This window comes from Lontra canadensis, unplaced genomic scaffold, assembly GCF_010015895.1.
Source record: "Lontra canadensis isolate GAN:19392208 unplaced genomic scaffold, GSC_riverotter_1.0 scaffold45, whole genome shotgun sequence".
NCBI lineage: Eukaryota > Metazoa > Chordata > Mammalia > Carnivora > Mustelidae > Lontra > Lontra canadensis.
Window position 1 is genome coordinate 6,232,470 of NW_022631039.1, and position 272,535 is coordinate 6,505,004.

Sequence of the window (272,535 nt, forward strand, 5' to 3'; positions counted from 1 at the left end):
GTATCTTTTCAATCCACGCTCTTCTTCCTCATCTATCTACGCATCTCTGGGCTCTGTTCTCAGAAGCTTGCCCTTCTCTGTTCTTAATCCCAGAGAGACCCTAGCTATTCCCACAAGTTTAAGTATGTGATGTACTTAAACAGGTAGCATATACCGGCCCAGCCTAGAGCCTCCCCCGAGCGCCAGAGCACAGGGCTCCTGTGCCCAGTTGCCCTTTTCATTGGTTCTTAAAGTGTAGTTCCCAGACAGTACCAGGGTTGTCAGGAAACTTGTTACAAATGCAAATTCTTTTTTTTTTTTTTTAAAGATTTTATTTATTTGACAGAGAGAGAGATCACAAGCAGGCAGAGAGGCAGGCAGAGAGAGAGAGAGGGGAGGAAGCAGGCTCCCTGCGGCGCAGAGAGCCCGATGGGGGCTCGATCCCAGGATCCTGGGATCATGACCTGAGCCGAAGGCAGAGGCTTTAACCCACTGAGCCACCCAGGCGCCCCGACAAATGCAAATTCTTGAGCCCACCCTGTGCTCCTGAATCAGGAACTGGCGAGAAGTCAGAAGCTTGTGTTTTCACAAGCACTCCAGGTGATTCTGCTTGCCGAGGTCTTCAGACCAGGGCTCGTCAGTTGCTCCACCTGGATGTCCTCAGGTGTCTTACTCTAGATCTTCCCACCTACTGTTTCACCTTGATCAAAGTTTTATGTATTAGTCTTCACTGTCTACCCACCCAGGTGCTAAAGCTACTGTGTATCCACGCAGTGGCCAGAGTGGTGGTTTAAAAATACAAGTCAGGTGATATTCCCTTGCTTTAAAGTCCTCCAGTGGCTCCCACTGCCCTTGACATTTATGATTACTATTATTATTATTTTCATTTAAGTAGGCTTCACTCTGGGCCTCAACACAGGGCTCAAATTCATGACCCTGAGATCAAGGCCTGAGCTGAGATGGAGAGTCAGTTAACTGACTGAGCCACCCAGGTGCCCCGCCCTTGAAATTAAATCTAAACCTTCGCCCTCTTCTGTGGGGCCCTCTCTGGCCACCCTGCTGACCTCTCCTCGCGTTCCCTCTCGCTACGGTCCAGCTACTCAGGTCTCCTCTCTAGTGTAGCTTATACATACTGAACTCTTTCTAGCCTCGGAGGCTTTGCATTTGCTGCCCATTGCCTGGTCTGTCCTCCTGTGGTCTTCTCAGTAGCTGGCATCTTTGAATCCTTCAGGCCTCAGGTCAACCATCCATCCTCAAAGACACTGCCCTGCCCCTTTCTAAGCGTCTCTCAACCCGTTACCTCCTGCCCTTTTTGTTCACTGCACCGTTTACTTCCTGCCTAGCATCTGATACTATGATGTTGTCTTATTTGTGATCCTGTTTCACTCTTACTACCGTAATATTACAGATTCTGAAAGGACAGAAACCTCATTGGTCTTGTTCTCTGATGTCTCCCTAGTGCTCAGCTTGGTGCTTGGTACACAATAGGTGCTCAATAAATATCTGTTAAATTAATAAATCAGCTTTCTAGATGCTTGTGCCGGACCTTGGACTTGCTTGTCATGGACTAGAGACTGCCCCCGCGGGCAGACAGGAATGCTTAGGCCTATGGGGGTTGTTCCTGCAGGTCTAGAGCTCTTCTTCCTTCCTTCCATTTTATTCATCTAAACTGTTCTTTTTTTTTAAGATTTCATATTTTATTTATTTAAGAGAGAAAAAGAGAGCTTGCATGCACATGATATGGGCAGAGGGGCACATGTAGAGGAAGAAGTAGGCCCCACCCCTGGGCTTGACATGGGGCTCAATCCTAAGTCCCTGCGATCATGACCTGAGCTGAAGACGCTTAAAGACAACTGAGCCACCCATGTGCTCCTCTTTCTTTTCTTTTTTTTTTTTTAAAGATTTTATTCATTCATCTGACAGAGATCACAAGTAGGCAGAGAGGCAGGTAGATGGGGGAAGCAGGCTCCCTGCCGAGCAGAGAGCCAGATGCAGGGCTCAGTCCCAGGACCCCGAGACGACGACCCGAGCCGAAGGCAGAGGCTCAACCTACTGAGCCACCCAGGCGCCCCACTTTCTTTTTAAAGATTGATTTATTGAGATGTTTGGGTGGCTTAGTCAGTTAAGTGTCTTCCTTCATCAGGTCATGATCCCAGGGTCCAGAGACTGTGTCCTGCACTGGGCTTCTTGCTCAGCGGGGAGCCTGCTTCTCCCTCTGCCTGCCATTACCCTTGCTTGTGCTCGCTCTCTCTCTCTCTGACAAATAAAATCTTTACAAAAAATAAAAACAAGATTTATTTTTAAAGAGCGTGCATACGAGTGTGGGGAGGAGCAGAGGGGGAGACTCCCCAGGCAGACTCCCTGCTGAATGTGAGCCTGACGCAGGGCTTGATCCCAGGACCCATGAGATCATGATCTGACTCAAAACTAAGAGTCAGAGGCTTAACCGAATGAGCCATGTAGGCACCCTTAGGGCTTTTGTTTCTTTTTCTTTTTTTTTTTTTTCCTTAAGATTTTATTTATTTGTTTGTTTATTTGTCAGAGAGAGAGAATATACAGGCGGGAAGAACAGCAGGCACCGGGAGAAGCTGGTTCCCTGCTCATAAAGGAGTCCTATGTGGGACTCGATCCCAGGACGCTGGGATCATGACCTTAGCCGAAGGCCGGGGCTTTAATTGAGTGAACCACCCAGGCGTCCCAGAGTTCTTGTTTCTTAATGCTCCGAGAGACCCACTCCCACCCTTTTTCCCAATCAATGATTTTTACCACAGTCCCATGCTTTGCATAGTATGTTAAGGCTATAATATTTACTGACTATTTAGAGAAATGTCATCAAATTTCTAAATCTTTGAAAGACTTTATACAAAAAGTTGGTAATTCAGTAATATTGAACAAAGGAAGTGAGTAAAGGAAGCACATACTGGGTAATTCTGTTTATTTGAAATTCAAAACCAGGCTACGCCAATCTGTGATGATAAGAATCAGTTTAGTAGCTATCCTGGGTTCTGACTGGGGAGCACATAGAGTGCCTTGTGGGTGCTGGAAGCATTTGTATGTTGATGTTGAGGGTGAGTACACATTGTAATGTGTACATCAAGCATGTGGTTAAGATTTGCGCCCTTTATAGAGCTTCCGTCTCAAAAAGTGTATAAAAATACCCTCAAAAACGGATTCAGAAAGAATTGTGTCAAAGCATGAGTCCATTCCTGTTTGGGGTCTGTAAGGTGTGGCTGGGGGCCCACTCAGTCTCCCCCCTTCCTCAAACCGTGGCCAAGGTGAGCACCTGCATGTTGGAATTATCAGCGTTGCTGGCCGAAAGGACGCTGCTTCCCAAGTCCCGTGATGTGGCCCGGCGTCCACCTGATTCTGAGTGACCTTGAGGACGCAGGGGTGTTGCTGGGAAAGGTGGGGAGGAAAGGAGCAGAGACTCAGGGTGGAGCAGGTGTTCAGCTCCAGTTCCTACAACTCTTAGTGCTTCTGCCCCATCCGGACAAGAAGAAACAAACCGAGCAGATCTGGGGGACATCTCCACAGATTCTGAGAAAGCAGGTAGTTCATTGTGGGGGCTCTCCCTAGGTCTGCTGCCGGCTTCTGTCTTGACGCTCCTCTCAGTGCCAGTCCGCTTTCACAGGGTCTCAGGTTCTCCAGAACAGTGTGGCTAAGACCGCAGTCTCTGCTTTAGAATGACCTGGAGGGGGGTGTTTGTTATAAATGCAGATTTCTGGGGCTCACTGGAAATATGTGAAGGGGCGACTCAGGGGTCTCTTTTAACTGCACCTCCAACAGCTGCTCTCCAGTTTGAGAACTGATCTAGAATGTGGGAAGGACCTTGGCTTGCTTTTGCTGTCCATTTCTGGGTCTGTGTAGCTGGAGGGCATGTTGTTGGTACACTCCAAATGACCTTGAAGACCGCCCTTTTTGTGTTTACCTCCAAATCTGGGTGGAAAATGTAGAATCCTATATTTCCAAGTGAGTTTCCCCTAATTAAGCCCTTTGCTTTAGAGACAGAAAACAGACCCAGTCATAGGGGTTTGGAATCCAGGACTGGAGTGCCTGTGGCAGTCTAATTTCCAGGGGAACTTGCCTGGAGATGGGGCTCAGGGGGTAGAGGGAGCAGGCTTGAGAAAGTTGCCCTCTCTTCTAGCCGGGTACGGTGGATGGCGGGGCAGGTGAGTGTGCCTGCGCTGGAGGACCGCCTTCAGTGCCCCATCTGCCTGGAGGTCTTCAAGGAGCCCATGATGCTGCCGTGTGGCCACTCCTACTGCAAGGGCTGCCTGGTGTCCCTGTCCCGCCACCTGGACTCAGAGCTCCGCTGCCCAGTGTGCCGACAGGAGGTGGATAGCAGCAGCCCCCCGCCCAACGTGTCCCTGGCACGGGTGATTGAAGCCTTACAGTTCCCTGGGGACCCAGAGCCCAAGGTCTGTGAGCACCACCGGAACCCGCTCAGCCTCTTCTGTGAGAGGGACCAGGAGCTCATCTGTGGCCTCTGTGGCCTGCTGGGCTCCCACCAGCATCACCGTGTCACACCCGTCTCCACAGTCTACAGCCGCATGAAGGTGGGTAGTGAGACTGCTGTGAGCGAGGGAGGGCGGCAGGTGCTGGTGGTACAGGGACACACTGAGTCCAGCTCCTGCCCTCTCTGGAACCATTGCCTGGCACAGAAAGTTCCCGGGCCAAGATGCCAGTTCCCTCCAGCCCTCTGCTGCAGCAGAATTCATAGAACATCCATCCATCCATCATGTTCTGAGCAGCTGCTCCAGTCTCCAGGTGCTGGGGACTCCTGGCCTGCATGATAGTCCCCTGTCAAGTGCTAGCCCCTTCCCTTGCTCGGTTTTTCCTGGTAGCTCTCATTCATATTTTGAGTGCTCCCCAGAAGACACATGAGGGCAAGTGCTTTGTTTTGTTTCCTTGGGTTTTTTCTTTCTCTTTCTTCCTTTTTTTTTTTTTTAAGATTTTAAAAAATTTATTAGACAGAGATCACAAGTAGGCAGAGAGGCAGGCAGAGAGAGAGGAGGAAGCAGGCTCCCCACTGAGTGGAGAGCCTGATGCGGGCCTTGATCCCAGGACCCTGGGACCATGGCCCGAGCTGAAGGCAGAGGCTTTAACCCACTGAGCCACTCAGGTGCCCCTTTTTTCTTTTTTTAAAAAAGATTTTATTTATTTATTTGACAGAGACACAGTGAGAGGGGGAACACAAGTAGGAGGAGTGGGAGAGGGAGAAGCAGGCTTCCTGCTGAGCAGGAAGGATCTCAATGTGGGGCTTGAACCCAGGACCCTGGGATCATGATCTGAGCAGAAGGCAGCTGCCTAACTGAGCCACTCAGGCGCCCCTCCTCAGGTATTTTCATGCCTACTGCCATGCCTAGCATGTAGTAAAAGCTTAAAGCATATTTGAAGATGAGTGGATTCCTGTCCTTGTGGACTTTCGCCTCAGATCCAGCAGGTCCTCATTTAAGATGAATGATGATGATGATGCCGTCTTAGGTAAATACGTTGATTTAAGATTTATGAAGGGGGTGGAGGTATCATTGTACGTTACAAATGAGGAAACCGGCTCAGAGAAGGTAAGGTCATACAGCTTGTCAGTGGCAGAGTGTGGATTCAAACTGTGGCTAGTTTTCTTTCCACTGCCAGCAGATCAAAGGAGGGCAGGAAGGATTCTTGGAAGTGAGTTGCTAGAGGGCATCTGGCACAGTGGGAGGGAGGGAGAGTCAAGGTCAGGAATGACAAAATACAGGTGATGGGGCAGAAAAAAGAAAGAGCCTGGCGATCTGAAGGCAGAGTGCCAGGGGTTCCTGGCTGAGTGCCCTGGGAGAGCCTCTGTATGCTTCTCCAGTCCTGGAAGACAAGTATGAAACACGCACAGCCAGCGTGGCCGTCCAGCAGCCTCTCTTGCCCATAGAGGTTTACGTGGCATCTAATGTGTGCTCAGTGTTGTGCTAGAGCCCGTGGTACAATAATGGGCAAGAGGTTTGGCCCACCCTGGGGGAGCTCACAGCCTGGGAGTCTGGCAGAGAATAGCATGTGTCAGGTGCTACTGTCAGGGTTAAGGACAGGCGATGGGGAGACCGTCTCGAATGTAGCTCCTGCATGGTCTCAGGTGGTCAGGGAAGGTTTCCTGGAGGAAGCAGACCGCTAAACCAAGACCTGAAGCAAAGGAAAAAAAGGGGAGGAAAGCATTTCCTGTGTAAGGACAGCCCTGCAAGAGATCAAGAGGGAGGGGTGTTTAAGAAATGGTAAGTTGTTCCTTTGAGCTCAGGGGAGAGTTGGGTACGTGGAAGCCAGGTCATGGTAAGGCTTGTGTGACATGTGAAGGGATTTGCAGTTTATTCAGAGGACCATCCTGGCTGGGGGTGACACTGGAGGGTTTTAAGCAGAGTTGGGATGTGGTCGGAGCACTCTGCCAGAGAGTGGACTGGAGAGTGAGGCTGGGGATGGGTAGGAGACTAGGAGTAATGAGATATGGGCGGTGATAGAAGCCGCAGGAGGGGAGACGACCCACCAGAAGAGCCTGCAGGTGATAGGGAAGACACAGAAGATGGGTTTAAGATTCAGGTAAGTAGGGGCGCCTGGGTGGCTCAGTGGGTTAAAGCCTCTGCCTTCAGCTCAGGTCATGATCCCAGGGTCCTGGGATCGAGCCCCACATCGGGCTCTCTGCTCCACAGGGAGCTTCCTCCTCTCTCTCTGCCTGCCTCTCTGCCTACTTGTGATCTCTGTCTATCAAATAAATAAATAAATAAAATCTTTATTAAAAAAAAAAAAGATTCAGGTAAGTAGAGCACCCCAAAAGGGACAGAAAGAATCAACAGAGAGAGTAGGAACGTGGCTAAATCTAGGTTCCTGGAAATCAGAACAGAGCATTTTAATGAGAACAGGATCACTTGTGTGAAATGCCTGCTGAGGACTGGAAAGAGCCTGTTAGATTTAGCAGGAAGGATTGCTTATCTTGGCAAGAGTAGTTTTAGTGGAGTGTGAGAGGCGGAAGCCAAATTGCAGGGCAGTGACACGGAGCCCGTGTCTTACTAGCCCAGGGAGGAGAGAAACACACAGTAGCTTCATCATTTCTGGCTTGGAGCCTGGGACTGCTTGGGTCCTGGTTTTAGATGTGGGTGTTTGTGATCCTGAGACTTCTGTGATGCAACAAAATCGTGTTCCTGTATTGGATCCCTTTCCTACGTTCCTGTTTTCCTCCTGTTGATTGAGATCTTGAGGTGGTTTATTTGTATGATTCTGTTTCTTCTCCTGGTGACCCAGTTTGATGGGCAAAGACAAAAAGAACTAATCTCATCTCTCTGTGCCTCAGGAGAATTACCACTGGAATTCTATCCCTGGGTTGCTGTGAGATCTGATGCCTCATTATCCAGAGCAAGACCCTGGGTCCATTTACCCTACACTGGCATTCTTCTTTTTTCTTTTTTAAAGATTTTATTTATTTATTTGACAGAGAGCAGGAGCCCACAAGCAGGGGGAGCGGCAGAGGGAGAGGGGAAAGCAGGCTCCCCACTGAGCAGGGAGCCCGATGCGGGGCTCGATCCCAGGACCCTGAGATCATGACCTGAGCTGAAGGCAGAGGCTCAACCCACTGAGCCTCTCAGGTGTCCCCTGGGTTTATTCTTTATTCAGCTCCTTTCCTGAAAGGATTTTGTAGCTGGTTTGTCCGTCTATCCCTCCCTTCCCCTTCCTCTCTCTCTCCCTCCCTCTCTCTCTCTATTTTTAAATAATGTCTGCACCCATTGTGGGGCTTGGACTCACAACCAAGAGATCGAGTCACATGTTCTTCCAACTCAGCCAGCCAGGCACCCTTCTTGCTGCTGATTTCTGCTTGGAACTATCTAAGCCAGAGACCGCGTATGTTCCATGGGCACAGACCAGCAGGGTTCCCTTTAAGTAGTGCAGCTGAATGGGGGTCTGGGTGGTCCTGGTCGAACCCTTAAGACTGTTAGATTTGAGGCCAGGGAAGCCCAGAAGAAGTGAGTTTCCTTTAGCCCGGGGAGGCCCCAAATCCAGGCAGGGCCCAAGTCTGCTAGGGAAGGATTCAGGTCTTTATAGGGCGTGGAGAATCCCCAGGTACAAGCTGGGCAACTGTATGCATGACTGGCCTTCCTTGGGGCCAACTTTTGGTGTTGTCTTGATCAAATGCCCATTGACTGTAGACCTCCAGGTGACCAGGAGTTGGGTTGGTGGGTACCCAATGGCCAGCATTCCCTTTAGGGAGCGTCAGCTTCAGACGGGTCATCGCCCCTCTTGGATGCTGTGTGGTGCCTTCCAGGTGGATGGTGTTTAGCGTCCGTCGCTGTGTCCTGAGGAGGGATGATCTGGAGATCCTTTTCTGTCTGGGTAATCCCTGCCCTCAGTGTAGAATATTCTTGAATAATCCTAACTTGTTTTGGAGTCAAGAGTGCTTGGGTAGCTCTTTCCCTGGTTCCACTGGGAGTGCCTACGGCCATCGGCATGCTCCCTGGAAGGGTGAAGCCGGGGCTGGCCCCAAAGAGCTGAGAAGCTGAAGGGGGGCCGCTCACCAGGCCACGGTGCGTCGCCTGCAGGAGGAGCTGGCGGCTCTCATCTCCAACCTGAAGCAGGAGCAGAAGAAGGTGGATGAGCATATTGCCAAGCTGGGCAACAACCGGACCCGCATTGTCGTGAGTGCCCTTTCCCCGCACCCTTCCCGGGGGCTGGCTGCCTTCCCTCTCCTGCGGAGCTCAGTTTTCATCGTTCTTCACAGAAATCCATGCTTTAGTGCAAAGCCGGGATTCAAAGCCTTCCAGGGCAGAGTGGGGAAAAGGGCAAGTCCCCTCAGGGGAATGAGCTCAGTTGTTAGGACTCCATCCAAGTTGGCCGTGTCCCTCGTGTCCTTGGGAATGAGATAACACAGAACCTAAGTCCCAGAGGTAAACAGCTTGAAGTGTGGGCATGACCCTCATGCCCTCAGTGTCTGTTTGACCTTGATGGTGTGCGTGGTGCCCGCCCAGTACCTTGGAGCAGAGGTGTGGAAAGGCTTGGTGGCTTTCTGCTTTTCCTGAGTGACAGGCACACTGGGGCTGGGAAGTGTTCTGAAAAAGATTCACGGCAGCTACGCTCTCAGTTTTGAAAGAGAAAAGGCACTTTATTGAGAGTATAAAAATCTAGTAGAAACAGAAAGAAGAAAAGGGAAATTGCACATTGATGAGGGCATAGTAATCAGTAAAGGAGAATCAGACAGAGTTACACTGGGTGCTTAAAACATCCAGCCTCATTTGCTGGGGAGGCCCCGTGGAGACAGCCAGGCTGGAGTCCCAATAGAGCGGCCTAGGCCGAGCATCCTACCCGCGGGCGGGTGAGATTTCCATCTGACCATACCCGTAAGGGCTGTATTTATAGGGCAACTGAAGTTAAACGTTTTTTCACCAATGTGCGCTTTGGAGCAAGCTGCATTCCTGTGTGCTTACGTCTCTGCATGCTCCGTGCGCTTGCCGCTTCTCCCGGATTCCGTTCCAGGGGCCCAGCCCAGCCTGGTGCTGGAGGGGATGTAAGGCAGGATTTACAGCTCTTGTGTCCAGACCAGAAGGGCCACTTCTGACCCGACAGCCAGCTAATGTCCACTAATCAGGCTCCCAAGGTCACTTGTGCAGGAGTCTCACAAACAACATTCTTCTTCCCGCCTGGGCGTAAGCGCAGGTTGGCGGGTGGTGGCCAGCTTTGCAGGACAAATCCCAGAAAGTTCCATCCACACAGTCCAGGGGCGTGTGGAGCCCCAGCTCTTCTGGCAGTTGTGAAACAGGAGCAGAAGGCCAGTGTCCCCTGAGTCTTCTCGGTTAACCGCCCCACCTCAGAGGTGCCCAGTGGAGGCTGAACTCAGGGTCTCACACAGAATCCGACTGTCTAAAGTCTGCTGTCCCAGAACCTCGCGGACTTTTTTCAGTTGTGGATCCTGTACTGAAGCTAAACTGCTTTGCACGTGCAGTAGTTAAGGCCGATGTGAGCAGAGCCAGTGTGTTTGAAAGGGGAGCCGGGGCCAGCCTCACCCCTGCCTCTGTTGCCCTCCCCCGGCCACACATGGGGGGCCCAGGCACAGTGCGAACACGGGGCAGGAGTGAGCCCTGCAGCTCCACTCTGAGAAGGAGCTCCAGTTGGAGGCCCAGGAAGGCCTCAGCTGCCCTGGCCTAGGGACACCGATGCCAGCCATAGCCGGGCGGTTCTGGCGGAGGCTCCAGCTTTGACCAGCTCCTCCTCATCCCAGAATGAATCGGATATCTTCAGCTGGGTGATTCGGCGCGAGTTCCAGGAGCTGCACCACCTGGTGGATGAGGAGAAGGCCCGATGCCTGGAGGGGTTGGAAGGTCATACCCGCGGCCTCGTGGCCTCCCTGGACATGCAGCTAGAGCAGGCCCGGGGCACTCAGGAGCGGCTGGTCCAGGCCGAGCGCGTCCTGGAGCAGTTCAGTAATGAGAGTCACCACGAGTTCATCCGGGTGAGTGGACAAGGGAATGTCCCCCACGCCGAGGCCCGCAGGTCCCAAGGGCTTCCCCAATGCCGTAACCCTTCTGTCTTGTCTTCCAGAAGTATCACTCCGTGGCCTCCAGGTAATAACCTCGGAGGGAGCTCTCAGCTTGGATCTGGTGGCTCCTCTCTGCGTACCGGGGCCTTGGCGGCAACTGCCCACCTAGGGCTCTGTCCTGAGCCCAGGGAACCCTGCCTTCAAGGCTCTCAAAGACCAATGGGCAGCAGATGGCGAACTGTGGTTGCATCGCTGTGGGTACCTAAAGCCATAGAAGCCCACACAAGCTACAGAAATAACAGGACAAGGTGACTGGGGTTGCGGGTGGGGGGAATTGGCAGAGCTGACGCCCAGGGGGACAGGCTTGGGGCAGGGGACAGGTGCTGGCCAGGCAAGCAGGGGGGGGGAAGGGTCACGTGAAAAGGTGAAGCAGGGTGTGGGGCTGGGATAAAACGTGTGCCGCGGGGCAGAACGGGCAACGAATGGGAGAGGCGAGAGCCGGGAGGAGGGCCACCAATCCCGAACCATGGCTCCTGGGAAGGGATTGAACCCATGTTCCGGTCCCGAGAAATGAACAACCATTCAGTTCTTGGCCTTCCTCGGGCCCTGATTGTGAGAGTCTCCGTGGTTTTTCAAATGCCCTTCAGTCTTAAGGTGGGTCAGGAACGTTGGTGTAAATGAACGGACGGTGAAGCTGGTTGGGAGCAGGTGTGCGCTCCAGCTGTGGCTAGGGACCAGGGTTGCGCGGTGTAGGGAAGGTAGGGCAGCGGTCCTCAAATGTTAGTGTGCGTCAGGACCACCTGGAGGGCTCCAGGCGTCACTTTCTGATTCAGCAGCTCTGGGGTGGGACCTGAGAAGTTTGCATTTCTAGCAAGCCCCCAGGGGATGCTCCTGGTCTTGGGCCCACGGGCCCTGATGTAGTGTTTCTCCCTCCGGTAAGGGGGCAGGCGCTCAGGGCGGGGTGGAGGGGAGGAAATGACCGGCATCTCGAGTGCACAGTCTGCTAAGCTGCGACTGGCTTGTTGGACTTGGGTAAGGCGAAGGGGAGGGGCTGGCGTGCAGCTCCGCCATCGTGAACTGTCCCCCTCAGAGCAGAGCTCCAGCAGGCCCGGCCTCTGGAGGGCGCCTTCAGCCCCATCTCCTTCAAGCCAGGCCTCCACCAGGCTGACATCAAGCTGACCGTGTGGAAGAGGCTCTTCCGGAAGGTTCTGCCAGGTGAGGCTCCGTCCCTTCTCTCTGCTGAGGACTGCCCTGCAGGGGGCGCGCGGAAGACTGGAAGGGTCTTTGCACGGGTTAGTGGTGAGAGCTTGGCTTTGGGGTTCCACCAGAAATGCCGGGATCAAGCTCAGCTCCAACTCTTACTGGCTAAAGACAAGTTGTGTAATTAAAAAAAAAAAATTAAAGATTTTATTAAAGGGCAAGCTCTCAAGTTGGGGGAGGGGTAGAGGGAGAGCGAGAATCCCGAGCAGACGCCCTGCTGAGCGTGGAGCCTGACATGGGGCTTGATCTCACACCCTGAGACCATGACCTGAGCCGAAATCAGGAGTGGGACACTTAATGGACTGAGCCACTCAGGCGCCCCTGGTGCACGCCCTTTTCCTCACAGCAGTCCATTTCTCCCACCCTTCAGGAATTGTTCATGCGCTCAGCAGACATCCTTAGGGTTGCGTCTTCTGTGCCTGGCCCCTTCCTAGAAGTGCGCTCAGACACCGGCGGGGGGGGGGCATTGCAGTTCCTCCCCTGAGGAGCTCGGGGCCTCCGGTCAGACTTCTTTGTGGTGGCATATGCCGCCTTCTGTGTAGCTTGAGAATGCTTCTTTGATCTTTCTCAGCCCCGGAGTCCCTCAGGCTAGACCCTGCCACCGCCCACCCCCTCCTGGAACTATCCAAGGGCAACACGGTGGTGCAGTGCGGCCTCCTGGCCCAGCGGCGGGCCAGCCAGCCGGAGCGCTTTGACTACAGTACGTGCGTCCTGGCCAGCCGGGGCTTCTCCTGGGGCCGCCACTACTGGGAGGTCGTGGTGGGCAACAAGAGCGACTGGCGCCTGGGGGTCATCAAGGGCACGGCCAGTCGCAAGGGCAAGCTGAGCAAGTCCCCGGAGAACGGCGTGTGGCTCATCGGCCTGAAGGAGGGCCGCGTGTATGAGGCCTTCGGCTGCCCCCGGGTGCCCCTGCCTGTGGCCGGCCACCCGCACCGCATCGGCGTCTACTTGCACTACGAACGAGGGGAGCTCACCTTCTTCGATGCTGACCGCCCCGACGACCTGCGGCTGCTCTACACGTTCCAGGCTGACTTCCAGGGCAAGCTCTACCCCATCCTGGACACGTGCTGGCACGAAAGGGGCAGCAACACCCTCCCGATGGTGCTGTCCCCGCCCAGCGGGCCTGCCCACCTCAGCCCCCCGCAGCCCACCAAGCTGTAGGGCTGCTGGTGGGTCTGCTGGGTTCAGCCAGCCGGGACGACATTCTTCACTGTTTGGAAAAGTCTTCCTGCCTGTTGTTCCTGGAAACATCTCATGATAAGAAGAAAAGGACCCCAATTCCTTTCTTGTCAGCCAGGGGCATATTTATTAACCTTTTTGCCGGATTATTCACCTGCTTACTAACCAACAGAACCAGGCCGTGGCGTCTGTGGGTTAAGATCGGCTTCCCTCGGTCCCTCCTAACCACGCCTTCTGCTCAGTGCTCTTTCAACAGAAGGTGGAAACATTCCCACATCTCATTTCTCTTTGTCATCGTGAACTTAAGGATATTGTGACCCTCTTTTTCTCTTGAAATGGTTTGCAAATATTAAGTGCTCTGCGCACATACTAGTTTATGCTCAGGTCTTGAAAATCAGCTCCAGCCTCTGGTTAGCCGGAAGTCCCCTCTACCCTGGGCCAGCTGGTCTGTGGTTGGTCACGTCAGTCACCCCGTTACTGCTGTCTTCAAATATCTCTGCTGATCTCCCTCTCCCCTCTCCATTAGTTGAGAGGGAAATAACACTTCAGGGCAGAAGCAAGTAGGGTCCTGGGGGGTGTGGCCTATCCCGAAAGCTGCTGGGCACATGGGAGCCGGCCCAGAGCCCCCATCTGTTCACGGCCGCAGCTGATGGTGCCCACTCCAGACCCAAGCTGGGACAGCGGAGTTCTCACCCAAGAATCTGGAAGTTGGAAGAGTCCTCCAGCTCCGCTGGGCTGAGTCATCTGAGACCTGGTGCTTTAGAGCTCTGTGGAGCTGCTGGGCGACTTCCCTGGGGAACCGCTCTGTCCTTGGGCCCTGGCACTTACCCCCGTGGGCCACACAGGCGGAGGCCGGACCTGCAGCCTGAGTGATCCTCTGGGAACCTCGGAGGATGGGAGGTTTGGGAGGCACTGACTTCATCCCATGGGGGACCGTCAGCAGAGGTCGCCTTCCAGGCTCTGAGAAGTGTGAAACTTCCTGTGCCGCCTCCCTCCGGTAGAGCTGTAGACCCATCGTAAAACCGCTTAACTGCTTCTGGAACAGGCTTCTCAGCCACGGGAAGTCCCCACGCCCTGCCGTAGTCCTCCTGTTGTGGGCACCAGGGACTACGTGGAGTGGCACATTTGGCTAATCTGCCTATGGCAGTAAGAAGCTGTCTGAATTAAAAGGTGCTTGTATCTTTACTGGCTGAATCTGTTGGGCCTTGGCCTTGGTAGTTGCTGCTCGACACCTTGGGTGGTGGTGGCTGACGCCTTGCGGACCTGGTTTTTGGCTGTGCAGCTCTTCAATTCCATGACCTGGCTGAAGGTCACGGCCCTGTATGTCCACTCTCCCTCCCCGCTCCCTTCTCCACCCAGTTTTCCATCCTGGGAGACTGGCCCCAATGGAATGCAAAACCCTCTGGCTTCCTGTTGGGTTCAGGGGAGGGGAGGGACTGGCAGGAGATCCAAGGGCAGGAAAGGGAGTTCAAGGTGCTTGTTTTTCGGGTTTCCTGGCTGCTGGGCTGTGGGCTGGCAGCTTTCCTCACCTAAGGGTCCTTGGCAGGTGGCTCCTTCCTCTGTTGCTCTTCCTGTTCCTGCAGGCCTGGCAGTGAGCGGTGCTGTCTGTCCCCGGCACCTCTAGTTTCCTTCAACTCCGACCATCCTTCTGTAAAGACCCCCTAAGTTCACCTCAACCATGTTGTGCGCTCGCCTCTGCCCCCGGATGCCGACAGACACCGTGGTGTACCTGTGCGCTCGCTCAGTACCTCCCGCCGTGTTTCGCTGCCCGGGGGTCCGTGTTTGTGCTTGGAACCAGGAGATCCATCCAATACGGAGAAGGCAGACGAGAGAGCAGTCCCTTCGTTATGAGGACTGGCATGTCAGCTGAAAGAAGGGGAAATCGAGCAGAGGAGGAGAGCTGTGGGGCGTCCAGTCCAGGGAGGGATGCTGCAGCCGGGGCGGGCCGGGGAGGGCCGTGGGTGCGGCTCTAGAGCACGTGACCTGTTCTGTAGTAATGACAGCGTGGGAGCGCGAGGGCCGCTCGCGGAGAAAACTAGCGCGGGAAGGAGGTCGGAGACGGACAGCAGAGCCGAAGCAGCTTAGAGCAGGTTTGCCAAGGGAACGTAGACGCGACGGGAGAACCGGAAGGGTGTGCCAGTGGCGGAGGGGACGGAAGCCGGAGCTCCGCAGCAGAGGAGCTGTGCCCCGCGGTGCCGCGAGGCCCCAGCGTCAGCAGGCGAGACCTGCGGAGTATTTGGAGATTCTCGGTGGCTTTGGAGGAAGCCGAGTCTGTGGACTAGTGCGGGAGACAGACTGCAGGGAGATATGTAGCCCGTGAGGACGAAGGGAAGGCGGTCACTGCTGCTTTTTGTTTTAAGCCACTGGATGGGGAAGGGGAGAAAACGGAGTCAGTAGTTTGAGAGAAGGTGGGATTAAGAGAAGGCATTTTTAGGGTAGAGGAGGCTAAAACGGTTGTCCTACAGAAATACACACCAGCCACGTATGTAGGTTGAAGTTTTCCTAGTGGTCACGTCTTAGACGTTAAAAGGCACAGGTCACCTAGCGTCCACATCTTGGCTTCTAATAGCCATTCACCAATGGAGAGGGACCAGGGCTCCTTGGAGAAATGGCTGGTTCTAGGATTGGGGCAGGAAGCATGCTAAGCTGTGAGCTGCTGGCAGTGCCGGGAAGCGCTCACAAACAAGGGTGTGAAAAACCCTACAGTAAGAGAGGCCTTTCAAAGGGACATGGGAGCCAACTGAAAGCACTCCCAGTGGCCAAATGGGAAAAAGTTGAGCGACAGAATAAAATGGTACGTGTTTCCCCACTGTCAGTAGGTAGAGTTTCTGTGCAATTTACTTCATACTTTGAGTTGTCTTTCGCTGAAGTGGAGTAATAAGCAGCGATTACCATTACTTTATATGGAAATATTTAACATTCCCAGACACCCCAAATTAACTGCTTTTAAGCTTCTCTTACCTTCGGCTACGTCTTGCGAGTGGATGCACGTGGTCGATCAAGGTAAAGCACAGTTGAGAGCTATGGAGGCCGATGCTGAGAGGTGGAGGGCAGAGGGCTGGGCAGCCCCTCTATCCCGGCATGGGGTGCGTGCTGCCTCTACGGGGGCTTGTGGCGAGACCGTACTATTTTTACTTTTCCCCTTTTTCAATAAAGTGAAAATTCTCTTAGGCTTTCTTTCAGTTAGCGAAAACAGGTACTACTGTAGGTCTTTTGTAAAATGAAGTGGTGTTAATGCAAACTTTCAAAAAGTGGGGGATGGGGCGCCTGGGTGGCTCAGTCAGTTGAGCATCAAACTCTTGATCTCAGCTCAGGTCTTGATCTCAGGGTGGTGAAATCAGCCCCACATGGGGCTCCATGCTGGGCGTGGAACATACTTTAAAAAGAGCAGGGGAGGGGCGCCTGGGTGGCTCAGTGGGTTAAAGCCTCTGCCTTCGGTTCAGGTCATGATCCCAGGGTCCTGGGATGGAGTCCTGCATCGGGCTCTCTGCTCCGCGGGGAGCCTGCTTCCTCCTCTCTCTCCGCTGCCTCCCTGCCTACCTGTGATCTCTGTCTGTCAAATAAATAGAATCTTAGCAAGCAAGCAAGCAGGGGATTCCTGTACTGAATTACAACTTAAATTATGAAGTAAATATCCATGAGTCCATAATGATAATGGCTAATTAAATAAAGCCGGGAGAAGAGAGAATTCTGCAGAATTCCAAATATTTATGTAGCTACTTTGCCGTCAGAAAGGGAGAGTGTAACTTCCTACTCCTTAAAGGGCGGGCTGTGCATAGTGACTCCTTCCCAGAGGGAACAGAGGGATAAAGACTAGTTTACAGTGGAGAAAGATGAAGAACTACCTTAGCCAGGTGATCAAGGTTAGCATCAGCAGTCAAGGTCATGCTCATACTATATGCCCTTGATGAGATCTGATGAGGATGGTACATTACCTGTAGTCTTCCAAAAACTCATTAAGCCAATCTGGTCACGAGAAAAAAATCAGACAAATCCCAATGAAGAGACATTCTACAAAACACTGACCAGGATTCCTCAAAACCATCAAGGTCATCAAAAACCAGGAAAGTCTGAGAAATCGTCACAGCCAAGGAGATATGACACCTGAATTTAACGTGGCGTCTTAGATGGGACTGAAGAACAGAAAATAGTCATTAGGTAAAAGCCAAGAAAATCTGAATCCTCTATGGACTTTATTAATATTGATGCACTTGTTAACCATTCACCCGAAGGAGTGGGGATTGGGACTGTTTTAGGGTGGATTACGTGGCACAGCTGGTTGTCCGGCTGTCCACACCACTTTGTGCACCGCTCATTCCCTCCTTCCGTCACGCAGCAGATGCTAGGTCTTTACTGCGAGGAGAACACTGGTTTGGGAGGTACAGATAGATGAGGGTCAAAAAGGATTTGCCCTCGTGGAGCCAGCTAGAGAATAAATCATGACTGCGGCTGGAACAGGTGCTATGAAGAAAACAAAATAGATGTTATTCAGTTGGGAGTGGGGTTTCCACTCAAAGATCACTATTAACCCACCTAGAGCTACAGGACTGGGTGAAACGTTTAAACAACTCAACAATTTGGATGTAGACTAGAGTCAACTTCCTTGCAAAATGCTGACGTGCTGTTGGTGATACAGAGAATGCACAGGCAGGTGTATTCTGGTCTACGGAGGCCTGTCCACTTGAATGCTTGAGATACTCATGTATTGGATTGATTCAATCAAATTAATGTGTACCAGTAATCCCACGGGTGCTGGGGACAGAAGCAAATCCTACAAAATCCCTGTACTCCCAGAGATCAGCTGGGGAAACTACTATAAAGGAATTATTACAATGCACAGAAAGCCCACCGTTTGGAAACAAAGTGCTCTTCCTCACATCATGTGCCAAACTGAATTCTAAATGGTTAAAGATTTAAGTGTGGGGAAAAAATGAAGCCATCGTGATTGCTACATTGTAAAGGTGTGAAGAAGCGGTTCCAAGTATGACATCAAAGGCAGAAACCACATTTTTTAAAAATATGAAAACCGGCCCCAAACTACAAACATTAAAAAACAACAGTAGAAGCGTCTGGGTGGCTCAGTGGGTTAAAGCCTCTGCCTTCCGCTCAGGTCACGATCTCAGGGTCCTGGGGTCGAGCCCCGCATCCGGCTCTCTGCTCCGCGGGGAGCCTGCTTCCTCCTCTCTCTCCGCTGCCTCCCTGCCTACTTGTGATCTCTCTCCGCCAAATAAAATCTTAAAAAAAAGCTTAAAAAGTGTTTTAAAGAAACAACAGTAAGCTGTAAAAAATATACGTAAGACGAGATATATATTGTTAATATACAAAGGACACAGAGACGGAGTGACCAAGAGACACCAACATAACACAAAGGATCAATAAACACAATATCAACCTCTGTAACAAAACAGCAGGGAAGCCCCATCGCCTGTCGGACTGACGAAGATCGGAATCAAAAAAGAGAAGCGGTGCGAAGAGGAGGGGGAAATCGCTCTCCCAGCGCTTCACCACACGCGGGGCTCGGAAGTCCTAGAAGAGCACGGGGGTTTCCGGGTCGGAACTCCGCGCCCTTTGACCCGGAAGTGCGGGCGGGCGGGGCGGTGCCAAGGCGAGAGTGCCTCGCGACACAGCCGTAAAGGCGCGTGGGAGCGCAGCATGGCGCTGTACGCGACGGCGGCGACGGTGCTGGCGGCCGTGGAGGGGCGACGGGGCTCCATCAAGGGGCTGGTGTACGCCAGCAGCTTCCAGGTAGCGGGGCTCGGGGTTCGGGGGGGTTGGGGCCGGGGGGGGGGCGAGAAGGGGGCCCCTGCCTCAGCCGGTGTCCCCTCGGCCGCGCGCAGAACGTCAAGCAGCTGTACGCGCTGGTGTGCGAGACGCAGCGCTACTCCGCCGTGCTGGACGCCGTGATCGCCGGCGCCGGCCTCCTCCGCGCGGAGAAGAAGCTGCGGCCGCACCTGGCCAAGGTAGCGGGGCCGGGGGGGCGGGGCTGGGCTGGGAGCACCCCGCCCCCCGCCCCCGCGGACCCGGCGTCAGCGCCGCACGGTGCCCGGCGCGACTTCGCGAGTGGCCTCTGTCAGACGCGCGCGAGCGTCTCTAGCCGCCGGGTCGCTGAGGCGGGGTCAGCGAGCTGTACCTCCGAGCCTAGCGTGAAGGCTGAAGACGGGAAATGCTGAGTAGCCGCGGCGGGGACTCTGGCTAAAACACAAGGGTGGTGGTGACGAGGAGGAGGAGGGTCGGAGGAGGCCCAGCGGAGCTGGGCCGGTGAGCAGCCCTGGGGAGAGGGTTCGGGACCGGGTTCGGGACCGGGAAGCTAGACACCGGGCTGGGCTCCCCGGTCTGCCGCTCATCTGCCCTGTGGTCTCGGGCAGAACACCTCGCTCGGCCCCGGTGCTGCCTCGGCAGTGGTCGCTCAGCGCTGTGACGTTCCGAGACGCGCACACTTAGGGCTGTCCCTCGTTCTTTCCCCATCCCCAGGTGCTCGTGTACGAGCTGCTGCTGGGGAAGGGCTTTAGGGGGGGCGGGGGCCGCTGGAGACCTGTGCTAGAGCGGCACCAGGCCAGGCTGAAAGCGGAGTTGGCGCGGCTCAAGGTTCAGCGCCGGGTGAGCCGCAACGAGGACCTGTTGCAAGTGGGAGCCAGGCCTGGCACGGGTGAGCTGGACGGCGTTGTGGGCAGGAGGGCAGCTCCCAGGCCCCCAGAGGAGAGGGCCTCGGTCCTGCCCATTCACCGCCGATCGCTTCCTAGCCTCGCAGGTGCCTCGGTTCGTGCGTGTGAACACCCTCAAGACCAGCCCTGATGATGCAGTTGATTATTTCAAGAGACAAGGTTTCTCCTACCAGGGTCGGGCTTCGAGGTGAGCTGAGAACCCTGCCTGGCTGCTGGGGGCTCTGGGAAACGGGGATCCAGGGGAAGAGAGAGGAGGGGTGGTGGTGACGGCTCTCCGGCTTTCTCCTACTTTTCCAGCAATTTCTCTCTCTCCTTCCAAGGCCTGGCTTTCTCCAGCCCTTAACTTAAAATCCTGTTTATTCAGAATTCACGACTTAAGAGAAATCCTTCCAAAACCATGTGCTTATTAAACACACATTGTTGACTTATACTGCATAATAATTACTACCTAGTTAATATTCGTCACCACGTATAATACAGAAAGTTTTTTTCTCTTGTGATGAGAAAAAAGAGGAGTAGGAGGGAAAGGGAGAGCGAGACTCTCAAGCAGGTTTCGTACCTAGTGTGCTGAAGCAGGTCTCGGCTCCGTCTCAGGCCTCTGAGATGACCTGAGCCCACATCAAGAGTCAGAAGACACGTCACTGACTGAGCCACCCAGGTGCCCCCTCTTGTGATGAGAACTTTTAAGATTTAGCATCTTTCAGGCACGCAGTGCAGTAGCTCTTAGTGTCACCCACCGTGCCGTGCATTAGAGCCTTGGGACTTACGTATCTTATAGCTGGAAATTTGTGCTTTTGACAAACTTTGCAACTCCCCCTCCCTGCGGTCACAAATCCGTTCTCTGTTTTTATGAGTTGGTTTTTTGTTTTTTTAAAGAGATTCCACATAGGATTCAGAACATAGTGTTTGTCTTTGATTTATTTCACTTAGCGTAAGATCCTCAGGGCCCATCCATGTGGTTGCAGACGGCAGGATTTTATATTTTGTGGCTGAAAAATATTCCCGTGTGCGTGTACACGTGTGTTATACACACACACATACGTGTACATAGTTACATGTTTTCTTTATTCATCTGACGGTTGACATTTAGGGTTTTCCAGGTCTTGGCGATTATACATCTGTAGGAAACAGGGGCCGGGTATCTTTCTGAATTAGTGTTTTCCTTTTCCTTGGATTAATACCTAGAAATGGGATTGCTGGATCATACGGTAGGCTCCAGCTCTGAACTTGTATTGAGCCTCTGTGCCGTTTTCCACAGTGGCCGTGCCAGTCCTCGTCACCCCCAGCGGCGCAGGGGGCTTCCCTGATTCCCATATCCTTACCGACAGCTGTTTCTTGTCTTTTGGGTAACAGCCGTTCTGACAGGTGGGAGGTGACATCTCGTCGTGGTTTCGATGCTCGTTTCCCTCATGACTTGTGACGGTCACCTTTTCATGCACCTGTTGGCCATCCGTCTTTGTCCAGTGCCCTCCTTTTGCTCGTGGCCTCCATTTTCCTGACCCCGTTATTGAAGAGACTGTTTGTTCCCTGTTGTATGTTCGTGGCTCCTTTGTCACAAACTAATCGGCCGTACAAGTACGGGCTTGTTGCTGGGCCCTCTGTTCTGTGGCATTGATCTGCGTGTGTGTTGATGTCTGCAGCTTTGTGATGTCGTTTGGAGTCAGTGTGAGATCTGTAGCTTTGTGCTTGCTTAAGACGGCCTGGCTGTTCCATTCCATACAAGTCTAGGATCGTTCTGTACCTGTAAAATGGCCATTGGAATTTGGTAAGAGGTTGCACTGGCTCTGTACACTGCTTTGGGTAGTGTGGACCTTCTAACGACATTCTTCCACTCCATGAGTGTCGAACAGCTTCTCGTTCGTGTCATTTTCAGTTTCTTTCCTCGGTATCTTAGTTTTCAGAGTACAGGTCTTTGATCTTCTTGGTTGAATTTATTTCTAGTTTTTTGGGTTTTTTGGGGGATACGAGTGTAAATGAGATTGTTTTCTTAATTTCTTTTTTCTGATAACATTGGTTTGCAAACTCCCTGGGAGCCTTCCAGGTATAATCTGAAACCAGGCCCCATACGCACGGGGCAGGGCCAGAGAAGGAACGAAGAAAGAGGCGGGCTGGTCCAGATGGACATGTGGCAGGTTTAGTAATAAGGGAGCTTCATACAAGGCTTGCCTTGGGAAGCCAGAAGACGAGTAGATCCCTGCACCCCGCCCCCACCAGAATCTTAAAAATAGTTCTAGAGAGGCCTTAACTGGGTTCAGTCACGTGGAGGCCCATGTTGGGGGGTACTGTGGGTTCGGTTCCAGAATGCTGCAATGAAGCAAGTCGGGTGAATTTCTTGGCTTCCCAGTGGCCATGAAAGATAGGTTTATTTTATAGTGTAGTCTACGAAGTGTACAGGAGCGTTATGTCTGAAAAGACAACTTATGTATTTTATTACTAAAAAATGCTAAACATCACCTGAACTTTTGGTGAGTCATAATCACTGATCAGAGGTCACCGTAACAAACACTGTATTCATGAAAAAGTTTGGAATATTGTGAGGATTATCAAAATGTGACCCAGAGACAAGAAGGGAGCAGATAGTGCTGGGAAAATGGGGCCTTCGGTTTGTAAAACAAAACAAAACAAAAACCCAACAAAACCTCACTATCTGCAAAGCGTTGTCAGTAGAGCAAAATGCGGTAAAGTGAGTTATGCCTGTTCGCGGTCCCTGTGATCTCAACACCACGTCACTGTCTCAAGGCTTTGTCGTTGGGGCAGCCTGTGGTGGGGAAGGCAAGTAGGTTGCACATTCCAAAGACAGGGAAAGGGGTGAGGAGCCACCTCCGTTTGCCGGGGTCCAGCTTGGCGGGTCAGCCGGCGGGCCTGTGCTCTCAGTGACCTCCCCAACACTCCAACCCTTGTGACCAGCTCTAAAATCCCAGATGACCCTGTTTTCTGCCATGTGTCCTGAGTGCTCAGCAGGGGTTTCACTAGCACGGAGGTGGATGGCCGCATTAGGGGCGGGTCCCAGTTCTTGCTGGGACACAAGCAGGAGAAAACAGATTAAGACCACAATTTCCCAGGGGTGCCTGGGTGGCTCATTAAGGGTCTGCCTTCAGCTCTGGTAGTTCAGGATCCCGGGGTCGAGCCCCGCATCAGGCTTCCGGCTCAGTGGGGAGCCTGCTTCTCCCTCTGCCTCTGCCCTCCCCCCAGCTCATGTGCTCTCTCTCAGATAAATTCATTCTTTTTCTTTTTTTTTAAAGATTTGTTTATTTGACAGAGATTACAAGTAGGCAGAGAGGCAGGCAGAGAGAGAGGAGGGAGCAGGCACCCCGCTGAGCAGAGAACCTGATGTGGGGCTCGATCCCAGGACCCTGAGGTCATGACCTGAGCCAAAGGCAGAGACTTAACCCACTGAGCCACCCAGGTGCCCCAGATAAATAAATTCTTAAAAAAACAAACTCCCCCCCCGAAATTCCCTAAATCAGTGGTAACACCTCTCAGCACCCCCAGATCCAAACCGTTGATTTATTAATATCCCCTAGGCTGGAGGCGCCATTGCTCAGGCCATTGACTCGAGTCCTTGTGTGATTTAATAAATGGCACGTGAGCGGACTCGTCAGGTATAAACACAGGTGCCGCCTTGTGAAGCCGTAATCACGTCCAAGTGCGTCCTGCTGGGGCAGACGGCTTTCCTTATCGAAGACCGTTCAGTGTTCGGAAGCGCGGGCCCCTCGCCGCGTGCCGGGGGAATGTAGCAGGGGCTCCCGTGGGTGCTTCGTGTTCGCCGCCCCGTGCAGGGAACAGGTGCCAAGTGACGGTATCATCGGGAGACGACGGCCACTGCTGTCCCGCCTGGAGGAGAGGAGGCTGGCAGCGCTCCTTCCACGTTGGCGGAGGGGAGGCAGCCCTGCCAGGTGTGAGGAGAGGGGAGCAGAACATGCCAGACCGGGACCCCCACCTTCTCCCGCTTCCGGAGCGCGCGTGCCACTCCAGGTGGAGCGGTTTCTGCAGGGGCCGCTGGATCCTGCAGGCGATGCGGCCGCTCCCCCGGCCCAGGGGTGGGAGGTCCCATCCCAGCGCGCATTTCCCAGCGCAGGGCCCGGCGTTCTCAGCAGCACAGCGCGCGGCCGGCGGGGAGAGGGTGGCGGCTCTTCCCTGCACGGAGTTGCCCGGGCGGGGGTCCCCAGTCTGGCCCGCAGAGCGGCAGCCCCGATTCGTGCGGGTGTGTTAGAGCCTGGGGCAGCGCTTGGTCCCACTAGCCAAGGAGCTTGGACCCGAGTAACGGCGTCCGCTCTCGGATCCTGTCCGCTGGGCCGGCCGCTTGCGGGTCAGAGCGGTGACGGGTCCTGCATGCGGCGTCGCGTCCTTCTGTGCACTTGCACATCGGGACTGTTGCGGCGGGACCCCCCAGTCGCGGTCTAGTACGCTTACCCAGGCTCTTTGCGGGTGGGGCCAAGGCGGTCCCCACCTGCACGGAGGATGGCTGAGTGCTCGCTGTGGAGGGAGGCGCCAGTCTGGCGGCCTTGCCCGTTGCCTTGGGTGGGACTGAGAACACCTGGGCCACGGTAGCAGTTAACCGGTCCCTGTATCTCCAGGGCGTTCTGGCTTCCTTGGTAGGTGCCTCCCGTCGGGGCGCAGCGGCGGGCCCGCGTCTGTGCGCCGAGTCGCCGCTGCCCAGAGGTCGTTGGGGCTGGCCCGGGAGCCAGACTGTCGTCAGCTTCCGGCCCGCCGGGCGGGGTCGTGCTGCCGTGGGAGCCCCGACGTGGAACCCGGTGAACCCCACCCCCCCGTCTTTTCATATATCCTGACCCCGCAAGGGCTCATTCACGATCTACCCCTCCGCTTTTCCACTGTCCGCGCCACAGGGGGGACCCCTCAGAGCCACCCGCGGTGCGCATGGGGGGCTGAGGGCTGGGGCTGGGGAGCGATCACCGGCCAGAACGTTCTGGCTGCGGCCGTGGCCGCCACGGTGCTGCTCCCTCGGGGGCTATCCCCGGGGGAGCGTGGCGCACACGACTGGAAGCTGTTGCTTTCTGGCAGGGAAACCTGGTGTCTTTCTCCTCCAGAGCTGGGAAGCAGAGTCCTAGGGGTGCGCTCCCCTTCTGCCGTCGCTGCCACAGTGCGCAGCCCCAGCGGTGGTCCAGCTCGAGCCGCCGGAGCTTCCGTCCGTTTCCCTAGTGTTTTGCTTTCTCAGGCGGCTCCGTGACCCCCGCTGGACTCAGGGACAGGCGCTGCGCCAGGTGGGGACACGGAGTCCTCCAGAGCCCTCCAGGCTCGCACACCTGCCCCTCGTTCTTAGGGGCTCGATGAACGTGCGCCTCACCCATCCGTCTGGAACGGGGTGTGTCTCAGCCGGTGGAATGACGCCCGCACCCTCAGGGCAGTGTCTGGCCTTGAATTTTCTGGGGGTCACTGCCCAGCCTCTCACGGACGCGCAGCAGAGCCCGCGGGACGGCCTGCGACACGCACGTCTTCCACGTGAGCACTAGGGTGGGAGTGCCATGGCCCGTCCTCCTGGTGTGGGAAGGGTGACAGCGACAGCGCTCCGGCTGCCTTCGTGTGACCTATGCTGGGCCTCGTGGGTGGGTAGCCTGGGGGCAGCGCTCGGAAGGTCCCCTGCTGCCCCTCCCACGTGAAGGCCACCGGTCTTGTGCTCAGTGGCCAGGGGGACACCACGGAGGCACGTGCTGAGAGTGGCACGGCACCCTCCCCGGCCCGTGGCCTCGGTGTCTGAGACGGTGGCAGTGTTGGGCGCAGCATGTGCAGAGGGGCCGCTGCCTTGTTCGGCTCCGGGTGCTCTGCTGTCACCCCCAGGAGCCGGGACGTGCATCTGTGGGCTCTAGCAGGCTGTGGGAAGTGCCAGGGAGGGGCGTGTGGCGGCCGCTCAGGGTCGCTCTTGGAGGGTTTCTCCTCTGCCCTGTGCCTGGAGTATCGTCCTCTGCGGGGGCCGCAGTCTCGTTTGCCCGCGGCGTCTGATCGGCCTTCAGGTGGGATTCACGCGTACGCGGTCGAGCTGGTGGGCGGCCGGACCTGGGGTGTTCCCTAGTCCTGGGGAGGGAGACCCCCGTGTCCTCAGGCAGAGGGTGCCCAGTTGGCAGCGTCGAGGGACTTTCTTGACGGGCATCGTCGCTCAGGTTTTAAGGCTTTCTACAGGCTGACCGCTGCGGGGCCACAGCAGTGAGGTCAGGTCCTCGTGCCTCCGGGTTACTTTCTCCAGACCCTTCCCGGTCGGGTGGGGGTGGCCTTTTGAGCTCCCCTCGGTCCCGGCTCTGGGCCGCAGCACCCCGAACGTCGTGTTGCCCAGGTGGGCTCACATGCCTGTGAGCAGCCCGTGCCCCGTGCTGGGGGCCGCCTGGAGCTGGCGCCTTCCTGCGGGGACGTGGCCCCGTCAGGGCCTCCAGAGAGCCGGGTGCACATGGCCCGTCCCACTCACAGCTCCCTAAGAATTTGTTGTACTTCTGTATAGATTCCTGGGGTCCCACGTGCCCAGGAAGGCCCCCCTCATTGGGCCAAGCCCCCCTGCGGGCTGGAATCATCCAGTATCCGAGGACACAAGTCCCTGAACTTGTTACAAGTGTGCCTCTTGGCCCCTGCTGGAGGGCAGGGTGTGTGGGGCTGAGGCTCATTCTGTCGCCTTCCCGCAGCCAGGGAGAAGCCATCGCCGCGGGCCCGTCGCCGCCCCGGCTGCCCTGGGGTGCTCCCCCAGCTTTTAGCTGGAACTTGGCAGCCGCGTCCACAAGCTGAGGGAGGAGACCCTCTCTCCACGAGTGTTTCCCGAGCTGGTGGGGGGGCGCCCTGCTGGCCGGGGTTGCCCCCGCATCTTGTATTAGGGGTCCGCCGACGTGGGGTGCTGCAGCAGTTTGGCCGTCTGCCAGCACAAACCCCCCCCCCCCCCCCCCCCCCCCCCCCCCCCCGCTTTGCTCTGCGGCAGGGCCACCGTGTAGTTTCTCCAGTAAGTCCATTAAAGCGGCCTGCGCTTTCGGGGTCCCCCCATACTCAGGGGTCCCCAAGCATCGGACGTAGGGGCCACCCCGCACCACACAGAGATCGCTAGCTGGTTAGGGAGCCCTACAGACCGTGTGCTCGTGGTCTCCCGGCGGGCTGCCCCGTGGTTGTGGGTGACCCGAACGGGCCCTGCGGTGCGGCGGGCGGGCCGCTGTGGACGGGCCGGGGACAGGCTTCCTGAGCAAGGACGCTTAGCTGGGCGGCTTGTCTGGGGCTGCAGCAAGACGTCTCCACGCCCACCTGCCAGAATCTTCCCAGTTGATACGAGGCCTTCACGGGTTCGGTCTCCTGCCCTCCAGATGGTCTCTGTGCCCTGTCACTCTCTCAAGGCCGTGTCCTTGGGCAGGCTCCGGGAGTGGGGAAGGCAGGCAGGACGCACGTCCCAGGGACGGGGTGCGGGAGGAGCTGGATTGCCCGGGTCCTGTGCCCGGCGGTGGCCGCGTCATCTCTGTGACCGCCCAGTAGTTAGTTGTCTGTGTGTAAGAGACACAACAGATTTTTGTACGTGGGTTTTCGGTCCTGCTTTACCAAATCCGCTTAGAAGTTCTGACAGTTTTCTGGCTGGCGTTTTCCGTGTCTGCCCTCTGCGTGGGGAGGCGTCCTTCCCTCCTTTGCGGTTTGGATGCCTCGTCGTTATCTTGCCTGCTGTGCTGACTGGGTTGTTGAGTAAAGGGGGCCCGGGGGGCATCTCTGTCCTGTTCTCGATCCCAGAGGACGGGCTTTCAGGTGTTCACCCCCGAGTAGGGTGGCCGCAGGCTTTTCCCACGTGGCCTGCGTTGTGTTGAGTTTGTGCCCTCGACACCTGCTTTGCGGAGTTTTTGTCATGAGTGGATGTTGACTCTTGTCAGAGGAGACCATCGGGATCTTTGTCCTTCATTTTGTGGATGTGGGACTGGGTATGTGGGTCTGCAGGTGTGGCGCGTCCCACGTCCCTGCGCTTTGCGCCTCCAGCATCCCGTCGTCAGCGAACAGATGGCCGCCAGGCCAGCAGCCGAGCCCCCGTCGTGCCCGTCCTGCCCGCTGTACCTTTCTGTCCTCCTGGACCCTGCGAGTCATTTTCTGTTTTCACGGGCAGGAGAACCTCCCGAACGGGTCTCCCCACTACTGGACTTCAGCTGTGCTTGGCTGCAGGAAGCTCCCAGCCGAAGGCCCTTCCTGGGCTCCTGGGCCGTACCCCCGGCTTCTGTCCCCAGGCGGGTGCTCCCCTGCACCCCCCACCTCCTGGCGGCTTGACAGCTCTGGGAAGTGCCTCTGCTCCCTCCCTGTCCCCTCCTGCCTGTGGCCTGCTGCTGGGAGGCCAGCGTGGTGTGGCAGGGAACGTAGGGAAGCTTGGGTTTGGCTTTGGCTCTGCCCCCCGATAGCTCTGTGACCCGCTTGGCAAGGGGCGTGTGCTGTGCTGTGCTCCTTCAGGTGCGGGGAGCGGGGCTTCCACCCGCGCCCCTCACGTGCGGCGCCCCCTGCCCCCTCCCCCCGAGGTGGGTGTTTAACTGTTGGCGTTTCTGGGCCGCTTGGATGGCCCAGTGGGTTAAGCCACTGCTTTTGGCTTGGGTCATGGTCTCGGGGTTCTGGGATCGAGCCCCACATCAGGCTCTCAGCAGAGAGCCTGCTTCCGCCTCTGTCTCTGCCTATCTTTCTGCCTACTTGTGATCTCTGTCAAATAAAATCTTTAAAAAAAAAATGCATTTCTGGAGCGCCTCACTCGTGCCGGATACTGTACGCATCTCGCGTGGAGTAACGGAGTTCTCCCCGTGACCGCTTCCCAGAAGTGGGAGGGGGTGGACAGAAGGCACCTGCCCCCGTGCCCCCCGCTGGAAGGTGGCGGAGGTGGGACCCTGGGCCAGGGCTGGCCCGAGCGCCCACGCGCTCCCTTACCTGCTGCCTCCGTCACCAGCCGTCCGTTTGTCCGCAGCAGTCTGCGGCATCTGTCGCGTGAACGAGCATTTCACGTGAGGTCCAGCCCGGTGCTCGGCCGGGGGCTCAGAACGTTCCGTGCTTCTTGTGCCCTGGCAGCCTCGAGGACCTGCGGGCCCTCAAAGGGAAGTGCTTTCTGCTGGACCCCGTGTTGCCAGAGCTGCTGGTGTTCCCGGCCCAGACGGATCTGCACGACCACCCCCTGTACCGGGCCGGTCACCTCATCCTGCAGGACAAGGTGGGGCAGGTGGACGGGAAGGGGGCGTGCGCGTGGGTCGGACGGCGCGGGGTCCCCATGCGCCAGCGCCTCGCTCTGCCCCCCCAGGCCAGCTGCCTCCCGGCCATGCTGCTGGCCCCTCCCCCGGGCTCGCACGTCCTCGACGCCTGCGCTGCCCCCGGCAACAAGACCAGTCACTTGGCCGCTCTGCTCAGGAACCAGGGGTGAGTGCCTCGGCCGCCAGCGGGAATGGGGAATGGCGTCCTTGGGAAGTGCGAACCGTGGTCCAAGTAGGGCGTGAAGGCTGAGAGGACCTGGAGCGGTGGGTGGGGGGCCCCACGCCCAGCTTCCCGTGGGGGCGCTGCTGTGAGGTCGGAAGCCCCCGCTCAGGTCCCGCTGGCCAGACACGGTCCTGTGTCCTGAGTGGACGTGTTCTTGCATGTCGCATCTGAGGGCCCTTGGGCGCCTGGTGCTTTGCTGCAGCGGTCCCCTGTCCCCCAGGAAGATCTTTGCCTTTGACCGGGACGCCGGGCGGCTGGCGTCCATGGCTACCCTGCTGGCCCGGGCTGGAGTCTCGTGCTGCGAGCTGGCGGAGGAGGACTTTCTGGCGGTCTCCCCCTCCGACCGGCGCTACCGTCAGGTCCAGTACATCTTACTGGACCCTTCTTGTAGTGGCTCAGGTGAGATGGGGACAGAGGGTGTCTGAGGGACCTGCGGCTCTGGGGTTCGCGCTGGCCTCCGGTGTAGCTCGGACTCTGCTCATCTGCTGACCCAGGCCAGCGTTCTCACCTGTGCAGCAGGGACCTCCGTGCGAGCGGAGGCCGTCTGCAGCTGACACTTTGTCCTCAGGAATGCCAGCCAGATCGCTGGAGGAGCCCGGGGCAGACACCCCAAGCAAGGCGCGCCTGCAGGCCCTGGCTGGCTTCCAGCAGCGAGCACTGCGCCACGCGCTCACCTTCCCCTCCCTGCAGCGCCTGGTCTACTCCACGTGCTCCCTGTGCCAGGAGGAGAACGAGGATGTGGTGTGGGATGCCCTCCAGCAGAACCCCGGGGCCTTCAGGTAGCGGGGGGCCGCCGGGGTGCCGGGGAGGGGTCTGCTCTCTTCACAACCCTGCCATCCTCCTCCGCAGGCTAGCTCCCGTCCTACCCTCCTGGCCCCACCGAGGCCTGGGCACTTTTCCAGGGGCTGAACACTGCCTCCGGGCCTCCCCCGAGACCACACTCACTGGTGGCTTCTTTGTCGCTGTTCTGGAACGGGTCGAGGTGTCGAGGTGAGTGGGGTGGCGGGGGCTGCATAGAAAGCGCTGGAGGACCAGGCTGCAAGTGACTTAGGGACTCTCCTTCTAGCTCGGTCCCCGAGGCCGAAGCAGCAGCATCCGAACTCACGGCCGGCACAGCCCGGCGGCGGCGGAGGAGGAGACGGCGCCCGGCCTCCGCTCCGGGCACGCCGCAGGTCTGCGGAGCCGCGCCTGCTCCGGGGAGCAGTTAGAGCCCGGGCCTCCGCGCGGCTCAGCCAGCAGCTGTGTGTGACAGCTCCGTCCTTCCTACTGGCTGGTCACCGCTCTAGGAAGGAAAGCGGTAACCCTGGCTCTCCAGCGTGGGAGACAGTGGATTTCCTTGTCCTGGGGCCCCTCCCCGGGCTGCGTTCCTGCCGGGGAGGGAGTGCCGTCCCGGCCGCGGAAATAAAAGGCAGGACATGGTCCACGGTAGATCACAGTTTTTTTTAATTCTTAATGACATAAGCAAGGAGAAAAATCTCACATTCATACGAAAAATTCCAACTAGACTCACAGGAATCAAGTCTTTATTTGTCATGGAAAGTCCCAGCCTCCCGTCCCTGTCCAGTGCACGTCCATGTACACACGCACACACACACACGCACACACACTCCGGCTGTGCCGGGACACCCCCGGGGGCTCCCGAACCAGCGTTCCTGCCTGTGGAATGGAGGTAAACCAGCTCGGGGCACTACGACTCGGAGGACCGACCTTCCATCCGGCACCTGGAAGCTCGGGGTCCAGACCTGTGCCCCAGCCCCCAAGCCGGACAGCGACCGGGGACTCGAGGTGCAGGCCTCCCCCTCGGCTGCACGCACAGGGACACACGGCCTGCTCTCCCCGGGGGTGGGAGGGACAGTCGCCTGCCACAGCACTCAACCTCAGTCACGGGGCGAGGGGGGACTCCTTACATCTACGTCACATTATTTATAAAATAAGAATTACATTTTGTATCGTGTGTCCTGAAGGAGCGCTGGCCCCTCCGGAGAGCTGCCTGGGACAGCGCTGGAGCCTCTGGCGCAGGCGAACTGAACTCTACAGCTAACTCCTAGTCGATAGCGTTTATACGTAACCACCTCAGTGAACCAAGCTTGAAGGAATTTAAAAGGCAATTTAGCTTAAATACAAAAATAAATTTTTATTTTGTTAAAAAATGTTTAAATATTTTTTCTTTAATTTAGACACACGCATTCATACTTCTCCCAAAGAGGACGGGCATGGCAGCGAGGCTCTTGGGCCCAGGGGATGTAATCTGGGGGCGAAGGAAGCAGAGGTGAAGGGGAGGGGGAACCTGAATTTGAAGTGTGGTTCCTTAGTTTTGGTTTCTACCACGTCCCGGGGTGGGTCTAGCTCACGGCAGGGGTGGGGGGGGGCGGGGGCGGGGGGGAGGGAAACCGCAGGGGGAAGAGGTCTCTGCTTCCCCTCAGCCCCATCCTCTTGGGCTACCAGCCCTTAAAGTCGAAAACACCATCGGGAAACCCCGGCGTGGGCGCGTGTAGCGTGAAGTGGCGCTACTCTGCACGCTCGACGAGCGACGCCCCAGAAGCGCGACACAGCGGAGTCCGGCACTGCCAACATGCCGCCACGCACACGGTTCGATTCTTCCTCCAAACTCGATTCAAAGAGTAACCGCCGCGAGCAACAGACGAACACGGGACGAGGCTTTAAACATACGGCCCGGGGGAGGGGAGGCGGGCGCGGGCAGGGGGGCAACGAGGGCCGTCCTGCCCGCTCGCCCCGCTTCCCCGGCGCGAGGGGTCTGCCCTTGCACTGCCGGGCTAACAGTCTCGAGCCACCAAGCTTTCGGGGCCAAACTGGCAGAGGGCGGGGGACCACACGCGGACGCGGACTCGGCAGGACGCGCAAGAGCGGGAGCAGCGCCCGCCGGGCTCTCCAAGGCAAAGCCAAACTCGGGGTCGGGGTCACCTAACAGGGACCCGGGGAGGGACAGAGCAGCGAGAAGTGGGGAAGCACGGTCCCCTAACGGGACTCGGGGACGACCACTGTTTACAGGCAAGCCAAGCACGGAAAAGCTGCGGGGCTGACCCGGCTCCCCGACCCTGGTCCCCCGCTGCCCAGCAGTGACGCGGGCAAGCGCTGTGCCCGCGACACCCCCGCCCCGAGCTGGCCCTCCGGGGAGCAGGAGGGAGGCCGCCTGACGACGCGCGTCCGCCGCAGAAGAGTCAGGAAAGGAGGGGACGTATGTACAGATGCCCTCGCCCGCTCTCCAGCCTCGCTGGAGCTGCCCTGTGCCCCCGCCCTCAGAGGCCCGAGGCTTCCCCCTCGAGGAGCGGGCGCGGCCACCAGGGCTGCCGCTGCCTCCCTGGCGGAGGCCGAAGGTGGGGGCGGCGGAGGTTGCTCTACGGCACTACAAGGGTCAGAGGCTCCTCCCAGCAGGGGCTGAGGTCCACGTTTGGGCGGGGAGGGGGACAGAACGGGACAAAGGCTACTTCTTGCGGGTGTGCTGCCTGCGGGCCTGCAGCCGCTGCCGCGCCCCGGGAGTCTTGGATCCTGCACCAATGGAAAAGGAAGGGGCCGCCGAGCCTGGAAAGATGCAACAAGGTCTCATCAGGCAGCTGCTGCCTGAGGCACTTCCCCGGGCACCCCGTCTCCGCAAGGCTAGGCCAGCAGAAGGCTGGGTACTAGGCTGCGCCTCCCCAAACCATGTCCAGTTGCTGGGGGAACGGGAGCGTGGGGAAGCACTAGGAAAAACGCAGAATCCCAGATCACCTGCAAGCGAGCAGGAAGGCATTTTTACCCGGCTTTCCGGTGGTCTGGAACATTCCCTCCAACTCCCTTCTTGGGCTATGCTGGCCTTCAAGCCAGGCCACATCTTTCCTGTGCTTTCGGGCCTGACCTTTCCCAAGGGCCCCCAGAGCCAGAAACCTATCAAGCACCCCTCCCTCGCCGGAGAAGCAGGTCACACCGGCGAGGAGACCTGCCGCTTACCGAAAGGTCCGACGCCAACAAAGCCTTGGTTGGGTGTTGAGGATGCCCCAAAGGAGAGACCACTGCCCGATGTGCCCACCCCAGAGGCAGGGGTGTTCTGACCAAAGGTAGGTGTAGAGGTGCCTAGAACAGAGAGATCACAGGAAACTAGCACCTAGGCCGGTGCACAGAGGCGTCCGCACTGGGTACTGAAGCCCGGGCGCCGTCCCCACAGGGCACCTCGGCCCTGGACCCCCGTGCGGGCTCACCTCAGTGCTGGGAACTGCTGCCCTCCCCACCCGCTACAGCCCCGCAGTGCTGCCTTCTGGCCTAAGGAGCAGAATCTTTCTTTCCGCATTCCCGCGACCGGCAGAGCACAGGAGGGACGCTCAGCAGACCCCCGCCTTCCAGCCTGACCAGGTTACTTCCCTCCGACACCACTGAGTTCTGCCGCCTCTCCCGGTTTCCCCTCCCTCCAGAAACCTGAGCCCCCCACCCGTGGGTCCCCTCGCCTTCCCACAGCCACACCAGACTGCCTCTGGCCTTGTCCAGTCCCGCCGCTGCCTCCCGACAGCCCTCAGAGGAGGGCGGGCCTCCTCACTCCTGACCTTGCCATCTCCCTGTCTGCCTCCACCCCTGCGCCGTCCCAGTCACCCCTGCCAACCATCAGGGGCCCTCCAAGTTCCCAGAGGGCCCCCAGGTCACGGAGCCCTCCCGTCCCAGCGTGCCCCCGTGTCCTTGCTGCGGGAACCTACTAAAGCAGACACAGGCGGGGTCTCCCCTGCCCTGTGTGCTCACGTGTGAACGCTGCTGAGGAATGACCTAGCAGTGTGGGCTGGCCTCACCTCAAATTCATAAACCCAGTTCTCCGGTGCTCTAGAGCTTCCTGGCAATTCTACCAGAATCTCATTATGTGCTTGTTCCCACTCTCTCAACCACTTCGAGAGGCCCTCCCTGTACCCACAGCTCCCCAGTCCAGTCCCTGTGGCCCTCTCCATTCTATTCTCATTTGAGAATAGAAACCATCAGGCCAAGAACTTGTAAGTCACCTTCTGCAGGGCAGATACAATCCCTTCATTCTTCTCCTTAAATTCTACAAGGACCTCCCTTCCTACTTAAAATCCAAATTTAACTCTGGCCCTGAATGACCTTCAACTCCGCCTGCCTCCCCACAGCATTTTGGATCATTTCCATTTTCAGATCCTTGAGCCACACTTTGTTTTTCTGTGTTCCTGAATGAACGGAGCTTGCTCCTGCTTCTGGGCCTTTGCACTGCCTCCCCTGTGCCCCAAAAGCACTCTCCCACACACACATACCCACCCACACTCCCAACCCTTGTGCACAACCCAGATATAGACTTGGCTTAAATTTCCTCAGAAGAGCCTGCCCCCCTTGACTACCTGAAAAGCCCCTCCACAGCCACTCATGACGCCCTGCCTTCTACCTGACGCCTCCTGCTCCCTGAACTTGTATTTAACCACTGACCACCAGCCTCGTCCCGGCCAGACCGGGAAGCTCTCTAAGTTAGGAAACTAATCCCGGCACTTAGGTCGGCGCCTGCTGCGGCCGACCAAGGCCATTCCCGATCTTACCTCCGAACACAGGTTTGCTCTCAGGGGTGCTGCCCACATTGAAGGCAAAGGGTGTGCTCTGACTGGGTCCGCCCAACGTGCTCTGACTCAAGCCTCCTCCGAAAGGGGTCGTGCCGCTGGTGGTCCCGCTCTGTCCCGTGCCAAAGCTGAACGCTCCGGAGGTGCCCGGGGTGGCCACGTGGATCCCAAAGCCCCCGCTGCCGGCCGGGCCGGCAGATCCTCCAAACGTGAAGGGCGATGGCGTCGTGCCGCCAAACATGGAGCTACTGGTCCCGCTGCTGGTGGTCTGGGTCGCGGCCCCAAAGCCGGAGGTGGTGGCCACCCCGAAGGAGAACACAGGCGCGCTGCCGCCGAAGGCAGGCTGGGTGCCGGCGGGGGTGCCGAAGGCGGAGGCGGCGGGCTTCAAGCTGCCGAAACTGGATGGTGCGGCGCCGCCAAAGGCAGGCTGCGCCGGGCCGGGCGCCGGGGTCGCGGCTGCGGAGTTCCCGAAAGTGAAAGAGCTGCCGAAGCTGGGGCCGAGGGCGGGCTTGGTGGCCCCCTGTGGCTGCCCGTCGGCGGCCCCGAATGCGGGTTGGGGGTTGGCGCCCGGGTACGAAGGCAGCGCAGGCTTGGTGCTTGAGCCGAAGGGAATGTGGAAGGCCGGGGCGGCGGCGGTGGTGGTAAAGGTCGGCGCCGGCGGGCTGCTGGTGGCGGGGGCGGGCGTGCTGAGGCCGCTGCCAAAGCCGCTGAGGCAGGAGGCGCCGCCGCTGCTGCTGCTGGCAGCGGTCCGCACGGCTCCGGGCAGGGACTGGCCAAACGTGGCGACGGCCGTGGACGTGGGCGCGGCGGGCGGCTTGCCGAACTGGAAGATGGAGCCCGTGGCTGGGGTAAAGCTGGCCCCGGAGGCGGGGGGGGCCCCAAAGAGGAAAGGTGGGGCAGCGGAGGTGGTGGTGCTGGTCACGCTGCTCACGCCAAAGCTGAACACGGGCTTCGAAGCGGAGTCGGCCGATGTGCTGGCTGTGCTCGCAGGAGCCGCGGCTGAGGCGGCACCGGCCTGGCCGGCAAAGAGAGGAACGTTGCCGGCAGTGGCCGGGGCAGCGGTCTGACTGAAGGAGAAGGGAGCGGACAAGGGCGCAGACGTAGGGGACCCCATGCTGCCAAAGATAGGCTTGAACGTGGGCTGAGGGCTGCTGGCAGGGGCAGGGAGGGCAGAGCCGGAAGGTGCCGTGGTGGCGACCTTGGAGCGGCTGGACAGCAAGGGGTCCTCGTTCTCGCTTTTTGGCGGGACCACAAAGATGGGCTTGAACATGGGGGATGCTGAGGACACGCTGGGGGCTGTCGACACGGGGGGGTCAGCAGGTGCGGCACTCAGCATCCCCAGCAGAAGACTTGGCTTGGGGCTGGGGGACGGGGCAGCCGGGGCTGGGGACGCGGCGGACGTCTCAGCCTGAGGAGCCGGAGAGGACACGGTGGTGTCGGTGGCTGGTATCTGGGACGCAGCAGGTGTCAGCCCCAAGAAACTGACTGCAGATTTGGCGTCTGAGGAGGTGCCTGGAAGGGGCCCTGACTGTGGAGAGCCAAGAGGGGCCAGAAGGCTGGGTGTCTTCGGAGGCGAAGGGGCCGCAGTGGCCGCCGCTGCCGTGGACTCTGGGAAGAAGAGAGGACGGAGAACGTGCGTCCTGAATACCACGACGGGCCGGCACTCGGGGCTTCTGTGCCCGGGGCTGGGGGCCAGGCGAGGGCTGCCAAGTCAGTCTGCGGATGTGACTCCCTCTATACCACAAACCCTTCAAGTACCCACACCCTAAAATTAAGGTGCTGTTCACTCTTTCTACCCTTCACAGATCGTAAGCTACTGGGAAAATACAATTTGGCTTAAATGGAGAATTGATGTGTGAACTCTATGGAAAATCCAAACACCCAGACTCAAGTCCAGTGAAATCCCTTACTCGCCTGAGAACGGTTTACCGCATTTGCCCACGGCAGGCGGGATGCGGAGCACGTAGCTGTGGATGGAGAGCCCCTGCCGCGGAGCTCGGGGAGAGGCCAAGGCCTGGTACAGCCCGCTGCGTGCCCAAGTGCGCCCAGAGGAGCGTGGGCACATGCGGTGCCGTGACCGACCCCTGGACACCTCGAGTGAAAAGGACTGTGTCCTCTCATGCCTGTGGTCTGAAAGGCCCCTAACCGTGTGAGCCCATTTCCATTTCAAAGAGGCTCGCGCCTTGCAAGCCGTTAGCCGCATATTACGGTTAGCCGCATATTACGGAAGACGACAGCAAGGCTCAGAGCAGCTCAGCAAGCGAAGAATTTCAAATCACGAGCCACATGAACCCCGTGACAGCCAAAACAAGGCCACTGACCCCAGCTTGAAGCACGGCAGCCCCCTTCCCGCGAGCCTGCCGATCACAGACTTCAGAAGCTCTTGGGTGCGCACCAGCTCGGGATGGGTGAGCCACACAGGCTCAAGCTCCCCCAGGTTTCCGGGGGGCTGGCGGGCGTGCGACTTCTGCTTCGAGTGAAACCTAGCTGTGTCCTGTGTGGCAGAGGGGGCTCGCCCACTCACCCGGGGAAGACGGCAGGCTGGCGGAACTCTGCATCTTCTTCAAGCTCTCCAGCAGCGGGTTCGTGCTTGGGGCGGGGGCGGGGGCTGGGGCGGCGGCGGTCCCAGCAGCGGGCAGGGTAAACGTCAGAGAAGGCTGAGTGGTAGGGGGCTTCTCGGTGACACAGTTCGAGGCAGCATCTAAAGGAAGGAAGAAAGACCGCGTTTGGCAATTTTCTCCCAGGGGTACACCACGGAGCACGGGGCGTTCGGGGTCTCAGCATCTGCTTATCTGGAAATCCCTCTCCAGTGCTGGTGCTCACAGTTCTCCTGAGGACCCAAAAGGATTTCTCAGATGAGAAGGATCCAAATAAAACCCCTCTGGAGCGCGGAGCTGGTTGCTCTTCCTTACCGGTCCCTTCCGCCAAGGCCTTGTTAAACCACCGCAGCGAAGCTCTCTTTTCCAGATCGAGGTCTTCGGCGGTGATGGAGTAGCCAAGCTGGGGAGGAGGGGGCTGCCAGAGAGAAAGACGAGAGGCCTGTCAGCCAGAGAAGCTGGAGGAAGCCTGCACCCGGCCTCCTAGAGCTTGCGATCGCGGCGCTGGGGAGGGCAGGTGTGGACGGACAGAGCAGAGCCCTACCAGCGCCAGCCGGGCCCCTCGCCGCGGGGGCAGCAGCTGAACCTTCCGCCTGCGCTGCCCTGAGCCGCCAGGCGTGGGCGGGGAGCTCCACGAGTTCTGTGCTTTCCACGTGGTCAAATCTGCAGCTGAAGAAACAAACGGGGACTCGTGTTCTTCCTCTTCTCCAGAAATGGCAGGTTTGTCTGCCCACCTGGTTTTTCACACGGCAACTTCACTGGGTACCTCTGAAAGGTCCTACCTTCCATGGTTGGGGTCTTGGGTACTGTTCCAACATTATTTCAGACGGGAGGGCCCCAAGCACAGGCACACAAGTGCTTACTACCGGATGGGCACTACCTACGCCGCCTGCAGACTGCTGCACCTCTGCTGACCGCCAGCCCACCGTCACGCCGGGCTGCGATGGAGACCTGCCCGTGCCACAGACTACAAGACGGGCTCTTTTTGCTCTGTGCCTACCAGGCCCTACATGCAGCGATGCTCATCCTGTGTTTTCGGACAGGCGGCGGGTCTGCACAGCTTCAGAAATACTCCCACCGCGAGCCGCTCTCACACGCTTCTCAACCTACCTCTTTCTCCCTGGGCCTCCTTGTCTGCTGCCAACGGAGTTGAGGAACTGGAGCGATGAGAAAGCTCGTCTTCTCTGCAGGCAGAAGAGGCACCAGTGCGCTTAGAAACACCTCCTGACTTGGGCACCTGGGTGGCTCAGTTAGTTAAGCATCTTATGACGCTCGGATCATGATCCCAGGGTCTTGAGATGGAGCCCTGCATCGGGCCCTCTGCTCAGCAGGCAGCCTGCTTTTCCCTCTCCCCAACCCCCTGCTTGTGATCTCTCTCTCGCTCTCTCAAAATAAACAAAAGTAAAATCTTAAAAAAAACCCCAAAAAACTCCTCCCCACAGACTACTGGGTAACTTCTTACACCCTCCTAGCTACCAACAAGCCAAAGTCCAGGCCATCATAATTTAAGATCACAGTATGCCAAGACAAAAAATTTAAGAAATCAAAAGAGAATTCCTAGAAGCCAAAGGGAACCAGTTCATGGATGCCACAGAGAAACCTGTTAGAGCAGGCACAATGCAGCAACCTTTAAAACTTTACTTAAACCTACCAAGCCCTGAGAGATGTCACCTATCTGACCCCAAGAGCAGCATTCTAGTTGACTTTTGGTGCCTAGAGGGTCAGCTGCAATCTGGAACGTGGCCTCCCCTGCCCCTGACGTAACTCTGCTCCCTGTGCTCGCTGTGGCCTCCCTGCGCAGCCGGGCTGCTCGGGCCGCGGGGTGGGGAAGAGCCTGGGGGCCAGCAGGGAAAACCGCAGACCGAGAGCCACTCAGGCAGGTATTTCCCACCGTCCTTCTAGACGGCAACGTGGTTCTCCAACTCACAGCTGCAGGAAGCCCAAGAGCCAAGCACGTGCCCCTCCTTTCTGCGAGTCAGGACTCCTTACCTTATTTTCTTTGCTGGCCTCTCCGGTGTCTGGGAGCGGGACGAGGCGGGGCTAGATAACGGAGATGAGCCGGGCCCACTTCTCTTCCAAAGCTGAAAGGTACACAGTGACACGACTGGGCCTAAGGACGATGTAACTCTGCCTATCAAGTCTCCTTTTCAGCGACTTACACATTTCTCTACGGGGTGCCTGACTGGCTCAGGCGGCAGACAGTGTGACTCTCAACCTTGGGGTTGTGGGGTCAAGCCCCATGTTGGGTACAGAGATTACTCAAAAATAAAATCCTAGGAAAAAAACCCCAAAAAACAGCATTTGTGAAGGAAAGTTAACTGCCAGTAATAACTACGGGGGAAATAATGTGAACGAGTACGGGAAAGCTCGGCAGTCGGCGTGTAAGCGGGGAGCGTACTTTCCGCACACTCTAGAAAGCGGAACGTTACACTCGGTCATGGTTTAGCGCCATGACGCATGCAAGTTTACAGTATCTCAGAAATGATAAAACTTAAGAAACTTTTCCAAACCTCCGCCCAAAACCCTATCACAGCGAAGACAGGCCCATAATCTAGTCCTGCTTCGGTTAAATTTTCAGTTTTACTCCAACTTTATTTTTTTAAAAAATGTGCTACCAAGACATGTATGACTTTTGCAGCATCTGTGATGCTTACGGTTACATGACAACGGTTCAGACATGCTGTCTCTTGTACCAGGCAGTCCCCTGATAACAAAGACGGTCTGTTCCCATCCTCCCTCCCCTCCTGCAAAGCAGCCTCGCGGCAAAGTAACCGACAGGAAGCACCCAAGCACCCGCACGCAGCTCTCTGTCTAGCCTCATCACAGCAGCACGGAACTAGCACTATAGACATTTTCCTCACTGAGGAGCTTCTGGTGATTTCTTTTCTTTTTTTTTTTTTTTTAAAGATTTTATTTATTTATTTGACAGACAGAGATCCCAAGTAGACGGAGAGTCAGGCAGAGAGAGAGAGGGAAGCAAGCAGGCTTCTTGCTGAGCAGAGAGCCCGATGCGGGACTCGATCCCAGGACCCTGAGATCATGACCTGAGCTGAAGGCAGCGGCTTAACCCACTGAGCCACCCAGGTGCCCCAACTTCTGGTGATTTCTTTACTCCATAACAGTGACATCATGTAAGGGGCAGCTGGGTGGCTCAGTTGGCTGAGTGTCCAGCTCTGTTTTGGCTCTCATGATTTCAGGGTTGTGAGACGGAGTCCCGTGCTCTGTGGGGCGTCTGCCTGAGAGTCTCTCCCCTGCCCCCCGCTCCCTTGCACGTGCACTCTAAAATGAATAAATCTAAACAAAAACCAAAACCCCTCTCTGTAAAAGTACTGGCAGGTAGCAAGGACACTCTACTGTATACCCTTTGTACCATCTCAATTTTCAACCACACTAACATTCCCATAAAACAGAAAAACCTATGTGGGCAGGAAATAAAACATCCCCGAACCAAACAGAAACCATAAAATTAAAAGGCAAATGATTTCAGCAAGTCACCATCTTTACTGTAAACACAGGAGTCCTGCAAGTCCATGGAAGTATAAGGAACATTACCAAGTGAAAAGTAAGCAAGAGATAGAACAAGTCATTAAAAAAAAAAAAAGAGTCAATCAATGTATGTAGCAGTCAACTTAGTTCCGCACTGTGATTCACTTTTTAATTAGCCGAGTTCCCACTTCAGAGAGGTTCTGTACTTTACACCTGACAACGGAAGATGAGCAAGCGCGCTCCGTTACCAGGAAACGGCAAGGTGGAGAAGGGACAGGAGAGTTCACAAGCTGACCGTGATCAACCAAAAGGGAACAGAGGTGTCTACACAGGAGCCCGGGGGAGAGACGATGCAGTGCTGGTTAGAGAATCAGTAGAGGAGGAAGGGGACGTCAAGGAGCCTTTCACGACTCCCCAAACAGCACCCGAAGAAAGACAAGCTGCATGGGCCTGCGATGGGACAGACCCATCACCCCACAGCAGGAAAAGAACGAGGAAGGGAAGGCTCCAGGAAGGGGTCAGGTGCTCCCAGAAGAGGACAAATGTCCTGGTCTGGCTGATACAGAGAACATGTGAAGGAGCAACTGGGGACACAGAGCGCCGAGCTGGGGGTCTGACGCGCTGGAGGCGAAAGAACTATTCCGACTTTGGAAAATGACGAGTCTCATTAGACACACGGAGAGATCAGTGCCATGCACATAGAGGTCAGAGGCCAGCTCACTCCCACTGTAACTGGTTCCCATTTAACACGTGCACTGATTTTACAATTTCGAAGCCAGAGCTCCTAGCTCGGGCAGCCATAGATCCGGCTATTTCCTAGCGTTCTGCTGGGAGAACACGCGAGTCAAAGATCTCTGCTACCACCTGCGCCGAATGTAAAGGCTGTCGTCTTTGCTGATTACTGGAGATAATTGCTACACGCCAACACGTTTTTTTCAAAGAGAAGCTTTAACATGAAGAACTTTCATATTACTTCATCTCCTCTCCTAAAACCTACTCTGGGAACTTATCATATATGCAAATACCACACGTGAACAGGGAACTGGAAACTCCTGAGAACACTGAACAGCAGTCAGTATCGGAGCTGCATTTCCTACGGGAGGTCACAGGCTCCACCGTCAGTGAGGGCGCTTATCACAAACCCTGACCCTCTTTCAGGCAACAGCCGTGTCCTTCTAGAGCAACATTCCCGCTGGGGACAAGCAACAAACACTGGGGAAGAAGCAGCCCACACGTGTGAAAGAGGGGCAGTGCCAGGGAAGAGCTACCAGGCCAGAGGGACATTGTGGAGACAAGAGAAGAGGAGCCAAAGGGCTGAGCCCCCACGTTTAGGTCCCCTTTTCCTCTCCCGGTAACCGCCAATTCCAAAAGGAGAAGCTGCAGTTGAGAGGCTGAGAGAAGCTTCTGGCAGTCTCACGTGGTTGCAAAGACAAAAATGAACTCAGGGCTTTCCAAAGTACAGGGGCCTTAACATGACCTAAAGCTTCTGGTTGGGATCCTCAAGGCTCCGAACAGGGACAGAGGGGAAATCAGAAATGAACCAGCCCTCACCAGAACTGACAGCCAACTCAGAATCAGGTCAAGTCCTCCCACACAGAAGTCATTGGCTCCTATCCTAGCTATTGCCAGAGGCAAGATAAAAAAGCAAAACCTCTCTGGAGAAAGATACCATCATTCAGAGCTTCAAGTCATCATCGCATTTTTTTCCCCCAATGTCTGACAGAGGAATACAGCAGCAACAAAAACCAAATATATAAGAAAGTAACATTTAACCAATAACCCAGAAGAAGAAAGCACACATCAGAAGACACAGAAGATTCAAATATCGGAATTACTGAATAAGACTTTAGAACTGTTATTATAATGATTTAAATAACAATATGGAGAATCCTGGCAGACAAATGGGAAACTATAAGGAGGATAACAATAATGATTTAAGAATGCAATGGGTAGGCTGAAATAGCACAGAGCTAAAGGAAATTGGTAGACTAGACAACGGAAGAACTGGGGGGCGGGTACAAAATGAGGGGAAACACAGACAGACATAGGACAAAAGGAAAAGGATTAACATGTACTGGAACATTGAAAGACGGGAGAAAACAGGGCAACATCTGAAGAGAAAATGACCTCAAAACGGTCAAAAGACCTTAAGCCACATGACAAACCCCAAGGAATATAAGGCATATTAACTGTTAGGTGAGCACTTCATGAAAATTTTTTTCTCAAGTGAAGTTGAAACACATACCAAAAGCGAACATGTTCTGGGTGATAGAGCAAATCTATTTCAAGGACTGATAGAAGCACGTCCTGTGAACTAGTGGAATTTAACTAAAAACCAGTAACAGAAAGATAACGAAACAATTAACTGTTTTGAAATTAAGCAATGTACTCCTATGGAAATCAGAAAGTATTTGATCTGAATGAAACTGAAAAATACTTCTAGTTCAAGACGGGGATGTAGCTAAGGCTTATAAAAAATGTATAACCTTTAAGATATATATGTGTGTGTGTGTGTGTGTGTGTGTGTGTGTGTGTGTTAGAAAAGGGAAAAGGCTGAAAAAAACCCAGTGATCTAAGAATCTGGATAAAAGAATCAGAAAGAGGGATGCCTGGTTGGCTCAGTCAGTTAAGCATCTGCCTTCAGCTCAGCTCATGATCCTACCGTCCCAGGATCAAGTGTTGTATCAGGCTCCTTGCTCAGCAGGGAGTCGGCTTCTTCCTCTACCTGCTGTTCTCCCTCCTTATGCTCTCTTTCTATCTGACAAATAAATAAAATCTTAAAAAAAGAGAAAAAAAAAAAAAAAAAGGACTGCTTGGGTAGCTCACTTGGTTAAGCACCTGACTCTTGATTTCAAGTTCAGGTCTCAATCTCCGTGTCATAAGTTCAAGCCCCACAGCTCCATGCTGGTGATGGAGCCTACTTAAAAAAATAAAATTAAAAAAAGAAGGAAATAGTATGTAGAAGGGCAGAAATTAAATATATAGAAAAACATGTAATAGAGTGACTCCTAAAATTGGTTATCTGATGACACAACCTTGAAAAAGGAATTTCCTTAATCCAATAAAGAATATCTACCCAAAATCTACATCAGGGCACCTGATGGTACAGTCAGTTAAGTGGCTGACTCTTGGTTTTGGTGCAGGTTGTGATCTCAGGGTTGTGGGATCGAGCCCCATGTTGGGCTCCGTGCTCAGGTTGGAGTGTACTTGAGACTCTCTCTCCCTCCCTCCACCCCTAGCCCATGTACTCTCTCTAAATCTTAAAAAAACAACAACAAAAAATCCAACCATAAGAATCCTATATCAAACAGTATATATAACAGGAAATGTGGAGAACACTCCCTCTGAGATCAAGGAAAACAAACATGTTTGTGATCACTTCTATTCAACATCATACTTCAGATCTTAACCAAATACAGTAAGGCATAAAACAATATGAGAACAGTGAGAAAAAAGAGCTGTCATTGTAGACAACATGACGTACATACAAATAGCCTAAAATATATACGGGCGCCTGGGTGGCTCAGTTGGTTGAGCCACTCCCTTCAGCTCAGGTCATGATCCCGGAGTCCTGGGATTGAGTCCTGCACTGGGCTCCCTGCTCCATGGGGAGTCTGCTTCTCCCTCTGACCCTCACCCCTCTCATGTGTGCACTCTCTCTCAAATAAATAAAATTAAAAAAAAAAAAAAAAAAAAAAAAAAAAAAAAAAAGAATATACAGATGAGGGGTGCCTGGGTGGCTCAGTGGGTTAAGCCTCTGCCTTCAGCTTGGGTCATGATCTCAGGGTCTTGGGATCAAGCCCCGCATCAGGCTCTCTGCTCAGCGGGGAGCCTGCTTCCCCCTCTCTGCCTACTTGTGATCTCTCTCTGTCAGATAAATAAATAAAATCTTAAAAAATAAATAAATAAAATAAATAATAATAGTAAAAAAAAATCAGTGCTACTACTCAAGAAGGAGTAGGTATGAGGGGGGCTTCTGGGTGTTAAAAATTATTTATTACTTGACCTGGGTGGTAGTTACATGGAGATGCACACTTTAGCTATTTATTTTTCTACATTATACTCTAATTAAAAACAAAAACTATAGATCTGACACAAAATGCTATGCAATATACGATTAAAAAAAGAGACAAAAAAGCATGTATGTGCTGACCCCATTTGTGTAACACACACCAAAAATTCTGTGTATTATCTGTGTTCACAAACCTAGTATGAATGTCAACAACAGGTACCTATGGTAGAGACTGGGACAGCCAGGACAGGGGAATGTTATTTTACTTAACAGCCATCTATACTTACAAACTTTTTGAAATCAGGAAAGGTACCAGCTGCAACACATGTCATAAATTCCAACAAGCAGAGTACACAGTAAAAGGCTTCCCTCCTACCTCAACCTCAAACCTTATTCCCGGTTTCTAATAAAATCTATCAAAATTACTCTATGCACATTAAAAAATCAAAGAAACCTGGCAGCACAAGTACCAGAGGACACTATACACACAGCTCTGCACCCTGCTTTGGCTCTATCAAGTTATTTATTCTGACAGTTACACAGTACTGCAACTTACAGAAATACTGTGGACCAGCCCCCTGAAAAGGTGCATTTACATTGTTTCCGAGTTTCTACTATTAAAATGTTACAGCCAACATCCTCGTGTATGCTTCTGAGGATATGTACAGAATTAATTCCTAAGGAGCAGACCTGCGGGGTAAAAGGGCACATGCATCGCTAATACTGGTACTTACTGCCACACTGCTCTCCAGGGGACTGTACGAATGGACACTCCCATCAGCAATGCACGAGAAGCCTGTTTTTGCTACTTTTATGGTTTTTACTTTACATTTAAATCTTTAGTTCATTTGCAATATGTTTCTCGAATATATGAAAATCGGCCCCAACTCACTCTGAAGAGACACAAATATGGGGCGCCTGGGGGGCTCAGTGGCTTAAACGTCCGACTCGATTTAAGCTCAGGTTGTGGAATCCTGCCCTGTGTCAGGCTCTGTGCTTGCCAGAGTCTGCTTGAGATTTTCTCTCTCCCCCCTCTGCTCCCCATTCCCGCATGCACATGCTCTCCAAATAAACAAATAAAATCTTACACACACACACAGTTCCTCACCTAGCTGGTAAAAACCCAAAGCTATGACAACCTGATCTACTGGTGTGGCGGTGGTCACTCGTACAATGCTAACGGGAATGCTAAAGGTACGTCCTCTAAGGAGGGGAATTTAACAGTATCTAGCTAAACCGTATATGCATCTAACTGCTGGCCTGGGAAATCTGTATTCCAGGCAATCTATCCAAGAAGTGTAATGGCCATAGAGGGAAAAGATAGGAATTAAAGCATTCCCTGCAGGATGATGTCACAGCAGAAAACGAAAAGAGCCCAGTGTTGATCAACGAGGACAGGAGTAACTGCAGTTACTGTACAGAAAAGATGAAGCGAGCCTCAAACTTGTACGTAATTGCTGCCTCACACAGACATGGATTTGTATAGAGTTTTAAGAAAAAAAGTAATTAAAAATAGGAAGGGAACAACGTGGAGTAGAGAGAGGCTGAAATTGTGGACTTCTCTATTTTGTTTTCTCGTATGTTCTTTGGAACAATTTTCATTTTACTTATATTCATTTACATTTGTTCACTTACATTACTTATTCTTATTTTTTTTAAACGGAGGCTCCATGCCGGGCAGGGAGCCCAAAGTGGGGCTTAAAGTCACAACCCTCAGATCAAGACCAGCTGACATCAAGTCAGGTGCTTATCCAACCAAGCCATCCAGGTGCCCCAGAACAACTTTTTTTTTTTACGGTTTTAGTTATACAATTTTTCTTTTTAACAGATTTTATTTTAAAGTAATCTCTACACCCAGTGTGGGCTTGGAACTCACCCTATTATACACTATTATACACTCACCACATTATACACCGACCAAAGCAGCCATGCACCCCTTTTCTTTGGAACAATTAAAGTATTTTATTTTACATACTTAAAAACAAACTATTTAAAGAAAAAGAAAACCCCGAAACATTAAAATATACTGGACAGATAAATCTTACTGTATACCAAGTTGGTGGTATACCCAACTGAGAACACTGAATTCACGTTACCCTAAAACACGTTATTTTGACTGTATCAAAAATAATTCCTTTAAAAAAAAATTCTATTTATTTATTTCACAGAGAGAGAGAGAGAGAGAGGAGGAACACAAGCATGGGGAGTGGGAGAGGGAGAAACAGGCTTCCTGCCAAGCAGGGAGCCCAATGTGGGCCTTGATCCCAGGACCCTAGGATCATGACCTGAGCCGAAGGCAGACGCTTAACGACTGACCCACACAGGTGTCCTCAAAAAATAATTCTTAAGCCGATTCGTAATTTTACTGTTTATGATGCATTGATACCATTATTTTCAAATTGTGTTTACTGGGACCAGTCAAATAAGTGATTATGAAGCAACACTTTTTGTGTAAGAATACCTAAAAACGAGGGGCACCAGGATGGTTCCGTTGGTTAAGTGTATGGCTCTCGATTTCAGCACAGGTCATGATTTCGGGGTGGTGAGATCGAGCTCCACATCGGGCTTTGCATTCAGTGCAGTGTCTACTCAAGATTCTCTCTCTCCCTCTGCCCCTTCCCCTGCTGGAACTTTCTCTGAAAGAAATGAAATCTTAAAACAAAAATGTAGGGGCGCCTGTGTGGTTCAGTGGGTTAAACCTCTGCCTTCGGCTCAGGTCATGATCTCAGGGTCCTGGGATGGAGCCCCACATCAGGCTCTCTGCTCTCTTCCTCCTCTCTCTCTGCCTGCCTCTCTGCCTACTTGTGATCTCTCTGTCAAATAAATAAAAATCTTTAAAAAAAAACCCAAAAATGTAAAATCAAAAGAAATTATGTAAAAACTTCTGTATCCTAAATCTAAACTTGAAATATCAATACGAATTAATAACTAGAGAGTTTTCGCTTTCTAGAGATGTGTGTAATCTTAACTCCCTAGAATTCACTGTAGTCTATAAGGATCATTCCAGTTGAAAAAACCAAGGTCACTTGAACAAATAACCACCTTCAATTTCAGTTGGAAATGTGTAAGATAAATTTTTTTTTTTTAAAGCTAAAGAGCAACAAAGTTATTTATCAAAAACTACTGGGGTCAAAACAAAAGGATACAGGAGCCAATTTTAGAGGGCTCCCACCTGCCAAAGGTAGAAAACTTTGTGCCTCAAAGTGACAGGTCTATACAAATTCAGAGGTTCTTAAAGATAATCACAACAGCAAAAACCTCACTGGTCACTTCCGGAGTTGGCTCTGGCATCAGCGCCTTCTCGTTATCTAGTCACTCCCACAGGTAGGGCACATTCTTCTGCATAGAGTTTCAGTTAATAAATGCAGAGGAAATGACAGGATAGATTATTACCATTTTGTAACCCAGTAAAACCATGGACCTAGAAAGATGATAAATGGCTGCTAAAAATCATTAGATAAAAAACAGAAAAACTGGGGCGCCTGGGTGGCTCAGTGGGTTAAAGCCTCTGCCTTCGGCTCAGGTCATGATCCCAGGGTCCTGGGATCGAGCCCCGCATCGGTCTCTGCTCAGCAGGGAACCTGCTTCCCTCTTTCTCTCTCCCAGCCTCTCTGCCTGCTTGTGATCTCTGTCAAATGAATAAATAAAACCTAAAAAAAAAAAAGTTAAAACAATTAAAACAAAATAAAAATTAAAACAGAAGAATCTGACTCAAACTGCTGAGCCCAGGGATCATTACCAACCTCACAAAATGGAGGCAGCCAGACCTCACGTGCTCCTGGTGTGATGCAATCATAGGTATGCGATGTTCTGGCAAAATAACTGAACTTGAACCTAATCAAGCCTCAGGACTGAACTTCCCATTTATATGGAACATATGTGATTGTGTACATGTTAAAATGATGCCATAACGATGGAAACTTAATCTAGAATGTGGGAAATTTTACAGAATGATCCAGTTTTTTCAAAGGAAGAAAAAAATAGTAGCATTATAGATTAAAAGAGTCTAAGAAACATAGGAACCAAATGTAAAGAATTGATGTTTGGTCCCTCACTCTAACAAAGGAACTATAATAACATCATTTGGGATAACAGGCAATCTGAATACGGGGAGATATTAACGAATATTGAGGAGGGGTGCCTGGGTGGCTCAGATGGTTGGGCGTCTGCCTTCGGCTAGGGTTGTAATCTCTGGGTCCTGGGATCGAGTCCCTGTCGGACTCGCAGCTCAGCAGGGAGTCTGCTTCTCCCCTGCTAGTACTGTCTCTCTCTCAAATGAATTAAAAGAAAAACCCCAAAAATAAATATTAAGGAATTACTATTGTTTAAGGGGAATAATGCCACCCTGGTTATTAATGTTTACAAAAAGTTTTAAAATACACTGAAGTCACTATAGGTGAAATGACAGGTTTGTAATTTACTATAAAACACAAGGGCAAACACAGGGTGGGGGCAGACTGAGGGAACAAGACAGACAAAATGCTGATAACTAACCAGTGAAGCTAGAGGGAGATCCATTAGATTCCCTTTCCTTTTGTGTACACTTGAAATTTGACCTAATAAAACGATGTTTTTAAGAACTGATGAGCACAGGGATACTTCAAGTTTTACTGCACTTTGCAAATTTTGTTTTTAACAAACTGAGGGTCTGTAGCAAATCTACTTCAAGCCAAGTCTATTGGTGCCATTTTCCTAACAGCATTCGCTCACTTCACGTCTCTATCTCACATTTTGGTTACGTGTTGCGGTATTTCCAACTTTTCATTACTCCCTTCGTGACCGTGATATGTGATCTTTGATGCTACTTTTGTGATGGTGGAGCCACAAACCACACCCTTATAAGGCAGCTGACTTAAACAAGTATGCGTGCTCTGACTGTCCCATTAACTGGCAGTGGTATCTCTCTCTCCCAGCTTCCATATTTGCCGAGCTACTACAGTACTGCAATTATACCAGTTAGCAACCCTACAGCCGCCTCTTAATTGTTCAGCTGAAGGAAAGAGTCGCATGTCTCACACTTTAAACCAAAAGCTACAAATGAACAAGCTTAGTAAGGAAGGCAGATCAAAAGCTGAGACACGCTGAATGCCAGGCTTCTTGCACCCAACAGCCCGGCTGTGAATACAAAGGAAAAGTTCTCGAAGGAAATGAAAGTACTACCCTAATGAACACAATGAATGGTAAGAAAGTGAGAAGGCCTTATTATTGACATGGAGAAAGTCTGAGTGGTCTGGCGAGAAGATCAAACCAGCCACACCATCGCCTTAAGCCAAAGCCTAAACCAGAGCAAGGCCTAACTCCTCAATTCCATGAAAGTGGAGAGCTGAGGAGGAGACGAGTATGGAGCTAGCAGAAGCTGACGCAGTGAGAGGTTTTGGGAAGAAGCCGTCTCCACAACCAGGGAGATGTAGAAGCCGGAGGTCATCCAGAAGATCTAGCTAAAATCACTCACGAAGGGGACAACGCCAAACGGAATTTCGACAGAAAAAGCCTATTCTGGAAAACAACGCCATCTAGGACCTTCGTAACTACAGAGAAGTCAGTGTCTGGCCTCAAAGCTTCAGAGGTCAGGCTGACTCTTGTTAGGGGCTAATGTGACCGGTGACTTGAAGTTGAAGCCAGTACTCGCTCACCATTCTGAAAATCCTAGGGCCCTTCAGAATTATTCTCAGTCTGCCTGCTGTGGTGGTTGTTCCCTTCATCTTTCGTTCATGTTATTGTAAAAGCCTTCTGGATTACCTTATCTCAAGTTTTCTCCCCTCAAATCTCTTCCTCCGTGAACGTTTTTTTTTCTTTGCTACTCTATATAGGGTACCACTTACTAACATGCATTATAAGGACTATTTTTTCAAGCATTACCTTCAATCTTTATAATAATCCTTGGGAAATGAGGAAAGTCGAAGTGATTTACCAGCCCGAGGCCCTATAAGCTACTAAGTGTCAAAGCCAAAATCTGAAACCAAGTCTGTCCGGCAGCAAAGCTTGCTCTGTTTGTTCCTACGCCATACTGCGTCCTCTAAGAAAAGAACTGCCATTTTTTCTAAAAAAGAATTTTAAAAAATTTATAATATTTTAAAAACTTTCAATTCTCAATGACGAGAGGATGAATTTTTTTTTATGATCCAGTGCAATCGGACTGAATCTATCTTTTCAATCAAATTAATACCATTTATTGAATTACTCATTCTTTGACCATTTATCTGCAATCCTGGCTGTTTTGTATCCGCTGTCCCCATCTGCTCCGGTTTACTTTCTGGGCTTTCTATCCCATTCCCTGCATCTAAGTTATCACTCCAGGGTTTGCATCTTCTGTTAGCTCAGAGGTCATCCCAGTATCTGACAGGTGGAACGTGGTTAGTAAACAAGGGCTCATCAGTTAATGCTTGGAACATCCTTCTCCCATGTCACAAGAAGAACGTACCTGAGAGAAACCTCGAGTCGAACTGTAAGAACTGGTAATGGCATTGCGGCTGGAGCTAGGAATGCCACCTGTGTACGTGCTCGTCAAGGAGCTCACAGAAGAGGTGCGAGATCTCTTATTCAAGTGGTCATCGGAGCTCTGGGAATTAAGACCTCTCTTCAGAGAGCCAGGTCTGACAAAAGAGAAAAAGACAGTGAGTGTGTCATTTAAGGCAACATTCTTTAAAGGCTTCATCCATGGTCGCAAGATATTTCTTAAATAAACTTAATTAAAAAGGATAAAGCTCTTAATGCTATTGCTACCACTTCAGCTAAATATCTCAGACAAAGTCAGGAAGGGAAAGCCAAATATTTAAATGTATTTAAAAAATTAAATGCATGACTCCACTTACACAATATTCTAGAAAAAACCTCACACTAATCTACAGTGACAAAAAGCACATCAGTGGATGCCTGGGGCAAGGGGCAGGACTGCAGGAAGGTGTTACTAAGGGGCATGGGGCAACTTTGAAGGTGACTGTTAGGTTTATTACCTTTGCTATGGCAATGATTTAACAGGTGTATACACGTCAGAACTTATTTAGACTGTACACTTTAAAAAGGCACAGTTTTTTATAATGTCAATTGTACCTCAATAAACCTACTAAAAAAATCAAAGTTAAGAGGAACCAACCACTTTTTCTAAGCTTCCAACCTAAACAATCTTTCCTGTAGAAGTCATCCAACCTTTGCTACAATGTAGACAACTCACTTTCTCCTACAGTGAGGAATGTCAACCACGGATACTTACATTGGATGAAAATGTATTTCCTCTAACTTCCACCTATGGATCTACTTGGAGCCCAATCGAACAAATGTTAGCCTTTTCTTCATGCAACTGCCCTCTGGTTTTTGGTAACCATTATCCCGCCCACCCTCATTTCCTCATTCCCCTTGAGACTTTTCTCTCTTGGGTTAATACTTTATACCCTCCAAGCCCACTCATACACGGTCACCACCCTGTAACATCTTACAATTGCTTCACTCGGAACGAACGTCAGGTTGTTTGTTGTCCCTTACAGTGCTGGCCATCGAACCAAGCACAACACTGCACAGACAATGCAAGCACAAATGAGGACAGAAGGACCCCCCGCCTGCTCCATTCTAGTCTTTGTTCTGCTATCAGCACAGGCTGGGAGCACACCAGCTCTTTCGGCACACTCCTGACTCAATAAGCATGTAAGTTACCTTAAGTCTTTTTACACAGATTTCCAAGATACTTTCCCTCTCATCCAAACCCTAAATGTATTTAAACTCAAATGTACAAACTTAACATTTATCTTACATTTCATACTGCTGCACTTTATCGCGTAAACCTGTTTTTATACACAGTTATTAAATACATATACAAATTCTCTTATCCTTACCATATTTTTATCCGTAATAATGAAAAAATATTAAAAGAAATTAGAAGATGGTTATTGTGGGACATTACTCAAAATGTTCTTCTCTGAAGTCAAAGATTTGAACCTGGACTAATAAAGCAACGCAAAAACACAGAGGAAAATCTATAGGACAACAGCTCTCACGATGCCCTTCCCCCATCTACCTCATTCAGATCGATTCTCACTTACTTAGGCACAAAAGAAGCAGGGACTCCATTGGCCACCAGGGGCTCAAATGCTGAATGTCCACTCCCACTGCTATCATGGCGCCTGTGACAAATCAAAAAACCCTCAATTAAATGAACTGACTTTTTTTTTTCTTAGAGCATGCTCTCATACTCCTGGAGCCTTAAAGTATTTCTGTGGCCTGTAGAAATGGCTAGACAAGAAAAAGGTTGCTTCAAACCCTAAAGATTCTAAAAGGTAGATTCATTCTAAAAGACTCTCCTCATAATAATGAGTACAAAAATGCTTCAAGACCTTTTGAACTTATTCAGGTGTCTTATTTGCTAACTTCTCTCCAAAGTATTACAATCACAAACTTAATACCCTACCAGCCACAAATAAAAAACAAAAAACAGAAACATTTTAGGGACTAACCCACACATCCCATAGTGCTCTGGATGTTAATATGGCAAATCTGTTAGGGAAAAATTTCACATATCACACATAAGGGCCTATGCATGACTCTCGTAATCACTGCCTACTCTAAGTGTGAGAGAAATGATACAGAATCCTCAGTTACAGGCTCACTGAGTCAAGAAATATTTTAACCTTGGAGAGTATGAGAGACTCATCTGGACCGTAAGAATGACGAGGATTCCCTCTCCGACCTCCACATCCCCCGCTCCTGGCCACCCCTGCTTAGCTTGTGGACATCGGTCACACTGCTCACTTAAAAACCATCTGTACGCATCATTAGATCTTCCTGTGTCACATAAAAACACTTCCATTTATTAATGTCTCCCCACCTAACTCTGCATTGGTAGTACCAAAGAGAGCCAACTTGGTAGGATATGAACAGTCTGGTTTAGGTAATGGTTATATTTAACGAGTGTGCAGTCCATGGTCTCCTCAGAGTGCTTCCTGGAGCAACGTACACGAAGAAACCCCCTCTCGTTAGTCTGTTTATCGTCCTGTTGTGTTTCTTCTTTTCTTTTTTTTTTACTTCTATACACGTACAATCTAGAATTCCTTATTTTATTATCCAAGTCCCATAGGGACTCTGTCTTACTCATTGCTCTAACCACAGTACTGAGTAGGCCCAGGCACACACCAGGTGCTCAGTCTGCCAAATTGAAAGATGAGTGAAACCCTTAACTGAGTCTTGGAAAGCAGTTATGTGTCACACCTAGTGACTGCCCCTCCACTCCCCGCCCCCAGGATACAGACTGCTTATGCCATTTTCATTAAAGTATCAGAAACCAAATAATGGAATTGGTTTTACTCTCATTACTGATAAATCTACCATATTCCAGTCATGAATTTTCCTCCCCAAGCACTTTCTTTGGCACCACTATGACATCTGAATGATGGTTACCCAAATAACTGAGCGACATAAGTTGGTGAAGGGAAGATTTTTAGCATTCTCTCTAAAAGAAATAATAAAATTTAGCACGTTTGTATCAAAAGTATGAGGCTGACATGGCTAATAGCTGTCACCTGATCTCTAGTACTCATGGGAAAGGTATGTTATAACATTTAACCTGTACCTTAGGAAGTTAACAGCATTCAAGCCCTTGTTACCAAGCTCTTCTATAGAATCCAAAGAAGGGCACCTACTGAGGCTCACAAAATGTGGAGGTGTGGCCTCTGTTTCTTTTTGGGCAGGATCTGTATTTCAACAAATCACAGGAGTCTGTGTCAGAGGCCTGTTGAGTACTCTGAGGGGCCTGTTACCTTCTTTTATTTTCCTGGCTATCAGAAAATATCTGGTCTTCCTCCTCCACGGTCCTTTTCTTCCTCTCCTTGAGGGCACTCAGTACGGTCTCCTTCGCACATGGGTCTGGGGCATTACTTGATGGTGAGGACAGTGTTGAGTTGATTGTCTGCTCTGGTCTATAATGAAAAACAAGATTCTGGCATTAAACTATGTTAATAACTATGCCATACAGCACAGACTTCAGTCACCGGAAATCAGAAGCTAACTAATAAGGAAAAGTATACACTGACAGAAACTGCTCTTAGAATTACAGCTACAATCTAAGGCCAAAATAAAACGCTGTTCAAGAACTAGAGTCAGGGATTTCTCATTCAAGTAAGCACTTCTTCCCTTTTTTGCTTTATAGTTGTTTTGTCAGAGAACAGCTGTGGAAAAATAAGTGAAAATAAACAGGGGTTTAGTCTGCCAGTAGTAACACTTACAATGGTGAACGAGTCCATTTACTATCCGGAGGAGCAATCCTCACTGTCACTGGGCTGCACACCATTTTGGAATTACGAGCAGACAGCACAGTCTTCTTGTGATAACCATTCCAGCACACTGTAGGAAGTACGCCCAGAAGGGAATACTGGGCCTGTTGGATTGGATAGCGTCTTCGAGGTGTGATCATAAAGCGATTTGATAAAGTCCCACAATCCCTATGGAGAACAGGAGACATATTATAGAACCAAAGAAGCTTGAAGGAATGGCAGAAATGTAAATTACTGGAGAATCACGTGGGTTCAGTTATCTTCCAGAGAGCTTAAACCACTTAAAAAAATAAAAAAAGGATTTATTTATTTAGAGAAATTGAGCACACGCTGGGGAGGGGCAGAAGAAGAGGAGGAGATAATCTCAAGCAGACCGCCCTGAGTGCACAGAGCCTGATGCAGGACTTCCTCTCACAAACCTGAAATCACAACCTGAGCCTAAACCAAGAGCTGCATGCTCAACTGACTGAGCCACCCAGGCGCCCCTTAAACTGTTTTTTTTTTTTTTTTAAGATTTTATTTATTTGACAGAGAGAGAGATCACAAGTAGGCAGAGAGGCTGGCAGAGAGAGAGGGGGAAGCAGGCTTCCTGCCCAGCAGAGAGCCTGATGTGGGGCTCGATCCCAGGACCCTGAGATCATGACCTGAGCCAAAGGCAGAGGTTTAACCCTTAACCCACTGAGCCATCCAGGCACCCCTTTAAACTGCTTTTTGAGCCACAAAAACCACAGCATTTTTATGGCAACGTTCCCCCATTCCATGTAAGGATGGAAAGTGACAGCTGCTCAGCAGCTGTCCCTACAATGGACTTCAACAATTGAGAGGAAAGTTGAAAACCCTGCCCACACGAGAAAAAAAAAAAGTGTAGTGAAAGAAAAATGTGTGTTAGGACATGCAAGGAGGGACTTTTCAAGAATTCGTAGATCTTTTCAATCTTTTATGCAGAGTCACAAGCAATAAACGCCGAAAGTCAAACATTTTGACACCTAAGTTCATCTTTCAACTAAACGTACTAATCAATAATCTAATATTTTCACCAAACTTTTGTATTCTCTTGTAATGGTCAGCTACTGGGACAAAATGGAAATGCCCTTTTAATTGGATCTTTATCAATCAAGTTTTATTAAAGAGGGGTCTCCTGAGAACACAACACCTCTTTGAGCTCGGCTAACTGACCTAATTGCTCTTATTGGTTCAAAGAAAAAATACAGCAAAACATACTATTATAACTACTCTAGAAAGATCAAGATATTTTCACCAGAAGTAGGGACATTTTAGTAGCTTATCAAGTGTTTTTTCGAAAGGCTGTATTAAAATTCAGTTTTAAAAACTGTAAAAAAGGGAAGGGCTCTGGCATCACAACTTATTCCAAGGCAGCGGACGGTTGACACACAGCAAGGTGTTTCAAGAGGACAAAGCGACACAGAATCCACTTTTGACTTGATGAAAGAGAAAATCGGATTTAAAAGTCAAGCTCTCCATTCAAAGCCGGTCGAGAGAGAGGAGGGTGTGGGGAAGTTGAGCGGATCTTACCGGTGGGAAGGCCTCCTAGAGGATCGAAGAAGAGGAGTGGGGAGAGAGGGGTGAACGTGATGCACACGATGGGCCGAGTGCGCGGGCGGCGCGGCGCGGGCGGGAGTGCGGCGGCGGCCAGGCCTCTCCAGCAGGTCCCTGGCCTCCGGGGCGGGGGCAGGCTGCGGGGGGCCGGGCTTGCCCAGGTAACTGCCCATGAGGAGCAGTTCGGCGGGGTCGGGTCCTTCGAGGAGGGTCCGCGGCTCTAGGAGATTTCCGTTCACCGCCGACTTGGCTGGAGGCGAGGCGTGCAGGGTTCGCTGGCGCCGCGCGTTCCGAACGAGCGACGAGAGGGCGCGCGAACCGCGGGGCTCGCGGCTCAGTCCCCACCAGGCCGCGGTGGCCCCCACGGCCAGCCAGGCCAGCGCCGCCGCCGCCGGCACCAGGTACAGCACGAGGCCGAACAGCGACAGGCCGAGGAGCGCCGCCCCGCCCCGGCCCCCGCAGCCCCCGCCCCGGCCCCGGCCGTCCCTGACGCTCGCTATCGGCCGCCGCCGCTCGCCTCCGCCAGCCGCCGCAGCCGCCGGAGACATCGCGGCTCCGCGCCGCGGAGAAGACTTAAATATCCCAGCGTGCACCGCGCCGCGCGCTACGTCACCGCGCGCCGGCTGCGTCACTGCGCAGGCGACTCGTACGCGCGGCCGCCGCGGGCAACGCCGCAGCTGCCTGGCAACGCGCTAGACCCGACCCGGCTCTGCAACTGCGGCCTCCAGAAGCCGCGAGGTAGTCTTCCGGGGGCTTCCGCGCGCCCACCGAGCGGCACCCACCCCGAGGTGACCCGGTAGAAGAGTCGCGTTAAAAATAAAAGCTCTCGAAAGCGACCGCTCACGTAATGCTCGATCCCTGTTGTTTTCTAGAGGGCAGAACTCCCCGGAAGAGGTGGTTACCGGGCACTTTTTTCACGATTGCTACCAGAGGTGGTGAGTTTTTCAGCTGCCCTGTTTCGGCCAAAGGGGGTTTACATGCACAGCAACAGAGAAAAGCCAGACAGGCCCAGACCAGCCACCCTTGTTAAATGTGGATCTAATTCTAATAAACTCCCGATCAAGCGGGCTAGTAGTGTCACAGACTGCGGATCAAACCTGAAGCTGCAAGCTAAGTTTGATTTCCTTCCGTACAAATTGGTTAAGTGGGACAGTTACCTACCAAATTTCACATCATGGTTCAGAATCGGGTAGATTTTGAGGATTTGTGATCAATTTAACGATGTTAAATATGATGGTCTGGGAAAGTAGATGGGTGGTTGACAAGGGCTGGGGAGCATGTTGGGGGTGGGAAAATGGAGAATGACTGCTAAAGGGTAGGTTTTTCCTGAGGGGGGAGGCAAAAAATGCCTTAGAATTAGATTATGGTGGGGTTGCACAACCCTGTGAATTCTATGGTATGTGAATTTTATCTTAATAAAACCATCTAAAAAAAAGTTTTGGAGGTCTCCCAATTCAGATTTTGATCTAGCTCAGCTTCCTCCGCTATTCATTGACTCCACTACCAATAGACATGAAAAGACAGGGTCTCTGATCTCTAGTGGAGAAGAAAGATGTGTAAGTAGAAAGCTATTCACTGTGGCCAGCATGATAACAGAGGAACAGAAAAGAGAGGGAATGATAAAGGAGAAGACAGGCTTGGAGGTGTTTCTTGAGCCAACAAGAACTGGGCTAAATCAAGGCAGATGCAGGAGCACTGTGCAGAAGCACAGAGATGGAAAGGAGTCTGGCTGGAGATTAGGAGATTTGAGGGAAAAGAGAGGTTAGAAAGATAGGCACGGCTCAGTACAGAGGCCTCTGGAGGAACCTAAAGAGATGAGAAAGGCAGGCAGTTCTCCCCAACCCATTGCAAGTGTAATTCTGCTTCTGTCTGTTTGATTTCACGAAAGACTTCATTTGAAAAGAAAATGGGATGGGCTGTTACTTAGGAATAGATCTCTGCAGAAGCAGTTGAAGAGCCGGATAAGAGCCACGCTCCAGTGAGTTAAATTGTGAACGGAAAACCAGGAAGTAGAGGCAGTGAGTGCAAAATTCCCATTCAAGGAATCTGGATAAGGAAGAAGAAAGTATCTAGCTCAGCAAATTATCATATATTACTGATATTCAGAGGAAGAGCCAGACATAAAAGCCATCAGTGTACACATGCCATGAGACTAAGATTACTTGGGAATTAATACAGATGGAGAGGTGAGACTTGAGCCTCAGGACACCCCAGTGTTTAGAGGTTGAAGAAATGGACACACAAACCTGTAACTCATTTAGTAAAATATAAATATGACTGCATTAAAATTTAACACTTCTGTATGGGAAAAGACAACATAGATGCTAAAAGACAAGCTAAGACTGATAAGAAACAACTAATACATACCAAAAAAACCTCATATAACTCATTTAAAAACCAAGGAACTAGAATTTATAAGGAACTCCTAAGAATCACTACAAAAAAACTCAACTGTAAAAAAAGGACAAGTGATATAAAAATGTAATTTATTGAATAGGGAACCCAAATGGCCAATAATAATAAATACATATGTACATGTATATCTGTAAATACCTCAGTAACCTAGGAAATCTTTACTGAAGTAACAAGAAACCATTTTGCATTCCTTTGCAGAAGTAGAAAAATTTAATAGTTCAACAAGATTAAATTTTGGAAGGATGTGGAACAAATGGAATGCTGTGCTGTTTGTAGATATGTAAAACTACAATTTGGAAAGCAACGTGACAATATCTAGTAAGACTGAAGAAATAGGTACCTTATAACCTTGCAATTCCATTTCTGGGTACAAAGAGAGTCATTGCAGCATCATTTGTATTATTGACAATTTGAACACACCTAAATGTCTAATGTCAACCAACCAAGAATGGAGGAACAGTGGCATAATTCATATAATGAAATACTATAAAAGCAACTGAAAATTAACCACCTTCCCAGCCATAATTAAGTGATTCCAGGCTAGTTCTCCCGCCATGAACAACTAAGAAAATGGACAAAATTTATGAAGCAACTACTTTCAGACAACAGGAAGTGCAAGACTGATCCCTGAGAGGAAACTCATAAAGCAAGCCCCGAAAATCACCGAGTTCCTCTAAGCAGAGACAACTTCCCAAGTGTAGTGCAGACAGCTGGAGTATGAGCAGAGTAGGGAGATCCCACAGGGCTAAGGAGGCAAAAATAGACTTGACAGATGAAACCACTGGAAACCACTGGGCACAGCAATGGAAAGGAAGGTGTCATGCAGACAGGGAGTTGCAGAAGTCTATGTGTGAATCCCCTAAAAGTCTGTGGCTGAAGGCTGGCATGATGATTAATTTTATGTCTCAACTTGACTGGGCCTCAGCGTGCCCAGATACTTGGTTAAAGATTATTTTGGGGTATGTCTATGAGAGTATTTCTGGATGAGATTAACATTGGAATTGGTAAACTAAGTAAAGAAGATTGCCCTTCCACAGTGGGTGGGCCTCAACCAATCTGCTGAAGGCCTGAATAGAACAAAAGTCCTGGGTAAGAATTCTCTCTGCCTGGCTTCTAGCTGGGACATCTATCTTCTCTCTCCTTTCAGACTTGAACTTGGAACTAACTCATACTATCGGCTCTTTTGCTTCTTAGTCCTTTGGCTTTGGACTGAAACTATACCATTGGCTCTCCTGGGTCCCCAGCTTGTCGACTACAGATCTTGGGACTTCTCAGCCTCCATATTCCACGAATCAATTCCCGACAGTGTGTGTGTGTGTGTGTGTGCGCGCGCGCATGCGCACGCGCGCGTGTGTGTGTGTATCCTTCCTATTGGTTCTATTTCTCTGGAGAACTCTGAATAATGCAGCCAGTTAGTATTTGCACAGAGAGGCTCCTTGAGGCTTACTAGAAAGCAAAGTACTAAATGGGTTAAGATTAGAACAGAGATATTAGAGTTAGAACATTCCTGGGGTAAGAGTTACGGCCCTACCAAAATGGAGAGATCTCAAAAAGTGCATCTTTTTTTTTTTTAAGATTTTATTTATTTATTTGATAGATAGAGATCACAAGTAGGCAGAAAGGGAGGGGGGGGAAGCAGGCTCCCTGCTGAGCAGAGAGCCTGATGCGGGGCTTGATCCCAGGACCCTGAGATCATGACCGGAGCTGAAGGCAGAGGCTTTAACCCACCGAGCCACCCAGGCGCCCCAAAAAGTGCATCTTTAACATCCTTGGACTCCAGTTGGAACAGCAGAAAGGTTAAAACGTGAGGTAAGGATCATAGTCTAGAGTAAGGCCTATTCTAGGTCTGCCTTAATAAATTCTAAAATCAAACCATGACAAGATCCACAGGAAACAAGTTTGGAGGCTGAGTATCACCCAGTTAGTGGGGCTTGGGAAACACTCTAGGCTCTTTGCTGATGTGTAAAGACAAGACAAAAAACCAAGTATAAACAAGTGTAAGGCCCTTAGCCAGTAATTATACTGCCTGCTAAAACAAGAACCCATATGCCTCAAGGAGAAACAAGAGACTCCAGACTATTGTTCATAATGTACAATATTCAATAAAAAGCCCTTTAGGCCTACAAGAAAACAAAACAATGTGATCCATAGTTGAAGTAAAGGAAAGCCTGGTCTTAAGAAGTAAATAGATAAGGAATCTGCCCAGAAATGGCAATTATTAGGAAGAAACTAACAGAAATACTAAAACTAAAAAAACTGAAAATTTTTACTAGATAAGCTTACTAGCAGATTGGAGAGAGAAAAACAGAGCCAGTGGCCTGAAAGACAGATCAGCAGAAATGATCTCATAATGAACAGACCCTCTAGGATCTGTGCAGCAATATCAAACAGCCTACCATGCAATTCAACTGGACACTCACAAGGAAAAGTGAGATGGGGCAGAAGGATATATTTTTAAAATGTCTGAATTGCATGAATGTGATGAAAAATTACAGTTTAAAGATGCGTGAAGCTGAACAAACTACAAAGCACCTAAAAGAAGAACTGCAGCTTCTGATCAGAAACAAGGTAGGCTAGAGGACAATGAAAACATTTTTAAGTGCTGGGGTGCGGAGGGGGAACTTTGTCATCCCAGAATTCTGTGTTTAGCAGAAAATCCTTAAAAAATGAGAGTGAAGTAAAGACATTTCCTGATAAAATCTAAGAGAACTCATCACTGACAGAACTGTACTACAAGGAATGTTAAAGGCTGCCCTTGATTTTTTTTTTTAAGATTTTATTTATTTGACAGAGAGAGAGAGATCACAAGTAGGCAGAGAAGTTGACAGAGAGAGAGGGGAAGCAGACTTCCTGCCGAGCAGAGAGCCTGATGCAGGGCTCGATCCCAGGACCCTGAGATCATGACCTGAGCCAAAGGCAGAGGCTCAACCCACTGAGCCACCCAGGCACCCCAGGGCTGCCCTTTAGACCAAAGGGAGCTAAGACCAGATGGAGATGTGGAACTACATGAAGGAATGAAGACCATCATGGTAAACAAGTGGGAAAAAGACTATTTTGGTGATATAAGAATTGATTGTTTGAAGTAAAAATAAAGACACATTGTATAAGTAGATGTAAAAAATATAGAAGGAAAAGACGTAATTATAACCACCAGAAGCTGGGTTGTGGGGAGGGTAAGTGTAATTATACTACTGTAAGGTTATTATATTTGTGATATGGAAGGCAGGAAGTGGGACATATGAAGTACCAGGTCTGCCATGAGAAAGGGTATGGTGAGATAGAAATAGAAAACTTATATGTAAAGGTGTTCCATAGTGACTATACCCTGGATCGTAAGAGAAGTCTTAATAAATGTAAAAGAATTGATACAAAGCAAAGTGTATTCTCTGAGCATAATGGAATGAAACCAGAAAACCAATATCAGAAACAAAAGGAGAATCTCCAAACACCTGATAATTAACACAATTTAATTAATCCAAAAGTCAGAGAGCAAATCTCAAGTGACCTTAGAAAAAGTTTTGAAATGAATTACAATGAACATATAATGTATCAAAATCTATGAGAGGCTTTTACTCCAGAAGTTAACGGAACAACAGATTTACCCTCTGACCTAGAACAACAAAAACCAGACAATATATGAAACAGTGGTTTCCAAGACTACAAGTTAGACAACAAGGGACAACGTTCACTGAATTGAGAAACAGCGTGAGCCCTATGATCATCACAGCTTACTGTCGAGTTTCTAGGCAGTGTTACAGAAAGGAAAGGAACAGAGGAAGAGCCCAATGGATTTCCTAACTTGAAATATAGGGCTAAGAGTCTGGGGAGATCAAAACAGCTAAAGTTTAAAATACAGAATACCAGAGAGAAAACTGTGAAGAGTTCCCAGAGACCAACAGAGGTTTTTCTTGATTAGTTAGCACAGTACTCATGGGTGTATGTTTACGGGGCAACTACCCAATGCCAAGAAAAAAAACCATCCAAAAGTATTAAAAGAAACAGGATCTGGCACTAACAAAGGGTCAAGAATCATGTTTATTCTCACCAGTCAGACTGTAAAAGCTCGTAATACTCAGGAAGGTACTGCCTTAGTTGTGGGAAATAATCAGCATCATATTGAGTAGTGCTCTGGACCTACCTTACAGATCATAAAAGCAAAACCTGAAAGGATCAAACTGTTTCCAACAATCTTACCTACAACCCAAAACAAAGTTCAAGAGAATGTACAGGACTAAAAAAATGACCAGCACTCAATAAGGTAAAATTCAGTGTCTGGCATCCAAACAAAGATCACCAGGCCCGTAAACAAGCAGGGAAACAGCTCATCAGGAGAGTAATCAATCAAAACCCACGCAGAACTAACACATGTTAAATTTAACAGAGGACAATAAAAATTATTCTATTCTCTATGTTCAAAAAGATAGAGATTGGAAAAAAAAATAAGACGATACAGTGGCCTCAAACTTCCCAAACATAATAAAAAATACACATTGTCATATCTGAAGCTCAATCTTAAGTACAAGAAACAGAACTATAACTAGGACTTGGTAATACAACTCAGTGTGGAAGAAGAGACAGAAACTCTATTAACATCGTAACGAAGAGTGGCCATGTCATGAGGAGATCAACACTGGCAATACAAACGGTCTAATTGCAGGGACGGGAAGCTGCCACCACCATCACTACACAATCGCACATTCTAGAATGGAGCCGAATGGAACTGCATGGTTGACAAGCTACTGCAGAGGATAGGGAGAAGAAATCGGCCTAGTTAGAGGAGAAAATAGGGCTGGAGAGGTTACGAATAGGAGGGAGAAGACAAAGAAGGTACAAATAGAACAGTTTAGGACTGGGTATGTGAGGTACCCCCAAATAACCAAACTGTATAATCAAAACGAGTGGTACAGATAAGACCCTAAAGACAGCTAGAGAAAAAAGACATGTTACTTATAGAGGGAAAAAAGATAAGGATAATACCAAATATCTTCTTGGAAACAATGCAAAGGAGAAGACAGCAGAGTAACACCTTTAGAGTACTGAGAGAAAAAACTGCAAATCTAGAATGATATACCTAGTGAAACTATCTTTTAAAAAGGTGAGATAAGGAGGTCTTCAGACATATAAAAGCTAAAAGAATTTATCACTACCAAACTAAAAGTACAAGAAATGTTAAAAGATGCCCTTCAGGCAGAAGGAAAATGATCTCAGATACAAACCTGGATCTACATAATGGAAGGAATACAGAGCACTGGAAATGGTAACTGTATAGGTAGCTATTTATGACCCTTCCTCCGCATTATTTAAATCTCTTTAAGACATAACTGAGTGACCTAAGCAAAACAGCAGAGTAGGCAGCTTCAAGCTCCCATCCTCCCAACAAAAACAAAACAAAACAAAAAACAAACAAAAAAAAGTAGTAACTAGGGACACCTGGGTGGCTCAATTGGTTAAGCGGCTGCCTTCGGCTCAGGTCATGATCCCAGCGTCCTGGGATCGAGTTCCCTATCGGGCTCCTTGCTCGGCAGGGAACCTGCTTCTCCCTCTGTCTCTGCCTGCCTCTCTGCCTACTTGTGATCTCTCTCTCTCTCTCTCTGACAAATAAATAAATAAAATCTTTTAAAAAAAAAGTAGTAACTATCAGAACCAACTTTATCAGAACTCTGGAAAACCATCAGAGGTTTACATGAACCAAACAAATGCTGAATCAAGAAAACAGCAATTTTATTTTATTTTACTTTTTTAAAAGTTTTATTTATTTATGAGAGAGAGAGAGAGAGACCAAAAGTAGGCAGAGCAGCAGGCAGAGGGAGAGGGAGAGGGAGAAGCAGACTCTCTGCTGAGCAGGGAGCCTGATGTGGGGCTCGATCCCAAGGATCCTGAGATCATGACCTGGGCCGAAGGCAGATGCTTAACTGACTGAGCCACCCAGGCGCCCCTGAATTGTTATTTTTAAAGATTTGAAACATGGCAAAATATAAACATTTGGTGATAAAGGAGATATTCATTATATTATCCTCTGTATATTTTTGAAGTTTGAAATACTTCATATTAAAGAACACTTTTTTAAGATTTATTTATTTATTTATTTGACAGACAGATATCACAAGTAGTCAGAGAGGCAGGCAGAGAGGGAGGGGGACGCAAGCTCCCTGTTGAGCAGAGAGCCCGATGCGGGGCTCGATCCCAGGACCCTGAGATCATGACCTGAGCCGAAGGCAGAGGCCTAACCCACTGAGCCACCCAGGTGCCCCCAAAACCATTTTTATTTTATTTTACTTTATTTTTTAAAGATTTTATTTATTTGACAGAGAGAGATCACAAGTAGGCAGAGAAGCAAGCAGAGAGAGAGAGAGAGAGAGGGAAAAGCAGGTTCCTGCCAAGCAGAAAGCCCGATGCAAGGCTTGATCCCAGGACCCCGGGATCATGACCTGAGCCAAAGGCAGAGGCCTTAACCCACTGAGCCACACAGATGCCCCTCAAAAAACATTTTTAAAGGATCCAGTGGATTTGGAAATAGATTATTGGTGAACCTGACTAGAAAAATCCGTTTTTATAATTTATATTATTATTTATATTGGGGTCAGCAAACTATGACCCGCAAACAGGTCACCTATTGCTATAAGTAAGGTTTCACTGGACAGAGTCATGCTCATTAGATTACGTATCGTCTGTGGCTGCTTTCCTACCACAACAGCAGAGTCGAGTAGTGACAGAGACCATATGGCCTCTATGCCTCAAATATTAACTACCTGGCCCTGATTTATATTATCTACAGCACTTGGCTTAATGTCTCCTACATGGTAAGATCCTAAGAAATGTGCTAGTACTCCCAAACAGTGCACGTTGTTTACTTTGTTCAGTAAACATTAGTTGAGCTCCTACTACCTGCCAGATAATGCAGTAGGCCCCAATTATAGTCAACAAGACAGGACTGGTCTCTACACTGTACTTTCTTCCTTCCGTGATCGAGGTTGCCTTGGAGTGTAATATAGTACTTTACTGTGCTACTTCCCACTAGAGGGCAGCCTAAAGTTTTTCCATAATGGCACAGTAACAGCTGTTAACCCCGCCTTCCACACCACCGGTGAACGTTGTGAAGGACAAAATACCAGACTACCTAAGGTTTGTATTTATTCTCTCAAGATTGTCATTGACAAAATTATAAAATGGGTCAAGTATGTCTTTTGAACTCCCGGCCTCCTATTTCTTTACCTTTTCTTAGAGGCACCATTTGCAAGTAACAAATGTGGCAGAACCAGTCAAGTAGATCTCACACCAGTAGATAGTCAGGGTCAGGGGGAGAGAAGATGATTCCTGGGGAGGGGGGGATCAACCTGGTAAGCACAGAACTGCAGACCAGAAGCTACCCTGGATGCAGAAACACCTGGATGCCTGCTTGCACATACAGATACCAACATACATGTCTACCCACATTAAAAGAAGAGAAAACACAAACCTCCTATTCATTAATTCACTAGTTATTGCGCATCCATTGCCGCCTTTGTGCCACGTAAGACACAGCAAGGAGTACAGCAGACACAGAACCAGCTCTCAAGGAGCGTACAGTTTAACAAGGAAGTCAGACAGTAGACACAGAAATACACTTAAAGTACAGAAGTAGAAAAAAAAAGATTGTTTCAGTTACTAATAGTAAAAAAAAAAACAATAAAATGTGTAGTAGTATAAAACAATCATTTTCTTTCTCTTTTTTTCCCCCTCTCCCTTTCTTTTCCTTCCTTCCTTCCTTCCTTCCTTGGAGAGACACACAAAGAGAGAGAGAGAGAGAGAGAGAGCGCACACAACTGGGAGGAGCAGAAGGAGAATCTCAAGCAAACTCTGCATTGAGCACAGAGCCTGATGCGGGGATTGATCTCCTGATCCTGAGATCATGACCTGAGCCAAAACCAAGAGTTGGATGCTGAACTGACTGTGCCACCCAGGCACCCCAAATAATCATTTTTAGATCCTCAGGAATTCTGTGATTCCAGTGCACTGGCTTGTTTCTGGCCTGCAATGTCTGGGAAGTCAGCTAGAAAGACTCAAAGGCTAGGGGTGCTTGATAGGTAGGGGCTGGAATCATCTAGAGGCATCTTCACTCAAATAGCTAGTGGCTGATACTGGCCATCAGCTGGGACCTCTGCTGAACTATGGGCCGGAACAGATGCACATTTCTTCTGCCTATTGTCTCTCCATATTGGTTAGTTTGAGCTCCCTCACAATATGGCGGCTTGGTTGAAAGAGAAAGCACTCCCAGAGAAAAAGGCAGATGTGCACGGCATTTTGATGATCTGGCCTGGGAAGTACCACAGCATCGCTTCTGTCCTACTGTATTTGGTCAAGACAATCTCAAAGATCTGCACAGGTTCAATGGAAGAGACAAACTGCCACCATCATGGGATGGAAGCAGCAGTAAGATTATATTGTAACAAGAGCATGTGTAATGGGAGATATTACTATGGTCACCATCAGAAAATACACTCTGCTCCAGGCTGTCATGATAACATAGGATGGGGGCACAACTTAGCCAAAGAGGCTTCCGTGAGGAAGTCTTGTCTCGGGCATAGGGGATCGGGGGCTAAGAGGAGCCTGGGGAAGTTTCGGGTGGAGGCACATGAAAGGCTGCGGTCCGAAGAGAGGCTGGTGTGTGGGAATACTGGGTTTTAGTACATTCAAAGAAGAGGCAAGGGGAGAGAAGAGGCAAGGGGAAAGGAAGAAGATACACAGGGAAGATTCCGTGTGCTCTGGGTCATGCCCTCCATAACAGCATAACAGAATAATAACAGCAGCTTCCAGCCAGTGGTGTCCTAGGAAAAGAGAAGTTGGAGAGGACAGGAGCAAACTGGTGACAGTGGGGGAAAAGGGGTGTGGTTTAGCTGCCACCCTACCCCAGACGTCCCAATATGGAAGATGAAATTGAATCCGGCCAAGTCTTATCCAGACAAAGTAAAAAGTCTGGAGGGAATAGCTCTGCCTCTAACAGATGCCAGAAGCAGCGGGAAATAGAGGCTGCACAGCTGTATCAGCAACACAGTGGAGGCAGAGAGATCCGGCACATTTGTGGTAAAAACTCAAGTTGCTATCACTCAGGCAGGCACCTGCAACCCTGTATTTCTTGCCCTCATACTCAGTTCAGATCAGCGACTCAGTGGGGTTCTTATCTTATACTTGGGACTGAATGTGTGTCCAGATGCTGGTCTTGTCTCAAGAGAGTCAGATCCGGGGTGCTTGGGTGGCTCAGTGGGTTAAAGCTTCTGCCTTTGGCTCAGGTCATTATCTCAGGGTCCTGGGATCAAGCCCCGCATCGGGCTCTCTGCTCAAGGGGGGAGGCTGCTTCTTCCTCTCTCTCTCTCTGCCTGCCTCTCTGCCTACTTGTGATCTCTGTCTCTCAAATAAATAAAAATCTTAAAAAAAGTCAGATCCAAGAGGTTTACCTTTAAAATGGTTACTCTGGGGGCACCTGGGTGGCTCAGTCATTGAGCCTCTGTCTTTGGCTCAGGTCATGATCCTAGAGTCCTGGGACTGAACCCTGCATAGGGGCTGGGCGGGAAGCCTGCTTCTCCCTCTCCCACTTACCCTGCTTGTATTCCCTCTTAACTGTGTCTCTGTCAAATAAATGAATATAATGTTAAAATAAAATATATTGGATACTCTATATCACTGTGCAGGTATTAATATGTTGTATCAACTCAAATTATAATTATCTGTATGCAAATGACAAGAGATAAAACCAGAAGCATAAGCATGTAAAATAGAGTCTGGCTTGTGTGCTTCTCTAAACATACAATTTCGATCGACCTACAGAAATATGACATAGATTATGTGGACACTAAACTACTTGCACTGATCTATGCTTCTGCATGGACGGCCTTTATTCACCTAGAGAAAACCTATTTATCTTCTAAGATTCAGCCTGAGTGTCACAACCTCTGTGGATCCTTCCTCAGCCCCAGACATATGGCCACGTCCACCCTGCAGTCCCCATTCTGTATTGTACAGACTAATTTCATTGCATTTATGTATTGTGTGCATTCATATATATATTACTTCCCACTCAAGTCTCTGGGATCTTTGAAGACCTGGATTATACCTTATTTGTTCATGTTTGGATGTGCAACACAGCGAGCATTTGATAAATGTTGGCAGATTACTGCGTGACCGAAAATTTCATCTTCAAACTGAAGCTAATGAGAATCGACTCCCCTACTTCGGTGGGAGATCACAGACAATTTGGGTTATCTTTTACTGAAGCAGAGTCCATGCCAAAATTGAAGGATTTAACAACCACCGACCGCCGTGTAATGCCTGCTGATTTGGTGCCAGCTGCTGTTCTAAGTGCTTGCCATGGACTAGCCCACCTAATCTCCTGCCAGTCCTCCAACCCTATGCGAGTCCAGTAAGGGATGAAAAGGCTGAGGATGTTCACCTGGAGAACAGGGCCCACATGGACAGATGAAATGAGGAAAGAGATATGGAGGCAGAGGGGCTAGAGAGTGGGGTTCTGCATGCTGTATACTGGGGTGAGGTTTTCACTGCCAGCTGCGACACAGGACCCTGAGACATAACCCATACACAGTATGGACAGGAGTGTTCATCACACAGAAGCAAGTGTATCATTGCTAAAATGAGTAGTCACACTCTCAAATTTCTCAATAAAATGATTAGAAATGCCAATTGTTGTTTCTGGTTCCACAGAAGACAGACTAAATACAGCCATCACATTCCTCTTGCTAATTACAACCAAAACTCCTGCTCAAAATACATGAGGCAATTATCAAAAGACCTCTTTCAAGAGGTGGAGATAAGAAGGCAAACTGGGTAGGGACCTGGGAGAAGACCTAGTGGTGAGTTTTCCAGGTGGTCGGTTTGTTTTGTCGTCTGTTTATCTTGTCTTGGGTAACAGAGCAGCCTACAACAGAAAATGCCAACAAGCTCCCCGCCAACCACCTCACCTGGAAAAGCCCCAAGAAAAGCCCACTCTCTCTAGCCAAATGACCAGGAAGAGGGGAGTTCTGCAGGATGGCACCATTTTGACTATTGCCACCCTACTCCAGGCAAATACCCAGAAAGAACCCATAGTGTTCCTCTTCCCATCAGGTACTGCAGAGACTGTGGGACAAAGCCCTGTTGACCAATGCCCACTCTGCCCCAGCAAAGCAGAGGTGACACCTCCCCCCTTCCCATCAAGCACTGAGAGTCTGGGGAGGAGCCCTACTATCCACAACCTGCACTAACTGAATAATACTCAAAAGGGTAGCACACCATGCTGTCTCAAATAGAATGTGAAAAAGGATTCTTTTGGGGGGGGGTGCCCAAACCCATGACCCTGAGATCAAGACCTGAGCTGAGATCAAGAATTGGATGCCTAACTGATTGAGCCACCCAGCTACCCCATAGGAAAAGGGATTCTTTAAATATGGGTATGAAGTACTGGGCATGCCACCCCAAGCAGCCCACATGTGAAACCAATCAGCAACAACAAAACAAAAGCTTTGAGAACTGAACTACAATGTAGAAAATTCTGATGGTTCAAATTGGCCTCTGGATAGCATACAAGTGGGTCAGCCTAAGCTAGATCTGCAGAAGTTTCAAAAACTAAATTGCATTTTTGCCTACAAATATGGACCAGAAGGTCCATATTTGACTGCTAAAATAGAAGATATTTATAGGAACTAGAGCCTCAAAACATAATAATCAGAATATATCCAGCCTCAAAACAAAATGTCCAGGATAAAATAAAAAAATTATTCCTCATACTAAAAACCAGAAAAACAACTCAAATGAGAAAAGACAATCAACAGATGCCAACACTGAGGTGACAAGATGCTGGAATTACTGAATAAGGATTTTAGAGCACGTATCACAAAAATGTTCCAACATGTAATTATAAACACTCTTGAAGGATACTGGAAAACAGAAAGCCTCATCAAAGAAAAAGATATAAAGACCCACACAGAAATTTCAGAATGAAAAATTACAGTAAGTGGAAAATTCAAGGATGGGGTTAATAACAAAATGAAGATTTAAAAGAGGAAAGAATCAGTGAACCTGAAGATATATCAGTAGAAATACCCAATCTGAACAACAGAGACAAAACAGAAAAAAACAAACAAACAAAAAAAAAAAAACAAAACAAAAAACGAACAAGTGCCTACAGGACAATAACAAAAGATCTTACTCCTTTTCCTAGAGTCCTAGGACAGGAAAAAGATTGTGATGCACAAAAAATACTTGAGGAAATGATTCCTAGAAAGATCCCAAATTTGGCAAAAGATCCCAAATTTCCCAATTAGACCTACCAATTCAAGAATCTGAGCAAACCCTAAAGGGATAAACCCCAATAAATCAACAACCAGACACATCAAATGTCTGAAAATAAAAAACAAAGAAAAGGATATTGAAAGCGGCTGGAGGGAAAATACAGGGGAAGAACAATTCAAAGGATGAGAAATTTCTCATCAGAAACCATGAAGAGAGAAAGAAGTGACAATTTTTTTAAAGTGCTGCAAGAAAAGAACTGATGATGCATAATTCTATACCCAGTGAATGAAGGTGGAATAAAGGCACTATGAGATAAAGGAAAATAAAATGATCTGCCACTGTCAGAAAGCTCTAAAAGAAGTGGTCGGGAGGCGGGGAAGCCTGACTGGCTCTGGCTATAGGGCATGCAACTCTTGATCCTAGGGCTGTGTGTTTGAGCCCTATGTTAGGTGTAGAGATTACTTAGAAACAAAATCTTAAAACAAAACAAAAAGGATGTGATCAAGGAAAAGTTCTTTAAATGGAAAGGAAGTAACAAACCTGAAACATCAGGAATGAAAGAAAAAAGCATTTTTAGTGTAATATCTAGGTGAATGTAATCTCTTCAATCTTTAAAGTTATGTTTGATAGATGAAAGCAAAATTATGACATCATCTCATGAGGTTCTCAGTGTATGCAGAAATAATATTTAAGACTACAATCTCATAAAGAGAAAGGGATATAAAGGTGGTAAAGTTTCTACATTCCACATGAACTGCTAAAAAGGTTAATACTACTAAATTATCATAAGTGTGTATAATATAACCTCTATAGCAACCACCAAAAATCTATAAAATGAGAGCTACATTAAAAGTCTAGAAATATTAAAGTGCCGTACTAAAAAATGTTCAAGTCCTGTCGCACAATAGGGCAAGAAAAGGGAAAGAGAGGTACAAAAGAAACAGAGGGAACAAAGAGAAAACAAGTAAAATTGAAGACTTAAATCCTAACCAATCAAAATTTATATTAAATGTAAACTGTCTAAATAGACCGGTTTGAAAAAACAGATTGTCAGGGTGCCTGGGTGGTTTGGTCAGTTAAGGAGTCTGACCCTTGATTTCGGCTCAGGTTCAACTCTGGAACCTGACCAGAAATTTTCAACCACCACAGAAATCCTTATAAAATAAAGGGAGAGGCTGCTGATTTTTCACAAGTGAGCAGCATGTGAAAGAAAACCAGCCAACATCCCCCATTCCTCAGACAGACATGCTGCCACTCTATGGTCAGCAGCCTGCATTCCTGAGGAAGCTGGCTGATGCCAGGGCAGGCAATGGAAATCCTGCCCTTCATAAATTTAGGGTCACGCATTTAGGACAGTCTGATGGATCCCTGAGGACCAGGATGGATGCTTCAGTTAGACCCCTCAGCAGCAAATAGCTTCTCCCGGGGGGCATCTATGTTATTTGAAGAGACAGGATCCCCTTCCCCTGCTTCCCAATTTAGAGTCGAGCACTTAGGGACGTCTATGTCAGGTTACTTACTCACCGTAGAGAAAATGAAACAGAAGCTTCAGGGGTCATACAAAAACAAAGCTACACACTTTGCAAAAATCGGTTGGAAAGGTAACACCCAATTCCAGCCCGCGACAAGCAAGAAATTAGCAATTCCTGATGACTAAGAAAATCACCTTTGGAGACATTGAGAACGTACAATTCTCAACCAAAAATGATAAAACACACAAAGAAACAGCAAAGTATGGCCCCTCCACAGGAAAAAAAAAAAAAAAAAAAGAATCTGACGGAAACCAGGCCCCAAGGAAGCCCAGACATCGCGCTTACTAAAGGCGATCTGGAAGCCAACCATCGTCCCCGTGTTCCGTGAGCTCCGGAAACCACAGACAAAGAACTAAAGGCGATCAGAAAACAACAGATGAAGAAAACGAGAGTATCTATGAGAAGAAAGAATTATGCAAAGGAACCGGAAAGAAACTGCGGACTGGAAAGTCCGTTAAATGCCAAGCTCGGGAGAGGGGTCCAGCAGCAGATCTGAGAAGTAAGAGAAAAGATGAGCAAACTTGAAGATAGGTCCTTTGAAATGATCGGGTCTGAGGACAAGAAAACTGAAGGAAGAGATGGAACAAGCCCGAAAGACCCGTGGGAGAGCCGCGGGAGCGCAGAGGGCGGGCTGACGGGGACAGCTGTAGAGGACCTGGCCGCTCCCTAGAAGGAAGAGGCAAACCCGACAGCTCCGCGCCCAAGCGGCGGTCGCGAATTCGGTTGGTGAACACACCGGAAGTGGAGGAACCACGAGTTCGGATTCAGACAGTGAGATAACGCATGGCGGCACAGAGAGCTGCCCCGCAGACATAAGACGCGGTCCCAGAGCTTCCAAGGCACGTCCTGTTTGACGAGGGCACTTAGGAGCCAGGTAAACAGCCCTGGTCACCGGGGAGAGGGGACAGCGGACCACCGCCTGCTAAGGGTGCCAAGAACTGAATCCTGAAGAGAGACCTAGAGCTGGGCTGAGGAGCAGAAACCAGGGAGGGAGCAGCAAGCAGAAGTGGCCTCAAGGAGCCCACGGGGGCACAGGAATGAGGGGCCGAGGTGATGGTTAAACAGCAAACGCGGCGGACCCACTAGGCGCCAAACTGCCTTTCCATTATGACGTGCCCCGCCGACCCAGGCACACCTCAGCCCGGTGGGAAGCGCCGGCGGCCGGCCCGGAAGCGAGCCTCGAGGGCGCGCGCGGAAGGGGCTTACCGGACTGCACACCTCCAGGGGGTGGCCCAGCCGCGGCCCCAGCGAGCGGCCAGCCCGGGCGGCTGCGGCCCACGAGGCCCCGTCGTACTCCAGCCTCCTCAGCTTCCCTGGACAGCCCGCCCCCGAGCAGGCGGAAAGCCGCGTGCTCCCGCCATGCACCGCGCGCGCGCGCGTCTTGCGTCACTGCGGACGATTCCCGCGAGAGCAGCCACGGGGAGCCGGTTGCCAGGCAACCGGGCTCGGTTGCTAGCTCCGCCGCGCACTGGGTTTCGGGAGTCTTGGTCTGAGAGGGAAGAGCGTGTGGTGAGGTTCTCGCCCTTGGTCTTCGCCTTGCAGACGTGCGGAATCCAGTTCGATGAATCTTTCCTGCAGGACGGGGTGATCTACTCAGTTCCAGGAACCCACATCCCCTAGGGCAGTGGTTGCCTCCAAGGCCGTGACTGAGAGCCCCAATCCACCCCCCCCCGCCCCCCCCCCTGCGGGGGCAGGATCCTTCTGGGACACCTACCTGCCCCCCGCCCCCCCGGAAACTGAGCACCTGTCCGTAGCTGGACCTTTCTCAGGGTCCAGTCGTTGGGTGTTCGTTTTGTTCCCTTGTAAACCCCAGACCTTTGTAAAGACTGCCTGGACAACGGCACATTTACACTGAAGCCAGACCTAACGGGCACTTTTTTTTTTTTTTTTTAACAGTTGGTAAGGAGTGTTTCCCACGCCCCCACCCCCAGCCCCCAATCATTCTGTCCCAAGGTCTGGCTAAAACTGAGCAGCTAACACCTGTTCTAGCAGTCTCAGCACTAAAGAGAAGCCCTTTCTGGGGGCGGGGGTGCCGAACTCTGGAATTCCTCTTTCTTACCCCAGACTGATTTTGACACCTCTCTCGCTCCTTCATTTTATTGGGAATAGTTCACATTCCTCCCAATTCTACAAATACACTTTTCATCCTCATTCCAGCCCGTAGGTCTTTCTGGCTCTAACCAGCATCTCTCTGCTTCTTTTCCTTTCCCCAATAGCTCCGCTTTCATGACCCATCACTTCCATTCTCCCTTTAGCGAGTTTTCTCTTTGCCCTTTTGGCCAGTCTCCATCCGATGTGAAACCACGCTGTGTCTTTTCTCCAGTCTGGCTGATTCTAAACATCGCTGGTGAAAAACGAAGAACCGTGCCATCCTTCCTCCATAAATGCATGTTTTCTAAAAGCGCTGGGCTCCCGACTGCAGACTGAAAATTGTTTATCCATTCTGTGAGCTTGCTGTCATATTAACTACAGCATTTCCCCCAAACTTCCTAAAGTCTGCCACAAACTTGCTACTCAATCCCATTCTACTTTTAGTACATAATTTTTACTAAATATTAAATTTAGTAAATTTTACTAAATTTAGTAAAATTAAATTTTACTAAAATAATAAAATAACCTACATCTATTTGCTCGGGAGCAAGGGAGGTATCCCAGCCCTCCCTTTGTGGCTGCCAGAAACTGCAGGGAAGTTTCCCTCAACCATTCTGTGTTTTTAGTGATGGAAGACCTAAGAAAGCAGTTAAACCTGAGTGGTTTTATTATTATTTTTGAGAGAAAGAGAGAGTGAGTACAAGTGGGGGGCTGAGCACAGGGAGAGGGACAAGCAGACTCTGCACTGAGCACAGAGCCTGACACAGAGCCTGACTCAGGGCTTGATGCCATGACCCTGAGATCGTGACCTGAGCCAAAACCAAAAGTCAGATGCTTAACCTACTGAGGCATTCAGGTGCCCCAAACCGGAGTGCGTTTATGCTAGGTTTGATGACAAGTAGAAAGTCACAGGAAAATGTGATCGGATGAAGGAAAGTGTGAGCTGAGTGCAGTAAAATTGGGTAATCTGCTCAGATTCTTCTCGGCATCTCACATGGAGATAAGGATGTTCCTTGCCTCCAGAATAAGGAGGGTACCTCTCACATGGCTGCTTCAGAGGAAGGTCAGAAAGTCCTTCCTGTACATGCCATTTCTCAATTTCCCTCAACTTCAAATATTCAGTATGCCAAAGTGCCATATTGAATATCAGCATGTCCAAAACCCTGCCAAAAGAAAACAGTCCTGATAAAAATGAAATTTCCTTAGTTTCCTGTCCCCACAGCACCCCCTCCCTTTTTTCCTAGAAGCAACTACTACCATAAATTTTATATCTGTATACACTTAAAAAAATATATATATATATAATCTCCAAAAAACAACATTTTGAGTGCTTAGATATCCCATAATTTTCTCACTGGCTTATAACTCCATCTGTCATACACTGTTGCATAGAGACAGAAACAGATCCGAGGGGTTGGGGAGAGGGGTGAGTAGGGAGTGACTGCTAATAAGAGGTTCTCTTCCGGGGAGATGAAAATGTTTAGGAACCAGATAGAGGGGGTGGTTGCATGACAGTGTGAATGTCCAAAATGAACTAAATGGTTAATTTTATGTTAATCTTACCTCAATTTAGCAAAAGCAATAGGAAGGCACTGAAAGGTTTTAAGAAGGGAGGGTGACAAGAACAGATGTAACTTCAGGAATGATGGTTACTTGAGCTGCAGAATGAGAATGGTTTGGCAGGGGGCAGAGCTGGGTAGGTGGGAGACAGAGAAGTGTATCGAGGTTATTTAGATGAGACCTGATAGCTAGTGTCACACCACACCCCTGCTTACGATCCCCACCATAAAGCCTCCAATCTTTCCAATGGCACTTGCGACCTTCTAGGATTTGGCACTGAGTTTGGCCACCCTCTGTCAGCACAGACATCTGTCATGATCAGTGTTCCAATGTCTCTCGCAATGCCTTTAGCTTTGCCTGGAGTATTTTTCCCCTCTCCCTCCCCGACTGCCAACTTTTTTTTAGAGTTTTTAAAAATTTTTATAAATTTTTTATAGTGAGCAGGGGGAAGAGCAGAGGTAAAGGGACACGCAGACTCTGCGCTGAGGGCAGAGCCTGACATGGGGCTCGATCCCGGGACCCTGAAAGCAAAGTCAAGTGCTTAACTGACTGAACCACCCAGGTGCCCCTGCCCCAATGCCAACTTTTACATTCTTCAGGTTTCAGCTTAAGTGTCATTTGCTGATGGAAGCTTCCCCTGACCTGCTTGAACGTACTAGCTCCCTTGCTGTGTCCTCCTCTTCATACCTTTTGGGTTCTACATCCCACTGGTTCTGTGCCAGCTGCTCCAACTTGACTGCAAGCTTCCAGAGGTCAGATGTGTCCCTGGCACTGTATCCCTCATGCCTTTCAATGCGGTGGATGTGAAATAAGAATTTGTAGGAGGAATGAATAAATCCGCAACTCAAGCAGAGTGCTACAGCCTTCCTCCTCGTTCTGCCATGCTTTAATCTCTATCTCCTCTCTGTTTTAGCTTTGAAGCATGTTTCTTTCTTAAAAACACTTCTCTTGATACCATTACCTCCTAAAGCTATTGCCCCATTCTTCTCTTTCCTTTGACTACTGCTGGATTTCTTGAGTGTCCATCTTTTTCACATATATACTACAGTTTCTAATGCATCTGTCTACCTTCCTTCCAAGTTTGGAAGGTCCTTTAAGGAGGGACCAGCTCTTGCTTATTTTTCTCCCCCTACAGGCTCTTGCATACAATAGAAACTCCGCAATTCTTGCTGAGTTGACAGAATTCGAGAGGACATGCCTGTTGTAATATTGGTCATTTTCAACCACACAGGAATTGAATACAATTTAGTTTTCAAAATCTATTTCAAATGTTGGTCTTGTAGGGGACAGTCTGTCCATTCATCAGTGGTTCTTCAGATGGAACAGGCTCACCCTTGCTTTCTGCTGCAGGGAACAGAAAACCCCAGCTGCAGGCAAGCAGTCCCCATTTCTGTATTTATCCGGACCATCTTCCCGCCGGGCAGTCCTTCTCTCCTTACTTGGTGACTCATTTGGGCAATTCTCCTGCTTATCCTCCCTGGGCCTTCCCCACCTCCCTCCATCCCTTGGATGTCCCCTTGGCTTTATGCACCAGCAGCACGAGCTTGCAGAACATGCCGCAGGTGAAATCTCCATGCACCTAGCCACGCCCATTCATCGGCTCCCCCTGCAGATCCTCTGGTAGCCAGGACTTGCTCTGAATCCCGTTAGGAGTGGCAGCTCCTGCCCCTGAGCAGCAATTGTCCCAATTTTAAGGTGACCGGTTACTTTTCCATCTTGAGTGTGGAGAAAGGTGTATCCGAGCCCGAGATGGCAGATTTTAAGCACCGACCTGGGCGTGAAGATGAAGGACAGTATGGACCACTCTGGCATGTTGTGTTTGATCGTTCCCAAGGACAGGCGTGTACAGGGGATGGAATGTGATTAAGGAGGGCAAACCAGGTTCTCTACAGGAGCTGTATTCCTGTCTTTAAGACCTACTCCCAGAGGTGCAGAGGTTAAGTGGGATTCGGCGAACACCAGGACACATGCGTAGGCTTTCCACTGGAACCCCGACCCCAAAACACGTTGGATGTCAGTCAGCACCACTACTCTCCATTGCCAGGTTGAAGTATTTATTTGAAAAATTGAAAACACAGATGCAATGTATTATACAAAGAAAGGTCTTAATATCATAATAAAAGTATTGTTGGAAGGGAAGAAAAGCCAGTGGCTACCTGCCCTGGGAAGGTAGGCACTCGGTGAAAAATGAAATCCATTTCTAGGAACTATTCTAATGGAAAATTGGGGGAAAAGGTTAAAAATCAGAACAGAAGAAGAACAAACCCAACCTATCCCTGCGAACCTAAATGTGAGAGTTTGTTATAAGTTACCAGTAAGGTTTATCGGAACCCCCTCGGTTTGTCCCTAGTAATAATCAGCTTCATTTGGGGCCTTCAAACTGAGGTAGTTGAGGGTCACCTGAAAGACATGTCTGGAAAATGGTCTACTCTCAGAATCGGACCCAACGGCATCTAACCCATGATTTCCCATTGCTTTGGCTCCTGGGGGCGAGAGCCTGGGCCACCGCTGTGGGTTGCTGATCCTGCATTTGGTCTGACCTTGGGAGACAAAGGGGATGTGAGCAGCAGGCAGCCGGCTCGGTTTGCTGCGGCGAAGGCTGGCAGGTCCACGGTGGTGGTTGCCTAGGCTACAGATGGCACGGTCTCCGGGGGACCGAGGACAGCGGAGACAGAGCAGAGCCGGTCTGGCTGAAAGGCCAATGCCGGGATCGAAGGCTTTCATTGGTGGGAAGGATTTCCAGAGGCTTGCAAAGGTGGTAGAAGGTAGCGAGAACTTGACCGGTGGCTAAAGACCAGGGTAAGTGGAGCCAGGACACCCTTCCAGACTAAGGAGCTGGCCGAGAAGTGAGCATTTCCCAGGTGCAAGCTCAGGATTGACCAGCCCCTCCTCGGTGAGAGGCCAAAGCAAACCGATCTGAGGATGAATGACATGCACTGTGACCCCCATGGTACCCGGTTAACCCTGATGTTGACTTGGCAGCTCAAACACTTCCAAGCTCTGGACGTTCTGGACACTGGATTAGGGACTCAGATTCAGGTGGGACCCTAGGGATCCTGCTGTCAGCGGCAGAACAAGCCAACAATCTAAATTACAGTCTAATTTAAACTCCTCTGACTCAGATATAAAAGAACCTCACAAAAGGCAGGTATTTTCTATTTTTTTTTTTTTCTTATTATGTACACACATATCCTTACTCTAGGGATATCAGAGCAACTGTATTACAAAATTAAATAAGGGATATGGCTGTCTTTTGATCTCTTGTCAGTCCTAAGCCATTCTTTTGTTGTTCTGCCTTGCTGTGTGACCCAATTACACGGATCCACGGGACTTCAGTCACTCATGAAGCTCAGTGGTGACTTTAAAAGGCTGTGATGTTCATTTTTAGCCTGAGGAGGTCATCCCCGTTTGAATCAAGTATTTCACACCAAGTATAAACACCCTCGTTTTTTAGAAAAGCCAAGGTAGGACAATTGGATTTTGGCTAGAAGATGGGCCAGCTCCTAAGGCGAGTGAGGACAAACGTAATTATGCCACATCTGAAGGATACTTCGGGTGCTTTCTTCCCTGTCTTACTACTCCGGCTAAGTCCACCAAGGTTTTAACAATCCCTGTGGCTTCTTTTTGGAGGAAGCGTTACTTGGGGCATCCCAGAGTAGCCCGATACAGCAGATTTTTTTCACCATGGGTAATTCAGAGCATAGCAGTTCGGCCGAGATTCTGGAAGGGAGGACCAGTCCGCTGTGGAAATGCTGATCCACTCTGAGAACACACTGACTGGCTTCATTGGTACAACTGGGCCAGGGCCCCCCCCACTTCTTCTGAGCCTCAGATGGAAAACCGCTGAGCGCAAAGAAGTATTAAGCATAAGACGGCTCATTTGCTGTTGACCCCTCTTTATTAGCCCAATGTGGAGATCGCCTGTCTGAGTCTCGGAATCCGAGCTAATGGGAGACTGGTTTTTGAGTGGCCTACTTAGAAAATGCACAGAGAGGGAGGGGTGGGAGGTGGGGGAAGGACGAGGGTTGATTCACAGTGATCAAACAGGAACCTCGCCACCTGTCACGTAGCAACACTTAGCAATGTTCCTTTGGGACAGGTCCTGGGAAGTGCTTGTTGGCTTCTACCTAAGAGTTGCTACAGATAAGGAAGGAAGACACTGTCCGAGATCGGAAGGTCACTTAAATGCTGGGGTCTGTCTGTCCGGAGGTGGACGAGTGCTGTCAGGCTGTCCGCCTCTGGGAAGTTGTTAATGCGTCTTCTGTCCTCATCCTGTCTGGGCAGCAAGGGCCCAGGTCGTGTGGCGGGAAGGGCTCAGAGTCAGTGGTCCCCCTTTTCTCAGTTTCCCTGACCCAGGTGCTCTGAGGAACCCGCTGGCCTCAGGGCCCAGGTCGGTAACAGACTGGGAAGCATCTTGGCCTGGTGTTTGATTCTTGAAAACCGATGACCTGGGGCAGCCATGCAGCCCCGCCATCACCACACCTCAAATCCTGATTGCTCAAAGCGTCTCTCTGGAGGCTGCTGCCATTGCCGAACGGAGGTTAGTAATAAATATTAAAGGTACCAAACCAAGCACAGGGTTCTTTCCTGCCGGGAGGAAGTTTGCCTGATCTTCCCTTAGGTAGAACGTGGAACTATCTTCTTCAGGTTCAAGAGGATGTCCAGGCGGCCAGTTGGAAAAGCCCTCACGCACTCCCTCTCAGGGTCCCGCCGGGGTCTGAAGGGAGGTGGCACGGAAAATTCTTTCCGGGGGAACAAGTGTGGCTACTCTCACCAGCACGCGCAAAGCACGGGATAAGTTCTTCAGTCTGGTCACCAAAAGTTCCCAAAGCAGGGGTCTCCTGAGGCCTGGGCCGCATGCACCCTCCTTCCTTTCCCGCGTTCTTCACCCCTGTCACCCGGGAAGGTGGGCAGAGGCTTCTCTGGGCTCTCTCACTTGAGGGAGGCTCTCCTCCCAAAATCCAATTGTCCTTTGGAGGAAGAGTGTGGCCCAGCAGTGGGGCCCACCCTGGGCAGTGGGCTCGTCTGACCCAGACTCGCTCAGCGGAACACTCAGCACGGAGGCTGGCGTGGAGCACCAAGGTGAAGCCTGAGCAGCACCATTGCTGTTATCTGCTGTGGTAGGGGCCCCCGATGGCTCCGAGCGCCAGGGGTGCTCCCTTGGGGAGAGGTGGCTCTACGAGGGAACACTAGAAGAAGAAATCCCCCAAAAAAAGGAAAAAAAAAGGAAATCCCAACCAACCACCGTAAGAAGCAGCGGGAAACCCATGGGACTGCCAAGAGAGGGGACAGTTGCCTTGGCGTGCTCTGCCGGGACGCTCCTGCTGTTCTGTCGGCACAGATGTAGGGCGGCGTCCTGGCTTGGAGCCCCGCCAGCCCTCTGACGCTCATGAGTTGGTGCAGATGGTGAAACAGAAAAGGCTGAGGAGAAAACAGAAAAAAAAGGCGTGAGGCGCCCCCCAACCAGGGATCGCGGAAACAGCCAGCTCCTTGGACGAGGACACTGAAAGTCTAGGGGTCCAACGGCAGGCAGGGCAGGGAGGCAGGTCCTCTCTGTGAGGGGTGGCTCTGGTCCTCCACTCCTCTGTGGAAGGCCACTGGGGTCCTGGGCACTGGACAATGGGGGTGGTGTGACTGCCACCGGGACTCCCCACCCCGACCCCAAGGCTTAGGCCATGGCTGGGGAATAACACACACACAGATGGGCCACAAGATTTACACTCGGACGTGTGGGGCGTCAGTGTGGCTCTATTCTTTTCCAGCGACCGGTTCGTGCAATGCAGATGGAGAGGCTTCTGTTCCTGAAAGACAAGGATAATATTTTTTTTTAAGATTTTATTTATTTGACAGAGAGAGAGATCACAAGTAGGCAGAGAGAGAGAGGGGGAAGCAGGCTCCCCACTGAGCAGAGAGCCCAACGCGGGGCTCGATCCCAGGACCCTGAGATCATGACCTGAGCCGAAGGCAGAGGCTTAACCCACTGAGCCACCCAGGCGCCCCTAACAACGATAATTTTTGCTTCGTAGCACTGCACATGCGCACACACTCATTTCACCCATAAAAACAGCCACCACGTTGGGCTCCCCGATACCTCACGCTCATAACCGTCTGTTCCCTGAGTTACGCGTCCGGGAATGACCGGTATGCAACTGTGGTTGGCTCCCAGAATCAGTCAAGACAACAAGGACAGGCAGTCCTGGTCGTGATCGAGTAGGCCACTTTGGGCATGTGGAAAAGCAGCAGACTCTGGGTGACGATGCCTCTCTGGGCCATTTCTAGCCCCTGACCCTTTCTCTCATGGACCGTTGTTCCTCACTGCTGGCTCTAGTCAGTCAGACTTGCAATCCCCTTGGCCTTTCACTGACCGCCATCCGTTTGTTCACTACCCAACTCTACGCGCGCCAGGCTAAGTGGGCCTGGAAGGGAATGGCGGCCAGTGACGAGTCCACTGGTCAACGTTAAGGTCTTGAGAGGTGACAACAAAAGCTTTCAATTCACCTCAAATTATACCAGTTTTGGGGCTCGAAGGTTGTTTCCAACTGAAGAGAAATCGTGCTCTGTGAGTCAAGACTGTGAGTCAGTGACCCGAAGGGCAACTCATTCTGTCACGTCTGAGGGGAAGGCCCTCCTACACGCACCCTCCCCTCATGGCGCCCACGCAGACCCTCAAAGAGGCCCACCTTCTTCCCAGCCCTCGGCAACACCGGCGAGTTCGTAGTGCTTTTTCCGAAGCTCTCCCAGTTTCTGACGCTCCTTTTGCAGGTCATTCTCCAGCTCCAGCACCCGGACCTGGGGGACGAATGGAATTTTCTTTTGAGCGGCGATCTGACAACGGTCTCCCTTTGATTTAATCCCTCTCCTCCTCTGATTTCGTCCAACCTCTCCCATTCACCCGTCGATCCCAGTGGCTCTTCCGTTTCTTCATGCAGACCCTCTCCTAGAGGTGATGCGTTAGAGCCCCAGCGCCTGAATGGGAGTAGGGCTCATCTCACCCCCCACTGAAATCAGCTCTGACATCTAGCCTATCTGTGTGGCGTGTTCCCAACCAGTTCCCCTTCTGCTTCAGTCCCGCTCTCCTGGAAATCCAGGCAACAGCCAAGCTCAGATGCTTCTGTTATCTTTGTGGGGCTGTTACAACTTAGGGTTATCATCATACAGGAAAGAGCAGTCTTACCAAGGAAGAAGCTGGTTCCTGGCTATCCCTACTCCTCATTAATTCATTTTACTGATTATTAATTCAAGAAATGTCTGCTGAGCACCTGTCACATACCCCGGGCTCTGCGGTAGGTGGGGGAGACATGGTGGTGCACAGAAGACATGGTGGTGCGGGGGGAAGACACAAACTCATGGACAAGAACAGATCAGACTGTAAGGAACATGACACAGGGTCATGTGATAAAGGCCGAGGGTGATCAGCAAACGCTATTCAGGCAGGTGGGTAAGGGAAGAACAGAAAGGAGCCCATGTGGCTGATGCATGAGAGGGGAGAGGGTCATGAGAGTAGGCTAGCAGTTTGGGGGTTAGCTCTAAGTATGAAAGGGAAGCCACCTCAAGGTTTCAAGTAGAGATGTGACATGCTGTCATTTATGCTTTCAAAAATACATAGAACCTGAACAAACCGTGTGTGGCGGGGGGTGGGGAGAGTGGAAGCAACTAGACCCAGTTAGGTGGTTCCTTTTTTTCTTTTCAAAATTTTTGTTATGGAAAAATGTAAAACATGGAGAGATGCGATGATCTGGTGAGCCCCATCATATGCCTTTCCCCGAGTTCCTCCAACCATCAACCCAGGGCTGGACCTGTCTCAGCAATGCCCTTTCCTATTCTGTGCCCCTAACTGCCCTGCCACCTGGCCCTGCCATGGGACCACGTGGATACAAATCCTCGTATGCATTCTAGTAGTTCTGGAGAGAAACAATGGTGGCTTCGGCTGGGTTAGGGAGATGGAAAGGGGGGAAGGTTCAGACTTGGACAGTTGGGAGTTGACAGGACCTGCTGGGGAACTGGATGTAGAAGGGAGAGGGGGAAGGGAGGACCTAAGGACGACTCTTAGGTCTTAGCACCCGGGTGTGGTGGGGGGTGGGGGGGTTCCGGTTACTGAGGCAGAGAAAACAAGGAGTTGGGCAGATCTAGGTGGGAGGGAAACCAGGAGCCCTGGTTTGGACTCATTATGTTGGAGACATATTTGGCCTCCAGTGGAGAGATCAAGTAGGCAGTTGGACAATCACAAAGCTCAAGGAGAAGATCAAGGCCAGAGAGAAGAATCTGGTACTTATCAGCATAGAGATGGAACCCACAGTCAAGAGGAACTGGAGAAGCCCAGTAAACACGACAGTGTAGACGGCGGGGACTCACACCTGACCTCAGACCTTTCAGTATTTGGTCATGTGACTCTAAAAATGCTGTGTGACCCATATAGAGACTTTAACAGTCTCCATCTGGACTTGACCCCAAGACTGGGATCAGTAATTCCAGAACAAGGATGTCAGGTCTTTTTTTCAGGATCCCACTGATTCCTGTTTTCCCACATGCCAGAACTTTACAAACAACCAGGAGAAAGGGCATTGCCTTCGATGGGTTCTCAGTGAATTGGTTTTTCTTCTTTAAACCAAGGTCATACAGAAATAATTCATATCAGATTTTTTTTTTAATTGCCAAAAAAACAAAAACAAAACAGAAACGGACTCATAAATACAGAGAACTGGTGGTGGCCAGAGGGGAAGAGGGTGGGGGAATGGTGGAGGGGATTAAGAGGTTCTTTACCAGATAAGTAAGTCATGGGGATGAAAGGTACAGCATTGGGAATGTAGTCAGTAACAGGGTCATGACGTGGCATGGTGACAGACGGTGACTACACTAATCGCGGTGAGCACTGAGTAATACACAGAATTGTCAAATCACTACACATACGCCTGAAAATAATGTAACACTGGATGTCAGCTCTACTTAAAGAAAAAAAAAAAAACCTCATTCATTGTTAAGACATTAAATGCTAGTTGACATCTGCTAGGAGATCCCTGATGGTAACAGTGAGGGGGACACCAGTTCAAGACCAGTGAGCAAGGGTTAAGTTTCCGATCTTAACCCGCCATCTGTCTCCATCTCCACTGTCCCTTCCAAGCGTCATTTATATTCATTCCTGGGCTCCTGGGTCCATCTCTGTTTGTTTCCGCCCCAAGTCTCTCCCCCACTGGCTTCTTTCCATGGGGATAATACTTGGGGTCGGTGTCACCCGGAACTGATCGAGCAGACTCAGAAGTGGGGAGTCCTACCTGGGAATCCATCTCCTGGCGTTTGATCTGGGTCAGTGTCATGCTGGAGAAGTCCATGTTGTCTGTAAGGGCAGAGGGAAGGTCTCGTTAGGGGGACGCCCCTGGCCGAGAGGCAGCTGATGCCAGCGCTCTGCTGAAATGCTTGGTTCACTAGTTCCCAAAACACGTGAGAAAGTCACCGATGGATCGACAGGGATGGATAGACGAGGATTGGACCACCCCTCACCCACCCCCCCGACCCCCGTCCTGCCCCACCCAGAGACAACCAGGCCTGAAGAGTCATGCCTTTGAATCCAGAGAAATCGCTAAATGAAAAATCTACCTTAAGGCCTGTTGCTATGGTGACACAAACAGCACGCGTGTGCGGCGTCCCACCTTATGAGAAAGTTGAGCACACGTGTGGAGAAGATGAACGAGAGAGAATGTGGAAACAGGATTGTGGGAAACATGGGACGTGAAGAAATGCTGAATGGGTTGGATACGAAAAGCACTGCTTCGGAGAGGCTACCTGTCTCCTCAATCTGTGATTTGCCCGAAATGGTGGAGGCCACAACGGTGGCGGTGGCCTGGTTCACGCCCCGGGAGGCCTGCTGCAGCTGGGCCAGGTTTGGACTGTCCTTGTCAGCCTTCACCTGTCAGGACCAAGCAGAGTTAGGGTCACACAGCACACAGAGGCAAGGATGGAGTCAAATAAGTGGGTCCCAACGGTTCTTGACAAACGTAACGGGATCCGCTGCTGTCGCTAATCGACTTCTTCCAGATTGCTGCCTATAGGGGTGCCTGTTGTGGCTCGGTCCCTTGAGTGTCCGACTCTTGCTTTTGGCTCAGGTTGTGATCTCAGGATTGGGAGATCGAGCCCTGCGTCAGGCTCCACGCTCAGCGCGGAGTCTGCTGGAGAAGTCTCTCTCTCTCCCTGTCCCTCTGCCCGTTTCCCATGTGGGCACATGCATGTTCTCGCTCTCTCAAATAAAATTTTTAAAAAAGATTTTATTTGTCAGAGAGAGATAGAGAGAGAACACCAGCTGGGGGAGCAGGAGGCTCCCCGCTGTGCAGAGAGCCAGATGTGGGCCCCAGTCTCAGGACCCTGGGATCATGACGTGAGCCGAAGGCAGATGCTTCCCTGACTGAGCCACCCAGGCATCCCTAAATAAATAAATCTTTAAAAAAATACTCCTATAGGGTCAGCTCCTGGCATATCTCTAATATGCAAAATTACTCCTGGCTTATTTGCTTGACAGCCTCAGACTCTAGCTTTATTGGTTCTTGTGATAAATTGCTCCAGTTGCGGAAATTAATTTGGGACAACAGTAAACAAGGATGATAAGGACGCTCCCCGGGGTACTATAAAACTCACAGCCGGATTTCGGTAACAAGCTCTGTATTACGATTAGTTGGGGGTAATGGTTCGAATCTGGAGGCTCTTCAGGAGAGTCAGACACTGGCTGTGGAACCTCGGAGCCGAGCCAGGGAACCAGCTCATGGCACCGACCTTTTAAGAGCTCCTTTAATGTATTAATTTTTAAAAAATTTAATTTAAATTTAAAATTTTTTTTAAATTTATTTTTATATATTTTATATATTTTATATACTTTATATATATTTATATATAATTTTATATATTTTTATATAATTAAATTAAAAATTTAAATATTAAAAAATTAAAATTAATAAATTTATTAATTTATTAATTTAAGTGCTCCTTGAATGCCCTGATTGCTAATCAGAGGTCGGCACGGCTGGGACCCTCAAAGGCCACTTGTCACAGAAGCCATGAGAGCCAAGAGGAGCCCAGGCAGCGAGCTGGGCAGAGGGGCTCCTTGCTGACTGAGGAAAAGGCTCTCAGAGGAGGGTAGTAAGAGACCCTTGAGAGTCAGAATTTTAACCTGGGACCTCATCTACCTGGACCCTGGACAAATTATCTGTTTTCGGGACAGGCATCACGGACCGAGTGTTCTCCAAGCTCGTTGGACCTTAGGGGGTCCTGTACAGGTCCTACCTTAGAGGCGGCCACAAGCTGGGCTGTGCTCGCAGCGATTTCATGAGAACACACCATCAGTTCCTCAAACTTCCCTCTGCCTTGCACCACCAGATCGGCTGCATCCCTGGTAGACAGGAAGGGACAAGACAAAGTATGTCACAGACAGCCACCACCCCTTATGATCCCACCTCCAGATCGCGCCCGTCACCCTGGCTACTCAGGGAGCCTAGCCTGCCTGTTGGCCCCACCCCTGCGCAACCCCAGGAGACCCAGGCTCCCTTTCAAACTTTCAGTCCTGCTGACTTCCCTACCCACAGTTCTTTTCTAAGGAGCAGACTTTTTTCCCTCGGCTGTGGTCTGGGATGGGCCGAGGGAGTTGGAAGTGGGGCTGAGAAGCCCCAGGAGTGACAGACACTTACACCATGACGGTTGCTCCCCAGCCCACGGCTTTAGAAGCGGAGATGAGTCCTTCCGTCCATCGAGAATTCTTGGCGTAAAACTCTTTTGGGGAGGCCGTGCCCTAAGGAAGTGAAAGGTGATAATGACTAGCTTTTCTCGAGGGCCTCCTATGCCCCAGGTGCGTTTAAGCCCATTACTCCCATTGGGACCTCACACTAAATCCCAAGACGAAAGCATTATCATCCCATTTTACAGATGGGCAAATGAAGACTCAGAAAAGCAAAGATCCTTTTCCCAAGTTCACGCAGGAGATAAGCAGAAGTAAACCCTAGGCTTCTCTGACTCCAATGCCCGTGGCATTTCTCTTGTACCCCATTTCCATGTTGTATAGATAAGAATCGGAATCTGTTCACACGCACCTAGGACAATGTGATCCAAGAGGAGTCTAACCTTTGCCACGATTTGCCAAGAGAAGAGAGTAACCCAGTGAATAAAGGAGGCAAATTATGTCTCCTCGGGATTTCAACACACTCTCACGCTGTGGAAGTGTCTGTTAGTCTTGGAAGCCACAGGCCCTCCTTACTCAGCCCCTCTCGGCACTGGTAAAAAGCACCACCACCAAAGCAGAGATGGCTGCCTTCTTTCCGGGACACTGTTCCGGCTCCGGGATTGCTCCCTGGGCCTCTGCCTCCTGAGTGGCAGCTGCACACCGGGTGTGAGAAGGAAACACCAGCAGAGGAGGGAGAAAGCCCAGTGAACCCTTCGACCACAGCCTGTCTATGAGTAACTGTCCGCCGACTCTGCCTCGGGAAGGAGACATGGCCATGCCCACTGGCAAAGGTCGGGAACCAGGCCGACCCTTTCGATCTGCCCCATTTTCCAAAGCTCTCCCTTCCTCTGAGGGCCCAGGCTTGCAATGCACATGGGCTTTCCAGAGCAGGTCCCCACGATGTTGCCTGGGTTAATGACCCAGCAGCTGAAGGCTGAGGCTGACTGCCCCTTGGGGACCCGGCAGTGCCCCAGCTTCTTTCCATGGGCATCTATGCTCGGCTGTGAGAGGCAGTGTGCCCTCAGATGCGCACACGGGATGAGGGCAGCACCCGCGGATTTCGCTGAATGTGGATGAGTGTATCGAGTAGATGTAGCCTCTTGGTGAACCAGGCGTCTGTGAATGATGTCTGCTCTCCCCGTCCAGGGCTCCTCACCCATGCTTACCCGGCCACTCTCCACTATCTCTCTCTGGAGGTCCTTCGAGGCCACGATCAAGACCTGAATAGCTTGCATTAGGCTTGTACAGGAACCAAGGATCCTAGGAGGAAAAAAAATAAATAAAAAGTTAGGGACACAAAAGAGAAACCGAGAATAATGAAGGAATCTGTTCTCTTTTTCAGGCCTAAACACAGGCAAACTTGGGGTGGGAAAGGCAGAGGGAATACACCTTCCCGGAAAGGCACGTGAGTAGGGAGACCTGACTGAGGACAGTTACATGATGATTCTCGGGGTTTCTCTTCCCCTAAAATGCAACGGCGGTATTATCCCCAAGAACACCATTATTGACATGTACACGGACTCGGCCGCTGCCCGTGGCGGCTACTGTTCTAATTCATATAATCCACTGTGGGATACACTCATCCTCATCACCTAGGTGCCCCCACACGGCTCGGACTGACCTTTCGTTCACCTCCAATTTGACTCCTGTGTCTCCAGCTCGGGATTTGCTGAGCATCTCCTGTTGAAAAGAAGCAGGGTTTCTCAACACGCGGTGGGTACCGGGCATTCACTGGTACCCTGAGACACCTTGTGTCCGACATCCTGGGGCAGCTGAGAAACTCAAATCCAGAAGGGCCCATCCACACCCTGGTGAGTCGGGGAAAGAATCCAGACTTCTGATCTCTTCTGTGAGAAGCAGCCCCGGCAGGCTGACACTACCATCCGTGAGTGTCCATCATAGGCTGCCGTGTGCACAGAATTCTGAGGGCTGTGGCACCCTGCCAGTGAAGGCAGGGTGAGGACAGCCATTCCCAGGTTCCCCCGGCTGGTACTTGCACCAAGGCAAGCAGACTGAGTCTTCTACCAGGAACGCTATGGGACCTTTCCAGTGCCGCCCACTCGGCTCTTCCCCAGGACAACCATGTCTGCGGACTGCACGGGTGCCCGCCGCGAAGATAAATGTGCATTAAATCCTTTAACTCTTACCACACCCCTCCAAGGCATGTCCTATTACCACTGCCCCATCATGCAGAAACGGAACCTGAGCGAGCTCCGTGGACCGACCTATCCCAAGTGAGGCCGGATGAACCAACACCAAAGTAGGGGAGGGTCTTCTCACTTATTAATCCCTGGGGGATCCTGGGGAATTTGGATTTCGGGTGGGCTCAGAGGGGGGCCTTGGGAGCCTTCACGAACAAGTCAGAGACATCCAATGCGCAATGTCCCCACAAGGAAGCTGCAAAAGCCTGGCTTTAGGAGACTGCCAGACGCTTCCATACCTCGATTCTGGCCGTAGCAGTTTCGATGGCAGCTGATGTGGCAGCCATCTCCTTGTCCACCAGGTCCCCCAGCTCCTCCTGTTTGATGTCCAGGCCTCTGGGCAGGAGCTCCTGGGAACAGCATCACAAATGCTGCAATGACCCTTTGACCTCTCTGTTCTCCCGTGGCAGAAGGCAGGAGAGGAGGGCCCTATCACGTAACACATTGCTGGAATCCACGAAGGGGCCTCCTGTGCAGGCCTTGTCTGGAACTCGCCACTGCGTGAACCCCAGAACCTCACATTCCACTCCCCTCCTTCCAGAAAGCCATCCCTGCCTAAGCCTACAAGGCCACTCAGTTGTAGCTGCTTGGATCCTGCCCCACAGTTGCACAGTCTATTGTATTTGTGGCTTGGGAGGTATTTTATTTTAAGATTTATTTATGGGGTGCCTGGGTGGCTCAGTCGGTTAAGCATCTGCTTTCGGCTCAGGTCATGATCCCAGGGTCCTGGGATCGAGCCCCACATCGGTCTCCCTGCTTGGCGGGGAGACTGCTTCTCCCTCTGCGCCTCTCTCTCTCTCTCTGTCAAATAAAAAAAATAAAATCTTAAAAAAAAAAAAAGATTTATTTATTTATTTGAGTATTTGAGAGAGAGCAAGAATGGGTGTGGGGGGAAAGAATCTCAGGCAGACTCAGCGCTGAGCATGAGCCTGATGTGGGGCTCGATCTCACAACCCCAATATCACAACCTGAGCGGAAACCAAGAGTCAGTCAACCAACAATGCCACCCAGGCACCCACTGGGAAGTATTTCAGAAACATCTTCAAATATTGGTGATGCCTTCCAACTGGACGCTCTGCCTCTTGCTAAACTTCGTGTCCACAGCAGTCATGAGGCAGTTACTAGTCCTGTTCTACAGATGGGAGGCCAAGGCTCAGAGAGGTCAAATATCTTGACACCAGTCCCACTGCTAATGAATGAAAGCAGGGATAACTTGGGGGCTGATGGCAAAGCCTGTGAATTCTGAAAATATGTGTTATACCTACGAGAGTATAAAACAGGTATAAATGGTTTAAAGACTAAGAACAAAGGACCACGTATCTACCACCAACTTCAGGAAAAGCTTAAGAAACATGGTCAGTACCTTTGAAATTGAAATCTCCTTTGTAGTCTGCCCTAATTCCATCTCCACCCTCCCTGCTCCCCACCTCAAGATAAACACAGAATTCAGGAGAATGGTTATTACGTCTTTTTTAAAAACTCTTTAGGAATGCATCCTTAAAAACTATAATGTTGGGGCACCTGGGTGGCTCAGTGGGTTAAAGCCTCTGCCTCCGGCTCAGGTCATGATCCCAGGGTCCTGGGATCGAGCCCCGCATCAGGCTCTCTGCTCAGCAGGGAGCCTGCTTCCTCCTCTCTCTCTGCCTGCTTGTGATCTCTGTCAAATAAATAAATAAAATCTTAAAAAAAACCCACTATAACGTTAACTACGTATGTTTTGATATTTATTTATTTTAAAGACTTTATTTATTTAATAGAAAGTCTTAAGCAGACTCCACACTGACTGCAGAACCTGACTTGGGGTTCAATCTCGTGACCCTGAGATCATGACCTGAGTTGAAACCAAGAGTCAGATGCTAATTAACCCACTGAGCCACCGAGGCACCCTGTTTTGATTTTTATTTAAAAGGAATCCTACTGTACACATTTTCCTAGGACTGCTCATTTGCTCAGTAGTCCATGTGTGAGAATCATCCTATAATGTGGTAAATCTATCCCCAGGGAAACTTACATCAGGAGATAGGCCCCAGAGTGACCTATGTGCTGTATGCACATTTATGATAGTCCCAAACTGGAAAGAACCCAAGCGTCCAACAATAGATATATAGCTCTATCATAGATATGTAAATAAATATGAACAGATACTACATCAGAGAAGTAGAACTTGAGAGGTAATCATGCGACAGAATGCTACAGAGCAGTGAAAATGAGCACATCTGCATGGAAGAAACTCAAACACAGAATGCTGGAAAAAGCACGTGTAGATGAAAATCTGTAACACACAGAACTAAAAATGTTACTTAGGGGGGAAAAGGACATCACTTTTCTAGTATCTTCACCTGGAACCCCAATTAAACATTCTACATCTAATTTCTATACTCCAGCTCATAAAATCCGGTCCACAGTCTATGGTAATTCCTTCAATTCTATCATCCAGTTCACTAATTCTTTCTTCAGCTTTGTTTTAACCTGCTGTTGGATCTGTATACTAAGTTGTGACTTTCAATGATGTCGTTTTCATTTCTAGAAGTTCGGTGGTTGTTTTTCGAATATATCTGGTTACTTTTGAAAATATCTTACTTCTCTGTCACCCTTAATACTTTTTAAAAAGTTCTTTAACATATCAGATGCATTTATGGTGAACTTAAGTGCCTTGGGACTTTATTTTTTAAAGTTCCTTGGGGTTTAGAGCCAAAGTATATGTACGCCTTCAGAGACCATTTGGATCTGTGTCTGCCAGGTACCTGGGCCCCTAACTACCTGACTACTTTAATTTTCTGTTTGGTCTTTTTCAGGCCATACAGGTAGTAGAATTGGACCCTGAAGCCACCGATAGATGGTTGTAGTTAGAAATTCCCTAGGTGGCCATGTTGACTCCATAACCAAGATTGAGACAGGATCTCTCCAGCAGAGTAGGCTTTTCCCCTGTTCACTCAGGATGTGACCTTTCGAGTTCTGTTTTGGGAAGGAAGTCTCTGCATTCCAAACTTTGACCCTACGTGGGTCTAGGTTTTGTTTCTTTACTCTCCTCTGTAAGCGTCGTCCATTAAAATCCAAGCTCTAGGCCAAGAGATGGAAAAAACACTAGCTCCTGCATCCTTTTGGTTTCTGATTCTGAGAATTTCCTTAGTTTTCAGCCAATTTAGATTCAATTAACATTTTTTTCTCCCCAAATTTTATTAAGCATTTTCCACGTCCTGTCCTGGGATGAGCTTCTAAACATCTGGTCAGTCCTATTGCCAGAAAGGAAACCCGCCCAGGATCTCCCTCTCACGCTTTGCTTTGTAAAATTAACTTATATCCTCATCTCATGGTGTCTTACACCCTTTGCGTGTGTGTACAGAGATTCAGTTCTGCACGGCCCTGGAGAAAATGCTCTATATCTCCAGCAAAAGGAGTAACATTCCCTAGGCCACCATCAGCAATTTAGTAACACTAAAATACCACCAGGATCACGTCATTCCAGTGAAAGAAAGGTTAGCAATTCACCGTTATCCGTAGTCTTCCTTCATCCAGAGTCACGATTCCCTACCTCGTTGCCCACTTCTCCCCAGTACGAACCTTCTTCTCCATCTGATCTTTTTATCTGCTTTGCCAGATATCATGCCAGGGACCAAGGGGACAACATGAAAAAGGCATGGGCTCTGTCTTTAAGGACCCATGGGGGAAAGAGACAGGTAGGCAGGTACACTGTAGCGCTAGCCACCAACACCGCAAGGTATAGGTGGCGGGTGGGAGGGACCCAGGAAGATGAATAAGGACCAGACTGTGACAGTCCTTGGGTATCAGGTTACATCATTTGACTTTTGTTATCAAATGAGGAATCATAATCAGAACTCTGTTTTTGGAAGAGATCAGAGAAAGAAGAGGCCAGAGGCAGAAAAACTAATCAGAAGGCTATTATAAGAGTTCAGATGAGGGATGATGAAAATCTGAACTCTGGCCCTCATCTCTTCATTCCCTGGACTTAATATTATAACCCATTTTTGGAATTAAGTAAATGCCTTGTACTGAACTCTTAAAATACGGCTGATCACTGCTCTCATCCCACTGTACAGAAGTGGGTGATTTTCTTATTTTCCTTTCCCATAGAGACTATGTCTTATTTGTCCCTGTACAACTACATCCAACACACTTCCCATGATGTACGACGTACTCACTGCATCTTTATTAAATCAATAAATACAATGTTCTCTCACATTAGGTATTAACCTGTTCACCCAGATACAAATCTTAGAAAACAGAGAAACTATGCTTATCCTTCTTTGATACCGCTTAGCACAGTGAAAAACACAGCAGGTTCTCAAACACAGGGAACGCATGACATACAACCGGAGAGTCGTTCAGGGGTCAGATTTTTCAGGGCCAGCTCTCCCTTCCTCGAGTCAAGTGGAAAGTGCAGGAAGAACCGACTTAGGACCTCACAGAGTCCCAGGCAGATCACCAGCACTCACTAGCTGTCCCCGGTAGTAACTCGGCTCCTACCTCGGCAATGGCGGCGATCTTGGTAAGGCAGCTCCTCATGGCGGTGCCGTCGTTCTCCCGCGTTCCTTCCTCCTCCAGGAAAGCCAAGTAGAGGAGCGTTTCTTTGCCAAACTGTTTGCAGGCCTCAGTCAGCACTGGGGATGCAACGACCAGGATTTCTGAAGGCCTCTGGCCTCCCCTGCTGCCCAGCCCGGCCCCCCGGCCCCAGTACTTACGGTCGGCGGGTTCTGGCGGGGCTCGAAGGCAGGTGGTGCTCACATAAGCCATGGTGTCCCCGGTCAGGTGGGCAAGGAGGGTGACCGAGTGGAGGAGCCCACTGATAGCTGCCAGGAGTTTAAAGGGGGTTGCTCAGGGCTGTGTTACCTCCCTACCTCCTTCCCTGCTCAACCAGTTATATAGAGACCCCTTTCCTGGTGCAGAGGAACCCGTCGCTACTTCCACACGCCAGCGTTTCTGAACGTGACCCAGCTGTCACCAAGCGACAGACCCTGTTGCCCCCTTTCTTACCTTCTGGGCAGGCCAGATAGCGCCTCCAGCTTTCTTCCAGTTGCTCGACACAGCTGGAAACAGACTTGACCTTGGAGAGAAGGTGATCTGTGGGGCGGGGGGGGACAGGGCCAAGTCAGAGCCGGAGTTGTCAGACTCGCTTTCTCCCTGGGAGGGGAAGGCACGTGATGGAGGAGTCCCCCTCGTGAGTGGCCTGAGCCCTGCAGGAGTTGCCCTAAGATGGGGGGCAGAGGGAAGAGGGTTGACTGTGCTCGTACAGGACCTCAAAAGCTGCCCATGTGGTCCCTTTGCCTAGAGCCAGGGCAACCACATCCGCAGCGCAGAGTCAGCCTCTCCCTTCTCAGGACGGCCTGCCCAAATCCAGTCCGGGCCTTCCCGCTACATCTTTCAAGGATCTCAGACTCTCCTCAGTGTTGAGCCCAGACCCTCAACTCCGTCAGGCTCATCTGGGCTCATGCTGGACACACAACACAGCTGTTCCCACACTGTGGCTCTGGGCACGGGTCCCCAAAGACTGTCACATAGGAGTTGAAGTATGAGGGCTCATGTCACACTGCACCCATGTGTATCCATACCGGTGGCTACGACCTCAGGCTGTCCACACCTGCTTCCTCATGTGGAAACAGAGTCACGGGGCCCCCTCACGGCACCGTAGTGAGGAGTCGCTGGGCTGAGGCGTGTGGAGCACTTACCACGGCGGTTGGCACATGGCAAGCGCTTGGTAGCGTCAGCTGTGTGTGTGACCCCCCCCAGCCCCCCGGTTCTTCCGTTCCACTGGCTCATGTCTAAGCCCAGCTCACAAAGTCTCTCCTCAGAATCTGCCCACGGCTGCCCCGTTTCCTGGCACTCCCTCAGAAAACTGGGGACTCAGTGAGCTCCTTCCTCTGAGACCGCTGTGTTCCCCTACAGATGGGTTCCCTGCTGAATCAGAGCAGGCCTTGCCATGGACGTCCCCAAATGGAGACATTTCTTTTTTTTTTTTCCCCAAAGATTATCTGAGGGAGAGAGTGTGCACGTGTGCAGGCGGGGAGGGGCAGAGGAAGTGGGGAGACAGAAAAATCACAAGCAAACTCCCTGCTGAGCATGGAGCCTGACCGGGGCTTCGATCCCAAGGCCCTGAGACCGTGACCTGCGCCAAAATCAAGAGTCGGACACTCAATCCACTGAACCACCCAGGCGCCCCGCAGACGTTTCTATTTGATAGGGAAAGTCAGCTCTCAGCGTTTCCTTGCCCCTGCTTGTCCTCAGTGGGCCCTTTCGGAGCTGCATCTGTGACTCCACCGGTGTCTCGGGCCTGGCTGTCCTGCCACATCTGAGGCCCCTTCTCTCATCCAAGAGCTTCTGTGGCTCTGCCCGATGCCCCACCCGCACGCCCTTAGGACTCCAGAACAGGCAGAGTGGGCCTGTGCATGCCCAGGACGGCATGGGAATTCTGCGTTCCTGCCCCGCCACGTTCAAGACGCTCCCCGTGTGGGCCCAAGGCTCCCGAGCAACCACCTCGTCGTTCAGGTCACGTTCTTCTGTTCAGAGAGCGGCAGGGCCGTCGGCTCCCCCTCCCCCTGTGCTTACTCTCGCTATCAGGGCTCTGCTCCCAGTGAGAGTTTCATCAGTGTGACCCGCTGCATAGAGCCGTGGTATCACCCCTGGGGGGCTTTAGAAAGTTCTACCGCCCAGGCTGAGCTTCTGGCTGAACAGATCTTAGCGCAGAGCCTGGGCATCGCCGTGCAGCAGGCGGAGGACCCCCGAGCTCAGTGTCATTGGGATTGGACGTCAGCACTGACCACTGAGTTGGCGCGTGGGGGCGGGCAAGGGGCAGCTACCTGCAGAGCCGGCACAGCTGATCAGAGGCGGCTCCTCCAGCTGCCGCAGGGCCTCCTGGACCACCTGCTCCGCGGCCTTCCTTGCCTCCGCCAGCAGCGTTCTCCGCTGGTCCTTGGCGAGCTGGCCCGCTGATTCCTGGAAGTGGCCCAGGGAGGTGAGAATCGGACACAGACTCCATCAAGAGCCTTCGAGCAGCGTCCACCTCCACACAGCTGGGATTCCTTGCATCCTTAACCCAAGCTACCTTAACCCAAGCTACCTTAACCCAAGCTACCTTAACCCAAGCTACCGCTAACGAGGTGGGCATTGGTTACTTGCCTTTGCGAGGGACAGTTCCCCCTGGGTGTGGTCCAGCCGCTCCTGTAGGGCTGCTAATTCCTCCTCCCGCCGGGCCACGGCGTGCGCCAAGCTGCTCCGCTCCTTCTCCAGCTCAGCGATCTGGGCGGCCCACTTTGCCTCTGACTGCAATGTCGGCAGGGTTCAAGAGCGAGAAGTAAATGGTCCACTTCCCAGGAGTCCAGACCCGCCAGCAGGCTACACGGAACCAGAGGCGGTATCTCTAGGTCTCCACCTTCATTTCCCCAGGCACACGCTGAGCACGACGGGAACAAAATGCGGGAAGGAACGTGATGCTCACCTGGGCAGAAGTTTCCAGACTGCCTTGGACGATGTGGAGTTCCTGTTTGCTGGTGGCAAGTTCTTGCTTCAAGCTCTCTAGTACTTCCATCTGTTCTTGAGTCTGAAAGACAAAAAAAACCAGGAGCACTCTCGTCTGGGTGGTGGTTGCCAGGGAAAAACACATACAAAAATCCCTAAGCTATCAGGGAGCCCGGCTGGCTCAGTCGGCGGAGCTTGCAACTCTCAATCTTGGGGTCACGAGTTCAAGCCCCATGTTGGCCGTAGAGACGGCTTAAAAATAAAATCTTCAAAATAGTCCCCAAGTTATCAACGGGAGATTTGTGTACCCTCTTGTATGCAAGGTTGGATGCATCAACCAAAAGTGGGAGGGAGGAGGCAAGAATCCAGAGTGTTCCAGAAGATTTTCTTCTGGCTAAGTGGGAAGGTCGAAGGGAGAATTTCAGGGACATTTCCTAAATGTCATGCTTCTGCTTATAATACTGAATTCAATAGAACAAGATTTTTTTTTTATAGATATAAAACTGCTTTTTATATTTTAAATTGAAATTTAATTGAAACAGAACTGGATCTTTTTTCGATTTTTTGACTTGTTTATTTGACAGACACAGTGAGAGAGGGAACACAAGCACGGGGAGTGGGAGAGGAAGAAGCAGGCTTCCCACCAAGCAGGGAGCCTGATGCAGGGCTCCATTCCAGGACCCCGAGATCATGACCTGAGCCGAAGGCAGATGCTTAATGAATGAGCCACCCAGGCGCCCCGAGAGCTGGATCTTTAATTCAGACATCCCAACACCTGGTATGATGCTGAATCTTACCATCTTGAAACCACTCTTTTTATTTCTCTCATAAGTCTATTTTTCAAAGAGTAGGTTGCAACCCATTAGAATTCACAGCTAACATCAAAAAAAAAAAAAAAATGAGATAAATGGGCACCTGGGTGGCACCAAGTTTGTTGAGTGTCTGACTCTTGGTTTCGGCTCAAGTTGTGATCTCAGGGTTGTGAGATCGAGCTCGGCATGGGGTTCTGTGCTCAGCGCAGAGTCTGCTTAAGACTCTCCCTCCTTCAGCCCTTCCCCCGAACCTTTGTAAAATTAGATCTTTAAAAAAATTAAAAAAATTAAGGGGCGCCTGGGTGGCTCAGTGAGTTAAGCGTCTGCCTTTGGCTCAGGTCATGATCTCAGGGTCTTGGGGTAGAGCCTCGAATCTGGCTCCCTGCTCAGCAGGGAGCCTGCTTCTCCCTCTCCTTCTGCCTGCCTCTCTGCCTACTTGTGATCTCTCTCTCTACCTCTCTCAAATAAATAGTCTTAAAAAAATTTTTTTTTAATTAAAAAATTAAAAAATGAAATAAACAGAGCAAAAAATAAAAAATCCAAACGCACCCATAGAATAAGGAGGAGAACTGCTTCATGAAATTTTTACTTCTATTAAATAGACCCTATTTCCTACTCTGAATTACAGAAAAGCACGCAAGCCACGACTCTTAAGTGTGAGGCATTTAGTTTCCTCCCTCCGACATGTCCTACTGCAATGGACCTGCCTGCCAACCCCCACCAACTCATGGGTGTTCTCCCGGCCCCAAGTGCTCGTAAAGGTTCATGTCTCTCTCTGAAATCCAGGTGCTTTTACTTTTCTCAACCGTCCTAGACTCACCCTCGGCAAGCCATTGCTGATGCACCCGCTTGGCAGGAGCCGTGTCACCGCGCCAAGCCTTTAACCCCTTGCGCACTCCTCCTTGCCCTCACCTTCCGCTGTGCCTGGTCGCTGATGCGCTGGAAGGAATCCTCTAGCTCTTTCTTCTCTCGTTCCAAATCCGCCTGGGCTTGCCTGGCCACGGACACCTGTTTGGTCACCTCCGCATTCTGTAGGGTAAGAACAGTGTCTTGTACTGGCTCATCTCGGGCTGCACAGCTCAGGGACAGCCTCTCCCCCTTCCAGAACAAAGGGCAGTGTTCAGACAGCTGGACACAGAAATCACGTTTCTACCCAGGGAGAAGCCAGAAGAGAGCTGTCATCTTTAGACGCTCGATGCTCAAGTATTTAAAGAATAGGGGCAACTGGCTGGCTCAGTCGGGTCTTAATTTTGGCTCGGGTCATGATCTCAGCATTGTGAGATTGAGCCCTACATCGGGCTCTGCGCTGGGCATGGAAACTGCTTGGGATTCTCTCCCTCCCTCTGACCCTTCCCCTCCCTCTGACCCCGCTTGATCTCACCCTAAAAATAAATGAATAAATAAAATAAAATAAATACGAAAGATGGGGGATAATCCAATCGGGGCTGGCATCGAAAGTCAAGAAATGGAAGGCCAGCGAGCCTGAAAAAGCAGTGGTTTTCATGAGAGGATGGTGCCTCGCTCGGAACTGGCAGAGGCACAGAGCTGCGGTGTCCCCAGCGGCACGGGGCAGGGTCCTACCTTCCGCAGCAGGTCAGCGTGGTTCTGTACCAGCTCACTGTACTTCTCCTTTAGCTTGCTGTACCGCTGTTCGTTGGCTTGGGCTCTCCCTATGTGGTCAAGAGCCAAGGTGAGCAGTCCCCTGCTGGGGACCCTGTGCCTGCCTTCCCATAAGCCAGAGTCCCTAGGACAACTTTCTTTCTTTTTACAAATGCAGACACCCTCCTTGCCCTTGAAAATCCTACTGAAATAAACTCCTTTGGACAGCTGTCTTTAAAAAAAAAAAAAAAAGCCCCCCCTCCGCCACCCCCGGATTCAGATCACAGCACTAACTCACGCCTCCTGAGCTCTGCACACTTGGTGTGTTTTGGCTTTAGGCCAGCTCTCCTTCGGATACCCCTTCCCCCAGGCAGGCACCCTACTGTCCCCTCCTGGTTCCTGTCCCCACATTCTGAGCCCGTGGGGCTCTCCCCTGTCTGGGCTCCCACCCACCCCTCTGACTGGTGACACCAAGGTCCTTCCAGATGGTTCTTCTGGACGGACGCGGGACTGGGGCTCTGCCGCCCAGCCCCACCCTTCCCCACGAGCCTCGCATGACTCTGCGGCTCCCACCTTCAGCCCCAGCCTAACGGACTCACTTTCTATCTCCGTCAGGCTCCGCTGGGCCTTCTCCGTGTCTTCTCGCTTCTTCTTGAGCTCGTCCAGCTCGGCCCGGAGGAACTCGCTGTCGTCAGCTGCCTGCTGCCGTAGATGCCTCTGCTCCGCCAGCTCGGCCTCCAGCTCGCTGACCCTGCCCTTTAGCTGCAGCACGGCCCGCTGGCTCTGTGGGACACACTCAGCGGTGAGACCCAGCACCCTGCCTCTGGGCTGGGCTGGGCTGGGCAGGAGAAGCGGGTCCTCCCGGTTTCTAGGACCGATCAAATAAATACCCACGTGTGCCTAACAAGCCCACGACTGGGCCTCACGAGAGTGGAGGCTTCTGGTCGTTCCAGGCCACCCGGCCAACAAAGGGTGACATCAGGGGAGCTCTGGTCTGTTAGAGGGGCCTGGGAGCAATCCTGGACAAGCTGGCATGGGGGAGGAGGCGATGTTTGCCTGTCCCTGTGAGCGAAGCCTCCTGCCAGCCATGGGCCTGCAGGGCAGTCCTGTTTACTACCCCAGACCCTGCAAACAGCCACCAGACCTTCCGATCGCCATGGGAGGGGAACAGGCCTTTCTCACCATTGGCTTCAAAGCCAGCTGGCGATCATGGTTCTCTCCAAGTACCACAGGGACACAGGGACTGGCTCAGAAGCCGTTGTCAAGGTAGGAATGACGGAAATGCAGCACCACCAAGACTGCGGGAGGATCAGGTCTTTCTGGCTTTCGCATTTCTATTTGCATTTCTATTTCGCACCCCCCACCTTAAAATGGGGTCTGACAAGTGTCTCTGCAATGCAAGTTTCACATGAAAATGTCATGTCATGGAGAAGCCCAGAACCAGATCAGGGCCTGACTCATACCTCCGTCTTCACGTTCTCTAGCTGTGCCTTCAGCTCACTGACGTCTCTGTACAGCTGACCGATTAAGTGATCCCTGGGAACAGAAGGAGAACAAGTTTGCTTCCCCTGCGCTTTCCTTCCATCCCTTTCCTTCTAAATGCGAGCTGGGAGAGCAGAGGAGGAAGTTGAGAGCTGGTGTTAATATGGGGGAAGTTCTTTGAAATTCCATCAATTATACGCTAAGTCCCTCCGTGTTACCAGATCCGAATCTAACACCCACAGGTTAGCTCAGCCTCACCTAATCTCCCTCTGGGATTCCAGGGGACGATATTTGAGGGTCGTGACACTTCTCTACAGGGCCCAAGTGTCGCTAAGCGTCCCGCCCTGATTGAGGGTGGCCAGAGGGACCACCGGCTTCACACAGTTTCTGCACTGCCTGCCTGCGCCCAGCCCAGACTCACTTCTCGTCCTTGTTTACGCCGTTCTGACTGTTGAAATTGAAGGGGTCACTGCTGAACGAGCTGCCAAAGATGTCATCAAACTTGTTGTCGAATAAATTCTGCGGTGACCAGAAAGGAGTGAGGACAAAGTTAGAGATCTAGAGACTTCTGTGCGGGGGTCAGAGGAGTGAGGTGTAGAAAAAGGGGACCATTTCTTAACTGGGTTCATGTCCATCTGGGGTCCCTCCTAGAGACCACAAGACAGGGCCTGAGTCTAGACTAGCGCTTGGGTTAGAAGAACGGTCCAGGGGCGCCTGGGTGGCTCAGTGGGTTAAAGCCTCTGCTTTCGGCTCAGGTCAGGATCCCAGAGTGCTGGGATTGAGCCCCACATCGGGCTCTCTGCTCAGCAGGGAGCCTGCTTCCTCCTCTCTCTGATTGCCTCTCTGCCTACTTGTGATCTCTGTCTGTCAAATAAATAAAAAAAAAAAAAAAAAAAAAAAAGACGACCGGTCCAGCTCAGTGATGGCCGAAGGGTCTTTGTCAGGGCCTCTCCCGTCCTCTCTGCTGCACGTACGGGGCAGCTCGAGGGGCTTCACGTGGGGTTCACCCCCTGCTATGACCCTAACCCTAACCCTCAGGTTCCAGTCAGGTGCTCCTCACCTGCTGGGAGGCGTCCATGTCCACAAGGTCATCCTTCTCCAGGACGGGCTCGCTGTCTGGGGACGAGGCCTCAGCCGGGATGACCACCACAGGGCTGATGTGTTCTGACAGCGCAGAGGCCCGCAGGAAGTTGGGTGGGTTCTGAAGACGGAGGACACACCCTCAGACTGTGTCACCTGCCAGGCCCGCCCGTCCCTGATATCTGAGAGCACCCAGGACCCAGCAGCTCCCACCGCGGGCCCGCGTGCGCTTACCTCCGGCAGCTGAGGGGTCTGAATGAGCCGTTTGAAGTACTGGAGGTTGCTGGAGCGGTAGAATAGATCTTTCAACCTGGGGATGGAGAAGGGCCTGAGGGGTGCTGGGGGCCGGGGTCGGGGACAGTGCAGCATCCCCCGCCCTTCCCCAGCTGTCCTGCTGCCTGCCCAGCCCAAAGGCGGGGCTGTCAAGGAGATGACCTCCATGGCGCTGGGATTCAATTGTGATGCTGCAGGGGGAGGTTATCTGTAGCCCGTGCTTGCTTATGTGGTGATGAGAAAGAGCTAGTCAAAGGGCAAAACCCTCTGGAAGAGAGGGTCACCCTAGAACAAACTTTGGCATCTCTGTAGAATCGATGCTTTTGCCTGGCGGGTGTCTTCCTGGGAACGTTGGGCTTAGAAAATACATTCACTGTCCTAACCACAGGAATGGGGAAGGGAACTTCATTCCTGAGGGAGATCCCTTTGTTTTAGATCTCTGTGTTATCTCCCCAGTTAGACTAGACGCTTCTAGAGCGCAGGGACTAAGCCCCGCTGAGCTGGGTTTGCCACGGCACCATGCACAGAGGCATTAACTCGAATTAACTCATCAGGACCTCGCTGGAGAAAACCGATCCATTTCTACTGTGTCCCAATCCTGGAGGCTATGGGAACGAAGAAAGCAAATTTCCCTCTCCTCCTTGGGTCCCCATTTTGAATCAAAACATGGAAGGCTGAGGAAGCAGAGAGCACAGGACAGATTTCCTGAAAGGAAAGAGGATTGTGGGTCTCTGTGCCCTCTCCCTGCAACACACAGTCTCCTCCAGCTCAGCCCAATACACTGAACCCCTGGGGTCTCATGCCAGCCCTTCCAACCCCAAGTTGGGACTGTCCCTCTGAGGTCATTGGTGCTTTCCCCAAATTTGGGGACACCAAGGCCTCAGGGAGCCGCCAGGTCCGTGCCAACAAGAAAGTGAGGGAGCAGCTCATGGGAGAGGTTTTTATAAGCTAGAAAAAAATGAAAGGAAATAAAATCACCTGACCACCCCCCCACCCCCCGTTTCTGGGCTGGAGCCAACGGTAATAGGCTGCGTTGCTTTCATAAGCTACTGGAATTTACCATTCCAGGAAATCAGCCCCAGGGCCTGTCTCCTAGGATTTAATAAGTCATTTATTATAGAATAAACATATAAGGCTTTTCAAATGGAGTAAGGAAACCGGGAGGTTAGCACAACCCTGAACTTGGCCTCTGACTACTGCCTGGGAACCAGCAAGAGACGTCTGGGCTTGGGGGTTTGGCGGTTTGGCTTTTTCTCTGTTGTTAGGGCTGAAGAAAGTAAGAGTAAAACAAGAGGGTCAAAGAGAGAGTGCTGAGCCCCAGCGCCCTTCTTGGCACCTGGGTTCTCTGTCTCACACCAGGCTGGGAGAAGAGCCGGCCGAGGAGACAGAACGCAGCCGCTAAGGCAGGCCCTGATGGAGAAATGAGCTGAGAACGTTCTAAGAACTGGAAAAGGACCCCGTGCGGGAGAAACACCCTAAGCTCTAAAGACGAGGTCAGAGACGGCAAGCGGGGCCTTGTAAACCATGGAGAAGAGCTTGGATTTGATTATCAGTGTGATCGGAAGCCACCGTCTGACCAAGGGAATGACGTCTTTATAAGGTTGTTCTAACGGCTGGGGTGGGGGACGGGATTTCAGGGGGCAGGAGTGGAAGCCCAGGGCATCTGCCATATTGGAGGGTCTGGGCACAAAACGACAGTAGCCCAAGAGATGCCAGCTACGATCGGAACCAAGATAAACGAGCAGAACATGTGCCAGTGGACTGGACGTGAGGGGGGAAGACAGTGAGTTCCAGATCTCTGGCCTCAACGCACGTGGTAGCATTTACTGAGATAGAAAAGGCCAGGGAGAAAAAGTTTTGTGTTTTTTTAATGTACTGATTTTTAGAGAGAGACAGTGAGCTCATGAGCGAGAGGGGGAGAGGGAGAGAGACTCTCAAGCGGACTCCCTGCTGAGCGCTGAGCCCACCGAGGGCCTCCATCCCACAGCCCCATCATCACAACTGAAACCAAGAGCTGGACGGTCAATCAACTGCACCACCCGGATGCCCTGGGAGAAAAAGTCTGGGGGAGGAAAACCCAGTGCTCGGTTTGAGATGTAAGACAGATCATCGGATGCGTGAGACTGGAATTCAGAGGCAAGGCTCAGCCAGCCAGACATACAGATCTGGGTGTTTACAGCCTTTGATTCTCTCACTCAAGCCACTTACTTGGTGAATTGCTCCATGAAGCGGTCCCGGTGGCCTTGCAGGGTGTCGGCTGGGAGACCTGGAAGAAATTGGGAAAGGGTGAGAAGGGAATTGGGAAGGGTGAGAAGGTAACCCACGCAGAGCTCCGGAGGGAGAAGACCAACTATGCGGGGGCTTGTGGCCAGCCCCACAGGGGGTGCGGGCATTCCTGGCCTCGAGCTGCCCCAGGGACAGGGACTGGTGACCAAAGGGGCCCAGAAGGGGCTGTGGTGAGTCGAAGGGCGCTTATCCTCCACATTTGTCCATTTGTCCCTGGAGCATGAGCCATTCTGGGTGCAGCGGACTGGAAGCTGTGCCCCACAGTAGACGCCAAACAGCAGGATGGACCCCCAGCAGGTGGCAGAGGGGTGGCCCTCCCAGATGTACGTGCACTGGGTCGGTCCAGTTAGTTACATCTCCCAGATGTACGCGCACTGGTCGGTCCAGACGTTAGTCTGTGAGGGACCCACAGAGCCTGCCTGAGAGGATGCCTGTCAGAAGGCAAAGATTGTAGGACAATACTCCAGATCCCCATCCAGTGCTCACTTGGTCACGGCCAATGGCAAGAGGACTCTTAGACCAGCCTCCTCCCCTACAGGGCGGGTTCTCTGAGGTCCCTTCTTCCTAGAATGCGTGACGCTGCGTACCTCAACGACAGATCACAACTCAGTGATCCCTTTATTTCTTGTTTTATTCCTTAAACGTACATTTTAGGAATTTTTGAATAGATACATTTATTTGGTACAAAGAAGTACATGTTTAACATAATTCAAAATGCCCAGTATACAGAAGGTGACGATGGCACTTTATCTCAGTGGCCTCTCTCCCTAGAGCCCTTACCCCCAGTCCAGTCATGAGAAAAACCTCGGGCAGACTTAAATCAGGGGACATTCTACAAGAGCACGACCAATTCTCGAACTGTCAAAGTTGTGAAAAACAGGGCAAGTCCGAGAAACTGTGACAGCCAAGAGGAGGCCAGGGAGACACGAGTCAGTGTGATGTGGTGTCCTGGATGGCACGTTAGGTAAACACCATGGAGATCTGAATGAAGTATGGACTTCAGTTGAAAATAACTTATCAGTATTGGTCCATTTGTTGTGACAAACGCATCATAACGCATCATATTAGTGTAAGGTATTAATAATAAAGGAAACTAGTTTCAGGGCATGGGGGCACTTTCTCAGCGATCTTCACAACTTTTCTGTAGATCTAAAACTATTCTAAGATGAAACCTTTATTTTTAGGTAAGTATATATTGGGGAGGACGACTGCCTTTCTTCCCTTGGGATTCAGTCCACTCTCTGTCCCTCTGGGTACAATCACTTGCTCCAAAGCCTTCCTATCGCTTAAACATCCAATTCCAACCTCCCTTCCCCGAAATGATCCTGGATGATGCTGCTTCCCATCCGCCCCTGAGATAATCAGACCCACTTCTCTGAGACCACGGTTCTAGAGTATCCTTGTCCCTGTCTGCCAACATTCATCCCTGTGCCTTTGCCAGGGCCATAATGCCTTGCTAATATCCACTCAGGTCTTGAATTTTCTCGGTTCTCCATCATCCATACATTCCTGCACGTGTATATCCCTCATGGGGAAAGCCTCTGAGTGTGACCCAGAAACCGCCCACATCAGCTTCACCTGGGAGATGGTTCCACCACGCTGATCCCCCAACCTACTGGACCCACCCGCAGCGACCCCGCAGGAGGAGGACCCACATACACTGTCCTGAACAAGAAGCACGTGAAAGTATAAGAGTTCTACAGTAGCTTCCCAGAGAGAATCTACGAACACATCCCAGGGTTCTGTGGCTGGGGAGGGACCGGCCCCTCAGGTACGAGAGCAGCTGTTTTACATTTTCTATTTCCCCACAAAGTCCACACGTACAGAGAAGCTGTGTGGCTGAACACTTTGGACACCACTGCCCGGGTGCCCCTGGGTCCAGGCCGGGTCTGGTATCATCATTCGTGTGGGTCCTGTGATACGTGACATGTGCGGACAGGGACGTGGTAAAGCCAGAGGTGGAGGGAGCCGGGGACGGTCCCAGGACACGGCTATGGAGAACCAGGGGCTTCCATGGGCACACCAAAGCTTGTGCCCTGCTCTTCACTCTCAAGGGGGCTGGGAGCTCTAGGGCCTTCGGGAGCAGCGGCAGAAAGGACACAGAAGGGACAGCCTCCGCTGTAATCCTCCTTCTGGAGGAGATGTGGCCCCTTGTACTCACACGAGTGGAGTTTGAAGAGGAGCTTGACGGTGTAATCGTACAGATGGCTGCAGTCCAGGATGACCTGGATCAGCGGGGCGAGGCGGCACTGCCCGGCTGTCGTCACGGACACCGAGCGCGACATGTCCAGGGAATTGAACACTAGGGAAGAAAAGGCGACACGGGCAGTAGGGGATAGGAAACTGCAGGTGACTTTCTCAGAGCAGCAGAAGGCAGGGGTCTAGGTCATCAGACGCAGCTATCCCTTACAACACCCCCGTGGGACAGGTCAGCAGGGGAGGAAACAGGGCGAGTCCCCTGAAGGCAATCACACGGGAAAACGGCAAACACTGATCAGAACACGAAGGAGGGAGTAATTCAGCCCTGGGTTCCTAGGGGCTTGTCACAGGGTCTTGGGACACCAGAAGGGGACAGGTGCACGAGTCCCAGAAAGATGAACCGTCAGGATCAAAGGCTGCCGCTGGTCCCTGGGGGGCAGGTCAGCAGAAGCACCGCCCTCCACCCGCTCGAGCTCCAGACGGGCACGTTGCTCCCTCCCTGTCTTGCTCCGAAGACCCCCTTCCACATTACCCTCTGCCCCCGACCCCTTGTTTTTTTTTTTTTCTTTCCTTTTCTTTGAATTTACTTATTTTAGGGAGAAAGGACAAGCAGGAGGAGCAGAAGGAGACTCTCAAGCAGACTCCCTGCAAAGCACAGAGCCCGACGCGGGGCTCGATCCCAGGACCCTGAGATCACAAGTAGAGCCGAAACCAAGAGTTGGATGCTCAACTGACTGTGTGCCCCCCTGGGCGCCCCGTACCCCTTGTTCTAAAATCAAGCAGCCAGATGCTTGGCCGTGGACCCTCAGTGTGCACACCACTGGCTGGAGCTGAACTTGTTCCCATAGTGGCCACCCACCACCTGCAGAGACCACGGCAGGCAGCAGCGAGAAAAATCAGCGAGCAGGACGGCCCCGGATCAAAGCCCAGAGTGGCTGTGCTCAGCCTTCCCTGACTGCACTAATCCCTGTTAACTGGCTTACTCTGGCAGCCGAAAAAAAAGAAAAAAAAAACAAAACCCAAATAGTTCTAATTAAAAAGCAGCTTTTCTTTTTGACACAAATTAAAAGCAGCTGTCACCGCAAGGCGGCCATCCTCAAGTCCACTGGCTTCTCTGGGCTCCGCTCTGGCAAGGAATCACAGACGGCTCCATCCTCCGGCCTGCCTGTCGCTTTCCAGGAATGCCCCTTGGCATCCGGTAACATCTAGAGCAGTGTGACCGTGGACAAGTTGCTCAACCTCTCTGTGCCTCCAGACGCTTTTCTGTAAAACGCAGGGGATTCTAAGAGTGCGTTCCTCAAAAAAGGTCTGGTACATATCCAAGGGCAGTGTGGTGGGACACGCAGAGCACCGCGGGGGTTCTCGGTGTTGGCTTTGAGACTGATTAGAATCACCTGGGGAAACTTAAAATCTAATGTCTGCCTGCAACTCCCCTTCCTCCCATTCTGTTTTAATTGGTCTTGGGTAGGGCTGGGGCATGGGTAGGTATCAACCCCCCCCCCAGGTGATTCTAACATGCAGCCAGGGCTGAACGCTGTTATTTCCTAGCTGGGCGCGAAGCAGAATCAGCCAGGAACACCGAGCGACAGACTTAAGTGTCTCCCGGAGCTGCCCACTGTGGTTGTCACATGGGGTTCCCGGGTGCCTGAAACATGGCCAGTGCAGCCGAGGACCTGACTTTTAAAGGTTATTTAATTATAACTTATTTAAATAGATGTGATATAATTAATTTAATATAATTAAACTGCTACCAATGGGACGTGGTGACCATACTGGACAGTGTAGACCTGGCTGGGGAGGGGGAGCGCTGCTGAAACACAGCTGGCTGGGCCACACCTCAGAGATTCAGATGCAGGAGGTCTGGGGCAGCACCTGGGCCTTTGCATTTCTAACAACTTCTCAGGAGATGCTGATGCTCCTGGTCCAGGGACCACTCTTGGAGAACTGTTGCAAGTGCTGGAAATAAGCGTCATTGGCTCATGTTTCCCAAAGCTGAAAACCAAGGGTACCTGAGGGGATGGGTGGGAACCTCACAGGGTCACAGACTAGAACTCAGAAGCTGGAGAGACTGTTTCCCATACCAGCTGCCTTGGTTTCTGCAGCACACAGTGGAGAACTGGGGACAGGAGAGGGAGTGGGGGAGACCAGTGGTAGAGGGCTCTTGATTCCGAACCAATGCTGGCTCAGGGGCAAGAAAGCCACCAGCACTTAACGATCTTGGGGTTTGCGCCAAGACTTGGGGTAGCTCCACTCTAGCAAAAGTGGCTGATTCACTCCCGACAGGCCCACGGCATTGGATTGGATACTGATACTGATTACGAACACTGGCCCCCTATCCTTTCATCACTGCTGTTTACCCAAAGCACACATTTCTGAATTTCGCTGAGCACTTGCTATGTACCAGACACCGGGCTCGAACGGAGGGAAGTAATTCAAAGATGAGGAGGACATGGTTCCTGATTCCGGGGGGGAGCTCAGCATCCAGTGATGATGATACAAGTGATCCACGCCTATAAGAACAGCCATGTACTGGCGTCTGGGTGGCTCAGGTGGTCAAGCGTCCGACTCTTGGTTTCGGCTCAGGTCACGCGATCGCATGAGCTGTAGGGTCGAGCCCCAAGTTGGGCTCCATGCTGAGCGAGGGATCTTCTGGAGATATTCTCTCTCCCTCTGCCCCTCCTGCTTGTGCTCTCGCTCTACAATAATTAAATCAAACTTTAAAAAAATTAAAAAAAAAAAAAAGCATCCATACCATTTCTCCTACCTGGCTGGGAACACCTTAAGGTAGGGACTCTATTTGGTGTTTCATTTTTACTTCTCTATCAACTTTTGTAGAAGTAGGTTGCTAGCAGGCCAAGGACCTTCTTCTTTCCCCTACAAACCACGGTTCCCAGCTGGCTGTGGTGATCGCCTCCCACATCCAGCACTGAACCGATCGTTTGGTTGCCCTGGCCCAGCGCTGGCTGGATACTTGTCATGGAGCATCTTGAATCTTAGAAAACGGGCTCTACTCTTCCCCGGGAGAGAAGGGGGGCCATGCTGGTAGGTGTGGGAAGACAGGACGCCAGAGAGAAGGGAATGGGACTGCTTCCTTCCTGATTCATGTCGGGGAAGGGTTGGGGGCTGACAGCCGGGAGGCACCGAAACCCTCAGCGAAGGGATACTGGAAGGGTGACCCAACTCCCCTTGCTAGTGGAAAGGGGCTTCGTGGGCCTCTCGCATGGACTTGGCCAACAGCTCAACTCGACCAGCTGGTCGACCCTAGCTGCCGGCCACACGGCACACGGCAGCGTCCCATCCTGAGCAGCCATCCAACCCGAGTGCCAGCCCAGCTTGGTGGCAGACTGAGCACTGGCCAGCGCTGGGGTCACCGTCCAAAGGTTATCAAAGAGGTCAGACCCGCCTCTGGGCTCTGGGAGGCCTACAGGGTGGGCAGCACGGTTGTTCCGCTCGGAATGCAATCACCGACTCTGGAAGCACCCGTGAGCTCCTGCCCCTCCCCGCGCCAGGGACGAGGAGATCGGAGATAGGGTGTGGACATTCCCATTTCCTGGCCTGTGCGGCCCAACCTTGGAGAGAGAAGGGGGCTAGGATGGCTGGTCCAAGCTGGGAATAAAGCTTGGAATTAGGCAATTCCCATGAGAGCCTGGGTCAGATGGGAGGGAGAGACTCACCAGTTTGGAAGAGATTAAGTTCACACTCCAGGTAGTCAAACATCTCCACTGTGAGCTGGAAACTGGACACGAGAGGAGAGAGAGGTTATGTTCCAACGTCTGAGGCCAGCCCCTCCTCAGTCCCCTCTGCCCTGCTCTGTCACTGACTCTGTGTGCGCGTGTGCACGCACACACACCCACTGCTACACACCTGAACCTTAGCCCTCACCCACGTGGGTCTTAAGGCCATCTGAAGATCATGTAGGGTGAATTCCACAGTGACGGTGGCAGAGGGGAGGGCAGGTGCCATGCTGGGTGGGGAGGGCAGAGGGTGACACATTCGAGCCTGGGAGGGATTCTGGATAAGGCACCAACAGCCCAGCCACTGCCCTTGCCACCAGGACCCGTTGACCCCAGCTAGAGGGGTAACGTGGAGCTTTCTTCCCCGCTGGGTCCACAGCCACTCACAAGTTGTTAACGTCGCTCTCTCCGGCCTCATCCAGCTGCCGGTCGCTCATCTGAAGGTTGCCCGGGAACCTGGGATTCTGGAAAGGGAGGCAGAGGAATGAAGTCGGGACAGAGCATCTCAGGCTGACAGTAGGCAAGCCGGCTGGGCCAGCAGCAGGCTTCATGGGTCTGCTCAGGCAGCACGAACACCCTTCTCGGGGGCCGTGTCGGTGCCCACAGAGCCCCTCACCAGCTCCAGCAGAGAACAGCTACTACCTGTCATCAGAGGGAAAGACTCCCTCCCACACCTGGGAGCCAGGCAGGGCTCGGCCCTAACAATTCGTGCTCTGGGACATTCTTCTAAAGATGCTCGCTGGCCCTGCTGCGAGACCCAGCGTGATGGCTACTGGCCCTCACCCATGCTTCCCTCTGTCCTCGGGCCACTTCCCAAACCTGCCACTGTGAGCTCAGGGAAGACAAACCCATTTTCATATTGACCTTAGGGAAACATCATGAAACAATCCTGGAGGTAGGAAAACATTACGCCATGTGGCCCCAAAGTCAGGAAAGACTATTAGGCATGATCATCGGTATCATTATCTTTTCCCCAGTGCGGCCCGTCTGGAATGGATGGAACTCATGACAATGGGAAAGGTGCAGACGTCAAGGGAGGTCTCAGTTCCATGGAGAACACTTTGGGCTCTGAAGACAGAAATCCACCACCTGCCTCCTGGCTGCCCGCTCCTGTGGGCAGCCTCACCACCCCAGCTCCCGAATGTCAAGAGTCGGTCAGTTCCTTGGGCGCCCCCATCTGGCCATATTTAACCTCCTTGCTTGGTCTGGACACCACACCGCTGGCAAAACCTGGTGACCCTGGGCCTTTGTTCGAGGACCAGCTACCAATGTCCCTGAGAAGGACTCACAGCTGGAGTCCCCTTGAATCGTGTTCCCCTTCCCCATCCTTGCTGCTGGAGCGGTGAGCTCCCCTTTCCAGCGAACCGGGTGCCTGGCCCCCACACCACCACCCTGGCATGTGCCTTCCTCCTTACATCACCGGAATCCCTCAGCATCCTGTTTCCCACTCCCTTCCCCGCTCTGAATGTGCCACCAGCTGTCCTCCCGTTCCTCCAGCTTCTCTCTCCTGACTCAGGATCAGCCCTCCTCGTGTGCTATTCAATCCGATCTAGGTTCTGGTTCATTCTGTCCCTCATCAAAGGAGTCCTGATTGAGCCCCTGTTCCAGGCTAGATGCTGGGCAGGACCCAGGACACGAGGAGACACACACACACAACTGTCCTCTGTCCTCCCGGAGCTCAGAGTCCAGAGCGCCCGTGACCTCATTCGGCCTCTCTGGACCCCTGAGCTGCTTCTGATCACCCAGGTCCTTCCCAGGGGACCCACATCTCCCTAGCTGTTGCCCCCCCCACCCCTCCTGCCAGTCTTCAGAGAGACCCTACCATTCTTGCCTGTCCCAGGACCACCATTCTAATCTGGCTCTCACCGTCTTCCACTCTGAGTGGGAGGGTCTCACACACCTACCTGGTCACCGCCCCCCACCACCAGCCTGTTCCTCACACTGATGTGGATCTGCGGCCCATCCCTCAGGAACCCCAAACTGTGCTAGGCCTCAAGCCCTCTGTCTGAGGCTGATCCTCTGCCTGGAACGGCCACTGTGTCCTCCTCTCTCTTTGCAAGGTGGCAGACAAGGATCTGGGGGTCTGGGGTGTGGGTGTATTCCTTGGGAGGGAGGGAGGGCGGCGAACGGACTGTGGGGTCAGAGGGCAGGCCGGCAGACTGTACGTCCAGCACTGACTGCCTCTCCGGTTCCACACGCTGTCTACAATGTGACTTTGACATTCACCTTGGCTGGTGTGGTCCCTGTCCCATCCCTTTGAATCCAGGAACCCCCATGATGCCTCAGCCCATACAGGGCGTGGAAGGGATGTTCTGTGACTCCGAGGCTGGGTCCTATGAATGCCACGCACTTCTACCTTGTTCTCCCAGGAGCCCGGCCAGGCCGCAGGGGAGTTCTCACTCACACTGAGACTTCACGAGGAGGGAGATGCCAGGCCAGCTCCACACTGTCCCAGTTCTAGCCAGCACCGGGCTGGGACCGCCTGCGGGACCTGCAGCCTGCAACTGCCCAGCTCAGCCCTTCTGGAACTCCGGACCCACGGAGGTGTGAGAGATGACCAAGGGCTGCTGGTGTTACAGCTCCTGAGCTGGGGGTGGGCTCAGGTGTCCCGCCTGTTAGAAGCCTGCCTGGGTTGCTGGCGTCTGGGCGCAGGACCCCATTACAAGCTCCTGTACCATCTTGGGCATCTCTCAGTTCTGGTCCTCATCGGACTGGCTTGGCTTGTCTCCCAAGCAACTATGACTCCTGGAGGCCGGGCCAAAGTCCCTTCACCTTTCTCTCTTCAGAACCTGACCCAGTTCTGGGCTGCGGCCAGCACCGGGCTCTACACGAGCAGAGGGAAGGCTGCCCACGGAGCAGAAGGGGCTTTCATGCCCTACGGGCCTGAGTTCAAATCCCACCTCATCACCGAGGAGCTGTGCAACAAGGCAAGACCCTGGAGCAGGCTCCTAGTTTCCGGGTCCTAGGCTAGAGGAACACCGCCTTCCAAGGTGCGGTTTCAGCAGGACGGGCGTGCACAACAGGGTGGCATCTGTGATTCAGAGCCACTCCCCACCCCAAGCCGTTAGAGATGAATCTCCTCCCTTCGGCATTTCCAATGCCAGCAGCCCCTTCCTCCCCACCCTGGTCCATCCACACCCTCCCTCCACCTTCCACCTCTGCCCTCTCCTTTCATCTTCCCCTTCGATGCCGCAGCCCTGCATCAGCTCCGAAGGCCTCTGGCTTCTGCTACAGGCTCCCGGGGCCTCTTTGCCAGGTGACTCACTGCCGCAGGTATGTGGGCCTCCTCCCCATGACGGTCCCGGGCACTTCTGGACGAGCAGACCCTTTCTACATACCCTTACGTGCCACCTGATTCCCAACATTATGGTTTTAGCTGCACTCAGCACCTTAGAAATACCGTCTAAGGCCACCGATGGCCGAAAAGAAGGTTCTGGGTGGGAACTCAGTACCTAAAAGGGGCTATTTTTATTAACAGTCAAGGTAATGCTTCTGAAACATTTTCCTCAGGCAGCCTGCGGGCTGGGGCCCTTCTCTGCAAAATGGAGAAGAGGGTGCGGAAGATGTGGGCCAGAATCCCAGCCCCGTGTCCCGCAGCAGCTGTCCTATCATCTTGCTCTTACTGGATAGGATATAAACGCTCCCCGAGTGACGGGGGCCCGGGCCAACCTATTCCTGGAAAGGCGTGAGAGTTCGGCTCACGGGGGTGGCCGGGGTGGGGATGGGGGGCTGTGGGGGGGATGGGGGGCTGTGGGGAGGGATGGGGGGCTGTGGGGGAGGAGTGGGCAGAACCGTGGGGGGCAGACTCACTTTGGTGTGATATTCCATCTTCGTTCTTAGCAGTCTGAGGTAGATGCTGCAGAGCTGGCCGTACCCCTCGCTCAGGTGGCCCTTTCGGGAAACGAACAGAAAGCAGGGTATCAATACTAACATTTGGGGCAGAGACTGACAGCCAGGACGTCTGTTTTCAACAATATATTTTTTTCTGCTTCTGAAAGAAACAAACGGCCACTGCAGAAAATTTTAGAAGATATAGACAAGCACACATACAAACGCATTGCCCTTAATCTAAATACGAGAAGGAATCATGGTGAACATTCTGGAGTACATGTTATTTTATTTAATTTTTTTTTTCAATTTCAATAGACTTTTTTTGAAGTTTTATTATTTATGTAATCTCTACACCCAACGTGGGGCTCAAACTCACGACTCTGAGAGTAAGAGTCGCATGCTTGGGGCTCCTGGGTGGCTCAGTCAGTTGAGCATCTGACTTTTGATTTTGGCTCAGGTCATGATCCCGGAGTCCTGGAATGGAACCCCGCATTGGGCTCCCTGCTCAGTGGGGAGCCTGCTTCTCCCTCTCCCTCTACTCCTCCCCCATTCAGGGTCCCTCTCGCTCAAATAAATAAAATCTTAAAAAAATAAGTCACATGCTCTTCTCCCTGAGTCAGCCAGGTACCCCCAAATAAAGTACGGGGATGTCCTATACACCCCCTTCTTCCACGTGTATAAAACCACGCCCCGCCCCCCACTCGTCAACTTCAGCACCAGAGTGGGACATTTGTCCCAACTGACGAACCTTCCCTGATACATCAACATTGTTCACAGTGAAGCTTACATCAGGAATCACTCTCGGTATGATACATCCTACGGGTTTTGACAAACGGATAACGTCCCATACCTACCATTACAGTATCACGCACAATAGTTTCACTGCCTTAAAAATCCTGTTTTCCACCTTTATTCTCAAATATAAAATGGAGCCCATTTTTTAACTTAATATACTTCACTTCTTTCCCTACCTTTTCAAATTTTCTTGTTTCTTTATGGTTAGCGATATTTTTAATGATATTTAAATTGTTACTGAGTTATTTATTGTTATATATACATACAACAATATATATAATTGTTATTTCTTTTTTTAAAAATATAATTGTTATTTAAACTGTTATTGAGTGAGTACTGTAATTTATCAAACGAACTCCCTACCGCTGTACGTCTTAGGCATAGGCATGTTTTCTATTATAAGCTATATTTCAATGACTGTTCTTACAGGACAATCTTGTGTACAAACACAAGAACTTCCTTTGCATGAATTCTAGACAAGGCTTCTGATGTAAGAATTTTAAATCTCCCACCCAGAGTAATCACAGTCTGGTCACAGGCTGCTTCCTTCCTCCTGTCTCTCTCTCTAAGTACAGCAGAGGAAACAGCTCCTCCAGATGGATTCCAGCCGACGGAGGGCAGCTAGAGGGTTTTACATGGGATGGGGACTGAAATGGGACAGATCCCAGCTGGGGACAAACAAGCCTTCCTGTGGAATCTGCCCACGCGGTCACATCCTGGGTGCCCAGGAAGACGCTGGAATTAGCAGAGTGATGCTCGAGACTCTTACCTACACACAAAAGAGGAGGGGGACACGAAGAACTCTTGAGCTGAACAGCTGTGGTTCCCACATGAGCTCTGACTTCTACCTCCTCTAGACTAGAGGAACCCCCCACCCCGAAACACGCCTCGAGGGGCACCAGAGGGAGCGGGGTCATCAGAGGAGGCTGAAAGTATCAATGCCAGAGATCAGATTATTTCCTAATGTATTAGTTTTCTATGAAAAATCGTAATTGTACATTGTACTTGTTCATCATGGAAAAATTAGAAAGTAGTGGAGAGCAGACAAAGCGAAACTGTGCTCCTCATCGAAGACAACCCTATTTCACATGAAAATGCCCCAGGATCAGAAGATGAACGGTTCATTCAGTATAAAACGTAAAGCTATGAAAGTCATAGGAGGTAACAGACGACCTTGGGTATGGCAATGACTTTTGAGAGAGACTAGAGTCATGCTTCATGAGAGAAATAACCAATCATCAAGATGGGCTTCATTAAAATTACAAAACGTCTGGAAAAATCACTGTCGAGAGCATGAGAACCCACAGACTGGGACACACCTGATAGAGGACTGTTATCTGAAACATACAAGGTAGTCTTAAAACTCAACAATAAGAAGACAAACAACCTGATTTTTTAAAAAATGGGCCGAAGACCTTAACAGACACCTCTCCAAAGAAGACATACAAAGAAAATAGCAAAGGAATAAAATGGAGAGATGCTCGACATTACATGTCACCAGGAAACACAAATTAAAACAACACGGAGGCACTAGCACACACTTATGAGAACGGCCAAAATCCAGAATACTGATAACACCCAATTCCACTATGTGGGCAACAGGACCTCTCGGTCATTGCCTGGTGAGAATGCAGAATGCTGCAGCCATTTTTGAAGATGGTTTGGCAGTTTCTTATAAAACCAAACTTACTTTTGCCACATAATTCAGCGGTGCCGCTCCTTGGTTTTTACCCAAAGGAGTTGAACACCCAAACCAGAAGAGCTCATGGTGTTTACGGCAGCCTTACTTATAATGGCCAAAACGTGGAAGCAGGGGCGCCTGGGTGGCTCAGTGGGTTAAGCCTCTGCCTTCGGCTCAGGTCATGATCTCAGGGTCCTGGGATCGAGCCCCGCATCGGGCTCTCTGCTCAGCGGGGAGCCTCCTTCCCCCTCTCTCTCTGCCTGCCTCTCTGCCTGATTGTGATCTCTCTCTCTCTGTGTCAAATAAATAAATAAAATCTTAAAAAACAAAACAAAACGTGGAAGCAACCAAGACACTCTGAGTTGGGGAATGGGTAGGTGACCTGTGGTCCCTTCGGACAACGGAGTATTACTGAGCGCTACAAGGGAAACGAGCTATCTAGACCTGAAAAGACATGGGGGAACCTGAACCGCATGTTATTAAGGGAAAGAAGCCGGTCTGAAAAGGCGACATACTGTAGGATTCCCATTCCATGACCTTCTGGAAAAGACAGAACTGTGGCGAGGGTCAAAGACCAGTGGTTACCAGGGCTGGGGGAGGCGGGGAGGGATGACCAGGTGGTACACAGAGGACCTTTGGAGTCAGTGGAACTATTCTGTGCGGTATCACCGTGATGGGTACAAGTCCTGATATATTTGCCCAAAGCCGCAGAGTATACGACCGACATCCCATGTGAACTATAATGCAAACCACGGACTTCAGATGATTATGATGTTATCAGAGAAGTTGAATCACTTGTAACAAATGTACTATGTTGGCAGGGTATGTTCATAAACGGGGGCATTACACGTGTTTGGAGGCTGTGAACCTAAAACTTGCTGTAAAAAAAAAAAAAATTAGGTGTCTGAGTGGTTCAGTCCGTTGAGTGGCCGACTCTTAACTTCGGCACAGGTCGTGATCTTGGGGTCCTGGGATCGAGCCCTGCATCGGGCTCTCTGCTTGGCGGGGAGCCTGCTTACCCCGCCCCTCTGCCTGCCTCTCTGCCTACCTGTGATCTCTCTCTGTGTGTCAAATAAATAAATAAAAAATAAAATCTTAAAAAAAGAATGACAAGCAGATTTGGGGGACAAAAAAGAACTCCAAGAAATAAAGGCTAGATTAAAATGATAAATCTTGGGGTGCCTGGGTGGCTCAGTGGGTTGGGGTCTCTGCCTTCGGCTCAGGTCCTGGTCCCAGGATCCTGGGATCGAGTCCCGTGTCGGGCTCTCTGCTCGGCGGGGAGCCGGCTTCCTCCTCTCTCTCTGCCTGCCTCTCTGCCTGCTTGTAGTCTGTCTGGTGAATAAATAAAATCTTTAAAAAAATAAATAAATAAAATGATAAATCTTATGAAGAGGTTTAACAACAGATTAGACCCAACTGAAAGCTAGATTTACAGAAATTATCCAGAATGCAGTTAAGAGGCAAACAGGCAGAAAACAAAGAAACATGGTTGAAAGACATGGGGTGAGGGGGCACCTGGCTGGCTTAGTTGGTGGAGCATGAAACTCTTGATCTCTTGAGCATAAGCCCAAGCCCTGTGTTGGATGCAGAGCTTAAAAAAAAAAGGCACTGGGTTATAGAGCAGGGAAAGACTGTCATAACCAAAGTCTCAGGGGAAATACAGAATGGAGCAAAAGGGACAGTTAAAGAGACAAAGAGAATTTTTCATAACTGATAAAAGATATTACCCCACAGATTTAAGAAATCTAAAGAATCCCAAAATACATTTGCACCTCTTCCTAGTAAGATCTTAAAAATGACCAGAGGAAAAGCAGATTTGCTTCAAAGAAGGCACAGTGAGTCTGACAGCCAACTTCATGGAAATAATGGAATCCAGAAGTCAGTGGAAGGGTATCTTGAATAATATTGCCCCCATGCTGAGAGAAAATAACCGTTACCCCCAGAATCCTAAACCCAGGGAGAGTATCTTCCACAGAGGAGGGTGAAATAAAGACATTCCCAAACAAGTAAAATTGGTTATTTGTCACCATGAGATTCTCACTAAAGGAAGTAATTCAGGCAGAGAAAAAGCGATCCCAGATATTAGAACGCAGATGAAAAGAAAGAGCGAGCACAGAATAAAAACGATTAAAATAAATTATCTTATAGAACCTAAAAAGAAAAACAAAACCAAAATTAAAATACATGACAACAATAACATACCCATTTGGAGGGAGGGCATGGAGTGAAAATATTCTAAGGTATGCATTACAGAGGAAACAGCCAAAGACATGAATTTTAGCTCTTGATAAACTAGACATGCATTCTGTAATTATTGGATAACATACCAAAGAGTAAACAAATAAAAGCAGAGTTTTAAAAACAACCTCCTAACTAGTTTAAGGGCAGAATGGAATGAGAAAAAAATAACCAGTCGATAGAAAGAAGACAAGAAGAGAAGAGAAACAGAAACAGGACAGAAGAGGCCAACAGCAGAAGCTAAGATGGAAGACAGAAATCTAAAAATACCTTGCACGTAAATGGGGTAAATGTGCAGCTAAAAGACAAAGACTGCCATCATGAAAAAAGCAACAATATTCAACTAAATGCTATTTATAAGGGACTTTTCTACGACACAGAACATAGAAATGTCAAAAGTAAAAGGGTGGAAAAGAGACACCAAGCAAATTCTAACAAGAGAGAAGACCCATGCTTTCCATGTTTAGAGACACAAGCAGAAGCTCTCCAGCATGCACCTGGGAGGTTAGGGGACAACTCTTAGCTTTGCTCAGACCCACTAGCCTGACGTAGGAAAGGCTGCTTCCCGCTGGGCCTGTATTATCAGCAGTGGGTGCACTGGATGACATCATTGCTAACATTCTGTGAATGCAGACAGATGCAGGTAAGAATTGGAAGGAGGGGCGCCTGGGTGGCTCAGTGGGTTAAGCCTCTGCCTTCGGCTCAGGTCATGATCTCAGGGTCCTGGGGTCGAGCCCCGTATCGGGCTCTCTGCTCAGCGGGGAGCCTGCTTCCCCCTCTCTCGCTGCCTGCCTCTCTGCCTACGTGTGATCTCTGACTGTCAAATAAATAAATAAAAATTAAAAAAAAAAAAAAAAGAATTGGAAGGAAAGGGCCAGAGCTCTCAGCCAGTGGGGGCAAAGAGACGTATCAGAATTGACCCGAGAGAGTCTTCAAAATGCAGATTCCGTGCTGTGAACACACACGCTCTGTGGACAGCAGAATCTAGAGATTCTAGCGTGTACGTAAAAACCTCTTCTAATTGATTCTGATACCGCCACCGACCTCCTCTCCCATCGTGAGGCAGAGAGAATCCCTAGATTCTCAGGAAAAAAGGGAAAGAAAAGGTACTGGCATTAAGAATTGGGAATGCTAGTTCTCAGTGTTCTGTGACCCGCATGGGACCAGTAGAAGAAAGACACAGGAATTGTGGCCAAGTCACTGCTGAGGGACCCCAATGCCTGGAGAGTGTTATGGCGTGAGGTGCCATTGGCAGGAGACACTCCCAGGCCCCAGAACTTCCCTGCAGCTTCCGAGGCCCCAGGAAAGACTGTGGATATCACAGTCCTATTGGGGGCCATTGCTGATCCCCTCCTCGACGCTTAGGAGAGAAATCCCAAGCAAGATGAAAGAGACGAATTCATTCCGTCCCGCAGTCCTTGTTCTGGGGCCCCTGGGGAAGGAGAGGCAGGCGGTCCCCGGGTGCATCTCCAAACTCACCCACATCCTGCCCATGTCACTCAATTCATTTTTGTATCTCAGGGAGTCCTTCAGGACCTGGAGAGGGAAGAAAACAACGGGACAGAGGATGGCGTAAGACGGGGCTGGGGTGGGCAGAAGGGCAGACCAGACAGACAAGTCCACCTCTAATCAGCCTAAAGGCCAGGAGAGAGGCGCCTGGGTGGCTCAGTCCTTAAGCTTCTGCCTTTGGTTCAGATCATGATCCCAAGGTCCTGGGATCGAGTCCCGCATCAGGCTCCCTGCTTGGCAGGAAGCCTGCTTCTCCCTCTCCAACTCCCCCTGCTTGTGTTCCCTCTCTCGCTGTGTCTCTCTCTGTCAAATGAATAAATAAAATCTTTAAAACAATAATAATAAAGGCCAGGAGAAGGGGGCAGCTGCCCCTCTCTGTGCCAGAGTAAACAGCGCCCCTTTTGCCCCCGGCGATCCCCCTTTCCCCACATGGCTCCCTGGCCCCCTAGCCATCCCCTACAGCCCCAGAACTCACGTTTGGGTGTCCGTCTCGGAGAAGTTTGTGAAACACGTGGCAGAACTTCCAGCAGAGGACAGCGTTGCTAGAGAGAGGCAGCCGGTTGACCACAGACCAAAAGGTCTGTGCCCCTTTCTCATGGTGGGTGCCCAGTATGCACGGTGAGGGAGGGTCATGGAAAACAAAGGCAAGGATGGGCCTTTTCCAATTTGTACAAGCATGCTCTGGGCCAGCAGCAGTCCTGGGTTGCCTTTCAGTGGGTAGAAACTTTGGCTGGAATCAGGGCTCTGCTGTGGGAGGCAGACTCTGCCCTTTCCCTGGGTTAGCCTGAGGGTGGGATGGGGCCTTTGGGGGAATAATGACAGCTCATATTTTAGCGACACATTACAGTGTCTCAAAGTTCTTTCTTATCCAGTCTTCAGATGCGAGGGCACGCTTTCAGCTCTTCATTGGGGCCCTGGCCCTGGTGGGGACACCTCGGCTCCTCTTCCAAGCAGTACCTGACACCTCCCCAAATAGGCACTCTGCTCTTTTCTGTGATTTCTTTATTGAAGGCTAATCGGCATCCATCTCGGGTCAGATCCATAATCGTACATTCATTTCTGGTATCCGACATAGTTCTCGGACAACCTCACATAGCTACGGTCTATCACCAGATGACACCATTACACACCGATGACTCTATTCCTGATGGCGTACCTTGCACCGCCTTAGTCATTCCGTAACTGGGAGCATTTTCCCAAAACTTAACATGACTGTTACACCTCACCCCTACCATAAGCCTTCCTGGTCTCGTTCAGAGGCGCACGCATCTCCGAACACCTTGAACTCGCTCTATGTGGGATCCTGGGGCCACATCCACCTGAGATCCAATTCCAAGCACACCCACGGACCCCAGCCATGATGTGCACGTAATAAACGTCCATCTGGTCTGGCGTGATTTTAAGTTAGCGCTTACATGGGCCTCACACACCCAGCAACTGCGCACCATCAAGTCCAAGTGCAGGTCTTTCCCCAGAACTACAGGCTCCTTTGTCAAGATTCAGGTAAGAAAGGGGGGTGCCACGCAGGACAGAAAGACTTGCCTCGGGTCAGAAACTCTATGACTCATCCAGAACACAGGCCATTTTGCTTCCGGGCTAGAGGGTATCACCAAGTTCCTTCCCCAGACTGAAATTTGCATTTCGAGGGTGGGGGGGGCGGGCTTGAACCCAGACTTCTGGGTCTAGAAGCTGACATCAGCTTTAGGTCTTAGAGGGATTTCTGAAATAACGGCACAGTCTCCCCTGAAGCAGAGCCGCCTCGGGCTAGATGGAAGCCGAGAGGAGAGAGGGACAGCTTCCCACCCCTCTCCTGGGCTGACGTCTCAGGGGAGACTGTGGTTACTTTACCGAAGCCAGAGCAAGTGCAGAGTTAAAGTCAGGCACTGTGACCTTGAAAGAGACAAGGAGACCTTTCTGTCCTTTGATTTCCTAAGCATTTTAATGTACCCACTGCGTATCAGGGACTATAAAAGACACTCAGGGATATAAAAAAAATAGATAAGACTCAGTCCCTAGTCCTCTGGGAGTAGATATATGGTGGGGGCAGGCAGGGGGGCAGGTAGACACCCGGGATCAGTGGCTATCTGAACAGCACTTCTGACGTCAGACTCCCAAATGCTTATTCAGCTGGGATTGAGAGTGGCTGACGGTCTCCAAAAAAAATCAATAAAGAATAAATGTTTTGTGATATCTTTAGGCTTTAAAATCCTGCCCTTCGGAGTTGAGCCTTTTAACATTTAATCCACCTCCTAGAAATGGTGACGCAGAGAAACTCACAGAAGGTGAGAGTGGGAACGTGAGACCTTTGAGATCTTCTTTGGCCAAGTCTTTCATTTGACAGACAAGGGGACGAAGGCTCATGGAGACCCCGCTGGACCCACCAGAGTGAGCCAGACTGCTGCGGAGGTGGGATTCCAGAACCTTCTTGTGGTACCCCTTCCGTCACTCCAGGTAGCTTCCCTGGGAGGGTCTGATGTGTCCCGAGCACATTGACCTCTGACAACCATCTCTTATTTCATATCTCAATCGGACAGATCAGTATTCTTAGCAGACAGGGGTCGGGACCAGGTCTTTTCCCCCTGAGAAAGTCTACTGGGGCTTTTCTTGACTCAGTAAAGCAAGGGGACTGTGCCTTTCTGGGGATAAAAGGGCAAAGTCTAACTAGGCTCACTGTTGGGCCAGGTTTCTGGGGTGCCTAGAGCCCCCATCCTGCAGCAAAGCCCTAAAGTCCAATCAAAGTATCTTCCCACCAATAAAGAGCAGGATGTGCTGTTAGCACCGCTTCCTGACGGTCTGCCATGGGCTAGGCATCCTGCTGGAGGGGTGGGGCTCCTCTGGCCAGGGAACCTGGAGGGTCTCCTCCAGGAGCCGAGGTGGGATGGCCTCCACGTGAGCTGTTCTGACCCGGCTGTGTCACCGCCACCACAATGAGCCCAGGCAAGCGGCAGGTGCTCGTCCCAGACAGAAGCCCAGCCTCCGCTGGCCCTGGGCTGCACCCTGCTCTGCCCCGGTTCTCCAGTAGCCTCGCTGTTGCAACTCTGGGGGGTCAGCCCACCAGCTCTCGGACTCTATACCTCAAGGGCAGATCCCAAGGGATCCAACAACCAGGGTGCAGCCTGCACTTCCCTCCCAAGCCACACCCCACGAGGGTGGCTGCCCTAATAGCCCATGCCTATTAGGAGGGCCTAATAGGGCATGGGGAGGGGTGCAGCGTGGTGGGGGGCTGGAAACCTCCAAGTCACCAGCTCCCTAAGTTGGCTTGAGGGTCCTGTTCTCTCCCCTGCTGACTGGGGGGGAACCAGCTCACAGAGGTGGCTCTAATTTCCATGGCCGAGCCCCGGTGCCGGCCTATGGCAGCCCAGACCACTGACTGGCTCTGAGCTAGGAGAAGGGGAGATAATCATGCTCCCACAGGGGTGGTCCATTTGGCCCCTACAGGCCAAGTGCAGGGTCTGGAGTGCTGTGACAATCCCTTCTGTGCCCCCAGGAATCCTCTCAAAGGGAAGTCCCAAGAGGGGCGGGGTCCTTGGTAAACTGTACAGAGCTGAGTTCGGAAGTGGCTTTGGTCCCTCCCCCACCATGAGCGGTGGTCTCAAAGGCCAGCTGCTGCCCACCGAGGCTGCTCGAACCTGCAGGAGGCCTGGCCACTGTGGGGGTCCCCCTTTCCGCAGCTGAGCAAGGACACCTCGCCCTGACCTCAGTCCCCACCATTTGACCCGCCTCGGGGTTGGTCTTCCAAGCAACATCCAAAAGGATATTTCTGGCGTGTTTTTCCTTTACAGCCACTTCCTGCGTATTAATGGCCTTATTGATGCTGACAGTCTGAAAAACAAGAGGGAGGGGGAGGGGAGAGGAGGCTGAGATGAATATACTTCTGGAGTGTCCGAGACCCTCCCAGGCACCCCACCCCATTCTCTCCCTGCAATGACTTCTCCCCAGCTCCCCGAGGACCCCTCTGCCCCATGGCCCCCATACAGGCAGGGCCCCCAGTGGGGGGCAGAGATGGGCAGCGCTCCCAGGCCAGCTGGCCCAGGCTGTCCTAAGGCAGTGGGCTTTGCTGCCTGGCATTGGCTGTGCCCAGCTGCTGTGCCTGCCTGCCACTCATTCACTTGGCACAACAACATGGCAATTAGAGCCCGCACAAAGGGATGCCTTTCATCCCCCAGGGAAACATTATTTCTCTGGGAGCAGGAGGAAGAGACGCTGAGATCAGGGAGCGGCTGTGGCCCAAAGGCCATCCAGCCGCCCCTCTCTCACCGCTAGAACCTTCCACGGACACTTCTTCCCTAGCTAGCCCAGGACTGCAGGGGTCACTCTACCTCTCACTTTCCCCACTCCTGGGTCTCTTCCAACCCTATCCAAATTCTCTTTTATTCCCTTACTTAAAGGGCATTAAGAGTATTCACTCCTTTCCAGCTGCGTTAAAAATCCTAACTCTCTTTGGAAGGTAGCAAATCGTGTGTACACACGAATACAGTTTAACACAAACACATGAACGGGACTGTGTCACGTCGGTTGTTTAAATATAGGTGTTTTCCTTTTCCTGTTTTGCTGTGCTTCTCCTTCCATAGACGGTACTCCACACTGAGCCACGTGAATGTGCTGTGCGTGTCACACACGCACGCACACACACACAGACACGTGCGTGCACGCACACACACACATGCACACACCACTACCTACCAAAGGGGTCGATTCTGCCACTGTTTTCTAGAAATGGGATCGCCAAGTACAGACTTTTCTACATCCTGCCTTTTTCAACTGCAAATGTGTCATGGAAAATTCTCCAAGCGGGATGGCAAAATTCTAGCCCATTCTTTAAAGAGACAAGTACTGGTCCATGGTGCAGGACGGTGTGTGATTCATACAAACATTCCCATACTGGTAGGCAATCAGTTTTGCATTGGTTTTTTAAAAATTATTTATTTATTTAATTAAAGATTTTATTTATTTGACAGAGAGAGAGAGCAGGAGCAGGAGAGGGAGAAGCAGGCTCCCCATGGAGCAGAGAACCCGATGCGGGGCTCGATCCCAGGACCCTGGGATCATGACTTGAGCTGAAGGCAGAGGCTTTAACCCACTGAGCTACCCAGGGGCCCCTGTATGGTTGTTGTTTTTTTTTTTTTAACCATTTTAGTCAACATGCTTATACATGTATCCTTATTAATCGATGCCTTCGTTTCCAACAGGTAGATTCCTAGGAATGGGATACACGAGGTCAAAGCATGTTGCTTTTTCTTTTCTTTTTTTTTTTTAAACTTCTCATTATGGAAAGATCCAAACCGACAAACATGGAGTCTAATCCAATCAGCGTTCACGCAGTCCCCAGCATCAACCTTTATGAATGTCCAGCCAAACTGGCTTCCTTACCGACAAGGGTTCGCAAATATTTTCTGTAAAAGGCCAGTTAGTAGATATTTTACGCTTTGCAGGCTACATGGTTCTCCCGAAGTCTGCTTTTCCACTGCAAGTCCTCCATTCTGCAGAAGCTGGAGGACAAAAGGAGCCTGGCACATACTAAACAAATATGTAGCAGAATGAGCGGGGCTGCATTCCAAGAAAACTGTATACACAAAACCAGGCAGCGGGATTTGGCCCATGCCTGTGAGTGTGCTGACCCCTGCTTTCTACTATCAACCACTTGAACCCCTTGCTCCTTGGATTACTTAAAGTCAAGTCCCAGACATTACATCATTACATCATTTTACTAATAAACAGTTCAGGATGAACCTCTTGAGGGAAAAAAAAAAAGACTACTTACAAATTAACCATAATACCATTATCACACCTAAAATTTTAAGGATACTTCCTTAATATCATCAAATGGTTAGGCAAGGAACGCATTTCCCTCTTGTGTTGAAACAGAAAAACTTTCTTGACCTTGTTCTCATCAGGAGTCCCACAAGGTCGCTGTCTTGCTTTCTGAAAAGGCCCTCATGGTTCACGTTTCCACCATGGACAAAAGCATCCCCGCCAGCCCCGTTTTTGCTGGGCTTATGGGTATGGTGACGTTTCACTGTGACTTTATTTTGTATTTTCTGGACTGCTAGTGAGTTCTGAATACTTCCTTACACGTGCTCCCAGTTGCGGACTACCTTATGTAGTTAAGGACAAACACTAGCCTTAGATTGCTTCTCCTGCCCCTAGATTATGCTGGTAGATGCCGACACTGTCCTCCAAGGGTTTCACTGTTAGTTCTTTTACATTGGAGTCTTTATCTGGAAAAAATACATACCTATGTACCTGTGTATGTACACGTTGCACAAAATAGGTTATTTCTAGCCTTTTCTAGGATATGTTCTTTTACAACTGGTTTATGTGACTTTGGGCTGTGCTCCTGAAGTCTGCTTTTCCATGTAATCTTTTTCTCTCTACAGACTTAACTCTTCAACATTAAACTCTGTTGTGGGTTGAACTGTATCTCCCCAAAAAAGATGTTCGTGTCCAAATCCCCCAGTACCGACCAATGTGGACTTATTTGGAACTAGGGTCTTCGCAGATGGAATTAGTTAAGATGAGGCCATAATGGGTTAGGGTGGGTCTTAAGTCCAGTATGACTGCTGTCCATGTGAAGGCCACATGAAGACACGGGACACACAGACACACGGGAGGACAGCATGTGAAGACAGAGGCAGAGACTGGAGTGAATCACTTATAGACCAGGGAACGTCAAGGATGGGGGCGACCACCAGAAGCTAGGGAGAGGCAAAGGAGGATTCTTCCCTGGAGCCTTCAGAGGGATCCTGGCTGCGGATGGACCTCTGGCCAAAGCCCCCACATTTACTGGGGCCCTAAGAGGGTGCCTGCATTCCGCATGGAATTATAAGGGTCATAAAAAGGTTAAATGACAACAGACATGGTAAGGGGCCGAACTGGAGGTGGTCAAGGGTCAGGGGGTTCACAGAGGCAGTCAGTAGTATGCGCTGCGAGGAGGAGAAGAAACCACTGTTAGCCAGACATGCTAGAAACCATGCCAGGGCCTCCAGGGGGGCCTCCTGGTGGCCGGGGTTTAGATTAATTCCACAAATATTTCTTTAAACTGACTGACGACACCTTGCCCAAGCTTGGGGTCATTATGAGTCTTTCTTGCAAAAATAAGAAAACCCAACACTTTAACATTCCTTTCAACAACATAAAATGACGTATCATGAACCTGGAGCTGTAGGTCCCCTATGTGATTGTGTGTTGGCTGAAACCTGAAAACGTTCTGTGCTCTAACGTTGACGGGAGGGAGAAGCCCCTGGAAACTGCGATACAGCTCCCGGAAGACCTCTTAGAGGAAGAAGGAGGGGACCTGTCCCAGGTGCTGTAATTCTCCGTGCAATTTACCTACTTCTCTCATTTAGCCTCATTCAAACTAAGTGGCATTTGGTTCTTCCACAGGAAAGCCAAACAACTAGCTTGGGGTCATACTGTTGGGTTTCAACCTTGGTCCACTGGATCCTTAAGCCTGGCCCTAAACCTCCGTGACAGCTCTGGGCTGTGGAGGGGCTGGCCATAAAGGGGGCTGGGTCTAGCTCAGGGTCACAGAAGACGGGCCACTGGGGACAAGGAGGAAATGCCTGGAGCAGGCTGTGTGGCTGGAGGGCAGCATGGAAGTAAGGGAAGGATGGGGATGGAGCCAGAGGGGGAGGTGGCACCGGGTGTGGAAGGGCGGTGGGCTTCTGGGTGGGTAGGAAGGGCCAGCGGGGGTGAGAGGAAGAGGATGGAGCCTACAGGAGAAGATAGAGACAAGAGAGAAATGAAGGAGTAAACCCTCAGCCAAAATGACAGAAATTAAAATGCAAAGAGCCCAATAGAAGGTGGGCCCCAGAATGAATTTCTTTCCTCTTTTTAAGATCTTTATTTATTTTGAGAGAGAAAGAGAGGGCGTGTGGGGGTTGGGGGTGAGGGGAGCAGAGGGAGAGGGACAGAGTCTGTGCTGAGTGTAGAAGCCTGATGCAGGGATAGATCCTATGAGATCACGACCTGAGCCCAAACTAAGAGTCGGATGCTTAACCGACTGAGCCCCCCGGGCGCCCCTCTAAAGTAAATTTCATGAGATTGGCCAACAGAAGCTCCCAGGTAGGGGGACACAGCAGAGGTCCCTCCCAGCAGAGGGAGAGCATCAAAGATACTGCAGAGGTTTTGAGCATAGACAGGTGAGAGCAGAGAAAGCCTGTCTCAGGCTGAGGGGACCCTATAAGCCGAGGAGGAGGCCAGGGGGGTTCTGGGTGAGAAAAGCCATTTTTAAAAGGATGAGGAAGTGAATGAGCCGTGGTTATGATCGCCACGAGAATGGCAGCTAAGGAGTGCTTGCTACCAGCCCCTGTGCTACTAACAAGCATTTTCGATGAATGCTCTCATTAAAGTCTTCTAACCCTACATCCTCCAAGTAGGGGAGTATTAGTATTAATCACCTCCATTTCACAGACGAGGAAACCAGGGCTTATAAAGGCTAAGTATCTTGCCCAAGGACCCTCCGCCAGCGAGTGACGACTGGAGACTCAGATGCCATGATGTCAGAGCCCAGGCTCTGAGTCGCAATGCCCACACTAGACATGGTCCTCCATGCCAGGGACACAGAATCAGAATCCCAGTGATTTCCACGCGCTGGAAAAATGGGTTAAATTTCCCAAGATGCAACCCAGTAGATATAAAGGAGATTTCCTATATTTAGACCTAACTCTCTGGCACAGGGGAGATAGGATTCAAATCAGCACTTGTGAAAGGAGTTAGGCGTTTTATTTGGCTGCTAACTTACTATAACTAACTAAGCGACACCATGATGGGGTTGATCAAAATGCAAATCTGAGGTCTGGGTGTATTAAAAGGAGTATAGTGTTCAGAATGAGGGAGGGGATGGTTCCAACTCTAGGCAGGATCAATTCACCCATAAAACACTGTTCAGTTTAAGGCTTTACACATTATGGGAAAAACTGTCTGACAGAGTAGACCACTTCTAGGAGAGGATGACCTGGATTGGGAGGAACCCAGGAACTGAGGGAAATTGAGAGGAATATCAACATTCTGAAGGGTGGCCACGTGGAAGGAGGAATGACTCCAAGGATCAAACCGAGACCAATGGGTAGAAGTATATGGTGGTCACTTTTGGACGTAAAGCCGTCTCGTGAAAGAGAGAAATCCCCATTAGAAGTATATAGGCAGACACCTGGCAACCTCTCCTCAGGGTTACTGTGGAAAGGACTGATAGGCTCAGGCTGGATTTGATGATTTTGGGATTCCTTCCCCTTTTTTAGACTCTGTAAAGGCCCTTCAGATGATGGAGGGCTTTGGATATCAGGATAAAAAAATAGGGCCTGATGGACAGGAGGGACCCAGAGAAGGCTCTTGAGCAGGGGAGGGACCTGATACAAAAGCCCTTCCATCCTCCTCACACCTCTTCAGTGCCCTAAGGAAAGCGTGGAACGATTTCCGTGTACACAAACAGTCACAGCCTCGAGGACAAGTCCAGGCCACCGACAAAGGGCCTCGCCTGGCACTGGGCTGTGGAATGAAGTTTCTAAAAGACAACCACACGCCCTGCCTGCCCTAGTGAGGACAGCCCCAGATCCTTCTCTTGCAGCTCTCGGGAGCTTCCACTTTACTGCAGGGGACATGCCCCGGGTTCCCCGACCAATGCTTCCCCACGCACAAGTGCCCCAGGGGAGGGCCTGGCCCACGGCTATAGGCGGGCTGCCCGGTTTCTGAGCCTCAGCATTCTGGGCTTGTAAAGGCAGGCTGTGGGTCCTCCACGGCCCTTGGGACATCAGACTCAGGGAAGTTTCCAGGGCACAAGTTCCAGGCTCTGACGAGTTTCCAGTACTTCTGGAAGACTTTATGCCTGGGACAGCAACCCACGTCACACGCACTTTCCATTTCCTTCTACATTCCAAATCCCACCCATCTTCCCAGGGCAGACCAAACTTTACCATCCCATACACCGGCCAGGCCACTCCGACTAACAATTTCTACTTTCCTACTTTCTTTTTGTAGATGTATTTATTTATGAGACAGAGCAAGCGAGAGAGCGAGGGAGTGGGAGCGACGGAAGCAAAGAAGCTCAAACAGACTCCACAGTGAGTGGGGAGCTAGACATGGGGCTCGATCCCACAACCCCAAGGTCAAGACCTGAGCCAGAACCAAGAGTCAGACACTCGACCAACGACCAACGGAGCCACCCTAGATGCCCCTCCTACTTTCTTTTTGAATTCCGATTTTTCTTTTTGAATTTCGAATACCAGTGTTTGGCAGTGGTATGTCACTTGACCTCCCCAGTGAGATTAATTTAATTCTGAGGGCCAGGACCTGCCTCTTTCCCTTGTGGACCCACAGGTGCTAAGGCCGGTGCAGGGTCTTAATCTATCATCGGATTCCTAAGGACTGATTGCTTCCCAGGGCTCCCCCTCTAAAAAGCACCAGGTATGTGATGATTCGTGGTGCCTTGAGAAAATCTGCTCCCATTCCCTCCCCTCCCCGGACTCTCTCTGAAGGAAACTGTCAGGTTCTGAACCGGGCAATGCCTGCGGGGACCCTCCGAGGGCCGAGGGTGGGAAGTCGGGGCTCGATTTCTCACCTCCGGTCTAGGTTAGAGAACATCCTCTGAGAACAAGCTGTGCTCCAGATTTCCCTGGAGTCACACAGGACCTACGACCACGCAGAGTGCCCCTGAAAGAGCGGCATTGTACACAGCTTCCTGGCCCAGCTGGCCCCTGTGTCCCAAGCTGGTTCCGGAGAGCCAATTACCAGCAGGCGCTGCAGGAAGGGTGACTTTCTCCCAGCCCCTCCCCCCCTGCGCCCTCCTCCACTCCTACAGGGCAGCCTTGGCCAGGAAAAGCGTGGGGCCCTGCTTCTGCTGGGCATGTCCGGTCCTGCACACAGCGCCTGGCAGGGGCCCCGCACTCGGGCTGGCTCGCAAAGGTTCCACGGCAGGGCCCAGACGAGAGGATGGGTGGGAGGTCGGGGTGTCAAGTCCTGAAGCGAGGGAAGGGTCCTGAAGCGAGGTAGGGCCCCTGCCCCCGCCATCTGGAGGGAAATGTGAGACCAGGCGGGGCAGAAGGGGAAAGGAGAAATCGAGATGGAACAGAGGGAGAGAAAATAAATGCAAAGAGCACCTGGGGTGCAGGGGGCTGAGCAAAGGTGCAGGTGGCACGTGCTAATGGCCTGGGGAATGACTGCCCACTCGGAGGGCTGGGGACTGGGGACACCATACAGTATGCTTCCTGGTGTTAGGAAGCCTGAGGCAAACAGACCAGAAGAATAAGCCTTTCAACATGAACAACTTGGTTGGGTGGTTGGGGGGGGAAGAGGGTCTCATCCTTTTCCCAACTAGCCTGTGTCCCTGGGCCCAGCTCAGCCAACACAGGGCAGGGCAGAATGGGACCTGCTGGGCAGTCAGCCCTGTCTGGGAAGGACATGGCAAGACACCGCGGACAGACAGAAGGCAGGGAGGCCGCTGCGGCACATCCTGGGAAAGGCAGGCACAGCTTCCATTCGTGGCCAAGACGTCGAGCCTCAGCAAGGACGGCAGAGTTCAGAACCAAGGTGAGGTCACAAGAGCCTAGGGGAAGGACAGTTGAGGCACAGAAGAGGAAACGTGGGCTTCCACATAGGGTGAGCCTTCAGCACCAAGACCTCTCTGGTCTTGGCTGTGGTACTGGACAGCTGATGTCCCACAAGTCCTTTTAAATCCACCCCCCACCGGCTTTTTTAAAAAGATTTTATTTATTTATTTGAGAGCGAGAGCCGAGAGAGAGCGCGAGCAGGGGGAGAGGCAGAGGGAGAGAGAGAAATGGAGAAAAAGGCTCCCCGCTGAGCAGGGAATCCGATGCGGGGCTCGATCCCAGGACCCTGAGACCATGACCTGAGGCAAAGCTAGATGCTTAACTGACTACGCCAGCAGGGGCCCCTGATATCTCCTCTTGATCAGAAATCACAACACAGACGTCAGTGGTATTGTCAGCACACGAGCAGCAAAGCAGAGCCCCTACCAGGTCTACACTGCTCAGGGATTTGCTTCTGATCCCCACTTCAGCCTGGAAGACAGGGAATCCGACCCCTTATTTTCTCAGTCCAGCTGCCCAAGGGAGCCCAGGCACGAGCAGGTGAGGCCAGGATTGCAACCCCGTCCATCTCCCCACACAGTGCCGCCCTCAGCAGCTCCCGGCAGCCCCAGGACCAGCCAATGCCGTCTCCCTGCCTGCCTCACTTTCCACCCGGATGCCTGGTTGCCTGGTTTCTTCCGTGGCTCCTCACTTCCGCCAGCACGCCCATGGCCGGATTTCTCTCCCAGACCCTTCCAAGTCCTTCTGAATGAGCCTTTGCCTCCTGGTGCTCCCACCCGGAATCAGTCATGCTGTCCTTCCCAGCCCGACCCCTCTGCTACTTTCTGCTCCTCTGCCTCCACTCAAACCCAAACCATGATGATGTCCCCACTGGGCCACTGAACTACCCTCCCGGACGGACTGGTCCTCCAAGCTGCTCTGCACGCAGCAGTCGGAGCCATCTCTGTACCTCGCATGAGCTCACGCCCCGCCTCAGACCCGGCCACCCCGCTCCCACGCAGCCAAGCGTCTGTTCCTGCTGTCCCTCTACTTATGCCCCAACCACACAGCTGCCTTTTGTTCCTCAAACGTTTCCTTTTTTAAATAGATTTTATTTATTTATTTGAGAGAGACAATGAGTGAGAGAGGAGAGAGTACAAGCCAGGGGAGGGGCGAGGGGGGAGGGAGGAGCAGAGCAGGGAGCCTGCCTCGGGACTTGATCCCAGGACCCTGCGATCATGGCCTGAGCCACAGGCACACACTAAACAGACTGAGCCACCCAGGCGCCCCATCCCTCAAACATTTCTAGTTCTTTGTCTCTCATGCTCTTTACGGCGGGAAGGATCTTCCTCCTGTCTGTGAGGCTAGCTTTCCCTCCGTCTACAGGAAGTTCAAGTACCAAGTCCCAGGCAGCCTAGGGCACCTCCCTGCCCTTGGCCTGCAGTATCTCTTTACCACAACTCACGACTACCCTAGTGACTTCCTACAGAGCCTCTTATCACAACCTGAAATGCCCTTGTTTGTTCCTTTCTTTGGTGTCGCTCCCCACAAGGGCAGGTGTTAGCCTGCCGTTCCCCTCAGTGAGCACACACTGCACCGGGCACTCAGACAGACTGATGGCAGAAGGCCTTGTCTGCCCAGTCCTCTCCAAGCAGACCTCCTCGTCAGGGCTCGATACCATGTGTGCTCCCTTCTCCCACCGAGGATGCCCCATCCTCCTTCCTCCAAGTCCATTGCCCTTTTTCAGCTGAAAATCTTGCTGGGGCACCTGGGTGGCTCAGTCAGTTAAGTGTCTCACTCTTGATTTCCGCTCAGATCATGATCTCAAGGTCGTGAGATGGAGCCCCACGTCTGTCTCCACACTCAGTACGGCACCGGCTTAATATTCTCTCTCTCTCTCTCTCCCTCTAAAATAAATTAAAATCTTCTAAAAAAAAAAAAGTTGAGAAGTTTGTTTTTTTTTTAAAGATTTTATTTATTTATTTGTCAGAGAGAGAGAGAGAGAGAGAGAGTGAACACAGGCAGACAGAGTGGCAGGCAGAGGCAGAAGGAGAAGCAGGGTCCCTCCCCAGCAAGGAACCTGATGTGGGACTCGATGCCAGGACACCGGGATCATGACCTGAGCTGAAGGCAGCCGCTTAACCAACTGAGCCACCCAGGCGTCCCAAAAGTTGAGAAGTTTAAAAAAATATCAATCACTTTTGTAACTGGTGGGGTACACAAACCTGGGTTGGGAGGAGGGGTGTGGCCAGGAGGGTGGGACACCCGGATACAGCCAAGGAAACCAGAGCTCACAGTGGAAAACACTTGTGGAAGCAACCAAGGTGTTCTTCCAAGTAGCAATGGACAAACAGGCCATGGTCTCCTCACTTCAGCCTTTTTAAGGGAAGGAAATCCTGCCACGTACTACAACATGGACGAACCCGGAGGGTATGATGCTCCGTGATGTTAGGCAGACACAAAAGGATGGTTACTGTTTGATTCTAAGTTATCAGAGATACCTAGCGCAGTCAAATTCGAAGAGACAGAAGAATGGTGGATGCCAGGGGCTGGGGGGGTTTGAATTGGGGAGTAGCTGCCAGAGATGGGGTTTCCTTTCGGGGGGACAAAAACATTCTAAATTTAGATAGTGACGGTGGTTGGACAATGCCATGAGTGCCCTAAATGCTGCTCGATTATACACTTTAAATTGGGTAAGATGGTGAATCCGAGATTTTGTGTAAGATAATTTAAGGTTTTATTTATTCATTTATTTGGGAGACAGCATGGACATGCGCATGTGCGTGCACAGGGATGGGGGAGAGGGGGAGGGAGAGAATCTCAAGCAGACTTCCCACCCAGGGCAGACTCCGACGCGGGGCTCGATCTCACAACCCTGAGATTATGACCTGAGCCAAAATCAAGAGTCAGATGCTTATCCAACTGAGCCACCCAGGCGTCCCCTAATTTTTTTTTTAAAGATTTTATTTATTTATTTGACAGAGTGAGAGAATAAGTAGGTAGAGAGAAAGGCAGAGAGCAGAGAGAGAGGGGGAAGCAGGCTCCCCGCTGAGCAGAGAGCCTGATGCGGGGCTCGATCCCAGGACCCTGGGATCATGACTTGAGCCGAAGGCAGAGGCTTTAACACACTGAGCCACCCAGGCCCCCACCCCTTTTTTTTAAGTGGGAAACCCTGAGAAATCCTGACTTTGACTGATGCCTGTCAGAGGTAGTGCCGGGCCACTGGCCAGGCTCTAGGACCATGAGCTCTATAAGCCTAGCCGGGCCTTCTGCACAGCCTAGGACGGACGGTCCGTGCAGCAAGACCACCCCGCCTCCGTGTGCGGTGCCGACCTAGGTGCTGCTGGACGACACAGGCTGAAGGAAAGCGGACCTTGCCATCCAAGAGTTAACTGTCTGAAGGGAGATGAGGACCATCCTCCCTCCTCTTCCTGTTCTTTCCTTCCCTCTCCTCTGACTGTGCAATTTCAGCAATGCTTTACAGAAACAAATAAACAAAAAAAAAACCAGTACTGGTGTGCAAGCTACTTATGCCTACGTCTCAGTGGCCAAGCCTGATGAGTGGTAGCAGAAAGCGAAAGCCAAAATGCGATGAAACTTCCAGAAAACATGCAGGACACCCAAAGGGGCAGTCTTATGACATGAAAAGCAAAAGAACAAGAAGGGAGGGGCATACTGCTTTTGGCCAGTGGTGCACTGTGGATGAGAAACTCTGTCTTCTCTGTCCAGAAGGAGCTTTGAACTGAAAAAGGCAAAAAGAGCAATGAAAGGGAAAACCCAAGGTGAGTTAGTAGACTGTCAGAGAGCCCCGGTACTGAGTGAGCGTGAGCAGCACCCAAGGACGAAGGGAGCAAGTGAAGGTGGTGTGCCCTCTAGATTCTAGGGCGACATTTCAGAAAAATCAAGTAGGTGGGGTGTGTGTCTGAATTTCCAGCATCAAGGCACTTAATAGAGTTGCTTATAACATCTTGTAGACAAGGACAAGAAATTAGTGGACGCCAGGGTTGCGAACCGCTAACCACCAGTCGAATGCGGCCAGCAGCCTGTGTATGTGTGTGTGGCCTGTGAGCTGAGGTTGGTTTTCACATTTTTAAAGGGAAGAGGAGGAAGAGGGGGGAGGAGGAAGCAACGGCATCTGGCCACAAATCCGAAAATGTTTACTGTGTGGTCTTTTGCAGGAGAAGGTCGCCAGTCCCAGGGCTAGACAGGAAGAGCTAGGAGGGTAGCTGTCCACGTTTGCGGGTGCTGACCAGTGGCTACCGTCACGCTGGCGTAAGGTGAGCCGGGGCCCCAGACCTGTGTCCTCCCCTGTGCTTACTGGAAAGAAAGAGGCATCCAGAAGGCACAGTGATAGAGCTAATGTGTCTGGGTGACAACGGAAGGGTGTGACCGTGGGTGATTCCAATCGCACGTGGTCAGACAGTAGGTTCCTCTTAAGCTCCAGCAGATTCGCTGAGTTAACACTATGATGTGGCCTCTATCATAAAATTCAAGAAGCTCATTTCATTTTGAGCTACATCAACAGAATTATAGGATAGAGAACAAGAGGCAGTCCTTTGTTTTATGGCTTTCATAGGCACTGGGGAGTACGGATTCATCCCACCATGTGCCTGACCTCCCTCGGGGAACCAGACCCCACTTGCTGCTTTGGGCGCCCCGTACAAGAGGAATACTGATAATGTCAGCGGGTGCAAAGCAAACCGGTGAAGAAAGAGAACAACACAAAGTCAGATAAGAGAACAGAAATCAGGGCAAAGGGCTGGCAGGAAGCAAAGTGGGGCAAGAAAGGGCACAGAGGTGTTTAAATATCCCAACCCCCAGCGCCTGGGGACTGGAGGGCCTCAGGGCTGCGGCACAACCCGGCAGTGAGGACTAAGAGAAGCTGCGTTCTGTGTCCATCATCCTCCAAAATGGAAAGGACTCCAGCGTCCTTCAACCTGGGGATGAGTGAACAAGGCGCTACAGCCACACCCCGAGAAGCTACTCACGTAGAAGGGGAAGGGCAACCGTTTCACGCCAACAACATGGGTGACTCTTCCAAGTATGATGTCAAGTGACAGATGCTAGACTCAAAAGGCTACAGACTGCAGAATTCCATTTATAGGACATTCTGGAGAAGTCAGAATTAGAGGAATTAAAAAAAAAAAATCCAGGTCACTGGTTGCTAGGGGCTGAGTGGGAGGAGGCTGGGATGGTTACAGAGGTGCATGAGGGGATGTGGGGGAGGACAGTCCCACCCTAAGTCTCAATTCTGTGGAGGTTACCTAATGGCACGAGACTGTTGAAACCCAGAGAACTGGACCCTAACAACGGTGACTTTGATGGCATAGCAATTATATTTCAACAGACCTGGCTTTAAAGATAAAGAAAGCAAATTCAGAGAAAGGCAGACCTGGAACTTTGGTAGGAGGGCCCTGATGCTTGGCCTGGGTGTTCAGTGGTTAGAGGAATGTTGACACAAGATGGTCTTCCAGGCACCCTATGTCTTCTGAGCCCGTGACGCTGGGAGGAACGGAGGAATGGAGGAACAAGGGAAGGAGACTGAGAAAAAACGGGCAGCGAGGCAGGAGGGGAGTTGAAGGGTGGGGGTTACCCCTCTTCATGAAGAGAGTGTGTCAAACAATGCTGCAGGGGCAGGTAGGTGAGGACCGAGAATGAGCCACCACAGGTGACATCACTGGGGACCAGGGCCAGAGCCACTACGGGGGAGCGATGGAGGCAAACGTCTGTGCAGGGAGGAGAGGATAGAGGCAGAGCGGGAGGCTGTCCAGACAACATGACCATCCCTCTTTCCCAGGGCCCGGGGACTCGGCTCTGGGCACGTGCTCCTCACTACCAGTACCCCCTTCCAGGCCCTCCCACCGTTCTCCCATTGGAATGGCGGGTCCAACACTGGTTCTCCTTCCCCAGACAGGGTCCTGTGGGTGTGGAGAACACAGAAGCACAGGAAATTTCCAGAATGAAGGCAGAGGGGCTGCAACAACCATCTCTTTTGCCAGAGACAGATACAGGCATGCCTCGATTTACCGCACTTCGCTTTACTGCTTCACAGACACTGCAATTTTTTTTTTTAAACAAATTGTTGGGTTAGGGATGCCTGGGTGGCTCAGTGGGTTAAAGCCTCTGCCTTTGGCTCAGGTCATGATCTCAGGGTCCTGGGATCGAGCCCCACATCAGGCTCTCCGCTCAGCGGGGAGCCTGCTTCCTCCTCTCTCTCTGCCTGCCTCTCTGCCTACTTGTGATCTCTGTTTGTCAAATAAATAAATAAATAAAATCTTAAAAAATAAAAAGAAATTGATGGGTTAAAAAAAAAAGTTAAGAAATTGATGGATCTGACAGCCTTGCGTCAGGCAAGTCTATCGCTACTGTTTTCCCAAAAGCACTTGCTCACTTGGTGTCTCTGGTCACATTTTGGGGATTCTTGCAATATATCAAGCTTTTTCATTATAATTATATGTGCTACGGGGAACTGTGATCAGCTATCACGACTTGCTAAGAGCTCAGATGATGGTTAGCATTTTTGACAACAAAGTATCTGTAATTAAGGTATATACATTTTGTTGTTAGACATAACTATTGCCCACTTAGCAGATGAAAGCACGGCGTAACCATAACTTTCACATGCCCTGCGGAGCAAACATTTCATCTGACCCTGCTTTAATGCAATATTCGCGTTACTGCGGTGGTCCGGAACCCAGCAAACCTGCAGTATCTCAAGCTGTGCCTGCCGCATCCCTTCTTCTCTGAAAATGATCTAGGATGCTCGTGAATCCTGGGAAGGGCCCTTCCTCTTTCTACACAAGACCCCTCTCCCGTCTGCCCCTTGATACTAGTCCCGAGGCTCCTTTTACTCCAAGACCCCAAAGTGAGAGCCCCCTCCTAGAACGGCCCCCAAACACACATACTTGCAATCCTCTGGGAGGCCTTCCCAGGTCATCCTGTCCCCTCACTGCCATGCATATCCCCTCCTACTCTTGTTCCCTCTGTCACCACCCTGGGAGCCCCTCCCCCATTCAGCATCCCCTAAGATCCCTAGAACGTCCACCTACAGACTCCAAATCAGACCACTGAGCAAAGGGGTGACTGATGACGGAAAGGGAGGGACCCCACCTTGTCCCTGACGACCTGGAGAAGAAGCCAGCTCGGTCTTCTGTCATCTCCGAGGTTCCAGTCTTACCACCCTGATTTATAATTACTGCTGCCCAAGAGTCCCCTTCTGCCAGGCCATGCTGTCATACCCTTGGGCAAAGATCGCCCCAGGACCTGTACTTTCGTCCCCCGACCTAAAACCCATGTCCACCCTGCCAGACTTGGGCAGCATATTTCTGAGGAGGGCCACGCCTTTGCTCCACACGCCAGCTGTCGCCTTCCATGACTACCCTCAGGGGGGCCCACTTAGGCCTGCGGAAGGCCCTGGGGGGCAGGGCAAGAGGGCTAGGTGCTGAGACCCTGGGGCACCCAGCCCATGTCCTCTCTGCCCACCTGCAGGGAGCTGTGGCTTCGGGCCACAACCCCGCCGCCGCAGGTCTTCTCTCCTCACAGAGGAAGCATCTGTCCTGTCTCCCAAGCAACCCAACCTACAGTGCCTCTGCTCCCACGTGCTGCCCCAGAGGGCGCATCACGGTCACTTTCCAGGCATGTCTGCCTACAAAGTGGAAGGCTGGGCGGCCCCATCAGACCTATCCTGATCCTTTGCGGCTCACGGGCCAGGCTGGAGTGGCCTTTCGCGACGCCCCTCGCCTTCTAGAGAGAGAGACAGCTGCTCGGCAGGAGCAGAAACCCCGCACTGTGTCTTTCCCTAAACGACGCACGCTGCCAGCTTCCTCTCTTCCCCTCCCTGCTACCCTCTTCCCGCCCCCCCCCCCACCTCCCAGCTTTCTGTGAGGTCGGTTTTGTCTCTTCTCTTGCAGTAACAGAGCAATGTTTCTCCCACTATCCCAAGACCCAGCGGGGAGGTGGTGCCTGGCTGACAGGGGGTCCCTGGGCACAGGAACCACCCATTCATTCCCGGCTCTTCTGGAGCCCTGTTCTGTCTGTCCAGTGAACGAGCAGGAAGCACTCGGTGCATCCAGATGTGCCAAGGCCTGCCGTTTCTCCCCCAGATCTCTATCTCAGTTCTATTTCTAGCGCACTACGTCACTATGTAAGTGCCCCCTCCCTCTAGTCTCTACCACAAATGGCCCCAAATAAAGCTGTGGGAGGAACCGTCCTCATGCATCCTCCCAGCTGAGGCATCTAGCATCTCGGATGGCTCCTGATTTTCTGGGGTCCAAACGCTCCAGGGCAACTCCAGGGTTACCCCCAGCCCCCAATTCCTCAGCTTCATCTGTCACATCAGAGGGTGGTCTTCACACAAACATGATCGGACCCTCAGGCACATGGTTGATGAACAGAACCCCACTTGATTCAAGGGGGTGACTAGGCAAAGACGGCGGTCTTATTTGAGTCTAGTAAATTGTTCTGTAACTTTAAACATTCCCAATTTACCTGTTTGGCTCGTTCAAATGTGTAAATACCAGGTTTGCTTGAATAATAATGCCTATAGCATTCCCAGTTTTTGCTTTAGTCCTTCCTGTCTCCAAAGAGCTTTCCTATCCACTGTCTCCCTGATGCTGAGAAAACCCGGGGAAGGGAGGCAGGGCACCCTTGATTAAACCAGTGGGCTCGGGGAGGTCAAGCACACAGCAGGGCTGGCACCTGTCCTTCTCAGCCAGGTACAAGTTCTATATTCCGGTAGTTAGCCGGCTATAACGGAAGTCTTTGCCAAAACCAACTGGTTTACCAAATCCCCACACATTCGTTATCTCAAAGGCAGGTTTGTCTCGCCTTATAAGAAGTGCAGCTCCCCCTATGAGCAGGTGTTATGGTCTCTTCAGTTCGATGAGAACCAAAAGGAGAAATGTCTCAGAAAACCCAAAGTGGGAAACTGACCCAAGGTCAAAGAACCTCTAAGCGAGTCAACATTCCAGTTTTCGGGAAGCAGGTTGTGGTCTTAGCTGCTGCCACACATTCCACCAAGCCCTTAACACACAGCTGTGTGTCTCTCAGAGGGATACACTCTGGTTCAAAGGGAAACAGAGGTTGGGGTGGTAGGCCTGTGAAGCTCAAGTCCATTGCCCCTGGAGAGCACTGGGACAAAACTCCACCATGCCACAGGACCTTGCTCTCATCTAAGATATGAGCGGGGTGGGCGACACACCAAGAGGGGACATTCCTGAGCCCTGATCTCCAGCCATTCCTGTAACAGTCTACAGCCTGATTCACACCGGTCACCGTTGGCACAACCCCAAAGGAGATGTCCATCCAGCCCACCAGTCCTGCAGAGGGTATGCTCGGATGAAAGAAGGGCAAAGAGGATGTGGCTGTCTCTGGTCAGTAGTCACTGCTCCCTAACTCAGCTGTGCATGATTCTCACCTGCCAACTTAACTCTGAAACCCCAAAACACGCTCACACACCCCTAATGGGCTCCTCTGCTCCACCCCCAGACCGCATCCCTTTGGTCTGGGAAGGGGCCATTGTTCAATGCGCTCTTTCGTTCTGGTCATGCTACGGAAGAATGTTCTATGTCAGAGTCCAAGGGGAAAAAAAAGAAAAAACAGCTCAGCCAAAGGAAAAGCAGAAATGAAGCAGGGGAAGAATGTGGGCAAAGAGAAAGGGAATAACACAGACAGCAGGAAAAATGGGACACGTAGGTTTCCTCACCTCAGACAAGCATACTTTGATTTAAGTCCATATACATTTTTGGGGAGAGGGAAACTATGAATTGACACTCAGGGCAAATCAGGAGATCATTCATTTTACAAAAGAATTTGGCATCCGATTCCTTTAAATAGCAGTCTCTCCTAGTGCGTTTAAAATAGGATTCCATTTACAGAAGTGTGATTTACACAAAACCACATCTGTTACATAAGGCTCAGGAAAATAGCTCTCCTCCCATGTAGTCCGGCCAACTATAGAACTGGCCCCGTACAGATGGTCATCTATTTTCTTCTCAAAGATACCCAGCCCAGCTCTCCAGTACCTCTTTCTATATTTCCCCTGATTCTTAGGGACCATCCCAATCTCTCCCAGTCTTCCCTAAACTCAGGGAGCAACTGCTCCAAAATCTTTACACATTCATTCGACACACATTTCCCAAAGGCCTATCGCCTGCTGGGCCCTACTCCAGGAGTATAATTGTACACCAAAACCGACACATCTCTGCTCCATGAATTTTTTTTTAAATGATTTTATTTATTCATTTATGTAAGAGAGTGTATGAGCAGGGGGAGGGGCAGAGGGAGAGGGGACAAGTAGACTCCCCACTGAGCTAGGAGCCTGATGGACGATAGACTCAGGGCTCAAGCCCATGAGCCTGAGCCAAAATCCACAGTCAGATGCCCAACCGACTGAGCCACCCGGGCGCCCCTGCCTCATGGACCTTACATTTGAATGTGAGAGACTGACTGACAGCAAACCACTAAATAAAATCCATGGTGTCTGAGATGGTGACAGGGGCTACAGGGCCAAGAATGGGGTTGGTGTCATAACCTTACATGGGGTCACCAGGGAAGGCTGCCCTGGAAGGTAACAGGGAGTGATAAGGAAGCAAGTCTGAAAGGCACCTGAGGGAAGGGTTCCAGGCAGAGTCCACCTGGCAGAAGCCCTCAGGTCTGAGGAGGAGAGGCCGAATCACAAGGGGTCACGTGGGCCACTGCAAGGACCAACTTGTGTTCCGAGGGAGACAGGAGCCCCTGGGAGCTTTTGAATGAAGGGTGACATGATCAGACTCCTTTTTTAGGGGACCCCTCTGACTGCTGTGTTGACACTGCGGGGACATGCAGGGAAGCAGGGACAACAGCTGAGATGTGGCTGAATTAATTCAGGGCGGAGATGATGGGGGCACACACCAGGCTGGTCGTGGTGGGAAGTGCTGAGATGTGGACGGATTTGGATATACGGAGAAGGCAGGGCTGACGCAGGTTGCTGCTGACTTGGACGTGGGGTGTAAGGACGGAAGGAAGGAGTCAAGGGTAGGAGTCAGGATTATTCACCAGAGCGGTGTGTGGGACTGAGCTGCCATCAATACGATAGAGAACCAAGGGAGGAGAAGGTCTGGGGCAGACCGGAGCTGATCTGGGGGCATGTTACAAGGAGATGCCCATCAGACACCAAATGGAAATCAAACTGATGGGGGGTGGAGTGGCAGGGTGCGATGCTAGAATTCGTTGGAGGTGCACGCTAGGCCAGGCGGTCCGGTAGCCATCCACATGCAGAGGTGGGGTTTAAGGATGGGGAAGATCCCCAAGGAGTGAGTGCATATGAGACCTCTGGGGACAGCCTGAGGACACCAGACAATCAAGAAAGAGTTGGGGGGAGTGAGGAGTGCAAACAGAAAAGAAACAGCCCACGAGGAGAAGGAAAGCCAGGAGTGTGGCACCCCAGAAGGCAGACGAAGCGATGAGTTTCACCCTGGAGCCTCAGTGGTGAAGGCCTGCTGACAGACCAAGCAGATGAGAACTGAAAAAACTGCCCCACTGGCTTGAACATCATGGTAACCTTTAGTGGGGCTTTCTGGTAGACTCTGGAAGGGGGCAGAGTCTGAAGGGGGACTCAGAGACAGGAGGCAGGGGGGCTGGAGGCAGAATGCCAGCAAGGGAGCTGAGACAGGAGGAGATCGGGGTTCACGCCGCCGTGTTTTAAATGGGAGGAATTACAACGCGTTCGTATGGATGAGAGGGGAAGGAATGGAGCATCCCTGGAAGGCGGAAGGGCTCTAACGCACAGCAGGAGCTGGCCACCCCGGCGAGCACCGCCCGGGTCACCGAGTATGGACACAGGTGTCGACAGACGGCTGACGGGGGCTTGAGCAAGCTTTCTGGGGACTGCATCTCTTTTTACAGTTGAAACAGGAAGCAAGGTCTGGGGCTGAGAGTGAGGGCGGGGGAGAAGAAGGCACAACTGTTGTCTAGGAAAGTTGGGGGGGTTGCCGCATGGACCAGGGGAGGGCACAGGCCTGCCGGGGAGCAGCAGTGAAGGCCCACGAAGAAAATACAAAGCCAGCCCTCTCTGCCTCCTCTTTCCCCAGCCAATTCCCCAACACCCCCTCCGTGTTTCTCGTGCTAACTCTTGTCCTCCTCCCCACTGCCTTCCAGCTGTAGAACTGCCTGGACCTCCATGGAATCGATACCAGTACACTTGGCCACTTCTGTGTGCCTCTTTTTCAACGAGGCCTTTCAGAAGGGAGACGTGAAATTGGTGCTCACGTTGGCAGGTGTGCGTGTTGGAGGGAGCAGGGCGGGGGCTGGAGTCTCCTCGAAGCAGAGGAAGCATAAGGCAGAATGTCCAGACGCCCCCTCAATTCTTCTTTCAACTTCCTTCTACTCCTCCGCGCCCCACAACCTTTGGATCTCAAATTTCCTTATCTAAAACACAGATTGAATAGTCTCTACCTCATTGTGGTTCAAGTTCTGATTCTCTAATTCAATGAACCTTTCCAAAGGCCTGTAATAGATCCCAGACTCATTTGCACCCATTATGACCTTTAACTCTGTGGTCACACCAGGGCTGCTAGCTCCACTCACGAGATGGGGAAACTGAGTCTTGGAACAGTTAAGTGGCTTGCCCAGCTAGCTGGAAGGCCTGACTAGCTAGATGACCAGGCTGTAGAGAGCATGGCCAGGATTTGAGCCAACATGTTGCTTCGGGAGCAACCTCACTGATCCCAAGCTCTGTGCTGGGCCTGGGAAGGACAAGTCAGACTCATACCCACCGAGAGAACACACAGGTCTGTGTCAAGCCCTCAATTCCAGGAACTGAAGTCCTTAGCAACACACAACCAAAGCCCAGCCACACAGATCTCGGGTCAGAGCCAAAGAGAAGGAAGGGGAAGGGCAGGGAAGGGTCTGGTCACCCTGAGGAGGCCAAGGAACATCCTGGCTGGTGGGCAGGAGGCCTGATGGGATACCTCTGGCCCAGAACCCGGGGAGTCCTAACGCGCCGGGGAGGAGCTGCTAAGCCCTTTGCAAAAGGGGAGAGCTGGTGGTTGCTAATTCCGGAAGTGGATTTCATCATCATCATTGGGGCTCTGATAGGACTTCCTCTGAAAGCAGAGTAGCCAAGAACTCTCACTTCCGTTTCTCGAGTGAAGGAGAGCCCCTCCTTAGGGAAGTAGGGGATAAGAGCCTCCAGGTTCAAGAGGGGCAGGGTCACCCCCAGGGCCCCAGGCAGCATGAACCCCGGCCTGGGCATGCGGGCCTGACATCCCACTAGCCTCTGGGCCGCCAGAGCTCCCGGAAGCTACGAATGGCCAGACCCCTCTCCCCAAAGCACAACTCCAACCACACCAGGAATGTCCAGGGGCTTGCCGCTGAGTATGGGGAAAATGTTCCACTCAAGGCTTTCGGGATCTGGCCCCTGCTGGCCCCCATTAATTTAGTCATCCGTGGCTTTTTATTCGCTCACGAAATTCACCCACCAAACATATATTGAGCACCTATGCGTCAAGCGTTGTACTAAATTAATTCACAGATGAGTCAGATGTAAGTGCTCTGTGTGCACAGCCAGTGAGAGAGGAGATCCTAGTGCATGCAGAATGGTGGGGGGGCAGGGTATCTGACCAAGACTTGCAGTAAGAACCATGAACCAGACGACTGGCCTTGAGGAGGGGCCCACAGGATCGCTGGGGTGGAGAGGCCAGCCTCCACACCAAGAAGTGGGGGCCAGTGCCCAGGGTGGGGAACGTGTTGCCAAAGCGTGGAAAAGCAAATGACATGGGGGCAGGCCCAGAGAGCCCCATTCCCAGAATCACGCACAACAGTCCAAGTGACCTTCCCCCTTATCAATCACTCAGTTAGAAACACATTAAAAAGGATCCTTCAATCCTTGATTGGGGTGCCTGGGTGGCTCTCGGTTAAGTGTCTGACTCTTGATTTCGGCTTAGGTCACAATCTCAGGGTCGTGAGATTGAGCCCTGCATCGGGCTCCATGCTCGTTGAACATCTGCTAGAGAGTCTCTTTCTCCCTTGCCCTCTGCCCCTCCTCCCCCCCAATAAACAAGTAAAATCTTCAAAAAATAAAACCCTGTTAAAACTTTTATCAATACAATGGCAATCATATTATAATATCTAAATGGGAGAAATTAACATGTTGTATGCGTTAAATTTATAGAACATTATATATCAAACCCATTTCTCAATAATAAAAAACCTGCAATCTTAAAGCCCAAGTATTTAAAGTGTAAAGGGACTAACAGTCAGTCTTCAATGTATGCACAAGGATGTCACCTCTACAGAGAGAAATGGACATAGTGTAATGTCTACTACTAGGGCACCGATTACAATGAGACAACACGTCACCTCTACTCATCTGGAAACATGGTATTGATTGCACACGTACATGCCAAGTCCTCTGCTCTCCCCATAACCCTCCATAGAAGATGCTGTGATTGGGCACCTGGGTGGCTCAGTGGGTTAATAAGCCTCTGCCTTCAGCTCAGGTCATGATCCCAGGTCCTGGGATCGAGTCCCGCATCGGGCTCTCTCCTCAGCAGGGAGCCTGCTTCTCCCTCTCTCTGCCTTCCTCTCTGCCTACTTGTGATCTCTCTGTGTCAAATAAATAAATAAAATCTTTAAAAAAAAAAAAAAAGACAACGCTGTGATTATCCCCACTATTCGAGGGGGGGAGCCTCAGGAACCTGCCCAGGTAAGTCAGTGGTGGGGATGGAATGTGAACGCGGGACCCAAGCCCTTGACCACTCTGACACACTGTTTCTGGATCCAAGACATAGTGATGGCTAAAATAAGCTTACAGACCTATGATACTGTAGGTCCCTTCTGGTTTAGGTATGTGTGTACCTGCTGTGTATATGTTGACATTTGGTTGAAACAAGTGCAAATTTGGCCACTTTGGCTTATAAAAGCAGGACTTTCATATGCCTCAAGCTAGCATGTATCTATATGAGCGTGCATGCACACACACACACACACACACACGCGCACACTGTAAGGATCTCCACCAAAGAAGCCTTGTTAGCAACAGTGTTTGGGATGCTGGAAGTGTATTCAATCTTTAGTTCTTTACACCTTTTCCTATTTTCTGAAAATACAGCATAAGTGAAACATTTTTCAGTGGACGACCCTGTTTCGTCACAGCAGCTGCTGAAGAGCACAAATGTGATATTAATGTGTATGCAAAGGGCAGGAACCCACAGCATCAGAAGCCAGGGCACTCATGGCCATGTCCCCTCTGGAGCTGAGAAGCCAACACGTGGACAAAAACCGCCCCATAGAGAGGGCCCAGAAGTTAAAGGGAAGAGTCCCCCTGCAGGGTTCAGGGCATCCTGTCACCCTACCCTTATTCTAGCTGACCTGACTACAGCTGAGAGGGCCTCCTACATTGTTGATGGCACCAACCCCCCACCCCCAGCAGTGAGCCGAAGCAGACAAAGCATCTAGGGGATCCCAGGGTCCACTGAGAGCCAAGGAGAACCCCTGCTGGGCACGAAGCTTCTGACCCTGGCATCCTTAGAGCAACAGTGGCCACGTCTGTGACCCCTCCCTGTCCCTGGGCTCACTTACCACCTTCCAAATTCCGAAACAATTTACTTTGTTTACATTTACTGTTCATCTCTACACCCCATCCCTAACACACACAGGAGGTCCGCAGCATAAGGCAAGGGTTTCTGGTTCAGTGAAATGCCCCAAGTGCTTGTAACAACACCTGGTACACGGAGGGTACTGCATTAGTATTTTTTTTTTTAAGATTTATTTAAGATTTATTTACTTATTTGACAGAGAGGGAGAGACAGCAAGAAAGGGAACACAAGCAGGGGGAGTGAGAGAGGGGGAAGCAGGCTTCCCGTTGAGCAGGGAGCCCGAAGTGGGGCTGGATCCCGGGACCCTGGGATCATGACCTGAGCTGAAGACAGATGCCCAGCGACTAAGCCACCCAGGTGCCCCAAGCGTTGGGATGCTTAACCAACTGTGCCACCCAGGTCCCCCTCCATAAATCTTTTCTGAATAAATGAATGAACAAATGCCTAACTAAACTGTCACCTTCCTCACCCCACCTCCTGCGCCACTTGGCAAATGAATTATCCCTACCTCCAAGTTTCTATGCACTTTCCTTAAGTCTCTAACATGGCACTTATCATACTCTAATTGCCTCCTCTTCCTTGAAGACAGGAGCCTTCAAACTCTCCCATTCTCTGTTAGGTTCTCAGTGCCTGGCAGAGGGCCTCGGTGTGCCGACTCAGGGGACAATCCTGACAAACGTATAGGACAAAAAAGACGAGGGCCAGGACCCCGGGGGACACTGCCCAGCACCGAGACCAGTGACGAGCGAGGATCTTCATGCCAACAGGGCTAAGGAGGCAGTGACTACTTTCCAAACAGTCCAGCCTGAGACTCCCCTAGCAGGAGAACGCTATTTTAGGTCCCAGAGCACGAGGCTGAACCAAGTGCTCCAAAGAGAAGTCAAGAAAGAAAGTCAACGAAACTCTCATTTCCAAAAAACCCGGGCTTGCGGCTCCCACACTCATCCTGGTCCCAGACCAGAAGCACACATCCCGGTGGGATCGTCAAGGGGGGACGGGCTCTCTCGCTGCGCTGGTTCTGCTGGAGGATGCGGGTTATTTCCACGTGGGGCCCGCACCTGGCACCGCTCATCCCTCTTTCCTCCCTCCTCTGGCCCCGCTCCTAGCAAACCTACTCAGCACGTCCTTCCTGACGTCACCATCCATTCACTTCCCACCTACGGCGCACCGGGTGTTTCCATCAATGAAACGGCTGCTCCCCTTCTTCCCCACACAGCTCAGATACCTCCTCCTCCAGGAAGCACTGACGTACCAAAGGATCTGGATCCCGCATCCTGGGAACTTTGCTAGCCTAAACCACAGGTCGCTCCTCAACACACCCCATGTTCTGCTTCACGCCATGGCTCTCTCTGCCTGAAATCCCCTTGCTTGCCTTGCCCCCTGGGGGACTCCTTCCCCTCCTTCTTGAGCTTTCCCCCTGAAACCCTCCTCCGGTGCCTGGCCAAGTATCCCCCCTTTCCCATGCTAGCGCGTTCCTCAAACGCATACCACGTGCTTTACCGCACGTACCGTAATTACTTACAACACGCCTGACGCCCTACTCGCAGAGGGGTCATTCTGCAAGAAGGACTACTCTACCCATCGCCTAAAGCTTTAAGATTTTATTTGTTGCCTAAAGGAATAAGCAAAAAACTAGTAATTACAGCAGGGCTTACTAAGCCTTCCCATGTGCCAAGAATTTAAACAGGCCGTGTCCATATCTCTTACGTCTGCAGACACCAACTCATCCGAGAGGCAAGGGAGGTGATGCACCAACAGGTCAATTAACTTGTCATCCATGGTCACAGGGGGGCAAGTGTGGTATCAAGATGTAGCCTCTGGCCTGTGTGACTCCAGAGCCCTGGGGCCAGCCTCCAGGGCAGCCTCGGGGCCCAGAAACCGCTCCCGATCCTCCCCAGGCAGGGGACGGCACCTCAGAGTCCAGCCACGGCTCACTCACAGTTACAAATGAGCTTTCTGCCCTCTAATCCCTTTCTACTTGCCCAGAGAAAGCACCTCCAGATCAAAGAGTCATTAAGACTTCAGGGAATCGAAAGGTGACACGGGAATTTTTTTTCCCCTCCCCTAAAAGACCTGTGCTTGATTTCTTTGGGGCCCTGGGGCGGCATGCGTTTGGTCTGGTAGCTGGAATCCTTTGGCTTAGGGGCAGCTGCCAGACCACGTGCCTGTCTGGCTTGGACTGGGACCTCTCCAGCAAGAACGGAGACAAAGGTGGAGCGGAAACAGCCCTTGGACGTGCTCTTTGAGAAAATCACCCGGCTGCGGGGTGGGGGGAGGGGGGTGGGAGAGGACAGGGATGGGCAGGTCTCTCTCTGGGCGGCAGAGCACAGTGGGCTCAAGTGTCCTAAAACCTACATTTGCTTCTGAACTGAGCCGCTGCCTGGCAGGGAGGCTTGGAGGAGCCTCCAAGGAAACGAAATTCTGCTCCTCAAGGCTGTTGTAAGGGAGAAAAGAATCCAGGTGAGACTTTTTCTGTCACCTGCAGGTGTCTACGTGTCATTCACTCAGCTCATTTCAAGGGAGTCTCTGTCTCTCCCTACAACTTGGCCATCCTCAGCTCCGGATCTAACATCTTAATGTCTACATCCCGGGAAACATACAAACTGGGGAGTATCCGATAGGTGTGTGGGTTGGACTGAACCGCATCCTGGTAGGACACAATCTTAGTGATCAGTGACAGTAAGACTAGCCACAGTGGGTGCCTGGGTGGCTCAGTGGGTTGAGCCTCTGCTTTCAGCTCAGGTCATGATCTCAGAGTCCCGGGATCGAGCCCCGTGTTGGGATCTCTGCCTGCCTTTCTACCTACTTGTGATCTCTCTGTCAAATAAATAAATAAAATCTTAAAAAAAAAAAAAAAAAAGACTAGCCATAAGCTGACAGTCAAAACTCTTTCCCCTGGGGCGCCTGGGTGGCTCAGTGGGTTAAAGCCTTTGCCTTCAGTTCGGGTCATGATCCCAGGGTCCTGGGATCGAGCCCTGCCATCGGGCTCCCTGCTCAGTGGGGAGCCTGCTTCTCCGTCTCTCTCTGCCTACTTGTGATCTCTCTCTGTCAAATAAATAAACAAAATCTTTAAAAAAACAAAAACAAAAAACTCTTTTCCCTAAGTAATTTTGAAGGCGGCAAGTAACAGATTTCCTTCCTCGAGGGCCGTCATCCACAACCCCTGACCTTCTTCTGGGGACTGTCTGAAGAAGGCTGCTGAGCCACCATGCCCCACTGAATCTTACGAACCACACCGGGGAGCGCACAAAGCTAGGATTTGTGGACACATGTCGCTGGAACGGCTCCCCAGTGTTATGGTGATAACGCCATGCTAGACTGCAGCCATCCACCCACGGGACTCTGAGGTTCCCCAAGCCTCAACGCTGAGCCCGTCTCCAGGGCTGGCAAGGACTCGGAGACCAGACTCCCCCGGGGTCCCGGAGCAGCTCCAGTGGGCAGACAGGCACACTCCCTCTCCAGGGCGCTGATTCTGCCACAGAATGCCTCTGTTATGGGGAAGCACTGGCCAGCCAACATTTAGCCTCTCTTGAAACAAATCCCACCTTCCAGAGCCCCATGGAGCACGTGTACTCCTTCTTTGTCTCAACAGCCCTCCCTGAGTCAAAGACAACCATCTGCCCTCCTGGGGCTTTCTCTTCTACAATCTGAACAACTCGACTCGTCTTGCAAGGCGGACATCCCCCTCGCTCTGCTGTGGACACTCTCTAAGTCAGAGACTCCAAACCTTTTCTTTGCCTCTGACCATGGTAAAAAATACATTTTACAAGGCCAGTCCTTACTCACGTGCACGTGTGTATACCCCCAAAGCCAGTTCCATGCACGAATGCTAACCTCCTCACAGGTAATATACCTGGATGCTTTCTCACCGACCCCACTCGTGCAAATGCTGCCTGCAGCCCACCACACCGAGTTTACAACCCGGAGCTGAAAACGTTGCCCTGGTTTCACCAAGCCGGTCACCCGTGTCCAGCCTTAACTGCTTACTTAGCTCAGACCCTAAGTGGGAAAACGCATCCCTTGACACGTGGCTATTTGCTTATCGGAGCTGCACGGACAGTCGTCGACATGGTTCTGCAGAGGGCCTGCCCCCGCTTCGCGCGCGCTTCCTTTCCCCGTGCTGCCCCTCAGCCGGGCAAACACACAGGCACCCGTCAGCAGCAACAGCACGTCGACCAGAAGCTTGCTCCTGCCCTGCCATCATTATCATTTACTCTGAACACCTGAAACAGCTTTTCCCCACCCCTCGTTTTCCTGCTCTGTAAACTGGGGGATCTCAGGAGGGCAGCAGAGATTTAGGAAGAAACCCCGTTTTGAAAACAGCGGTAGGTAACTGACAAGGCGTGGGTGACTGACAAGGCGTGCAGTCTGCACACGGACTGGCAGAAGCCCCCCACCCCATGGGGCCCCCGAGGCCAAAGACCACCACCCCTCCAGTCTGTCTTTTTTGATTGGCTTGTGTCCACCGCAGAATCCGGTCACCAACTCCTTTCCCCTCCCCCCTTCTCTTGGTCATCATAGCATACATTTTGGTGATCAGGAGAACCGGCGACAAAACCTAGTTCCACCACGTTGATGGACTTCTTCTAAACGCCAGTTTTCTTATCTGTAAAAGGTGGCTAATGATTTCTGCTCTGCCCTCCTCACAGGGGCGTGCTAAGCGTGAACAGGTGTGAAAAGGCTTTGTAAACTGTAGAGCACTCGGCAGATGTAAACCGTTATACAAACTATACGTTCTTTTGTAAGAATTGATGGCATGGGGTCCATTCCTCAAAGGATAGCCTTGAATCTTCTGTGTTTGCTAAAGGCACAGATTCCATCATCAGTCCCCAAAAGGCGACCACACTGCACCCAGGTGCCATGTTAAACAAGCTCTCCCTTGGGCAGAAATCTGAGGTCATCAAAAATTCATCACTCGCAGCAGCTGGTGGACCCGCTGTCCCCATCATTTCAGAAAGAGAAGTAGATGCGGAAGAACGGGTCCCACGAGCTGTCCGCTGAAACAGAGCCTACACTCAACTCTTCAGGGCAGTCAAGAAAATAAGGGGGTGGGGAAGGCATCGGGCCGGCTCAGTTGGAGGAGCAAGAGACTCTTGATCTGGGGATCCTGAGTTTAATGAGCTCTACCCTGGCTGTAGAGATTAAACAAATAAATGAACAACCAGTCAAGGAAACGGTGTGTGGGGGTGGGGGTCAGAGTCATCTTAGATGAGACTCTGGAAACCATCATTCTCTTAAAAGCCACCACACATAAGGAGAACTTCCTAAGCCTGTGCTTTGAAAGAATTATTTCCAACCTTCACTAGGATGCTCCAGGCAGGTATAATTCTCATTTTACTGATGAGGCTAAGAGGTTTAAACAAAACAAAACACACCACAAACAAACAAACAAACAAAACTTGCTCAAAAGCATGTAGGAAGTTGGGTGAACTCTAATCTGCTTTTTCTCATTCGGCAGTAAGCAAGAGGACCCCTCTCTCTCCCCCACTGATGTCAGGCTCTGCCAAGGATGTGGCTGAAATGCTGGGTTTGAGGTTGACCCCGGAGCCAGTGGCCCCCAGAGTAAGGACTTCAAACCAGACAGAGGGCTTTAGTGGTGGGGACAGAAAAGGAACTTCGGCCTTTGGCAGGAATGGGAAGCAGGTGCCCGTTCCCTGGGGTGGGTCAGATTCTTCTGCACGGTCTAGGGTCTGTGCTTTTAACAGAGAGCTGGGGACAGTTGTTTCTGGACTGGGCATTTGAGTGCTCAGTGAGGAAAGAGAACTTCATATCATTTTTGTTTGGACCACAAGCTAAGAGGAAAGAGGCAAGACATGTGCCTCTCTTGAGCCCCAAGTTCTCCAGAGGTTACCCAGTACCTACAGCCCAAGGTCAGAACACCCTGGTTGGCATTCAAGGCCTTTCTGATCTGGCCCCAACCAAAGATCTCAACATTTCCTGATCTAAACCTGCTCCAGCCAAATGTCCCCAGCCTCACCAGATGGCCTTGCCCATCTCTCTTCCCACACCTCTTCACACAGGCAAAGCCTCTCACTGCTCTCAGTAGAGCAAACCCCACCCAGGCTTGAAGTCCCGGCCTCAGGCTTCGTCCTCCATCTGAACTCTGCCATCCAGTCCCTTGGCAGACCCCTATGGCCCCTGGAACTGCGGCCTTCTGGTCGGGGCCTGCGTTGGTACTAACTGTTGCGTTGGCCTGCCTCTCTCTGGACCCCTCCACCCAGATGCTAAGGGCCCAGAGGAGTAGGAAGGCCAGAGATTAGGTTTCCGTGTCCCTCACATAGCACTTGCTATAGAAATGACAGGTATCAAATAAATTCTGTTGAATTCATAAGCAGAGGGATGGAGAGAGGTGGTAGAGTTAGAGGGGACCCAAAGCTCTGAAGACACACGTCCCTGAGCTCTGTAAGCTGGTCCTCATAAGGCTTTGGAAGGAATCTCAGCTCAGAGCCAGAAGGAAGCTGGGGGTGATGTCGCTTGCTGGCCACTGGGTTAGAGCTTCAGGTCCACCATGCAGGGCAGGTGACCCGGGTCCCATCTCCAGAAAACCTGGCTGCGACTCAGCTTTCCACCTCCCCACCCTCACAGCTGCAACCAGGATTTTCTGTGAAAGGTAATTCTAATAGTTGCCCAAAGAAAGTACAGGCTTTCACGGTACGCACACAGGGAAAGGTGGTCTAGCCTCTGAGCGCTGCCCAGCCATGGACGGCTACGTGTCTTCATATGAGGATGGGAGCCAGCGACACCCGCATTCAGCTCCCATTCCCAGGGCAGCGCGCAGAATGAGCCTGCTTTCCTGTCACAGAAGGGTCAATTCTCACCTATCCTCTGCTCCCCATCCCACTGTCCCCTACCCAAGACAGAATGCCAAAGGCCTGGCAGAGCCAGGAGGTCACCTGCCTTCTCCATAGAAATGGTAACTTCAAAATGCACTCTCTGGGGGAAACGAGCCCAGTTCTACATAAGATGAACTGAAATTCCAGTACCTTCTCTTCCCCAAGGAACAGGCAGACCCAGACCTCTTTTTTCCCCAGACACAAAGACACACCAGCAGAGACCATCCATCACCAGATACCTCTCCAGCCTGACATACAGGCCCTCAAATGTTGTAAGTCTGGGGGTTGCAGGGGGTGGGGGCACTCTGGTCTAAAACCAGGGTCAGGATGCCTGACTACCAAGTGACATCACAGACACCCTTAAATCTCCACTCCCAGGGGGAGCCACTTGGGACCTCCGGAAAAACCTGCTGCCCTGAGTGCTCAGAGACCCCTGAATCACATCCTGTTACCTCTCGAGGGCTGCTCCCCAATCAATCAATGAACAATGTATTCAGCTCCTACTGTGCTCCTGGGGGCTGCGGGGGTACAGGACTGCCCTGACAGAGGAATCAGTCCCTCCAGGGAGTCTGACTCTTAAGAGGCAAAGGTGTTTGCGGGTCCTCGGGCCAAAGCAGCTGGGGTTTACAAGTGGTACATCTAGACTATCCTCCGTCCATGCCAAGGATTCCATTCCTGCCCCCTCATCTTCTAAGATGCTTAAAGTCCCAGCTCCTCCCCACTACCCTTCAGGTCACCCACCTGTGCCCCCACCCTGCCCACTGGCTCAGTCCAAAAATCTTCCCACAAATCTTGAACCGGTAAGCAAGCATGGGGCCCTACAGTGGGTAGGACAAGCCCCCTTCCCGCAGCCCGGCCGGCCATCTACCAGGCTGATTTCCCAGTTTGAGAGGAGAACTCAACAGCCTTCTTGCTGGGGTCTAGTGAGCTCTCCCAGGCAGCCCTGGTGGCAGCGCGGCGGGAAACCGGGAACCCCATCCCTGCCGGCCAGCCGCCTCCACAATCCTGGCCGGGCTCCCTCCTCCAGCACGCCTGGAGTTGGGGCCGACGAGCAGGATCAACAATCCAGAAACTTTCAATGGATCAAGCCGACCGGGAGGGAGAGAGGGAAGGGGGGGAGGGAGGACGGGGACCAGGGGAGGCTCCAGGGTAGAGCCCCTGCTCTCCACTTACCATCTTGCTCACATCCATGACCGAGGCTGCAGGGCAACCCCCCACCCCTGGAGATCCCGCTTCCCCCAAATGCTGCTCCCGGCTAATTCTGCCCGGATGGTGCCATGCTGCGGGCAGGGCGGCCGGCAGGGCCCCCGCGGACCGGGGAAGGCGGCGGCGGCGGCGGCAGGACCGAGGCTGGACCGGAGAAAGGAAGGGAAGGGGGAGGGGAGGCGGGGAGGGGGAGGGGGCCGAGCGCGGAGCCGCAGCGCGCACCGGGGGCGGGGGAGGCGCGGCTCCGCGGGCGGACGGCGCGGCCGAGCCCCCGGGGGCCGGGGAGTCCCGCGACCAGCTGGAGGCGCCGCGGTAGGGGGCGCGGGGGCGGGTGGTGCGGGAGCAGACGGATTCCCGGGGCCGCCGGGGCCGCCGGGGCCGCCGGAGCCTGCGGCCCGGGCGCGCGGCGAGGGTGTGATTTGAATAACAAAAGGTCGCTTCTCCCGGAGCCCCGGCGGCCGGGATCGCCGAGCCGGCCGGGAGCGAGGCCGCCGGGCCCGCCAGGAAGTGTGTGTCGGAGCGTGAGTGTGTTTGGGTGTGCGCGCGCGCGTGTGCGCGTTTTGGTGGTGGGATCGGTGGGACTCAGGAAGTGAGCGGGGGAGGCGGCTGCGAAGGAGCGCGATGGGGGCGCAGCGAGCCGACATTCCAGTGGGGGCAGGGGGTCCGCTCGGCCCCTCCCCACTTGGCTTCCCTGCACAAAGGCGGAATTCAGAGCCAGTTGTTTGCCTCCTGCGGCTAATCCGGAGGGGACGCCCAGATGAGTCTGGGGTCTGCAAACAGACGGGCGCACAGAAGGAAGTGGAACAGGTATCCCCGGAAGGCTCGCTGCCCCGCGCAAGGGAGTCGAAGCCAGCCCTTCCGGGCGCGAGGGAAATTGGCTCCTCGATATTGAGTGTCCTGAACGCAGCGCCTTCTCTCCAGCCAGAATCCCCGAACCTTCCACTCCTTCCTTGTCTGCCCTTAGAGAAGTGGGAGGCCCACACTCCTCTCTGCAGAAGACACAGCTGGTGGCCGAAAAGGGCTCTGGGCAAATGCTCTTCCTGGGCACAGTCTGCAGAAAAAGCCTGGACATCCAAGCCTATGGCTTCAAGGCGAGCTGCCTCAAATGCTCTATTGAGCAGGGGGGTTTGGGGCACACGCCAAGTCCTCAGGGACCGGAGGCCACTAACACCAGACCCTGCTTTACCCAGGTGAGGAAACTGAGGCCCAGAGCAGGGGAGTGATTTGTCCCAGGTCACACACCTAGCAGGGACTGGGGTCAGGAGAATCCTTAGTAAGGATGGTGCAGCCATCCTTTGGCTTTTGGGAAGCCAAAAAGAGCTTCCCAGGCTATCAGAAAGCAACCCCGTTTCTAAAACTCTTTCCAGTGAACAGGTGATGGGACCCATCCACAGCCCTGGCCCTCTGGCCATACACCAAGGGGCCAGAAGGTCACACTAGCCAAGTCAGTCCCCCATCAGGCTCCAGGGCCTGCTGGGCTGACTAGGAAGGCCCCCTCCCCTTCCGATCTGAGTTCTCAATCTATGAAATGGGAAATGTTGCTCTGCCTGCCTCCTAGGGGCATGTGAGAACAGCATGATATAAAAGACATAAAAATAGGACAGGAATGTATGGGGCTTTCACTGTGGTGGTTATTTTCATTTCCTGGCCTTGGAGCTCAGTTACAGGGCTCTCAGCGTCAGCTAAGGGATCTCTGGGCCCGGGTCTCTCTGCCTGTCCAACCCTAAGTGTGACCTGCCCTGTCCCAATGCTGCCCCTGGCAAGCCCAGCTCTCGCAGCACTGTGCCCCACCCAGGGAACTCAGGAGGTGGCCCTGGTCTGCTCCAGTGGGATGGGCTCCCACAGTCCCTTCTCTTGACTCATGTCCCCAAGAGGCAGGAAGGAAGCATGCCAGCACATCCTCACCGGCCAGCACCGACCCCCAAGGTAAATGAGGGACAGGTTATTTGCTGCCTGATTAAATGTACCAAGATCTCCTCTCTTAAAAATAAGTAAATAAATAAGATTTCATATGTTTAAAAAATATGACGAACCGTTAAGCCTGGGGTTGATTAACAGATCAAGGTCTTCTGGTACAGATCTTGGCACCCGAGCCGGCAAAGCCCATTTTCTCATTAAAATGGGGATCGGGACCCCTGCCTCACACAGGCCGCAGGGTCAAACGAAAGAAATGTCTCAAACGTCACCCGTAATAGGCTGAATGATGGCCCCTGAAGGTAAAACATCCTAATCCCTAGAGCCTCTAAATACTACGGTCTGTGGGAAAGACTATACACATGCGATTCGGTGTAGGATTCTGAGCTGGGATGATGACCCTGGATTATCTGGGTGGACCCCAGATGCAATCACGTGTGTCCTTATAACAGGCAGACGTGACACACAGAAGGGATAAGGCAACATACCGGAGGCCGGAGTGAGACGGCTACAAGCTTAGAAATGCTGGCTGCCGTCGGAAGCTTGTGCAGGCAAGGAACAGATATCCCCTGGAGCTTCTAGAAGGAGGATGGCCCTGTCAACACTTTGATTTTGGCCGAGGAATACTAGTATCAGACTTCGGGGCCTCCAGGACTGGGAGGAAATAAGCTGCTTTTGTTTTAGCCACCGAATGTCTGATCATTTACCACCGCAAACACAGGAAACTAATATGTTGCCCAAAGGTCAGTGAGGGCTGGTGTCATGGATGCCTTGGGGCTGCCCTCCCTGAGGACTTCCTCGCTGTGGAGCTGCTCACGTGACAGCAGAGGCCAGCCAGGAAGCAGGCAGGTTCTCCTTAACCTGGGGGCGGGGGGGCGGGGGAGCTGGCAAATAAGCAGGTACCCACATGCAAACATGTATATGCACAAATACACACACGCACACAGGGAAGGAAGAAACAGCATCTTTAAAGAAGAGCTGCTCCACCCTGGCTAACCCATCCCCCTGCCAGGCCCACCCAGCACACAAACACCTTTGGGGGCCTGCCTTTCCTCTCACTGGTCTCGGGCAGACAGGTTCAGACTTGGAGGAGAGGTGAGGAGGAAGGCCCTGCCTGGCGATCCCCCCCCCCCCCCGCCCCCACCCAGAGTGGCTGTGCCATGGGCCACTGGTTCAGGCTGGGGGAGCCTCTTTTGAGTAAACTGGACCGAAAGAGAGGGGCGCCTGGGTGGCTTAGTGGGTTAAGCCTCTGCCTTCAGTTCGGGTCATGATCTCAGGGTCCTGGGATCGAGCCCCATATCAGCTCTCTGCTCAGCGGGGAGACTGCTTCCCTTTTTTGCCCTGGGCTCTCTCTCCCTATCTTCTCTTTCAAATAAATAAATAAAATCTTTAAAGAAAGGAAGGGAGGGAGGGAGGGAGGGAAACAATGGGTTCTAAAGAATGCTGTGACCCTCAGTGGCTACTCTATTCTGTCTCTACCAGCTCCCAGGCTACCGCATCCAGCTGCTTACTCAGCATCTCTACCCCCAGGACAAGGATGGGGGTGGGAGGGGGCCTCAGTCTCCCAAGCATCTCACACTCAAGGAGTCTAAAGATATATTCTTCTTTCCCTGTTTTCCCATTTTCTGTCTCCTTGGTGGTTCTGCCTCACTTCGCTGTGTAAGCTAGAATCTTCGAAGTCAGCCTTGTTTCTCCATTGACAACCTCCCACCCCCCTCTATCTGGATTCCACATCCATGTGATTCTTTCCCGCAAACAGCTTCCAGTCTAGGTCTTCCCTTCGCATATGGCTCCCGCGCTGGCCCGGAGTCGCAACAGCAGCCTCCTAACTGGCCTCCCTGCCTCCAGGCTCTTCCCCTTGGCTACATCTTCCAGACATCTAACCACAGCTTCTCACCGACCCACCCCAAATGGAGTAGGGGGGAGGGGGGAGCACCCAAACCTCTCCATAGGTCATTTGGCACTCGAGGTCCCTACTAATCGGGCTCCATCTCCATTCTAGTCCATATACTCTCATCCTCCGTCCAGCCCATCAGAGAGGTCCTGGCCCATCAAACTGCTCACCCGAGCTCAAGACGCTGCTGGAATGCCCCTCCCATTTTCTCAGCTTAGAAGATTCTTGCTCGCGTCCTTCAGGACCCATCTCAGATGTCCCCTTCTCTGTGATGCCATCCCTGACCCATCCAGGCACAGCTGGTCACCCGAGTCCCGTCCTACAACGGACAGCCCCTGTGCATAGCCTAAATCATCCTGGGAAGGGATGGTCCCTCCCCTGGGCTCTCCGTGCTCACCTGTGAGCTTCCTCGGGCAAGGGCTGGGCCTCACTGGCCTTTCGTCCCTCCCTGCCTCTCGCCAGACTTTCAATTCCCACATCACGGCTTCACCGTAAACAATAAAAAGTACCAGGCGGCCCCAGGAGGCCCGCGGAAAGGTGCGGCGGATGAGTCCTGGTAGAGGGTGACACCTACTGGGCAGTCGCTGTTCTGCAGCCCAGCCCTACAAATCCGTACCACACTTACAGGCCTGGGCTGCGAATCCCAGGGCGGGATTCCCAGTAATGAGAGGTTTCAACCAATCTTCCCTCCAAAAGAGCCTTCGAGAACGTCTGTTACTGTGCTACGGATAACAGTAAGCAGCTGCAGAGGGCGGCGACCTTCAGAGAATACCTTTTTGTCCCTTCTCCCGTCAGATCCTTTAAACCATCAGGAAAGACAGATGGAACAGGTGTTATGACACCTGTCTTGCAGGTGAGGCTTTGCAGAGACAGTCTGCCACTGATACCGGAGGAAGGCACTGAGATGGGGGGGGGGGGTCCAAAGGTTCATTAGCTTTGCCGACGGTGTTTCAGTATTTTATAAGGGGGATGTCCTGCCATACTATTATTTGCATAGGGGTGCCTGGGTGGCTCAGTGGGTTAAGCCTCTGCCTTCGGCTCGGGTCATGATCTCAGGGTCCTGGGATCGGCCCCGAATCGGGCTTTCTGCTCAGCGGGGAGCCTGCATCCCCCTCTCTTTCTCTGCCTGCCTCTCTGACTACTTGTGATTTCTGTCAAATAAATAAAATCTTAAAAAAAAAAAAACTATTATTTGCATAACAGTGGATATTACAGAAGGAAATGTAGACTCTGGAGTCAGACAGGCCTCGGGCTGAATTCTGGCTTGATTACTTTCTGGATATGGGTAATTTCCTTAATCTCTCTGAATGTTTGTTTTCTTACCTGAAAAACAGGGCTTATAGATACCTTCCAGGATTGGTGTGAGATGAAGCAAACTGGTGCATAGAAGGCCCGCAGGGCAGGGGGAGGCTGGCCCCAGCTCGTCCTCAGTCATTCCCTCCATTTACTTGGCGCCTAGTTCCTAAAAAGTTCTAGATTTTTTTTTAATGCTTAAGTCAAAAGAAGAAAAGGATAAAAAGCCAAGGGTCTCAGTAGTCATCCTGATTAAAAGGAGAGTAAATAAAGAGGTTTCCAGGGAGAAAAAATAAGGCACTGCAGCTCCTGAGCTACCCCAGCTGAGCAGAAAGGACACCAGCCTCGGCCATGGCTCAGTGGTTCCCACTCCTCCCCTGGGAGCTGCGGCAAGTGAGCCTCCGTCAGAGCGGGTGACCCAGCGGGACTTCCGGCCTCGTGGCTCCACTGCCAGGGCTCCCACCCGGGTCTCCTTTTTTTTTTTTAAGATTTTAATTATTTGGGGCGCCTGGGTGGCTCAGTGGGTTGAGCCTCTGCCTTCGGCTCAGGTCATGGTCTCAGGGTCCTGGGATCGGGCCCCACATCGGGCTCTCTGCTCAGTGGGGAGCCTGCTTCCCACCCCCCACCCCGCCTGCCTCTCTGCCTACTTGTGATCTCTGTCAAATAAATGAGTAAAATCTTTAAAAAAAATTTAATTATTTGACAGAGAGAGACAAAGCAAGAGACGGAACACAAGCAGAGAGGGTGGGAGAGGGAGAAGCGGCCCCGCCCCCAGCAGGGAGCCTGATGTGGGACTCAATCCCAGGACCCTGGGATCATGACCTGAGCCCAAGGCAGATGCTTAATGACTGAGCCGCCTAGGCGCCCCCCACCCGGTCTCGTTGAGCGGAATGTGGCCTTGTCAACGCGTCACCCTGACTCCAGTGGGAAAAGCCTTCCACTGCCTCTCTATAAGGGGATATGACCACACTTACAACTTGAAAAAGAAAAAAAAATCCTTAAAAAGAAGCTTTCCTAGGCCTAGAGTGGATCTGAGTATCTGAAGGTAGAGCCTCGCGTGGCAAGTCGGCAGGTGGGCGCTGTGGGTGGCGGGGGAGTGTGTCGTGCAGTGAATAAATGTAGCCACAGAGAACACCACTGAGTTCTTAACGTGCCAGGCATGACGACAAGCGCTTTATAAGTACTGTTTCTTTAGTCCCTAAACAACCCTGGATACGAAGTGTTCTGCTATTGTCCTTACTTTACAGGGAAGAGAGGGAGGCCCAGAGAGGTCAGGCAGCTTCCCCAGGGTGCCACAGCTAACAGGCGGGGGTGGGGGTGGGGGGGGCCAGGGCAGAAGGTGGGCAGAGAATTCCACAGGGAGCCCCGCCCCTGGGCGTCCCCGACACCTGGCCCTGCCCCGCCCATAGGATACCTGCCCTCACCAGGATGGGCAGGCAGTTTAAACTATGCAATTATGAGTATGTGTTTTTATTGACAGGCTTTTCTTCATCCCAAAGCCTTGTGACTCAGCTGAGAGTACAGCGAATTCCCCTGCCTTCCGCAAAGTGACTTGCCCTAAATTCCCAGAGTAGGGCACTGGGCAACTGTCATTCAAATGTGGGGCCTGCCTGCTGCCTCTTGGCCCCCAGTCCCTGTCCCCTTCCCCGCACCTGCACCTGCATGCTGCTATGTTCCAGGTGTCTCCACTGTGGGTATATGCGGGGAGGAGGGGGGCCTCCCAGAAATGACTCCTTAAAGTCGTATCAACATTTCCCCTGGACGGATTTCACCATCAACACACAGAACAGGCCTATATATTAGAGACACCTCGCATTGCCCCAGCTATCCCAAGTTCTGAAACTACAGTTCCAATAAATACTGACGGTAAGGCACCAGGTAGAAGGGGCATGACAGCAACTTGGGTGGGGAGCTGTAAGCAATGACTGAGATTTGAGGGCGCAACCGGGAAAAATCCCAGAGCCAAAGGGGGATGAGACGAAGTCAAAGGCCAGGAGAGAACTGGGCAAGGGGGAACCCATGGGTTAAGAAAGTGCTGGAAAAGGGAGTGATCGGCCATGCAGAGACTCAAACCCCCACCTCCTCCAGGGATGCTGAAGGTCACAAACAGGGTCAGCTTCCATTTCAACAGGTTCCTGCCCAAACCTTTCACCTGGAACCACTGGTAAGCCTTGAGCACTCAGAACATACCTCTAATTTTTTACAGAATCCTAGCTATTTGCGATCAGTGTGCAAAATGCATTTTCCAGGAACCCCTTGTGTTGGTCTTCACAAGGTGGCCCACACGGGAGCCTGGGTGGTAAGCTCCATAAAGCCCCATTAGGAGCGCTGAGCAGGCACGGAGCCACCAGATCCCTGCAAGGGCCTGGCCTCCCAGCAGCCACTCAGTAAAGCCCTCGTTACTGAAGCAGGATCTCAGGGAGTGCGGGCTTGAGCCTACATTAAACTCGGAAGCATCTGTGTGGTGCTCTGCCCATCACAGGGTACACAGGACCATGAAACTCACCCGAAATGTGCCAGGCACCAGACCAGATGCTCTGCCTTGTCCTGTCTTTTCCTCCCCAACGTGGATGCTGAGCTACAGAGAGGCTGGTGACTTTCCAAGGTCCCACGGACATGACCACGGCAGGTCATCTACTGCTGACTCTGTATCCACGGCCCACCTTCCCAGGGCAAACTCCTTGGGCATAGCAAAGCTCGGATCACAGTCCACTGCCGGTCAGGACAGTCCATCAGCCTTCTAGGACTAAGGCCAGTGGAGCCCCTCGACCAGCTGGGAGGTGTCTCCCCCAGGGAAGTCTCCAGGCACCAGCTGGGGATGTCAGGGCTGCCCCTGGAGACCTGTGGCATAAATGAGCAATGAGATGAGGCATGAATGGTCACTTAGTGCTGGCAGAGCTCTGCAATCACCAGGCCCCCTCTAGGGCCAAGGGACACACTCAGGAGCTTGGGAGTACCACCCACTACAGAATGTGCCTGGAAAATGTATCCTCCTGGGCAGGCAGGGAAAGGGCCAGGGTTCTCCTAGGAAGAAGAGCCAGAGGTCTAGGGTGCCCCCTCTCTGACACAAAGTGTACATGAACCCCTGTGGCTTAGTCCAGGTTTTATCACCCACAGATCTCAAAATCTAGGATTTTCTTTCTAGTCCTGCCTACCAGTGGCTCCCTTTAGGGCTCCAGCTGCTGCACGGCCTCAGCCATCCCAGAAAGGGGCTTCTCTCCAGAGGAATGGATACACGTCATGGGAGCGTCAGTGGGCAGCCAGCAGTTTCAAACGGACGAAACCAGAAGGGTCCCCGGAGTTCTCAGGCAATTCAGGGGGACGAGATGGGCCAGGCAGTGCCAAGCTGCTCCGGGCCCCTGCTGTCTGGCAGACAGGCACTTCCCCACGCCTGAGGTGGAGGTGTTCTAGGAAGGCAGTGTGTGGACGGAGCCAGGAAGGGAGCCTGGAGGCTGGGGATGATTGGGCACAGCCCCTACAGGAGGACAGGACAGCAGGTTGACCGCACGTGGCAGGGGGACCACGAGTGGAGAGAGGAAGAAGCCAGCTGTGTTCTGGACCCATCTGAGTCGGGGCTGTCTCCCTGAGCAGATACACAGGGAAGGAAGAGGGAGCCCCAGCTAGAACACAGGCTCACATGCACACAGCAGAAAGGCAGACAGCCGCCATGTACTCAGAGCCAAGCATGGATCCAGGAGCTACAGCAGGACTGAGCGAGCTCAGGGTGAGGACCTGGTGTGGGTCCAGGGGCGTCCAGCAGCAGAGGCTGGGCGGGGTGACAGCTCCTGCAGTCCCTGCAGAGTCTCTTGTGCCCGGCCGGACAGGGGACAGGCTGAGCAATGCAGAGAAGCCAGCACACAGCCCGGAACAGACTTCCATCCTGCAAGGTAATGGCCTGGCCTCAGGATGCCACTTTTAGCAGGTGGGTTCCCGGGCAGCAAAGATCTGCTAGATTTTTTAGAGCGTCTCCAGGCAGGCTGTGGTGGCTGGCGGGGTTGAGGGGGCCCGCTGAAGACACCGAGACAGATGGGAGCCACTCAGCCAAGTCCTTGAGTCAGCAGACCGGCCTGGAAACCTCTACTCAGGAGGCCGGGACTGCCAGGGCGCTCTGCCCCTGCCTGCCCGGCTCCTGCCTGGAGGCAGCAATTTCAGGCACCCTCAAATGCGCCAGCCCGGAAGCTGTCACCTCTCTCGCTTGCCCCTCCCCAGGAGGACAAGTCCAGGAATCCGTCTCTGCCCAGTTATCTAATGAGCAAAGACGTGTCCCAGAGCCATAGATCAGGGCCGGAGGGAGCAACCCAGAGATGTCTATAGTGACCGCAGGCCGGCCCTTCCGTGCTGGAGGCAGCAGCAGCCAGGCGAATTCCATGTTATTACAGCCTTACAGGAAGCCAGCCTGGCTCAGCTGTTAACCAGCAGCAATTTATGGGCCCTGGGGGCAGAGGGAGGGAGAGGAGGGGAGAGAAAGGAAAACACAGTCCTCCGCCGCCCCCCTCCAAAAGAATCGATCCCAAGTTATTTTTAGATGCTTATTCATTCCAGGCATTTCTTTGTAAGAGCCAGGACATGGGCTCTGAACAAAAACCAATGGGCAGGAGGCAGCTGATCGCATAGGAGGACGGGGCTGGGGGCACCTAGGAGCAGGTGGGTGGGAGTGTGGGTCTGCAAGGACACCCCCTCCTGGCAAATATCTCCCAGGATTCTGGAGGCAGAGTCCAGAGCCTGACCGAGGAGAGGCTTTTCAAACCGAATCCCCAAGTTCAACCTCTAGCTTTTTCTTGCTAGATGGCCTAGGGCAGGTCACTGTGGAAGTCAGATGAGACTCTGGGCTTGGAACCCCGGCTAGGTGTGGCGTGGGGCAAGTCACTCAAACTCTCGGGGCCTCAGTTTCCCCCATCTACAGAGGGAAGCTGGTCAATGCACGCGGAACACTTAGAAGATTGCCTGGCATACCCCGTGTTACATAAGAGTCAGCGATCACTTCTGTGAAAGAGCCGCACATGATCATTGTCACTGTCGGTAACAATGACCGCTTAGAATTACACTCGGGGCAGGGGCACTTGGGCGGCTCAGTCAGTTAAGCATCTGACTCCTGATTTCGGCTCAGGTTATGATCTCAGAGTCCTGAGATCCAGCCCCACATCTGGCTCCATGCTGGGTGTGGAACCTGCTTAAGATTCTCTCCCTCTCCCTCCGCCCCTTCCCACTTGCTCTCATTCTCTCTCTAAAAATATACATAAATATACATACACACACACACACACACACACACCTCGGGGTAGGATAGAGCACGGAGATAAAAGCCACAGAAGGCCTGAGGTGGGAAAGAGACAAACAGAGAAACCTGTATTCACAGCCTGATGCATGCCAAGGATGGGCATCCAAGAGGTTTTGCCTCTGTTTAGATGTGGATGCTGTGACTCAGTTTCTCCTCCTGCAAACAGGGCAGTAAGCACTCCTGGGGGGGTTGGGGGCTGATGGAACAGGAAGCCCACAGCATGGCTTCCAGCAGGTGCCTGGTACTATTAGTTGACTCTGGAATGACCTGTCCTTGTATGACGGCTAATCTAGGTCTCACCTTGACTGGGTCACAGGGTATCCGGAGATCTGACGAACCGTGATTTCTGGGGGTGTCTGTGGATGCGACTGGCCTTTAACTTGGTGGACAGAGTGAAGAAGAAGGCCCTCTGTGATGTGGGCAGACATTGTCCAATGTTGAGGGCCTGAACAGAACACAAAGGGGAAGGAAAGGAGAATTCTGTTCTTTTTTTCAGCCTGACTGTTGAGCTGGGACACTGGTCTTCTCCTCCCCCTGGACTGGGATTTACACCACTGGCTCCCCTGGTTCTCAGGCCGTCAGACTCAGACTGAACTACACTACTGCCTTTCCTAGGGTCTCCAGGTTGCAGATGCCAGCAGGAGCCAATTTCTTATAATAAATCAGGATTTTCTTCTCCCTCTCTGTCCCCCTCCCTTCCACCCTCTCTCTCTCTACATATATATATGTGGGTGTGATACACACACACACACACACACACACACACACACAGATAGCAATATATCTATATCTATAATGTTCTGTTTCTCTGGTTACTCCCCAAATCAGATCCAGACCCTTCTAGGATCTGCCTCTGTCAACGGTCACCCTTCTTTGCATAGGCCACCCTTCGCCTGCCCCTTCCCCAACACCCCCCTGCCTCCCGGGCTGCTCGTTCTGCCCTCGATGCCCCCTTTACATTAACCCAGACTTTATCAACTGCTCCCTTCTCGTTCCATCCAGTAAACCTTTACTGAGTGTCTGCTGTGGGCATGACACCAGGCTGTGCTGTGACTACTGAGACACATAAAGTCAAGGTCCTACCCCTCACATCATTCCAAGATGATGTAGGGATTACCTGCTTGAGAAGAGGCTGCAGGTGTCCAGGGAACACCAAGGAGGGGCTGGGGTGGGCGGCAGAAGGGGTAGGAGGCTGGGGACACATTCTTTCAGCGAGTGACAGACACAGGTGTTCCAAGCAGACTCAGCAGGACCCTTGCCGGGCAGGGGGGCACCAGGATCAGAGTCAGAATTCCCACAGTCCTCACTGCCTGCCAGCCCTGTGTACCTGGACCTGGTCAGGTAGTGGGTTTCAAGAGTGAAACCTACTCTTTCCCACCTGTTTGCCCCCTTCAAGGGCTGCCCCTTCTCTGAAGTCCTCCAAAGCTGAGCACCCAGCAGGCCCCAGCAGGGACCTCAGGACTAGGGTCCACTTCTGTCATGGTATCTCAGTCTTGGGTGGCAACATGCTGCGGGGAGCTGTCTCCTCTCCCCCACACTCCCTGCCAGCCACCTCAGGGATCATTCAGAAACACAGGCAGGCCACCCTCTCCTTAAAACTCCCCACCCACAGCTCTCAAGGGTCTGCCACCCACCCCAGCCTCACCCCACATTGTTCCTGCCACAGGGCCTTTGCATGAGCTGGCCCTTCCTGCTACCAGGCTGCCTCCATCCCTTGTGTTTCTCTCTCCCTAGCAGACACACACACACACACACACACACACACACACACACACACAAACACCCCACCTCATCTGTGAAGGGTTAGGCTCCCCACAGCATTTCGTGCACATCTCTAGCTCTGGTGGGACTCTCTGGACAAGCTGACCCTTTGAGGGCAGGAACCTGGTCTCACTCCAAGCCCAGCTCAAGGCCAGCTCTTCCAAACTTCAGGTGAGGCTCTTAAAGCATATACACGGGGAAAATTCTGCCATTGCTAAATACTAGATGTGACTACCAGCCTTTTAATAAACGACGACAGTATGGAGGCAAAGCTTATTTCATGCTAATTAACATCTATGTCATTTGCATTTGCTAGAATCCGTGATTTGAGTAAGAAAGGTTTAGGAAAAAACAGCCGTGACCTCATGAAGCTGGGGAATTCTGCCCCTCCCCTGGGCAGGGGTCACCTCTGTTCTGAGAACCCCACTGGCAATGAAGCACTTGATTGATAAGGCCATTCCCACAACCATCAGACCCCCGCACCCACACTCAAAGTGCAACCAAAGGCACTCACTCTCTGTGAGCCTCTGTTTCTCTTTCCATAAAATGGGTATAAAATCATCCCTCTCACAAGAGTTTGTCATTAAGGATCAAATGAAAAATAACATGAGACAGTAGTTAGTAAGCTACGAATGCCCATGACATTTTCTGGGCTGCAGAAAGTTCCCTTTATTGCCAAGTTTACCAATAAAAAATAAACCTGTCCATATGGATCTAACAGGTTCTGTTTCATAGGGTCTCTTGCCAATTCCCACCCCATCAACCTTGCTGTTCCTCTCCTTGCCCGGCCCCTAGGATCTGGTTCCATTAGCCTCCTGAGAAGAGCAAGGATTCTGGCTTAGAGCATGCATAGCTGTGTGACCTAGATGAGGGCCTTTCCCTCTCTGAGCCTGTCTTCCGGAGATGACCAAGGCTTGTGGACAGATTAACTGGGATGATTGATTTCAGGGCCCGGGATGTGTGCTCTGTGACCATGAGCTCTTGGGCCACCTTGGAGGTCCTGGGGAGTAGGGCCCAGTTCCTACACCAGATAAGCAGACTTCTCTCTCCCCGTGGGGACCAAGTGGGGACAAGGTGTCACCTGGCATTGTTCCCAGTTAGATTTGGTGTTGCACAGAGCCTGGGGACAGTCTCCCCTGCTGCGAGCTCCTAAAAAAGAGGTATGGAGGCCATGGGGGCACCACGGGGGGGGCATCAGTATTGGGGGTAGAAATATCTAGAATCTTCTTTCTCCTCCCTTCACACAGAAACCCCCCCAAAACAGCTCCCCTCATGAAGTTCCGAGCTGTTTGACTTGCCAGATACCCGGCCCATTCCTCATTCTTCACTTTAAAATCACCTTCTCCTCAAAGCTGGAGACACCGCCTTAAAATACAAGGTCTCCAGCAGAATTTCTTGCTGTATTTTTAAAAAGTTTAGAGTCAATGCCAAAAAGAATGGGGAGTTAGGGCTCTTGGGACTCGTTCTTGGACCATGACGACTGATGAGGCCACGGCTTTTTCGTCTCTTATTCGCAGCTGAATCCCGGCCTCCGGAACAGCGCCTGGCATGGGGCAGACACTCAAGTATGAGCGGCTGAACTTGGGAATGACCAGTGTAAGAAATCCTTTCACCTATGTGCCTAGCGCTAATCTGAGTCCTGGGGCTCTCAGGGGACTGCAATCCCTAATGCGGGTGGGTACCTTTGGCTCGACCAAAGGGCTTTCACGTCCGTATTTCATATGTCAGCACTCTGCGCTAGGAGCGTAATCGCCTTTTGCAGATGAGTTGAACGGGACAGAGAGAAACGAAGGTCTCATCTAAGAAACAGAACTCACGTCCTCTCATCAGGGCTGTTCACCAAATACGGCTGCAGGCTCTTTCCACAGCAACACACCGCTTCTCGCTATCCTGTTACACAGTCAGGGAAAAGCTCAATCTTCCAGTGGTCCTCGGTCCATCTGTCCAGCCACCCACCCAACCACGCCAACCTTCACCATGTGGCAGGTTCTGCTGGGCTCCAGGACAGCGAGAACATGGTGGCGGCAGTGGGGGGTGGTGAATTCAAAACCAGGGTAAGAGCAGATCTTGGGGCTGCTCGCTCTTTCTTTCTTTCTTTCTTTCTTTCTTTCTTTCTTTCTTTCTTTCTTTCTTTCTCTAAAGATTGTATTTATTTATTTATTTGAGAGAGAGAGAGTGAGAGAGAGCACAAGAGGGGAGAAGGTCAGAGGGAGAAGCAGACTCACTATGGAGCTGGAAGCCCAATGCGTACGTCCCCAAAAATCAACTGCTGATGGCCCACTGTTGACCAGAAGCCTTACCAATAACAAAAGAGTCAATTATCGCAAGTTTTGTATGCCATGTGAATTATATACTGTGTTATTACAACAACCTAAGCTAGAGAAAAGCAAGTGTTAAGAGATTCGCAAGGGGTGTGCCCACGTGGCTCAGCTGATTGAGTGTGGGCCTCTTGGTTTCGGCTCAGGTCATGATCTCAGGGTCCTGGGATCGAGCCCCACGTCAGGCTCTTCGTTCAGCGTGGAGTCTGCTCGGGATTCTTTCTCCCCCTCAGCACCTCCCCCCAGTTGTGAGCTCTCTCTCTCATAAATAAAATCTTAAAAAAAAAAAAAAAGAAATTCATAAGGAAGAGAAAATACATTTATAGTACTGGACTGTAAAAAAGCCATGTACAAGGAAACCTGCACCTTTGAAACCTGTGTTGTTCAAGGGTTAACTCTGTGTGTGTGTGTGTGTGTGTGTGTATTTATAGGCAGACACTGGAAAGAAATACATTAAATTGTTCACAGGAGTTATCTGAGTGGTGATTTTAAAACATGTTTTTTTGGATTTTCTATAATTAACATTAGTATTATTAACAGGGAAAAAAAAGTCATTCAAAATAACCACTGGAATGGGCAAGTACCAGAGACATTCTATAAAAATAGACTTTCTGGAAAAAGGCACCTTGGCAACATACCCTGAGCATTTGAATAAACAAAAAAGTACCCTGCTTGATTCATGGGATAATAGTGGAAAGAACGGGAAATTACCAAGGCCTGGGTTCCGGCTGTTTGGAGAAGGCAACACCCTAAGCCTCCACCTCTTTATATAAAATGAGTGTGAAAATGTAAAACTTGCTTCACGGGGTTGCCGCAGACACCAAGTGAGACCCGGCAATTCTGTCAATCAAGTGAAGCGTGTTTTTTCCATAAAACTATTAATTCTACCTTTTATCAATGCATTGGCACACATCCTGTTCAAAATTAAACCATGATTATAAAATACAATGCCAGTTTTCTTGATTAATCCGTCACTTTGATGTCATAAGACAGTCATTCCATTAAAGTCGGTCTGTAGCTGGTATTACTGAGTCATAATAATGGGACGCATATCTCAAATTTCCCCATATTCCAACAAGAAACTCAGTGTTGGGGACAATGCAAGAGGACAACTTCCCAGGTTCCCTGCATACGCTCTTACAGAGTTCCCTGATCTTCCCAGAAGCCAAGGCCATGCTCCCTGCTTACCCACAGCCATTTGAGGCTTCCAGGCATCTTCTGCCCATAATCACTCATAATCCTTTCTGGACCAAACCCACAGACAGACCCAATCTTCTAAAATGGCCACCCCTGTGTCCACAACCCTTCTTCTATCTTGCCTCAAAGTTGGGAGGTGTCCCTCTTCTAATAAAGGCCAGTCTCTCCAAGTAAGTCCTGTCCCAGATCTTCCCTGCTTTTAAAGACATCATCCCCTTGGGCCTTACAGCACCACAAACTCATCACTGCACTAGACAGCAGCAATCTCCCAGTCCCCACTCTTGGGCAACTATACTCTTTCCCTATAATGCAGCCAGAATAACATCTTTTTTTTTTAAGTAGAGAAATAATTCAATACCATAGAATTCAGCATTTTACATTCCTATCAGTAAAGTACGAGGGTTCCAATATTCCCTGATGGGAATGTCAGGCTCAAGGGAATGATGGCTTTAAAACATCTACGCTTCCTTCTAAGAGTTTTATAGGGTTAGCTCTGACATTTAGGTCTTTGGTCCTTCTGCAGTTCATTTTTATATATGGTGTGAGGCAGGGGTTCAACTTCATCTTTTGCATATGGATTTCCTGTTGTCCAGCACATTTTGTTGAACAGACTCCCCTTTCCCCATTGAGCGGTCTTGGCACCCTAGTCAAAAATGAACTGACCATAGATATATGGATTTCCTTCTGAAAGCTCATTTCTATTCTACTGACTATATGTCTATCCTTATGCCAAGACCACACTATCTTGATTACTGTAGCTTTGCAGTAAGCTTTGAAATTGGGAAGGATGGCTCCATCCACTTTATTGTTCAAAATCGTTTTGGTTGTTTTGGGTTCTTTTGAATTTCCATAAAAATTTTAGTCTCAGCTTGTCTATTTCTGCAAAAAGGCAGTTGAAATTTTAATAGGGATTGCACTGAATCTGTAGATCAAATAGGGGAGTATTGCCTTATTAACAATACTAGTTATCTTCTGACCCTTGAACATATGATGTCTCTCCTTTATTCAGATCTTCTTGAGTTTCTTTTAATAACGTTTTATAGTTTTCAGTGTTCACGTCTTGCACATCTTTGGTTAACCCTATGCCTAAGCATTTTATTAATTTTTCATATTATAAGTGGAATTGTATTCTTGATTTCATTGCTGGATTTTTCATAGCTAGCATATAGAACTACAACTGATTTTTCAAGTATTGATCTTGTACTCTGCAACCTTACTTGGCTCACTTATTAGTTTAATAGTTATTGGTGGTGGATTTTTAGAGAGAGAGATATATAAATATACAATCATGTCATCAACCAATGGAGATAGTGTCCCTTCTTTGCCGATCTGGATGCCTTTTCTTTTTCTTGCCTAACTGCTCTCAGGAGAACCTCCAGCACAATCCTGAATATAAGTGGTAAGAGCAGACATCCTTCTTTTGTTCCTGTTCTTAGGGAAGAAAATTTTCAGTCTTTTCACAATTAAGTAGGATGTCAGCCGGGGGTTTTTTGTAGATGACTTTTATCAGGCTGATGAATATCTTAATTTCTCTTTCATTTTTGAAGGACACTTTTACCAAACATAGAATTCTTTGTTGGCAGGTTTTTTCCCTTCCTTTCATCACTTCAAATATGTGCTCCCACTGTCTTCTGGCCTCGCTGTCTTTTCGAGTTTTGTTTTTTAATGGGAAATCAACTGTTAATCTTACGGAAGATCCCCTATACATGAGTCACTTTTCTCTTGCTACTTTCTCTCTTTGTTTTTGGCTTTTGATACTGTGGTTATGATGTGCCTAGGTGAGGATCTCTTTGAATTTATCCTGCTTGGAGTTTGTTGGCTTTCTTGGATGTGGAGATTTTTTTTTTTTTTTAATCAAATCTGGCACGTTGCCAGTCATTATTTCTTCAAATAGTTCAACTGATCTGTCTTCAAGTTCGCTGATTCCTTTTCAGCCTGCACAAATTGGTTGTTGAGCCCAGCTAGTGAATTTTTTTGGTTTGAGTTATACTTTTCAATTCTATCATTTTCTTCTTGTTTCTTTTTTATAATTTCTAGCAATTGCCTCTATGTGAGACTCCATTTTCATACTTTCATTTAGTTATGGTTTCCTTTAGTTCTTTGCACATATTTAAAATAGTGGACTGGGCACCTGGGTGGCTCAGTGAGTTGAGCATCTGCCTTCGGCTCAGTCATGATCCCAGAATCCTGGATCAAGCCTCAAGTCGGGCTCCTTGCTCGGTGGGGAGTCTGTTTCTCCCTCTTCCCAACCCCATGCGTGATCTTGCTCCTGCTTTCTCACTCGCTCTTGCTCTCTCCTCTCTCAAATAAATTAAAAAATAATAAAATTTTTAAAAATAATAAATAAAATAAAATAGTGGACTGGAGCCTGGGTGACTCAGTGGCTTAAGCATGCCTTTGCTCAGGTTGTGATTCCAGGTTCCTGGGATTGAGCCCTTCCTCAGGCTCCCTGCTCAGCAGGCAGTCTGCCTACCCCTCCCCCTCTGCCCCTCCCCCTGTTCATGCACATGGTCTCTCTCTCTCTCTCTCAAATAAATAAATAAAATATTTTTTAAAAATTTAAAAATACAGGGGTGTCTGGGTGGCTCAGTGGGTTAAGCCTCTGCCTTCAGCTCAAGTCATGATCTCAGGGTCCTGGGATGGAGCCCCACATCGGGCTCTCTGCTCAGCAGGTAGCCTGCTTCCCTCTCTCTCTCTCTGCCTGCTGCTCTGCCTACTTGTGATCTCTCTCTCTCTCTGTGTCAAATTAATAAATAAAATCTTAAAAAAAAATTTTAAAAATACAAAAACAAAATAGTGGACCTAAAGTATTTGTCTAGTAATTCTGGTGTCTGGGCTTCTTTGGGAACAGTTTCTATCAATTGCTTTCTTCCCCATGTTTACAAGATTGTATTTTCTTATGGTTTCTTTGCATAATTCATAATTTTTGTTGAAAACTGCACATTTCAAATAATATAACACAGCAACTCCGGAAATCAGATTTTGCTCCTTCATAGGGTTTGTCATTGCTGCTTAATGTGCTTGTTTGGTGACTTTCCTGAACTAATTCTGCAAAGTCTGTATTCTAGGTCATGAGTGATCACTGAAGCCTTTACTTGGTTAACTCGGTGGTCAGCTAATGATTACACAGAGATTTCCTTAACCTCCTGGAACCAGTAAATCTCCCCCTTTCTGCTGAGGGGTTTGGTTTGTGTGTTGGGGCATGCCTTCAACTCTCAGCCAGGCAGTTTCTACCTCTGCCCTGATTTTCATACCTTGCTTGCATGCAGCTTCAAGGTCAGTCGGAAGTGAGAGATTATTGCCTTCTCAAGTCTTTTCTGAACATGCACACGGCCAACCCAGGTACATGGATTACAGAACGGCAGAGCTTTTAAAAGCTCCCAGTGGAAAAAATAAAATAAAATAAAACACCTTGATGGACATCTTACTCCCCAGCCTTTCCTTTTACGCTCTATGTTATAAGTCTATTGTCTATCCCAACTGTTATCCATTGCCTCGTGCAGCTGTGATGTTAAAATAAACAACAAATGTCATTGCGGAGAGGCTTTAAGCACTGGGGATGGTTTAAGTAAGGTCAAAAAAGGACAACCCTTCCAACTGAGGTCTCGAGGGGAAGCACTAGCTCCTAGATGATGGCTATTCTACGTGATCTGGCTGCTGCTTAGGTCTCTGACATTACCTCCCACCTTCTATCCCAGGGTAGCTGGCATTTTTGCTATTTCTTGAACAAGGCTGTTGCTGCCTCAGGGCCTTTGCACATACTGTTTGCCTTTGCCTGAAAAGTTCTTTCCCGTGCTCTCTGCGTGGCTGGCTGCATCACTTCATTACCATCTGTGATTAAACAGTACTTCATCAAACAGATTTTCCAAACACCCTCTAATAAAACCTTCTTCAGACCCAACCCCCACTCTAACACTAGCTATTAATCTCTCTCTCTTTCAGTAGTACTTATCACAATCCGGCATGATTTCATACACATACTTGCTATTGCCTGATTTCCCTGTTGGATTCAAAGTTCTATGAAGATGAACTCTGACTAAATTGTATCCCTAACTCCTAAAACAGTGCCCTGAATCTGCTCATAAATACTTGTTTAAAAATGAAGTAGTCTTCAAAGATGGATCTGTATTCTGTCAGCTTAACTAAACTGGACTACACTTCCCAGAATTCCCTTCCTTGTGTAGCTCCCAATTATCATGGGGTACTTGGCCCAAGATCTGGAAGGCAGCCATGAAGGAGCAGCCATGCTCCTCTGGGCCCAGGAAGTTGGTGCGAGCACCAGGTATCGTTGTAGAGATACACACTGTTTCTTGTCTGCTGCGTCAACTGGTTGGCATGGGGCGGCAGCCAGGCCCACAGTTCCCCCAGCTCTAGCTTCTCCAACTCCTGGGCCAGGGGAATATTGAGCTGTGTGACAAAGAACAGCCATACTTTGCATGACATCTTTGTTATCGAAGTTGGAGGAACAGGTAGACAACACAGTTTCAGTTCCTCCTCGTGGGTTCCAGCTCAGCTGCTAAGGTTCCAGCTTTTTCTTGCTCCCTCCAGGTCACGAGTCTCTTCCCTTCCCAACTGCCTCCCCATGGCCTTCAAGGTCTAACGCAAGATACAGAGACAACAATGTCACACAGGGCAATGGGTTCCCACAACTGTGCAAGGTCAAATCTTTATAATAGATTCCTTATAATAAGTAGTTCTGCTTCTCTGATCAAACCCAGCTGATAACACCCCGAGTCCTACATCTCAACCATTCTCTGTCAGTTTACATCCATCTGCTTTTACTTTTTCTTTTTTTAAGAGATTTTATTTATTTATTTGAGAGAGAGAGAGAGAGAGAGAAAGTACTCATGAGCAGGGTCAGGGAACAGTGGGGAGGAGCAGAGGGAGAGGGAGAAGTAGGCTCCAGCCCAGGACCCTGAGATCATGACCTGAGCTGAAGGCTGACGTTTAATCCACTGAGCCACTCCGGCGCCCCATCTGCTTTTAAACAAAGTTTACCAACTTAAAAAAAAAAAAAATCCCTCGTCAGCCTGACACACCCCTCCAACTAGAGCCACTCTTCCCTTTCCAACTCAACCTTCTTGAAAGACCTGCCTTCATTGACTGTCTTCATTTTACGAAATTCCTCTAGCTCTTGCTAGATCAACAATAAGCTTCATTTGCAAAATCCAAAGAACACATCATTTTTCCAGTTCCCAACTAACGAAAGCCGGTATTTTTCAGTCGTGTTTTCCAAGGCTTGGCTCTCGGACCTCCACAAAACTCTCTGCCCTTGGCCTCCATGGCACCAAACTTTCCTAATTTCCCTCCCTTCTCTCTCCATTTTCCTCTCCCTGGCTGGCTTCTTCTCAACCTGTGTGTTAGACGTTGGGGTCCTCAGGACAGACAAATCCCCTTGGCCCTCTGCCTTCGGTGATCTCCTCCACCCCCATGCCTCCAATTACCACCCAGACACCAACGTAATTTCCATCTCTCTGGCCTCCAGATCTGCTTAGCAATGTCCATGGTGACCTCAGAGTCAGCAAGTCCCAAATCCATTCCTGACCATCCCTGCAATCAGAGGACACCATCATGCTTCCGGTCATGGCCAAAGCCAGAATCCTGAGATCAATCCTTGACTAGGCTTCTTCTCACAACTCCCCAGTCACCAGGTGCTGGCAACTCAGTCTTTCAAATGTCCCCATCCACTTCTCTCCATCCCTATGGTCACCACACTCGTCCTACCTGACACCTTGCCCCCTTCCCCATCTCATTCTTCACGATGAGGCCCCCCTTTCGCTGCCTCATTCAAATACGTATGCCGTTGCAGCTGTATTCCAGAAGGATCTCTACAAAGTGCAGATGCAATCATATTTCTCTGCCTCGAACTCTTTTAAGGTTATCCACAGGGTAAACTATAACACTTTGGGGGCCTAGGGCATCAGCCCTGTCTCCTCGGCCCTACCTTAAGCCCTCTATCTCTCCCTTGTCCGTTCTGCAGGCACTCCCCCCTATTCCTGAGATGAAAGCATTTCTCCTCCATCTGGCTTTTGCACCCTCTCCCCAGAATGATCTTCTTGGCCTCCTTTTCCTAGCAAATTCCCGCTCTTCCTTCGGATGTTGACTTGGACCTCCCTGCTTGCCACCCCCGGATCAGAGCGGTTTCTGTCATTCACCCCATAACACCTGCTCTTTACGCCACATCACGCCTGTCCCTTATATGCTGAACATCTGTCCCCTACCAGGCACATGAGAGTGGCGTGAGGTCCTGTCCTGTCCACCCACCATATGGACCATGAGGGCTGGCAAACTCCCTGCTCGTGGCGAGTGAGTAACAAATGCTCATCAAATTAGTAAATTTAAAAGGTTTGAAAGCTATCTAGGGCAATATCCTCATTTTACAGAGAAAGGAAAGGAAAGGAAAGGAAAGGAAAGGAAAGGAAAGGAAAGGAAAGGAAAGGAAAGGAAAGGAAAGGAAAGGAAAGGAGTGGAGTCAACTATAGCCCACGGGGAATTGATATTCCTGTTTCCCAGGAGTTAAGTTTTAATCGTGCAGACCGCTTGACCTTGGAATGCTCAGGAGGGACAGACAGATAGGGCTATCTAGACGCGTACACACACACACACACACAGACACGCACACGCACTCCGAAATATTCCTGCTATGAAACTTACAGACAGGAGCAAACTATTCTGGCCATGTCCCCACCTCCTTGCTAAATGTGTCCCCAGCCGGCTGCCCGAGAGGGATTTTACTGCTAATCTGTTCCTGGTCTGCTGGTCAGGCAAGGGCAGTGGTGGATGGGACGGGGGCATTCTAATTCAAGGACTTTGGGAATGAGGCTGAAGGATTTGAATTAACTCCAAGAGACAAACATCAGTCTGCATTACTCACTTGAGATTTACGAAGCGGGGCAGTGAAGAGAGGGTCCAAGCTTGAGTCCAGTGGGGCCACAGTCTGGGCCCAATTGTCCTTCCCAGCTTCCTTCCCCCTGTCCTTATTCCCTTCCCATCCCATATCCCCAAACTCCTGCTGTTCCCAAAACTCGACCTTCTTTCATGACTCTGGGGCTTTCTGTAGGATGTTTTCTTCCCTATTTTTCTCTTCTGCCCTCCACTCTACAGCTCCTTCAAGGCAGAGCTGATGCGTTATCAACTCTGCAAGCTTACCCTTCCCACCTAGAAAGAGCCCTTGCTTCCTTCCAAGCATCCCACAGCATCCTTCACACCTGGGCTGGTACACTCATGCTAGCTGTTGGTGGGTCTCTCTCCTGCACGAAACTGCGGGCAAAGCTTGGGTCTTTCCTGCACCCTGGACCCACCATGGTGCGTGCCCCACTGTGTCACAATCCTGGGAGGTGCTATCTGCAAACGCACCAGGGTTTCCTTCCTTCGGGAAGAGCAGAAACTTGCAGAACTTTCTATGATCAAAAAGGGGGACCTCCCCCCAACGTGCCCCAGCCATAGAAACCAAAGGCCCCCAGCCTCGCCATGAGTTGCCAAGCCTGAGGGGCCCCAGGGAGTCTGGGCTCCAAAGGGGAGCCCACTGTGCTGTAGCTGCCAGCCTGGGGGAGGAGGAGCTCTCCGCAGAGATCCTAGAGGACTGAGTCACTGGAAGGCAGCCAATTGCGGCCGGATGAGAGGGAGCTGGGTTAAGGAGAGATCTGCTTGGCCACCCCTCCGGATGAGCACAGCCGGGACACAAAGCTCCACCTGTCAGGCCCTCCACACGATTCCTCGGCCTGGTGCTCCCAGGCCTGGCCCCATGCCCACCGCCAGCAGCTGCTTCCCTCCCTCCCTCCATGGGCGGCCTTTGGTTCCCCTCCCGGGGACAGCTGTACCACACCAGCAGGTGGGAGGGGGCTCCACAAGGGCCTCCCAGCTCTGGCTTCTAATGGCGACCTTCAAATCACTGGAGAGCCAGCAGCAGAGAGTAGCCCCATGGCACCTGGGTGTCCCCAACTTGAGTGACAAGTAAAAGTGCTTCCAGGTGACCAGAGGCGCTCTTCAAGGCCCCCTTCATTTTCTCCAAGGTCCCCTGGCTCAGCTCCATGCTATGGCCATGCCCAAGACCCCTGTCTTCCCTCTGCAGAGCCTCGCGGACAGCCCGCACGCAACCCAGACAGCAAGACAATAAAGCAAACCAGCAGAGCGAATGTCTAAAGAGAAACACAGAGCAGAATTTTATTTTTTATTTTTTAAATGAATTTTTTATAAAGGTAATATCAACTCATAGGAAATGACTGACACAGGTATCTACACATACATGTATGAATATATGTATACATACACATATATGAAGGTATAATATAAATAAAAGTTTTGGCTGTGCCCTGGCAAGTGGCGGCAATCAGTGTCCTTGGAGTACGTTCAATGACTGTGTCTGTGTTTCCATGAGGAGCCCTTGCCACAAACCACGAGAAAAGAGCGAGGACTGGTACATCCTAGGCCTGGTACAGAGACGCCAACCAAGTGGGTTCAGAGAGGTGCGCCAACAGTGCCATCTGGAAACTTGAAAACAGCATCACCCTTTGCTACGATGTACAGAAGACAGTCTGGAGCCCTAATGTGTATTGGGGTTTTTTTTTTATCTTAAATGTGAAGTCCCTGGGTTGAAGGGCTCCTTGAACTTTGGGTCCTTGGTCCCTCGTGCAAAAGATGCCTGTAAGTGCTTGAGAGTCAATTTCATCCATTCTGTATCTGCCAGCATACCCAGCAAAGAGTCAGATGCCGCAGCCCTAGTGAAGGCAGAAGGCTTTACTCAAATAATCCAAAGGGGACAGGGAGGGCCCTAGCAGAAGCCCTCGCAGAAAAAAGGGCCTCCACTTTCCTTTTTTTTTTTTTTTAATATTTTATTTATTTATTTGAGAAAGAGAGAGAGAATGAGAGAGAGAGCATGAGAGGAGAGAGGTCAGTGGGAGAAACAGACTCCCTGGCGAGCAGAAAGCCTGATGTGGGATTCCATCCTGGGACTCAGGATCATGACCTGAGCTGAAGGCAGTCGCTTAATCAACTGAGCCACCCAGGCACCCGGGCCTCCACTTTCTGATCATCTCTGCCACCCCAGGTGATGAGGTCCTGGGAAAACTGGGCTGAGACAGGCTGGGTAACTGTGCGGAGTTAAGGAAATGGTGTGTGTGTGTGTGTGTGTGTGTGTGTGTGTGTGTGTGTATTTTTTTCCCTTAAACATTTTATTTATTTGAGAGAAAGAGTGCATTCACAAGATGGGGAAGGGGGCAGAGGGAGAAGCAGACTCCCCACTGAGCAGGGAGCCCCATGCAGGACACAATCCAAGGTCCCAGGTATCATGACCTGAGCTGAAGGCAGATGCTTAACTGACTGAGCCACCCAGGCGCCCCAAGGAGATGGTATATTTTTTTATTACTTAATATTCCACTCCCAGAGGGTAACATTTTTATTTCCTTTTTCCAATGCTTTCATTTGACCTTTATTTTTACCAACAGACATAAAAATCTTAAAAAAAAAAAAAACACAGGTGGCTAAACCATAATCCATCTGATGAGCATTTCAATGTCACATTTCCCTTGGAGTTTAAGAATTTCACTTGTTAAAAATAATATAAATGTAATTTTATATGGCTGCATAATATTCCATCTTATGGATATATTCATCCATTCATTGATTATTTATTTTATGCCTACTGTGTGCTAGGCATTTTTAAGCACTGGGTGTATCAGAAATTACTCATCCAGGGGCCCCTGGGTGGCTCAGTGGGTTGAGCCTCTGCCTTCAGCTCAGGTCATGATCTCAGGGTCCTGGGATCCAGCCTCACATCCGCTCTCTACTCAGCAGGGAGCCTGCTTCCCCCTCCCCCTCTCTCTGCCTGACTCTCTGCCTTGGTCAAATAAATAAATAAATAATCTTAAAAAGAAAAAAAAAGAAAACTCACTTTAAAAAAAAAAAGACATTACTCGTCCACCTCCTGTTGAATGTGGAAGTTGTTTATAATTTTTCAACACTGTGATAAGCATCTTTGTTTGTAAGAGGATTTTGTATATTTCAAGTTCTTTTCCTAGGACAGATTCTTAGAAGTTGAATTAGTAGGTCAAAGAGTAATAAATAACGTTCTCAACACATTGTGCCCAATGCTTTCCAAAAAGGCAGGCCAATTTGTACTTTCTTTATCAGAAGAGTGCCGATTTCGTACATCCTGACATGATTCAATTTTCTCACTAGGAAGAAACATATGAGTATCTTCTTTGATCATTTTGTATTTCTTACTTACTAGTTTTTCTTGTGTTTATAAATTGTTTCCTTCCTTTGCAAGTCATCTATTCATATCCAGTCATCTATGGGAGCATCTTACTTAGAAGTTTAAGTACTTTATATAGTGGGGCACCTGGGTGGCTCAGTCAGTTAAGCGTCTGCCTTCGGCTCAGGTTATAGTCTAGGGGTCCTGGAATCAAGCCCCACGTTGGGCTCCCTGCTCAGCAAGGACTCTGCTTCTCCCTCTGCCCTTCCTCCTGCTCATAGTTGCTTTCTCTCTCTCTCAAATAAATAAATAAAATCTTTTTTAAAAAATCCTTTATATAGTAAAATATTTACCCTCTCACTTTTAAAAGCATATTTCCTGAGAATAGCTATGATTTTTATCCTTTTACTAACTTTAAATTTTTAATAAAGATCATCAAAACCATACATGAATGTAGTCTCAAAAATCAAGCTATCAAGAAAGTGAAAAGACAATCCACAGAGTGTGAGGAAATATTCGCAAATCACATGTCTGATCAGAGTCTAGGATCCAGAGTATATAAAGAACTCTTGCAACTCCGCAACAAAAACAAAAACAATCTAATCGAAAATAGGTAAAGGACATAAATAAACATCCCTCTAAGGAAAACACGCAAATTGCTAATACACATATGAAGAGATACTCAACATTATTAGTCATTAGGGAAATGACAACGAAAAACCACAATGAGATACTACTTCACATCCACCGGGCTGGGTATACAAAAGAAAGAAAAGAAAAGAAAAATGAAAAGAAAAGGAAAGAGAGATAGAATGAAAAAAGAGAGAGGAAGAAAGAAAGAGAGAGAAGGCGAGAGAGAAAGGGAGAGAAATAAGAGAAAGAAAGAAAGAAAGAAAGAGAGAGAGAGGTGTTGGCAAGGATTAGGAGAAATTAGAACTCTTGCCCATTGCTGGTGGGAATGGAAGATGGTGCAGCTGCCGTGGAAAACAGTTTGGAAATTCCTTAATGAGTTAAATAGCATTACCGTATGACCCAACAATTGTGCTCCTAGGTATATACCAGATAACTGAAAACAGGTATTTAGACAAATACATGAACGCCGATGTTCACAGCATCACCATGCACGATGGCCAAAATGTGGAAATAACCCAAATGTCCCTTGGTGAATGAACAGGTAAACACAGGTGGTATGGGCCGCCTGCTGGAACAGGATTCAGCCATGAAAAGGAATGAAGACACAGTGACCACGGACGTACCTCAAAAACACGGCGCTAGGTAAAAAAGCCAACACAAAAGGTTGCACGCCGCAGAATTCCAATTGTACAGACCTCCCGAAATAGATAAATTCATAGAGACAGACACTGAAACTGGTGGTTGCCAGGAGCTGGGGGTGGGGGCAAGGAGACAGGAATGTGACTGCTTCATGGGTTTCCTTTGTGGGGGAGAAAGAAGATGTCTTGGAACTAGAGACAGACAGCGGTTGCACAATACTGTGAATGTACTTAAGGTCACTGAAATGTACACTTGAAAATGATTAACGGAAAGGACGCCTGGGTGGCTCAGTTGGTTAAGCGGCCGACTCTTGATTTTGGCTCAGGTCATGGTCTCGGGGTCCTGGGATCGAGCCCCATGTCGGGCTCCATGCTCAAGGGGGAGTCTGCTTCAGGATTCTCTCTCTCCTTCTCTCTGCAACCACCACGGCTCCCACGTGTTCAGTCTCTCTCAAATAAATATCTTTAAACACATTTTTTAAAATAAAATGGTTAGCAGTTAATTGTTTTTGAAATGGAAATTTAAAAAATAAAACATCAAGTGCTAAAGACACTTTTTTTTTTTAAAAAAGTAGGCTCCATGCCCTCCACAGCCCTGTAATCAAGATCATGTCAGATGCTCAACAGCGCCCCCTAAGGACAGCATCCAATAAACAAGCTGCAGTACTTGTTTTCCCTGTTTCCAATTCTACTTCCCAAAGGCAGTCTTGCTTTTTACCTCTTTTCCCTTCTAGTAGTTAGTAATAAACTCGATGTTTCCAATTATTATACGTACACTGTTTCTTCATTTACTAATCTGAAATGCTACCTAATGACTTCCTAATATGATAGCTAAGACATAGTTCGCTTAGATAGCCAACCATCTCTACTTCCTCATCTGCACAACGCAGATACACAAATATTTCAGTGAAATAATCAGTGTTTAAATGACGACTGTATAAATGTCATTCTGCACACAGACAGGTGGAGAATGATTACATTTCCATTCTCATTTTTTTTCTTGAAGTTAGTAATTGCTTTGTTGTTTTATTTGCATAACCTTCTACATACATGTTCTAAACTTCTCCAAAATACTCTACTGTAGGAGATATTGTGTGGGGTGCTTTGTTTCCAGGAGGTGCCCCTTGGGGCCGCTCACCTGCACTCGGTCCGCTTCTCCTATACCTCATGTTGTCTTCTACCTCACTTCTGTTGAAGGGCACCTCCAACAAAAAGGAATCACAGAGGGGTACCTGGGTGACTCAGTCGGTTAAGCATCTGGCTCTTGGGTTTCGGCTCAGGATGTGATCTTAGGTTCCTGAGATCGAGCCCCATGTTGGCCATCCACTTGGCAGGGAGTCTGCTTCCCGCCCCGGCCCAGCCCCTCTACCCATTCATGCACCTCCTCTCCCCGTCTCTAAAATAAAAAATAAATAAATCTTTAAAAAAAAAAAAAAAAAAAGGAACCAAAGGAATTTCTTTTTCTTCCATCCTTGGTTATCTGGAAGTATCTTTGTTCTGCTTTCATGCTTTATTAGTCACTTGGGTATGAAATAATACATGGAAAATCATTTTCCTCCAGAATTCTGAAGGCATACAAAACCTAGTGTCCAGAGTCACTCTTGAAAAGTTCAATGCCATCCAATTCCCATTCCTATGTCTGGTGCCTGTTGTTCCTCTCCAGGAAACTGGAATCCCCTCATGAACCCTATTGACATAAAATTTCACAATGTTGCACCTTGGTGTGACTTTTGTCTTTTATTGTGCTGGGTACCTGTGGTCCGCAGATGTTTCTGGTACAACTTCTTTGGCTTCCTCACCTCTGTTGTCTCTGCTTCTCTTTTTGGAACTCCATTTTTATACTGAATCTTCTGGATGGATGCTCCATGTCTCTTGTCTGCTCTGTGTACTTTTCAACTCCTTGTCCTTCTTTGCTATTTTGTGAGAGATTTCCTTGACCTTATCTTCTCTACCTCTGAATGATTCTGAGTCCAGGGACTTCTTGAACTCTATGCAAATACTATCTGGAAGTTTCTGAAGTTTTCTTCTGAACTTGCATTGTCTTTGTTTCTTACAGATAGCTTCTTCATGATCATTTTAGTTCACGCAGCCTTCCCTTTCCTTGTGTGTCAGCTGACCCCTAGTTAGCTGTTTATATTAGCTTCTGTGTAGAAGTTCCAATGGAGGAACTCATCAACTGGCAAATTTCATTTTCGGGAGAGGGGGGCAGGGTGAGAGCCTCACACCGGTGCCTCCTGGAGATCTGGTTGTGAAGGGCTTTGTTCTGAGGCCTTGGGTTTCTCCAGAAAACATCTGATCACTGGCATGGGAGGTGGATATCCTTGGCTCATCTGGACGGAGTACAAGTTCTGAATGAATCCCCTTGTTTTCAGCACCGGGGTACCCCACCCTCTGCCACATAGAATCTCTGAGTTAGGAATTCATCTGGATCCGTTTCTCCAATCTGGTCCATTGCTGCCATATAAATGCCTGTGTTGGAAAGCAGCAGGGGGGGGTGGGAGGACCAGTTCTTACGGACAGATACCCTTTCCGCCTGATTTCAGCCCTCCCCTACACCTCCCCCACCACAATGTTCCAAGCTCAGGCTCATCTGGGCCCAGCGCAGCATATCTGCTCTCCTGTTAGTACCCCCTTTAATTCTTTCCAAAATGTATTGAAACATCTCACTTGATAACGATCCCACTCCATTTTTCATTCTTGTAGGTTTTTCTCATTCTTCTTTACTGTTATTGTAGCCAATCTTGGGAGATGTGTGCATGTAACCAATCTGCTACTTTAGATGAAGTCCTTTATTGTACTGGGACATGTGAAACCCGTTAAGGGTCGAAATATATCCCCTCCCAAGGATATGCTAAAGTCCTAACCCCCAGTTACTTTGAAAAAGGGCTGCTGCATGTATTGCTTAATTTGAGATGTGGTCCCACTGGCATAGGGTGGGACCTTAGTTCCATATGACCAGTGTCCTTATAAGAGAGAGAGACATGGGGCTCCTGGATGGCTTAGCCGGTTACGTGGCCAACTGTTGATTTTGGCTCAGATCGTGATCGTGGGGTCCTGGGACTGAGCCCCGCATCTGGCTCCACGCTCAGCAGGGAGTCTGCTTAAGATTCTTTCACTCCGTCCCTCCCCCCACTCAACTGCATGTGCTTTCTCTCAAATAAATCTTTAAAAAAGAGAGAGAGAGAGAAGGGAGAGACAAAACAACACACAGGGAGAACCCCAGGTGAAAATGGGGACAGAGATGGGGATAACGCACGTCCAAGCCAAGGAACACCGAGGTCTACCAGCAAACACCAGACACTAGAAGGAGCAAAGAAGGATTCTTCCGTATAGGTTTCAGGGGGAGCCTGGCTCTGCCAACAGCTCCAGCTTGCCATTCTGGCCTTCAGAAAAGTGAGATGATATATTTCTGTTATTTCAAACCACCCAGTTTAGGGTACTTTATTACAACAGCCCTAGGGAACTAACAAAGAGCCCTTAACTTTTTGTGATCAGGAAAGTCAATGTTTCTTTCATTGTGCTATTTTTGACTGCTTTAAAACTCAGAGGCCCTCCTCTTCCCCAAAAGCTTCCTTCTATAGTCTGCAAGGACTTTTTAAAACATTTTTATTTATTTATTTATCAGAAAGAGCACAAGCAGGGGGGGGAACAGCGGGCAGAGGGAGAAGCAGGATCCCCTCTGAGCAGGGAACCCAACATGGGACGCAATTCCAGAACCCTGGGATTGCGATCTGAGCTTTAAGGTAGTCGCTTAACCAACTGAGCCACCCAGGTGTGCCTCAAATTTACGTATTAATCCATCTAGAATATATCTAGGCATACAGCCTGAGGTGAGACTCTCCCCCACAAACAGCTAAGCAGGTGCCTAACCCTGCCTAATTTATCAAAAGATCTTTCCATCCCTGTTGACTTCCAAGGTCCCCTCTGTCCTACAGTTAATTTACATGTCCATAAAAAATATGTTTCTGGGCTATTAATTCTATTCTACTGATCTGTTTATGCTTAAGCCATTAATTATGTCAGTTTTAATCATTAAAATGTGTTTGAATCTTTAGCAGGGCAAGCTTCTCCTCGACACGATCTTTTGCAAAGTTTTTTTTTTTTTTTAAAGATTTTATTTATTTATTTGACAGAGAGATCACAAGTAGTCAGGCAGGCAGACAGAGGAGGAAGCAGGCTCCCAGTGGAGCAGAGAGCCCGATGCAGGGCTTGATCCCAGGACCCCAAGATCATGACCTGAGCCGAAGGCAGAGGCCTTAACCCACTGAGCCACTCAGGCGCCCCCTCTTTTGCAAAGTTTTAAAGTGACTCTCGTTTGTTCTTCCAGATAAACCTTAGGAAAACCTGAGTCCCCAAATAAATCCTCTACCAGGGTTTCCGTTGTACATGGGAGAAGTATAAATTACACTGGGAAGAGCTTACATTTCTATAAATTCGATAGCTGCCATCCAGAAACAAAGCCTGTCTCTCCATTCATTCATCTGCTTTACAGCTCTCAGTAAACTTGGTGATTTTCAACAGGGGCCCCTCTATCTAAAATACCCCCCAAGCCACTCCTTACCCCTCATTGTTATAATGAGAATCGGCAACTGTTCTAAACACTTTTATAAGCATTATCTCACCAAATTCTTGCAATGGTATCTATTATTTCCACTTCTGCATTAAAAATTGAGGCACACCGAGATCATTAGTACAAAAATCACAGCAGGTTCCAATCCAGGCAACTTTACTCTGGAGCCCACAGATTTATCTGAAAAATATTTTTTTACTATCTGGCCGTAAAAAGGAACGAGGAGGCCTTTTATATGCTGGTATAAAAAGACTGCCCAGATAGCTGGTTAAGTGAAAAGCAGGATTCTGAACTATCATTTGTAGAAAAAGTGGGGAAGAGGCTCATATTTCAGGATATTCATGTTTGCTTGTACATGAAAATATTTGGAGACTCAACAAGAAATTAGTAAATGAGTAGTTCTCTCTTGGAGCTGAACAGGAACGAGGCAGCTGGGGGACAACGGTTGGAGGGATATTTTCACTTTTCTTTTCCTTTAAAAAAATTCTTTTTGGGGCGCCTGGGTGGCTCAGTGGGTTAAAGCCTCTGCCTTCAGCTCAGGTCATGATCTCAGGGTCCTGGGAACGAGCCCCGCATCGGGCTCTCTGCTCAGTAGGGAGCCTGCTTCCGTCTCTCTCTCTCTGCCTGCCTCTCTGTCTACTTGTGATCTCTGTCAAATAAATAAATAAAATCTTTCAAAAAAAAATTCTTTTTTAATTAAAAAAATCTTTTTTTTTCATTTTGCCTATTTAAACATTACATACATTTTTTAAAACTTTAAAATAAAATGCATGACACTCAATAAATATGATTTGCAAGGAGAATGAAGGCCTGGAGAGTTCAGATTTGTATAAAGCTGTGTTTATGCTCTTGTTGTTTCTGTGAATAGGATCTGTTTTCTAAGGTCCTTTCAAGCTGCCTGCTGTTACTGTAGGAAAATACACAATTGATTTTTACATGTTTTGCTTCCAGCGCTTGTATTCCTGATGCTGACCTTGCCTGTTAATTCTCTTTTCCATTGATTCTCCTGGGTTTTCTGTGGGCAGGGGTCTGGGCTGGTTCCATAAATGTATTTCGGCAGGTCGAGGCTGGAAATTCAGAGTGGTGAGGACCATGGGGGCAGGAGAGTGTGTTCTCCATATAAAGACATCAAGTTCCAATTTTTCAAAAAACACCGTGTGAGCCAAACCAAACAAGCCCAGGAAAGAATCCCGTCTCCAGGACGCCAGTCTGGTCTCTGAGCGTGCTGCACCTTCTGTTCATTCACACTTTTCCCTTCCCTTCCCCTCGGCTCCACCCCTCATTCCTCTGAGGCCTTCCTGGCTGCTCTGGTCTGCACTGACTTTCTCCCCTTTTGCCCATGGCCATCAGGTTTGGAATCACTGCAAGCCACAGCCTGGCCGTAAGCTCTTGAATAAGCAACTTGAGGCCATTCATCCTGCCTTCCTGGGCTCTTCCCACCCACGTCGGCATCCTCAGCTTCTGTGGTTAGCGGACTGCAGTGACCGTTCAGCCCACTGGGGTCTTGGAGGAACTTGAACTTAGCAGTCAAGTCTGATTCGTCACTGATTCCTGGCACCCGGCCCTGCAGGCACCAAGGAAACTTGACGCGCTGAACGATGATCCCTTTTGGGGCACGTCTGTTGCCAGGCAGGCATGTCAACTAACTCACGAATTCAGAACCCCGACAGAACTGTGGAGAACATGCCAGAGAGGACAACAGGACCCCCGCCCTCCAGGGACAGTGCACAGCCTCCATGAGGACTGGATCTGGCATTTAGAGCAAGCCCCCCAAAATATATTTGTTAGTGGGGCGACACAGAGCTTACCACCCATACAGTCACCCAAAATACAGCCACAGCAGAGGCGAAAGAACATATAGAGAAAACCAGTGAGGAGGAGCTTAGGACACAGGAACAAAGTCTCGTAGGGCTCCACGATGCTGGCAGGGAGCACCCATCTAGCCCCTCACGGAGACGTGAACATTTTACTCCTAACTGAGAGGGACTGCTGCCCTGCCTCTCCCGAGACCATGAGATCACGCATATCACGTTCTCACAGAAACTCTACCATGCATGGCTGCCCTCATGCCAGGGGTGAGGAAATGGAGACTGGGACAAGCGACATGACTTGCCCAAGATCACACAGGGAATTAGTCCTGTGGCCAGAACTGAACATGGATCTTTGACTCTGCCTCCAGAGGGTTCTTTCCTGATGTTGTGCGTAGGAATTCTGGAGAGGTGACAGGGGTTGAGTGATCTAATCTACAAAGGAGAAGCTCTTGGTTAATTTCTGTCCCACCGCACCGTGAGGGAGGCTGAGGGTCAACAGTAAATAAGATTCTTCTGTTGCTCATGGAGCCTCACTCCAGCCTTGGCAGGGGAGGGAGATACGTGATATAACCACCCCCTTCCAAAAAATGACAAGATGATCCTACCCAGTGATTTGTGGTATGAAGAAGACACAAAGATATGATAGCGAGTTGGGGTGTACCTTAGCTTTTGGGGGTCGGGTGTCAGAAGAAGTCCCTTTAAAAAAGTGGCAGCAACTGGGCAGAGAACATATGGCAGATGTGAAGTTTCTAAGACAGGAGCAAGATAGGCAGAAAGACCAAAGGGCTGGAGGCCAGTGAGTGTAATGACACTGGTAGGGCATCAGGGAGAGCATGTAGACAATGTTCCAGTTCACTTACTGAAGGCAGGTTTTATTCTAAGCCATCAGGAAGCCACTTGAAAGTTTTAAGCAGGGTGGTAAAATAACCAGATTTATGTTTTTTTAATTTATTTTATTTTTAAAGATTTATTTGAGAGAGAGAAGCGTGCACGCAAGCATGGGGATGGGAGTTGGGAGGGGCCGAAGGAGGGGGAGAATCTGAAGCAGACTCCAAACTGACCCCCCACGTGGGGCTTGATCTCATGAGCCCAAGATCACGACCTGAGCTGAAACCAAGAGTCAGACACCTAACCAACTGTGCTACCCAGGCATCCCTATTTTATTTATTTATTAAGATTTTATTCTTTTTAAAGTAATCTCTACAACCAACTTTGGGACTTGAACTCACAACCCTAAGACCAAAAGTTACCATCTCCAACAACTGAGTCAACCAGGTACCCCTGATTTATGTGTGTGTTTTGCCTTTTTTTTTTTTTTTTTAAAGATCTCTCTGGCTGCTTTGTAGAAGATGAATAGTAGGGAACTAACACTTGGGTAAAGAGAGCAGCCTGGAATTGTCATACATAAGATCTCTCCCATAACATGCAGACATGCTAGGGGAAAAAAAATGTATTTTTCATTGAGCCCAATGTGGGTCTTGAACTCATAACCCTGAGATCAAAACCTGAACTCGATCAAAAGTCAGGTGATCTACTGAATGAGCCATCAAGGCACCCCTGGGGGGGGAAAAATTAAAACTATTATTAACATGTAGATGAACACGAAAGCATCTCCAGGTACCAAAAAGCTACTGTAGCGTATGGGATCTGAACACACATACTACAGGATCAAGAAACCAGATACACTTGATCTTAGCCAAAAGGCTGAGAAGCGATTCAACAAACCAGATATACTCTATAAGGGGCCAAATTTGAGACCACTGAGTATGTGTGCACCAGGGATCTGGAAATGAATTCCTAGACAAAGCTGGAAGGCCCAGACTCTTGGTGGGGAGACCAGCAAGAAGCCAGAGTCTCTGGCCAGCGCTGCATGTATGTGACAAGTTCCCCTACTATTTATGCAATGTGGAAGCGTTGCCCTGGAAAATCACATAAAACTTGACTTGGAACCAACGAGCCCTGTAGAACCTAACAGAGACAACCATGTAACTGTCCCAAGGGATATTGCCATAATACAGGGCACCTGCAGGACCCCACAGAATATAATTTCCACCAAAGATGATCTCACAGACAAAAATGACAACAGATACAGGAAAAATCAAATGCTAACAGAGAATGAAGTATCCCAGAACTATATTGTTCATGGGTAACCTGGCCGGTTCAGTTAGTGTAATGTGTGACTCTTGATCTTGGGGTTGTGAGTTCAAACCCCATGCTGGGTGTGGGGATTGCTCAAAAATAAAATATTAAAAATAAATAAAATTTAAAAAAAAATAAAATATGCAACAAGATGGACTAGAAACCATAGAGCACAGGTAAGACATTACAGGTAAAAAGCAAGTGAGTTTTAAAAAGAACCAAATAGATATTTTAGAAATTAAAGAGCAGATTAGACACAACCAAAGAGAGAATTTGTGAATAGAAGATGAATCTGAGGAAATCATTCAGAGTGAAAACAGAAAGAAAAACAGATAAGAAATATGAAAGAGTCATTAAATAAAATGGAAGGCAAAACGAGATATTCCACAACACACTTAATAGGAGCTGAAAAAGAGAGATAAAGAATTCAAAGGCAATAATCAGAGAGATAATGGCTGAGAATTTTCCAAAATTAGAGTGAAAGCTAAAACAAGTTCCAAAAACAATAAAATAAATTCCCTAGTGCACATAGTGCACCACATGAAAAGAAAAGAAAAAAACTATCAGAGAGAAAGGTAGATTATCCATGAGGGATTGACAATTAGATGAAGTAAGTGCCTGAAGACAACAGAATTGCTTAAAAGCCCTGAAGAAAAAGAGCCCGGGGTACCTAGGTGGCTCTGTCGATTAAGCACTTAAGCGTCATCCGACTTTGGTCAAGATCTCAGGGTTGTGGGATCGAGCCCCGAGTCGGGCTCTGTGCTCAGCATGGAGTCTGCTTGTCCCTCTCCCTCTCTTCCTCCTCTTGCATGCTCTCTCTCTCAAATAATATTAAAATTCAAATATCAAAAATATCAAATATTAAAATTCAAATATCAAAAATATCAAATATTTAAAAAAAGAAAAGAAAAAGAGCCAACAGTGTGGTGAGAAGGAAGCAGGATCCTAATCCTGTTTAATCTGCTATTCTCCCTCCAGCTGGTATCCCAGCAGCTCAGGTAGCAGGAGGGTGAGGTTGCTGGATACTGGAAGGTTCTCACCACGGTACCACACGCACTTCGCACTGCCCTGCCTCACTGTGTCCATGGTCACTGCTTGCAGCCAAGATTGACTAGAAGGAAAATCAATTCTGCTGAACGGGCACTAAAGAAAAACCCCAAGAAGATCAAAGAATAGTCCTCTAATCTGGCCTTGAAGAACATGAAATATAGGGGCACCTGGGTGGCTCAGTTGGTTAAGTATCTGACTCGATCTCAGCTCAGGTCTTGATTTCAGGGTTCTGAGTTTGAGCCCTGTGTTGGGCTCTGCACTGGGCATGGAGCCTACTTAAAAAAAAGAACAAAAAATGGTAATTGGAAAGGATAAATCTTCTGACCAAAAAACTCTCAACGAAATGGGCAGAGGAGGCAGAGACTAAAGATTCAGCAGCAGAACCAGAATCTAAAATTGAGGCTATTTCAGGCTCAAATGCAGTGGGAGACAAACCAGTCTTAGACCAGTCTCAGTGGTGGTTCTTACGTACTCTTTCTCCTACAATTCTAAGGAACAACTTCAGCAATGATTTTGGAAACGTAAGTTTTCTGTAATTCTGGAAACATATTTTTAAAGAAGCAGGGCACCTGGGTGGCTCGGTTGGTTAGGCAGCTGCCTTCGACTCAGGTCATGATTCCAGGGTCCTGGGATCGAGCCCCCCATCAGGCTCCCTGCTTAGCAGAGAGCCTGCTTCTCCCTGCTGCTCTGCTTGTGCTCTCTATCTGTCAAATAAATAAATAAAATTTTAAAAAAAAATAAATAAATCAAGAAGCATGGCATCCCACCATATCCCATGTGTTAATACAACTTTAAGTAAGTACAAATGACTTAAGAAATAAAATCATGTGCTAGTTAAACCAGAAATTAATGGAATGTTGGATTAAGAAAGGCTTTGTTTGATGTAAACTTAGCATTCCACAGACTGTGAAGAGCATTATAAAAAGTTCTCTAAAATACACATAGCCCAAAGGACAGAGTCATTTTAAATGACCCTTCTTTCATATTTGTAGGGTTTTTTTTTCCCCTACTAGCATTGTCTCTGTGCCTTCTACATGTTCTTTTATTTCCTTATCAGAGTTGCACACTTTCTGTGGCAAGATCCTGGTAGGGAAGGAAGGTCCAGAATTTCCCCAAACCTGTTAATGGCCCGTGGATATAATGTGTAAGGTGTCACATCCTCTATAATCAGGACATTGCTCGTAAAAGGCTTGCGAGCTAGAAATATTTGAGGATTCCGAGTTCTGGTGTCCTCTGCTTGTGGATAAAATGTCTCCAAATTTTAAGCTGGAACACTGCCCAATTAACTTTTTCTTTTAAGATTTTATTTATTTAATTTGTAGGGGGGGAGGGACAGAGGGAGATGGAGAGAGAATCTTGAGCCGACTCCCCACTGAGTGCAGTGCCCAACACGGGGCTTGATCCCACAACCCCGAGATCGAGACCTGAGCCGAAACCAAGAGTCAGATCCTTAACTGACTGAACCACTGAGGCACCCCTGGCTAAGTAATTCTTAAGCAAAGCCTTGCAGTTACATTGCCTAGACTTCTTAATACCAGCATTGACTTGTGATATTTGTGTACCGATCAGCAAACAAATACTAATAAAATCATGGTTGTGACAGAGGGGAGGGAAACGATGGAAATACGGAGACATCTTCAGACAAAGACTAAGATGGTTCACTGCAGTTTCTTACAGAAAGAGCTATGACGTTTCTCTCCCAAAGAAATAATAAATGCAGCCCTGAAGAAAGTTCTGGAGAAATCCTAAAATAGCCCTATTTATATTCTAGCAGGAATATTTGAGTAACCAAACAGCATCCCCAAAGTCGTGTACTCTCCTGACATTACCCTGACCATGCAATGAGCTCAAGGTGGAAGCTGGAAGAGGGAACTGGAGGAAAGCCATCTGTCGCCATGAAGCCACTCCCTCCGTGTCATGGCGACCCCTGGGCTCCATCCCACTCCTTCTTCTGCCTTTGTCACCTGCTGCTCATCAGACAGCGACTGGGAGAGGATAATGCCCTCTACCCCGTTCTGGTTGGGGAGGGCAGCTCTCCTGGGCTTGGCAGGGAAGGCACATTTGTCCAAGGTCACTGTCCAGGGCAGGAGGTATTTTTAAATAGAGATAAGAAGGAATTATCAAAAAAAAAAAAAAAAAAAAAAAGACTGCCTGGCCCCAGAACCCTAAATTCTGAGGCCCAAGCTGGTGACAAACACTGGTGATCCCACAAGGAAGATGCTAAGGCCATACTGTCTCTCTGCTCCCCCCAGACCCACAGAAGCAGCGTGTAACTTCATTCCTCCTTCCAGAAAAAAAAAATTATTTTCTTCCCCGTCTTCTCTGTTCAGACATAACATCATCAACACAACTCTTTAAATATCTGTGCCGGCAGGCTATATTTAGTGACTGTTTGGCCCTTAAAATGAGCCTGATTTCCTGTGGCAAAAAGTTCTCAGCAGCAAGGAGAGAGAGAAGTCAGAGAATTCTGGAGAATTCTGAAGTACTAAGGAACAGCTTTAAGGCTTGAGATGTTCACACAGTGTAAGAAAAGGAGTCAATTGCTTCTTCTGGAGAGGTGACTGGGACCCAAGAGAGGGGGAGAAAAATCATAATCAAAGGGTGTGTCTGGCCGGAACACTTCTGACGTCGTCCCAGAGAAGAGCCTGACACGGGGCAGCCCTGCGAGCCAGTAACCATGTGTGGCACACAGCCCTCCTTCCGAGAGGCGGGAGGGGCGTGCATTCACTCACTCGTTCACCCACTCACTTGTCCACTCATTCATTCATACACTCTCACTCACGCTCATTCATCCACTCATTCATCCATCCACTGGTTCGCTCATTCATTCATTCACTCGTTCACTGATTCATTCATGCACTCTCCCTTTCATTCATCCACTCAATCACTCATTCAACCATTCCTTCATTCACTCACTCGTTCACTCATTCATTCATTCACGCACTATCACTCTCATTCACCCATTCATTCATTCATTTACTCACTCACTCACCACAGTTGTACATTTTCCCACATGCAAAGCCCAGTGGCCTACAGGAGCTCCAGGTCATGGGGCAAACAAGACACACCAACAGTGGACCGTTAGAAGGCCATCCCCAGAAAGGGCCCTTGGCAGGGCACAAAGTGAGTGCGGCAGGGAACCCAGAGGGTGGAGGACACTTCCGCCGGAGCTATCCCAGAAGGCTTCGCTGGGAGAGGGAACAAGTGCCAGCACTGGCTTCCTGCTCTGGACTCTCCCCTTGAACCCACTCACTGAGCCCAGATGCCAGGACATTATCTCATATCACAGATGAGTAACTTTCCCAAGGTCCCCCCGGGATAATAAGTAACAAACCTGGAGTGGAAACTATCCTCTGACTGCAAAATGCTCGACTGCTCTCTTTGGGCCCAGAGGGCCAGGTGAAGGGGGCAGAGCGTGTCTGTGAGACGGCGTACGGAGGTCCCACTTCAATCCTGCCAAAACCCCGGAGCAGTCGGCTCTGTTAGGCTTGGCCGCCAGAACATCGCCCTCCTCTGATAAGCCTGGACTCATCACACCTTCCCTCCTTGGAAACCACTGTCCCCTCCCTCTGTGTATGTGTTGGGGGGTGGGGGGGAGGGACTCCAGTGTCCCCAGGATGACCCAGGGGAGCAAGGGAATGCACATCTACTTGGCCCTAAGGTCTGCCAAGCAACATGCCATTCTTTTTTTTTTTTTTAACATTTTGGTTTGAGATAATTTTAGACTTTCAGAAGAACTGCAAAAAAAGGACAGAGTTCCCGGACATCTTTGCTCAGCTTCCCCTTGTATTAACTAACATCTTACATAAGCACAGGAAAATCGTCAAAGTGAAGAAATTCGCCTCAGTGCGATGTACTATTAACTATACTGGGGAATTACTTTGGATTTCTTCCGTTCTCCCACTACTACTGTCTTTCTGTTCCACGATCCACCTGGGATCCCACCTGGGACACTTCCTTAGTCCCCTCCGACAGCTCCTTAGTCTTTCCTGGTCTTTCGAGACCTTGACATTTTTTGAAGAATACCAGTCAGTTGTTTTATAGAACATCCCTCATAGACTTTGTCCTATGTTTCTCGTGGTTAGACGGAGGTCACGCGCTTTTGGCAAATAAACCACACAGGTGATGTCCCCAGTTCAGTGTCTTTGCCAGGAGCTGTTCATTCCCATATACTGGCTTCTTGGGTTTCTCTGGATACTCAGGGCAACCCCATGAGGTAGGTAGTAGTATTATTATTTCTGAAGATTTATTTATTTATTTTAGAGAAAAAGAAAGTGAGAGAGAGTGCAGGGGTGAGGGGCAAAGGGAGAGGGAGAGAGAATCTCAAGCAGACTCCCCACTGAACATGAAGCCTGACTCGGGGCTCAATCCCATGCCCCTGAGATCATGACCTGAGCCAAAATCAAGAGTTGGACACTTAACTGACTAAGCCACCCAGGTGCCCCCGGAAAATTATTTTTGTTATGTGCTACAACCTAGGCCTAATGGTCTAACCCTGGGAAGGCCAGGATCAGAAGACACTGGCAAGAGTTTTGCAGTGCTCAGCCTGTGCAGGTGTACCTGGCAGTCCTAAGTAGAAGACAGAAGACAGTGCCTGGGCAGGAGTGGCCAACTACAAAAAAATTGTCACTAAGTAATTTTCCTGAGTGACTTTGGAAGGCTAATTCTTTGGGGGCAAGGGGATGGGGGGCACAAGACCCTCTGACCAACACAGAAAAAGTTACCCATAGAAATTAGGTGCAGCCAGGGTTATCCAGGAGGAAGTGTCTCAGAGAGAGGGAAAGCCAGACAGAATTCAGTGTCTGGAGCCGAGAAATGGGACAGTTAAACTGGAGAAACAAGGGCCAACTGCTGTCAAAAGGCAGTCAAACTCTCCCAGGGCTGCTGCTTTAGGAAACGCATTTTTACAGACCAACTCTCTCTTGCCCCAACCTTTGGGATAATCTCACCCAAGCCCCTCATTTCACAGACTGACTGAAGACCTACAGAGGGTAGAGACCACAGCAGAACAGGGAGAACCACAGCCAGGAGAAATGAGGCTTCCTGATTCTTTTTTTTTTTTTTTTTTTTTTTTTAAGATTTTATTTTTAAGTAATCTCTACACCCAACACCGGGCTTGAACTCACAACCCTGAGATCAAGAGTCACACGCTCTACCGACTAAGCCAGCCAGGTACCCTCAGGCTTCCTATTCCTTCTTTTTCTTTTTTTAAGATTTTATTTATTTGAGAGCACATGTGAGAGAGGGAGGGAGAGAGAGAGAGGGTGAGGGTGAGGGGCAGAGATATAGGGACAAGCAAACTCCCTCCTGAGCAGGGAGACTAAGACATGGGGCTCGAACCCAGGACTCTGGGATCATGACCTCAACTGAAGGCAGACACTCAACCAACTGAACCACCCAGGCGCCCCAATTCCTTTTTTTTTTTTAAAGATTTTATTTATTTATTTATTTGACAGAGATCACAAGTAGGCAGAGAGGCAGGCAGAGACGGGGTGGGGTGGGGCAGGAAGCAAGTTCCCTGCTGAGCAGAGAACCCGACACAGGGCTCGATCCCAAGACCCTGAGATCATGACCTGAGCCGAAGGCAGAGGCTTAACCCTCTGAGCCACCCAGGCGCCCCTCAGCACCCCAATTCTTAATTCAGTGCTGTGGGTGCAGCTAAGCCCAGGAATGGGGAGCACTCCAGAGCACCTGGGGGAGCCCGAGAAAGGACCAGCACACAGCAGGCCCACCCCGAGAGCAGCCGTTGATTTATTCCCACCTCTGTTTCCTGACAGCAAGTCGGCTCTCTCAAGCAGAGACACCATCATGATGATCCCAGAGGGGACAAAAGGGATGTCCTATCTGTCGTTTTTGACAGCACAGGAGGACTTGATCGAGAAAAACAACAACAACAACAACAACAACAACAAAAGTAAGGTTAAGTAAATTCTGTCTGTGATCCTCATGCTTGGAATTGCACCAAAGAACTCCATGGCCCGGCAGGAAAGAATGTTTTGAAACAGGCTGTTAAATTGTTTTTCCAGGATAAGATTTCTGTGAATAAGTGCCAAGTGTGGAAATGCAGTTGTTTTATCTATGGCCACAATAAGAACGGATGAAATAGCAAAGTGCTGTTCCAGGTCTAAAAGGGTGGCCTGCCTGTGCCTCGAGGCCAGGGCTCCACTAGGCTTCCTGCCCTGGGGTGTGAGTTACCTTTTTCCATTTTTGCTTTTATCGTTGCCCTAACAAATTACCACCAATTTAGCAGCTTAAAAGGATGCCCACTGGGGTGCCTGGGGGGCTCGATTGGTTGGGCAGCTGCCTTCGGCTCGGGTCACAATCTCAGGGTCCTGGGACTGAACCCCGCATTGAGCCCCACGTCCAGCTCTCTGCTCAGCAGGGAGTCTGCTTCTCCCTCACAATCTCCCTTTGTGCTTGCTCTCTCAAATAAATAAATAAATAAAATCTTTCAAAAAAAAAAAAAAAAAAAAGGATGCCCATTTATCAGCTCATGGTTCTGCGGTGTGAAGGCTAACTTGGTTTCCCTGGGCTAAAATGAAGGTGTTGGCAGGGCTGCATTCCTAACTGGAAGCCCAGGGAGAAAGTCAGGCTACCCTTCCTGTCTTAAGGTCCTTAATTACATCTACGAAGACCCTCTTCCCACGTAACAAAACATACATGCAGGTGGACACGTTCAGGGAGGAGGCACGCATTAGTTTATCTACCCCATCCCATCACCCCACCCGTGGGGCATAAATCGGGAATCCTGGCTCCCAGTCCCCTGGCTCTGGGGGTACCATGACTGCATGAGGAAGCCTCTTTCTGTAAAATGTCCCTCCTGCTGAATTCTCCACTCCTAAAGCCCACCTACCTCCTTCTACCAGTGCAGCCAAAACTTCTGCTTCGGTCCAATGTGACCGAGGCCACGTACCTTGCCCTTAGCCTTGGGCACCTGCCTCGGAGTGAGAACTGGGCCCTATTCCATTTTATGTTACAGCAACAATCAAACACAATCACGTCTTTCATCCTTATTGAGGGCCTACGGGGTCCTGAGCATCATGCTTGGGGAGGCCTACGAAAGAGGCCAAGCTACAGGAAAGCTCACAGTCGAGCATGGATCAGACATCCAGATCAACACGGAAAAACCATCAGATCTCTCTGCGGAAGGGCGGGGTGGGGGGGACTCCCAGGGGCCATCGGAGGCGGGGTTTCAAGCATGAAGAGTTTAGCCACTGGAAAAAGCAGGAGGCCGAAAAGAATGGTGTGCCACCTGGAGACACACAGAGGCCTGAAGCAGTGGGCCACCTGAGACAGAGAGAGGTTGGGTAGGCGGGGGCTGCAGGGGAGGCCGAGGGGCATGACAGCCGGCAAAGGTCAGCGCACTGCCAAGGTCAGCTCTGTGCTGGGCCCTTGAGTTTGAATTTCAGTTTGGAGGTATGCACAGCAAACAGGCTTTTAACACATGGAGTGATACAAGCAGCTGTAACTTTTAAAACAGAACTCTTGGGTGCCCAGGTGGCTCAGTCGGTTAAGCATCTACCTTTGGCTCGGGGGGATGATTTCCTGGCCCCAGGATCAAGTCCCACGCCAGACTTATGCTCAGCACGGAGTCTGCTTCTCTTCTCCCCCCCCAGCCCTCTACTTGTTCCCTCGCTCTCTCTCTCTCTCTCAAATGAATAAATAAAATCTTTAAATGAAATAAAAATAAAACAGAACTCTGACAGCCTGGGGGAGACTGGAGAGCAGGAAGGCCAGCTATGCCGTGGGGTAAGCAGTTCAGGCTCAAGACGAAGGCATGAAGGAAGGTGGAAACTGTGGGTGAAGAAGTAGGGGCACTATGGAGAGCCATCAAGGAACCGAGGAGACAGAACAACTCCCCACGGGGGTATAGGAGAGAGGGATGCCGGAGACGACCGGGAGAATTGCAGCTTCAAGGGCTGGGGAGGGTTTCTAAACTGGGATTGTCAAAAACTGAGAGCAAAGGACAATGAGTGAGTTTGTGGCAAGAGACAGGGTTCAGGATTAGGTGTGTTAGGTTTTTTGGGGGGGGTTGGGGGTTTTTGTTTTGTGTTGTGTTTTATCAGCAGTAATGGCCTTAGACAGTACAGGGAGGTCCCTTTCTGGAAGAAGTATCTCAAGGGAAGCAGCCCATCTCGAGTCACTTCCAAGCATGAGTCAGGGAGCTGACGTTGGGTAGGAAGTCTCCGGGAGCCACCCACAGTTACGTCAGACACCTGGTCTCCTCGGGGGCCCAGCCTCCTGCTGGCTGCAGTCATGCCCACATGAACCCAGACTCGGAGGGTATTTATGAGGGTTCACAGTTCAGCACGGGGACCAACTCTGGCTGACACTCATCAGTCCTTCCTGCCACATGTTTTATCCTTCATTCTGCAAACCCTTCTCAAGCAGAGTCCCTTGGCGCCAGAGGCTGCGTCGGGAGCCCGAGGCTATGACGATGAATTAGGTACCTGACATACGGTCTTGGAATGCATGCCGTGTGCCAAGGCTGGAGAGGCAGAGCCCTTGGGCTGACCTGTCACTGGAAGGGAAGCTTCCCTGGATCCTGCCCAGAGAAGAAACCACACAGCTCCTGCCTGTTGATCTCTGGCTGAAGGATTATGGAAAACGGGAGGGAAGACTATAGCATCAGTCAAAACAGATCCAAGAAAAACCAGAGGAGGTATTTACTTCCAGCCCAATATGGGAGCGGGGTCACGTGACAGACAGTAAGACATAATCTCATTCACACACACACACACACACACACACACACACACACACACACACAGCAACTATCTAAGCTAACAGCTGTCATTGTGGGCTAGCCCCAAGGGTCTCACAGAACCAGTGTCAAGTCAGTGTTTCTGCCACATTCCCAGGTGACATTCCCTAAGCTCCTATGTTCCCACAGTAACTTATCAAGTGAAATTTGATCTAGATCTTTGGAACATGAGCCAAGCTCGGGACCCTGTGTTTCAGAAGTCCACCACACAGACCAAGCCACCAAGGAGCCCCTCTCCCCTTACTGCTTTACAGATTTACCATCCAAGCAGCACACTACATACCCGTTTCACTTTGCCTGTTTTGTGAACCTGCTGTCAGTGGAAGCATATAGGGCATCTGGATGCCTTCAGCTCCGATCGTGATCCCAGGGTCCGGGGATCGAGTCCCGCACTGGGCTCCCTGCTCTGCCATTACCCGCCCTCCCCCCCGACTCATGCTCTCTCTCTCTCTCTCTCAAATAAATAAACAAAATCTTAAGTAAACAAATAAATAAATGGAAGCATATACAGAAAGTGTCCTTTTGGGTTGGCCTTTTTTTCGCCCACTGTTACATGTGAAGGTTCGCCTATGCTGTTGAATGTGACTACAGTTTATTATCTAATATTATTATTATTATTATTTATTATTTATTTTCCTTGTTGTACAACATCCCAATGAGAGCCCGCATCTCTATGCCTACGGTGGACAGACTTCTGGACTGCCTCCCGTTCCGAGTTCTTACAAAAGATGATGATGAGTATCCTTCCAACTGTCTTCTGTGCGCTGTTGCTGGGTCTAGAGCTCACAGTGGAAGTGCTAGCCTACTGAGTCTGTAGACCTTTAATTTTAGGATAATGCTGGACTGTGGTCCAATGTGGTTGCACCAGCGTAAAGCCCTATCAGCAATGCATGGGCATTTCCGACTAATTCACATCCTTGCTGATGCTTGGCACAGTGGCTTTTTTTTTTTCTTCTTTAAGATTTTATTTACGTATTTTATTTTATTTTTAAAGATTTTATTTATTTATTTGTCAGAGAGAGAGAGAGAGAGATCACAAGTAGGCTGAGAGGCAGGCAGAGGCAGAGGGAGAAGCAGGTTCCCTGCCAAGCAAAGAGCCCGATGTGGGACTCGATCCCAGGACGCTGGGATCATGACCTGAGCCGAAGGCAGCCGCTCAACCAACTGAGCCACCCAGGCGTCCCTTATTTACTTATTTTAGAGACAAAGAGAGAGAATGAGCACACGCCCATGCAAGTGGGGGGAGGAGCAGAGGGAGAGGGACAAGTGGACTCCTCATTGAGCACAGAGCCTAACGTGGGGCTCGATCCCAGGACCCTGACTGAGATCATGACCTGAGCTGAAGGCAAGAGCTGTTTAACTAACTGAGCCACTCAAGTGTGCCTTTTTAAATTTTTATTTCAATCACACTGATGGGCATTGAATGGTATCTCATTATAATTTTAATTCGCATTTTCTTGATTACTAATGAAGCTGCACATTTTCCTATGTTTACTTTTTTTTACATATTCTGGATATAGGTCCTTTGGTAGCTACATGTCTTGCAAAAAACTTCTGGGAGGAATTGCAAAAGTCCAAATAAATCAATTAGAAAAGACTTAGAAAGAAAACCTCTGTAATTTTTCTAAGTTACCAGGCCCAGACCGGGCTTCACTTTAATGAGAGATATGAAAAATATACAGTTTGAGATAAGAGCCAGCAGGTTCGAGCCTCTGCCCGGCCACTTCCTGAGTGCTCTTGGGCAAGTCGCCTACACCCTCTAAGCCTCAGTGTCCATCCTTGAGACCAGACCGCTATTATCGCACAGTTGTTCTGTGGCTGAAAAGAGGTTATGTGCAAATGTGCTTTTATAAACTGCAAATCTGTTAAAATCAGAAGCAATCGGCCACACTGGCTTCCTGAATGGCCCAGCCCAGCTTCCTGAGCTGTCTCACAGCGCGAACACAGGCAGTGGTCATAAGCTTTCAGATCGGAGAAATCCCCCATCCTCCCTTCTACTGTCTGAGCCACAGGACACCTTCCATCCCTATCCCTCTCCCTCCACAATGTCGGACTGTCCTGCCCACAAGCCAGGAACAGGGCTCCTCCCAGCCTGCCCAGGCAGGAAAACAGGAAGCAGCCCCCACCCTGCCAGGAGGTGGGGCTGACAAGCTCCCTTTCCTAGGTGGGCATCTCTCCAGGCCATCAACCCTCTGGACGCAGGAGCACTGGGCATCTGGCCCGCCCCGCCACGCCCTGGTCTGCGCCACGCTTTGTCCCGAGGTGGTGGACTAAGCAGGCGGTGGACAGGGAGCGTAGAACGGTCCTCCTCGGTGCCCTGCCGACACGCCAGGCAAGGAACCCTTTCAGTGCCCCAGTGGTGCTGGGACTCTGCTCTCCTGGGCCACATGGATGCTCCACACCCCACTCGAAGGTATGGCACCAGCCATTCCCATGTGCCCCGTTCTACATATGGGGGGCACGTGGGAGTTTCTCAAGAGAGCAGTTGAGAGCTCAGATGAAACGCGTGTCCTTATCCCACAGTGTGGAAACCCCGCTTACAGGAATTTTATGAGCTCGAGTGTTTGAGAGCTGGGAATCTTGTCCAGCCTCCCCATTTAGAAATGAGAAATCAGTAGCTGAGCCAGATCTGCTCACTCCTCTGGGAGCGCTCTCCTATTACTCTGCGCTCATCCCGCCATCCCTGCAAACTCCAGCAGCCGTCCAGGCCACATCCAGGTGCCTGGGACGCCAGGCCACTTTCTCTCCCTTCCTGGTAATACCTTCTAGCTCAGAAAGGCCCATCTGAAGCAGAAAGAAGCAGAGAGCAGCCCTGGGAAGCCCACAAGCATGTGTTGGGAATGTTCAGCCAGTGTTCTGAACTGCACGGAAATACAAAATCCTCGAAATCATTCAAAACCACGAGCCCCCATTCTATCTCTAGAGACTCTGCAGGCTTCCTCCTAAATGGGGACCCTGGGCGCATAAGCCCAGCACCCGGGGCAGGCACTCAATAAGAATTAATCACAGGAGAAATCACAGGAGACAGAGGGAAAACCTCCAAACTGTGCAAAGGGAAAGAAAAGTCCGCTGCAAGCAGAGGCCTGCCTCCAGCACCCAGGCTCCCTGGAGATCAGCCGACAGACTGTTTCACGTTCACGCATTTGGCAAACAGGCCCAGTGCCTGCCTCCTGCAAGGGCTCACTTGGCACAGCACGAAGAGCCAGACCCTGCCCCCAAGAGCTTCCAGTCTGGGAGAGAAGCCACGGCCGGGACCTGGATGAATGGGACAGACATACAGTAGCTACGGGCCCCCTGCTTGCTGGACTACCTGATCGGGCTGGAAGCAGCCGGCAGGGACCGTCTAGTGGAGGGAGGCGGGGTAAGTTAAGGCCTGGAAAAGAGAGGGACCAGGGACCCTGAGGTGCCACGTCATGCACGGTCTCTGGGGAGCCAGCAAAGGTTCTTGAGGGAGGGAGGGAGTTCCAGGAGCAGGGCTGGGCTTTGAGACAAGCCATCTGGCCCCCGCTATTTGGGAGGCAGGGAGGATGGGATTACAACCAACACAGGCAAGAGGTAGTAAGGGCAGGAATGGTACAGAGCAAAGGAGCGACGTCACACTGCCTGATGTGGCTGCAAGGACAGAGGAAAGGGAGGACTCGGAAAGGACGCCGAGGAGACGATGGGGACTGACAGGGACCAGACACTGGCATTTGAAGGTGGGGAAGGCCCGAAGGAGAGTCTGGGGCATGTGTGGCTTATCTGGGGGCAAATGACCCATGGGAAGTGGTCACACAGGCCAGGAAGTTGGGAGACAGACGTGGGGAGGTGGCGTCATGGACACAGGAACAGAAACTGTCAGATGAGGGGAGCACAGAGGAAGTGGACAGAAGGTAAAAGAGAAGTGGGGTGAGGTTAGCACCTTGGGGACCCAACTGTTGGCTAGAGGAAAGAAGAAGAGAGCTGAGGAGGCCGGGCGGTGACGCAGGGGTGGCGATCAGGCACAGCCAAGGCTCTGGGGCCGGTGTTCCCGAGTTTGGGTCCCAGCTCGGACACCTCCTTCAGAACTTTGAGCTGGCTGTGAACACGTCTAAGGTTTGATTTCCTCATCTGTAAAACATGGATCATACGTCATAAATTCGTTCCAAGAACTGAGAGGTGTGGTTCATTAAAGGCCTTTAGCACGTGCACATAGTAAACGTGGTGAATGTCAGCTGTTCCCACCATTACCAATGAGAGGAAGCCGGAGGTGTACAAGCTCAAAGAAAGCTCTTAGCATCCTTTCTACCTTTTCAATGCCAACTAAGGGAGCCAGCAGGGATCAGGTCGGGGGACGGTGCCATTCGTGTTAGCTACTTCCCGAGTAGCCGGGGTTGAGAAGCGTTGATCGCTCTGGTCCAACCCCATGATTTTTTCAGCAGGTGAATCAAAGGCTGAACTGAAGATCCTGAGCGAAATGGTAGAAACATCCCCTGACTTAAACATGGAAAAGGATGTGGGCTTGGTCGTCAGATTTTCAGATGGCTTCTCTGTTTACTTGCTGTGTGACCTTGGGCAAGTCACCTGGCCTCTCTGAACTTGAGCTAGTAAACAGGATCATGGCTATCAATCACCCAGGATGTGTCTAGTGCCTACCAGGCCCTCCATAAGTATTTGTTTCTGTCTTTTCTTCTCAAGAGTCCAAGTTTCCTGGCTCTTCCCAACTCAGGGTTGGTTAGGATCCTGCTCTCTGTAGTGGGATCGACCCAAACAGACTGGGACTAAAGGCTCCGTGTTTCCAGAGCACCATCCTCTCCTCTGATCTCAGCAATCACCGGCCAGAGAGCAAACTTCAACGTGCACAGGGCTACCCAGGGCTCTGGCTGAAATGAAAGCTCTCATTCGGTAGGTCCTGCACTGCTAACAGCTCCCAAAATGACGGTGCTGTAAGTCCTCTGACCTCTGTGTACAAGAGCCCGGTTGTGGCTGGTCTCCCTCCCCGCTGACTCACGAGCTCCTCCTGGCTGGTCTCTTTATCTTACTCATCTCTGTGTCCCCTCCACGCTATGTGCTCACTAAATGGATGGTAGCAAAAAAATAAACAAACCATAGAGAAAACCATTTTCCGGCTAAATAAATATAGACAGGGTATTTGGTGTGTCTACGAACGTCAGCCCTCCTGGTTCATTCCAGAGTTGCCCTGCTGGCCAACATGAGGACAGGGTGGGGGAAAGGGCCTGAAACCTGGACTCCTGGATCTGAATCCTGCTTTTCAATCATCTATGGGTGGCCCTGGGCAAGTCACTAAGCTCTCATCCATAACATGGGCATGGTAATGCCCAACCACAGTGTAGCCCCAACATAGTTAAATCATGCTGTATAAAGTGCTTGGGCAAGGCAGCTTTCTCACAGCAGCTTCTTTGAGGGCAAGAACCATCTTTCATTCCCCTAGAGCCTAAAGGTTGCTTGTGATGGGCTGGATGAGGGACACATAGAGATGGGGGCTGCAGCAGGTGAGTCTGGGGTCCTCGCTCCAGCAGGGACACTGGCCTGACCGGAAGGAAGGCAGAGAAATTACAGTCCTCTGATAGGCATGGGGCAGGGCTCCTGAGAAAGCAGGAGACAAAGCTGGACTAGGAGGGAACTTGGGGCCATTAGGAAAAAGCATAAGGTAATTACAGAAATCCCCGCTGCCCTGAGCTGAGTTACCCACCCAGGCGAGGGCTTCCTGCGGAAAGTAACAAATTATTGTCTACTCCCATCCACAGCTGGATCCCCACGATCACAAGCCTCAGGAACCCGAAGACACAGGTGAGACAGTAAGAGTAATCTTGCTCTCATGAAGCTCCTAGTTTACTGAGGGCAACTCAGAGGACCAGTGACTGTACAAGGTAGCAGGTGCTGGGGGCTGAGAGGTGGGAGCGACCAGCTTCTGCTGCTGCCTCCCCCTGGGCCACTGAGCCTCACCGGCATTCACCTCCAGATGTCTCCTTTGTGGATCCCCATTTCTGGAACACCCCCTCCCCTTCTCTCCCACTCTGCAAGCGCTGTCTCATGCCAGCTGGTGGTTAGATCCTGGTGAGGGCTCCCAAGCTCTCCCCACACCCACAGCCGGGTCTTTCTGCATACGGTCTTGGTCATTATCACCTTACCTAGGAATATTTCTGTCCCTTACTGAAGAGTTCATCAGAGCCTGCACCACTACTCACATGCATGCTTCCTTAGGTCTCCCCGGATTACAGCAAGAATCACTAAAAGTGTGCTCCGAAGTTTACAAAGGCGCCTTCGTGCTCGCAACACAAGCCAGTGGTTAAAGGCTGGGACTACTTCCCGCTGTGTGACCTTGGGCAGGTGACTTAGCCTCTCTGTGCTTCAATGTCCTCCCGGAAAATGGGGCTGATACCCACCTCACGGGTCCTTGCAGAGATTAAAGAAGGTAATACAATAAAGTACTTAGAGCAGTGCCAAACGGGATAATTAGCTACAATTATCACTACACCTTGGCTGATCTCATGGTCTCTCAACTCATTAAAAATTTTTTCTAACTCATTTTATCTCATAACACACTGGATTCATTCAAAGTCCTCAAACAAAACGAGCTTTTGCAGACTAATGCCAAGTTTTAGCATTGTTCTTTTTTCTTCACTCTCCTACCCCCTCCCCTTACGGTTTGAATAATAGAAAAACTCTCTTTTCCTGCTCAAGCCTGCCTCCTCCTCACTCCCACCCCACCCCAACCCACCGGTCAACGAGCCACTCAGAGGCAGTCAATTGCAAGTGTTCCACGTGTAAAATACTCCAGAGTCTCCTTGCTGGGCTGTCCCCGGATAGCAAGGGGACACGCTAGCCCTGGGGGGAAGGTTTCACAAACCTAATTACCATTGGTATAATGGGTCAAAGTTTTATGCGTATTCCTCTAGCGCTCAGGTTTTTAGTTCTTTGAGACTCCAGACGGGGACTGGGTTATCACAAATAACATCTATTCCTTTTCCTTTCCCATTAAAAAAAAAGAGGAAGAAGAAGGCTATTCACACCGCCTGCTGGGGCAAGAAGCCTCAGGACCAGGCAGTGAGTTGAGGCAGTTAATACCCAAAGTGGACAAGCCATCGGAAAGCTGCTTTCTTTGCAGGGGTCCAGTCCACAAAGCCAGAGAAAAGAAGTCTCAACCCCAGCCGGTCCCTGGGAGGCTGAGAAGGGAACTGCTGTCTTTCCTAATGCTCCCATCCCTCTCTGGGGTAGGATGACCCAGGGAGGGGACACTCCCTCCTTTCCATCACCCAGACACACCTGCAACCGGCCAAAAGCATTCTGGAAAGAGAAGAGGCTGATCCTGTAGGGGAAAGCTTGATCCTTTTCAAGATTCCATACACAGAACTCTGTCAGGTCCTTGCAAGCTTTTCAACCTAAAACCCCAAAGCCCTTAACATTGTACTGTGTTTGGGGATGGGGAGGGGGGGAGCAGAACACAGCAAGGGGGACCAGCCTCTGGCAGTGGAGGCCCAGCTGGATCTTCAAAGGTTCCACCCTGAGCGCAAGGGCGAGGAACAAATCTGCCCGCACAACTTTGGCACTGGGATTAGAAGAAGTGCTGTGCCCTTTGAAATGGGATTTTGCATACAAACGAGCTGATGAACACCAGAAACATGTCAGCTTTATTCAGTCCAATCAATACACCAGGCATTCGAACTCCGAGGTAAAAATGGATTGTGGCTTTTTGTTGATGCCACTGGGGAATTTTGGCCCCCAGCCCTGGTCAGGCTGGACAAATAGGGCAGTCTGCCTGCTCGCTGTCAGGCACATCTTGGGGGATGAAATCAACACCCCATTATCAGGGCTCTGGGCACCACTGGGCAGCTCATCCTGACCAGCAGCAGGCTGTCGGGCCAATGGCCTGACCCTGGCCCCTGGCCGGCCCCCTCCTCCAGCCCCCATTTTCCAAGCTGGGCCACACGTCGCATTTCCTACATTCCTTCTCGCCGCCCAGACCCCTCCAGCCCGGCCCTCTGAGGCCGACAGCTGGGGGTGGTGTGAGCCAAGCAGGAGGCACCAGGAAGGGGGTGCTAGGGTGGGGGGAGTATCAGTGCAACCCAGAAGCGATCGAGAGGGCAGGAAAGGGGTCCCCGCGTCGCATCCCAGTCCAGCGCTCCGCTCTCCGCCGCCACACTTGCGTCTCCGAGGGGCCCCCTAATGAGCTTCCCCTGCCGAGGGGCTCTTCTTCCATTCGGCCCCTCTTCCGTCCCTTCCGCTCTCACCGCCCCTGTGGCCCCTGCCCTGCCCCGCCGCACAGATCGTGTCAGCTCCTCCGAGCCGCCCTGCCCGTCTCCCCAGGCCAGCTGGGATAACCCCGGGTCCCCGACCTCCCCAGGAGCGCCTCGACCTGCGCACCAGAGGCTCCCTTTCGCGGCCCCGTTGCCCCGTCCTCCCCTGGGCCTGAAGACCTCTACCCCCTTCAAAGCCCCTCCCGGACACTGCGTCTCTCGGGATGCCCCAGCCACTCATGCCCCGGGGTCCCCCGGTCCTCACCTGAGTCCGCTCAAAGCTCTCCCGCTCGGCCGCCTCTATCCCCGCGCCCACTCCGCGCCGGCTCAGCACCTTGGGCAGGGGGTTGGGCACCTGCTTCATGGAGCTGGCCATCCGGTCCATGTCGCCGCGCGGAGCCGACTCAGGCGTCCTCAGCCGCCCCGGGATCCCCTCGGCGCCGCCCGCCCCGCCCTACCCGCTGGGATCCGGCGCTAACGGGACGGCTTCCGCCTCCTATTGGCTGGGGGCGCTGCTACTCTCCCGAGGCCCCGCCCCACCCAGAGGCTTCCCCGCCCGCCCCCGCCCCCCTCCAGAGCCCCTCGGCGCGCCCCGCCCACCTGGGCGAGCCGGCCCGCGAGGCGCGCCGTGACTAGCCCGGACGCCTGTCAGTCATCGGATCCAACCGCCTCCTGCGGGGGCGGGGCGAAGGGCGGGCCCGGGGCTGCCCTGACCTGCCCTCGCCCGCCCCTCCCCCGACGCCCGGCGCGCAGCCCTCTCCGCCCCTTCCCCGCGAGCGGCGCGCTTCTGCGCGGCGGCCGCTGCCAGATCCCCGCGCGGTGGGCGGGGGTCACGTGGGCGGGAGCCCCGTTCCTCCCGTGGGGAATCCAGGCCGCCTGGGAAGAGCCTGTTTACGAGGCTCGGGCCGGGACTGGGGAGCGCAGGATGGACCGGCTCGGCGGCCGCAGCCCCGGGAAGCGCTGCCCCCAGGCCCGGCTCCCGTCAGCGTCCCGCACCCAGCTCCCTCTGCTTCTGCCCGTGCCCTGACCCTGCTGCGCTGCTGCCCTGCCCATCCCCTTTGCGATGATCGCCCACCCGGGGGTGACCGGCTGGGTCAGTGGGAGCCTTCCAGCACCTTCTATCCAAAACTCTCCCGGTCTGGAACCGGCCAGGATGTATTCATTGGTAGAAACCCGTTTCTGTTTCTGTTTCTGTTTATCCGCGAGCCTGAGCCGCCCGTCCCGTCCTGCTCCGATGTCCGCCGAGGTACCGACAGGCAGAGGGAAGTGCGATCCTTAGCGGAAACGCTGGAGAAAGTTAGAAGTTTCCCGTTAAATGCCAGTGTTGGGGTTTTGAAGTTAAATGCTTTGAAACTCTGAAATCAAGGAAGACATGCATTTTTTTTTTAAACTAAGAGCTTTTGATAAAAATTCACAATTTCAATGGAGACGCGAACGAGGGGGTGGGCCTTTGCAGGCACTAGCGAACCACTGAAGGCTTTTGCTCAGACCTGTGATTTTGGGGGGCTGGCATTGTGTGGACCAGGTTATGGGGGCGAGAAGGAAGGGAGGGAACCCACCGGGAGACTCCTCTGGTAGGTGAGAGACACTGAGGGCCTACGAAAGAATGAGGAGAAAGTTCTTGTTCTCCGGGCAGTTTGGGAATATGCGTGGATGTAGGTAGGGAATGGCGGGAGGGAGGAGGAACTGGTGGGATCAGAAATGCTATAGAGGAAGGTTTTAAGGGCAGCGGTGTGATGGGAGATTGCCTTGAGGCCACATTTGTGTAGCTAGCTTGCTGGTTTCACCTTTTCTTAAAGTGTGTTTGTATGGGAGAGTTTGTGAGTGACTCCCCTTGGGTTTCTCTGGTTCTCCAGAGGTGAGCTGTCACCTAATTTTCAAGGCTTTGCGTCAGGGAGAATGGTGATGACAATAAAGGAGGAGGGAAGCACAGTAGAGAAGATGACTTCTAGAAAAGGAGATGACTTCCATTTTGGACAGACCAATGTCTGCATAGACTTAGACGAAGGATGGCTGAGCCCAGGGAGGAAGAATTAGAGAAACTGAAGGAAAGTCAAGGCCAAGGTGGGTGTATCAGCAAACTGGGGGCTTTGGGGAGATAGGGATAGTCGATGAGGATGTGTTTGGGGACTATGAAGTGTGTGGGTCAGAGTGGCTGGGGGGGGGGGTTGCCCACTGGAAGGGCTAACTGAATTGAAGAAGGAAAGCATGCATACCCCAGTGTGCCCTAGAAGCAGGGGACCACCCAGTGATGGTGAAGAACCCAACAATTAGAAGGGGCTTCTAAGCGGGGAGCTGTTTATCAGCCCTAGACCTGAAGGAACAAGGGGAGGGAACTGTGCCCCAACGAATTGGGTGCTCTAGTCTTGGGAAAGGAGGCATCTGACCAGAGCTATGGCCATAAGTAGAAAACCAGTCACTGGGGGGACACAAGTCTCTAGCTCTCCTGTCCTCAGATTTCCTACTGGTGCCTTCCATTGGCCAAGCCTAGCGGGAAGAGTGGGGTTAGGGGACAAGGATGATACAACGGCACTGCCTCCACCTCTCCTTCCAGGGACAAAGCAGAGCTGAGAAGAGTAGAGGCTGGGTTCAGCCCAACATGGGCACTCACAGGAGTATGTCTACAGTGAAAACAGACAACATGGACGTTGTCCACATTGTCCTTACCTCTGTGTGCCCATTCTTAGCCTGCACCCATCTCTCACTCTGGATGGAGCTAGAGTGATTTATGACCCTTTGCCCAGAGTTTACGGCTTCAATAAACAAGGGCCCTTTAAACAGGGATTAAGGGATCAGCCTACTTCTTATTAGGATAAACCAGAGTAGGAATGAGGAATTTGTGGTTTGGAGGCACCCCGTGGAGAAACAAGCAGGCAGGTTAACCTTCTTTTCTGAAACTTTGAGTGAGTTAAAAATAAGGATTTCCCACTTGCTGCCACCACCGGAAAACCCTTTGCCAGGGGTTGAGGGACGCACTGCCCCAGGCTATAATCTACAGGACTCTGCTAACTTCCTTCAACTCTTAAGGTCTCTCCCAACAATATAGGAACCACATGTACGTCATCTCCCCCTTATCCGCAGTTTCACTTTCTGTGGTTTCAGTTCCCACAATCTGAAATGTTACATGGAAAATTCCAGAAATAAACAACCCGTACGATTTAAACTGCGCACCATTCTGAGTAGCTTGATGGAACCTCACGTGTCCCGCTGCTCGGTCTTGCCCAGGATGTGATTCATCCCTTTGTCCAGCGGATCCACACCGTATACGCTATCCACCTGTTAAGTCACTGTGTCACAGTGCCGGTGTTCAAGGAACCCTCATTTTACTTAATAATGGCCCCAGAGCACAAGAACGGTGATGCTGGCCATTCGGATATGCGGAAAACTAGCTGCAAAGATGAAAGCTCTCAGGACGCCTGGGTGGCTCTGTGGGTTAAGCCGCTGCCTTCGGCTCAGGTTATGATCCCAGGGTCCTGGGATCGAGTCCTGCATCAGGCTCCTTGCTCAGCGGGGAGCCTGCTTCTCTCTCCACCTCTGCCTGCCTCTCTGCCTGCTTGTGTGCTCTCTCTCTCTACTTCTCTCTGACAAATAAATAAATAAATAAAATCTTAAAAAAAAAAAAAGTGAAAGCTCTCTACTTAATGAGAAAAAAAATTGTATGCTGAAATTGCTAAGGTCAGTGGTAAGTTCTCGCTTACATCTTGTATCCATGAAACTGAAGAAGGAAAAAAAAATTCTAATGGTAGTTCTACTTTTGTTAATCTCTCATGGTGCCCAATTTATCAACCAAACTTTGTCATAAGTATGGAGAGGAAGAATAGTATTTATAGGGTTCAAAGCTACTGGTGGTTTCTGGCATCCACTGGGGATCTTGGAGACTATCCTCTGTGGATAAGAGCGGACCATTGTATCATATCTTCCTGGTTTCTGAACATGGAAGCCTAATCTCTGGGAAACCCATAGTGGGGGTAAGTGTCTTATTACCTGACTCTCTATAACAGGTAAAATTGGTCCCTCCCCACACCTAGTTTGGATCTGGTTTAGTATCTGGCCTGAGGATAGATTAGCTGGTCACATTATTCCTACCGTCTCCTGGAGCTCAAGGACACATGTTTTAATAGCTTTAATAAGATATAATTAATATACATTAAACTGCATATATTTGAAGTATACAATTTGATGAGTTTTGACACATGAAACTACTACTATCAAGATAGTGAACATAGGTATCTCCCCCAAAGTATTCCTCAAGTCCCTTCGTAATTCATCCTTACCTCCTCCTGAAACCCTTTGTCTAAGTAAGTACAAATCTGCTTTCTGCCTCTAAGAATCAGTGGCTGGGCACCTGGGTGTCTCAGTAGCTGAGTCAGACTCTTGATTTCCGCTCAGGTCGTGATCTCAGGGTTGTGAGATCCAGCCTCATGTTGGGCTCTGCCTTGGGTGTGGAGCCTGCTTAAGATTCTCTCTCGGGGCGCCTGGGTGGCTCAGTGAGTTAAGCCTCTGCCTTCGGCTCAGGTCATGATCTCAGGGTCCTGGGATCAAGCCCCACGTCAGGCTTTCTGCTCAGCGGGGAGCCTGCTTCACCCTCTCTCTCTGCCTTCCTCTCTGCCTACTTGTGATCTCTGTCTGTCAAATAAATAAATAAAATCTTAAAAAAAAAATTCTCTCTCTTCAGGTGCCTGAGTGGCTCAGTCGTTAGGTGTCTGCCTTTGGCTTGGGTCAAGATCCCAGGGTCCTGGGATCAAGTCCCACATCAGGCTCCCTGCTCGGTGGGAGACCTGCTTTTCCCTCTCCCTCTCCCCCTGCTTGTGTTCCCTCTCTCACTGTGTCTCTCTCTGCCAACTAAATAAATAAAATCTTTAAAAAGGGAAAAAAAAAAGATTATCTCTCTTCCTCTCCCTATGCCCCTTCCCCCTCTGAAAATAAGGAATTGAAATTTAAAAACAATACTGGATATAGTAACAGCAAAACTAGGTGTGCCTGGATGGTTCAGTCAGTGGACGGAGCAACTCTTGATCTCTGGGTTGTGAGTCTGAACCCCACGTTGGGTGTAGCATTTACTTGAAAATAAAATCTTTCCGGGGCGCCTGGGTGGCTCAGTAGGTTAGGCCGCTGCCTTCGGCTCGGGTCATGATCTCAGAGTCCTGGGATCGAGCCCTGCATCGGGCTCTCTGCTCAGCGAGGAGCCTGCTTCCTCCTCTCTCTCTGCCTGCCTCTCTGCCTGCTTGTGATCTCTGTCAAATAAATAAATAAAATCTTAAAAAAAAAAAAGACTTTTGTAAAAACTGTCATGATCATTCTAACATTTGTATAGAAAGATAAAGGAATTAGAACATTCAAAACAACTCTAAAAAAAAAAAAAGAACACATGTCAAGAACTTACGTTACACGATCAAGACCTAGTAGGAGCCTACAGTAATCAAAACAGGGTAGTATTGTGATGAAGCAGCTGTGTCAACCAACAGAACACATTAGAGTCCAGAAATGGGCCCCTGTGTATATGGTCAGTTGATTTTCCCCAAAGGCACGCAAGGCAGTTCAATGGAAAAAAGATAGTCTTTTTAACAAATGGTGCTTAAACAATTGGATAGCCGTATGCAAAAATAATAATAATAATAATAATAATAATAATAATGAAACAAGGGGCGCCTGGGTGGCTCAGTGGGTTAAAGCCTCTGCCTTCGGCTCAGGTCATGATCCCAGGGTTCTGCCATCGAGCCCTGCATCAGGCTCTCTGCTCAGCGGGGAGCCTGCTTCCCCCTCTCTCTCTGTCTGCCTCTCTGCCTACTTGTGATCTCTGTCAAATAAATAAATTTTTTTTAAAGTTTAATAATAATAAAACAAAATAATATTAAAGGAACTTCAGGGCACCTGGGTGGCTTAGTCAGTTGGTGTCTGACTCTTGCTTTCAGCTCAGGTCATGATCATGGGTCACAAGATCAAGCCCGGAGATGGACTACCCACTCAGCATAGGGTCTGCTTGAGCCCCTCCTCTCCAAATAAATAACTAAATCTTTTTCTTTAAAGACTTTATTTATTTATTTGACAGACAGAGATCACAAGTAGGCAGAGAGGCAGGCAGAGAGAGAGGAGAAAGCAGGCTCCCTGCTGAGCAGAGAGCCCGATGTAGGGCTGGATCCCAGAACCCTGGAATCATGACCTGAGCTGAAGGCAGAGACTTTAACCCACTGAGCCACCCAGGTGCCCCAAATAACTAAATCTTTTAAAAATACATACATATATATATAAAGGAAACTCAATCCTTACTTCACACCATGTGTATAAATTGACTCAAGATGGATCACAGACCTAAGTGTAAAAACAAAGACTATACAACTTATGAGGGGTGCCTGGGTGGCTCAGCAGGTTAAAGCCTCTGCCTTCGGCTCAGATCATGATCCCAGGGTCCTGGGATCGAGCCCCACATTGGGCTCTCTGCTCAGCAGGGAGCCTGCTTCCTCCTCTCTCTCTGCCTGCTGCTCCTCTTGCTTGTGTTCTCTTGTTTGTTCTCTCGCTTTCTTTCTCAAACAAATGTAAAAAAAAAAAAAAGGAAAAGAAGGGGAAAATCTTAGGGACCTTAGGTTTGGCAAAGGTTGCTTAAAAGGATGAAATATAAAAGGAAAAAAAAATTGTAAATAGGACTTCAACCCAATTTAAAACCTGTGTTCTTCGAAAGACCGCTATAGAAATGAAAAAGAAGACCAGGGCGCCTGGGGGGCTCAGTTGGTTAGGAGACCGCCTTCAGCTCAGGTCATGATCCCGGGATTCTGGAATAGAGTCCTGCGTGGGGCTTCCCGCTCAGCGGGGAGCCTGCTTCTCCCTCTCCCTCTGCTGCTCCCCTTGCTTGTGCGCGCTCGCTCCCTCTCTCTCGCTCTCTCTCTCTGACAAATAAGTTAAAAAAAAAAAAAAATCAAAGACCAAAATGTGCTACCTACAGGAATTTTGACCTACACGAGCTCATCGTGTAGGTCACTTGCACATTTAAAATTATAATACATAAATCTCAGTTTTAACTTGGTGTTTATACTGTGGTTGGTTCCAGGTAAGATTTTCATTTTGAAAGTGGATTTCAAAGAAAACAAACAGCAAAAAGATTTGAGAGGGAGGGGCTGGGGGCGGGGCGGAGTCACCGCGAGCCTGGAAAGGGGACAGTCCCGGCGTTGCTTGACTCGGTGTCCCAGGCCAGCGGCTGTGGCCCGGGGGTCGCGATGGCCCTCCCCCCGCCCCCCTCCCCCCCACCCCCCCACCCCCCCAACCTCCACCCCTGGCAATCCTGCTGCAGGCGGGGGATGGGCAAGCGCGGGCAGCCTGCACCAGCCCTGCGGGGTGAAAACAAGAAGGAGGAAGAGTCACCTAAAAGCGGCGAAAAGTGGGAAAAGTTCACAAAGAGGATGAGACAATAGAATCGCGCAGTGCGCCTGTCTGCGCGTGGGACCGTGCGAGCTCCGAAGCGCCACCGGAAAACGCTGACAAGCTCCTTCACTGCTTCTCTTAAGGACACCAGAGGCAACCCGGCCCGAGAAGCAGGACACAGATCAGGGTGTGAATTATTTTGCAGAAACACAACTGAAGCACTTCCGTTCATCTAAACTTTGAGCTGAGCCTGACTTCTTTTCTTCCTTCCTAAAAAAATAAATAAATAAATAAATAAAATTTAATTGTTTTTTTCCCTTCTCGGTCTCCCTCTAGTTTCTTCACCTCTGGTCCCACCCAGTTACCAAATGGGATTGACTCTCTCAGGTGCATTACACCACCTCCTTCTTTTCCTCTTTCCTCCATGTGACTCTGAACTTGAATCTTGGAATGATGCCCATGGCACTACTATTCCTGGGCTGGTTTTCAGACCTGTTGGGTATCCCATCACCTTCCCCGGGGGGCAAGGGCTCAGGTCAGCCTGTGAGCTCACCTGTCTGAGGACAGCTAACCACATTCAGGGCTTCCCAACTGGAAGGACACGCAGAACAGGTGTCCAGGAGGTTTGGGGAGATAATCCCAGCAGAGAAAATGTTAAAGAACTTGGTGTAGGGTTGATTGACTTAATACAGCCCTTCAAAACTGGAAAAGGTCCTTATGCTAAAAACCTGGCTGGCCGTAACCTAGCCTCAAGGCAACTTTTTGGTTAAAACAAGGGAACATTTGGGGCGCCTGGGTGGCTCAATGGGTTAAGCCTCTGCCTTTGGATCAGGTCATGATCCCAGGGTCCTGGGATGGAGCCCCACATTGGGGCTCAGTGGGTAGCCTGCTTCCCCCCCACCACCACTGCCACCTGTCTCTCTGCCTACTTCTGATGTCTCTCTGTCAAATAAATAAATAAAATCTTAAAAAAAAAAAAAAAGAACAAAACAAGGGAACATTTGATGTTGTGGGGGTTTTCCTGCAGTAAAGTATAGTGAAGGATAGAGTGGGTTAGGGGAAGGTATTTCAGCCCCAGAATTAGATAGTAAAAGTGCTGATTCCTGATTGCCATAAATGAGGTCCCTGAACTTCTCTGGACCGGTTTCCTTACCTCTGGAAAGACTTGATGAGTTTCAGATCTGGTCATTTTGAACTATACGGGATAGATGAGCCATGGCCCCTTTTGAAGGATGTTTTCCCTGCAAAGATATGTGGCAAGATACAGCTTCCAATGTAAGAAAATGCCATTAGGGTCATAACTGCAGCTGTGCAAATTTTGCTTTTTCTAGAAATTTCTACTCTGAAGGATGTGTATTGGTAGCCCTTCCTGCTTCTTTCTTTTCTTTTTTTTCCCTTTCTTTTCTTTTTTTTCTCCTTAAAATAGAATGTTTAAATTTGACTTATACACACATATAAATATAGGAAATAAAGGCTTCTGGCCAGTACTTAATGCTGGTTTATTTCATGGCACACTTTTAAGGAGCGAGGCCATGTACAAATGGACTCAGGCTGCACACAAATGGGCTCTTGAGTAACTGAAAATTGGAAAACTCAGGAGACTGACATGGGGTGGGGGGGGGACCTCAGCTTTAAGCAACTGTTCTCAGTGAAAATTTCAAAGCTGTGGAAACGTAACTAGGCATCTTTGATGAATATATGGTATCTTAATAAATAGCTCAGACATTCCTAAAGTCCGTTTTTGGAAGATCAGACCATGTCATAGTGGTTTTTATAGTAGCTGTTTTAATTTGTATACTGTATCAAAGTTATGTTCTAAAAATGGGGTTAATGCTCTTTGTAAAGTGATTCGGTTAAAGCACATTAAAGGTTGTTCAATTGTTTAAAAAAAAAGATTTGAAAACCACTGAGACAATGGTTTTGATAATGCTTTTAGATGCTAAGGGAACCTCCCTGACCTTGGCGGGGGGCAACACCCCTCAGTGGCTGTAACTGGGTGGGACCAGAGGTGAGTTGCAGTTTGAATCAAACTTCAATCAATCCAAGAACACAAGACCTCCATCTCCACCAGGCTTCTTACTCTCCATCAGCAGGGGTCAAGAGGGAGCCCATGGTCTTGGAGTCCATCCTGGCTTCCCTGGGTCTCCCCAGTGCCCTCAGGAGCCAGGAGGGAACCCTGCCCTCTAGGAGTAAGCTGGGCTCCCCTGCTCTGCCTTCATCGAGTGGGGTCCAAAGAGAGTCCTTGGGGAGTAAATCCGCCCTCCCTTGGCGGAAGGCAAGGGTAAGACTCAGAGGAACCAAGGCACACCCTTCCAGGGCCCTTACCCTCCAACCAAGGTCAGTAGAGGCTCTGGGTAAGTCTGCTACCCCTGCCCCTGTACCCCAACACTGGCCTTGCTCTCCTATCTGCCTCAACTACACCAGGACTGATGTCCCTTCGGGCTCTTACCTGTGTTATGTCAGTAGCTCTGAGAAGCAGCCCACACTCTCGGCTCACACCTGTCCCCGCCAAAGCTCTAATCACCGCCCAGCTCTACCCATGCCCGACTGCTCCCCATGCCCTATCTCTCCCCAGTTCTAGAAACTCTTCTGTAGCAGGTGTCCTCCCAGCTGCTGGGGGCTGCTTCCACACTATCTCCTGGATCCCTTCCTGCAAAGCTTCAGGTCTACCACTCAGCACTCCTCTCTCTCACGCTTGGGATCACGCTACCCTAATCACCCCAAGGCCAGGGGCAGCCACCATGATCCAGAGCCCATTGAAACTATCCAAACTAAGCCTGCTTCCCCTGCATCACCTGGTTCTTTCCACAGAAACTAGAAGAAAGGCTCCTGCCCACCTTTCCTCTCCCACCCTCTGCCACCGACCAGCCCCGGTGCTTCCCCTAGTGGCCCAGATTCTCTTGGGATCTGTGAATACAGCAAACCAACTTTTCAGTGGTGGGCCTTCCCTTACCTATTGTTGGCTGTTCCCTACCTAAATAACAATAAAACTTACATTTCCCAACACCGATGGTATCAGCTTCCTGGCTCACTGCCAGCATGGCCAACGTTACCCCTGTCTTCGTTTCTGATGATTTCTCTAGGCACATTGATGGTCCCCCAGCTTCTCAGTTTCCTGTTCTCCACCTAATCTCAGCCACCCATTCCCAAAGTCATACCCTTGACTCACCCAATTTTGTGCTTGCCTCTCGATGGCTACCCCTTCCTGTCTTTCCATTTTCCTCCTCAGGAACCCTGATTCCAGCTCACTGGGGCTGCGATCCTTTGAGTCTACCACCTTTTCATTGCCCCCCCCCCCCCCACAGGCCCCCTCCCATTCCTCTCTCAGAGCCAAAGTCCTGACAGTAAGCCTCAAGGCCCTCCACACTTTGTAGTTCATTAACTCTCATGCCACTTGTCACCCCTCTTCATCTCATTCATCCTTCCTCCATTACCCCATCTCCTCTAACAAAACCACACTTCTACCCCAGGCCCTTTGCACTGGCTATTGCTGTTGCCTGGAACATTCTCCCTTCAGATACCTGCAGGGTTCATCCACTTACCTCCTTCAAATCTATGCTTGGTTGTCACTTGCTCAATGAGGCTTCTCTCGACCCCCTCCTGGCCCCCTTACCTTGTTCTATTTCCTTCAGAGTCCTTACCTTCTAGCACACTATCTAGTTACTTATTATGTTTGTTGCTTATCCTCTGTCTGTCCTGCTAAAACTCTATCTTTGAGGACAGGGATTTTTCTTAGTCGCCGCTGTATTTTCAACATTTTGGAAGAGTGCTTTGCATAGAATAAGAGCTCCTCAATATTTATTTAATGAACAAATGACATATGGGCACCTTGTCCAACTTTCTCATTGTAATAACAATAAAGACAAGAGGGGCTCCTGGGAGGCCCGGTCAGCTGAGCATCCCACTCGATATCGGCTCAGGTTGTGAGACTGAGCCCTGCATCAGGCTCTGCGCCTGGGATTCTCTCTCTCCCTCTCCCTCTGCCCCTCCCTGCCCCCCTAAATAGTAAGAACAAGAGAAATGGCAGCAACCACTGACTTTGTTACTTGCTTCCTGTATGTCAGGCACTGTACCCTCAGCTTTCTATGCATCATCCTGTTTAATCCTCAGGGAGCCATCGTGAGCTCCGTGTCACTGCAATCTCTGTTTTACTAGAAAGGAAATGGGTTCATGGAGGATTTGTGTGTAGGAACTTATCTCAGATCTCCAAATGGAGGAGTGAGTGGTGGTGCTAGGACCAAGCCTGGCCAGCCAGAGTCTCTGCTCTCAGCCATGGCCTGGGGGGCGTGCAGATTACGTGACCAGAGGGTCTCTGCAAGACTACATGGGAGGAATGCCTGCGTGGGACACTGAGGCCTAGGAGACTGCTTGGTGCAGAGGTGCCCTCGATCAGACACCTTGAACCTGCTGGGGCGGCTGGCTGGGAGGAGAGAGGGGGAGTAGACAAGGCAGCAAGCCAGCTCCTCCCAGGCGAGCCCAGCCAGCTGCTGATGCCTCTCTGCTGTGCTCTAATGCACTGGGTAGAAGCCTGGCTCCCCCGGGAGAGCCTTAATGGACCCACAGAGTCCAAGCTTCAGCTGAAACAGTGGGTTAATAATGGAGGAGACAAGGTCATTAACAAGCGGAGCAGGGAGCTAGAGGGCAGAAAAAGTGGGATTGGTTTCTAAGGCTCCATCCCCATTCTGGCCAGTCCTGGGCTCCTGTCTCCTCAACCACAGCTCCTTTTGGCTCTGTTCCAGGGCCCTGTGTCAGCTGAGCCCCAAGTCCATCTGTATGCCTGGGTTCCTTGCCTGCCTCCGCTTACCCCCAGCTTCCGTCCCACACTGGGACAGAGCACATTGGAATTTGGGCGTGGGGGTTGGCAAGGACTTTCAAAGGGCAGGAGCAGGTTTATTTAAGAAAAGCTGACCAGGCATTCTTAGACGTGACCTCCTCTCCATGTCCCTTGAGAGCCGCTGCAGACCCCGTCCTCCCCCCCTTCACACAATACCCGAGTGTTAAGAATTCACCATGCATCAAACATTGACCCAGGCTCTGTATCAAAGGCATATTAAATTGTCCTTTGGGGTGGCATGAAGAAGTAGAGGCTTTGAGAATAGAGTCCAAGCACAGGAACCTGGCAGCGCACACAGGTGAGCACAGCAGAGTCTGGATTCATGGCTCCCCACGTCTCCTGTCCTGCCCGCTAGAGGTTCTCGGCAATTCTCCCATGGATCGTGCAGCAGGCTCCCTGCCTTTTAAATTTTTCACTAGCTTTTCTTGTGGCAAAATATGCATCACAAATTTTAGCATTTCAACAATTTCTAAGTGTACAATTCAGTGGCTGTAAATACATTCACAGTGTTGTGCAACCCTCCCCACGATCCATTTCTGTAAGTTATCCATCAAAGACAACAAAAACTGTGTACCCATACTCAAGGGGTTAGACAATAACCCTGAGCTCCCACCTCCCCACTAGCCCCTTGTAACCTCATTTCTACTTCCTGTCTCTATGCATTTGCCTCCTCTGGGTCCCTTCTCTAAGTGGAATCACACAGTATTTGTCCTTTCTTGCTAACCATCCACAAACGGCCCCCGTCGTTCACATGGTGGACTCCTGACGCCCAGGCACAGGGCATTTGCGTCTTTATGATTCCTGCCCACCTTCTGGCCCCTTCGACCTTCTCCCTGCCGTGTCCTGTGTTCTCCAGGCCCACCCTGCCCTTACTGGCCCCTTGCATTTCTGCACAAGCTCTTCTCTGCACACAGAAGCTCTGCTCATTTTCCAAGACCTGGCTTAAACACCCAGCCTGCTTGGACCCCGAAAGTGAATGAGCCCTAACCCTCTGCCGCATCCCAGCATTTGCAAACGTGTGGTGAAAGGAGCGTGGGCTCTGAGATCGCATAGAAGGAATCAGAATTCCCACTTCTGCCACTCGTTAGCTGGGTGAATTTGGGCAAGCTTCTTAACCTCTCTGAATCTCTTTCCTCGTCTCCAAAGTGCATCACTGAAAGACGCTTTTCAGGAAAAAGGCAAAATCATGGCTTTCATACAGGTGTAAAAATGAACACTTTCAAGATTTTATTTTACGCCGAATAAGGGAAACGGGCAGATGTTATAACTGGTTCAAAAGAGAATTTGAGGGGCATCTGTGTGGCTCAGCGATTTAAGCCTCTGCCTTCGGCTCAGGTCATGACCTCAGGATCCTGGGATCGAGTCCAGAGTCGGGCTCTCTGCTCAGCGGGGAGCCTGCTTCCCCCACCCCCCCACTTGCCTCTCGGCCCGCTTGTGATCTCTGTCTGTCAAATAAATAAAATCTTAAAAAAAAAAAAAACAAAGAAAAGAGAATTTGAAAAGCACTGTTATAGATAAGAAATATTTAAATGAATATGCAAATAGAGGCAAATTGAGCATTCCACAAGGAAAGGGAGCGTGCTCAGTTGAACCTTTATCGAATGGAACAGAACTCTCACGTCTACCGGTTATTGACACCTTACAGAGTTGCAAAATAGTTCCCACAGAATCAGAATTTGATAAAACAGAATGTTACTCTATTAGATAATGAATCTCTTTCCCTGCTTTAGTCCCCACCAATCCATATATTTTTAAAGATTTTATTTATTTATTTGACAGAGAGAGAAATCACAAGTAGGCAGAGAGGCAGGCAGAGAGAGGAGGAAGCAGGCTCCTCGCTGAGCAGAGAGCCCGACGTGGGGCTCAATCCCAGGACTCTGGGATCATGACCTGAGCCGAAGGCAGAGGCTTTAACCCACTGAGCCACCCAGGTGCCCCAGATTTTTTTAATCTCTAAATTGGAGACAAAAAATTCCTAATGGATTTGTAAGGAATGAAAAAAAGCAAGGAGATGTGGGAGCACTTTATTACTGAGGTTATGTAAAAATGAGAGCGATTATTAAGAATTAAAGAAACCAAGGCCCCCAGGGGCTCCTGGGTGGCTCAGTGGGTTAAAGCCTCTGCCTTCAGCTCAGGTCATGATCCCAGGGTCCTGGGATCAAGTCACACATAGGCTCTCATCTCGGCAGGGAGCCTGCTTCCTCCTCTCTCTCTGCCTGCCTCTCTGCCTACCTGTGATCTCTGCCTGTCAAATAAATAAATAAAATCTTAAAAAAAAAAAAAGAATAAAAAAGAAAAAGAAACCAAGGCCCCCAAAGTTGGAGCGCCTCAACTCAAACCCAGACTAAAACTTGAAATTTTGGTACTTAAAGGCCCAGAGTTGAAGGGGCCCTGAGAGGGCCTTCTAGAAGTTTCCTTGGGGGGGGATCCACCACATGCGTCTCCAGGGACCTACACATATATGCCCCTTTTTTGCCCAAATGGAACTACGGGTTGGTGATTCATTACTGATGTCAGTGAGTCAGTGGGGAGGGACAAGTGTCTCGTGAGACTCCCATCAGCCAGGACCAGCCTGAGAGACCACTGGGAGCCATTAACCAGGGGACAGAGCAGGGAGGCCAGCCCCCAGAAGTCACTTTGGGAGCCTAAGTTATCCAAGTAGCTCAAGATTGCCCTCCAGAGACCAAGAGATTTGTTTGTGTCCCAATTAGTAAAGCATTTTTCCTGATGTTTTGGTCTGAGGTCCAAGACTTGCAATTTCACAGCTGTCCAGTGGGGTCCTGCTGATGTACAAGTGGCATGAGGAAGGGGACAAAACCACAGGATGCAGAGTAAGAGAGACCAGGTAGAGCCCACATTCCACCAGTCACAAGAAATGTGCCCTTGGACCTACTGCTCCACATTTCCACTTTTGTTTCCTTGAAAATGGAAATCATTCTGTCTGACTCACCTCCTGGGATTGGGGAATATTGTAGATGTGTTTTAGGAATGAGATGGCAATGTATAAATGTCATTTTGACGACTGTTGTCCTGTGACGCTGTACAAACCTCACTAGAAGCCCTTACTAAACTAGATCTGCACCTGCCTCCCCCCCCCAACCGCCTCCCTCATGAAGCCTCATGTGTACACCCTGGTGTCTCTTTCAGATTTCTCCTGAGCATGTTTCATGCATTGATGGATCCTGGCAGTTCTAAGGAACCCTGAACATCTATTTGAACTCTTTTCCTTTATAAATAAAGAACCTGAGGCCCCGCCATATGGCGGCTCCAAGCAGACCCACATGGGTCCCTTATCTTGCTGGGGTTCTTAATGGCTTCGTGGGTATTTCATTGTTCCCCTCCTACCTTCCAGCACCCCTCATCCCTAAACTGTACCCTCTGAAGATTGAGCTAAGTCTTCCTTTTCTCACGTCTTTCCCCTGCCCTCCTCCTGCAGTGTTTGCACATGACCCTGCACGTCAAATAGATCCTCTTGAAGACTCTTAGGTAGAAGGAATTTCTCTCCAAACCCACCAGTTCGCAGAAGAGGTAGTCTTTAAAAGATGGTGGGAGACTGTTGCCACCTGCTGGCAAACCCTTGGAATTACAGATCAATGTCGTCTTGTGGAGAGACCCATCTACGTGGCTTTGGCCTTGCAGGCTTGCATGGGGGTGGGGCTGGGGGATGGACTAACAACTATCTACAACGTGGGGGAACTCAGTGGGAGTCCCTCAGAGGCAGGAGGGAATCACTGCTGTTGAGAACATGGAGGAAATCCCTGAGACCCCACAGAAAATATGACCTTAACATTCTTGCCAAATGGACGAGACATTTTGCCCTGGGGTGGGGGGGGGGTCTAGTTTGGCAAGTGGAATTTTGTCAGGGAGGGACTGGGAATGGAGAGGGGATGTTCCAGGGAAGAAATTCGGGAAAGCACACTTGCCCAGTGTGTTTGGGTGTGTGAGTGGTGGGTGATAAGCTGGAAAAGTAGGCTGGGGTCTGGACCAAGGAAACAGATGCTGTTGGTGTCCCACTCACGCTCTCAGGCTTTACATTTGTATCCCAGCCTGATCCGTGTCTCTTTGAAGGCTCTCTCTGGTGGGTGCTCTGCCCTCACACACAGCAGGTAGAAAGTGCATCGTTCCCCTGACCGTCAGCCAACGACTGGTGGAAGGTGGTCTATAAATGCCCCTGCTCTCGAGCTCCTTGAGTCAGATTAGCTCTGAGACATCTGTTCGACCACCATTTCCCAGAGGTCCCTGATGGGATTAAGCTCAGATGCCCACAGCGCTAACTTGCCCGATAACACACTCTTACTGGATGTCTTCCCTCTCCTGCCTCACTTCCCTATTTCCTACTGGTGTTTCCTGGCATCATCACCAAAATATATTACATGAACTAACATTTTGAGCCCAAGCCCTGTTTCTAGGGAAACTGATTCTAAACATGGAAGTTAAGAAGATTAGACTTCAAGCAGTAAGTGCTTCCTTAAGGCCAGGTCATAATAACCATTACAGGCAGATAGTGTTTTATAAACTGCCGTCCTCCCCATGTGCTCTCTTGTGGCTGGGGGATCTCCCAGACAGTCTTAATCAATGGGTACATGTTGCAATGTGTAATCCAAGAATGCACATATCCCAATCTCTGCCCTCCCCTGAAGATCTAGCCCATCCTAGTACAATGCTGATTTTTTTTTTTTGCTTCTACTAATTTCCAAGCTTCCTTCTTTTATAATTTCCTTCATGTTTAAAGAACTTACTTCAGCTATTCTTTTAATGTAGGAAGCCAGGACTTTAACCCCTATGGAGAAGTAGTAAAGCCTCCCTCCCTTATCGATTAAATGGATTAAATATACCAGTTAAAAGACAAAGATTAGGGGGCACCTGGATGGCTCAGTGGGTTATTACCTCTACTTTCGGCTCAAGTCATGGTCTTGGGGTCCTGGGATCGAGCCCCGCATTGGGCTCTCTGCTCAGTGGGGAGCCTGCTTCCCCCTCTCTCTCTGCCTGCCTCTCTGCCTACTTGTGATCTCTTCTGTCAAATAAATAAATAAGATCTTTAAAAACAAAACAAAACAAAGATTGGTAGAACAGACTGGTTTTTTTTTAAATGACCCAACTATATGCTGCTCACTTCATTTTTTTTCCCTTCAAATTTTTATTCAAATTCTAGTTCGCTAACATATAGTACAATATTGGTTTCAGGAGAATTCAGTGATTCATCACTCACATAGAATACCCAGTGTTCGTCATAACAAGTGCCCTCCTTAATTCCCATCACCATCTAAACCAAATCCCCCCACCCACTTCCCTCCATCAACCCTCAATTTGTTCTCTAGTGTTTTTCTTTTAAAGTTTATCTATTTATTTGACAGAGAGAGAGAAGGAACACAAGCAGGGGAAGTGAGAGAGGGAGAAGCAGGCTTTCCGCCAAGTAGGGAGACCAATGTGGGGCTCTATCCCAGGACCCCGAGATCATGACCTGAGCTGAAGGCAGAGGCTTAGGCACCCCTTGTTCTCTATTGTTAAGAGTCTCTTATACTTTGTTTCTCTTTTTCCCCACTTTCCACATGTTCATCTGTTTTGTTTCTTAAATACCACATATGAGTGAAATCTTATGGTATTTATCTTTCTCTGAATAATTTCACTTAACATAGTATACTTTGACTCTAACCACACTGTTGTAAATGTAAATGGCAAAATTTCGGTTTGTTTTTTTTTTTATGGCTGGGAGAGATATATATATATCCCACATTTTCTTTATCTATTCAGTAGTTGACGGACACTTGGGCCACTTCCATAGTTTGGCTACTATTGATAATATTGCTGTAAATATCAGGGTGCATGTATGCCTTTGCATCTATATTTTTGTGGCCTTTGGGTAAATGCCTAATAGTGTAATTGCCGGATCCTAGGGTAGCTCTATTTTTAACTTTTGTTTTAAAAGATTTTATTTATTTATTTGACAGACAGAGATCACAAGTAGGCAGAGAGGCAGGCAGAGAGAGAGAGAGAGGAGGAAGCAGGCTCCCTGCTTCGGAGCAGAGAGCCCGATGCGGGACTTGATCCCAGGACCCGGAGATCATGACCTGAGCCGAAGGCAGAGGTTTAACCCACTGAGCCACCCAGGCGCCCTATTTTTAACTTCTTGAGGAACTTCCATCCTGTTTTCCAGAGTGGCCGCATCAACCTGCATTCCCACCGACAGTCCAAGAGTGTTCTCCTTTCTCCACGTCTTCCCCAACACCTGTCATGTTTTGTGTTGTTAATTTTAGCCATTCTGACAATGTGAGGTGATAGCTCGTTGTGGTTTCGATGTGCATTTCCCTGATGATGAGTGATGTTGGGCATCTTTTCATGTGTCTGTTGGCCATCTGGATGTCTTCTTCGGAAAAATGCCTGTTCATGTCTTTTGCCTATTTCTTAACTCAATTAGTTGTTTTTGGCTGCTCTTTCTGGATTTTAGATACTAACCCTTTACCACATATGTCACTTGTAAATATCTCCCATTCTACAGGCTGCCTTTGAGCTTTGTTGACTGGTTCCTTTGCTGTGGAGAAGTTTTTATCTGGATGAAATCCCAATAGTTCAGTTTTCCTTCTGTTTCTCTTGTTTCTGGCAACATGTCTGGTAAGAAGTTGCCACAGCTAAGGTCAAAGAGGTTGCTGCCTGTGTTCTCCTCTAGAATTTTGATGGTTCCCTGTCTCATATTTAGGTCTTCCATCCATTTTGAATTTATTTTTGTGTGTGTCGTACAGTTTCGTTTTCCTGAATGTGGCTGTCCAGTTTAACCAACAGCATTTGGTGAAGAGACTCTTTTTCCCATTAGATATTCCTTTCTGCTTTGTCAAAGATTAGTTGATCAAGAAAGCTCACTTCAAATATAACAATATAGGTAGGTTAAAAGAAGAAGGATGAAGAAAGATATAGCATGTAAGAATTAATCAAAAGAAAGCAGAGGAGCACCTGGGTGGCTCAGCTGGTTAAGAGTCTGCCTTCAGCTCCGGTTGTGATCAGGGTCCTGGGATTGAGCCCCTCATCCCACTTCCTGCTGGGCAGGAAGCCTGCTTCTCCCTCTCCCTCCGCACCCCCTCCCTGCCTGTGTTCTTTCTCTCTCTCTCTCTCTCAAATAAATAAAATCTTAAAAAGGAAAAAAAGCAGAAGTGGCTATATTAATATCAGGTAATTAGACTTCAGAGCAAAGGGACACAGAGAGACATTACATAATGGTAAAGGGGTCAATCCACCAAGAAGACCTAGCAATCTTAAACATGCATGTATCCAGCAAAAATTGACAGAAATGAAAGGAGAAATAGACCAATCTGTGATTATGCCCAGAGACCTTAGAACCCCTCTTTCAACAACTGACAGAACAACTGCTACAACCCCTGGCTGGCTCAGCTGGTGGAGGGTATGACTCTTCATCTTAAGGTTGTAGGTTCGAGCCCCACATTGGGCACAGAGATGGCTTAAAAATAAAATCTTAAAAAAAAAAGGAAAATCAGCAAAGATATAGCAGAACCTAATGACAATATCAACCAAGAGGATCTAACTGATGATCATAGAACATTTCACCCAACGATAGCAAAGTACACCTTCTTTTCAAGTGAGCAAGGAGCCTATGCCAAGTTATGCTATATATTTTGGGTCATAAAACAAACCTAAATTTGAAAAGAATTGAAATCATACAGACTGTATTCTCTGAGCACTGTGGAATAAAACTACACATCCATAACAGAAAGATAAAAGACATTTGGGACAAACCCTTGGGAACAAAATAATAGAATTAAAGCAAATCATGGGTCAAAGAGGAAATCTCAAGGGAAATAAAAGGAATAAACTGAACTGAGCAAAAATGACATTTTAATGTTTTAAAATGTGTGAGACAGAGCTCACAGTGCCAAGAGGGAAATTTATAGCATTAAATGCTTACATTAGAAAAAAAGAAAAGTTGCAAATCAACGATCTAAGCTCCTACACACACAAAAATTAGAAAAGAAGAATTCTCAACAAAATGAATACAAAGGGAATGTCCTCAACATAATAAAAGCCATATATGACAAGCCCACAACTAACATCATACTCAGCTTTTCCTCTAAAATTGGGAACAAGACAGGGTTACCCACTTTAGTTCAACATAGTAATGGAAGTGCCAGCCAGAGCAAATGGGCAAGAAAAAGAAATAAATTCATCCAAATTGAGAAGGAAGACATAAAACTGTCATTATTTGCAAATGATGTGATATTAGATGTGGAAAATCCTAAAGACTCCACCAAAAAACCATTAGAACAAATACATGAATTCATTAAAGCTACACTATACAAAACCAATATACAAACATCAGTTAGATCTCCCTACACTAAACATGAACTATCAGAAAGAGAAATTAAGAAAATAATCCCATTCAGAATTGCATCTAAAAGAATAAAATATTGGAAAATAAATTTTTAACAAGGAGGTGAAAGACCTCATCCAGAAAACTATGAGGCATTATTGAAAGAAACTAAAGAAGATATAAATAAATGGAAAGATACTCTAGGCTCATGGATTAGAGGAGTTAATATTGTGGGGTTTATTTATTTATTTTTAAAGATTTTATTTAATATTTGTCAGAGAGAGAGAGAGACCACAAGCAGGCAGAGTGGAAGGCAAAGGCAGAGAGAGAAGCAGGTTCCCCGCTGAGCTGGGAGCCCACTGTGGAACTCAATCTCAGGACCTGAGCTGAAGGCAGATGTTCAACCGACTGAGCCACCCAGGAGCACCTAGCCAAAGCAGTCTTAAGAAAGAAAAACAAAGCTGGAGACATCATGCTCCTTGCTTTCAAACCATATTACAAAGTTATAGTAGCCAAAACAGTATGATAATGGCATAAAAACATACACAAACAGAATAGAGGGCCAAGAAATAAAGCCTCGCTTGTATGGGCAATTAATTTACAACAAAGGAGCAAAGAATATACAATGGAGAAAGGATTATTTCTTCAATAAATAATGGTGTTGGGGCACGCCTGGGTGGCTCAGTTGGTGAAGCGACTACCTTTAGGCTCCGGTCATGATCCCGGAGTCCCAGAATCGAGTCCTGCATGGGGCTCCCAGCTCCGCGGGGAGTCTGCTTCTCCCTCCGACCTTCTCTCCTCTCGTGCTCTCTCCCCATCTCAAATAAACAAATAAAATCTTTAAAAACCAGACAGAGACATGCAAAAGGAAGAAACTGGATCACAGTCTTCCACCAGACACGAAAATAAACTCAGTGAATTAAAGACTTGAACATAAGACCTGAAACTATAACACTCCTAGAAGAAAACATAGACAATAAGCTCCTTGACACCAGTCTTGGTGATGAGTTTCTGGGTCTGACATCAAAGCAAAGACAGCAAAACAAAAAATAAACAATCAGGACTACATCAAACTAAAATCTTTTGCATTAACAAAAGAAACCATTAACAAAATGAGAAGGCAATCTACTGAGTGGGAGAAGATATTTGCAAATGGTATACCCTATAAGGGGTTGATATCCAAAATAGATGAAGAATTTGTACAACTTGGAGCACCTGGCTGACTCAGTCAGTGGAGGAGACAACTCTTGATACCAGGGTCATGAGTTCAAGACCCACTTTGGATGGGGAGCCTACTTAAAAAGAAAAAAAAAAAACTTCTGCCACTCAACACAAAAAAAATAATCTGATTTAAAAATGGGCAGAGGACCTAAATAGATATTTTTCCCAACAAGATTTATGAATGGCCAACAGATGTGTCAAAAGATGCCCAACGTCACCAATCATCAGGGAAATTCAATTCGAAACCACAATGAGATACCATCTCACACCAATTAGAATGGCCAGTATCAAAAGACAAGAAGAAATAATTGTATGCAAGGAAATGGAGAAAAGGAAACCCTATGCATTGTTGGTGGAATGTGAATTCTTGCTGCCTCTATAAAAATCAGTAGGGAGTTTCTTCCAAAAACTAAATATAGAAGTACCATGTGATTCTGTAATTCCATTTCTGGGTACTCACCCAAGGAAAACAAAAACACTAATCGGAAAAGATATAGGCATCCTTATGTTCATTGACACATTATCTACAATAGCCAAGATATGGAAGCCACCTAAGTGTTCATTGATAGATGAATGGATAATGATGTGGTATATATACTTAATGGAACATTACTGAGCCATAAAAAAGAAAGAAATCTTGCCATTTGCACAACATGAATGGACCTGGAGGGTATAAGGCTAAGTGAAATTAGTCAGATAGAGAAAGACAAATACTATACAAATTCACTTACATGTACAATCTAAAAAAACAAAATCAACCAACCCACCAATGAGACCAGAAACAGAGGGGCACCCGGGTGGCTCAGTGGATTAAAGCCTCTGCCTTCGGCTCAGGTCATAATCCCAGGGTCCCGGGATCGAGCCCCACATCAGGCTCTCTGCTCAGCAGGGAGCCTGCTTCCCTCTCTCTCTCTGCCTGCCTCTCTGCCTACTTGTGACCTCTGTCTGTCAAATAAATAAATAAAATCTTTAAAAATAAATAAATAAATACGATGGAATAATGAAACACTAATCACTGTACATAGCTTTACCCATTTCTTGCTTATTATTACAGAGAAACTAAAGATATTTGGATCAATTGGTAAATATGTCTCATGTCATATTGAAACTTATACTATGAGAAACATATGTCTCTAGATATTATGAAACGTATTCATAAAATCGTCAACCTAAAAAATACTGGTGTAGGGGCCCCTGGGCGGCTCAGTCATTTAGCGTCTGCCTTTAGCTTGGGTTGTGATCCCAAGGTCCTGGGAATGAGCCCTGCATCAGGCTCCCCACTCAGCAGGGACTCTGCTTCTCCCTCTGCCCCTCCCCCACTCATGCTTGCATGCTCTCTCTCAAATAAATAAATAAATTTTTTTTTAGACGTTTTAGCAAAGCAGTCTTATAAGAGTTTATATGGTCAAATGGTATTCTTGCTACACTTATGTAAATAACCAGGCCAAGCTGAATGCAAACAAATCCATTTCACTGTGATTATCTGGGAAAAATCATGGGGATAGTTGCAGAGAAAAATTACATCTGTACTTTTGTCGATATTAGATTCTTTTTTTAAAAGATTTTATTTATTTATTGGACAGACAGAGATCACAGAGAGGCAGGCAGAGAGAGAGGGGGAAGCAGGCTCCCCGCTGAGCGGAGAGCCCGATGTGGGGCTCGATCCCACAACCCTGAGATCATGACCTGAGCTGAAGGCAGAGGTTTAACCCACTGGGCCACCCAGGTGCCCCTTAATATTAGATTCTAATCCCATTGTTGTCTCTGAGGTTTTGTGATGGGCCTGTTAAATTGGACTAGACCCTGAATTCTTCGAGTCTCCCTAAATATCTGGCCACGACTCTCCAAAAAATAACACTTCCAATTTTATTCCACCCTTCTGAGTTGGAATCTCGAGGAACAAAGACTGCCCTTGAACCTCCTTGAAAAAGGCTACTCGAGGTCCTCCTCACTGCAGGGACCTGAAGCTTGGGTACAGATCTCACAGCTAGAGAAGACTCGCCTGACAGCTGGTCTGACATGAATGAAGGCTGGAGAGCCTCTGCATTGAATGACCTGGGAGAGAAGCAACTGATATCAACTTAGGTTGCTTGGGCTTAGGGTGCTTTGAACCCGAAATCCTTTCTTCCCTTTCTTTCCTTGACTCTAGCATTGGCCTGGAAAGATAACACCAACCTCCAAATCTCCCAGGCCTTTGCTAAGGGGGATAACTGGGATTGATTGATTGATTGATTGATTGATTGAGGCAAGGGAGAAAGAGAGTGTATGCATATGCTTATGGGGGCGGGAGAGGCAGAGCAAGGGAGAGAGAGAGAAAGTGAGCAAGAGAATCCTCCCAAGCAGGCTCTGTGTTCCACACTCCATCTGAGGGACTTGATCTCAGATCCTGAGTTCATGACCTGAGCTGAAATCAAGAGTCAGACGCTTAACCGGCAGAGCTACCCAGGTGTCCCAACCTCTGGAATCTGGAAGTTTTTTTTTATTATTTTGGACTAGAAGGAAACCTGGCCTAACTGATCCCTGACCTTTTGATCTGTTTAGCTGGTTACCTTTAGGTTTGGGCTCCTGATTTAGGACCATTATATAAACTGGGTTTATTATTGTTATTTTTTAAAAAATATTTAACTTACTTATTTTTTGAGCAAGAGAGAGAGTGAGAGCACGAGCAGGGGGAGGGGCAGAGGAAGAGGGAGTAGCAGACTCCCTGCTGGGCATGGAGCCTGACGTGGGGCTCCATCCCCGGACCCCAAGATCATGACCTGAGCTGAAGGCAGACGCTCTAATGACTGAGCCACCCAGGCACCCCTGGGTTTATTACTCTGCTCCTTGTTTGTTTTTTACTATCATTTTTAAGCCTTGTAACCATTGCCCATAAAACCTTTGTAGAAATGATGAACCCAATGGGTGTTGCTGGCTCAAGGTTCAAGATGACCTCTAGCACTTACAACCTTGATAAGATAGAGACCCTAGATAGGAGATAACCCAAGAGTTCTTTCTCTTTATTCTTCCTTGTTACTGAAACATGGTCTTAAATGGCTTCCATTTGCTATGCATTTTCCTTTTGACACGCAACATGACAGTTGGGAAAGGTCCTTCCCCGAAGGACAAACCCACTAAATAGGAAAAGTCTGACTCTTGAACAGTGATGATTTCAAGAAAAGATCTTGATCAAAAGGGGGGATTGTGAAAACAAATAAAGGAAACCTCATTCATCAAAAATGAAGCAGGGACAGGGACAGAGGGCTGGCTCAGTAGATAAAGTGTGTAACTCTCAGGATCGTGAGTTCAAGCCCCACATTGGGCACAGAGCCTATTTAAATTTTAAAAAATGGAGTGGGAAGCCATGAAGGGGGGACACTCACGCACCACCATTCACATAGACTGGCAGGAAGAAGGGAGATGTCCTCTCTGCCAGGCAACCACAGCCAGTAAGAAGCCACGGCCACTTGTAGCTCTCACTTTCCTCTGATGAACTTTTGCTCAAAACAACCTTTCCCAGCTTCCTCCTTTCCTCTGTAGAAGGATGTTTCTCCCTTTGTTCTCCCAACCTGCCCATGGTTCCCTCTAGTGTGCAGTTTCTCTATTCCAGAATAAATTCAATTACTGTTCCCTAAGCTTTGTTGTTTACTTTTAAAGTTTGACAGCAGGTAGATAATATATTTCTCAAAGATTTTATTTATTTGTCTATCTTTTTGGGGGGCGCGGGACAGAGGGAGAATGAAACAAAGACTTTCAAACAGATTGTCCACTGAGCCTGGACCCTGGCAGGGGGCTCGATCTCACCACCCCAAGACCATGACCCAAGCCAGTATCAAGAGTCAGATGCTCAAATGACTGAGCCGCCCAGGCGCCCCAATATTTATGTTTATTGATTATTGATTGACACCTAATGAGAAAGCATTACCAAATATGGAGACATTTTATTTACTCGGCACCAAAAGGTCAGGAGGGATTGCACAGAATTTAATTTTCGAAATAACACAAACTTGCCTCTCTAAATAATATGAAAACATTTGATGGGCATTTTGCCAAAATATATCTCCCTGGCTTTTTTTGGCCGGGGGAGGGCGGGGGACGGGACACAGAAACATAAGGAAGAATTCCACACCAGTGTTGGTGCAGGGAACCAGCCAAAAATATTGACTCCGTTTCTCTCCTTTGGAGAAGACTCATGTTTTACTGAATAAGAATGTTTAGGAGCAAATCGAATCTTAACGGAAAAAATTGTTAAAATCTTTATTGTAAACCTCCCCTCCTCCTCAGTCCCACAGAAACTTCTGCTGAAGAAAATCTCCAGGTTCCACCAAGGACAGCAGGGTCAAGAGCAGGGCCCAGGTGCCCTTGGGCTTAAAATCCAACAGTTTCCATCACTGCTGTTTTTTGAGTAAAGAAATGTATCTTTGCACCCATTTTTCCTTTGGCTGGGCACAGACTTTATGGCCTTTTTTGGTAGTGAATCTGTGGAAAGGAGAAGCTGACAGTCAATACAGAGAACTTTTGCTTCCTGTAGAGCTGGGAAGGGCGGGGGTCAGCCCCTTGATTCACTTTCTCTCGCCCTTCTGCAGCTGTTAGAGCCTCCGTTCCCTCTTCTGGTCCTCGATTTCCCCTCTGCCCTGTTTCCTACTGGAGCCCACGCTCCCAGGCCCACCTCCCCCAGGAAATGATTTCCAACAGCTTTAGTCCAAAGCATGTAGCCTGGACCATCCCTCTTAATTCTTTTGTTTTAACATAGACGCTTTATGGAGATGTAATTCACACGCCATGCAATTCACTCTTTTAAAGTGTATCAATGATAATTCATTGGTTTTGAGTAGATCCATGCATGACACCACCATTCATTTTATTATTTTTTTTAAGATTTTATTTATTTATTTGACAGACAAGAGATCACAAGTAGGCAGAGAGGCAGGCAGAGAGAGAGGAAGGGAAGCAGGCTCCCCTGCTGAGAGAAAGCCCGATGCGGGGCTCGATCCCAGGACCCTGAGATCATGACCTGAGCCGAAGGCAGAGGCTTTAACCGACTGAGCCACCCAGGCACCCCCCACCATTCATTTTAGAACATTAGCCTGACCACCCCCCTCCCACCAAAAGTCTTTATTATTTTTGATTCATGGAATCGTAGCACGTCAGGTCTTCAAGCAAAAACACGAGGTCAAAGCCTGTAGTGCCGTTCCATTCTTAATCACATTATCACGGGTTGTTGGCCACCGCTGTTTAGATAGGATTCCTACATTCCTTACGGCACTGTGCACTCCTGAAGAGTGAGGGTCCTGCTTGATATCCTGAGTGTCCTCCAGCCCCAGATGTGATGAAAGACTAAGTTGGGGTGTTCTAGCCTAGAGCAGCTCACAGGGCCCAGCAGTATTTACGGGGTGGGGGGAGCTCTAAGGCTGGCCCCATGCTGGGGAGAAGAGCCAAAATGATACAGGGCGCCTGTGTGGTTCAGTCATTAAGCCTCTGCCTTCAGCTTAGGTCGTGATCCCAGGGTCCTGGGATCGAGCCCCACGTCGGGCTCCCTGCTCAGCAGGTAGCCTGCTTCTCCTCCCACTCTCCCTGCTTGTGCTCCCTCTCTCGCTGTGTCTCTCTCTCTGTCAAATAAATAAATAAAATCTTAAAAAAAAAAAAGATGGGAAAATGGGGGAGAAACAGGACTTTGTGAACCTTTGAGGTTTCTTTGACATCATTGAAATATGGGGATTTGTGCCCCCTCCCCTCGAATTAAGGCCAACCTTAGGGACTGGTTGACCAGTAGGCTGCGGCAGAGCTGATTCCGTGTGACCTCATAGGCTACCTCACAGAAGGTTATAGAGCTTTTGCCTGGTTCACTGGGACACTTACCACTGGAGCTTTGCACCAGCTTGTAAGGAGGGTCCCAGCTCAGGTAACCACACCTTGTGGAAGCCCAAAGTGGCTGAACAGTGAGTCCATGCAGAAAGGCCCCAAAGAGAGACGCCCGCTCCAGCTCCATCTGTCCCTACCCCTCCAACAGATGCCACGCCAGACCATCCGGCCAAGCCCTGCCAAAAGTCCTGTCCCACGGAGACCGGAAAGTGATCACTGTTGTATTAACCGCTGAGTTTTGGTGCGGTCCGTCGCACGGTGACTGATAACTGATGTCGGCCTCTCCCCTTCCCTTTACAAATGAGGAAACTTGACTCGCCAAAGGTCACATAGCTTATAAGTGACCGAGCCACCGCTTTGAGCCCAGCTCAGGGCTCTTTGCAAAGCGTTATGAGTTGACATCTCAAAAGCCCCAGAAAGCTTTAAATCGAGACACCAAGGAGAAGCCTCTGAGCCCTGGAGTGCGCCCCTCCACAACTGGGCACTCATGCGTCCCTTTCCTGTTCCTAACTATCTCAGAACAATGACATTCCGGTTTGCCACGGGAGCCCCTTCTCTCTGCTTCCGCACCATGCTCTGCTGTTCAGGAACCCCACACCCTTGGGAGCAGGAGCCAGCCCTTCCCTGTGTGTTTGCATTTAAAGATAGCTTCCAGCTGGCAAACATCCACTATGGGCAGGCACAACGCCAAAGACTTTGTCTGTGATATCTCGTTTAGTCCTGCCGGGGCCCTGTGTCCTCTCTCCCACTACTGACGAGCCTGGCATGACTTGGCTCCTGTCTGCTTGTCCATCTGTAGGCGACATGTTCCTCCGACACACCTGCGGCTCTCTGCCCGACACATCCTTGTTCCCCTTTGAACAACGCCATTCCCACTTATCCTTAGCAGGGGGTGGGGTCTCAGTGCACATGCCGTGTCCTCTGGGAGACCTTCCCCCCACCAAATTAGGTCCTTGTGTGACTGTGATGGGGGCTCACAGAATATACCAACCCCAAATATGCCACTTTGGCAGAAGCATTATTTTGAACTAAAGACACTTCGGAAAAAAAAAAAAAAAACCAGCAGGTGCTAGAAGGGTGTTCTGACTTCCTCTTTTTCCCCTGAAAGCAGGAAATAGAATTCCCAGGTGAAAGATATCCTTCTTGTACCAGGAGGAAAGAAATATCCCTATTGCCAGAGATAGGAAGTCAAAGCCAAGAGAATTCTTTACAAATAGACCTTGTTAAGGTAAGTCTTACTGTCCCGTACAGCCTACCCTATAGATTTTAGTCATATTTCCACCATCCACTCTCTCTGTTCAAGCTAGCTTAAAAGCACTTGGGTTTTGCCACTCCTTTGGGTTTTCATTTTCCTATGGGGGCTCCCGTGTACATGTAAAAATTTGTGTGCCTTTTTCTTTTTTCTGTTAATCTCTCTTATGTCAATCTCCTTCTCAGGCTCCCCCAGAGCTCCTAAGAGGGCAGAGATAAAGTACTGCCTCCCATACAAGACAAATCCCCTCCTGCTCTCTTTCTTCATTACATTATCTATTTCGTGCAAATGCCTTTAACAGCCTTTTCTGACACTAGGATTAAGGTCTATAAGGGCTGTCTGTTCTCTTTTTTATACCCAGCACTTGGCACATTGTTTGCCGCATGGTATGAAATCTAGGAAACCAAGGCTCCAGGGTCACACTCATTAGTGGCAGAGGCAAAGTGACAACCCAAGTGACCAGAGTCCCATCCTGAGTCTCATCTTGGCGCTGTGTGGGCGGGGGGTGGGGGAGTTTGCCCTGCCCAGCACCCAGGCACTAAAGTGGCTGGTGGGGACCCCGAAAGTCCAAATAAGAAATACTCACATCACAGCCTGCTGGGGGCAGCTGTTCCTGGTGAACTGATAGGAACGCACTGACTTCCAGGGAAGGATCTTGCGGCTGTATTTGAAACAGCAGAACTTGGCTATATCACTGCCACCTAAAAAACAGGGAGAGGAAGGAGCTAGGAGGGGGGGATCCTTTGCTTCTCTTCACAGCCCTCCCCGGGGAAGGGAGTAGGACATCTCCATACGTGTGGCTACTCCAGAATGGAGACTGAGAATGAAGATCAGGAGAAGAAGAAAGACAACAGGAAAGCTCTTCATGGTGCTGCAAGCCAGGCCCTCCACAGCCTTCTCCCAAATTCCTCCTGACTCCACCTGACCCCCTTTTATAGGGCTAAGTTGTCCCCTAAGAGATTTCCAGAGAAATTTGTGGTTGAGAACAAAAGCAGCTTTTTTGACCCTATAGTGGAGAAGCAACCTGATACCTTTGGAAGAAGATTGGAAGGAAAGGAAAAGTCATCTGAGGGAAGGGGAGGAGCCAGCACACCATTGGGAGTTTCTGCCCTGGTGTTTTTGTCCGAACCAATGATTTGTGGTTTGAAAAGCAAAAGTGGAGGAAATGAAATAATGGTTCTCCAGAACTGACTCAAAATACCTTAGAACACGGTGCTTTTCCTGGATTGATTTCTGGCTCTCGACCAAAACTTTCTTTGCTTTTTAAGTACAGGTTATCTCTCTCTCTCTTTTGTAAAGATTTTATTTATTGATTTGAGAGAGAGAGAGAGAGAGCACGAGAGGGGGAAGGGTCGGAGGGGGTAGAGTTAGAGGGAGAAGCAGACGGGCTCAATCCTGGGACTCTGGGATCATGACCTGAGCCTACATCAGACACTTAACTGACTAAGCCCCCCTGGCGCCCTAGCATGGCTTATCTCTTGATGACGCATTTATGGTCTCAGGACACGATCGATCGTAGAGCAGCCTGGTCACAACAACAAAGGTTCAAGAACAAGGCTCTGGCAGGTACCTGTCCTATCTTCTCAGTGCCACCCATCCTGCGACCCTTGGTGCCAGAGCTTTTGGGGGCACTTAGAGCTATCTCCTCTGGTTTAGAGGGTCCCAAACCTGGCAGAACATCACAATTGCCTGGGGCCTGAAAAAAAAAAGAAAACACCCAAAGATATTCTCTGTTCCTGCTTTGTACCTCCTGGGTCAGGGTCTTTGGGAGAGATACCCAGAAATCTATATTTTAGCCAGATTTGACTAAAATGGGGAAAACGTATTCTAGAGTGGGGCTGTGAATTTCACCAAGTCTCAGGGAGGGGTAGAGTGGGACTTTCAGATCTGTTTCTACCACCAACCAACCCCCCCCATCTGATAATGCTCCATTGGGGCTTTAAAAATTTGAGTTTAAGGCAAAAAAAAAAATCCACTAACCATCTAGAACCACAGACTTTTTAAGAGCTAACTAGGACTCTTTAAAACAGCACCACCCCCTCCCCCAGCACCTCAGTCATCCAGACTATTCTGACTGTGGTTCTGAACTCACTGTTGACCTTGTCTCAATCCAAGGCAGTTCTGACTTTGACAATTCTTTTAGGTTCTTTTTAAAATTTGGCTGAAATCTGTATTTCCATTGCCTCTGCTCTGTTCAAAAATGCCTACTTTCTCTTCCTTTGGAAGATGAGCAAATTGAGGTTTTGGCCGATTTGAAGACCACTGTTTTCATTTGGGTTCCCCTAAAACAGGTGCGGAGACAAGGATCCCAGGGTAAGCAATTTGTGAAGGGGGTAATTCCAGAAGACACCGATTGGGGAGAGCAGACAGGAGGTGGGAAAGGGAGGGTACCGACATAGGGGTGGGGAGGTCAAGCAAGTTACTGCCTTAGGCAGCTGAAGCTTGGTAGCTCTGAGGGGCTCGGGGACCCATGCAGGACAAACCTGAGTCGGCCCGACTGTGGGGTGAGGAAGTGGGGATATTAACCCTCCACCTCTCTTCATGTGTTTGGTTGAGGGCGGGATCCCGCATCTCTGCCTTGTCCTACAACCAGACTGAGTGCTCCGTGATGAGGGTAACAGCCCTCAGGCAGGGCAGGGGTCCTCCATAAGCAGCCTTTGACTCACAGAAGTGAGAGATAAGGGGTTATGAATGGGGCTCCAATGGCACCTGCTACCATTATTATGTTTGTCCTTGAATATTCTCTCTTGCAAGTTAAGTCTCCCCACCCATGCCTTCAGCTGGCCCCACACCATCCCTCACCACCTTCACACACCAGTTCCCGCTTCAATAGCTCCCGTGTGCTGGCGATCCAAAGGTTTCATAGATGGAGCACAATAGACACTAACCATGAGGGGCTGATAGAGATTTGATCAGTTGGACTGTAGTCAGAATTTGGAATTTTCTTCATTAAAAGGCACCAATAAGAGAGTGAAAAGGTGGAGGGTTGGGTAGATTTTTGCCATATGTCTATACTAGGTTGAAGGTGTCTCCCCCAAATTCATGGTACTTTGGAACTTTGGAATGCGATCTTATTTGAAAAACAGGGTCTTTGAAGCTGTAATTAGTTAAGAAGAGGTCATATTTGGATTGGGATAGGCTCTTGTGATATTGTGGTTTATAATAAATATATATTTGATCACAGCTCCTAAAACCTTCGTAAATTTCTTTATTTCCTTTTTAAATTTATTTTAGAGAGAGAGAGAGAGAGCGGGTAAGGAGCAGAGGGAGAGGGAGAGACTTAAGCAGACTCCCCGCTGAGTGCAGAGACCAGGCAGGGTTCAGTCCCACAACCCTGCGGTCACCACCTAAGTTGAAACCAAGAGTCAGATGCCACCCAGGTGCCCCAAACCCATGTAATTTTCTAAGCCGGGAGAGCAATGGGAACATCTTTTGTTTCTAATATTTGGTCTTTTGTCCTCAGTTCTTGAAATAGCTCCAGAACAATACAGATGAAAGGAGCATCTTATCACACATAACCAGCCCTTTCCAACCACACTGTGTTGATGTTAAAGCAGTGATTTTTGAAAAGCCCCTAGATAAAACCACTGGGAGGGAACTGGGGTGTGGGGAGGGAGGGAGAGCCAAGTGGTTGAGAGATTAGAACTTTCAGCCTCACTGTCCCTTCTCTGGGGAGGGGAGAGGGGCTGGAGGTTGAATTAATCCCCAGTGTCCAATGACTTCATTAATTATGTCTTCATAATGATGCCTCCCCCCAAATACCCAAAGGGCAGGGTTCGGAGGGCTTCAGGGTTGGTGAACACGTGCAGGTGTTGGGAGGGTGGCGCCCCCCCCTCCAACCCCCGAGGGCTCGGAAGCTCAGCACCCTTCCCCATACCTTGCCCTCTGCATCTGTCAGGCTGTTCCCGTATAGTATCCTTTGAATAAATTGGTAATCTAATCACCAAATCTAGTTTTCCTGAGTTCCATGAGCTGCTCTAGCCAATCATGAATCCCAAGGAGGGGTGTCATGGGAACCTCCAATCCACCATCAGGTCAGAAGCGCAGGTGACGACCTGAACTTGCCATTGGCCGCCGGCGTGGGGGAGGGGCAGTCTCGTAGGGCCAAGCCCTTAACGCATGGGCTCTGAGGCTGGTAGGGTCAGGATTGAGCCCAGCTGGTGTCTGATAATTGCCTGGGGTAAGGAAATCCTACATCTGGCAAAAAATGCAACATTGAGAGGGAAGTATTGTAGGGAGTAGAGGTAAAGCAGAAGACTTGTTTCCCTTTCAGCTCTAAACCCAGTGACTGCTGTCCCTATAAGAAGGTCACGTGAGGAGACACAGAGACACTCTGGGAGGGAGATGTCCACGTGAGGACAGAGGCAGAGACCAGTGTGATACCCACGCAAATCAGGAGCGCCTAGGAGTGCTGGGAGCCACCACGTGCTAGGAAGAGGCGAGGAAGGATTCTTCCCTAGAACCTTCGGAGGGAGCCCGGCCCTGCCAACACCTTGATTTCAGACACCCAGCCTCCAGAGCCATGAGAGGACAGACGTCCATTGTTTTATGCCACCCAGTTTGGGGTAATTTGTTACGGAGGCTCTAAGGCACTAATGCAACATATTTCTATAAAAGGACTGGAATTCAGAATATTTTTAAAAAACCTATAAATCCAAAAAAAGAAGACATAGTAGAGAAGTGGCTGAAACTTGAACACTTTCTGAAGGAGGAATGAATGAAATGATGATGAAATCAATGATGAATGAAAGAGGACTCATTCTATTAGTCCTCAGAGAAATGCAGATTTAAACCACAATACAAATCTGCTCATGCCCCAGGAAATGGCTCACAGGAAACAGATGGAAAATATCAAGAGCCAGTGAGGACATGGCCTCTGGAAACATACCATGGTGGGAGTGGCAAAAAATGGGTGGTATTTACTAATGTTGAACGTACCTATTCTCTATAACCCGGCAATTCTACTCCTAGGATTTGAAGCGTACTGATCGGAAAAGGGTACATGTGGGGCTCAGTTGCTTAAGCAGCTGCCTTCGGCTCAGGTCATGATCCCAGAGTCCTGGGATCAAGTGCCGCATTGGGCTCCCAGCTCCATGGGGAGTCTGCTTCTCCCTCTGACCTTCTCCCCTCTCAAGCTCTCTCTCTCTCTCTCAAACAAATAAATAAAATCTTAAAAAAAAAAAAAAAAGAGATGAGTACATGTGTTTGCCCAAAGACATTGTTCTTCATAATCCCAAACTGGAAGTTACGCAAGTATCTGTCAACGGTGCAGATGAAAATGAATTGTGGTTTGTTAACACCGTCCACTGAATAATAATGAGAATGGACTATGGTTACATGGCTTATGCTGAGGAAGAGAAGCCAGATGTGAAAGACAAATGTGCTCAGATCCCATGGGCGTAGAGTACCAACGAATCAGACCTAACCCATAATGATGGCGGTCAGAAGGGTGGTTACCTTTAGGAAATAGCCAGTGGTAAGGGAGGCCCGAGGGGAGTTCTGAGGGAGACTGATACTCTCTGGGTACTGGTGCACCTTTTCATCTCGTGACAATTGGTTGAGCTGTTCCTGTATGGATTTACGTACTTTTCTGTATTTCAATACATTTGTGAAGGAGAAGAAAGCAATATGGCGGATGAATTAGTGAATCCTGACCCCTGCTCTATTCCCCGCCAGCCTCTTCTCTACGGTTGAAGCCCCCCCCCCCCCCCCCACCCTCCAGCCTGCTGGCTGGGCTCCCACCGCGGGTGTATGGATCTCTCAGAACCCTCAATCCCATATGGTTCCCAAGGTGTGGATGGTAATCCGCATTTCCCACTACTCTGGGCAGGCTTCCAGAACCAGGTCTACTGTTCTGTTGTCACTCTTCTGGTCTGTCCCGCTAGGCCCACCTTCCCTAGCTGAGTTGCCTCTCCTGGATTCCCCTCATTATAGACTGAATTGTGTTTCCTAATCCCCAGTGTAACTGTATTTGGAGATAAGACCCTTAAAGGGGTAGTTAAAGTGAGGGGTGGAGCCCTGACGCAGTAGGACCAGCGTTCTTGTGAGAAGGGAAAGAGAGGCCGGGGATATGTGCACGCAGAGAAAGGGCTGTTTGGAGGCACCGTGAACAGGTGACTGCCTGCACGCCAAGAAGAGAAGCCTCGGGAGAAACCAGCCCCGCTGACCCTCGATCTTGGCCTTCTACCCCAGAACTATAAGAAATAGATGCCTGTTGTTTAAAACCCCCATCTGTGGCATTCCTTATGGGTTCTCCCAGAAGCAGATCCTGAGGCAAGGATTTGAGGGCAAAACAATGTGTTTTGGAGGAGATCACAAGAAATATCAGCAGAGGTGTGGGGGACTCAGAGGGAAGGGAAGGTAGCCAGTGGAGGAAGGGCGCCTTGCAGAGTGGGTTACCACTGCCCGCAACCCTGGCTCGATCCCACTGGAGACTTTTAGATGTAAGTTAGAGTCTCAGCAACAGAGCAGAGGGAGCTGGGCCGTTCATCCTCCTCTTCCCAGGGCTGCTGAACTTGGGTCCTTGGACCTCACGTGGAGGACCTCAGGCACATGTGGATGGAGGATGGGGTGGGGATGGTGGGAACAGAAGGGTGGGGCCCGAGGGGATGTTGGCTGGGCACTGCAGGTATCCACTACGTGAGGACTAACGGGTTGAAACAGAAAATCCCTCCTCTGGGGGCAGAACGCTGCATTCTGTATCTGCAAAGACTCCACCCTCCAGGTCTATGACTCATGTTACCTCTTCCGGGAAGCCTTCCTCCATCCTTCCTTCCAAGCCGGATCAGGCGGCTGTCCTCCGGCTCCACATGCTACAGGGTTGAATTGCAGATGGGACTTCCCACACACCTCAGCTTACCTGGCTGCCTGCCTTCTTGGATGGTGAGTTCTTTCCATTCATTTCTTCACTGAATCATTCATTCGACAGATTTTTTTAAAAGATGTTATTTATTTATGAGAGAGAGAGAGTGTGTGTGTATGTGTGTATGTGTGTGTATGAGAAAGCACACAGCAGGGGAGAGGGGCAGAGAAGGGCAGAGGGAGAAGGGAGAAGCAGGCTCCCCACTGAGCAGGGAGCCCGATGCGGGGCTCGATCCCCGGACCCTGGGATCATGACCTGATCCAAAGGCAGATGCTTAACCGACTGAGCCACCCACGCGCCCCAACAGATGATTTTTTTTTTTTTTTTTTTTTTTTTTTTTTTGCTCTCCGAGCTGTCCTAGATGCTGAGATTCAGAGGTAGACGAGGCAGATGTGGTCCCTGCTTGTATATGTTCCAGTGGAGGGAAAAGACAACAAGCAGGAAACAATTACCCAATAAATTATGAATTATACTCGGGGTGTGTACTTTGAAGGAGAAGCATAGGGAGCTTTAGGAATGTACATTGAGGGAATCTGAATGAAGCCAAGGGGTCAGAAGAGCCTTCCTTTAAGGAAAGTGACCATTGCACTTAGCCTTGAAGGACAACGTACTGGTTATTCTCCGTTTGCCCCTACGACTCATCATCAAGGAGTCAAGAAAGATTCTCGTTTGTCTCCACAAGCTTTTGGCACAGAGTCTGGAATCCATTTATGTAACAAATGTTTGCTGGGTCCTCGCCAGGCGTCTAGGCACTGCCCAAGACTCTGCAGATACATGGTGGACACAAAAGACCAAAGTTGAGTGAAACGGAAATGTGCCCTCTGCCTACGGTCCTGGACATCAGGGAGAGGCCAGAAGGGGACCCAGTGTGGGCGGACGGTTTCCCCAGAGCTGGGAAACTCCCTGCCGGCTGTAGGCACCCTCTTCGTTCGGGTCTGATAGAAGCAGAGTGGAGTCAAGCAAAGAAAAACAGGCCTCCTGGAATCGGAGAAGACAAACCTGTTTTCTGTTCGTGTGTTCCCCGTTCGTTACTCCATTTATCCCCAGAGCCGTCCTGCGAGGGAGGTTTTATCACACCAACCCTCTCCATCCAAGGGACCCGAGATTCCAAGAGGAGAGGTGATTTGTTCAAGGTCACACAGCCAGCAGGTGGCAGAGCCAAGTTTCAAAGCCAAGTCTGTCTCATGCCTGTGCCCTCTTCTGCCTCGCGGAGCCTTTTAGGGTTCTGACCCCTGCCCCCCTGCTGCCTCCCCGAGAAAGGGACTCAAGGTTAGCCTGCTCCAGATTCTGTCCTGGAGCCGAAACTACCCTGCGATGGAGGGAGACTATCAAAGCAAAGGACGAATAATGGCTGGATAGATAAGTTACTGCACCTGCCAAGGCTGCAAGAATGGTCTCGCTTTCAAAGAACGGGTGTGAAAAGGGAAATGAAAACGGTCTCATGATTCACAATGTCTTAAATATCAAAACAAACCGCGGCTTACTGGGGGAAGGCAGCTCTTCCTGATTCGGAGGTCCACGAGAAGTTTCTCCTGGTGATCCACAGCAGGGGTCTCTGGGCGCTTCTGTGGCCTGGCAATATCTGCAGCATCTGCTCAAGAAGCCCATATTCCGCAGGGTTTTTGCTGCTCAGAAGTTGGAAAGCCGGGAGAATGATGGGATTTCTAGGGAATGCCAGTTACAGGATGTCTTTTCTAGGATCCAGACAACGTAGAGGCCAGAAAGGCATGATCTGAGTGTGGCAAAGCAACGGCAGCCGAAGGACAGATGGGTTGGGTGGGAGCAAAGGAGAAAGGGGAGCTGGGGAGTGTAGGGGGGCAGGCTGAGCCTTCAGGGGGTCCTCTCGTTGTGCCGTGTGTGCTGAGCTGGTGAGACCCCCCCACCCCCAGTTTCAGGAGGTGAAAATCTTCAAGTCAGAATGAGGGTGTTTCCTAGAATCAATTAGGTCTATCATTCTTGGAAGTTAGATAACTCTTCACAGAGAGGTTCAACGCAGAGAAACAAAGCCACAGAATTCTGAGGAACAAGTAGCTTTGCAAGATCTAAAAGCGGATTCTGGCAAAACATCTCTCCCTCTGCCAAACCAGTCTCTCCAGGCAGGTCTGTTTCCAAGAAGGAAGTGGGGATGGGGAAGACAGAGAAGCCACCTTTCTAGAAGCACCAATCTGCTGGGGGCAGGGACTGCCATCACCCATGCACTGTCCTCTCAACAGGTGGATGGGGTCTTCCTGAGCCCAGGAGGAAGGCTGGCTGGTTGGGGAGAGAAGAGAAATCAGTGGGGAGGAGAGGCAGGAGCAGTCGGAGGGAAGGGGATAGAGGGAAGAGCTGAAACTCGGAAAATTCAAAGGCTTTGAACAAATATAAGACATAATGACATCCCCACCTTAATTTTTCCACTGAAGCCAACACCTGAAAGCAGAAGCAACTGAGACCATAGAACTTCATATTAATCTCAGGTGTATATGTCTACGTATATATTGCAAAATCGTCACTCTAGTAAGTTACCATCCGTTCCCACGCATAGTTACAATTCTTTCCTTGCACTTTGGTCTCTCTTAGCAACTTTCAAACAGGCGATACAGTTTCATTAACTCCAGTTCCCGTGCTGCACCTGGGATCCCCAGGACTTACTCATCGTATAACCGGAAGTCTGTACCTTTCGACCACCCACACTCATTTCACGCGCCCACCCCACCCCACCTGCCTCTGGCAACCACCCATCTGTTCTCGGTCTCTGTGAGTTCTTCTCTTTTTTCCTAAAAATTCCACAGTTTGGCTCTTGTGGACATTGCTGCTGTGAACATTGGGGTGCAGGTGCCCCTTCTTTTCACTACATCTGTATCTTTGGGGTAAATACCCAGTAGTGAAATTGCTGGGTCATAGGGCAGCTTAATTTTCAATGTCTTGAGGAACCTCCATACTGTTCTCCAAAGTGGCTGCACCGGCTTGCCTTCCACCAACAGTGTAGGAGGGTTCCCCTTTCTCCACATCCTTGCCGACACTTGTTTCCTGTCTTGTTAATTTTGGACAGTCTGACTGGTGAGAGGTGGTATCTCCCTGTGGTTCTGATTTGTATTTCCCTGATGCCGAGTGATGTTGAACATTTTTTCACGTGTCTGTGTGGTGATTGAGCACTGGCTGTCACACACAACTGATGAATCATTGGACACTACATCAAAATCTAATGATGTACGCTGTGTTGGCTAATTGAACATTAAAAAAAAAAGATTCCACATATCAAGGAGATCATACAGTATTTGTCTCTTCCTGCCTAATTTACTCCACTTTGCACCGCGCTCTCGAGGTCCATTCGTACTGGCACAAATGGCAGCATTTTTTATGGCTGAATTAGGTTCCATTGCATATATAGAATCTCCTTTTCTTCATCCATCCATCCATCCATGGACTCTCAGGTTGCGTCCATATCTTGGTCCTTGTGAATTAAGGCTGCAGCGAACTTAGGGACGTGACTACCTTTTCAAGTTCAGTGTTTGCTGGGTCATATGGTAGCTCTATTTTTATTTTTTTCCTAAAGATGTTATTTATTTATTTGAGAGAGAGAGAATGAGAGAGAGAGAGAGAGAGTGTGTGTGAGGGGGAGAGGTCAAAGGGAGAAGCAGACTCCCCAAGGAGCAGGGATCCCGACGCGGTACTCGATCCCAGGACTCCAGGATCACGACTGGAACTGAAGGCAGTCACCCAATCAGCTAAGCCACCCAGGTGCCCCTGGTACCTCTATTTTTAATTCTGTGAGGGTCCTCCATACCGTTTCCCACAGTGGGTGCACGGATTTGGACAACTTTTTTAAAAGACTGCAGATTTCCCAGTGGCATTCCAGTAAGAGCCTGAGTCACCACGTGTGGGGTGGGGTCCAGGAATCTGGATTTAAAGCTTCCCAGCAGATTCACAGCCCAGCGAGGATGGAGAATGGCTGGTAGGTGTCTCCATCTCCTTCCCACCACTTGACCTCAAGGCCTCAAATGCTCCCCTCCTGTTCTGCTCTTGGGTTACAATAGAACCTTTTGACATACCAGCTGTGTGCTTAGCAAAGAGCTTTTAACTCAATTTTAATGAATCATAACAGGTTTTTCTGGGGGCAGGGTGCTCTCCCAAACACAGGTCAACTTTGCCCTAACATGGCCACAGATTGAACCCAGCTCCACGGCCAGCTCCTACCACACCCTCCATCTCTGGAATGTCTCCTTTCTAAGAGAGCTTGAGAAAGAATGTGGGTGACTCGGTGTCATTGTGCTGGTGGCCTGTCCAGAGATAGGGCAGGAGGGTATTATGTCATCACATAAGACTGGCCATCTGGGGGGTACGTCCCATGTGCCTTCCTGAGTCCTCACCATCAACCCATGAGATAAACCCTTCTATTATGCCCATTTTACAGAGGTGCAAAGTGAGGCCAGACTATACAACTTCCTTGTGGAAATAAGCAAAGACTACCCAGATGAAGACAAAGACATTCTCCACTCAGAGCTTGGTACAGCAAGAGAGGCAGCCACTCTCGCTTGTGTTTGGCAGAGACTCCCAGACAGACCAGGGACTGGGAGGAGCCCCAGAGTGGCCAAAAGGGAAGGCTCAGGTATGCTCTCATTGGAGGGGTTGGCATGGAGAAAGAAGCATCTTGGTGTGTTTGATTTGGGAATAGAGCTGGCTCTCTCTGGTTGGTCCTGAGTTGGAAAAAGCAGGGGAAAACCAGGAAGCTGGCCATCTCCAGCCAAGTTGTGATGTTCTGGGCTGGTGGTTACCAGGACCTTGGGTCAGAGTTCTGTTGTCATCTGGTCTGTCTACGGTCTGGCCATTGTCCGTTTGCAACTTGGCCTCTCATCCCTGAAGGCTCCAGCTCTCGTCCATCCCTACAGATACGCTCTTCTCACTAGAGGGGAATCTCGGTCACTATCCAGATGGCAACTCTGTGCTAAGGACTGCTGCACACCCCCCTCGACACACACCAGAACGTCCCCTCCTTTGAACTGCTAGCCCTACTCTTAGTTCTGCTTCAAAGTGGAGTTACAAGAACCTTGAGATCAGCCGCACACTGAATGTCTCTGGCCACGCCTTCTGTGGGCTCTGCAGACTCCGTGTCTGAAGGCTCATTTGGAGCAGAGGAAGGCTGCTCTGCTTCCCATTTCCCCTGCAGAACCTGCATTGCCCCCCCCCCCCCGCCAAGCTAGCAGTGACCAACAGAGCGAGCGGGGCTGTGATGCTGAGGAGGTGGGTCTCACACCACTTTCCAGAAACTTCAGCTCAAATTGCTCTCTGCCTGGTGAAGCTCCCTTACAGGCTACTTTCCTTTGCCTTGTATCACCTCCCCACCTTCCTGAGGTTACTCCCTGTCCCTCCAGTGCATAATCTTGGCTCTCGAATCTTCCTTTTGCGGTCTGCTTCTAGGGAAAACTCCCATGTGAAAACGGCTTATTGTCCCCATTTTACAGATGAGAGAAACTGAGTCTCAGAGAACTTAAGTGGCATATGTCAAGGTCATGCAGCTTATGAGCTAGGATTGGTATTAAGTCCACACTGCTCTTGATTTGTGAGTGTGTGTGTGTGTGTGTGTGTGTGTGTGATTTTCTCCTAATTCTCTGAAGCCAAAGACCATCTTTTGCATTTCATAGCCTTGTGCAATAATGTGCTTGTTTGAAAAGTTTCTAAAAATTTAATTGAACCCAGCTGTGCATGAATGGTTTACAAAGTTCACAGCAGGACTCCCAAGGGCAGGCCAAGATCACTCCCAGGATGTCCTGGGGTCGGGCTGCCTTTATCTCCTCTGATGGGCAACTCAGGATGCTCTCTGGGACACCCACTCCATTGTTCATACCCCAACCCTGTCCCTCCAGGAAGAGAACAGTCAAGACACAATCACCTTCAAGGGGAAATCACATTTTACTTGGATCGTTATTTGAGAGGAGCAAGTGTTTCCACGCCCTTGACCTCTACATCACATGCTATCTCATATACAGGGGGAAAAAATTTCTTTAAAGCCCTGGAATCTTCTCCCTCTAAGCTCCCCCTCCACCTTCCCATCCCCCAAATGTAGGGAAGGACCACCTTTAAAGGCACACCGGGTCTTTGTCCCCAAAGGAGCATGGAACAGGTCATGCCACAAAGGGGACTGCCTCTTCCAGACCCTCCTTCTTCCCCAAGGATTTAAACTACCCAGGCTGGCCCCTCAGCTTGGTCCTCTAGGCCTGCTTTATTACAGAAAGACAATGAGTCCCTAAAAACGTCATTCCGTTTAGCCCACGAGACGTGTGCAAGGAAGGCTGGGGTCTGGCAGGTCCTGTGGCAAAGGAGCCACATTTTTCTCAGATTTTTATTCTTCCGGGATTCTGGAAGTGGGACATTGGCAATGCCACGAGCTTCAGCTGTTGACAGGTCCCCCGTACCCAGACAGACAGATGGTCAGTCCACAGGGTCCCACTGCAGGCCCCGAGGACCCACAGAAGCCAACTGTAGGCTAAGTTTTTAGGTGGCCAGCCGAGTGTGTCTGCAGGTCAGGCCTCAGGCCCCTGGGTTCCGATGGAACCTGGAAGGCAGAGAAGGGCTGGCCCCAGTCCAGGAGAAGGACAACTGGCCACCACCCCCTTCCTTCCAGAATCTTCTCCTACAGCTCGGGGAAGGCAAGGGGCCCAGGACCCTTGGAGCGGTTACTCAGCACCCCCAGGGCAGGCCTCCCCAGCCTTGGATTCTGTCTTATAGGCTGATGTTAGGAAACAGGAACATTTGCTCCCCGCCTCTCATCGTTGGCTCATGGACCCCAGGCGGAGGGCCAGGCGGTGCTAGATGGCGGTGGTGTTGGCTGGCTTCCCCTGCACTGGGGCTTTGGTGGTCATCGCCCGGACCCCACGGGACGCCTTCTTCCGCCTGGCGTCCAGGTTCCTCATGTACATCTGGACCCAGTGCTGCTTGGGGTCGCCACAGAACTTCTGGCCCTTCCTGGTGGTGAAGCTATGGGAAGGGCGACAAGGGCACACGTGAGAGCCGGCAGAGACCTTGGACCACTTCCCCAGATGAGGAGGTGGGCGTGGAGGCCCGCACAGGGGCCAGCTGCTGCCTGGGGGGCGGCGGAGGGGATCCTCCTAGCAGGGTCCCGAAAACACGGCCCTCTCCCTGGGTGTCTGCATCTCTGCGCATGCTCAGCAACCTCCCTGTCTGACAGGGGAGGCCCTACCCTGCCTTCAGAAAATGCTTGGATTTGAAGAGAGAGACACAATCCCTACCCACAGGGAGGAGAGGAGAAGAGAAACTGCATTGAAATCCCCCAGGAAAAAAGGCAGATGCCTCCAGTCCACAAACTTTTTGGGAGAAAGGCGATTCATAAAGATGCCAGAGCAGGGAGGGGGCGGTGGGATGCCCTCTGCCCAGCCATCTCTGAGCTAGCAGGTGTCAGGCTACAGAGCTGGCTCTGGTGCCGGGCGCAAAACTACCCATAATACCAACGTCACATTTCTACAGCAGGCCGCCGTTACACAGTGAGCTCACACTTGCTGCCTTGTGTGGGAGGCAGCTATGAAATTATCCGGACTCCCAGTGACCTTGAGCAGGTCACCTTTCTGGGCCTCAGTTCTCTGTAAAATGGGAATAATCCCATCTAGCTCATAGAACGGTCCAGAGGGTTAGTTAAGGTCAAGTTCTACGTGCCCAAAGCAGGGCCTTGTGTAGACAGTGACCCTAGAGGTTCATGTCCCCTGTCCCTCTCCTGCTGGGCGCTCAGGGAGAGGGGGATACTTACATCACTCCTGCCATAGGGCAGACGCTCGCACTGGACAGCTGGTAGCTAACCACTCGGTTCTCAGGAACTTTCTTGGAAATGAAGGACATGCAGCAGGAAGAGGGGATGGGTGCAGAGCCTAAAAAATGGGAGAGAGGAGAACCGTGTTCCTTCCCAGCCTTCCTGAGACCCTGGGCTTCAGGGATGGAGTACATCCCCTATCCTAATGCCTCCAGCCCAGTCCTGGAGCAGCTGTTCCTCGACATTCCCCTCCAAACCCAGCCTGCTTTGTCCTAGTCCAAGTGCATCCCCCACTTTCTCAGCTACGCTCTCAGCAGACCTGCCTGACAGCGCCGGGCTGAGCTTGGAGGTTTTTGTTTTTGTTTTTGTTTTGACAGAGAAACACAGCAAGAGAGGGAACACAAGCAGGGGGAGTGGGAGAGGGAGAAGCAGGCTTCCCACAGAGTAAGGAGCCCAATACGGGGCTTGATCCCAGGACCCTGGGACCATGACCCGAGCCGAAGGCAGACACCCAAAGACTGAACCACCCAGTTGCCCCTAAGGTTGGAGGTCTTACCTGCAGGGGCAATGCAGTGGGCACACAGGGTCAGGAGCAGGAGGCCAGCCCCCAGGGTCGCAAGGCCTGCCATGAGCCAGAGACGGAGCTCAGGACCTAGAGCTGGGGTGCGGGAGGAGAGGACCAGGACCAGACGACCACCCCAACCTCCCTCTGCCTTTTATAAGGGCCGATGGGAGGAACTGTGCACTCATAGAACCTCCCACCCCACCCCTCCCCCTCCAGGCTGCCTTGAAAGTCCTCAAGGTCCTTGAATTTGGCCAAGGGGAAGTTATTGCCTAGCTGAGTCAGGGGTTATGTGGCTAGTCTTCTAACAAAGGCTGAGGGAGGAGAGGATTGCCCCGCCCAAGTGAAGGGTGGAAGCTTTGGATGCAGAGTCAGGAGGCTGACAAGGATCCCTGGTGTGCCATTCATGTCCTCTGGGATCCTGGGTAAGTCACTCACCTATCTGAACTTTAGTTTCTTTCGCTGAAAGTGGGTGAAGTCACCCTATCTCCTTCCATTCATTCATGCATGGATCCATTCGTCCATCCAACCATCCATTCATTCATTCACCAAGTCTCTTGCCGGGGGCGGGGCAGAGGGAGAGGGAAAAAGAGAGACTCTCAAGCAGACTCCCCTCGGAGCATGAAGCCCGACGGGGGCTCAAACTCACGACCCTGGGATCATGACCTGAGCCGAAACCAAGAGCCAGATGCTCAACTGACTGAGCCACCCAGGCGCATTCAAGGAGTTGACGTTCTCCAACTCTTACTAGGCTATGCGCAACATGCTGGGCTTCCGGTGGGGAGGCAGAAACACGAGCCCGTGTGTGTAATGAACCAACACAGGTGCTGACTGAGCGGGCCTGGAGCAAAAGAGATGCTCTTGTTGTCCATATGCCCTTGGACCCCTTCACCTTGTTCGTGCACACACACTGGCTTTTGGTGACCTTGCATTTCTAGTGCCCAAGCTGCTGGAGCCACCTGGCCGGTAGGCTCTGAGAAAGTGGGAAGTACCTAGAAACCCACATCCTCAGGGCAGACCTCGACGTAGGTCTGCTGGAGGGACACAGACATGCCCTGTGCTGCTTCCTGAGATCCCAGCTGGGTCAAGACGGTTTCCCTCTGTGTGACTGGACTCTGCTGACCCTCTCCCTTTCTGCATCTGTTTCCCCTCTGCCCTGCTGGCTTTCCCTGGAAGCTTTGCCTAATGAACCATTTGCCATGAACCCTCCTTTCAGGGTCAGTTCTGAGGACCCAACCTGAGACAAGGGGTGTAAGTGGAAGGGGGCGCTGCTCTGCTGACCAGCTCTGCTGGAAGGGAAGTGGGGGATGCACTTGGAGCTGTTGACTGTCATTCAAGAAACAGGTAGCCACAGGAGGGCTTTGTAGGTCATAAGGAGCAGGATGTAGGTCAAGAGGAGACCTTGGCGACAGAGTGGGAGATGCCACCCACTTCACTCTCTTCCCCATTCCAGGATCCCAGGCTGGGCCCCCATATTTGGACTTTTGTCACGGCTCCTTCCCTTTCCAGCCCCTCTCTCCAATGTTCTCCATTCCACTTCTCATGGAAATAAATCTTCGGCTTTCTCTGGCCTCCCTGCTCTGGGTATCCGGGACATGCGGCAACACCGGTGTCACAGGGCACCCGGATGATAGCCGGTTGTGTGTCTGTGTCTCTCACGGGACTGTGAACACCAAGATCAATGTCCCCTTCCCCTGCCCACCAACTCATGCAGATCCCCTACAGCAGGGCGAGTGTTTATTGAATGAATGTGTGATGGACCAACTCTGAGTCACTCTCTTCTCGACCAAGGACTCCCATGTGGTCTCTGCCCAGCATGACTGGGATCGGCATGGACATGGAGGAGTCAGGAGGCAGGTCCCCTGAGGGGGGCCGGTCCAGCAACACCTGATCTCTTCACTGCCCATCTTTAGGGAATGGAAAATACAGAGTGCCCCACTCAACTCCTTCTCAGCTTTGTACCCTCAGGGATGGTCCTCACCTGGCAGGGTATGGAGGAACTTAAATGAGATGCCCTTTATACATGCAGGGGCTTGCCATGATTCCATCTTAGGACATCTGTTCAAAGATTTGCTTCTTAACAGTCCAGAGGTCAGGGAGTGCTGGGACAGAGTGCGGAGAGTAGGAAGACATCAGGCAGAAGCAGCATGTGGGAGAAGAATGAGGACAGGGCTGAACAGGGCAGGAAGCCCGTGCTGTCCTCGTGTTGCAACCAGAGTTGGTGGTATGGCAGAAGGTCATTGGGTGAGACGGTTTGGGGTGGAGTGCTTTGCCCTGATTAGGAACATTCTTTAGAGACAAAGCCTTCTCTTTCTCTTTCTCTCTATCTTTCTTTCTTTGATAGAGAGAGAGAAAGAGACAGAGAGAAAGAGAGAGAGAGCGAGAGTACCAATGTGTTGGGTTGGGGAGGTGCAGAGGGAGAGGGCAAGAATCTCAAGCAGCGTCTGTGCTGAGTGCAGAGCTCCACTCTGGGGCTCTATCCCATGACTCTGAGAGCATGATCTCAGCTGAAATCAAGAGTTGGACACTTAACTGACTGAGCTACCCAGACGCCCCATTTTTTTCCTCAAGGCCCTTAAAAAAAAAAAAGAAAGAAAGAAAAGCCCAGTCTTGGGTGAAAGCAAAAAGAGAAGGCGATTCTAGCAAAGCAGAATAGAAAATAGAAAGAAGGAGGAGGAAGAGGGGGAGGGGAGAAGGGAGGGGAAGGGAAGAGGGCAGAGAAGGGCCAGTTAGCAGCAGGTACAAACAGAGCAGACTTGGGGAAAGGCGGTGAAGGGGAAAGAGGAGAAAGAAGGGGGGCCCTGGGAGTGTTCTGAACCCCCCTGCCTCCAGCTCGGACTCTGCCCCTTGTCCACCATGGTTTCTCCATCTGAGAAGGGAGACGTGGCCTGATCTGCCTCTCCTCAAGTGTGACAGTCACATGACCATGTGATACCAAAACAGGCACGTGTCACTTTCATTTAAGTATGTCTTATCAAGGCAACCCTCTATGATAAGGGGTGTTATATATTGATGGTACCGATAGAAGATTTTCCCAAAGTAAAAAATACAAATTAACAAAATACAGTAAAGTAGGTCATGGGACCAATAGTGTGAAAGAACATAGAACAAAAAACTATGACCATGACCCAGGTATAGCTGAAACCTGGGAACCCCAGCCAAGGTGTCGTCTGAGGGTCCCCTCCCCTTGAACGTGCACCCAGGCAGCAGAGGAGGGAGGAGGAGGCTGGAGACTAATCGAGTAGCTGGAAGGAGAGGAACAGGTGAGGAACGCAGAGCTGTGCCTGGCAGTGAGCAGGGAGCAGGGGTCCTGCCCTTGCGGCTGTCCTGTTTGCCTTTCCGGGGTGAGTCACCCCAAGACCAATGAGGTAGCATCAAACCCAAAGCTGTGTGATGCGGGCCAGGGGACAGTAGCCTAGGGGGTTGGGCTGTGAGCTTGGATAAGAAATGACTCCGAATACTCGAAGACATGTCCCAGGAAGGGAGAGGGGGCCCCGGTGGCCCTGAATAGTGCAAAAGTAGACAGTTGTAAGAACAGGATGGGGAGGTTCGGGCAGCAGGGCAGCGGAGAGCAGAGCTCTCAGCTCGCCTACGACGTTGCTAAGTGCTTTGGATCCCACTTGCCAGGAACACACACTTCATCCCCAAGGCAACGGGGCTTTAAAGGTCAGGTAAGGGCAGAGCTGGCATTTTGAACTGTGGTCTGTCTGAACTCAAGGTTCCTGCAGTGCCTCTCACCTGGGAGCTCAGCCTGGATCGTGGGGGCAGCAGGGCCTCCCATGCTTTGGACGTGCAGAGTTTAAAAGAGGTCAGATCTGTGGTCTAGTGACATGACTGGATCCACCAGTGAGTGTGGCAGAAAGGGACCAGGGAGGGGTGGGGGGGCGGCAGGGAGGCTGGCTGGAGGTTATCGAAGCTGCCCAGGGGAGGGATGATGAAGGACTGAGACAGGGGCCACAAGAGGTTAGTTTGGCTCCATTTTACCTGTTAGATCTGCCTGAAGTGCCTGGAGGAGAGGGAAATGCAGAATCTGGGGGGTGACCCCTGGTGCATCCCAGGGTGTGGGTGACGAGCATCTGCACGCTTCCTAAGACCCACTTCTTGGAAGTCAGCCCAGAACCCACCTTTTTAAGCCTCTCCCAGTAGCCTGGCCCTGTCAAGGGCCACCCTCTGGATCTGAATGTCACCTGCCAGGATGGTCACCTGCCTTACCAACGTCACTTGATTCCTCTGTGCCTTACCTTTCATGTCCTCATCTATAAAAGGGGAAATAACAATATTCACTTCATGGGTTATTATGAGGATTGAACATGATAATTCAGGTCAGGTGCTTAGCTCCCTGTCTGGCATTGATCAAGGGCCTACCAGAAAGGTGGCCATTCCTATTTTTATGACAACAACTTGTTTACAAGACAATGAGATGACTAAGCAATCCACGGGCTCTTCCGCAAGCTTTAATATATTATGTCATTTAATCTAATCTTTACACTATTGACCCTGGACAGTAGATATTATAATATGATTGTACAGATAGGTGAAGCAACTTGCTCTTGGTCATACAACCATTGACCCCATGTCTGGTTTGCAGTTGAAACCTGAGCTACCATATAGGGTGTTGAAAATATGGGAGTAGTGAGGGAGTGGAAGGCTAAGAAAGAAAATGGGCAAGCTGATCCTAAAATTCATACGGAAATTCGAGAAATTCAAGAATGGTCAGAATGATTTTGAAAAAGAAGAATAAAGTTACAAAGCTGACACTTCCCACTTTCACTTTCCCAGTAATTCCTACAGACTAAAGTAATCAAGATGGTTTGGGTATGGGCATAAGGATAGACAGACAGATCAATGGAGTTTAGAGTCCAGACAAACCCTCACACTTACAGTCAATTGATTTTTTTTTAAAGATTTTATTTACTTATTTGACAGAGAGAGAGAGATTGAGAGAGCGCAAGAAGAGGGAGTGGCAGGCGGAGGAAGTAGGCTCCCCGGTTAAACAGGAAGCCTGATGTGGAACTTGATCCCAGGACTCTGGGATCATGACCTGAGCAGAACGTAGACGCTTAACCCACCGAGCCGTCCATGTTCCCCCACTGTCAGTTGATTTTTGATAAGGATGCCAAAGCCATTCGTTGGGAAAGGATAGACTTTTCAACAAATGTTGCTGGGACAACTGGATATCCTCATGCAAAAGAATGAAGCTGGATTCCCTCCCTCACACCGTATATGAAAATTAACAATATAAATGTAAGAGTTATAACTACAGAACTTTTAGAAAGAAACGTAGGTATTAATCTTCATGACCTTGGATAAAAGTAACAGTTTCTTTAATATGATACCAAAAACACAAGCAAACACACACACAAATTAAAATTTTACTAAAATTAAAAATTTACTAAATTTACTAACATTTAATTACTAAAATTAAAAACGTTGTGGGGGCACCTGGGTGGCTCAGTTGTTAAGTGTCTGCCTTTGCCTCAGGTCATGATCCCGGGGTCCTGGGGATTGAGTCCTGCATCAGGCTCCCTGCTCAGCAGGAAGCCTGCTTCTGCCTCTACCACTCCCTCTGCTTGTGTTCCCTCTCTCACTGTCTCTCCCCCTGTCAGAAAAAAACCCAAAAACCAAAAACAAAACAAACAAACAAAAAAAACCCCAAAAAACAAAACCCCAAAAAACCACTGTGAATTGGGGTGCCTGGGTGGCTCAGTTGGTGAAGTGTCTACTTAGCTCCGGTTCATGATTCAGGGTCCTGGGATCCAGCCCCACATTGGCTTACATGGGGGTTGGGGGGGAATCCCTGCTCAGCGGGGGGCCTGTTTCTCCAGCTCCCACTGCCCTCTCCTTACTTGGGTTCTTTCTCACTCTCATTTTCTCTCTCTCTCAAATAAATAAATAAATAAATAAATAAATAAATAAATAAAACTTTGTGACTCAAAGCATACTTTCAAGAAGGGAAAATTCAACTCACATAGTGAGAGAAAATATTTGGAAGTCATCTGCTCATTCCAGTATCCAGCTAGATTCTTCAGAAAAATTCTTAGAACTCCATTTATGAAAAAACAATCCAATTTTAAAATAAGTAAAGCATTTGACTAGATATTTCTCCAAAGAAAATATACAGATGACCAATAAGTACATGAAAAGATAACTCAACGTCATTAATCATTAGGGAAATTAAAATCAAAACCGCAATGAAATAGTACTTCACACAGATGGCTATGGAAAAAGGGCAAAATAAGTGTTGGTGGAGAAATAGGAACTCTCATACATTGTTCCTGGGAATGAAAGATTGTGTAACCACTGTGGAAAAGTTTGACAGTTCCTCAAAAAGTCAAAAATAGTGTTACAATATGATGCAACAATTCAACTTCAAAGTATATAGTCTAGAGAACTTGAAATATGTTCCTGCCAAAACTTGCCAGTGACTGTGATTTGCAGTAGTCAAAAGATGTTGAGTTTAATGGTCATCAGAAGAGGTACGTATAAACACAAATGGCATAACTACTATGGAATTCTCTTCAGTTATAAAAAAGGAATGAAGCATACGCATACATTCTTTGTAAATGACAAAGTCAGACCCAAAAGGTCATCATACAGTGTAGGATTCCATTTGCAAGAAATGTTTAGAGTGGGAAAATCCATAGAGATGTAAAGTAGATTAGTGGGTGTTGGGTGGGGGGGCTGGGAGGAAGAGGTAGTTGAGAAATATGAAATTCTTTTTTGGGGTGATAGACATGTTCTAGAATTAGGGGCACCTGGGTGGCTTAGTGGGTTAAGCCTCTGCCTTCGGCTCGGGTCATGATCTCAGGGTCCTCGGATCGAGCCCCGCATCGGGCTCTGGATTCAGCGGGGAGCCTGCTCCCCACCTCAACCCCCACCACCTGCCTCTCTGCCTGCTTGTGATCTCTGTCAAATAAATAAAATCTTAAAAAAAAAAAAAGAAATGTTCTAGAATTAAATAGTGGTAAGGGTTGTACCAAGTGTGCCATTTAACTGTATGCTTTAAAGGCATTGGGACACCTGGGTGGCTCAGTCAGTTAAGTGCTCAACCCTTGTTCTCAGCTCAGGTCATGATCTCGGGGTTGTAAGATCAAGCCCCACATCGGGCTCCATGCTCAGCTTGGAATCTGTTTGAGATTCTCTCAATCCTTTTCCCTCTCTCTCCCCTTCTTCTTCTCATCCTACTTGAGGGCTCTCTCTCTCTCACACATTAATAAATAAATAAACTAATTAATTAAATCTTTAAAGCCATTAAAACAATGAATTTTATGTTATGTAGATTTTATCTCAATTAAGAACTAAAGAAAAAAAGTAGAGAGCAGAACCTGAGGAGACTTTCAAAATATTTGCTCAAATGGTGAGGACTTCAAGGCTTTATTGAGGCCACACCCATTCTCAAAGACCTCACCTGCCTCCCTCACATGGCCTGACTTTGATCCAACAGTCTGACTTATCAAATTGAACCCGTGAGGGCAGAGACAAGTGGAGACAGTGGGTTTTCCCCCAGTCCTTCCCCTACTCTGCACACACTTCCTGGCAAGCAGGCAGAAAAGGAGTCTTCCTTCGATGGGTTCTGTGTCTATCTTCATTGAATGGAGGAGGCTTCAGGTCCCCCTCACTCTCTCTTTTTTTCTTCCCTGATGACACTCCTCAGTCCCCAGCATCTCCTTACTCCCTCTGTCCCTTGTTATGTGAACCTACTATTTTATAGAAAGGCAATAAAAAAAAAAATTCACTCCACAGATAAATGACTGACAAGTTTAACAAGAAGGGGCTTCTTGTATGCTAGGTCTCTGCAAATAAGGACAATGGAAGCTATGTTTTTCACTGCTGGGGAAGGGCATTGAAAAGATGGAGAGGGGGAGGGAGAGAATGACGCCAAGGATGATACAATGGAAGCAGAGGTATCAGTGATAGTACGTATGCAATCATTTAGAAACACTGACATACCAGGAGCAATGAGCAGACCTAGCAAAAACATTCCTTCTTGGAAAAGCAGCTGATTCTGGTCCTGGGGGAAAGAAAATAGAGCCTAGAACATCTTTGGGGGCCAGAAGGTAGCAAAGTGCTCAAAGAATCATGGAGGGAAGTTAAAAGGATGTAGGAGGCAGCTTGCAAGGGTTCACACTGGCCAAATCTGGAATAATTTGGCCAGTAATAGTGATAATGATGGATTGAATAAAATAAGAATCCATAAGTAAATGTTTTGAGTTGAATTGTGAGCCCCACCCTGCCTTACCTCCCACCAAAAAGAATGTATATTGGCGTCCTAATCACATTCTAGAATGTGATCTTATCTGGAGACAGGGTCTTTGTAGATACCAAGTTAAAATGGGGTCAGTAGGGTGGGCCGTAATCCACAATGACAGGTATCCCAATAGATAGGGGGGAAATGTGGACTTAGCCACTGATACGTACAGAGGGAAGATTTTGTGAAGACCCACAGAGAGAAGGTGGCCATGGACAAGCCAAGGAGAGAGGCCCAGAGCAGAGCCTTCCCTTGTAGTCTTGAGGAAGAATGATGCCTTGACCTTGATCTTCTAGCCTCCAGACTGTGAGACAGTACATTCCTTTTGTTTAAGCCCTGGGCAGTGCTACTTCCCTATAACAGCCCTAGCAGACCAACACAGGGGAAGCTCCATTTGCAGTAGGATTGCCACTTAATAAACAGAGAAAAATGGTAGAACTAGAAAATCTTCCAAGGATGCTAAAGCTCGAAGGTGAAAGTGTGATGGGAAATGGGGTATTTCCGTTGCCTCAATATGTCTCCCCACAAACTCCAGCTAATTATGAACAGAAAATCAGCAACTCGATAGTGAAGAAAACTAGAGGACATGAAAACAAAACAAAACGAAACCCTCATGTGAGTTTCCTAATAAGGTTCAAAACTGGATTGAGGGTCATGGAACGGCTATGGTTATGTTGAAATGTTCTAGTCCGAGAGCTGCCACTAACCAGCTGCTGAACTTGAGTAAATCAGTCGCTTCTCCCAAGCTTGGATTTCCTCATCTCTGAAATGTGCTGGAGTGGGGTGTAGACTCATGGGGTCATGAGAAGCCAGAGAAATTGTGGATGTGAGAGCTTTCAGTAAACTTCAAAGCATGGTGCAAATTCGAGTCTTCACCATCCAGTGGGAATCAGATAAGACAGAGGAATCAAGCTCACTTCAGGCATCAGACAGCAGAGGAGCAAATATATGGGGTCAGCGGGGCCTTTCTGGGCCCCTAAAATTGGATTCTCAAGGCAATCTGGCTCTGCTGGCTCTTGAGCAGGCTTCAATGAAGAAGGAAAATGACTTGGAATATGCAATATTGGGGTTGCCTTTTTCTTGAGATCTTGGGCTGGGTGACAGATAAATGGTTCAGGATTTTTTAAAAAAGATTTTATTTATTTATTCAACAGAGAAAGAGAGATCACAAGTAGGTAGAGAGTCAGGCAGAGGGGGAGGGGAAAGCAGGTTCCCCGCTGTGCAGAGAGCCCGATGTGGGGCTCGATCCCAGAACCTTGAGATCATGACCTGAGCCGAAGGCAGAGGCTTAACCACTGAGCCACCCAGGCACCCTGGTTTTTTGTTTGTTTGTTTGTTTTTGTTTGTTTTGTTTTGTTTTTTAGATTTTATTTCGTTATTTATTTCAGAGAGCAAGAGAAAGTTAAGAGGGAGGAGCAGAGGGGGAGAAACAGAGGAGGAGGGAGAGAGACAAATAGACTGTGCTGAACATGGAGCCTGGTTCGGGGCTCGATCTCACAACCCTGAGATCAGGACCTGAGCTGAAATCAAGGGTCAGAAGCTTAACTGACTGAGCCACCCAGGTGCCCCTCAGGATGGGTTTTAAGGGGTTGAAAAAATTTCTCCTTCCTCACCCTGCTAGTCTGATAACAGATCATGGACAATTATCTTCTAAATAATGGCCCCTTTGTTGAAAGGCAAATGTATTTCTTGGCAGGGATAAGGAATCCCTCACATAGACCTTCTAATAAAACTTAATCAAACCAGCCATCCAACCATCCACACATTCATTAGTTACTGCTGTATGCCAAGTGCCTTGCTCACCCGGGGCACACAAAGGGAATTATATACAGGGGCTGTCCTGGAGGTATTCACCCTGGGCCATGAGAGACAAAGGCAATTATGGTATAGATGGTAGATACCCACAGTGAGGAGGTACAACTGGCCATATTAGACAGCACAAGAACATTCTAGAAGAGGTGCCTCCTGAACTGATTAAGGCTGATTGAGGTGGGAAGGCCTAGGTGGGTAGCAGTGGAGACCTGGTAGAGCGGGGTGTTCCAGACCCTGGAAGTCACAAGTACAAGGTCAAAGAGGAGAGGTGAGTTGGTCAAGTCTGGAGTTTTGCAGAAATCACTCTGGCCACAGGCAGCCCGTGTAGGGAGACTGTTGTGAAGGCTATAGGAGGAATGCAGGGGGGGAGAGGGGGGGCCAAGGGGGGGGGGGGGGGGGGGATGGTATTGAGAACTACTCAGAAAGTGGATTCGAGAAGATTTGGTGCCCTGGTGGTTGAGGAAGGAGAAGGAGGTGGTGAGGATACCACTCAGGTTTCAAACTTGGGTGCATGGTAGAGATGGGGCCATTCGAGGAGGAGTAGAATCCACCAGGAAAAGCAGGTCAAGGTGAAAGCTACTTGGGGCTGTGGGGTCCAGAGTCCCAGGGGTTCTAGGGGAACCTTTGAGGATGCAGTGCCCAGAGGGATTGCACAGGTCAGATGCCCCTGCCCAGCCCAAGCACCAGGCATGGACAGCGTAGCTCCATGAAAACGGCACAGCCCTAGAGACTGAGTTCCTGAGTTTGTTCCCTGCTCCTACTTGCTTTCCCGGTGGCCCCAGGCAAGGTGTCGAACTTCTCGGAAGCACAGCCCATCTGCTATAAAATGGGGATGTGAAAGCCCATCTCCCAGGATGGTGGCGGGAAGGGGGCAGTCCTTGAGCCTCAACAAGGGGCTCTATCCCAGGCCTGCCTTCTGGAGACAAGCTGCCACCACACCAGGCCTAAATCCCTTCAGTTCTTTCCTTAAAGACCCACTTGGCTCCTTTGAACCCTTACTTGATCCTCTTTGGGTCCCCATTTCATGGGGGAAGAAACCGAGCCTCAGAGAGGCTGCCTGACTTGCTCAAGACCCCAAAGCCATAATGCAGCAGGGCTGGTCCTATGTCTTCCTAATAAAGAACCTGTACCTTGGCCACGGCACCAGGTGGGCCGGGGGTGCTGTGTTGTGGTGTTTCCAGCAGGCAGAGTCTCTTTCCTAAGTAGCTCTCCAGTGCATCCCTTCCTGTCGACCCTCCCTGCCACCCCATTTACTCCTTCCTGGATTCCTGTCCCAACCTCCTAACCAAAGGTGGCTGAAGATGGACAGAGGGTCTGGGGTTCGAAGCAGTGGAAATGACAGGAGGACAGATGAGCACAGGGGTGGAGAGCACAGGGGACTCGGGAAGGCAGGCTCGGGTTATCTATCGTTGCTTCCTGTGGTGCCTTCCCCCCTCGCCATCAAACACACACACAGTTGCAGAGGGCTGGGAACAGGGGATGGTCCTAGGAGCCACTGACCTAGAGATGACAAAGTGACAGCCTCAGTATGCAGTGCAGGAGTGTTTTCCCTCATTTATCAGATCTGGAGTGGCAAGGGGAGTGGGAGGAGAGGAGGGGCCTCCTGGGGCAAAGAAGGGAGCCTATACATCTTACCTTTGATTATCTTGGAAATTCGGGAGCCCAAGGTTCACAAGGACTTTTGAGAAGTTGGCTTCATGGCAATAGGCAGACTTCGACAGGTGCACACGCAGGAGGTGGGGGGCCGTCCCTACCAGGGAAGCACAGAGGGTCCATTGCCAGGATGGACTTCTCCCCTGCACACCCTAAACCTGGTCTTGGAAGGGGTGTGACCCTGAGCAGTGCAGGGGAGGATGGGTGGAAGCTATTAAGCAACTTGCCCTTTGGTCTCCTCATGGTATGGCTTGAAAGAGCTCAGTTTAGCAGGAACAGTAGAGGGAAAACAGCAGCTGGACCCAAGGGCACCGTTAACCAGCCAGCCTCGTCTGTGTGGTAAACCGGAAGAGCTGTAGACGAGAGGAGCCTCAAGGGTCCCCTTATATGCCTCAGTGTCATTGCTGCCTTCTAGATTTTGGAGATCCAAGGCAAAGAGAATCAGAATTAAGAGGCAGAACTCAAGGGGGAAGACATCAGATGGGCAAAGCAATCCAGAAACAGATCTGATCACCTTGGATGATAGTGAGACTCCCAGCAAGGGGGGCATGCAAATACCTCTTGTCAGAGTTCTGAGTAGGAAATTCAAGCTTCATATAAAGAAGTCCCACCCAGCTCTGGGGTTCTGGGATCTAGGGAAAGACTCGTTTTAGACTCAATGCCATTAGAGCTCAGAGTCCACTAAAAGAAAGATACATTGACATATAATTACACTATAGTGTGATAAGGCACATGGAGCAGAGGAGTTAAGAGCATGGCTGTTAGGCCTGGGCTCAGATCTAGGCTTTTCCAGCCTCCATTTTGTCATCTGGGAAGTGGGCATGAAACCTTCTCCTTCCCAGGGGTACAATGAAGACAGAGAGAGAGAACGACTGTACATGTTCCTGGTGTGGTGTCTAACCTGCAGTAAATGCCAATAATGGGAAGTCATTTCTAGGTACAAGGAAGGTACAAGGCACCCTCCTGCCAAGGGCTCTGGAATATGTGGTTCCGCATAGAGAAGGACAAGCAGGAGCTCCAGGGGGACAAAGGGTCAAGGGCATTCCAGGCCAAGGGGAAGAGCATGCGCAGGGAGAAACCCGATAAGCAGTGGGATGTGCTGAGTTCCAGAAGATGATGGGAAGAGATGAGGTTGAGAGGTTGGGCACAGGGGCTGGATAGCACATGGTGCCCCACCTGTCCTGTCCCAAATGCAACTGATGTAGCGTTCCTTCCTGTCCAGAGCAGACACCATCATCCTCCCTCCCCATATCGGATAATGGCTCTACTGTTCTTGATTCTATTTAACAACCCCTGGACCTCTCCATTCCTTCTCTGATTCATTCCTCTGCCTCCCAGCTTGACTCCCTCCGTGGTGTTCTGCACACAGGGACAAGAAAGGCCCTCTTAAGATGCAAACCAGGGGCACCTGGATGGCTCAGTGGGTTAAAGCCTCTGCCTTCAGCTTAGGTCATGATCCCAGGGTCCTGGGATCAAGCCCCACATCGAGCTCTCTGCTCAGCAGGAAGCCTGCTTCCTCCTCTCTCTCTGCCTGACTCTCTGCCTACTTGTGATCTCTCTCTGCCAAATAAATAAATAAAATCTTAAAAAAAAAAAAAGATGCAAACCAGTAAACCAGCCCTGGTCCCTCCCCTGCCCAAGACGCTTCGCTAGGAACCCATCACCCACAACTAACTTCATCTGTTCTCTCATCTCCATAATTTTGACCATTTGTGCCCACCACCCAATCTGTTATATACTTAATGGTTTTTAAAAAAATTGACTTCACCCAAAAATATCCCTGAAATTCCAGTTTTAGTATATTGGCTACATTTTCTCCAATATGCATTGAAATAAATCCACGAGTATTAAAGTAAACTGCTGTGTGTGTGTCTGTGTGTGTGTGTCTATCAGTTTGTAGCAGAAACTACGCATGGTCTACCCATATTCCCCTTTTCTTGCTAATTCAGGGCCTGCTGGCTGGACTTTCATCTGCCATCACCTGGCTGGCCCACCCCTAGGGGCCGGAGCGACCTACTGGAGAGGAGAACTCAGGAATTCCACATGGAAGCAGCTGATACCAACGCCAGAGATTATCAGCAAGCACCTTGGCAGATCTTGGTTGACAGACAGGTAAGACAGAGCCAGTGATGTGCTGGTCAATGACAACTCGCTCTGTGGGGGGAAGCTCTGATTTGTAGCATTGGCTGGTCCCTATGGTATAAATACCCCTAAGATGGCTGATTTTAAGCTTTCCACCTGATGTCACTGAAAGTGGAGCTGAAAAGAGATGCCCTCCCAGGCAGGTGTGAGCCTGCATTGTGGACCACTGGGAGATCCCCAGGACAAACATTCTAAAAGGGCACAGGGTCCTCCAGTTCTGAGAGATGCAAGGAGATAAAGACTGGTGTTTACACGGAAGTTGGAAAATATTTACTAACCCGCAGCTTGTTGAAAGCCAAGTGGGTGCAGGAGGAAAGGCCTCTGAGCAATGCACAAGGGTCCTTCACACAGGCCACAGCTGAGACCACATCCTATGAAGGCAAGGAGTCCCAGGGCAGAAGGAGACAGGAAGCCCAATTTTTCTGGCTTGCTTGAGGTTAGGTCCTGTCCTTCTCCTGGTAGAAGTAGCCCCTATCCAGAAGCTGAGGAAGAATCAGATTCTGCTGATCCACAAAATCTGGTGGCTGAGGACCTCACTAAAAGAAGAAGTGAAAGAGTAATTCATTCTGCAAGACGGACACAGCTGGATTTCTTCCCTAGAGCAGAAAAACCTGAGACAGACCTCGGGATATTGGATGTCTCTGGCCTGCCCAAGGATACCCAAGTGCTGGGTCTGGAGTCAGACGGGTATTTCTCATTGGCTTGACCCCAAAACTCCTGGAGTAGGTTGGCATACTTGGGAAACTTTTGCTTTTGGGGTTCCAAGACACAGTGTGTGTCAAGGAAGCTGCATGCCCTGGGAAGCAGGAGCCAGTGCTCTGACTCAGCCCTGGAGGGGTGTGTGGACTTGGACTACGGGCTCTTCCTCTAAGCTCTCATGAGAGAGTCACAAAAGCACTTTGCACACTGCAAAGCCTTGCGCAGAAATGAGCAACGGCATGAGAGTGACGTCCCATCCCCCCAAGACTCCTGGGAAATAGTCCCTGTTCATTAGCTCAACACCAGCCCTCATGCTGTGCCTATGAACCATCTCTGCCCTCCGGAGGCGAATCATCTCAGCAGGAAGACAAGGCACACAAGAAAGCCCGCTTTACTCATCCTCTCCCTGGTCTCTGCCACTATGGACAACACTAAAGAATGGCTCCTTACAAGGAATGACCTCTTCATGGATTCGATCTCCTAGAATATCTTAACTCCAACAGGTGGATCTGCCTGTACAACAGGGATGGTTCTGATTATTCTGTAACCTTTGAGAAACAAGGGGAGACACTGGACCAAGGGTTGATAGACTTAGATTTGGTTTTCAGCTCTACTAACTTACTAACTGAGTGGTCAAGGTACTAACTCTCCCTGGGCCTCAGTTTTCCTACCCATAAGATGGGCTTAGGGATCCTTACCCTGTGTGCCAGCCTAAAAGCATCGTCAAGAACTTACCTGAGTTTGGGGGCGCCTGGGTGGCTCAGCAGGTTAAAGCCTCTGCCTTCGGCTCAGGTCATGATCCCAGGGTCCTGGGATGGAGCCCCACATCGGGCTCTCTGCTCAGCAGGGAGCCTGCTTCCTCCTCTCTCTCTGCCTGCCTCTCTGCCTACCTGTGATCTCTGTCAAATAAAAAATAAAAAAATCTTAAAAAAAAAAAGAACTTACCTGAGTTTGTGGGTATGAGATAGGAACTCCTCATTCACATATGAAGACTGATGAGTGCTATTTGGCCGGATCACAGACCTGGATCTTTAGGAAAGAATGTAGAACATCGGGAATGATAAATATGTGGGGAAATAAAAAAAGCAATCTTTTTTCCTGGTAATTTGTGTAAAACACATATGACTGTTTATAGCAAAAACGAAAATATTTTATCGTGGGTTTTTTTGCATAGGTTGACGTAAGACATATGATAACAATAACATGAAGAATGAGAAGAAATGGATCTATGTGGCTGCAAAGTACTTAGAATGTATGCCAAATATTAGCTCTAAGTTGACTTTGAAAAGTTACTGATTTATATCATACTCTTTAAAGTAACCACTAAAAAGGTAATGCAAAGGGACACTTGGGTGGCTCAGTTGTCAAGCGCCTGCTTTCAGCTCAGGTTATGTTCCCAGGGTCCTGGGATCGAGCCCCGCATCAGCCTCCCTGCTCAGTGGAGAGCCTGCTTCTCCTTCTTCCTCTGCTATTCCCCCTCCTTGTGCTCTCTTCTATCTCTCTCTCTGTGTCAAATAAATAAATATATAAAATCTTTTTAAAAAGATTTTGAAATAAATCCACAAGTATTAGATAGAGATAAAGCAAAAAAAGAGATAAAGAGATAAAGCAAAAAAGCAGATAGGTAAATTAAAAGAAATACTAAAGTAAATATGCAATTAACCCCAAAAAAGGCAGGAAAGTGGGAACAGAGGAACTAATAACAAAAACAAAATAAAAGGTAGAATAAGCAGGAGCCAAATAAAATAGTCGATTTCAACCCTAAACCATTACATTGGTGATTATATTAAATGTAAATGGCCCCAAGACCATCCCTACATTCCACAATTCGCTAGAAGGACTCAGGGCTCAGCAGGTAGTCCTATAGATACACTGGTGTATTAAGCATACACCTGTGGACTGTAAGAAAAAAAAAAGACTCAAGTGGAGTCTGGAGGAATCCATACGCAGGCTTCCTCGTGCTCTCTCCCTCCCATGAGAGATCACCCAGATCACAGTCTTCCACCAGCCACGAAAAGGCAGCAACACGTGTGTATGTGTTCCTGCACACAGAAGCTCATTACAGACTCAACATAAAACCAAGAGTTTTACTGGAGGCTGGCCAGGCTGGCCTCTGTCTCACATACATCAAAATTCCAGACTCCCTAAAGGAAAGCAGATGTTCGGGATACAGTGAATCATCCTTATCAGCTAACCCTTGATTAGGAACACACCAAGAATCAAGTTCCCAGAAGCCATCCAAAGGTTAACTTGCAATCGGGCTTTCGGAAGGCTAGGCTTCAGTTCTATCCGTCTTTACTCTTTTCCGCACAGGACTAAACACTCCAGTTAAAAGACAGGGATTGTCAGACGGGATAAAAGACCAAGACTCCACTACCCGCTGTCTACCAAAAATGCATTTTATTTTATTTTTTTTAAAAGATTTTATTTATTTATTTGACAGACAGAGATCACAAGTAGGCAGAGAGGCAAGGGCTTGATCCCATAACCCTGGGATCATGACCTGAGCTGAAGGCAGAGGCTTTAACCCACAGAGCCACCCAGGTGCCCCCCAATACGCATTTTAAATAATAAGGACACAGATGGGCTGGAAATTGATGGGAAATGATATACTATACAAATACAAGGAGGGACATTTCATAATAATTCACCAGGAAGACAGAACAATCACATGTATGTGCCTAGTAATAGAGTTTAAAGATCCATGAAGCAAAATTTGCCCATAAGTAAAGGCAGAAATGATCTACACTTACAGATAGTTTAACACAGCTGTCTCAGTAACTGATAAAACAAGTAGGTAAAAATCAACAAGGACGTAGGAGATCTGAATCACCTTGACGTAACTGACACATACAGAACACGACAACCAATAAATGCCAAACACGCATTTTCCCCAAACACACACCCATCATATGGCCCCTGCAACACCCTGTGTGCTCAGTCAATGGCTCCATACATTATAAAGACTGAAATGTTAAAGACTATGTCTTCCAACCACCATGGAGTTAAGTTAAAGCCAGAAACAATAATGTATCCTGGAAACCATATTTGAAAACTAAACAACACATTTCTAATTAATCCATGGGTCAAAGAAGGAGTTATGGAGGAAATTATAAAAAACGTTTTAATTGGATAATAATGAAAACACAACATATCAAAAGTTGTGGGAGGCAGCCAAATAATGCTAGTTGGAGACTTAATCGTTTTTAATGCTTACATTATTATTATTTTCAAGATTTTGTTTATTTATGTGTTTATTTATTTATTTATTTTAGAGAGAGAGAGAGTTCACAAGTGGGGAGAGAAGCAGAAGGAGTCCCACTCATGCTCTCTCTCTCTCTCAAGTAAATAAATAAATCTTAAAAAAAAATAGCAGAGAGGTTCCTTAAAAAGTAAAAATAGAAATATCATATGACCCAATAGTTCCACTTCTTGTATTTACCCAAAGAAAATAAAAACACTAATTCAAAAAGATAGACGTACTCCTAGGTTCATCGCAGTGTTATTTACAATAGCCAAGACATGGAAGCAGCCCGAGTGTCCATGAGTAGATGAATGGATAAAGAAGAGGAGATATAGACACAATGGAACGTTACTCAGACACAAAGAAAGAAAAATCTTGCCATTGCAGCAACATGGATAGACTGGAGGGTATTATGCTAAGGGAAGTAAGTCAGACAGAAAAAGACAAACACTGTATGATTTCACTTATATGTGGAATCTGAAACAAAACGAGTAAACAACCAAAAACCAGATCCATAAATACAGAGAACAAACTGGCGATTGCCAGAGGGGAGGGTGTTGGGAGATGGATGAAATAAGGAAGGAGATTAAGAGGTACAACCTTCCCGTTATAAAATAAGTCACGGGGTGGGGGTGGGGGGGCTTCTGGGTGGCTCAGTGGGTTAAAGCCTCTCCCTTTGGCTCAGGTCATGGTCTTGGGGTCCTGGGATCGAGCCCTGCATTGGGCTCTCTGCTCAGCAGGGAGCCTGTTTCCCCCTCTCTCTCTGCCTGCCTCTCTGCCTACTTGTGAACTCTCTCTCTCTCTCTCTGTCAAATAAATAAAT

At 50.0% G+C, this 272,535-nt stretch overlaps 6 protein-coding genes and 2 long non-coding RNA genes across 12 annotated transcripts; 4 read left to right on the plus strand and 4 right to left on the minus strand.

The window, feature by feature from the left end:
* The first annotated feature begins 4,114 nt into the window (after nucleotides 1-4,114).
* On the plus strand, nucleotides 4,115-13,106 carry TRIM50 (tripartite motif containing 50). Of its 2 annotated transcripts, none has more exons than XM_032872448.1 (6): nucleotides 4,115-4,535; nucleotides 8,523-8,618; nucleotides 10,196-10,426; nucleotides 10,516-10,538; nucleotides 11,544-11,668; nucleotides 12,285-13,106. In XM_032872448.1, exons 1-6 carry the CDS (start codon nucleotides 4,137-4,139, stop codon nucleotides 12,872-12,874), a joined length of 1,464 nt encoding a protein of 487 aa, XP_032728339.1. In that variant the 5' UTR covers nucleotides 4,115-4,136; the 3' UTR covers nucleotides 12,875-13,106. The 2 variants fall into 2 exon arrangements, with proteins under 2 accessions (XP_032728339.1, XP_032728340.1); XM_032872449.1 differs by having other exon boundaries at nucleotides 10,519-10,538.
* A 5,385-nt stretch (nucleotides 13,107-18,491) lies between these two features.
* On the plus strand, nucleotides 18,492-30,298 carry NSUN5 (NOP2/Sun RNA methyltransferase 5). Its single transcript, XM_032872451.1, has 11 exons — nucleotides 18,492-18,637; nucleotides 18,730-18,852; nucleotides 19,364-19,538; nucleotides 19,633-19,741; nucleotides 28,552-28,690; nucleotides 28,778-28,893; nucleotides 29,171-29,349; nucleotides 29,519-29,729; nucleotides 29,800-29,940; nucleotides 30,017-30,102; nucleotides 30,133-30,298. The coding sequence occupies exons 1-11, from the start codon at nucleotides 18,545-18,547 to the stop codon at nucleotides 30,156-30,158; spliced, it is 1,398 nt and encodes a 465-aa protein (XP_032728342.1). The 5' UTR covers nucleotides 18,492-18,544; the 3' UTR covers nucleotides 30,159-30,298.
* A 1,979-nt stretch (nucleotides 30,299-32,277) lies between these two features.
* Nucleotides 32,278-56,883, minus strand: LOC116876357 (nuclear envelope pore membrane protein POM 121C-like). Its single transcript, XM_032872450.1, has 13 exons — nucleotides 56,369-56,883; nucleotides 54,788-55,003; nucleotides 54,323-54,481; nucleotides 52,613-52,693; nucleotides 51,001-51,172; nucleotides 39,071-39,162; nucleotides 38,192-38,265; nucleotides 37,626-37,750; nucleotides 37,397-37,499; nucleotides 37,009-37,185; nucleotides 34,467-36,092; nucleotides 32,896-33,018; nucleotides 32,278-32,490 (listed from the first exon to the last, which is right to left on the minus strand). Exons 1-13 carry the CDS (start codon nucleotides 56,563-56,565, stop codon nucleotides 32,393-32,395), a joined length of 3,243 nt encoding a protein of 1,080 aa, XP_032728341.1. The 5' UTR covers nucleotides 56,566-56,883; the 3' UTR covers nucleotides 32,278-32,392.
* A 152-nt stretch (nucleotides 56,884-57,035) lies between these two features.
* LOC116876280 lies at nucleotides 57,036-57,327 on the plus strand. The gene is made up of 2 exons (XR_004384370.1): nucleotides 57,036-57,130; nucleotides 57,265-57,327. It is a non-coding gene; the product is annotated as an uncharacterized LOC116876280 (long non-coding RNA).
* Nucleotides 57,328-81,223: 23,896 nt separating this feature from the next.
* HIP1 (huntingtin interacting protein 1) lies at nucleotides 81,224-210,386 on the minus strand. 3 transcript variants are annotated; one of them, XM_032872454.1, is made up of 33 exons: nucleotides 141,815-141,820; nucleotides 138,640-138,642; nucleotides 124,892-124,955; nucleotides 121,609-121,751; nucleotides 121,104-121,160; nucleotides 114,890-114,970; nucleotides 111,467-111,543; nucleotides 111,020-111,081; nucleotides 107,308-107,448; nucleotides 105,069-105,126; nucleotides 102,822-102,897; nucleotides 102,568-102,708; nucleotides 101,929-102,026; nucleotides 101,489-101,561; nucleotides 100,625-100,808; nucleotides 100,008-100,096; nucleotides 99,339-99,455; nucleotides 97,595-97,696; nucleotides 97,276-97,419; nucleotides 96,957-97,092; nucleotides 95,137-95,223; nucleotides 94,845-94,952; nucleotides 94,630-94,763; nucleotides 90,384-90,494; nucleotides 89,565-89,623; nucleotides 89,110-89,203; nucleotides 87,915-88,015; nucleotides 87,514-87,619; nucleotides 86,026-86,149; nucleotides 85,518-85,579; nucleotides 82,929-83,037; nucleotides 81,968-82,049; nucleotides 81,224-81,669 (listed from the first exon to the last, which is right to left on the minus strand). In XM_032872454.1, the coding sequence occupies exons 2-32, from the start codon at nucleotides 138,640-138,642 to the stop codon at nucleotides 81,997-81,999; spliced, it is 2,994 nt and encodes a 997-aa protein (XP_032728345.1). In that variant the 5' UTR covers nucleotides 141,815-141,820; the 3' UTR covers nucleotides 81,224-81,669; nucleotides 81,968-81,996. The 3 variants fall into 3 exon arrangements, with proteins under 3 accessions (XP_032728345.1, XP_032728343.1, XP_032728344.1); XM_032872452.1 differs by lacking the exons at nucleotides 138,640-138,642; nucleotides 141,815-141,820 and adding an exon at nucleotides 210,203-210,386; XM_032872453.1 differs by lacking the exons at nucleotides 138,640-138,642; nucleotides 141,815-141,820 and adding an exon at nucleotides 156,237-156,397.
* Nucleotides 180,471-196,640, plus strand: LOC116876361. The gene is made up of 3 exons (XR_004384381.1): nucleotides 180,471-180,481; nucleotides 190,680-190,683; nucleotides 196,556-196,640. It is a non-coding gene; the product is annotated as an uncharacterized LOC116876361 (long non-coding RNA).
* A 25,497-nt stretch (nucleotides 210,387-235,883) lies between the features above and the next one.
* CCL26 (C-C motif chemokine ligand 26) lies at nucleotides 235,884-239,789 on the minus strand. Its single transcript, XM_032872329.1, has 3 exons — nucleotides 239,547-239,789; nucleotides 239,339-239,453; nucleotides 235,884-236,117 (listed from the first exon to the last, which is right to left on the minus strand). Exons 1-3 carry the CDS (start codon nucleotides 239,617-239,619, stop codon nucleotides 236,027-236,029), a joined length of 279 nt encoding a protein of 92 aa, XP_032728220.1. The 5' UTR covers nucleotides 239,620-239,789; the 3' UTR covers nucleotides 235,884-236,026.
* Nucleotides 239,790-251,845: 12,056 nt separating this feature from the next.
* Nucleotides 251,846-268,112, minus strand: CCL24 (C-C motif chemokine ligand 24). 2 transcript variants are annotated; one of them, XM_032872331.1, is made up of 4 exons: nucleotides 268,048-268,112; nucleotides 253,909-254,004; nucleotides 253,353-253,470; nucleotides 251,846-252,568 (listed from the first exon to the last, which is right to left on the minus strand). In XM_032872331.1, the coding sequence occupies exons 2-4, from the start codon at nucleotides 253,979-253,981 to the stop codon at nucleotides 252,400-252,402; spliced, it is 360 nt and encodes a 119-aa protein (XP_032728222.1). In that variant the 5' UTR covers nucleotides 253,982-254,004; nucleotides 268,048-268,112; the 3' UTR covers nucleotides 251,846-252,399. The 2 variants fall into 2 exon arrangements, with proteins under 2 accessions (XP_032728222.1, XP_032728221.1); XM_032872330.1 differs by lacking the exon at nucleotides 268,048-268,112 and adding an exon at nucleotides 265,610-265,778.
* Nucleotides 268,113-272,535: the final 4,423 nt, after the last annotated feature.

Bases quoted from the DNA above. Each gene is read 5' to 3' on its own strand.
- TRIM50 (XM_032872448.1), top strand. From the start codon at position 4,137: ATGGCGGGGCAGGTGAGTGTGCCTGCGCTGGAGGACCGCCTTCAGTGC. The intron at 4,536-8,522 runs GTGGGTAGTGAG...CGTCGCCTGCAG, and splicing joins CAGTCTACAGCCGCATGAAG to GAGGAGCTGGCGGCTCTCAT. The intron at 10,427-10,515 runs GTGAGTGGACAA...CTTGTCTTCCAG, and splicing joins GTCACCACGAGTTCATCCGG to AAGTATCACTCCGTGGCCTC.
- NSUN5 (XM_032872451.1), top strand. From the start codon at position 18,545: ATGGCGCTGTACGCGACGGCGGCGACGGTGCTGGCGGCCGTGGAGGGG. The intron at 19,539-19,632 runs GTGAGCTGGACG...ATCGCTTCCTAG, and splicing joins GGGAGCCAGGCCTGGCACGG to CCTCGCAGGTGCCTCGGTTC. The intron at 29,941-30,016 runs GTGAGTGGGGTG...CTCTCCTTCTAG, and splicing joins GAACGGGTCGAGGTGTCGAG to CTCGGTCCCCGAGGCCGAAG.
- LOC116876357 (XM_032872450.1), bottom strand. From the start codon at position 56,565: ATGGGCAGTTACCTGGGCAAGCCCGGCCCCCCGCAGCCTGCCCCCGCC. The intron at 37,751-38,191 runs GTAGGTTGAGAA...TTGTTTCTTCAG, and splicing joins GGAGGCCCAGGGAGAAAGAG to CTGCAGATTTGACCACGTGG. The intron at 36,093-37,008 runs GTGAGTGGGCGA...TCTTCTTCCCAG, and splicing joins CAGCCTGCCGTCTTCCCCGG to AGTCCACGGCAGCGGCGGCC.
- HIP1 (XM_032872452.1), bottom strand. From the start codon at position 210,322: ATGGACCGGATGGCCAGCTCCATGAAGCAGGTGCCCAACCCCCTGCCC. The intron at 111,082-111,466 runs GTGAGTGGCTGT...TCTCGTGTCCAG, and splicing joins GAGAGCGACGTTAACAACTT to TTTCCAGCTCACAGTGGAGA. The intron at 101,562-101,928 runs GTGAGTCTGGGC...TTCTGTTCCCAG, and splicing joins GGCGTAAACAAGGACGAGAA to GGATCACTTAATCGGTCAGC.
- CCL26 (XM_032872329.1), bottom strand. From the start codon at position 239,619: ATGAAGAGCTTTCCTGTTGTCTTTCTTCTTCTCCTGATCTTCATTCTC. The intron at 239,454-239,546 runs GTATGGAGATGT...CCTGTTTTTTAG, and splicing joins CCATTCTGGAGTAGCCACAC to GTGGCAGTGATATAGCCAAG. The intron at 236,118-239,338 runs GTGAGTATTTCT...TCCTTTCCACAG, and splicing joins TGCCCCCAGCAGGCTGTGAT to ATTCACTACCAAAAAAGGCC.
- CCL24 (XM_032872331.1), bottom strand. From the start codon at position 253,981: ATGGCAGGCCTTGCGACCCTGGGGGCTGGCCTCCTGCTCCTGACCCTG. The intron at 253,471-253,908 runs GTAAGACCTCCA...CCCATTTTTTAG, and splicing joins CCACTGCATTGCCCCTGCAG to GCTCTGCACCCATCCCCTCT. The intron at 252,569-253,352 runs GTAAGTATCCCC...CCCTTCCCATAG, and splicing joins TGCCCTATGGCAGGAGTGAT to CTTCACCACCAGGAAGGGCC.